This window comes from Dipodomys spectabilis, unplaced genomic scaffold, assembly GCF_019054845.1.
Source record: "Dipodomys spectabilis isolate Male_0828 unplaced genomic scaffold, ASM1905484v1 ptg000212l, whole genome shotgun sequence".
Classification (NCBI taxonomy): domain Eukaryota; kingdom Metazoa; phylum Chordata; class Mammalia; order Rodentia; family Heteromyidae; genus Dipodomys; species Dipodomys spectabilis.
Window position 1 is genome coordinate 1,175,221 of NW_024870889.1, and position 278,113 is coordinate 1,453,333.

General features: G+C 53.1%; 8 protein-coding genes across 14 annotated transcripts in view; 5 read left to right on the forward strand and 3 right to left on the reverse strand.

Moving 5' to 3' along the window:
* Positions 1-16,909: 16,909 nt before the first annotated feature.
* Positions 16,910-20,497, reverse strand: LOC122122614 (basic proline-rich protein-like). The gene is made up of 4 exons (XM_042696893.1): positions 20,416-20,497; positions 19,145-19,866; positions 17,871-18,811; positions 16,910-17,456 (listed from the first exon to the last, which is right to left on the reverse strand). The coding sequence occupies exons 1-4, from the start codon at positions 20,495-20,497 to the stop codon at positions 16,910-16,912; spliced, it is 2,292 nt and encodes a 763-aa protein (XP_042552827.1).
* Traf3 (TNF receptor associated factor 3) lies at positions 18,746-139,122 on the forward strand. Of its 2 annotated transcripts, XM_042696859.1 has the most exons (13): positions 18,746-18,874; positions 72,798-72,929; positions 82,266-82,386; positions 96,079-96,337; positions 98,060-98,111; positions 102,673-102,777; positions 103,293-103,460; positions 112,418-112,498; positions 113,994-114,068; positions 115,526-115,618; positions 129,743-129,883; positions 132,949-133,123; positions 133,801-139,122. In XM_042696859.1, the coding sequence occupies exons 4-13, from the start codon at positions 96,096-96,098 to the stop codon at positions 134,370-134,372; spliced, it is 1,704 nt and encodes a 567-aa protein (XP_042552793.1). In that variant the 5' UTR covers positions 18,746-18,874; positions 72,798-72,929; positions 82,266-82,386; positions 96,079-96,095; the 3' UTR covers positions 134,373-139,122. The 2 variants fall into 2 exon arrangements, with proteins under 2 accessions (XP_042552793.1, XP_042552794.1); XM_042696860.1 differs by lacking the exon at positions 113,994-114,068.
* A 3,264-nt stretch (positions 139,123-142,386) lies between these two features.
* Positions 142,387-145,924, forward strand: Amn (amnion associated transmembrane protein). The gene is made up of 12 exons (XM_042696862.1): positions 142,387-142,472; positions 142,796-142,914; positions 142,991-143,035; positions 143,555-143,642; positions 143,881-144,098; positions 144,207-144,344; positions 144,431-144,539; positions 144,625-144,707; positions 144,785-144,947; positions 145,287-145,464; positions 145,543-145,636; positions 145,721-145,924. The coding sequence occupies exons 1-12, from the start codon at positions 142,430-142,432 to the stop codon at positions 145,814-145,816; spliced, it is 1,374 nt and encodes a 457-aa protein (XP_042552796.1). The 5' UTR covers positions 142,387-142,429; the 3' UTR covers positions 145,817-145,924.
* Cdc42bpb (CDC42 binding protein kinase beta) lies at positions 144,359-233,348 on the reverse strand. Of its 2 annotated transcripts, XM_042696858.1 has the most exons (38): positions 233,139-233,348; positions 198,199-198,290; positions 195,470-195,553; positions 194,371-194,466; positions 191,926-192,074; positions 190,085-190,178; positions 189,177-189,377; positions 188,145-188,393; positions 185,790-185,869; positions 184,956-185,122; positions 184,752-184,871; positions 183,054-183,187; positions 181,166-181,408; positions 177,712-177,822; positions 176,268-176,512; positions 176,057-176,162; positions 175,394-175,518; positions 175,090-175,195; positions 174,328-174,476; positions 172,230-172,324; positions 171,059-171,138; positions 167,901-167,987; positions 167,528-167,602; positions 165,406-165,511; positions 163,986-164,122; positions 163,383-163,522; positions 162,073-162,154; positions 160,812-161,028; positions 160,576-160,638; positions 159,291-159,887; positions 155,216-155,313; positions 154,998-155,082; positions 154,790-154,907; positions 154,520-154,637; positions 154,025-154,118; positions 153,881-153,945; positions 149,926-150,057; positions 144,359-144,374 (listed from the first exon to the last, which is right to left on the reverse strand). In XM_042696858.1, the coding sequence occupies exons 1-37, from the start codon at positions 233,311-233,313 to the stop codon at positions 149,926-149,928; spliced, it is 5,115 nt and encodes a 1,704-aa protein (XP_042552792.1). In that variant the 5' UTR covers positions 233,314-233,348; the 3' UTR covers positions 144,359-144,374. The 2 variants fall into 2 exon arrangements, with proteins under 2 accessions (XP_042552792.1, XP_042552791.1); XM_042696857.1 differs by lacking the exon at positions 144,359-144,374 and having other exon boundaries at positions 148,997-150,057.
* A 12,000-nt stretch (positions 233,349-245,348) lies between these two features.
* Positions 245,349-247,922, forward strand: Lbhd2 (LBH domain containing 2). The gene is made up of 4 exons (XM_042696894.1): positions 245,349-245,413; positions 245,782-245,867; positions 247,474-247,621; positions 247,828-247,922. The coding sequence occupies exons 2-4, from the start codon at positions 245,799-245,801 to the stop codon at positions 247,920-247,922; spliced, it is 312 nt and encodes a 103-aa protein (XP_042552828.1). The 5' UTR covers positions 245,349-245,413; positions 245,782-245,798.
* A 4,355-nt stretch (positions 247,923-252,277) lies between these two features.
* Positions 252,278-264,422, forward strand: Exoc3l4 (exocyst complex component 3 like 4). 4 transcript variants are annotated; one of them, XM_042696874.1, is made up of 12 exons: positions 252,278-252,367; positions 255,625-256,270; positions 257,532-258,189; positions 258,943-259,054; positions 259,298-259,420; positions 259,507-259,607; positions 260,415-260,495; positions 261,505-261,619; positions 261,953-262,072; positions 262,183-262,335; positions 262,827-262,948; positions 263,998-264,422. In XM_042696874.1, exons 2-12 carry the CDS (start codon positions 255,685-255,687, stop codon positions 264,170-264,172), a joined length of 2,346 nt encoding a protein of 781 aa, XP_042552808.1. In that variant the 5' UTR covers positions 252,278-252,367; positions 255,625-255,684; the 3' UTR covers positions 264,173-264,422. The 4 variants fall into 4 exon arrangements, with proteins under 4 accessions (XP_042552808.1, XP_042552809.1, XP_042552811.1 ...); XM_042696877.1 differs by having other exon boundaries at positions 252,284-252,371; positions 255,876-256,270; XM_042696876.1 differs by having other exon boundaries at positions 252,284-252,367; positions 255,876-256,270.
* Positions 264,423-271,412: 6,990 nt separating this feature from the next.
* Positions 271,413-275,235, reverse strand: LOC122122616 (basic proline-rich protein-like). Its single transcript, XM_042696895.1, has 4 exons — positions 275,159-275,235; positions 272,780-273,733; positions 272,364-272,490; positions 271,413-271,475 (listed from the first exon to the last, which is right to left on the reverse strand). The coding sequence occupies exons 1-4, from the start codon at positions 275,233-275,235 to the stop codon at positions 271,413-271,415; spliced, it is 1,221 nt and encodes a 406-aa protein (XP_042552829.1).
* Positions 273,386-278,113, forward strand: part of Tnfaip2 (TNF alpha induced protein 2) — an 11,530-nt gene continuing 6,802 nt past the window's right edge. The window contains exons 1-3 of one of the 2 annotated variants that reach the window (XM_042696902.1): positions 273,386-273,436; positions 275,755-276,103; positions 276,498-277,134. In XM_042696902.1, the coding sequence (XP_042552836.1) occupies positions 275,770-276,103; positions 276,498-277,134 (971 nt within the window). In that variant the 5' untranslated portion in view covers positions 273,386-273,436; positions 275,755-275,769. Of the gene's footprint in view, positions 273,437-275,322; positions 275,582-275,754; positions 276,104-276,497; positions 277,135-278,113 lie in introns of those variants that run through there. The other variant, XM_042696901.1, reaches the window with a different exon arrangement.

The window sequence follows — 278,113 nt, forward strand, 5'->3', positions numbered from 1 at the left end:
AGCTACTAGAATGGGTAAAAGAGACCCTAAGGGATACAGGAATAGCTCAGTGCTCAGGGAGAATAAAGAAGAAATCAACATCTCCCCCACTGCTGAGACTCCCAGTCCACATGTGGCCACCACTGCCAAGGCCCCGCCCCCCCCCCCGGCTCTGGAGCAGATCTTTCTTTTTTGGGGGGGTCCGGTCGTGGGGTCTGAACTCTGGGCCTGGGCACTGTCCCTCAGCTCTTCAGCTCAAGGCTAGCGCTCTACCCCTTGAGCCACAGCGCCACTTCTGGCTTTTTTCTTTTTGCTTATGTGGTGCTGGGGAATGGAACCCTGGGCCTCATGCATGCAAGGCAAGCACTCTACCACTGAGCCACCTTCCCAGTCCCTGGAGCAGATCCTAACAGAAGGAACCTGCTGAGGTGGGCAGGGGTCTGTGGCCCACAGCAGACAGAAAGAAATCCAGACTGGACTGTGGCCCACAGTGACCCTCTGGGGCCCTCTGTTGACAGCACCTGACATTGCGTCAGCAATGTGTGATCTGGCTCCACCTCACAAAGCAAGACAAAGAGGGCAGATTTGGACAGACAGACAGACACACACACACACACACACACCAGCTTCACAACGGGAGGGAGGCATAACTCAATGTCACTGCTCCTAACTAGTGAATGTGAGGTCCTGAGTTCCAATCCTAATTTTTAAAAATTTTAAAAAGCTGAAGTGATGTGCTGTACTGGCTTACACTGTATAAATGGCCCACAGTCACCGCAGCACTAAGGGCAGCGTTATATTCCACGTGAAGTGACAACTAATCCTACGTAAATGCCCATTTCCCAGAGCCGTCACTAAAAATACACATGAAAACGCAATAGGAAAACCATGGAAGGCTAAAACATACTGTGTGTACACAACTGCCCAAAGGACCAGCAGCAGAACCAAAACAGGTGGGCAGAAGAAATGGAGGGTCTCAGGCCCAGTCACCTCAGCTGCCAGCTGGAATTCCATGACGCTGCACTGCGCACTCTGACCACAAGAGAAAGATAGTCTGGTCCAGCAGTGCATACCTCCAATCCCAGTCCTGGGGTTAGAAGAAGAATCCCAGGCAGAAGAATCTGAATCTGGTGTCTAATGGTAGCCTAGGCTTCACAGCAAGACCCTGCCCCAGAAAGCCCAGGGCTGAGGGTGTAGCTCAGTGATAAAGTACTCACCTAGCAAACACAAAGGCCCAGATACATGGTATTTCCAAAAGGCACAGATAAAGCTGAGTGGAAACTTTGAAGAAGTTTGTATACAGCATTAGGAATAAACTGGCCACCGTAGAGTTGCACCCAAATCCGTTTCTAGGCAAAAACGTATTGCTCAAGACAAAGAACACTTCAAAACATTAAAAATTATGAAGAGGGGTCTGGGAAGGTGGCTCAGTGGTAGAGCGCTTGCCTTGCAATGCATGAGGCCCTGGGTTCAATTCCTCAGCACTACATAAGCAAAAAGAAAAAAGTTGGAAGTGGTGCTGTGGCTCAAGTGGCAGAGCGCTAGCCTTGAGCTGAAGAGCTGAGGGACAGCACCCAGGCCCAGAGTTCAGGCCCCACAACCGGACCCCCCCAAAAAAAAATTATGAAGAAAGCTAGGCACCGGTGGCTCGCACCTGTAATCCTAGCTTCTTTGGAGGCTGAGATCTGAGGATCAAGGTTCAAAGCTAGCGCAGGCAGAAAAGTCCATGAGACTCTGATCTCCAATGAACCACCAAGCAAGCTGGAAGTAGAGCTCTAGCTTCGAGCAAATCAAAACAGAAAAGCTCAAGGGCACCTGGGCCCTGAGTTCAAGCCTCAGGACTGGCACAGACACACAAAATTATGAATAAGCATGTTTGGATGACAGCGGCAAACATGCAAGGATCAAAGACCATCAGAACAAAGGGAGGAAGGAGCAAATCCAGAATCAGAACCCAGAGGGAACAGCTGTTCTCCTTATCCAGAACAGCTGGTCAGGGGGCTGCTAAGGATGCTGTGGGAAGCCCACACCGTCAGAGGGCCGAGGGCCGCAGGGCAGGCGGGGCTGCCTAACACTGGAACCTGGGGCCGCCCCAAAGTACAGAAGCTGGGCACGGAGACACTGCGGCCTGTGGACACCCTGCCCCTGAGACTGGACATCTTTTACACTGGAGCTTTGTCCCCAGGGCCCAACCCCTGGTCAGCTCCTGCTCCTGGCTCATTCGCTAAGCCGTCTGTGAGCCGGGCGGCTACTGACCTGTCACGTGGCCGCCCTCCTCTGCCCACAGCTGCTGGTGCCCCATCTGTGGATGACCCAGGGCTTGGTGAGGCTTATGCTTGTCCCAGATTCGCAGTGAAGGGAAGACAGTGGTGGGATCTGAACCCAGGCCAAAGTGACTCCAGAGCTGCCTTTCCCAAGCGCCTGTGCACACAGCCTTCCCCACTTCCCTGTCCCCACACACCCTGGGACACTACCAGAGCTCCTGCTTTTCCCCGGACTCCTGCGTGTCCCTGTGGTCCCCCCTCCCCCTCCCACACCCCCTCTGCTAGCTGGTGTGGGCAGGGATTTCAGGGCATAGAACCCCCACCAAAATCTCCAAAGCCAGTTAGGTGGCGGGTGGCAGGCCTCGGGTGGCAGGCCTCGGGTGGCAGGCCTCGGGTGGCAGGCCTCGGGTGGCAGGTCTCGGGTGGCAGGTCTCGGGTGGCAGGCCTCGGGTGGCAGGCCTCGGGTGACAGGTCTCGGGTGGCAGGTCTCGGGTGACAGGTCTCGGGTGACAGGTCTCGGGTGGCAGCCTCGGGTGGCAGGTCTCGGGTGACAGGTCTCGGGTGACAGGTCTCGGGTGGCAGCCTCGGGTGGCAGGTCTCAGGTGGCAGGCCGCAGGTGGCAGGCTGTGGGTGGCAGGCATCGGGTGGCAGGCCGTGGGTGGCAGGTCTCGGGTGGCAGGTCTCGGGTGGCAGCCTCGGGTGGCAGCCTTGGGTGGCAGGTCTCGGGTGGCAGGCCGCAGGTGGCAGGCCGTGGGTGGCAGGCCTTGGGTGACAGGTCTCAGGTGGCAGGCTGTGGGTGGCAGGTCTCGGGTGGCAGGTCTCAGGTGGCAGGCTGTGGGTGGCAGGTCTCGGGTGGCAGGTCTCGGGTGGCAGCCTCGGGTGACAGGTCTCAGGTGGCAGGTCTCGGGTGGCAGCCTCAGGTGGCAGGTCTCGGGTGGCAGGCTGTGGGTGGCAGGTCTCGGGTGGCAGGCTGTGGGTGGCAGGTCTCGGGTGGCAGGTCTCGGGTGGCAGGCTGCAGGTGGCAGGTCTCAGGTGGCAGGCTGTGGGTGGCAGGCATCGGGTGGCAGGTCTCGGGTGGCAGGCTGTGGGTGACAGGTCTCGGGTGGCAGGCTGTGGGTGGCAGGTCTCGGGTGGCAGGTCTCGGGTGGCAGGCTGCAGGTGGCAGGTCTCAGGTGGCAGGCTGTGGGTGGCAGGTCTTGGGTCGCAGCCTCGGGTGGCAGGTCTCGGGTGGCAGCCTCGGGTGACAGGTCTCAGGTGGCAGGCTGTGGGTGGCAGGTCTCGGGTGGCAGGCCTTGGGTGAGGCACCTGGTCTTCCATCCTGGGCAGGGCTGGCAGGTGCAGCAGGTACAGGGCAGAGCCCAGGCTGGGCCCTCGCACCGGCTGCCACGGGGGTCACTGATGCTGCAGGTGGTCTTGAGGCTTGGAGTCCTGGCAGAGGACGAGGGGTCTCAGCCTCACTTGGGGCTCCCTGTCCCCCTGTTCCTCTTGGCGATGGACAGCACAGCCCTCGGCTGCCCAGCTGTGGGTCATCGGCCTTTGCCTTAGTCATGGGGCCCGGGGCGTCCAGCCAGGTGCAGCTGGGATATTTTGAACACAGGAGCTCTGTGTCCACGCGTGTGGCCCATGGCTCCACAGGACGTCTGGTGACCCAGAGCCCGGGTTTTGTGACCAAACCTCTTCAGCCAGCAGAGGGTCATCTGGGGCGGGACGTCCAGCAGGCCTGGCCGCGGCGGCCCCGGACTGCCCATGCCTCCCTTCCCAGGGCCAGCTCCCACCCTGCCCCCCACGGCCCCCCACGCCTGCCCCCCACGGCCCCCCACGCCTGCCCCGGAAGTGGCAGCCACAGGCAGTGGTGGGCTAGGCTGGCACCACTCCGTGGCACGCAGGCCAGATGGCAGTGCCCGGCGTGCCAGTGAGGAGGCCGCCGGGCGGGCGCAGGGCACATGCCCCCATGTCCGCCACTCCAGGGCCTGGCTGCCTCCTCTGCTCCCACCACCCGCACGGTGGCCTCTGCAGTGGGTTCAGGGAAAGGCACCCCCACACTTTAGCAGCTTCAGCCCCATGTCTTATATTTGTCCAAGACCTGGAGGAACTTCCTGCGCGAAGAGACTGGCCCTGAGCCCCTGGCCAGGTGCATCTTTTTTCTTTTTTCTTTTTTTGTCAGTCGTGGGGCCTGAACTCTGGGCCTGGGCGCTGTCCCTCAGCTCTTCAGCTCAAGGTGACGCTCTACCATTGCGCCACAGCGCCACTTCCGGTTCTCTGATGGTTTATTGGAGATCACAGACTCACAGACTTTCCTGCCCAGGCTGGCTTTGAAGCGCGACCCCCAGCTCAGCCTCCTGAGCAGCAGGATGACAAGCGTGAGCACCAGGGCCCGGCCCACTGGCTCCATCATTCTTCCCTCCTCCCTGTTGTTTGCTCCACAAGTCACCTCCATCCTCACTAGGGGGGGGGGCGGCCCTGGGGGACTCACCCAGAGGACCCTGGCGCCAAGAGGTGACCAGTGACATCCATAAACAGTTGCTCCCAGCACTGGCTCTCGGGGACCGTGAGCTCCACAGCCTAAGTACAGCGGAGCTGCATTCTTCCATTGTATACCGTCTTTATTTTGGGATTGGCCAATGGGTGTCATGGTCTGGTGTGTGCCAGTCTGGTTTTCCTGCCTCTCTCCCTCGCGGGGAGATCAGCGGCTGGGCCACTGTCAGCAGGGGCAGCAGGGATCTCAGAGAAGAGGAAAAACAAAATTTAGAAAAGTCCAGGACGAGTCTGTCTGGTGGCAGCCCCGAAAATCGCTGGGGCGCAGGGGGGGGTGGCTGGGGGGTTGCCCACAATGCCAGCACCAAGTAGCTCTGCGCATTTATTTTCACAAGGGAATTTAGCTTTAATTACATAAGCGAACTCTTCCTGAGACACTTTCAATGTTAACAACCCAGCTCTCCTTCCAGCCTGGCTATTAAATCTTGATAAATCCCTGCTGGAGACGCGGCGGGCGGCCGGGCTGGGCGTCGAATACATGGGCGCTTCCTTTCTCCCTCTGGACCTGGAGTTCAGGGTGACCGCCGCCCCCTGGCTGAGGCCATGACCAGGAGCAAGTCCTGCCAGCCATGAGAAACCGAGGCAGACGTGAGCCGGTCACCCAAACCCAAGCGCTGATGAAAGAGGCCTGGGGCTGCTCTCAGCCCGCCTGACTCTGCTCTGGACGCGGGATTTCCCCCGGGCTGGGTTATTTTCACTGTTCTCAATTCAAGGGCGCTTGGGCACCAGCTGCGTAGGCCCCAGGGCTGGTTCCAGACTCCTGGTTTGCTCTTTGCTTGACCAAGATGCTCAGACTCATGCAAACCAAAAGGGTCTTGGGGTTCTGAGGGCCTGCCAGGCTTCCTGCTGGAGGAGACATCCGGAGACCTTGGGGGTCGCCTTTGACCTTGGGACTCGCCTTTCCATGTCTGTTCACCTCCCTATCCTCACCCCAAAACTCTCCCGTCCCTCATGCTTGTCTTTGCGATCCTCTTCCCAAAGGAATCTTTTCTCCCACCACGGAAGGATGCGGCCCTGGGTAAGGACTGTCTGGCTTCTCAGAGATTTCTCTCTCTCCCTCTCTCTCTCTCCCTCCCCCCCTCTCACGCGCAAGCTTTTTTGCTCAAAGCTAGTGCTATACCACTTGGACCACAGTTCTATTTCCAACTTTTTGGTAGTTTATTGGACATAAGAGTCTCACAGACTTTACTGCCTGGGCTGGCTTTGAACTGCAATCCTTAGATCTCAGCCTCCTGAGTAGCTGGGATTACAGGCACAAGCCACCAGCGCCTGACTCTCAGGAGTTTCTAAGAGGAGTCTGAGGCCCAGTGCTGGTGCATCTGACCACCTCCCTGTGGTGTGAAGCCAAGGCTGGCACAGGGAAAGGTCGTAGCCATCGCAGGAAGCTACATAGAACAGGGCCTTTTGCCCTTGCCAGCAACCAACTCTACAGCACAGCACCACCGCAGACCGAGTCTCTGACATTTCAGTCTAGAAGAAATACACTTTGCATGCACCACAGGAATTAGTGTCATGTCTCTAGGAGTAAATAAGTAAATGGCTCAGTTAGAAACCTGCTAGGAAAGATACCTGCTGGCATCCCTATGTGACATTGGACACGTGGCTAGAGTTTCTCTCAGAGGGCCTATTGCGAGGTGAAGTTAGTGGGATCACAGTTCCAACCCAAGCTGAAAAGTTTGAGAGACTCCATCTGAACCAAGGGCTGGGCACAGTGGTGTCCACGCGTTTCCCCCATTCATGGGGACACAAAGCAGGAGGATCGCAGCCCAGGCTGGCCTGCGCATGAGCAGGAACCTACCTCAGAAATAACCAGTGCATGGGCTGGGAAGATGGCTCAGTGGTAGAGCACTTGCCTTGCATGCCTGAGGCCCTGGGTTCTCAGCACCACATAAGCAAAAAAAAGCCGGAGTGGCGCTGTGGCTCAAGTGGTAGAGCGCTAGCCTTGAGCTGAAGAGTTGAGGGACAGCGCCCAGGCCCAGAGTTCAGGCCCCACGTCCAGACCCAAAAAAAGAAAAAAGAAAAGAAATAACCAGTGCTGCCTGCTGAGCAGCCTAGCTGCTCAGCAGGCTGAGGACTGAAGATTGTGGTTCAAAGCCAGCCTGGGCAGCAAAGTCCATGACACTCTCACCTCCAATGAATGACCAAAAAGTTGGAAGAGGAGCTGTGGCTCAAATGGGAGAGTGCTAGCCACCCAGGACTGGCACAAAAAATATACAAAGGGGCTGGAGACATGGCTCAATGGTATAGCACTTTACTCTGCAAAGACAAGGCTTAAACCCTGGGAACACCAGAAAGCAGAATCTGTTCATGCCAGCCTAAAGAACAAGTAGAGGGAGACTGTCCAGAGAGACGCTGGGAGCAGAGAAGAGGAGGCTGCCCTGGCAAGAGCAGCAGGCGCGGACGCCCCCCAAGCCAGGGAGAGGCCTCAGCCAAGGCTATGGGCTACCACACCAACAACCTAGAGTCATAACAAGGGTGGCATCAGTCCAGGACGAAGCCTTGTGGAATCTGTGGGGGGAACAACTCTCGCTGGCTAGCAGCTGACAACTTCCGCCTAGTAGAACTCAATTCTTTTCCTTTTTTCTTTTTCGTCAGTCATGGGACTTGAACTCAGGGCCTGAGCACTGTCCCCGAGCTTTTAGGCTCCAGGCTCTTTGAGCCACAGCACCGCTTCCGGTTTTCTGGTGGTTCATTGGAGATAAGAGTCTCACGGGCTTTCCTGCCGGGGCTGGCTTTGAGCTGCGATCCTCAAATCTCAGCCTCCTGAGTAACTAGGATTGTAGGTGTGTACCACTGGCAGCAGCTATAAAATTCAATTTCTTGAAGTGTGTCAATAGTTTATTTACGAGGTTGTGCAACTCCCACCCCCCCCACCCCTCCCGTCCCTGGGTCAATTTTTATTTTTAATTCATTTTTTGGGGGGGTGTCTGGTCAGGGGGCCTGAACTCTGGGCCTGGGCGCTGTCCCTCAGCTCTTCAGCTCAAGGCTAGTGCTCTACCACTTGAGCCACAGCACCACTTCCGGCTTTTTTCTTTTTGCTTATGTGGTGCTGAGGAATCGAACCCAGGGCCTCGAGCATGCAAGGCAAGCACTCTACCACTGAGCCACCTTCCCAGCCCCGCCCCCCCCCGGGTCAATTTTAGAACAAGTTCATGACCCTTGAAAGAAACCATGCACGCGTGAGAGCTGTCACCCACCTGCCCCCTGTCACCGGCCTGAGAGAGCCAGGATGGATTTGCCTCTTCCCAGCGCTTCCTACAATGCAGCCACACAGCACGCGGTCCTCCGTGCCTGATCCTTCCTCCTTTGAGCCGGGATACTCAGATGTCAGCCTCCTGAGTAGGATTACAAGTGTCAACACCAGCACCTGAATGGCTTCTTTCATGTTTAACTTTCCTCTAGCTTCATTCCTGTCCCATCGTAGACGGTCTTCAGTTGATGGACGCTTGGTTTCTTCTACTGTTGGGCTGTGGTGAATACTGAAGCCCTGAGCTGCTGTGTGGCCAAGGTCTTCATCTTCTAGACAATGCCCGTGAGCGGAATCACTGGGCAGGAGCCATTTTGATAAGGTAGGAGGACACTGCCTGGAGGGGGTTAATGGTGGAGCTGAGTAGCCAAAGCTGGCACCGGGGAGGGAACTGGGAGTTGGGCTGTGGTCTGCACTGAGCTATCTGGGGACCACAGGACTTGGCCAAAGATCTCTGGGTTGGTCTCACTGACAAGGATGCTGAAGGGGATGCCCCCTGCCCTGCCCCCTGCCCTGCCCCCTGCCCTGCCCCCTGCCCTGCCCCCTGCCCTGCCCTGCCCCCTGCCCTGCCCCCTGCCCTGCCTCCTGCCCTGCCCCCTGCCCTGCCCTCTGCCCTGCCCCCTGCCCCCTGCCCTGTCCCCTGCCCTGCCCCCTGCCCTGCCCCCTGCCCTGCCCCCTGCCCTGCCCCCTGCCCTGCCCTCTGCCCTGCCCCTTGCCCCCTGCCCTGTCCCCTGCCCTGCCCCCTGCCCTCTGCCCTGCCCTCTGCCCTCTTCCATCACTCATTTTTCCTTCACATTTTAATATCTCTGCCACTTTATTCTATTTCCTCCTAGAGTCAAAGTAAATCTTAGCTGATTCTAATAAGAGTCATGTGAAGATCAGCCAGAAATTTAATTGTATTTACTAAATAGCTAATAAATATTTACTACAAAATTCACTGCACCATAAAATTGAAAACGGTCTCTTCTGCACGCTGGCTGGCTGAGAGGCCCAGCCGGGGAGAGGAGGAGGATGGGCTGGGAAGGAGAGGAGGCCCGGGCCTGCAACTCACCCTGTGTTTTCTGGAATGAGGGCTGACTGCCGACCAGTGCCTGTGATCTGTGTGGGATCATTTTATTCAGAGAGCAAGACCTCCTCCAAGTTCCTACCTGCTGTCGTTCTCGTGGATTATCGATGGAAAGCTCATGACCTTTTCCACTGAGATGGTTTTGAATTAACCAGAAAACTCTGTGGCTCCATCCTTTTGGAATTGTAGATTTCTCACTCTCCTTTTTGGTCTCTTAAATCCATTGAGGGGTCTTTTTCCATCAGAAATTTGCCATTGGCTGTATCCTGAAAGATATGACATTAAAAAAAAAAGAATGGAAAAATTTCCTAAATCCTTTTACTAGCACAGCACTGAAATGTAGTTTCAGCTCTCCCCAGCCTACTGAGATTTCAGTCATGGCAAAATCCTGATGGTAAATATTAAAGCTTCATTCGAGAGGGCCCAAAAATGTTTCTGGAACCCCTCTTGGGGCTCCTGTGGGAATGGACAGTCTCCCCACGTTTCCTTCCAAGGCTTTCCTCTGAATTCCAAATAGATAGACTGATCTGTTTGCCTTAAGCAGCGCTTAGGAGAATGTGTGTGGCTTTCATGAAACCTCCTGGGGCTTTGATTTGGAGCTGGAGCAGTGACCCTGTCCTTCGCCAGGTCCTAAGATCAGAGACCCAAGGTCAAAAGCATGGGTTGGGGCTGCTCCAAGAGCTCCTCAAGGGCCTCTTTCCACTTGCTTCCAGAATTCCCGAAGCTCCAGAGACTCTAAGTGAGCCCCAGTCTGGCCAGTGGGACTCGGACACCCTGGGTCAACTTGAGGAGCAGGTGTAGGGTCAGGGGTCAGGACCAAGACCCAGACCGAGGGTAAGAAGGCCTCCAGGTTCCAGACCTCCGTAGTGGGTATCAGCTAATGGGCTTTTTGTATAATATACAACTTAGAAAGTGGCTTGAGTTGGTGGTTCACACCTGTCATCCTAGCTACTCAGGAGGCTGAGATCTGAGGATCACAGTTCAAAGCCAGCCCAGGCAGGAAAGTCTGTGCGACTCTTCAAGTTACCATCGGAAAACCATAAGTGGCTATGGCTTAAAATAATACAGCGATAGCCTTGAGCAAAAAGACCTCTGGGATAGCACTCAGGCCCTGGGTTCAAGCCCTGTGACTGACCAAAAAAAAAAAAGAAAAGAAAAAGAAAAAAGAAAGGTGGGGCTGGGAAGGTGGTGCAGTGGTAGAGTGCTTGCCTAGCACACACAGAGAAAAGGCTGGATGTGGTGCTAAGGCTCAAGTGGTGGACTGCTAGCCTTGAGCAAAAGAGGCTCAGGGTCAGCGCCCAGGCCCTGAGTTCAAGCCCCAGGATTGGCACACACACACACACACACACACACACACACACACACACACACACACACACACACACACACACACACACACACACACACACACACAGAGAGATGAATACAGACTTCAGATGGCTGCAGGATGTCATCTAGGGCCCTTGCTTTCCTCCCTGAGGCTCTGGGCAGCCTCCTCGGCCGGCTTCCCTCACTCTCAGAGTTCCAGTGCCACAGGGTTCACTTGTTAAGCCTTCTTGGGGGTCACACCTGCTGATACGTGGTTGATCAAAGCCAGCCACACCCAGAGGAAGGCCTGGCAGAACTCCGCAGAAAGGCAGGGACAGATGCCCCGCCATGCCGCAGCCCACCGCAGAGCCCACCTGGAGCACGTGTTTGGGGGCCGCTGGAGGGTGGGCTGCCAACAAGCCATCGGAAGTGGCCTGGCCAGTGAGAGCCACACCCCCAGTGCTGCCCCTCCTCTCTGCCCAGGCGGAGCCGGTTCACAGCCCTTGCAGGCTGAGGGGAGATGCGAAAGGCCAGCCCCTCTGGAGTGTGATTCTGTTCCTGAACTCAGTTTCCCTTCCTGTCCTGCTTTTCTCCTTCCCCACAGGGTTTTATTGGCCTCATGACCCCAAAATACCTGCTGCCACTCAGAGAACTGAACTGTGGCAGTTCTGTTTCCCAAGGGGATTACCCAGTGGCATTTCCTGCCCCACCCACAACTGGGCTGAGGTCCTCACATTAATCCACAGGGGAAAGGTCTGTGGCCCTCCCCCTGGGCTTGGCAGGCTTTCTGACTTGCTCTAACCACCATGGTATGGAGAAAGTGACACTTTGTGACCTTTGATAGTAGGTCATGAATAGTGGACTGAGTTCCCTCAGCCTGGCTGGAGACCGCCATGTTGTGAGGAAGCCCAGGCTAGCCTGTGGAGAAGATGCCTGGGGTCCATCCATGAACAGACATCAGCACTGTCTGCTTGCATCCCGAGGACAGACCGGCCCCTCAACCTTTCCTGAGTTCCGAAGTGGTTGTGTGTCTAGGCCGCCAGGTCCTGGGCTCTGCTGTTGGCGTTGGTGGTGAGTGAACTCTGACCAGGCCGGTCTATCTCCCTGTCCTCACAAGGAGCACAAGAAATGGCTTCCTGAGGACGTTGAACCCTGTGTCCTACTCTGGTCTGGGTCACTGCCCTGTGCCTGGGTTAGCCATCCGTGTGTGTCCTCTGGTCCTGTTAGCAGGTTCTGGAGCTTGTGAAGAAGGTCTACGATTGGTGTTGGGCAACACCCCTTCCCGGCACATCTTCCCCTTCCCCTTCCTGGCACATCTTCTGTCCCTCTAGCCTCCCATCTATGAAGTATCTATGAAAGTATGTATGAAAGAGGCTGTCAGAGGCCTCCAGAAGCTTCTGTTGATGGGGACTTTGGCCTCTGGGAGAGATCCTCAAACCAGGATTACTTCCCAGGGGATGGAAGTTTCTGAGACTCCCGGTCAGCACCGCCTGCCTGTTCAATCATCTGGAGCAGGAGAATGTTCCAGGGCCAGGAGAAGGGACCAGGGTCAGGACGGACAAGGCTACCTATGTCCAGCTCTCCAGACATGAGGTGCGACTTAGCGGGGGCAGGAGGGTCTACTGCTGGGCTGCCTGCTCCTCCTCCAGGAGAATGACACACTGCCACTGAGCAGAGATGGAGGGTGGAGGGGAGATGGTGGGAAGGCGGCAGTGTGTGTGTGTGGGGAAGATGGTGAGGGCATAGTTGGTGGCAGTAGGCAGCAAGGAATGGCTTTAGGAAAATTCTAGCAATTTAGAAATGATCCCAGTGCCTTGTGAAAATAGCTAGGAGACGCTGCCAGGTCCTAGCTGCTTATGAAGGGTTTTAGGAGTTGACTGTGAAGGTGGGGGCGGGAAGGAGGATGGGGTGCCGGCAGGGGTGGCCGTGGCTCAGCCTTCCTGGGTTCACCTGGGACACCCCGACCCAGCGGGCAGCACTGCAGGGTTTACGTTACAGACGTGACACACAGGCTCATGACAGACTTGGTCCTTCTGAAGTCAGGGGTATTGGAATCAGTGACAGAACATTCCTAAGACACAGGGCCGGTGTTATTTTGGATAGATCTTAGGGCAATTTAAAAAAATGATATGGAGGGGCTGGGAAGGTGGCTCAGTGGTAGAGCGCTTGCCTTGCATGTATAAGGCCCTGGGTTCAATTCCTCAGCACCACATAAACAGAAAAAGCTGGAAGTGGCGCTGTGGCTCAAGTGGTAGAGTGCTAGCCTTGAGCTGAAGAGCTGAGGGACAGCGCTCAGGCCTTACGACTGACCAAAAAAAAAAAAAAAAGTGGAGATTTGAACTCAGGGCTTGTGTGTACTAGACAGGTGCTCTGTCACTTGAGCCATGCCCTTGGGGCTTTTTGTGTTTTCATTATTTTACTAATATTTATCCCCCAGGTTATCCTGCACTGCATCTTCCTTGTTGTACTTTCTGAACAGCTGGAATGCAGGTGTATACCACTATGTCTAGCTCTTATGTGGCTGGGATGGTGGGGAGTAATGGGGGGTCTCACTAATTGTTGTCTGGGTTGACCTCAAACATCAATCCTCCAGATCTCTGCCTCCCTTATAGCTAAGATTAAAAGATGTGAGCTGCTATACCCAGCTAAAATAAATCTGAATTGTCCTTAAACGCAGAAGGAAGAAAATGGAATCTAGGCTGTGGGTGCACAGGGTGTTTTCCCTTCACCTTGTTCTAGCTTTTGCTGTCTCTGGGGAAGCCAAAAGTCACAGTGCACCCCCCACTGGAAGCACCTGCGTCTGGGCATCCGAGGGCACTCAGAGGCGCTCAGGAGGCGGTCCCAGACCTCAGCCTCCTCTGTGGCTGCTCAGTCTTGGTTCTAGGGACCCCCGTGGCACCGAACGAGGCCTCTGAAGAGCAAAACCCCCAAAGCAAAGCGAGAACCCCCAATTTTGGTTCCTTAACCGTCTGCAGGGGAAATTTTTTCATTTGCCAAACACTCAAAAAGAAACAGGGAGGGAGGAAAAGCCATTTCCTGTGACTGCCCATGGGGCAGGTGCCCCCATGTCCTGTAGACCCGAGTGCAGCCCTGGCCCGGCCTTCCTGCTCCCTGCCACTTCACAGGGTGAAAAAAGAAGAATTAAAACAGAGAGGCAGCAGCCAGCAGGCGCTCCTGACTCCTGCCCGACGCCACCATCACTGCTTTTTTTTTTTTGCCAGTCCTGAACTCAGGGCCTGGGCGCTGTCTCTGAGCTTCTTTTGCTCACGGCTAGCACTCTACCACTTGAGCCACAGCCCCACTTCCAGCTTTTTCTGTGTATGTGGTACTGAGGAATGGAACCCATGCTAGGCAAGACTCTACCACTGAGCCACATTCCCAGCCCATCATTGCTTTTTTATTTTTAACTCTGGGCCTGGGTGCTGTCCATGAGCTCTTCAGCTGAAGGCTAGCACTCTATCGTTTGAGCCAGAGCACCACTTCTGGTTTTCTGGTGGTTATTGGAGATAAGAGTCTCCCAGACTTTCCTGTCTGGGCTGGCTTTGAGCCTCGATCCTCAGATCTCAGCCTCCTAAGTAGGTAAAGAATTACAGGCCAGGGCTGGGAAGGTGGCTCAGTGGTAGAGCGCTTGCCTTGCAATGCATGAGGCCCTGGGTTTGATTCCCCAGCACCACATAAGCAAAAAGAAAAAAAGCCGGAAGTGGCGCTGTGGCTCAAGTGGTAGAGCGCTAGCCTTGAGCTGAAGAGCTGAGGGACAGCGCCCAGGCCCAGAGCTCAGGCCCCACAACCGGATCCAAAAAAAAAAAAAAACAAAAACAAAAACAAAAAAAAAAAAAAAAAAAAGAATTACAGGCCAGCTGCCTGAAGAATTCAATTGCACATTTATTTTTTAAAATAAGATGCTGGCCACACCCAATGCACTCCCTGACAACCTAGGGTTGGGGGCAGCCGGCAGGGTGGAGGGAGCGTGGAGGGACCATGGACAGAAGGCTGTGCTGAGGCCGTGGGGTGGACGCAGCTCTGACGCTGCCTCCTATCTGCCTTGGAGGTCCTAGGCCCCACGGTTGCTTGGGAAATGATTTTCGGTGAGTATATAGCCATGTTCGCCCGGTGGACCATGGCAAAAGTGGCCCCTGCGAGGGTGCAGAATGGGTCAGACCCCGTTGTGTTATTTCAGTCGCTTTAGGGCAAGTGCAATTTTAGCTCCAGCAATGGCTTGCATGTCTGAAGGGGGCCGTGGTCACGGGGCAGCAAGTGAGTGCCACGGTGCCTCTCTGCTGGGTGTCACAGTCCCTCAGGGATCTGGGAAGCCCCTGGTCCTCACGGGTAAGGGCTCCCCTGGAGCTCCTGGGGTGGCGGTGCATTTCCTGCAGCTCCTGGGGTGGCAGTGCATTTCCTGCAGCTCCTGGGGTGGCGGTGCATTTCCGCTCTGCAACAGGGGAAACCCAGGCCGCAGGCACCGGCATCCTAGCATCTCACGGTAGTCACAAGTTAACTTCTGCTTTTTTGATTTTTGGTCTTGAATTCTCTGGCTGTATGTCTCCTAGTGTTTTACCATAATATCATTAATTTTTGTCCCAGTACCGGGGGTTGAACTCAGGGCCTGGGTGCTGTTCCTCAGCTCTTTCCTCTCAAGGCTAGCACTTGACCACTTGAGCCACAGCTCCACTTCTGCCTTCTTGGTGGTTAACTGGAGATGAGTTCACAAGCCAGGCAACGGTGGCTCACACCTATAACCTAGCTACTCAGGAGGCTGAGATCTCAGGATCACAGTTCAAAGCCAGCCCAGGCAGGAAAGTTCACGAGACTATCTCCAGTAAACCACCAAAAAAACCCGGAAGTGGTGCTGTGGCTCAAGTGGTAGAGTTCTCGCTTTGAGCAAAAGAGAAGCTCAAGGACAGTACTCGGGCTCTGAGTTCAAGCCCCAGGACTGGCAGAAAAAAAATCATATCAATGGACATAGAACAAATCATGCTAAGTGAAGTAAACCAAGCTCAGAGGGACAAATGGTGCCTGTTTTCACTCATATGTGGAAGCCAGATCTAAAATACACCCGGATGTGATAAGTTACATAGGATTCAAGGCACTCACAGTGAAACTAAAGGAGGATACTCTTAGGTGAGAACACAAAGGTGCAGGGAATGGGTGATGTTGTCCACAATGAAATGTACTCTTCCCCAACTTATGTCACTGTCAGCCTCTGTACATCATCTTTATAATAGCAGGACAAACCTTAACAATCCTCACAAAAGGACAATGCCTATGATTATATAGCATATATAGCAAAATGAACTCTTAAGGAAGGGAAATGGGATCTCTTTTCTGTTCTTGTTTCTATCTTCTCTTCTGTCTAGTTTGTCTGTTGTTGGGAGGGTTGTGGGTGGCACAGAACTCAAGGGAAAAGGGTGGAAAAGTGCAGCTGGACACTGTTGAAAGTGAAGTATGAGACTCTAGAGTAGACAGCCGGGCGGCGGCTCACGCCTGTAATCCCAGCTACTGAGGAGGCTGAGATCTGAGAATCATGGTTCAAAGCCAGCCTGGGCAGGAAACTCCATGAGACTCTTATCTCCAATAAACCACTCGAAAACCAGAAGTGGTGCTGTGGCTTAAGCGGTAGAGTGCTCACCTTGAGCGGAAGAGCTGAGGGACAGCGCCCAGGCCCAGAGTTCAAGCTATGACCGAAAAAATACAAACAAACAAGGGCTGGGAAGGTGGCTCAGTGGTAGAGCGCTTGCCTTGCATGCCTGAGGCTCTGGGTTCGATTCCTCAGCACCACATAAGCAGAAAAAGCCAGAAGTGGTGCTGTGGCTCAAGTGGTAGATCGACAAAAAACAAAAACGAACAAAACTTTGGGGTAGAAATGGGAAGGAGGGACTGGGAGAGCAGGGAAGGGATGACACTATGAAAGGAACCTCGTTAGAACAATAAAAATAGCAAAGACACAAGCTAGGCGTGGTGGTACAGGCCGGTAACCCCAGCACCCAGGAGGATTCCAGTTCAAGGCCCGTCGGGGCTGCAGAGCGAGACCTGGCATCCAGAAGGACGACGGAAACCGTAGGAAGTATCAGGGAACACCGCATGTTTGGGATTAAGTTCTGTAGAAAGGTGTGCGCATGGGTAACGTGTGCTGAACAGGCTGGGGAGCACTGTGGGCTGAAGGACGCGGGGTCCCCGGCGGTGCTGCCGGGTCGCTCAGCCCCGCGTGCGCTGGAGCGCGGGCCCGGCCTGCCAGGCCAGGGCTGCCGCCTGCCCCGCAGTACTTCCTCCTCCTCTCGGAAGAACAGGATTGGCTGCGTGGACTGCTGCATTTGGTGAGTCACCCCCACATCTGCATGCAGGTCTCCGCAAGACGCAGCAGAAGGAACATGTCACGCTACGTACATTCCTGCGAGAAATGTCTTTGTCCAGAAACCCAGTCAGCGTGTTGTTCCGCGTTGCCATAGCGAAGGGAGAGCTCTGTCTTTGAAATGCCCGGAGGAGAGCGCGCTGATTGGCTCGTCTTGCCGTCCATCACGGCTGCCCAGCCACTAGACCTGCGGCGGCTAGGGGGCCCGCCCTCAAAGCCCTGGCCGGGCGGGGGGCGAGCTTCCTCTCCGCGGCCCCCCCAGGGCCGCACGGCTCAGCCGGCGGAGAGGAGGAAGGGGCTGGCGGGGGCGGCCGGGGCCCGGGCCCCGGCGGGAGCCGGGCGGGCGGGGGCCGGCGCCGGCCGCGCGGCAGATGGCTCGACCGGATGCGCCTAATCTGCTCCCGAACGAGGCTCTCGAGCTGGCGCTTTGGCAGAAAATGAAAGGCGCCTTTCCGGGCCGGTGGCGGCGTCTTTGCACCTTCTTCCCCGTGGTCCATTTGTAAAGAGCCCCAAACCGTCCGTCCCGGCGTGGGGAGTCTTCCTGAGTTGGGTTGTTCCCCGGTATGTCCCGCGCAGGGCGGCAGGTGCACGGGGGCGGGCGCCTGGGCCCCCGCGTGGCGGGACCGGGGCCGGGCCGGGGCCTGGGCGGAGGGGCCGGGGCCGTGGGACGGCGGCTCGGCCCCGGTCTCGGGGGCAGGGTCATCACGACGTCTCAACAGGCGGCAGGGGTCAGTCCCGGGGTCGGGGGGGGGTGGGGGAAGGAAAGAGCGCCCCTGAGGACTCGGGTTCGATCCCAGCCCCGGAGCCCACGTGGCCCGGCGGCGGAGGCTGGCCTGTCACCTCGGCCGTGCCCAGAGGGGGGCGCCGCAGGCCCGACTGAGCCCGGCCCGCCAGGCCCCTGGCCCCGGGCTGCGGAACGGGCACCTGTTGGGCTAATACAGCCCGAGATGCGGGTCCGATCAGCTAAGGTTCTGGAACATTCCACGGAGCGAAGTCGCACGGGAGGTGCCGGAGTTGCTGTCTCCAGACTCATGCACGAGAAGGCGGACCGGCGTGAGCGGGCCCGGCCTCGGCTCCAGCCCGCGCACCCTGGCCTCTGAAGTCCACCTGGTCTCCTCAACTGACCTGTGAACCCCCGGTGGCCGGGTCCGGCCGGGCCGCCGCCGCCCAGGGGTGGGCCCCACCCTGCGGGCTGGCGGGGTGCGCGCGTGCCGTGTCCTCAGGGGTCCCCGCTGCCCGCGGGGAGCGGGACCCCGGGCCACAGGGTAACCTTGGAGCAGACAGGGGTGCCCGGGAGGCGGGGTCTCCGGGGGCCGGGCCGGCTGGGAGCCCCGGGATCTTGCCACAGTTGGGCCGATCCGGACCGGACCCAGGAGCCCTTCGAGCCCCCTCAAGAGAGAGCGGGGCCAGGCGGCAGCCCAGCCCGGGCCCCGCGCGGGCCGGCCCCGGCGGAGCCGGGTGCAGCCGGCGCTCGCACGCCGGGGTGCGGCGGGACGGAGCCCGCGGGGTCGGCACGGGGGGAGCCGCGCGCACATGAGTCCCCGCGCGGCGCGCGCTCCCGGGGGCAGGCGTCGCCAGCCGGAGTGCGCGCGCGCGTGTCCACGGGAGCGGGGGTCCACGCGGCCTTCGTGGCTTTTTGATCGGGACGGCGGGGGAGGGCGCGAGGGCCCCGGGGCTCCGCGCGCGCCCGCGGAGCCGTCGTTAAGGCCGGCGGCGAGCGCGGAGCCCGGGGCCCTTAGCAACAGCCGCGGGCGCGCGCTCGGGGGCGGGGCGGCGCGTGGCCCGCGCTCGGGCTCCCGGGGCTCAGGCGCGCGCGCGCCGGGGCGGGGGCGGGGCGGGGCGGCGGCGCGCCGGGCGCGCGCCGGCGGCCGGCGGGGATTTCCAGCAGGCGGGAGGAAGTGCCAGCGCCGGGGTGCGTGAGGCGGCGCGGCGCGGCGGCCGCCGCGTGCGCGAGCCGGGTTGCAGCCCAGCAGGGACTTTCCAGCCGGCGGCGGCGGCGGCGGCGGCGGCGGCGGCCGCCGGCCCTTCCCCGCCCCCCGACATGGGGATGCCCGGGGAGCTGGACTCTGCGGATGGCGGCGGAGGATGCGCCGGGCGCCCCTGAGCCGGCCGAGCGGGCGGACCGCGGGGTAAGGGCCGCGCGGGCGGGCGGCCGGGACGCGGCGGGTGGGCCCGGGCGCCCGTGCTCGGTCGCGGCCAGGCTCCCCGCGCCCTCGGCGGCGGCGGGGGCGGCGCTGGCCCGGCGCCCCTCGGGTCCGGCCTGCCCGGCGCCCGGCTCGCCCGCGCGGGCATTCGCTTCAACTTTAGAAACTTTGTGCGGAAGGCCGGCTGCGGGCGCGGGGCGCGGGGCCCGGGGGCCGCGGCGGGGCGGGGCCCGGGGGCCGCGGCGGGGCGGGGACCGGGCGCCGAGGCCTCCGCCGGGCCCCGGCGTGGCGCCCGCGGCGCGGGGACGCGGGCCCGGGTCTGGCGTCCGCCCGGCGCGCGCCGCCCCCGCGGTGGGTTTTGAGGCGATTCTGAAAAGTTTCTCCTGAGTCATCGCTCTGCGGGCGAACGGCGGGGCCCGGCCGCAGGCCGAGGCCGGGGCCCGCGCCGGTCACCTTCGGGCGCCCCCGAGGTCGGGGTGGGCTCGGGGGCGGCGGGGCACCGCGCCCCGGGCGCCGCGGTCTTCCCGTGCGGCCCGCCGCCCCGCCCCCCGCCGCCCCGCGCGTGGGGACCGGCCTCGGCTCGGACCCTCGCGGGGAGCTGTGAAAGCCTTCCGTCGGAAGCTGCCACCCAATGGCACTGGGCGAAGTGCGGGCGCGGGCCCCGGCTGCCGCCGGCTGGGGCGCGGACCCCAGTGCACCTCCCGTTTTCTGCACGGAGCCCGGATCCGTGTTCAGATGAGCTAGCGCCGCGCGTGTGCGTGTGCGTGTGCACGCGCGCGCGTGTCCATATGCTATCGATCTATTTATTTCTGTGGAGTCATAAGGCCGCATCGAGGAGCCTCGTAGCGGTTTGGCTTCATTTGCATTCACAGCACACAACCGTGGAGGAGCCATGCTTTGTTCGTCCTCTGTGAGCACGCGCTGGGGAAGCCTTTGGACAGGCTGTTTGCCGTCATCTTGTAGGTGTCTGTAAAATCCTTGTTTGAAGAGATGTGCAGGTAGACCATCAGGTGGGCTTAAAAGAAAATCACCTAGTGTTGGAAAATGGCCTGTTGAAAAGACCGCATCCTAGGCAGGGTGTCTGGCAAAAAACTGGACAGCCAGCCTCTATTTCAAAGAGAGGAAACATTTTTCTTCGCTCTGTGTAGTGACATTCAGAAATTTAAGAATGACTTTTAAAGGTGAGAATTGTTTGGGCAAAGCGAAATAAACGTTATTCGTGTGAAAGCTGGGGAATGCTCGATGAGTAGGTGCTCATGGTAGAAACCACCAAGCCTCGGGTCTTCCATGGCTGGGTAAAATCAGACTGAATCTCAGATAAGGTTTAAGACGCAAGGTGTCTTACCCAGATGCGTCTGTTCAGCTGTCACCATGCCGAAGCCAGGGAAGCAGAGCTGGCCGGGGAGAATTTTAGCCTTTTTTTTTTTAAAAAGACATTCATGTGAATTTTTCTGTGAGGGGAGTGAAGACCATTTGTTTTTCTTGGATGCTCTCCAGTCTTTTTGGAATTAGTAAGATGGCCTCACTCGGAAGACTGCAGAGACACTCCACTAGAACCAGCCGCCAGTAGTGGTCACTTGCTTCTGCCAGTACCACCAAAATCTCCATGCTCCTGTTTGTGCTTTGAAGGCAGTCCTTCTGTTTAACGGAAGCATCCAAGCTGCAGCTTGTTTTCTTTGTGTTTGAATTTTTTTCTAAACACCTCTGCTACAAGCCCTTACATTTTTTTTCCAGTGTGCAAATCAAGAAGGTGTTTCTAGGGTATTGTCAGGATAAATATGCTAATGAGCCAAAAGATGAAAATGAGTTATAATTCCTTTAAAATCCTTTTTTTAGGATACTGAAGCTATACTTCAAGAAAGATAAAGGTGTCAGTGTGGTGTTGCAAGCCTGAGGTAGCTCCAGCACACAAAGGAAATTGCACTAAATTTGCCCAGCTCTGTTTTCTCATCTTGTCTTGCAAGGCTCTCCAAACAGCAAGTGATCTAACCCATCAAATGTTATGCAATAGCTCAATTTCTCTGCATGGTCAATCCCAGCACTAGTAACAGAGGAGAAGTCTCATGACCAAGGCCCACGCTGTCGATTCTTTAGAACCAGGACCCCTTACATTCTTCAGAGAGAAAGAAAAATTACTGTATTTTTTAATTTTTTTCAGATTCAGCTATTGTACCCAGGCTTAGGTGGACAACACTCTACCACTTGAACCACACTCCCTTCCCCTCCCCTCCCAGTTTTTTGCATTTTGTTTTGGAGACAGCTCCTCACTTTCTTGGGGCTACCCCTTGAACACCCAATCCTGCCTTTATCTGCCAAGCAGCTGTAATGACAAGTGTGTGTACCACAGCATGCTTAATTTTTTTCCCCCAGTCCTGGGCCTCGATCTTAGGGTTCTCTTAGCTTTTGCACAGGGCTGCTGCTCTGTCACTTAATGTCAGCTTTACTTTTGGCTTTTTTGTGGTTAATTGTGGATAAGAGTCTTATGGACTTTTCTGCCTGGGCTGGCTTTGAACCACAAATCTCAACTTTCTGGGTAGGATTACTGGCATGAGCCACTGGCATCGGACCATGATAACTGATTTTGGATACCATGGCAAACAGAAGAGAGCTACAGTGAGAAAGGAGGCCAGAGAATTTGAGATAGGAGGTGAGGCTAGGGCATTTGGAAGGTGGCCAGGGAGAGGCATCTAAGCCTGAATGGGGAATGGTGCTTAGTCTTTTTTTTTTTTTGGGTCCGGTCGTGGGGCCTGAACTCTGGGCCTGGGCGCTGTCCCTCAGCAATTCAGCTCAAGGCTAGCTAGCACTCTACCACTTGAGCCACAGCGCCACTTCCAGCTTTTTCCTTTTTCTGCTTATGTAGTACTGAGGAATTGGACCCAGGGCCTCATGCATGCAAGGCAAGCGCTCTACCACTGAGCCACCTTCCCAGCCCATGCTTAGTCTTTTTTTTGGTCAATCATAGGTGCTATCCTTGGACTCTTCAGCTCAAGGCAAGCGCTCTATCACTTGGGCCACAGTGCCACTTTTGGTTTTTCTGGTTGTTAACTGGAGATAACGTGTCTCACGGACATTCCTGCCTGGGCTGGCTTTGAACCGTGATCCTCAGATCTCAGCCTCCTGAGTGGCTAGGATTATAGGCGTGAGCCACTGGTACCTGGACATGCTTAGTCTTATGCAAGAGGAATGGAACCAAAGCTGAGGGCACTTGGAGGACTGTAGACATGAGGGCTTTAGAGCGAGGATTAGAGTGCTCCTGAGTACCCAGTGGAAAGACACATTCAGTTGAACAGAAGAGAAAAATGTAAGCAAACATGTATGTAATTTCTATCCATAATTAACAAAAATACAAAATGCTATCTAATTCTGGAAAGCCTTTATTTATTTATATTTTAAATTATTTTTAAGTAGTTATACAAAGAAGTTCCCGTTCTACAAAACAGTATATGAGTACAGAGTGTCTGACAACATTGTCACCCATCTCACTTTTTTTCTTTAATTGAGATTAGGTGATTACATAAATTTCACATATTTCACAATATGGTGGAATAGTGAAACTTAGAGTCATAAACACACTTTAACTTTCACAAGGCAAATTGTCATTATCATGATCTATACAGTTTGTGAATTCTATGAGCTTTTTTTTTTTTTTTCCTTTTGGTCAGTTGTGAGGTTTGAACTCTAGGCCTGGGTGCTGTCCCTCAGCTCTTCATCTCAAGGCAAGCACTCTACCACTTGAGCCACAGCGCCACTTCTGCAATTTTCTGTGTATGTGGTACTGAGGAATTGAATCCAGGGTTTCATGCATGCTAGGCAAGCACTGTACTACTAAGCCACATTCCCAGTCCCTGAGACTTATCTCCAGTTAAACACCAAAAAGCCAAAGTGGAGCCATGGCTCAAGTGGTAGAATGTTAACCTTGAGCACAATAGCTCAGAGACAGTGTCCAGTCCCAGAATTAACACACACACACATACACACACACTCTCTCTCTCTCTCTCTCTCTCTCTCTTCCAGGAAAGGATCAGGAGAGACAAACTAGCCTAGAAAGGAAAAGGTGGTGTTTCTAACTTACTTATTTAATTTTTTTTTTTAGTGGAAATTTGCTGGCAGCTAGGGATGTCATAAAAAGCAGGTGACTTGGCTTGGGATGTCAGGTTGGAGTTCTTACATTCTGTATTCCTTCAGATAAGCAGATCATTAACTGGAACTTGGGAGTCTTTTTCTCATTTAATTAATGTTCGGTTAATGTGCCCTGAGTTCCCATAATATTCTAGTTAGTGTGCTAGGATGAGCGAGGCACACATCTGTTTCTAGAGGTGGGCTCTGCAGAAATCTGGGACATCTCAGCCCTGTGCTTTTTTTTTTTTTTCTTTTCTTTTTTTAACTGTGAAAATACTGTACAGAGGGGTTACAATTACATGGGCAAGATAATGAGTACATTTCTTATCAAGCATTTTTGTCACCTCCTTTGTTTCCCCTTCCCCTTGGCCCTGTGCTTCTTGATGGGAGACACCAGAGCCCAATAGAAATTTGTTTGAACCACTGAGACAGGAGCTAGTGCAGGAATGATGAAGAAAAATGAAAAGTTACTCTTCTGCCCTTTGAGGAGCTATTTGGCTGAAAGAAGACTTGTTCTGAGAAAGGCACAATGTGCAGAGTAGTGGTTTGTGTTAGATAAGTATAAGTATGGTTGGAATTCACCACGGAAGAGTAGAGATCTTAGCCTGGTGCTGGTAGCTCATTCTTGTAATCCAAGCTACTTAGGAGGCTGAGATCTGAGGATCTTGATTCAAAGCCAGTCCAGGCAGGAAAGTTCATGAGATTCTTTTATTTTTGGCCAGTGGTGGGGCTTGAACTCTGGGCATGGGTGCTGTCCCTCAGGTCTTCAGTTCAAGGCCAGCACTCTACCACCTGAGCCACAGTGCCACTTCTGCTTTTTCTGGTGATTTATTGGAGATAAGAGTTTCACAGACTTTCCTACCTGGGCTGGCTTTGAACCTCAATTCTTAGATCTTAGCCTCCTGAGTAGCTAGGATTATAGGTTTGAGCCACTGGTGCCCAGCAATGAGATTCTTATCTCTAAGAAACTACTCAGAAAAAGCCAGAAGTGGTGCTGTGGCTCAAGTGTTAGCTCACTTGCCTTGAACAAAAAAAAGCTCAAGAACAGTGCCCTAATGCTGGGAATGTGGCTCAGTGGTAGAGTGCTTGCTTCGCATGCATGAGGCCCTGGGTTCAATTCCTCAGCACCACATAAACAGAAAAAGCTGGAAGTGGCACTGTGGCTCAAGTGGTAGAGCGCTAGCCTTTGGCTGAAGAATGAGGGACAGCGCCCAGGCCCAGAGTTCAAGCCCCACGACCGACCCTCCCTCCCCCCCCCCAAAAAAAAAATAGATGGTAACTTCTTTTGATGTCAATCTACCAAGGAAGATGTTGGGACCTGATGTTCTGATATTCTGATTTCCTTTCTAGTTGAAACACTGCTTCAGTGATAAAACCATGAAACCATATTTACTAGAATCTTAACATTTTTAAGGAGAGAAATGCTAAACTTATGAGCCAAGAAAGATATATGAAAGTAGTGGTGACATGATGAAATGTGGCTTTAGGGAGTCAGGACACCCCTCCCCGCCTTAGTTTTTGAGGCACGGTCTCAACATGTAGTCCAGGCTGCTCTGAACTCTGGACCTTCCTGCCACAACTTTAGTAGGTGTGCTCCTTTATGCTTATCCAGCCATAATTTTTTTTTTGACAGTTCTAGGATTTGAATTTAGGGCTGGATGCTGTCCCTGAGCTTTTGTGCTCAATGCTAATGCTCTACCACTTGAGCCACAGCTCCACTACTAGCTTTTGTGGTTAATTGGGGTCTCATGGACATTCCTACTGAGGCTGGCTTCAAACCATGATCCTCAGATTTCAGCCTTCTTAGTAGCTCGGTTACAGGCATAAGCCACCAGGTCTGAACTTCAGGACTTCTTTCTAGTTGCTAGGTAAGCATTCTACTTCTTGGTCCACCCTCCCCAGCCCTGGCCTATTGAAGTTTTTCATAGATTTAACTTTTACTCAGGAAAGTAAAAGCCTAGTGCCCATTACAATGCCTAGTGCTCATGACGAGGCCTGCACACACACATGAGGTAAAGGCTAGCTTGTTCGGCTTTCCTTTTCTCCTTCCACTGCTAGGCACATGGTCCGTCCTGTAGGGCCTCCTTTGACTGTTCTAGAAGGCATTATCTTGTCCTTGTACTTGGCAGATATTTGCATGATTGGAAACTTCATTGACACTGTGTGTGTGTGTGTGTGTGTGTGAGAGAGAGAGAGAGAGAGAGAGAGAGAGAGAGGAGAGATACTGGGGTTTGTATTTGCTCCGCTTATGTGGTTAGCTGGAACTTTACCACTGAGCCACATCTCCAATCCTGGCTTTTTGGTGGCTATTTTGGAGGTGGAGTCTTGTGGACATCTCTGCCTAGATTAGCCTTGAACCATAATTTCAACTTCCTGGGGAGCTAAGATTACAGGTAGGAATACTGGCTGATACTGTAAGTTTGGACTTTCTTGGAAGAACAGGGAGATTAGTTCTCTTGAGCCCTTCCTTGCCCACTAATTCCCAGAAGTCATAACTTTCTACTAGAAATTAAATTCTCTGCCTTTTAGATTAATGGAGCCTGTTCTTTGAAATCTTATTGTAGGGTAAATTAAATGTACAGGTTTCAGGAGACTTTTCTGTAAGAGTTTCCCCTCAGTGGGAATAAGGGCAAGCCCATTATGTTGTATCCTAAAATTTAATACAAATTTTACATTATACTTAGTAATATGTCTGTTTTAATATAAACACTTTTTGTTACCAATCTTGTAGCAAGTTCATGCTCTGGAAGATGCATTGTGTTTATGCATGGTTCTTTTGAACCTCTGCGGGGCCCTCCAATCCCACTTGGTGCTGTTGGGTTCCAAGCTGGTGGTGATACCGCTTTGAGGATCTGAAGCCCCGCCCCGCTTGCCTACAAGCGGATGAGCTGGCGGTGGAGAGCCTCCCATCTGTGAAGTGGGTATCACTGTGTGTTAACAGGGAGATTCATGAGAAAGCGTCTGACAGATGGTATTTCTCACAGCAGTGGGGATTGAGCCGTAGTAGCGTGAGGATGTCACAGTCTCGGTGTGTAACTGTAGTAGGACAGAGCTTGGTAGGAAATGTGTTTCCTAAATGGGAGGTGGCTAGGCTCAGTGTGCAGGTAAATGACTTCCATGTCAGATAATGACGGAGAGCCGGCCCCTTACAATAGTATCTTTTCTTCCTGCATTTTTATATGTTCTCAAGGTTTATCCCAGGGAAACTGTCTTCTAATTCCAACTAGGGTTGAGAATTACAGGTTGAACATTACTTTGTTTTTTGTTTTTGTTTTTTTTTGTCAGTCGTGGGGCTTGAACTCTGGGCCTGAGCGTTGTCCCTCAGCTCTTCAGCTTAAGGCGAGTGCTCTACTGCTTGAGCTACAATGCCACTTCTGGTTTTCTAGTGGTTTTTATTGCAGATAAGAGTCTCACAGACTTTCCTGCCTGGGCTGGCTTTGAACCGTGATCCTCAGATCTCAGCCTCCTGAGAAGCTAGGATTACAGGCGTGAGCCACTGGCGCCTGGCTTGAAGTCTGTCTTCTTGAGCACCATCATGACACCACAAATGGAAATCCTATATCTGACCTCATGGCTGGTCACAGGTAAAACATGGTAAAATACCCCCCTCCCCCTTTTTTTTTTTGTTAGTGATAGGGCCTGAACTCTGGGCCTGGGCACTGTCCCTCAGCTCTTTAACTCAAAGCTAGCCCTGTACCACTTGAGCCACAGTGTCACTTCCAGCCTTTTCTGCTTATGTGGTGCTGAGGAATTGAACCCAGGACCTCATGCATGCAAGGCAAGCACTCTACCACTCAACCATCTTCCCAGCCCTAATACCATGTTTTGTATAAAATTACCTACGGCTGTGTTCATCAGATGTAGATGAAACATCAATGAATGCTTATATTGACTCCATCGCTCCATAGGAACTCCATAGCTCCTGTCTGTCTATCTATCTATCTATCTATCTATCTATCTATCTATCTCAGAAAAAAAAATCCCAAATCTGGAGTTGGGAGTGTGGCTCAGTGGTAGAGTGCCTGCCTAGCATGCATGAAGTCCTGGGTTCAATTCCTCAGCACCACATAAACAAAACAAGCCAGAAGGAGCACTGTGGCTCAAGTGGTAGAGTGCTAGCTTTGAGCAAAAAAAGCTCGTGGACAGTGCCCAGGCTCTGAGTTCAAGCCCCTGGATTGGCAAAAAACTGTTCTGTGGGCAATTTAAACTGAGTCACAATCCAGTTTTAGATTTTATTCATATCCTGAACTTTCGGTTAGCTCCTATATAGTGTTTTAAAACAAACTGTTTCAGACATTTTTCTAGTCTTTCCCTGTTTTTTTTTTTCCTTTGTCACTTGAGGGGTTTGAACTCAAGGACTAGACACTGTCCCTGAACTTTTTCACTCAAGGCTAGTGTTCTACCACTTCTTTGGTTTTGTTTTTTTATTATTATCTTTAAGTAGTTGTCCAAAGAAGTTCCCATTCTACAAAACAGTTTATGAATACGAAGTGTCTGACAACATTGTCACCCATCTCTCCTAACCCCCCCACCCCTTCTTTCGCTTTTTTTCTTTAATTGAGATTAGGTGATTAGTGTTCTACCACTTTGAGTCACAGCTTCACTTCCAGTTTTCTGGTGGTTAATTGGAGATAAGAGTCTCAGCTGGCTTTGAACTGTGATCCTCAGATCTCAGCTTCCTGAGCAGCTGGAGTTACAGGTGTGAGACACCAGCATCCAGCTCAGTTTTTCCATTTTTTTCCAGCATGCTTCACCTGTATTGGCTTGTTTTTCTAGTCAGTGTGTCATTTTCTGAATTTTGGGTTAGTGTCTTGTAAATAACATCGTTATATCCTTTAATGACTCCAGTTAGGATGTGGGGAATAGCTCAGTAGTAAGAGTAGGGCCTTGGCCCATCATGTACAAGGCTTGGGTTTCATCTCCAGCACTGCAAACAAATAAAACTACATAAAAAAAAATTAAGATACTTTTACCCCTGTGGTTCAAATGTTGTTTACATCTTGCTGAGTAGTGGTCCCTAACGTGTTTCTTTCCCCTTTATCTCTTTTAATTTACATTTAAACGGGAAGTCTGTAATAATGATAGTATTTAGTCATTATGTCTTTACAGAGTTTTGCAAACATTAGCTTATTAGTGGTGAGCAAGTCTCTGAGCCTGGCACTCTGTGGAGAGCCCAGCACCCATTCATCTTGAGTTCAATTATAACTGCAAATTACTTAGGGGAATATAAGTTAAAGGCAAAGAAGCCCTCTCCACAGTTAGTGGGAAAATGAAGATGTTGGCTATTTGAGAGGAGATTTTTGTAAAACCACCGAGATGTGTGGTGTTTTTTGTTTTGTTTTATTTTTGGTTGGTGTTCGTTTTCTTTGTTTTTTCCCTTTTTGTTGGTCATGGGGGCTGAACTCTGGGCCTGGGCACTGTCTCTTAGCTCTTCAGCTCAAGGCTAGCGCTCTACCACTTGAGCCACAGCACCACTTCTGGCTTTTTTTGTTTATATGGTGCTAAGGAATCAAACCCAGGGCCTCATGTGTGAAGGCAAGCAGTCTACCACTGAGCCACAATCATGGCCCTGTTTTCTTTTCTTTCTTTCTTTCTTTTTTTTTTTTTTGGGTAATCCTGGGTCTTGAACACAGGGCTTGGTGACTATTTCTGAGTTTCTTTTGCTCAAGGCTACTGCTCTACCACTTGAGCCACAGCACCTCTTCTGGCTTTTTCTGTTACGGCACTGAGGAATGGAACCCAGGGCTCCATGCATGTTGGGCAAACACTCTACCACTGAACCACATTCCCAGCCCCACTGAGATGTTTTTTAACTTGGACCTAGGAAGTGCCTGTGGTTGCTGGGCCAAAGGTATGGGGCTTGTTCATGGCTATCTGTTCCTGTTCCAGGGAGTGCTGAGAATTGAGTTCATAACTTGATACACTTGATGGAAGGTAATGATTTTGTTGTGGTTCTTAGGCAAGTTAGCCCTCGAGGGTAGAAGCTGTTGTATGATAGCAAGGGCCACACGGTCTCTGTAGCTTTCTCCACTTTTTTTTTTTTTTTTTTTGGGTCCGGTCGTGGGGCCTGAACTCTGGGCCTGGGCGCTGTCCCTCAGCTCTTCAGCTCAAGGCTAGCGCTCTGCCACTTGAGCCACAGCGCCACTTCCGGCTTTTTTTGCTTATGTGGTGCTGAGGAATCGAACCCAGAGCCTCAGGCATGCAAGGCAAGTGCTCTACCACTGAGCCACCTTCCCAGCCCCTTTCTCCACTTTTCTACATTGAGGAATGTTCTGGTGTATATCAGATAAGTCTCTTGGGTTTAAATTACAGACTCGTTGTTGTTGTTTTGCTCCAGTCCTTAGGGCTTGAACTCAGGGTCTGTGCGCTTTCCTTTAGCTTTGTTACTCAAGGTTAGCACTCTACCACTTCCAGCTTTTTGGTGGTTACTTGGAGATAAGAATCTCACAGACTTAACTGCTCAGGCTGGCTTTGAACCCGGAGCCTCCGATGTCAGCCTCCTGAGTCACTAAGACTAGCACCAAAAGAGGAGGGGTAGTAGAAGTGGTTTTTTTGTTTGTTTTTGTTTTGGTCAGTTGTGGGGCTTGAACTCGGCCTGGGCGCTGTCCCTCAGTTCTTCAGCTCAAGGTAAGCGCTCTACTGCTTGAGCCACAGCACCACTTCTGGTTTTTCTAGAGGTTTATTGGAGATGAAAGTCTCATGAATTTTCCTGCCCGGGCTGGCTTTGAACTGCAATCCTCAGATCTCAGCCTCCTGAGTAGCTAGTATTACAGGTGTGAGCCACCGGCGCCCGGCTAGTCCCTAGCTACTTCTGACATCTGGCGACTAGATAGAGAAGTCAGGTGACAAAGGCAAGAATATAAATTCCTGTCCAGTTAATAGGTGGACAGGTATGGACACTAGCTGGGCAGGCTCCTTACTTCTATTGACCTCCAGCTCTGGTTAACTTTGAAAGGGTAGGCACAAAGTTGCTGATGTGATACCATGTCCTCTTACTCCTCTCCATGGTCCCTTGTTCCCCAGACTGGCTGAGTCTAGGTGCTCGTTGCTGGGATGGCTTATCCCAGTTGGTTGGTATTCAAGGAAATTTGAACTCAAGGACTGGGCACTGTCCCTGAGCACTTCTCAAGGCCAGCACTGAACCACTTTGAGTTACAATAGCACTTCCAGTGTTTGGCTGGTTCGAAATAAGAGTCTTGAGCCATGCTTCCAGCCTGGCTCTTTGCAGGTTAGTCTTAGGGATTTTTCAGCCCAGACTGGCTTTGAACTGCAATCTTTGCCATAAAAGCCCTTTATTATTTCCAATTAAAGCAACAAGGAGATCAAATAGAATAGAGCTCACCTGGTCCTTATCAAGAATTGACCATCAAATATTCCTCAATGACAAAACTTGTTAGATGTGATAAGAATTTTAGCACAGATAAGCCCAGTATTTTAGAACCACATAGTCAGTAGAATACACAACACAAAACAAAAAAGGCAAAACTCAAAACCTAAAATTTTTGACAACAATGTGTAGACATCTTTGCTAACAAAGCACATCAGATGGTTGGGCCTCATTTACCAGGGCCTATGAAAAGAGCAACTCGTTAGCAAGGTACCTTAGAATAGCTGGATGGAGAGTAAGCTTGGTGGAAGGTTAAGGGTCAGATGGGGCCAAACCCTTAACCCACCATGTGGCCAAGATGGCAAACTCAAGATGGCAAATTTCTGAAAGAATGCAAAGAAACCCTAAACAAATAGATCAAGCCTACATTGGCTAGCCTTTGAGAGGGAACCTAGACGGGGGTCCCCGGGACCCAGCCTGCGTGGCACTCTTCAGGGCACAAGCCAAAATGTAGAAAAGAGAAAGGGAGAGATAGGGAACATTGGGCATGACTGGCAGAGAGAGAGCAAAGAGAGCCTGAAAGCAAACAGACTTCTGACCATTTACCATTGCAGTGACAAAAACTGTCTACATCTGAGAATGGCATAAAAATGAGGCACTCTGGCTTTCCAGGGAGCGCAGGAGGCATTTCAAAGAGGTTTCACGGCTCAGGCGTAACTTGCAGCACCCCATTAAATGTGTGTAGGAGAGTCAGTGCGGTGAGTGAAGGAGAAGGCAGAAGCGGCGTCCAGCCTTCCCCCAGAGCCCTCTAGAGAGAAATGGCCAAGCCCCCAAACCAAGCGTCCTCGGCTTCAGAGGAGACCGGCCTTTCAGGTAAAGGCAGTAGGAGCTCTCTGGCGTGGCGCCACGTCTGGACAGAGACTGAGCAACAGAGAGCCGTAGAGAGTAGTTTCACTCACCAGGGTAGAGAAGTGGTGTGGACGTGGATGTGAAGGCAGCAATGGTATCGATGCGCTGTGTCCGCAGCAGACAGACGGGTTCACAAAAGGCCGCCAGAACTGTGGGGATTCCTCAGAGCAAAAAGGGAAAAGCAAACAAAAAAAAAAGAGGAAAAAACCTGGAGAGGAATCCCACCTATCCTGACTTTAAGCCCTTTATCTGAGTCACGGCACCATTTATGTTAGGTTTTTAAAAAGAGGTAGCTGAGTAAGGACAGCACCACACATGTGGTATTCGGGTATGGGGTAGGTTTATTCATCTTTCTGACTGGCACCAGGCCACGTTGGCCCTCCACGCGGCTGGGAAAGGCCTGGGAAAGAGAGAGCTGGAAAAGAGCTAGAAAAGCCCGTGAGACTCTTATCTCCAATTGACCACCAAAAAATCAGAAGTGGAGGTGTGGCTCAAGTGGTAGAGTACTACTAGCCTTGAGCAAAAGAGCTCAGGAATAGTACAGGTTCAAGCACTCAGCTGCCAAAAGAAAAAACAAAAAACAGTTAAACCAGGCACCAGTGGCTTAGGTCTGTAATTTAGCTTCTAAGGAGGCTGAGACACAAGGATTGTGGTTTAAACCAGCCTGGACAGAAAAGTTGGTGACACTTTTATTTCCAATTGAGCACTGAAAAGCTGGAAGTGGAACTGTGGCTCAAGTGTTAGTACTGTACTTTCATTGAGGAAAAAAAGACTTAAAGACTCAGGACTGACAAAAAAAAAGAAGTTAAGATGGTGAATTTTATGATACATGTATTTTAGAACAAAATGTGAGGATTAAAAGTGAAAATTTGCTGGGTGCTGGTGGCTCACGCCTGTAATCCTAGCTACTCAGGAGGCTGAGATCTGAGGATCCCGGTTCAAAGCCAGCCTGGGCAAGAAAGTCTGTGAGAATTAACCACTAGAAAATTGGAAGTGGTGCTGTGGCACAAGTGATAGAGCGCTAGCCTTGAGCTGAAGAGCTGAAGGACAGCGCCCAGGCCAGTTGAAGCCCCATGACTGACCACACACACACACACACACACACAAAAGTGAGAATTTAAGATAACATAAGATGTTAGCATATTGAAAGTGAAAATTATTGCCAAATGTATGTACATTTTACCCCATAGTAATTGCAGTACTTGGAAGGCAAGGGTAGGAGCCTTGAGAAGTCAAGCCCGCCTGGGCTGAATAGTGTTTCAGGGGGAAAAAAAGAAGATAATTCCTTTTCCCATCTACTTTCCTGAATGATTTCATAAAGGGAAAATACTTACTAGAGAGTTGAGTGACAAGCTTTCTTGGGAGTAAGGTCTGGCCCCAACAAAATACCTTACAGGTGGAAGGAGAAGGAAGGACATTATCGGAACATGACGTCTTTATGCTGGATGCCAATGGTCATTATAGGCATTCTATAATCCTAGCTACTCAGGAGGCTGAGATCGATTATGATTTGAAGCCAGCCTGGGCAACAGAGTCTGCTAGACTCTGCTTCCAGAACAACCAGCAAAACACGCCTTGCGGGAGGCATGGCTCCCATGGTAGAACACCAGCTAAGCAAGTGGGAAGACCCTGAGTTCAAACCCCAGGACAGACGAAAAAAAGTACAAAGGATAAAATGTCTAGGAATCAAAACTATAGTAAATCTGTACAAAAAGGAACTCCTACATTTAGATATCCTCTTTTCAAAGGAAGCAATTTTTGATCTGGCCATGGTAAACACATAACTAATCTTAGAACTTGGGAGTCTGAGCCAGGAAGATCAAAAAGTTCAAGGCTAGCCTGGGCCATGCAGCAAGGTTCTGTCTCAGAAAAGAAGGAAGAGGGGCTGGGAAGGTGGCTCAGGGGTAGAGCGCTTGCCTTGCATGCATGAGGCCCTGGGTTCGATTCCTCAGCACCACATAAGCAGAAAAAGAAAAAAGCCAGAAGTGGCACTGTGGTTCAAGTGGTAGAGCGCTAGTCTTGAGCTGAAGAGCTGAGAGACAGTGCCCAGGCCCAGAGTTCAGGCCCCACGACCGGACACCCCCCCCCCCACCCCCCCCCACCCCCCACCCCCCCCCCACCCCCCACCCCCCCCACCCTCCCACCTCCCCCCCCCCCCGCCAAAAAAAACACAAAAAACAAGAAGAGAAAGCAGATAACTTTTTGCATATACATTTTGGTAATTTAAATTCATATTTTAGCACTTTAGTTTTATCCCACTATTTATCAGGAATAATATTCAGATCTCATCTCTTTGAACAGTTTTCCCTGGACATTGTAAGGAGCTCCTTTTCTCTATAGTCTCTTAGCTTTTTTCCTTTGTAGCCGACAATGTATTATCACCTGAACTTCCGTATTAGGAGAGTGCCAGACATGTGGTAGGTACTGAAGTGTTTGTATAAATGAATCAGAATAGTCCAACAATTTCTTTGAGACAAAATTGACTGACATACAGTTAATCATTTTAAAGTGTGCAGTGCAGTGGTTTTACCAATAGTCACAGTTCTCTCTAGTTCTAAAACTTTCTCATCACCTGATACCCACTTAGTTGTCATCCCATTCCTCCTCATTCTGCTTCCTCCTCTTGTCTGCTGTCTCTGTATTTTGCATGCAGTGTATTGAAGCATGCAGTGTGTGAGCTTTGTGTCTACCTTCTTTTACTTTGAGGCATATCTAAGTTGTATTTTATTTTTATGATGGAGTAGGAATGTATTTGTGTATATACCACAATTTTCCAGTTCTTTTGTTTTCAACCTTTTAACTATGAATACTGCTGCCATAAGTATTTGTGTACAGGTGTCCAAATAAATGCGTTTTTGTTTTTTGTCATTCACTGAGCTTTAACTCAGGACCTGGGCACTGTCCACTTTGAGCCACTGTGCCACTTCCAGTTTTCTGGTGGTTCATTTGTGATAAGAATCTCATATTTCACAGACTTTCCTACCAGGCTGACTACTCAGCCTCCTGAGTAGTTAGGATTAGAGGAGTGAGCCACCAGCACCCGGCTGAAGATGTGTTTTTATTTTTTTAGTTTATATCTAGGAATAGGATTACTAGGAATATTCTAAGTTTGTGTTTAATTTATTCCCCCAGCAGTGTTCTAGTACAGAAATTGGAATACTGTACATTTCACTAACACTGCTGTTTTTTCTTTCTGATTAAAGCTATTACAATGAGTGTGAATTGTACAGTGAGTGTGAAGTGTTAATCTCATTGTGGTTTTGATTTGTAGTTCCTTGATGACTAATTATATTGAATGTCTTTTCATGTCTTTTTTTTTTTTTTTAGAATGTCTATTCAAGCCCTCTGCTTGTGTTTTAATTGGGTTGTCTTTCTCCTGAGTTACCAGAGTTTTTATATATTCTAGGTATTAAACCTTATTCAGTATATGATTTGCATGTTTGCTTCCATTCAGTAGAGTTTTAAGTGCTGCTGTGGAACTCGGCCTTTTTTTTTTTTTGGTCGGTGGTGGGGCTTGAACTCTGGGCCTGGGCGCTGTCCCTCAGCTCTTCAGTTCAAGGCTAGCCCTCTACCACTTGAGTCATAGCACCACTTCTGGTTTTCTAGTGGTTTATTAGAGATAAGAGTCTCACAGACTTCCCTGCCCAGCTGGCTTTGAATCTCTATCCTCAGATCTCAGCTTCCTGAGTAGCTAGGGTTATAGGTGTGAGCCACTGGCGCCCAGCTTTTTTACTTTTTTTGTGTGTGCTGGGGCTTGAACTTGCCATGATCTACTGGGGTGCCCAGCATCTTCTTTAATTTTGTCAATATTTTATAGTTTGAATATACAAATCATCTATCCCCCTGGACAAATTCATTCCAAGGTATGTTGTCCTTGTGTATTCTACTGTAAATGGATTGTTTGCTTAAATTCTCAATTTGGATTGTGTTGGTTTGATGCCCTATAGCTGTGCTGAACTCATGTTACCTTGAGGAGTTATTTGGTGGAGTCTTGCCACGCCGACCCCAGTAGAGTCTGCTTAGCATGGGAAACCATCTATCAGACCATGATAGGGGCTTCGAGACCTATCTCTGAGTCTTGGGACTTCACCGAAGTCTACCTCAGAGAATGGGGCTTTACAGAAACCTATCTCCAAGTTTTGGGACTTCACCGAAGTCTACCTCGGAGAATAGGGCTTCTAAGAGGCCTACTCCTGGGAAAAGGCTGGAAAAACCCCTGGGAAAAGATGTGTTTCTGCCTTTCTTCACTGCATAAGAGTGCCTATTAATCTTTTACTGCTTCTACTGCTCTTTGTACTTGCTCATTGTCAACGTTCCCTTATTCAAAGCTCTTTCTTAAGAGTGTTGACGACTCCAATATCTGATGAGTGTCTTAAAAATATGACTAACTCACCAGAGTTAAGTGCTAACCTGAAACCCCTTTTATGGAGGCTAGTAGACAAGTCATAAGTAAATATTGGGGGTTTCATGATGTCATTTCAGCAGAAGGAATTGTTTGTAAGAGATTTACAAGAAGCTGTAGGCTCGGCTAGAATAGAAGGAATGTATGGCAATTGCTGAGATAACTACTTAGGAGAAAGAACTTCTTGTTACTCTCTTTCATTTACTAAAAGACTTGCTAGATGTAGGCCTAGGTGACCTTGCTATTGAGGAAAGAACAGGAAAGATCTTATGGGACAGTTAAGGCCTCTATAGAAATAAGGTAATGGTTAGTTGATGACAAAACATCGAAACCCATTATATTTCTTAGAGATAAGCCGGAAACAAGTGCCTATCAGGTGACCAGCTGGTGACCACCCAAGAAAGAAGCCCTGCAGCAAGATTGTGTAACCTTTTGCCCTTCCTCATGGAGACTTTTGCTATAAAAGTTTGTTATCCTCTGCATTAAATCGCACTCAGCATCCACTCCTAATGTGTGTGAGTTGTCTGTTTGCCATCTCCCCACCTATTCCAGGTTCCTCCCTTAGGTGTCCTCCGTTGTCCCGACAGAACCCGGTCCGCGGCAGAGTCTGTGGAATATTCTTTATGTAGAATCTTGCTATTTCCAAGTAGAGATAGGACACCTCTACTTTACAACTTGGATGCCTTGTATTTTTTTTTTTTTTTTTTTTTTGCCTAATTACACTGTCTAGGACATTCTGTAGAAAGATGAGTAGTAGTAGTAGAAGTGAGCATCCTTGTATTGCTCTGATCTTAGGGGAAGCTTTCAGTCTTTATTGGTTATCATGAAGTTAGCTGTGAAGTCTAGGAGGTAGCGCAGTGGTAGAGCACTAACCTAGCACATGCAGATCCATGGGTTGGATACCATCAAAGGAAAAACATGTTTAGCTGTGGGTTTTAGAAATAATAGCCCTTTGTTATATTAAGGAAGTTCTGTTCATTTCTGAGTGCATTTAAAATTTTTTTTCTTCACCTAGATCATCCAGGTACATCCCTTGGAATCTGGTTAGAATTAACTTCTGGTTGTTTATGTACAGAAGGGATCGTTTGCATGGGCAGAGGTGTGAATGCATATGTGCTAACAAAGAAATCTCATTTTCTGTTCCCCCTCCCTTTTCAGCCTGGCTCCTCTGAGTCAGAGCAGATGTGATGAGGCCACGGGGCAGATTTAAATAATGAAACAAGAAGTTGCCTCCTGGGCTCCGGAGGAGCAACGTGTGTGGATTAATGAGGGCAGAGTGCCTGCCTGGGTCCTGTGGCCACCTTTGCTTGCGGCTGCACAAAGAGCCCCGGCAGCCCTGCAGGGAGACCACTGGGCAAGTCACAGGCACCAGGGGAATTCTGGGAGCCCTAGCCACTTATTCCTCCCGCCCCTTTCCCTCCCCTCCCTCGCCTGACTCCTAAACGAAGTCAAGAACTTCTGTTCTTCTTGGTCTGTGGTCTCTGCCCACAATAAAGTTATATTTGAATATTTTGAATAAGTGCTTGCTTTTCATTGTCCTTTGTTGTTGGTCGTTGGACTTGAACTTGGTCTGAGCGCTGTCCCTCAGCTCTTCAGCTCAAGGCAAGCGCTCTACCGCTTGAGCTACAGCTCCACTTCTGGTTTTCTAGTGGTTTACTGGAGGTAAAAGTCTCATGGAGTTTCCTGCCTGGGCTGGCTTTGAACTGCGATCCTCAGATCTCAGCCTCCTGAGTAGCTAGGATTACAGGCGTGAGCCACTGGCACCCAGCATTCCTTTTTTTTTTTTAAATCCTAAAAGCTTTCTGGTCTTTGACATATTAAAGGGGATAAAATCACTGCTTTCTTTGAGCCTCTGGGATTGCTTTCATGTGTGTGTGATTTTTTTTTTTTTTTGTTGGTTGTAGAGCTTGAACTCTGGGCTTGAGTGCTTTCCTTGCACTCTTCAGCTCAAGGCTAGCACTCTACAGCTTGAGCCACAGCGCCACTTCCTCTGGGATTGCTTTTAATATCACTTGCTTCTCTGGTTCATAATTCCCTTTAGTATTCTCTGAGCCACAGTCAAGTGACTGAGCCTGGAGGCGGCCTGAGTGGGGCTGAAGAAAGGATGAACATTTCCTATACATGATGACATATACTCAGCCTGTCTTCCTGTGTTTTATTATGATTAGGTCTTCCTTGCCTTGAGATAAATTAATGTAGTTGTTTTCCAGTTTGTCTTAGCGTGAACGGTGAGTCATGGTTCAAGCTGAAAAAGTTTCTCCAATAAGACCTCAGCTCCACATACAGTAGCTCTAGCTCTGTTAGGTGTGACACTTTTTTTTTTTCTTTTCTTTTTGCCAGTCCTGGAGCTTGAATTCAGGGTCTTCCCCTGAGCTTCTTTTGTGCAAGGCTAATTAGTGCTTTAGCACTTGAGCCATAGCACCACTTCTGGCTTTTTCTGAGTAATTTATTAGGGATAAGAGACTTTTCTGCCCTCACTGCTTTGAACCTTGATCCTCAGATCTCATCCTCTTCTTCTGAGTAGCTGGAATTACAAGTATAAGCCACCAGCACCTGGCTAAGTGTGGTACCTTTAAAATTAACCCATTTTTGTCTCTGTGTAATTTTGGGCACATGGAGAATGTACAGGTGGGAAAAAGTTGGAAAGGAGGGGTAGAAGGGCAAGCGGCTTTCTTCTTGTCAGGGCCCAGTGACAGAGACACAGTGGAGAGTCAGAGCCACAGCTTAGTTCCCTCTGTCTTGATGACTTTGGATGAGCAGCATAACCTGCTGTGGAAGCCCTCATTTTCTTATAAGGGACCAGGACTTGGTCTTTAGTGTAGTATGTCTCGATGGGTGTCAGAGTTGTTAAGATACAGTGAACTCAGCATAAATGAATTCACCACAAAAATGAAAAATTACTTCTAAAGTTAAAGGAAAGAAAAGCCATGTCCACCAAACATTTACCAGTTTGGCATGTATTTACTGTATGCCTGCCTAGCTTTTTAAGTATGGAGTATATTTTTTTGTTCTAAGTATAAAAAGAAAAAAACACTAGGATGAGTGCTGGTAGCTCACGCCTGTAATCCTATCTATTCAGGAGACTCAGATCACAGTTTGAAGCCAGTCTGGGAAGGAAAGTCCAGGAAACTCTTTTATCTTCAATTAGCCACCAAAATGCTAGAAGTGGAGTTGTGGCTCAAATGGTAGAGTGCTAGCCTTGCACCAAAAAGCTGGGAACAGCAAGCAGGCCCTGAGTTCAAACCCCACCCACAAGCACCCAAAACAAAAGCAATTCAGCTGCTAACTTCAACCTGGAACTTTGTGCTTCATGTAAGAGGCAGCAGAAGAAACGAAAAGGCCAGATCACAAGATGAGTAAGTCAGTAAGCAAATGCTTAGGTCAGAAAGTTCTCTGTTGTGACTACATGAGGGATTTTTCCAGAACCAGCACTAGGGTAGGACGTGGGCTAGAGGACACAGGAGTCATGGCAGGAATGAGCTGACTCCAGGTGTGGGAGATGGTGGCTAATGGGGAGCACTGGAAGGAGAATTAGGAGTTTGGGGTTGGGAGGCAGCCAGCTAGCACACAGCCTGTGCACAGTGGAGGGAGCGGGCTGGGTGACTTCCTGGGTCCCCGTCCTTTAATCTTAGGGTCTTGGGAGCACGGTTTAGAGATCTATACCTCGACCTTGTGCATTTGTACTTCGGCTAATGAACCCACATGCGCAATGTAGCCGCAGGGTAAATGTCGGAACTTCTTCCCATTAGTCTTCAGCTGGACGTTTCTGTTCACTGCCAGGCAGCGCTGTTTGTGAGTTCACAAGGACTTGCCCTCAGTGTGGTGGTGTTAGGATTTTGTTGGATTCAGAGGAGGGGAAAACGCTGTGGTCCGTGGAGTCTGGCACGGGGCATTCCTAAATTCATTCAGGAATTTAGTAACACATTGTGGTTACCATAGGAGGCCCCCCACACCTTGGTGGGAAGGAGGAGTTCTGGGGGAGCTCAGGAAGGGGCTTGTAGGGTGCCCTCTTGGAGTTTTCCTTCATTACTGACTTATTTCTGTTGGGTGATTCTGAGTCCTGGACACACATTAGAAGGAGTAGACAGCCACAAAAACAGAGGTCCCCATATAGATAGATAGAGATAGATCCTCATCTGTGTGTGTGTGTGTGTGTGTTTGTGTGTTTGTGTGTGTGTGTGTGTGTGTGTGTGTGTGTGTAGAGACAGACAGAGATATATATATATATATATATCCCCATATCTCATATCCCCATGTATCCTCCTCTCTCTATAATATATACTAATTATCTATATATAATATTTACTAATTATCTATCTATCTATCTATCTATCTATCTATCTATCTATCTATCTATCTATCTATCTATCTATCTATCTATCTATCTATCTCTTCTTTTGTTGGTCATAGGGCTTGAACTCAGGGCCTGGGTGCTGTCCCAGAGTTTTTTTTGCACAAGGCTAGTGCTCTACCACTTGAGCCACAGTTCTACTTGCAGCTTCTTTGGTCCTTAATTGGAGATAAGAGTCTCATGGACTGGCTTCAAACTGAGATCCTCATGTCTCAGTCACCTGAGTAGCTAGGATTACAGGTGTGAGCCTGGCTCCCAAATAATATTATCAGTTAAGATTCCAGAAATGCCTGGTGGCATACATCTGTAATCTTAGCACTTGAGAGACAGAGGTAGGTTGAAGGAAGCCAAACCCTGGCTACAAGGTGAGCAGTAGGAGGCCAGCTAGAGCTACAAAGAGACTGTGTCAAAGTAGGGGTGAAAGGCTTCTTTGTTATTGTTGGTGGTGGGGCTTGAATTCTGAGCCTGGGCACTGTCCCTGAGCTCTTTCACACAAGGCTAGTGTGCTATACTTTGAGCCACAGTTCCATTTCCCATTTTCTGGTGGTTTATTGGAGATAAGAGTTTCACGGACTTTCTTGCACGGCCTGACTTTGAACTGTGATCCTCAGATCTCAGTCTCCTGAGTAATCAGGATTACAGGTGCGAGCCACTAGCGCCCAGCTATTCCAGGAAGGATTATGACCTTTCCTGTGCACAGAAAAATCTGTATTGAGATTGATGCTTTTATTATTATTATTATTTAACATCTTCATTACTTGTTTTCAGTTTTCTTGGTCCTTAGGGGGGAGTATTTTCCCTATGTGTGTGTTGAGTGTTCTTTGGCTTAGCTAATATAGATACTTGGCAACTATTTTTTGTTGTTGTTGTTGGTCGTGGGGCTTGAACTCTGAGCCTGAGCGCTGTCCCACAGCTCTTCAGCTCAAGGCTAGCGTTCTACCACTTGAGCTACAGCGCCACTTCTGGTTTTCTGGTGGTTTATTGGAGATAAGAGTTTCACGGACTTTCTTGCCCGGGCTGGCTTTGAACCGTGATCCTCAGATATCAGCCTCCTGAGTAGTTAAGATTATAGGCATGAGCCACTGGCGCCCAGCTTGTTGTTATTGTTGTTGTTTTGCCAGTCCTGGAGCTTGAACTCAGGGTCTGGGTGCTGTTCCTGTCCCTGAGTTTCTTTTGCTCAAGGCTAGCTCTACTACTTGAGCCACAACACCACTTCTGGCTTTTACAGTCTATGTGGTACAAGGAATTGAACCCAGGGCTTCTTGCCTGCTAGGCCACATTCCCAGCCCTGGCAACTAGTTTGATCTAATCATCAGAAAGTCAGTCTGGATACCACCATCACTAGTCGCATCAAGAGGGATCTGGAAGGCAGAATCCACTAAGTGCTTACTTTGTGTGTGTGTAAGTCTGGAAAGTCAGAGCCCACTGAGAGCTTGCTCTTAGATAGGGAGGGAAAAGTTAGGACCTCAAAAGCTCTGGTAAGCTGGTGTGGGCATCACATATTACAGTTGTCTGTAACGCTTTATAAAGTGTGTTAGAGATCCTGGTTTTTTTTTTTTTTTTTTTTTGGTCCAGTCATGGGACCTGAACTCTGGGCCTGGTCACTGTCCCTCAGCTCTTCAGCTCAAGGCTAGCGCTCTACCACCTGAGCCACAGCGCCACTTCCGGCTTTTTTTCTTTTTGCTTATGTGATGCTGAGGAATCGAACCCAGGGCCTCAGGCATGCAAGGCAAACGCTCTAACACTGAGCCATCTTCCGAGCCCAGATCCTGGTTTTTCTGAAGCGATGGTGTTCTCGAAGACGGTGGCAGGGAGAAGAGAGTCCATGTGAGACGGTAGTTGTCCTTGGCCGTGGATTCGCTGCCCCTGACTGCAGAGGAGCACGGCAGGGGTGCTGCCGGCCTGGCTCTCCTGCCCAGGGCTTCCATTGCGTCCTTCTTAGCAGAAGGCGGGACAGGAAGGAGGTGCCGGGGGGTCCCTGAATTCTGCCCTCTCTGATTATACCCAGTTTTATCTATGGAGAGAATCATCTTTATGTTTATGTCAGCCAGGTGGTTTCCTTGGGAACCATCAAAGAGAAGAGGCGGGTAATGTGTTCCTGCACCTAGCATGTGAGGCACCCCTATAGCTCATATTTAGGTCCACTCTCTGAAGGAAGTGTCAACTTTTATTTGTGTGTGTGTGTGTGTATGTGTGTGTGCGCACGTGCGCACATACTCATACATGTGTGTCAGACCTGGGCTTGGACACTGGCCCTGAGCTTTTGTGCTCAAGGATAGTGTTCTACCACTTTGAGCCACAGCTCCACTTCCAGTTTTTGGAGATAAGAGTCTCATGGACTTTGCCCAGGCTGGCTTTGAACCATGATCCTCAGATCTCAGTCTCCTGAGTAGCTAGGATTATAGGAGTGAGCCACCAGCGCCCAGCTCAGCTAGAACTTTTTGCTTCCTTCCTGCTACCAGACAGAGAGGAAGTCTAGGGGGAGGGTCATTCATTGACCCCTTTCCCTTATATTTGGTCCCTGGTGCTCGGTTGTTCCTACTGTTTTATTTTTATTTTTTATCGTTCATATAAAGGTGATGTACAGAGGGGTTATAGTTAAATAAGTCTTTTTGGACAGTGTCACCCCTTCCCTTGCTCTCTCCCAGTGTTCCCTCCTGTCCACACCCACAAGTTGTACAGTTCATTTTCAGTGTAGTGTCTAGTGGGTACCACTGCTGCGTTTGTTCTCCACTGCTTTCCCCATACCTTGGTTCCCCAGCCCGGCCAGCGTTTCTGCCAGGCTGGGGTTGCAGATGGCCTCTCCCCTTCATCCCAGCCCTGCCATGCTCCCTCCATGTGCAGCCTTCCCTGAAAGGCTGTACACATCCTCTCTGGGTGCCTGCCTGCTCTCTTGCCAGTTTGTCATCTTCCTGCAGACGCTAGTCCTGCTAACCCATTTCATACTGGTGCCTACTGGTGCCCTCAGACCCCAGGGCTGTGCCTCTTGCTGCTGGCCTGTTGGGAGAACCCTCTCCCGTTCACGTGGAGGAGGTGGGGGTGATTCACTGGGACCCACCCTCCTTCCCGCAGAGTTGGGGTTTTTGCATAGGGGATTTTTCTGTCAGCTATTTTTTCCTCACTTTTTGGAGTACGAAAAGAACTGAGGCCAAAGTGGTGAGGGGTGGGGGGGACAGTGGCTCCTCCCCTCCCCCCCCAGCGGGGCTCTCAGACCCTGGCTGCCCTGGCCGCCTTCAGAGAAAGAGCCACATACGGATGCCGTCAGGAAGCTTTTGAAGTAGAGCTTGCTGTCTTACGTGGCTTTTCTCTTTTTTTTTTTTTAAAAAAAGGAAATGGAAACTTGTATGACTGCATTGGCATAATTACAGCAGCATGCAGATCAGTGCTGGAAGGGAGCTGAGGCAGTGCACTCAAAGGGTCTCTGCTCTGAAAGTCACGTCCAAGATGCATGCAGTCTGACGCGGAGGAGTGCATGGGCCGGGTATTGGTATTTAACCAGAAGTTGCATTTACTTGTTGCCTGGTGTTCTGAATGAACAGTTTGTGGGAAGGTTCCTTGTTGGCCTTCTCAGGCTGATGCTGGAGAATTCTAAAGTTTCTGTATTTATGAAAAATAAATATAGAAGGACTATGCTAGTCAGATGTTAGAGGGGTTCTGAGACAGCCGAGAGAAGGCACTTCCTGAGATGTTATTTAAAATGACTTGTTGGTGACAGAATTTTCCAAATTGCTCTAAGAAGCAGGTCTTGGATGGTGACCTATTTTTTAATTCTATCTTTATTATCTTTTAGTAGTTATACAAACAAGTTATCATTCAGTGAATCAATGTGTAAGTACAGTGCACCTTGATTGGTGCCGCCCCTTTCTTATCAACCTCAGCCCTCCCAATCCTAAGGAGCTGGACACACTGAAGGCACATTTTCCTCAGAATCTGATGGCTGGATGCTGCTTATAGAAATTGTCTAATTCTGGTCCTACGTTGGTCCTGTCTCAGTACACCTGGTGATGGGTGTGCTTTCAGAGGTGACATGAAAAAAGGTGTCCTGATGCCAGTGGATGTTTGAGGCCCTGGTCACAGGCTGGCCCTGCGGGCATCCTCCACAGCCACTCATTTCAAGCCAGGACTGGCTTGTTTTTTTGTTTTTTGCCAGTCCTGGAGCTTGCACTCAGGGCCGGGCGCTGTCCCTGAGCTTCTTTTGCTCAAGACTAGCACTCTACCACTTGAGCCACAGTGCCACTTCCAGCTTATTCTGTGTATGTGGTACTGAGGAATGGAACCCAGGGCTTCATGCATTAGCTAGGCAGGCACTCTACCACTAAGCCACATTCCCAGCCCTGACAACATGTAATTTTAAAGTTTGTGGATCTTGGAAGGAAAGCCTTATTTATTTATTTTTTTAGGAAAGCCTTAATTTAGCTTTGAAGTTCTCTAGTTGTAATTAAACTAGGGAGATTCATGCTCTGACTCCACATTGTCTTCTCATGTTCAAAAGGCACTTAGATATCTGCTTCAACAGTCTTTAGCTACTTGTGATGGAAAGTGTTTAAATAAACTCAAAGAGGGCTGGGAAGGTGGCTCAGTGGTAGAACGCTTGCCTTACAAATGCATGAGGCCCTGGGTTCGATTCCTCAGCACCATATAAACAAAAAGAAAAAAGCCGGAAGTGGCGCTGTGGCTCAAGTGGTAGAGGGCTAGCCTTGAGCTGAAGAGCTGAGGGACAGCGCCCAGGCCCAGAGTTCTGGCCCCACGACCGGGCCCCCCCCCCCCCAAAAAAAAAAAAAAAAAGCTCAAAGATCCAGCGTATGTCATTTAAACGATACACAGACCAAGTACTTTATTTGTATTAACGTTATCTACCCTGTAATGTAAGGTATAGACAAAGATTTTTCTTGCCTTCAGAGAACATGGAGTCTTCTGGGCAGAAGGTATAGCAGACATGCAGACAGAATGGGATTTATTTATTTATTTATTTATTTATTGTCGGTCATGGGGCTTGAACTCTGGGCCTGGGCGCTGTCCCTCAGCTCTTCAGCTCAAGGCTAGTGCTCTACCACTTGTGCCACAGGGCCACTTTCTGTTTTCTGAGTGGTTTATTGGAGATAAGAGTCTCAAGGACTTTCCTGCCAGAGCTGGCTTTGAACCTCGATCCTCAGATCTCAGCCTCCTGAGTAGCTAGGATTATAGGTGTGAGACACCGGTGCCAGGCCAGTATGAGAATTATTAGACAAACGGAGAAGTGCAGAGTGTGGTAGAGTAATAACAATAACCAAGGTAAAAAGGTTAGAGTAGAATCCAGCATGGAGTAATAGTATGTAAAATGAGCTTGCAAACTATAGGTTTTTATTTTTGTGTCAGTCCTGGGCACTGTCCCTGAACTTTTTTCCCCTGAAGGCTAGCACTGTACCACTTGAGTCACAGCTCCACTTTTCCACTTTGCCTTTTTGGTGGTTAATTAGAGAGAGTCTCCCAGACTTTCCTGCCCACACCTCAGCCTCCTGAGTAGTTATAGGGGTGAGCAACTGGCACCCTGCCTTTTTTTTCTCAATCTCAAAATCTTTAAGTAGTTGTTCAAAAGGGTTTCAATTCATCATGTTTCAGAATTTGTTTAAATGTGGGTTTTTATTGTTTAATGAGAACAATATGAGACAGATCATATGTGATATGTGAAGTCTAAAATATTTATTCTCTGGTGCAGAAAAAATGTTTGCCAATTCTTGGCTTAAAGGACAGGGGATACCTTACAAAGAAGAAAAAAATCTAATGTAGGGAGAATTTTACAAAATACGTATCAGTTTGGTAACAGTGTTGCTAGGCAGGGAGGACAGATCCTGTGCGTCAAATGCAGTGTGGTGGCCTATGGCAGTTAGTACCCTAAGGCCTAGTAAGTGGTGGGGCCTGTGGAGAAAGGGGTGATGGTTAGGACCCATCTTAAGTGGTAGCATGTTGGTGCTGGGTTTTAGAGCAGTAATCCATCAGAAACATTGGAGTAGGAGGATATCACAGTGTAAGAAAGTTAATTAGGAGATAATGAAATAAGCATTCCACTTTTTTTTCCAAGACATGCTTTCCTGATCTTGTAAACTAGTTTTTCAGACGTTACTATACAGCTTGACAGATTCCGGACTCTAGTATTGGATGTGTACAAGGATCCAGAATTTCCGTTGAAGCCTGAAGATTCAGCTAGGTGCTTATCCTAATTGTTTACATTTTCCTGTCAGCAGCAAACAACTTTGGATTCTCACCACTTCCCATGCATTGAAGAGCTTGAGAGGATCTGGAGAAGGATGGAAGTATTCTTGCTGAAGTCAGTTGCTGCTTTAGCTGTTCATCCTGTGTGTGGAGAATCTCCACGTGGGTCCTGGCTCAGCACATCTGGGTGTGGGTGTGCTTTCAGAGGAGACATGAAAAAAGGTGTCCTGAGGCCAGTGGATGGTCCAGGGCCTGGTGACAGGCTGGCCCTGCGGGCATCCTCCTCAGCCACTCATTTCAAGCCAGGACCAGCTTCATAAAAGATGGGAGATGCATGCCGGGAGCCGGTGGCTCACACCTGTAATCCTAGCTACTCATGAGGCTGAGATTTGAGGATTGTGTTTCAAAGCCAGCCTGAGTAGGAAAGTCCATGAGACTCTTATCTCCAGTAAACCACTTGAAAACTGGAAGTGGCACTGTGGCTCAAGTGGTAGAGTGCTCGCCTTAAACTGAAGAGCGCAGGGACTGTACCCAAGCCCAGAGTTCAAGCCCCATGACCGACCAAAAACAAAAAAACAAAAAAAAAGATGGGAGATGCCCAGAAAGAAAACGATTTTCCCTACACCACCTTTAGAGATAAATATCTACGTCTGCATATAACAGTCTTTCAATATGTAGGCACTAAGGCAAACATGTGGGAAATAAACCCATTGTAAGATTCTCAAGTGAGAATTCTAAAATTAGTGGTGATGGTTACAGAGAAAAAAATTTGTTTTTGCAAATAGGTCTCAAAATGCAAACTAAACTAAGTTCTTTACGTAGATATAGTTTCCTTATCACATACATGATTTACAAATATTTTCTCCCATTTTGTGGGTTATCTTGTTATTTTCTTGATATTATTCAAACAAAACAAAAGAATTATTTTGGTGTTTCTTTTGTCTGGTGCTGGGGATTGAATCCAGGGCTTTGCTCCATCTCAAGAACTTGTGTGATTTTTTTTTTTTTTATTTTAATCTTTTAGTAGTAGGGATTTTTTTTTTTTTTGCTTGGTTGGTTGTGGGCCTAAACTCTGGGCCTGGCACTGTCCCTCAGCTTTTCAGCTCAAGGCAAGTGCTCTACCACTTGAGCCACAGTACCACTTCCAGCTTATGTGGTGCTGAGGAATGGAACCCAGGGCCTCATGCATGCAAGGCAAGCACTCTGCCACTGAGCCAACTTCCCAGCCCCAGGATCTTGTTTTCTTGAGATAAGGTCTCTATATAGCTCCTGCTATTTTTCCTCCCCCAGTTGTGGGGTTTGAACTCAGTGCCTGGGCACTGTCCTTGAGCTCTTTTGCTCAAAGCTAGCCCTCTATTATTTTGAGCCCCAGCTCCACTTCCAGTTTTTTACTGGTTAATTGGAGATAAGAGTCTCATAGACTTTCTACCCTGCCTGTGCTGGCTTTGAATAGTGATCCTCAAATCTCAGATTTCTGAGGAGTGAGCCATCAGCACCCGGCTTCATGAGTGCTGGGATTACAGCTATTCCTGTGTGTCATCACAACAAGCCAAAAGTTTTTCACTTTTATGAAGTCTAATTTATTAGGGGTTTTATTGGTTACTTGGCCTTTCGGTATCATAACTAACATACTATTGCCTGATCTCTAGATCATGAAGATTTAAACCCATTTTCTTCCAAGAGTTAAATTCTTTTAGCTCATTAATCTGTCATCTATTTTGAGGTGTTTTGTTTTGTTGGGGTTTTTTGGTGCCAGTCCTGAGAACTTGAACTCAGGGTCTGGGCACTGTCCCTGAACTTTTTTGTTCAAGACTAGCATTCTACCACCGGAGCCACAGCTCCACTTCTGGCTTTTTTGGTAGTTAATTGGTGATAAGAGTCTCACAGATTTTCTTGCCCACGCTGGCTTCTAACTGAGATCTTCAGCTCAGCTAGGATTGCAGGTGTGAGCTACCGGTGCCTGGTCATTTGAGTTGATTGTTGTTGTTGTTGTTTTCTTTCCCAGCCCCTTGAGTTGATTTTTATGTATAAGGTAGGGCTCTAGTTCTGTTGGTTTGTTTGTTTTTGGTATATAGATAATTTAGTTGACCATTTATGGAAGAGACTATTCTTTTTCTATTGAATACTTTTAGTACACTTATTTAAAATGACCTGGTGTGTACTGGTAGCTTGTGTCTGTAATTTTAGTTACTAGGAAGGCAGAGATCAGAACTATTCTGGCTTGAGGCCTGACAGGGTAAAAAGTTTGAAAGACTTATTTTCAACTGGTAGCTGAGTGTGATGGTGCTTGCCTGTTACCTGGCCACATGAGAGCTGAGTTCAGGAAGATCAAAGTTCCAGCACAGCCTGGGCAAAAAAGTTCATTCAGATTCCATCTCATGGGGCTGGAAAGATGGCTCTGTGGTAGACTAGTGCTTGATTAGTGCATGAGGCCCTGGGTTTGATTCCTCAGCACTACATAAGCAGAAAAGGCCAGAAGTGGCTCTGTGGCTCCAGTGGTAGAGCGCTAGCCTTGAGCTGAAGAGCTGAGGGACAGCACCCAGGCCCAGAGCTCAAGCCCCATGACTGACAAAAAAAAAAAAAAAAAGATTCCGTCTCAGTGGAAGAAGCTGGGCACAGTGACAGTGTGATCTCAGCTCTAACCAGGTACATGAAATAGGAGATCACACTCTAGGAATAGACCTCAAACAACAACAAACTGCAGAAAAGGGTTTGGAGGCCAGCACGTATGGAGCCTGAGCTCAAACCATAGTACTGCCTTTCCCCCAAATTAACTGACCGTTGTAATTGGTAAAAATTACCAATTGACCATAAAAAGTAAAGGCTCATTTGGGGATCCTGAATTGTATCTGTTGATATGTATTTCTATCTTTATGCCAGTGCTAGGTTCTCTCTCCTTTTTTTTTTGGTTGGTCATGGGGCCAGCGTGTTGTCCCTCAGCTCTTTAGCTCAAGGCGAGTGTTCTACCACTTGAGCCACAGCACCACTTCTGGTTTTCTGAGTGGTTTATTGGAGATCAGAGTCTCACAGACTTTCCCCAGGCTGGCTTTGAACGGTGATCCTCAGATCTCAGCCTCCTGAGTAGCTAGGATGACAGGTGTGAGCCACCATTCCCAGCATTCTCCTGTTTTGAATTTAGGACCTTGCACTTGTTAGGCAGATGTTCTGTTGCTTAAACCACACATCGCATCTCTTTTTTTGCTTTCATTATTTTTTGAGTAAGGTCTTATTTTTTCCTGAGCTGGCCTGATTATACTTCTTGCTTTAGCCTTAGCTGGGATGACAGGCACTCACCACACACCTCGCTTTTTATTGATTAAGATGAGGGTCTTGTAAACCTTTTCCCTGGCTGGCCTTGAACCTTAATCTTCCAGATCTTTACCTCCCAAGTAGCTAAGATTCTCTGTGAGCCACTGCCTCCGGCTTTGTAGTAAGTTTTGATATTGGTAATTTTGAGTCCAAATTTATTTTTTTAAAGACTGTTTTCTCTCTTTTGTAGCCTTAACACTTTCATATATGTTTTACAGTGTTTTTCAGTTTCTGAAAAACATGATTTGTTTCTTTCACTTATACCATGACCATTTTCTCTGCTTGGTTGGTGATGGTGCGGTCCTAACGTGTATGCGCTGACACGGTGGGCCCTTGAAGGTCAGCCAGCCCACGTTTCACTGCCCTCTCCATGTAACCTGCAAACTAGATGTGAGGACTTAGTGTGAACATAAGAAAGCAGGTGATCTCATAAGAACGGTTTTCTTTGGTTGTTCTTGTCTTCAACGCCAGTCCTAATGTTTTCTAGGCCAGCACTCTGCCACTTAAGCCATGCCTCCAGTGCCTAAAATGCTTTTATTCACACTTTTATTTTTAATTTTGGTAGCAACTGATGTCTGAACTCAGGATCTTGCACTGCCAGGCCAGCATTCTACCACTTGGGCCACATTACCAGATTATTTATTTTTTGGGACAAGACCTTCATATGGGGCCCAGGCTGTCTTTCAGCTTGAGATCCTCCTGCCTCAGCCTTCCAAGTATTGGGATTACAAGCATGTCCCGCTATGTCCTGCTGACGTTTTATGGTTTCAGTGTGTACTTAGTATCAAAAAGTATTGCCATCCAGGTGCTATGGGCTCACACCTATAATCCTAGCTACTCAGAAGCTGCGATCTGAGGATCAAAGATCAAAACCTCAAGACTTTTATTTCCAAGTAGCTAGCAAAAAGCTGAAATTGGAGACATGGTTCAAGTGCTAAAGCAACAGTCATGAGCAAAAACGCCAAGAACATGAAGCCCAGAGTTCAAGCTCCAGTATCAGCATTTTATTCAAGGAAGAGAGCAAGAGCGAGAGAGCAAGAAAGTGACATTATCCAAAAAGGAATGGACTCTTTACCTGACTCTACATCACCTTTATGATAACAATTTAAAAAACACATCAGATTCTATTTCCAATAAACTACATAGAAAAAGCCAGAAGTAGCACTGTGGCTCAAGTGCAGAGCACTAGCCTTTAGCACAAAGAGGCTTAGGGACAGTGCCCAGGCCTTGAGTTCAAGCCTCGGGACTGGTTTTAAAAGATTTTTTTAACATGTACACATCTGTAATCTCTTCCCGGAGGTGGAGGGTGACTTTGAGGCCATCCTGGACTACCTAGTGAAACACTGTCAGAAAAACAAGGCAAGGCACACGAAATGATACAGTTTTATATTGTATTAAACAGTATACACGAAATTATCTTGTTTCTCTTTGCTTTTTGATGGTAGACCATCTAAATTATGTTTTTTTCCCATAGTTCTATTGGTTTGAGGCTTCTTTCTTTCTTCCTTTTTTTTTTGGTTCTGGGGCTTGAACTCAGGGCCTGGGTACTGTCCCTGAGCTTTTTTTGCTCAAGGCTTGTACTCTACCACTTTGAGCCACAGTGCTACTTCCTGTTTTCTGATGGTTAATTGGTGATAAGAGTCTCACGTTCTTTTCTGCCTGGGCTGGAATTCGAACCATGATCCTCAGATCTCAGCCTCCTGAATAGCTAGGGTTACAGGTGTGAGCTACCAGCACCAGGCTTTCAGACATTTCGTTTCCTTTCTTTTCTTTTTTTGTTGTCGGTCGTGGGCTTGAACTCTGGGACTGGGCACTGTCCCTTAAGCTCTTCAGCTCAAGGCTAGCGTTCTACCACTTGAGCCACAGCACCGCTTCGGTTTTCTGAAGAGTCTCACAGCCTTTCCTGCCCTGGGTGGCTTTGAACTGCAATCCACAGATCTCAGCCTCCTGAGTCGCTAGGATTATAGGCATGAGCCATCGCGCCTGGCTTCCAGATATTTCTTATATGCACCATGGATTATGCCACAATTGTATGCTTGTGTCAGAGTTGCTTTTTGTGCCAGTCCTGGGGCCTGAGCTCAGGGTCTGGGCACTGTGCTTTTTGTGCTCAAAGCTAGCACTACCCTTTGAGCAACAGTTCTGCTTGCAGCTTTTTGTTGTTTAGAGATAAGAATTTCATGGGCTTTCCTGCTGGGGCTGGCTTTGAACTGTGATTCTCTTACCTCAGCCTCCTGAGAAGCTAGGTTATACGCGTGAGCCACCTGTGCCCAGCCTGTGTCAGAGTTTCTTGGTTCTGTTCTTTATTGTTGGACACTTAGGTTGTTCCCAATTTTTTTCTGTTTTACACACTGCTGTGGTGAGTTGTCCTGAAGTTGCGTGACTGCTGCCAGGACAGGTCACACAAACACGTTTGCTTACTTTTAAGTCTTAACACCATGCAGATTCTTGTGCTAGAAGTCATTGAAGAGATTTTTTCATTTTAACAAAGCAGTGGACATTAAACTAAGACTGAGCAGACTCATTCAACAAATAATCGCGTTTCCATAAGAAGTCTTATTTCAAGGGAAGGGAATGGACATGGTGGTGGCATGCTTGAAGTTTGTTTTTTATTTTTATTTTTAGAAGAAAATCAGCTTTGAGAGTATTTATTCTTGTTTCATGATGAGGAACCTGAGGATCACCTAATTTGCCCAAGATCCCACGGGGAAATAGATGCGTCCTGGTGCTCAGAGCCCAGTTCTGACTTCCAGCCCAACTTCCCTCCCACTGCCACAGTCATGAGGGAGAGCAGTTGTTCCGGTCATCAGGTTTTTTTTTTATTGTGAAAATACTGTATACAGAGGGGTTACAATTACATGGGTAAGATAATGAGCACTTTTCTTATCAAGCATTGTAGCCTCCTCCTTTGTTTCCCCTTCCCATCCCTTCGTATCCTCTACCCCCCTCCCCCCCCTCTACACCCCCCCCCCCCCGTCTTCCCCCCTTCCCCCCGCCCCCGTCCCCCCAACCAAAGTTGTAAAGTTCGTTTTTCGACATAACGACTTTTTTTTTTTGGTCCGGTCGTGGGGCCTGAACTCTGGGCCTGGGCGCTGTCCCTCAGCTCTTCAGCTCAAGGCTAGCGCTCTGCCACTTGAGCCACAGCACCACTTCTGGCTTTTTTCTTTTTGCTTATGTGGTGCTAAGGAATTGAACCCAGGGCCTGAGGCATGCAAGGCAAGCGCTCTGCCACTGAGCCACCTTCCCAGCCCTCGACATAACGATTTGTACATCTCATTGTTGCAGTGTGTCCTCCTGTATCCCTGTTTTAACGATTTGTTTTTTCCCTTTCCCTCCACATATACCAACATCATATATAGTGAAAGCAGGGGTTATACCATGGGGGAAGGACATACAAAGCAACACAGACATAATCTTATAAATATGTTAGAAACAATCGCATGAAAGATCTTTTTTTTTTTTTTTTTTTTGTCAGTCGTGGGGCTTGAACTCTAGGCCTGAGAGCTGTCCCTGAGCAATTCAGCTCAAGGCTCATGCATGCTTGAAGTTTATTTTAGTCGAGGTCAGGCATTCAACCAACCAGTAATTGTATCAGTTAATACTGAAGAGCAGTATTAGGAAGGAAAGGGAGACAGGCTTATGGGAGAGTGTGGGCTGAGTCTTTTCCTGGTAAATTTTCCAGGAAGGATCTTGCTGAGTAACTGACATGTAAGTTGAGAGAGGGAGCAGGTAAAGGCCTGGAGAGATGTTGAAGGCAGGGGGTCAGGAAGTGCGGAGACCTTGGGTTGGAATCTGCCATGTTGCAGAAACAGCTGAGAGAGTAGGTAGCTGGGACGAGGTGAGAGGTGGCTGCAGTTGGGAAGGTATTTGGAAGGTGGAGTGGGCTGCCAGATGGTGTTGCTGGACCAGATGGGGCTCTGTGAAGAAGGAGGTTTCCTTGTGGCCCCAGCCATGGTGGCGGGTGGCATCTACGGAGCCCAGAGCGATCTGCTAAGTTTGAGTGCCTTTTGGAGGCTTAAGTAGAGAGAGTGAGTTGGTAGTCAGATAGCCGTGTGGAAAGGCCAGGGAGGTGGGGTTGGTTATATATCAGCATTACGCAAAGCTCTTTGCTCATCAAGCAGGTTGTGTGTGCTGACTTCCGCGTTGGCAATGGGGAACTCGGCTAGAGTGGTCAGTAGGCATGGTGGGCGAAAGTATTAGCTGAGGGGGAAGGTTTGCTCTACAGTGCCAAGCATGATGGGGGTGGAGGCGAGGAGCTGGGGCCGCGCTACCACTTACTTGAGCCACAGCGAGAGGTGACAGAGGAGTTGGGAGGGGCTGGCTCTCCACCCTCACTGTCAGGACTGCGAGGGGAAGCAGAGCCTCTGTTTCCAAAAGAAACTGGGTAGGACTGAGGGAGGAGGATCTGTTTCCAAGGTTAGCGTAAACTGACTGAATTTTTAATACAACACAGGAGGCTTCACATGACTTGAGTTGCTTCAGAGTGCTTACCCTCAGCCTTCTCTTCGCGGTGCCTTTGGGGGTACTTTGGTGGAAAAGTTTGAGACGCCATTTCATTATTGTAGTCTATTGTTATGTTGTTTAACCTCACCCAAGTGAGTATTTAACCTTAAAGAGTCTGAGATTCACTTACCCATTTTGTTATCCCTAATAGAGCTTTTGCAGCCGCTCCAAATATCCCTCCATTTGTGCATCTTAATAGTTGTTTGGCAAACCACTTCCTTCCCCACTGGGGAGTCTGTGTGCACTGTGGGTGCTGTGTGGGGAAGGGAGGTGCCATGGGCCCAGTCATTTCAGAGGTAAGGGGGGGAAGAGACCAGGCATCCCAGACCAGAATGCAGAGCTCTCTGGGGGCATGACAGTGGCCCTTTTCCTGTGTTCATAGCAGTTAATACACACTCTGCACTTCCCTTAGTTTTGGCAGGATGAGCTTAGTTTGGATGAGCTGAGTATAGTGGTAATACCACTTACTGTAACTAACAGCACTAATTAAAAGTTCCTTGTCATTAGTCCTGTTTATCACATTGCCTGTTTTTTTCTTTCTAAACAGTTTTTGTATGATTAAGTCCTTCCCACTATTAAAGTTCTTTTTTTTTGAAGAGCCAGCCCTCTGGCTCTTCAAGTTCAACTTTTTTAGGTTTTACATTCTGTGTCTGGAGAATTTCATTCAGCATAATATCTTCCAGGTTTATCTGTGTCCATAGTTAATAACAATGTATATTTTTAATGTGTTTTGTTATATGGTAGGAGGGTTCATTGTTACATCTCCATCTATGTGTACATGTGTTCCCATCCACCTCACCCGCTCTACCATGCTCTGTCCCCCAGGAAATAGAAGTCCAGCAGGGTTCCTTATTTCTTTTTATTGTTGCAAATAATTTACTTTGACAGATTTGACCTCCTTTATCCTCCCTCTGGCCCACTCTCCTCCCTCCCTCCCTCCCTCCCTCCCTCCCTCCCTCCCTCCCTCCCTCCCTCCCTCCCTCCCTCCCTCCCTCTCTCCCTCTCTCTCTCTCTCTCTCTCTCTCTCTCTTTCTCTCTTTCTTTCTTTCTTTCTTTCTTTCTCTTTCTTTCTTTCTTTCTTTCTTTCTTTCTTTCTTTCTTTCTTTCTTTCTTTCTTTCTTTCTTTCTTTCTTTCTTTCTTTCTTTCTTTCTTTCTTTCTTTCTTTCTTCCTTTCTTCCTTTTTTGCCGGTCATGGGACTTGAATTCTGGGCCTGGGTGCTGTCCCTCAGCTCTTCAGCTCAGGGTTACCACTCTACCACTTGAGCTATAGCGCCACTTCCGGCTTTTTCTGCTGAGGAATAGAACCCAGGGCCTCTTGCATGCAAGGCAGGCACTCTACCACTGAGCCACCTTCCCAGTCTCTTGCTGTGCAAGTTTTTGACTTGTCTATATATTCTAGATATTAAAAAAAATCCCGACTCTTCCACCAATGCTCAGATGCATCGTTCTCCACCCCAGGTGCTGTGCGGCTGTGCTGCCACTCAGGTCTGGGCTCCGTAGAGCGGATGTGCCCTGCCCTAAACCCTCTCATGCCCGCTGCGGTCCCTACTCCCAGTGAGTGAGACAGTGCTCCCTTGTTGCCCTCCCACCCGGCAGGGCCTCCTCCCACCCGGCAGGGCACCAGCCCATGCATGATCGTGGAGTGAAAAGTGCCCCGATCCAGACTGGTGCTCCTGAGACCAGTGAGGACCGGCATTTCCTCCTCTTGTCCACTTATCACTGGTCTGTCACCATTTCTACTGTGCTTGTCCTGTTGTCGCTTAACAGTTATAAGGCCATACCTTCATCTTGGGGCCAGGAAAGATTCTGGAATTTTGGAAGTTTTGAGATGTTAGAGCAAAATTAGTGAATACAGTGCTCGTTGTGGAACAGCTTAGGCAGCATCATGTTATCAAGCATCACGATCTTCGTAGTAGCGTGGGTGAGTATTTGCAGTGAGCAGGCAGCCTTGTGTCAGACAGCCTCCCCTGGTGAGCCGTGAACACATCCTCACTGTCAGAGCTGCTGGGTTGTAGAATTGTAGATAAGGGATTATGGGCCTATTTTCTAAGCATGTTTGTGGGGCATTATGCTGAGACAGCCACAAAGGAAAACAAGGCACCTGTCTTTCCATACAGGAGATGGGCTATCCACATGTGGAGATGGATACCGTGTACTAGACAGACATTGCTGACATTTCCCTCCTCCCTCCTCCCCTCCCCTCCCCTCCCCTCCCCTCCCCTCCCCTCCCCTCCCCTCCCCTCCCTTCCCCTCCCCTCCCCTCCCCTCCCCTCCCCTCCCCTGCCCTCCAATCCCCTCCCCTCCCCTCCCCTCCCCCCCATTCTCTCTCTCACGTGGGGCTGGAACTCTGGGCCTGGGCGCTGTCCCTCAGCTCTTCAGCTCAAGACTAGCGCTCTACCACTTGAGCCACAGCGCCACTTCTGGCTTTTTTCTTTTTGCTTATGTGGTGCTGAGGAATCGAACCCAGGGCCTCGAGCATGCAAGGCAAGCGCTCTACCACTGAGCCACCTTCCCAGCCCTGGCCTGTACTTTTTTGCTCAAGGCTAGTACTCTACCACTTGAGCCACATCTTCACTTTCAGCTTTTTGGTGGTTAATTTGGTGATAAGAATTTCTCAGACTTTTCCTGTCCAGGCTTCCTTTAGAACCAGGATCCTCAGACAGAGATCAGCCTCCTACATAGCTAAGGTTACAGGCATGAATCACCAGTGCCTGGCCCTCTGTACCCTGCAGTGTGTGACGTTGCGGGGGAGCCACACAGAGCTGGGGCCTTTCTTGTGATGCAGCTATGGCTGACAGACATGTTGCCCTTCGGTGTAGGAAGCATCTGTTCACATTCTCCCGATTCCTACCCTTCAGGCCCAGCTGAGTGGGTTGAAGATGTGGAAAGAGTTCAAGTAATGCTCACAGCATGGGTTCTTGGCCCCACCCCTGTACTGTTCTCTTGCACTGGAAGGGACTAGGACTGGAGGCATGATGAGCGATCTCACTCCCCAGCAGCCCAGACCTGTCTGTGGGCACTTTGAACATAAGTGAAGAAAGAAACTAAAACATTTTCCTTGACTCTTTAAATATAGTATACTTTTTAAAATGGCTTTTGTTGTTGTTGTTTTTGCCGGTTGTGGGGCCTGAACTCTGGGCCTGGGCGCTGTCCCTCAGCTCTTCAGCTCAAGGCTAGCGCTCTACCATTTTAGCCACAGCGCCACTTCTGGCTTTTTCTGCTTATATGGTGCTGAGGAATTGAACCCAGGGCCTCATGCATGCAAGGCAAGCGCTCTACCACTGAGCTACCTTCCCAGCCCTTTTTTTGTTGTTTTACATACTGTTTTATTGTTATTAGGCGTTGTACAGAGGGATTACCATTCTATAAGTCAGGTATGAGTACATTTCTTTTTGTGGACAGTACCACCTCTTCCTTCACTGTTCCCCCCTCCCCTCTCTTCCCACAAGTTACATAGCTCTTTTCCACATAGTGTATACTGAATAGCATGACTGCATTTGCTCACCCTTCCTCACTCCATATCTGTGCCCGTTCCTCTCCCACAAGAAGGAAAGAAAACAGAACCCAAAGCAGACAAAAACACCACCACTACTACCACCAATAATAGTCACAGCAAAAAAAAACAAAACACGTTTCCATTTTCTGGAATTCATTTTGATCAGTGTTCAGAGAAGTTATACCTTTGGGTTGCCCCCAAGGGTGTCCTCCGTTAGTCTGATGTGAATGCCCATCCTGTGTAGATGATCATGTCCAGCTATATTTTCGATCTAGCTTCCACATATGAGAGAGAACATATACCATTTGTCTCTCTTAGCTTGGCTTGCCTTACTTAGCATGATTTGTTCTAGATCCTCCATTTCCCTTCAGATGATGTTATCTTACTCTTTGTAATGGATGAGTAAAATTCCATTGTGTCTAAGTACCACATTTTATTGATCCAATCATCTATTGTAGGGCATCTGGGTTTTTCCATAACTTGGCTATTGTGAATAGTGCAGCAGTGAACGTGGGTGTGCAAGTGTCTTTACTGTATCCTGACTTGTGATGATCTGAGTAGATGCCCACGAGTGGCTGGTCATAAGGAAGACCAATGTCTGGTTTTTGGAGGAATCCCCCCAAACCGCCTTCCAGAGTGGTTGTCCTAGTTTACATACTCACCAGTGGTGCAATAGGGCTCCTTTTCCCCCACATCCCCAGTATCTGTTGTTGGATTTCACAGTGTTGGCCAGTCTAATTGGGGTGAGATGATTTGCATTTCCTTTATGGCCAGGAAAGTTGAGCATTTTCTCATGTGTCCATTTGACATTCTTACTTGTGAGAAGTTTCTCTTAAGCTCCCTTTCCCATTTAGTGATTGGTTTGTTAGTTTGGGGAAGTGTTAAATTTTTGAGCTCCTTGTATATTTTGGATATCAGTCCTTTGTTAGATGTGTTGCTGGTAAAGAACTCTCAGTCTGCTGACTGTCTTTCTAATTTACTGTGTCCTTTACTATGCAGAAACTTTTTAAAATTGTTATTACAAAGGTGAGAAGTAGGGTGTGGGGCTTACAGTCATACAAGTCAGATGGAGAGTTCTTTTCTTTTCTTTTCTTTTTTTTTTGTTGGTCATGAGGCTTGAACTCAGGGCCTGGACACTGTCCCTGAGTTCTTATGCTCAAGGCTAACGTTCTACCACTTTGAGCCACAGTTCCATTTGCGGTTTTCCAGGGTTAATTGGAGAGATGAGTCTCATGGACTTCATTACCTGGGTTGGCTTCAAACCTCAGTCTCAGCTTCTAAGTAGCTAGGATTACACGTGTGAGCTGCTAGCACCCGACGAGAGTACATTTCCTTTTGGCCAATGTTACCTTTTCTCTTGCACACACTCTCCTAATTTTTCCTTCCCATCCCTACCCACAAGTTGTATAGTTCGCTTTCAACATAGTGTCTAGTGACTACCACTGCTGAGTTTTGTTCACCCTTTGTCCCTCTATTTCTGTGCCTCCCCTTACCATCCCAAAGAGAAATAAATGAACAAACAAGACAAAAAGAAAACAAAAACAACAACCAAGAAAAGCCTCTTACAGGGCTGGGAAGGTGGCTCAGTGACAGAGCGCTTGCCTTGCATGCCTCAGGCCCTGGGTTCAATTCCTCAGCACCACATAAGCAAAAAGAAAAAAGCCGAAGTGGCGCTGCGGCTCAAGTGGTAGAGCGCTAGCCTTGAGCTGAAGAGCTGAGGGACAGCGCCCAGGCCCAGAGTTCAGGCCCCACGACCGAACCCCCTTCCCCCCAAAAAAAGAAAATCCTCTTACAGAACCTTAAAAATTAATCCCTTCAGGATTTAAATATGTACTTGTTTTGACATGATATTTACCTTTAAAAATAGGTGTACTTTCAAGATTTCAGGAAATTGTGCCCTGTTAAATTAGAAAACAAACTGTTAATATTAAAACATGTCTAAATATATGTGTTACAATCATCTAGAGTATTACAATCATTAAGAAGACTCTAGAATAGAGTAGCATATTCCTGAAGTAGATGTCACTCTTGCGTTATTTCTAGTTCTCCTACAGTTATTCTGTTATCTTTGATAAGTTATACAGAACATATTAATTCATCCGAAAATGTGCTTTTGCTTTAGGTTTGGTTGTTTTGTTTTTTGGTGCTAGTCTTGGTGCTTGAATTCAAGGCCTAGGTGCTGTGCCTGAGTTTTTGGTGTTTATTTACTTATTTATTTTTTTAAATAGGCCATTTTAATTTTTTTTTTTTTTACTGTTTATTTTTGCTCAAGGTTAGTCCTACCACTTGAGCCACAGCCTCACTTCTGGATTTTTTTTTTTTTTGGTCTGGTCATGGGGCCTGAACTCTGGGTCTAGGTGCTATCCCTCAGCTCTTCAGTTCAAGGCTAGCGCTCTACCACTTGAGCCATAACACCACTTCCGGCTTTTTTTCTTTTTGCTTATGTAGTGCTTGGGAATCGAACCCAGGGCCTCATGCATGCAAGGCAAGCGCTCTATCACTGAACCACCTTCACAGCCCACTTCTGGATTTTTTTTTTTTTAGAGATAAGAATCTCACAGACTTTATTGCCCAAGCTGGCAGTAAAGATCATGATCCTCAGATCTCAGCTTCTTGAGTACTTAGTAGCATTACAGTGTGAGCCACCAGCACCCAGCTAATGTATTATTTTTGTCCATAGTACATGAGTTAAGGTTTATTAAGCGATAGTATCTCTAGAAGTATACTTTCAGTTATTCAATTTGGTGCCAGTGAAAAGTTTGTAAGACCTTTTCTTAGCTATATTTGGGCATAGTGACATGTGCTTATCATTCTACACCACCTGGGAGGCTCAGGCAGTTCTGAGCAGAAAAATCTGTGAGACTCTGTCAACAGAGGGAAACTGGTCAGTGGTGTGTGTCTATCCTCCTAGGATAGGAAGCCAGGTGACATTGTCCAAAAAGAAATGTACTCCTGTTGGCCACCTGTGGCTCATACCTATAATCCTAGCTACTTAGGAAACTGAGATCTGAGGACCACCCTTCCAAGACAGCCTGAGCAGAAACCAGAAGTGGTGCTGTGGCTCAAAGTGGTAGAACGCTAGCCTTGAGCAAAAAGAGCTCAGGGACAGCGCCCAGGCTCGGGGTTCAAGCCCCACAACTGACCAAAAAAAAGGGGGCTCTTTACCTGACTTATGTAACTGAAAGCTCCTTTGTTCATCACCTTTATAATAACAATAAAAAATAAAAATTTAGGGGCTGGGAAGGTGGCTCAGTGGTAGAGCGCCTGCCTTGCATGCCTGAGGCCCTGGGTTTGTTTCCTCAGCACCACATAAGCAAAAAGAAAAAAGCCGGAAGTGGTGCTGTGGCTCAAGTGGTAGAGCGCTAGCCTTGAGCTGAAGAGCTGAGGGACAGTGCCCCCCCTCCAAAAATAAATAAATAAAGATAAAAATTTAAAAATGATACCACAGAATATCCACACAGGAAAAATGAAGTTGTATCCCTACCTCATTATGCAAGTTCACAGAGAGTGAACCAAAAGCCTAAATACAAAACTCTGAAATGAGCATATAGACAAATCTTCATCACCTTGTATTAGGCAATGTGTTTCTTACCAAAAGCGTAGATAGCCCTGCAAGGAAAAATAGGTAGGTTAGATGTCATAAAATCACAGTTGGGGCTGGGGATGTGGCTTAGTGGTAGAGTGCTTGCCTAGCATGCATGAAGCTATGGGTTCCATGCTTCAGTACCACATATACACACCCAAACAGGAAAAGCCGGAAGTGGAGCTATGGCTCACGTGGTAGAGTGCTAGCCTTGAGCAAAAGAAGCTCAGGGACAGTGCCCAGGCCCTGAGTTCAAGCCCCAGGACTGGGAAAAGAAAAATTACAACTCTTATGATTCAGAAGATTCATTGAGAGAATATAAAGGCAATGCCAAAAACACAAGATAGGAAGCCTTATAGAAGGTCAGTTGCAACCCAGACTCATCCTGCAAGTGAGACCCTGCCTTAAAAAAGGAAGAAGCAGGGCCGGGAAGGTGGCTCAGTGGTAGAGTGCTTGCCTTGCATGCATGAGGCCCTGGGTTCCATTCCCCAGCACCACATAAGCAAAAAGAAAAAAAGCCGGAAGTGGGCTGTGGCTTAAGTGGTAGAGGGCTAGCCTTGAGCTGAAGAGCTGAGGGACAGCGCCCAGGCCCAGAGTTCAGACCCCATGACTGGACACCCCCCACCCCCCCCAAAAAAAGTAAGAAGCAGGCCTGGGCACATGGCTCAGCGGTAGAGCGCCTGTCTAGCAAGTTTGGTGCCCTAAGAACCACCCAAAAAAAACCAAACCAACTTTCAGATTTTATTTAAAAGAGCAACAAGAGAAGAGTCTCTTTGCAACAGATAGTTAAGAATAGCATTTGCGTTGCAAGATCTAACTTTGAGATATACTCTGGGTCTTTAAAATGAGTAATAATGCCAAGACAGGGAAGCATCACCAAATGGTTTTTTTTTTTTTTTTTTTGAGTCCAGTTGTGGGGCCTGAACTCTGGGCCTGGGCGCTGTCCCTCAGCTCTTCAGCTCAAGGCTAGCCCTCTACCACTACAGCCACAGCACCACTGCCGGCTTTTTTCTTTTTGCTTATGTGGTACTGAGGAATCGAACCCAGGGCCTCAGGCATGCAAGGTAAGCGCTCTACCACTGAGCCACCTTCCCAGCCCACCAAATGGTTTTATAGTTATTATTTCCAAATGTTTTATTTAATGCAGCCAAAAAGAGACTCTCTGTTGTGCTTTGCAAGTACTCTGTTCTGGGAACCAACCTGTAAAGTAAAAAATGCCTAATGAAGCTTTGAGCTCTGGCTCAGGCCTGTAAACCTCGATACACAGGAGGCTGAGATCTGAGGATGGCAGTTTGAAGCCAGCTAGGAAAGTCTGTGAGACTTATCTCCAATAAACTACCCCCAAAAAGCCAAAAGTGGAGCTTTGGCTCAAGTTGTAGTGTGCTAGCCCTGAGGAAAAAGCAGCTGAGGGTTTGCACCCAGGAGTTCAAGCCCCAGGACTGGCGAAATCCCAAACCCCCCAAAATCCCTGATGGTTTTGTTCATAGAGTTGGAATGCTTGACTTCTTAAATCTGTCGATACACATGGATAGGTTATGTAGTTTAGAATATATACATCTGTATTGTGTGTATAGCGTGTTTATATACAAGTGTGGTCTTTAAAAATTAAGGCACAATAGAAAAGTCTTAGCTAATTTTTTTTTTTTTTTGGTCGGTTGTAGGGCTTGAACTCTGGGCCTGGGTGCTGTCTCTCAGCTCTTCAGCTCAAGGCTAGCGCTCTACCACTTGAGCCACAGCGCCACTTCTGGTTTTCTGTTGGTTAATTGGAGAAAAGAGTCTCACGGGCTTTCTGCCTGGGCTGGCTTTGAACCGGGATCCTCAGATCTCGCTTCTTGAGTGGCTAGGATTACTGGTGTGAGCTATGGGTTCCTGACTTGTTTTAATTGTTTAAATACCTTCTTTTACTGGGATTTAAAAAAGCACTTAATATAGCATGTAGAAAAATGCTAAATGGCTTGTAATGTATGATGCTCCTCAGAAATGTGTTTTTGTAAACAATGGATTCATTAGCACATTAGATGGCATTATAATTTTGGAGAAATCATTTTACCATGCAGCTGTTTACAAAACCTCTGTAAACTTTGCTGTGATATAGAATCTAATTACTTATTTTGCCAACATGCAGATTTTCTTCTTTTAGTATTCAAACTATGACTTTACCAACCTGAGTAATTAAAAATAGTGTCATTAAAAGGTTTGATCAGCCAGACCAAAAATGTGTGTAAACCTAAAGTAAGTTCTTGTTTTCATTTTGATTCAGTTAACAGAGGCATGTTCACATTTGTAATTTCTGGTAATTTAATGAGAACATACTGAACTTTGGAGTCACAATAAATTTTCCTGTTATGTAAAATATTTTGCACACTGGCTGAATCATTGTGAATTGTGGGTAGATGTGCTTCGGTTCCTGTGGAAGAGATGCAACTTTGTGAAGACAATTTCAGCCAATTAGCAAATTCGGCTCTGGTTCCCCATTGGCCTCTGTGCTTTCTGTGAGTTGGATTGTTGAGGACTTCCAGATGGAGAGATGGCAAAGGCGGAACCTGTTCAGGTTAGACAATGCACAGGTTTATTTTTGTTCTTGTGAGTTTTATGGTGAATTAATTTCAACCTCAAGGCTCAGAAATGTTTCTAGCTCTTAAAAATGTAGGTGCTCATGTTTCACAGTAGGCAGACCTTTTTTCTGTTTTCTTTTTAATACTGGGGATTGAGAACCTGCTAGGCAGGCACTCTACCACTCTACCACTTGAGCCACACCCCTTCTTTTTGGTTGGTTGTGGGGCTTGAACTCGGGGCTTGGGCACTGTTCCTCAGTTCCTCAACTCTAGGCAAGTGCTCAAGTGCTCTACTCTTGAGCCACCATGCCACTTCTGGTTTTCTTGTGGTTTATTGGAGTTAAGAGTCTCATAGAATGCTGGGTGTGGTGGCTGGGTATGGTGGCTTACTCCTGTAATCCTAGCTACTCTGTTTTTTTTCTTTTTGGATCCGGTTGTGAGCCTGAACTCTGGGCCTGGGCGCCTCAGCTCTTCAGCTCAAGACTAGTGCTCTACCAGTTTAGCCACAGCGCCACTTCTGGCTTTTTTTTTTTTTTTCCTGCTTATGTGGTGCTGAGGAATCGAACCCAGGGCCTCAGGCATGCAAGGCAAGCGCTCTACCACTGAGCCACCTTCCCAGCCCCAATCCTAGTTACTCTGAGATATAAGGATCGCAATTCAAAGAAGTGCAGGCAGGAAAGGTGGTGAGACTCTTATCTCCAGTAAACCACTCAGAAAACCAGAAGTTGCACTGTGGCTCTAATGGTAGAGGCCTTGCCTTGAGCTGAAGAGCCGAGCGTAGGCCCAGAGTTCAAGAGTCTCATGGACTTTCCCACCTGGGCTGGCTTAGAACCTTGATTCTCAGATCTCAGCCTTGTGAGTAGTTAGGATTACAGGTGTGAGCCACTGTTGCCCAGCCCTTTTGTTTTTAGTTAGTTTTGTTTTCCTAGAACCTTGATAATTTTGCTGGAACTGATCTGGGAGCATAACCCTTCTCCTACCCTCTGATTAGCTGGGATTACGGTGTGACCCACCACATCTGGCAGTGTTATTTTTGTGTGACTGGCCTGTTGTTCTTAGCGTGATGTTTTTCAAGGTTTGTCCATGTTGTAGCACGTGTCAGTGGTGAACAGTAGGTTGTTACAATGTCAGCTGTTATTGCATTGAATGGACACTTGGAGGTACTCATCAATCCTGTTAATAAACATTGGTGGTGGTGTGGCTTTTTGGCTGTTATGACATTCATTCATTCACACACAAGAGTTTGTATAAACATAACACACATATGTGTACACACATACACACATATTTAGGAGTTTATGATTTCATTATATCATGCTTCTTTAGTTACTGTTCTGGTTCCCATTTTTATGTGTGAAGAGGTGTTGCTGCTTGTCACTGGAGCTTGTTTGGCCTGTGTCTATCACTCAGTGGCTGTGTTCTTCAGGTTTGAAACCCCTGGGACCCACTGTTGCTCAGGGAAACAAACTTCCCTCGCCCTTCTTTCCCGAGACCAAGTCAAACCTGACAGGCATGGTGCAGTCCTGTCTGTTAGACTTTGGGCAAAAAACTAAGCATATATTCTAGTCAACTGAATTTTGCCTTTATTTTATTGTACATTTTGTTCTTTTTTTTTCTCCCACTTCCTCTTGGGGACATCCTTTGCTGTTCAGCTCCAGCAGTACTGAGAGTGACTGGGAATGATTGTGTGTTTTCCCTTCAGAAAGTGTTCCACCCTCTCCTTTAGTTTAGTTTAGTTTTTTCATGTTGATTTAGGTACTGTGTTGTATTTTTTTCTTCCTTCTTTTCTCCTCCTCCTCTTTGTCCTCCTTGTCCTCATTCTTCTTTTTTGACAGTTCTGGAGCTTTTTTTGTGTGTGCCAGTCCTGGGGCTTGAACTTGGCCTGGGCGCTATCCCTGAGCCTCTCTGTACTCAAGGCTAGCACTACCACTTGAGCCACAGAACCACTTCTGGCTTTTTTCTGCTTATATAGTACTGAACAATCAAACCCAGGGCTTCATGCATGTTAGGCAAGCACTCTACCACTAAGCCACATTCCCAGCCCAGGTCCTGGAGCCTTGAACTCAGAGGCCGGGCACTGTTCCTGAGCTTCATTTTGTTCAAGGCTAGCACTCTACCACTTGAGCCACAGTGTCACTTCTGCCTTTTTCTGTTTATATGGTGCTGAGGATTTCTTGAATGCTAGGCAAGCACTCTACCACTAAGCCACATCCCCAGCCCTGGGTTGTATTTTTGAAGTGGTAGGTACCTTAGGATAGTAATGGTGCTCTTTAGCATTTTGTTAAGTATCCAAATGAAACCTGTACAGATGCCTCCATAATTATATCAAATCTGTGTAAATGTCCATTAGCTGATTTGTCTTAATTAGATTATTTTTATTGCTGCTATTTAATAAAGAAGCAGATTTGCCATGGTTACTCCAATTAATAGTGAGAGTCCTTTAGTTCTCTCATCATATACTTAAAGTGAGTTAAGATTGAAAAAAATTACCGAGTGCTTTGTGGCTACATTTTGTAAATGTTTGTGCACACTGTTTGGTTTTGTTTTTTGTGGGTTGCAGAGCTTGAACTCCGGGCCCAGGGGCTGTCCCTGAGCTTTGTTGCTCCAGGCTAGCGCTCTATCACCTTGAGCCACAGCGCCACTTCCTGTGTAAACATGTTGAGGTATCTGTCCCTTCAGGAGCACACCTTTCCTGGGATTCTGAGGGCATGATGGATTGGAGGAGTCAGAGACTCAGGACCCTTTCTGTTCCCCTGCAGTAGAGGTAAGATGTCTAAGTCCTGCCCTTGCCGGGAGCGCCCCACCATGTCCACAGAACCAACGGAGCCGAGGTGAAGCCGCTCTGCTTGCGCACCACAGGGGCACCTGGAAAGTTGTTTCTCTGTTGGTCTTGCCCCCTCCCCATCCATCTGTAGAGAAGAGATGGCACAGGTGCCTCCACTAGCCCTGACGCCTGGCTCTTGCCCACTGAGCTTCCCCGTTGTTGCTTAGCGTCAAGCTGACAGGTGATTTGGAGGGACGCGTGGCGAGCTCCTCTGGCCCTCCCCACTGGCAGCGCGGGGAGGCTGCTTGTGTTCTCTTCAGGCCTCTCCACCTGCATGCGCCGCCTGCCCGTCCATCTGCCAGCCTCCCTCTCTGTCCATCCCAGGAGACAGAGCCTTGATGTGAGACCTCTGTCTTCTCCCGGACCCAGGGGCTGGCTGCAGAGGCTCGGTGGGGAAGTCGTGGCACTGCACTGCAGTGACAGGAGTGGGACTCCACAGGGAGGAAGCCGTGGCTCCTGACTTGAAAGGCAGGGTTCTCTAGGAACTTCTGTGACCAGAGTAGCCCTGGTGCCCAGCCGCTTCTGATAAAAGCTCCTCTGGGGCTTTAAACTGCTCTGGTGAGCTTATAAAGCAGTGATGGGAAAAGGGATTTCCTCATGCCTCCTGTGTTCTTTCTCTGCTCTTCTACCACGTGCTGTGAGATTTTTCCCAGTCAGGAATTTATACAGGTGTGTCTGCTTTGGTCTGATACTCAGTCATGCATCATGAGACGATGGGGATGCATTCAGAGAAGTGGTTCATTAGCTGTTTTTGTCATGATGAGAACATCACAGAGCTCTTTGTAAGAGGGCCCAGAGGCCCTGGGCAGTGTGATGTTCGGGTTCTGTGGTCATCTGGGCAGTCCCTTCTTGACCAGAATGCCATTCTGCCACGTAACTATTCACTTACTCATCTTCCCTTGAAGATGGGAAGGAGAGGGTCAGAAGGTTGTGGAATTGCCTTTCAAGTTCCCATCAGCGCCATCCCACTGGCATGGCCTCAGTGCTGTCCTGTCCAGTCCTTCTGGCTGGAGCCTTGCAACTGCCCATGAAAGCAAAAGATGGCCAGCAGGGGTGGCTTGCGGGGGCAGGGCCTGGGCTTGGATCCCGGCTCCTGTGATTGGACGTGACTTAGCTCCTTCATGCCTCACACTCCCTGTCTTGTCAGTTTGGAGATGATACTTAACAAATGAGTTGTGGGAGAAGGGTTGGAGTGCTGTCTATGTGTCTACTGTGAACACAGCCACAGCGGTAATTAATGCCTTACACGTGTGGATATAAAGTTGACGGTTGGTACAGTGAATTGACTGGTGAGGTCAGGAGCCTGGGCAAAGGACCCTGTGCTAGGGGTGGGAAGCCTGAAGACTTCCTGCAGGAGAGGATTCCAGAGCATCGGGGTTCAAGTGGAGTTAGTGGATGGGGAAGGCAAAGAAGGGGTATTCTCATGCAGAGAACAGCACGTTGTCCGCAGGTGTGCCGCTGGACGTCTCACATGAGTGCAGCGAGGGACTGACTGTCAGTTCTTAATGTGTGTGTTCATTCATCCCGTTTTTAGTGCTTGATCACTGTGGGTCTGGGCACTAGGTACAGTGCAGAGGCGGTACAAAGAGTAGCTGGGTCTCTTCCAGGAGTATCGCCAAGATCACCAGGAGCCAGTCCGCTGCTCTCCGCTGAGGGCGGTGTGGTGGGATAGCCTGGCACACAGCTGCTGCCACCTGCAGATTCTGCACCTCCTTTCAGCCCCTTCATGCCTCGGGCATGCATGTGACTCAGTGCGTGTCTGTTGTGGGTATGCAGAGCTGCTGTGAGGTCTGGGGGGCTGGTGCTCCAGACAGAAGAGAGCCTGTGCACCATTGTTGAGGATCCGGAAAAGGATGCTTACCCTCATTCCCCCCTGTTCCAGACCCAACGGAAAGGATCAGAATATCCTTTCACTCCCATCAAGTGCTCCTCCCCCGTGGGGCTGGTCCTAACTCCTGGCTGCGTCCCCAGGTTGCTGCACTCCCCCTCCTATTGTGTGCTGGCCCTGTCTGTAGTACTTGTCCTCGCTCTTCTGCAACCTCTAACTTACATGCCCTTTTACATAGAGCAAGTGGCTAGGGTATTGAGTAAATGCATGAATGAATGAACAAATGAATGGAGGTGGTTCAGTGACTGTGCTGTTTCAGAAGTCTTGTTACGAATCTGATAGGTTTACTATTTCAAGTGCTCTGAGCACATCATGGTTTGTACCACACTGGGAGGTAGCTGGGTGTCTGGGTGGTTGCTGCCTGCATCTGAGCTAGACATGCTTGCTGTGCTTGCATTTTTTATGTGTTGAAAACCGTGGTTTACTCCCACGAGCTCTCTGCAGGGGCTGTGAAGCTGGAGTTCGGCAGATGTGCAGGGAGTGCTCGCGCATTAATGGGTGTGTGTCACAATGCACATTACATCCACTTCAGCATTCGCACCCAGTACGACCAACTGCCACAGCCATCCTCCAGTAAAAACCTCAAGCCAATCAACCTGTAGGAAACAGATTGGAAATCCAGAAATATCCCCAGGAGTTGGTAACACTTTAAAAAGATCCTTAAAAATCCGTGTGATTCCAAAGGCAGCTTCCTCTGCTGGGGAGTCTCTCATCTGCGCTGTTGCTTCTAAGGTTAGTAGCTTTCAGAAAGACTGCAATGCAGCGGTTATCAAAGTCTCTGTAAATATGGAAACCGCCCGTGGTGGAGTCTTTTACTCCCCTTCACACTGCTTCCTGGGAGCTGAAGGAGGAGCTGCGGGAGGCAGCTCTGCCCTGGACCTGCGGTTCAGCAGTCAGAGGTAGGCTGGTAATTGTGTGAGTGCCGTAGCAAGCATAGCCTTGTCCTGCAACCCTGAGGTTCTGGTGCAGCGGGCTTTCCTGTGCATCGAGTATGGCTTTGCAGCTGGTGCCCGATAATTTTTTCATTTTTCTGTTCAGATGGTGGATTATACAAAGGTAAGGGACTTTTAAAATCCTGCATGTATTTTAAATGTTCAGGAATATTCCACGTCAAAGCATTATGATTAATTAATCATTAAGTCCCTTCTAAACCTAAGAAATAAAACTTTTTGTTATTTTAGTAATAATTGTGACATTTGAAGGATTATCTTACTCAGTGTGGACAGTGTCCTCTAAATGGATTAGTAAATGTGTTCTTAGAAGAGCTCTGTGTGTTTTTCTTTGTCCTTCTACACAGAATTGCATTTCAGTGCTGTAGGTAAAAATTTTAACATGTTTGTTTCTTTTGAACAGTGACAATTTCATGAATCTGGTGGGGACATTTCCTTCTTATGAGTCCCGCCGTATGGTAATGGGTGAGGAGGTCCAGTTCCCAGAGTGTTTATTGCGCTTTCAGCAGGGCATTTTGTCAGGTGTGGGCTCAGAGCTTGTCCGTGGGGTATGTGGGTACTACCTCCAGCTGCTCCTTCTTGTTTATCCGAGAGGGAGGAAAAGAGTCTGAACTCAGATTTATTTTGCTGTGAATTGGTGGCCCCAAACTGTATTAAGTGCATTATGGGTAGTAATTCTACATGTCCAATGCCAAAAAATACAATGTCAAGGTTACCATGGCAACTGCAGGAATTTTGAAAAGCATATGAATGGGCTCAACCTTCTGGCATTTCAAGTGAGATTTTCCAGCTGAGGGCCTGCATTCACAATTAGTGTAAATAAATTTGGCTATTCATGATTAGTGTAAATGAATTTGGCTGTTGATGGGACGCATGTTCTTTCTCTTTGCATACCAGAGTTGGCCATTCAGCTCAGTTTTTTCTCCGGTGACATCTTACCTCTTGGTTCCTTGGTTGACAGATGGTTTGGCCTCAGGTTGGGGCTGGCTTGTGTGTGACTCCCTCGGGCTGGGAGTACCTACCTGATGCCCGCAAAAGATCGTCGCAGCAGAGTGTTGCTGTGGCTCTGGCAGGCCGTCTGTCTGTCTGAAGCACTCTGTCCAGGCGCATACCCGAAGCTCCAGAGACCCTCACTTTCTGGGAGGCAACCCTGCCTGTTTATGTCTAGGGTGTCATCTAAACTGTTGGTTTAGTGGAGAGAGACTCACGTTAGAAAGAACATGTCCTAGTGAAATTCCTTCGTATGATTAATATATAAAAAAATTGAAGGTAGATGCCAGTGGCTCATGCTTGTCAACCAATTAAAAAAAAATTGACACAAGAGTAAAACAGGCTCTTTGGTGGGGGAGGAGGTAGTTATCAGCAGGAGGGAGGGGAGAATGAATATAGTGAAATAGTTTTGTGGGTGTATTTATTTATTTAGTGGATCGTGGTTCTTGAACTCTGGGCTTGGGCACTGTCCCTCAGCTCTTCAGCTCAAGGCTAGTGCTCTACCATAGAGCCACAGCACCACATCCAGTTTTCTAGTGGTTTATTGGAGATAAGAGTCTCATGGGACTCTCCTTCTGCTTCCCCGGGCTGGCTTTGAACCATGATCCTCAGATCTCAGCCTCCTGAGTAGCTAGGATTATAGGTGTGAGCCACCAGCCTGTAATCCTAGCTACTCAGGAGGCTGAGATCTGACGATCTCGGTTCAAAGCCAGCCTGAGCAGGAAAGTTCGTGAGACTCTTATCTCCAATAAACCCTGCTAGAAAACTGAAAGTGGTGCTGTGGCTCAAGCGGTAGAGCGCTGGCCTTGAGCTGAAGAGCGCAAGGACAGCGCCCAAGCCTAGAGTTCAAGTTCATGACCGACAAAAAAAAAAAAAAGAAAGAAAAGAGAACAATGAAACCATTGAAATTATTTTAAGAAGGGGCTACAGGAGAGTGATAGAAGAGGTACAGTTGATAGGGTGCGTTGTGTATATGCCTGGAGATGTCACAGTGAATTCCCTTTGCACAACTAAAGTATGCTAATAGAAAAAAGTCTTTAAAAATATGTTCAAGGTTAAGCCAGGTGCTGGTGATAAATGCCTGTAATCCTGGCTACTCAGGAGGCCAAATCTGAGGATTGTGGTTTAAAACCAGTTCATGCAGGAAAATCCATGACTCTGAGGAGGCTGAGATATGAGGATTGTGGTTTGAAGCCAGCAGGAAAAATCTGTGAGATTGTTATCCCCAATAACCACTGAAAAGCCAGAAGTGGAGTTGTGGCTCAAGTGGTAGAATACTAGCTTTAAGCAAAAAAGCTCAGGGACAGTGCCCATACCCTGAATTCAAGCCCCAGGAATGGTGCATGCGCACGCGAGTATGCACACACACACACACACACTCTCTCTCACACAAATACAAAAAACTTGAAGATAATGAATAAGGGCTTACTGTTTTCATACCAAAAGATCATTTTTTGTTTATTGCTTAGTTTCTTTGAAATTACTTCCTATTGAACATTTAGACTACATTGACATTACCAAATTGAAACTTTTCTTTTTTTTGGTTGTGGGGCTTGAACCCTGGGCTTGGGAGTTATCCCTCAGCTCTTCAGCTCAAGGCGAGCAATCTACCACTTGAGCCACAGTGCCACTTCTGGTTTTCTAGTGGTTTATTGGAAATAAGAGTCTCATGGACTTTTCTGCCCGGGGTGGCTTTGAACCGCAATCCTCAGATCTCAGCCTCCTGAGTAGCTAGTATTACAGGCATGAGCCACCGGCGCCTGGCTGAAACTTCTTTTAAGAGGTCTGAGATTAGAAACCTGGAGATGTAAGAATGATGTCTGCCAAGGTGGTGATTCCTTGGCCAGTAGGACATTTTCACATTTATTTGGGATTCTTGTTGGTATTGGAGCTTGAACTCAGGGTCTGGGTATTGTCTCTGAGTGGTTTTTTTACTCAAGGTTAGTATTTTACCATTTGCTTAATTGGAGATAACAATCTCAGACTTTCCTGCCCAAGCTGTCTTTGAACCATACTCCTCAGATCTCAGCTTCCTGATTAGCTAGGATGACAAGCATGAGCCACTGGTGATAGTTCATTCTTTTGTTGGTCAGTGCTCTGCTCATATAGTTAAACTTGGAGGAAGGCTAGTCTTTCAGGTCTGTGTCAGTAGCTGTATTGTTGTGGCTTCATTGAAGAATCTTTGTCTAGGTCAGGTGCTGTGACTCGTGCCTATAATCAGAGCTGCTTGGGAAGAGAAGTAAAGAGGATCGAGTTAGTCTAACCTGGGCAAAAAGTAGACTTCATATTAAATAAGCTGGGCCTGGTGCTATGGTAGGTAGAAAGATTGAGGTCAGGGTCAGCCCTGGGCAAAAATGCAAGGTCCTATTTTATAGATAGCTAATGCAAAGAAGGGCTGGGGTGTGACTTTGGTAGATGGAAGAGCCCCTGCCTGGCAGGCGGGGTCTCTCAGTTCAGAATCTAGTACTGTTGAAAAAAGGAAGGAATTGTTCACTCCTATCCCTTTATTTTACAGATGAAGAAACTGAGGCCCAAAGAAGTTATGCCACTTGGTTAAGATCCCAAAGCAAGTCAGAACCAGATTTAGGATCAGAAACCTGGCTCCTGGCTCTCTAGTCTCCTGAGGATCACTTTCCTGACAGACAAGGTTTGCTCTCGGTTCATTGTTTGTTTTCCTTTTGTCAGAAAGAGGCCTGTCATAACAGGCCTGTGACAGAGCTCTCTAGTTAAGAATTTTGAAACACCCCATCTTCCCTTTCTTGGGTCATTTATCAAACTTTTATACTCAGTGCTGGAGGCAGCTGTAAAATCAGGTGAAGAACATGACCTCTGCCCTTCAGACCGCATACCATGTAGGAGAGGACTTGCACACCCGAGTGTGGTCTGCCTGCCTGTTGTGCTCTGAGCCCTGTAGAGAGGCTGCAGTGCCCAGCAGCCCCTCGGCAAACCGGACTCACCACCAGTTAAATGAAGATCATGAAACTGAACTTAGGAAAGCAAGATAACAGAGTGACTGTAGATTTGCTTACAAATCACAACTGATTTATTATGTTAGCTTACAAGTGTTTGTAATGCTAATTAATTTTTCTAGCCAAATTCTTGTTAACCCTGGCTTATTATTTCCAGTGTTTATAGAGAGGATTGAGATTTTATTGTTGTTGTTGTTGTTATTATTATTATTATTATTTTTTGGTCATGGGGCTTGAACTCAGGGCCTGGGCCTTGACCCTGACCTTTTTTATTTTTGGGTCCAGTCGTGGGGCCTGAACTCTGGGCCTGGGCGCTGTCCCTCAGCTCTTCAGCTCAAGGCTAGCACTCTACCACTTGAGCCACAGTGCCACTTCCGGCTTTTTTTTCCCTGCTTATGTGGTGCTGAGGAATCGAACCCAGGGCCTCATGCATGCAAGGCAAGTGCTCTACTGAGCTACCTTCCTAACCCCTGTCCCTGAGCTTTTTTGCTCAAGGCTAGCCCTCTGCCACTTTGAGCCACAATGCTACTTTTGGTTTTCTGGTGGTTAATTGGAGATGAGTCTCATAGACTTTTCTGCTCGAGTTGGCTTTGAACTGTGATCCTCAGATCTCAGCCTCCTGAGTAGCGAGGATTACAAGCATTAGCTACCAGCGCCCAGCCAGAAGGTTGAGATTTTATTGTAGCTCACTTAGTATGACAAATGGCCTCAGTGACATTTTTTGTACTACATATTCTTTTTGTTTTGTTTTGTGTCAGTACTGGGGCTTGAACTAAGGGCTTAGGTGCTATTCTTTACGTTTTTTTCCCCGCAAGACTGACATTCTTACCACAGCTCTACTTCCAACATTTTGGTGGTTAATTGGAGGTCTGAGTCTTATGAACTTTCCGGAAAGCCCAGGCTGGTTTCAAAACATGTTCCTCAGGGGCTGGGAAGGTGGCTCAGTGGTAGAGTGCTTACCTTGTATGCACAAGGCCCTGGGTTCAATTCCTTAGCACCACATAAGCAGAAAGAGCCAGAACTGGTAGAGCACTAGCCCTGAGCTGATGAGCTGAGGTACAGCGCCCAGATCCAGAGTTCAAGCCCCATGACCGACAAAAAACAAAAACAGAACAGATTCCACAAATCTCAGCCTCTTGAGTAGTTAGGATTACAGATATGAGCAACTGGCATCCTCTCTCTCTCTCATTCTCTCTATCTCTGTCTATCTCTATCTCTATCTCTGCCAGTCCTAGGGCTTGAACTCAGGCCTGGACAGTGTCCCTGAGCTTTTTTTGCTCAAGGCTAGCACTCTTCCACTTGAGCCACAGCGCCACTTCTGGCTTTTTCTGTTTACGTGGTACTGAGGAATGGAGCCCAGAGCTTCATGCCTGCTAGGCAGCAAGCGCTCTACCTCTGAGCCACCTTCCCTTCCCAGCCCCATCATCTTTTATACTACATGTTCTGATGTGGGATTTTCACAAATAGATGGAGTTCCTGTTCCTCTGTTGTGAACCTAGGGTGGGAATGACCCTGACACGGGAGAGAGTGTCTGGGTAACTTCTGAGTTAGGTCTTGAATGGGGCACAGGTTTTGCTTGGCTTCTCTTTTTGGGATATTTGCTGTAGGGAGATCTAGTTGCCATGTGGAGGAAGTTCATCTAGTCCATATGGAAAGACCATGTGGCAAGGTGTGCAGTTCAGCAGCCACCCAGCAGTTGAGTGAATGGTCCTTCAAGTGACTGTAGCTTTATGTTTTTCAGTCAAGGCACTGAAGCAGACTGACCATCATCCTCTCTGCTCCGTCCAGATCTCTGAACCTCAAGTCCAGGGACATAACAAGTGTGGGTTCCTGTGCTACAGTTTGGGGCCATTTGTTCTATAGCCTAATTCCTAAAATTCTTGGTGTTTCATTCATGGATATTAGATGATGGAGTTTTCGTTTTAACATTGCTATGTTAAGAGATTAAAACATGAGGAGTTTGTACTCTTTTGATAATCAGGCATTTAAAAAATAAATGTTTTAAGCCGGATGTCCATGGCTCATACATGTACTGGAGACTTTTATCTTCAGTAGTGGTAGAGTGCTAGCCTTGAGCAAAATAAAAACCTTAAGGAAGCCGGGTGCTGGGAGCTCACGCCTGTAATCCTAGCTACTCAGGAGGCTGAGATTTGAGGTTCCAAGCTAGTCTAGGCAGGAAAGTCCATGAGACTTATCTCCACTTAACACCAGAAAACTGGAAGTAGTGTTGTGGCTCAAGTGGTAGAGCACTGGCTTTGAGCTAAAGAGCTAAAGAGCTGAGCACCCAGGCCCAGAGTTCAAGTCCCATGACAGACCAAAAAAAAAAAAAAAGAAGAAAACAAATGTTTTTGATAACTGAGTAATTTGCATATCAAACTCGACCCTATTAGTCAGGTTACTCATTCACATTGTGCAGCATCACTACCAGTTCATTTAGAATATTTTCACTGACCTGAAATGATGGACTATTAATTTATTCTGTGGCCAAAAATGAAAGATTAGGATCACTATACATTATGTATAATTGTAGACCTACATGTCTTGAGCCCTCTAGCATGAATTCAGGTCTAAGATGGAAACTGGTAAACTGAAGGTTGCTGGTAGCTTTGGCTGCAGCATTTCTTTCTTTCTTTCTTTTTTTTTATTGTGAAAAAACTGTACAGAGGGGTTACAATTACATGGGCAAGATAATGAGTACATTTCTTATCAAGCATTGGTAGCCTCCTCCTTTGTTTCCCCTTCCCATCCCTTCCAAGCCTCCCCCCCAATCCTCCCCCCACCCCCAAGGCTGCAGCATTTCTGAAACATTGGTTACATGCATTATGGGTTCATGTTTAGGCTTAGGTAGATGTGAACTTTAAACTAGGTTTTTGCTGGTAAAGATGTGAGGAAAAAAGAGGAACTCTTTTACACTGTTGGAAATGTAACGTAGTCTGGGCCTTATGGAAATCACTATTCAAGTTCCTTGGCAAATAGAAGTAACTACCCTATGATCCTGCTGTGCCACTCCTGGGCTTATATCCAAAGGAATCAAAGTTAGTATGTCAAAGCCAAGCTATAGGATTAGCCTATGTTATGAATTATATATACAATGTAGTATTATTTAGCCATGAAGAAGAATGAAGTTATACCATTTACAGGAAAAATGGATAGAACTGGAGAGAATCATGTTAAGGGAAATAAGTCAGACTCAGAAAGACAAATATAGAATGTTGGGTGCTCGTGGCTCACGGCTGTCATCCTAGCTACTCAGGAGGCTGAGATCTGAGGATTGTGGTTTAAAGCCAGCTCAGGCAGAAAAGTGCCCCTGAGATTTATCTCCAGTTAACCACCCAAAAACCAGAAGTGGCACTGTTGCTCAAGTGCCCAGGCTCTGAGTTCAAGCCCCACAACTGACAGAACAAAAGAAAGAAGGAAGGAAGATGGGAAGGAGGGAGGGAGAGAGAAAGAGAAAGGGAGAAAGACAAATATAGGATGTTTTCTTTCATATCTGGAATCTAGATCCAAAAACAAACAAAAAGATATGAACATATAAGGAACACTATTTGGAGTGGTAAATATATTATATTGAAACCCATTATTTGTTTGAAAAAAACCCCAAACATCCAGGTTTTCATGGTGGAGGGGGAGGGGATATCATGGGAATGTGATTGGCAGAGGCTGTGCTGTAGGCAGAAAGAACATCTCTAGCTTATCTCCCATCAGGAGAATGGAGCACAGGGCTTTTGATGCACATTGGCTGAGTTCAAGTGTGTAACACGTCTACCCACTCTTCCCTTGCCATACATTCATGTACTTAACACTTTCGCCAGCCTTCCCATGGGCACTCTTTCGTGCCTACTCATGTACATACAGAGGTGATACTGTGGGCAGAAGCAATGGCACGGTCCTACTGCTGGACCAGGGCAGCACATTTTCTGTGTAAAGGGCCAGATGGTAAATGTTTGGGGGCAGTTCTGTGTCTCTGCATTATGAGGCAGGCTCTAATATTAGAAGCATGTTATATGCCAGAAATGAATTCAATAGCATAATCTCATTAAAATGGTTCTTTGGCTTAGAAAAAGAAAAATTTCATTAGTTGAAAGAGGACAGTATCTTGATTTATCAAGAAAAAGCTGATAGTCAATTAAAAATGACAATTTGGCCAAGTGCCAACAGCTCACGCCTATAATCCTAGCTACTCAGGAAACTAGTGTCTGCAATTAAGCACCAAAGAGCTAGAAGTGGCTCAAATGGCTCAAGTGCTAGCCTCGAGCAAAAACTCAGAGATAGTGCCCAGGCCCTGAGTTCAAGCCCCAGGACCAGCACAAAAAAATGTGGAGGGTGTAGCTAGAGTGGTAGAATGCCAATTTGAGCAGCAGAAAAAGCCAGGCAAGAGTGCTAGACCCTGAACTCAATTCTGAAGGTTTGAAAAACAGGTAGTAGGATTTAAGCAAATTGTTTACATGATGTGAGAAACTTTAGTATAATCACGTAGTATCTTCCTCAAAGTCAGAAATGGCTTTGGTTCCATGAAGCGTGCTCTACAGTCAGCTGTAAGGTGACGGTGAATTTCCTGCATTGTCCAAAGCAAAGAGCAAACAGGCCATGCCAGTGCCGAAACCCAAAACAACGAGAAAAGATGCTTTTAACATGGGACATGCACATCTATTAAACAGCGATATTTAAGCATAAGTGTGTCTGTATGCGTGCGCACATGTGTGCCTATATGTGCGTGCGCTGGTTCTGGAGCTCAAACTCTGGCCTTAGGTGCTATCCTGTAACTTTTTTTTATTTTGCTCAAGGTTAGCACTCTACCACTTGTGCCACATGTCACTTCTGGCTTTTTCTGTGATTAATTGGAGATAAGATGCTCATGGACTTTCCTGCCCGGGCTGGCTTTGAACTGCAATTCTCAGATCTCAGGCTCCTGAGTAGCTAGGATTACAGGTGTGAGCCACCAGCACCTGGCGATATTTGGGAATTTTGAGGTATGTATTTTGCATCTGGGTATGGTGTAGTGTTGGAATTTATAAGTCTTTACTGTGACTGATACCTTGGTCAGTCACCATGAAAGGAATACTGATCCTTGAGGACCTAGGTTTCAGTCTTGGGCTTTGGGCAAATTAGTAAATATCATCCTAGTCACTCAGCAGTTGTTTTAAAATCATTGAGAAGCGTACAGAGCAAATTTGAGGTAATGGCATGTTTGCTGATTCTTACAGCACAATTCGTTGGCATGCTTTTGTTGATGTGGTCACTGTCCAAACCAGATGTAGTAAAGAACATAGACTCCAGGGATTGAATCTTTGTGTTGCAGCTTCCTCGTTTCTCTAATGGACCAAGAAAAAAAGAAAAGTTTCTGGGCATCAGTGGCTCATGCCTGTAATCCTAGCTACTCAGGAGGCTGAGATCTGAGGATCCTGGTTCAAAACTAGCCCAGGCAGGAAAGTCTGTGAGACTCTTATCTCCAATAAACCACCAGAAAACCGTAAGTGGCACTGTGGCTCAAGTGATAGAGCACTAGCTTTGAGCTGAAGAGCTGAGGGACAGCGCCCAGGCCCAGAGTTCAAGCCCTATAACCGACAAAAGAAAAAATATTCATAGTTGTAAGGAATAAATTAATAAAGCTACAGCTTATGAAATACTTTCTGTGTGTTTTATTCTGAGTGCTGAGGATGTGAACCTGAATGTCTGTCAGAAAGTTAGCCGGGTGGGAGAGAGAAGGCAGGGTGAGCACAGGTTTAATTAACAGTAGTGTGAAGGGTGTCCTCACAGGGCTGGGGCTGGAGGAGATTTGGCCAGTTTCACTGGGTAGGAAGAGTTCCAGAAAAGGTTAATTCCACAGTCAGGAAATGTCTGCTCTGTGTGTTGGTACCTGGCTAGATGCTGGGCCCAGGTATCTCTTGAGCACAGTCCTTGCTCTATAGATGCATGCACTTGAGTAAAACCCAGAGTCTCATGGCAAACAGTAGATAATGTCACAACTAGAACACTAGAGTGGAGCCCAGAGGATAGTGCGTTTGACAGACAGCTCAAGAGTAAACCCAGAGCCGGGCGCTGGTGGGCGCTGGTGGCTCATGTCTGAAATCCTAGCTATTCAGGAGGCTGAGATCTTAGGATCACAGTTCAGAGCCAGCCCAGGCAGAAAGTCCATGAGACTCTTATCTCCAGTAAACCACTCAGAAAACTGGACGTGGTGCTGTGGCTCAAGTGGTAGAGCACTGGCTTTGAGCTGAAGAGCTGAGGGACAGCGTCCAGGCCCAGAATTCAAGCCTCACGACTGACAAAAAAAAAGTAAACCCAGATGAAGACAGTCAGGGTGAGGTGGAGCCACTATGTGGGATAGACCTACATTCAAAGGCCAGGTTGAGGAGCAGTTGCGTTTTTGTGAATTTCAATGGACATCTGACAGTTAAATGGAGTACCATGAGTTCTAGACACTGCTTTCATAAAGTTATAACTTTTAATTTCATTATCTTTGTTTTTCCACTAAATTTATTGCTATAAAAAACCTTTTAGTTAAGAAGAAAATTGCTGGTGCCAGTAGCTCGCAGCCGTAATCCTCATTACTCAAGAAGCAGACTTAGAGGCTTGTGATTCAAAGCCAGCCTGGGCAGAAGAGGCTGTGAGGGTGCCATCTCCAAAATAATCAGTAAAGGCAGAGTTGACGGTGCGGCTCAGACTTCGCAGAGTGCCGTACAAGAAGGCTGAACAGACACAGGCCTGAGTTCAAACCTTGGTTCCAGCCAAAAAGAAGAAAACTTTTGGGCTGGGCATGATGTTACATGCCTATAATCCTAACACTTGGACTGGCTAAAGCAGGAAGGTCTGAGGTTTGAATCTAGTCTGGACTACACAGAAACAAGCTGGGCTCAAGCCTGTAATCGTGGCTATTCCAGAGCCTGAGATCTGAGGGTCACGGTTCAAAGCCAGCCTATGCAGGAAAGTCCGTAAGACTCTTCAATTTACCATCAAAAAAATAAAATAAAAAAGTAGAGCTGTGGCTCAAAAGTGGTAGAGTGTTAGCCTTGAGCAAAAGAGCTCAAGGACAGTGCCCAGGCCTTAAGTTCAAGTCCTATGACTGGCGCACGCATGCGCGCGTGTGCGCGCGCGCACACACACACACACACACACACACACAATGCATTTGTAGTATACAGCCAAAGCTATATTTAGAGGGATATTTATAGTCTTTAAAAAAAAGTATCACATCGGTACTAGAAATAGCATCATGCTGACAAATTTGAAAAGTATAGACATAATTCTTGGGAAAATGTAACTTATTAAATGCAACATAAGAAATAAAAATTTATCCCTATAACCATTAAAAACATTTAGCTTAAGAGCTGGGCATGGCAGTGCCCCAAGACCTTGGAGGCTGAGACAGTAAAATTGAGAGTTGGGGGCAGCTTGGGCTACATAGTGAGTTGCAGGGTAGTGTGCTCTGTTTAGTGAGATTATAGTCCCCCCAATTTTCTTTTTAGGTTGACAGATGTGCAAATGAAGGAATACTGGGAATGTGTGTATGCATACGTGTCCATGTTATATTACCTTCATTGATCTAGATAGTGTTCCTTGAGTATAAGATTAAAGATTGTATTTTAAATATATCATTGTATCTTTCTGAAAAAATTTAAATGATTTGCTGACAATCCAGCTAGAAAACTTGCAACAGGCTGGTTGGAGATGCTCCAGTTGGTAAGGTTCTTCCTCTTCTACCTTTTTCTCCAAATTTGCGCTGACTTACAGCAAACTCTGCTCACAGGTGGCACGTGGCAGCGTCAGCTCAGACTTTGGTTCTTTGGGAAAGAATGTCCTAATGTGGAAGGTAGAATTTTCATTCATACTGACCTGGGTTTTGTAGTCTCAGAAGGCAGCCACCTCTGGCCAGGGAACTCGTGATGACAGGGCCCTTGTGACAGGCTTTCCTGGGCTCAGCCTGCCGTTAGTCTCTAGAAGCTGGTGGGCTCCCAATGAGGAGTTACACCTGGTGAAAAATCAGGGTGCAGGGCTGTGAAGGTGGCTCAGTGGTAGAGCGCTTGCCTTGCATGTATGAGGCCCTGGGTTCGATTCCTCAGCACCACATATGCAAAAAGAAAAAAGCCAGAAGTGGCGCTGTGGCTCAAGTGGTAGAGCACTAGCCTTGAGCTGAAGAGTTGAGGGACAGCGCCCAGGCCCAGAGTTCAGGCCCCACAATTAGACCCCCCCACAAAAAAAATTAAATCTCCATAGAAGTAATTGTCAGATGTAAAGTCTTATATTGCTCAATGGATACACAGAAAGGAACAAAGAATATATACCAAATGATTCTACTGATAGAAAATTCTGAAGCAAAGGAAAACCGAGGAAAGCTTAAGAAGTAGTTTTTTAGAGGTAAAAGGGTTAGGTGAGAGAGGCACACAGCCTTTCTAGAATACCCTGTGGCCCAGCCTGGGTGGTAACTGCTCTATAACAGCATAATGATGCTGTAATTGCTATGTTTTTCTCAGCACCACATATGCAAAAAGAAAAAAGCCAGAAGTGGCGCTGTGGCTCAAGTGGTAGAGCACTAGCCTTGATCTGAAGAGCTGAGGGACAGCGCCCAAGCCCAGAGTTCAAGCCCCATGACTGACCACAAAAAAAAAGGAAAAGCTGGGCACTAATGGCTGGCACCTATAATCTTTGCTACTCAGGAGGCTAAGATCTGAGGATGGAGTTCAAAGCCAGCTGCTGGAGCAGGCATGTCTGTGAGACTGTTTTCTCCAATTAATCACTAAAAGTTAAATAGAGGTGTTGCTCAATTGGCAAAGCACCATCCTTGGCAAAAAAGGTAAGTGACAATGTGTAGGCCCTGTCACTTCAAGCCCTACTACCAGCACAAAATAAAGAAAAAAGAATGTAGAAAACATACAATATGTGTGCATATAGAGTGGTTGAAAACATTACTTTATAGAAATGTATACTTTTGAAAATCTGTTTTTTAAATTTTTAGTTTTACTGAAAAAAAAACTTATTCATCTAAGAGATGACCAAGAACTACTCTTATTTTCCAGGTAAGGGACACCACTCCAGTTGAAGAGGGGCAAGATTCCACAGCTGTGCTTCTTGCTTGTGGAGACTCAGTTCCTCCTTGATCACTCTTCCCTAGATCTCCGTGGAGCCTATGACACACAGGTAATGCTACATAGGTTCCATTCTTCAGCTCATTTTTTATTGTGTGCTTTGTATAAAAATAATCTAATTCCAGATACCTTATACTCATTTTTTGGTTTTAGCAATTTCCTTCTTCAGCAGATGTTTTGAGAATCTTCTGCAGTTGTGGCACTGTGTTTTGGGTTGTATCTGACCTTACTTCTTAACTACTTTAACCCTACATTAAGTTTTAAGAATAGCAGACAGGACCCCTATGATACAGGAATGACTTAGTGAGTTCGGACATTAGAGTAATGCTTTATATACTGTCTCAGAGACCCAATCCCCTCTGAAGAAGGGTGCTTTTTTGATTTGTGAACTGTTGGCTTGTTAATCGTCATTCTATAAGAATTTGAAAGGGAACAAAATATTTTGTGTTTTAAGCTCTACTGTGATTAGGTGGCATTTTTACTTGAAATTAGAAGCCTTCATATGTAGAACATTAAGATAAATATTAAAGAATTATGAAATATTTGCATCAAAAGTGGCATTTCATAGATAGCTACTTTTTTATTAAATTTATTTTCTGTTACCTTTAAATAGTTGTACAAAGGAGTTTTAGTTCAAGTCAATTTGAGTACAATGCATCTTCAGCTTTTTTTTTTTTTTAACCTCCCAGTCATGGGACTTGAACCTCAGGGCCTGGGCACTGTCTCTGAGCTCTTTAGCTCAAGGCTAGCATTCTACCACTTTGAGCCACAGTGCCACTTCTGGTTTTCTCATGGTTTATTGGAGATAAGAGGCCGGTTGCTGGTGGCTCACGCCTGTAATCCTAGCTACTCAAGGAGACTGAAATCTGAGGATGGTAGTTCAAAACCAGCCTGGCAGGAAGGTCCTTGAGGCTAATATCTCCAGTTAACCACCAGAAAATGGGAAGTGGTGCTGTGGCTCAAAGTGGTAGAGTGCTAGCTTTGAGCAAAAGTGCTCAGGGACAGTGCCCAGGCCCAGAGTTCAAGCCAGATGACCAACAAAAGGGAGAAGAAAAGTTTCACAGCTTTTCCTGCCAGGACTGGCTTCGAACTGCAATTCTCAGATCTCAGCCTCCTGAGTAACTAGGATTATAAGTGTGAGCCAATGGCACCCAGCCTTGAGATTTTTTTTTTTTTGGTCCAGTTGTGGGGCCTGAACTCTGGGCCTGGGCGCTGTCCCTCAGCTCTTCAGCTCAAGGCTAGTGCTCTATCACTTGAGCCACAGCGCCACTTCCGGCTTTTTTCTTTTTGCTTATGTGGTGCTGAGGAATCGAACCCAGGGCCTCAGGCATGCAAGGCAAGCGCTCTACCACTGAGCCACCTTCCCAGCTCAGCCTTGAGATATTTTTGATAAGTTGAAATTTTTTATTTATAATTGCAGTATCATCATAGTACCAGTTTTCCCAAGCACAGTCCCATTTTTGTTCCTGTTGTTGCTTAGAGGCCGGGTCTACACAGTTGGATGCTGATTCCCTAGAATTTCTTAGTCATTACAGTCCTCCTTCCTACCCTTTTTGTCTTTGAGTTTGTTTCTTGGAATGTCCAGGCTGTTTATCCTTTAGTCAGAGATTTCCCACTCTAACTTTGGTGGTTTGCCCTGAGCATGTGCTCTGCCTGGGTATTTCCTGTGGCAGGTGGGTGGACCCAGAGCCCTCAGGACAGGCTCCTGGAGCACTGGCCCATGTCTTCCTCAGGAGGCTCCAAGTCTGCTCCTAGTGCTCAGTGTCTGGACTCATGGTCATTAGAGGGCACAAAATGGTGTTCTATTTTGTCACTTTTCCTTATCATTATTATTATTATTACCCAGTTTTTACTTCACTGGATATTTGGTTACCTCTAAGGGACAATTCAAACAGAAAGTACAGGATACATAAGTACCTGATTCTTCATTTGTGTCAATTATCAACCAAATGGAACTGTGCTACTCCAGAATGGCCAGTGAGGGTGTTGACTATCATTAAATTGGATTGCAGCGTATGTTACAGTTCATCCCAGTTAATCTTAATGTTCAACTTGTGCTGCTTCAAGCCAGCCGACTGCTTGAGTTTCCTGTTTCCTTTATGTCCCTGTCAGCTTGATGTTCCATATTCCTGTACCTTTTCTGCCCAAGACTGAAATGGCCTGTTTCTCTAAACAACTCTCATTTCCTGCTGTCCAGGCCTTTTGGATGGACGGCTGTCAGGGCCGCAATACCCTTGCACTTGGCAAGACTCTGGCCACGGCCAGGAGAGGCACAGATCTGCACACCGTAAGGGCCAAGCAAGTGTTCAGAATTTAAAATCCACAAACACACACTTTTCTACAGTGCAGGGCCTCATGATTCTTGTTTTCTTAGAGATTGTAAGACCAGGCTTTATCCTGTGGTAAATCAAGCTCTTTTCCAGTTGTTGGCCTGTGTGGTTTGATTGTTGTTTCTCTCCCTCACTCCCTTGGAGTTGTCTAGTTTCCTCTCTTCCTCTCCACCCCCCCGCCCCCCATCCTCATGTTGGCCAGGGCCCTGTCCCACAGTGGAACGTTTGGCATAGGAATCATGAAGGGGGTGATTGTGTTGAAATGTTTGCATAAAGATGGGTTCCAGAAGATGTCTTTATCATCAGACACTCCTGCGTGTTTCTGGATTAACTTCTGCCGCTTTAGTATTGACATCACTTGCATGACACTTCTCATTTCTCTGCTGGGCTTGATGTGGAGCTTGTTTTCCTTCTGTGTGATGTTTTGTCTTTTCCTGCTGGTGAGAGCCATTTTCTTTATCTATGTTTCCCTTTTTTGGTTTTCCCCGGGCTTTCCAGTTCTAAGAACATCCTTCTGTCAGCAAATGTACTTTTGTTTCCAGTTTCTCAGTGCTGGAATTAAAGTGAGGCCCAACTTAAATCACAGAAGTAGGCAGCATGACTACACCATTACAGAGCTGGGTGCTTTGTGTGAATAGCCAGGGCTTCTAGAGCAGCTAACTGGAAAATAAATTCTGATACTTCCTCAGAAAATTGGAGATGTCTTTCATTGAGTAAAATAAAACCTTAAAATACAATAAATTCATACCTAAAAATAAAGCAAATAGTAGTTAATGGAGAAACAATTTTGCTTGAAGGAAACTGCAGAATCAGTTCTGGTGGCTCACGCCTGTAATCCTAGCTACTCAGGAGGCTGAGATCTGAGAATCACAGTTTGAAGCCCTCCTGGGCTTTAGATAAAGCCCACGAGACTCTTTTCCCCAGTAAAGTATCAGTCTCAGTGAGATTCTTATTTCCAATTAATCACCCAAAAACTTGAAGTAGTGCTGTGGCTTAAGTGGTAGATCACTAGCCTTGAGCACAAAGAGGATCAGGAACAGAACCCAAGCCCTGAGTTCAGGCCCCACAACGGACACCCCCCCCCCAAAAAAAAAGAATAAAAGAATATCAGATGTGCTGGGCACCGGTGGCTCACACCTGTAATCCTAGCTACTCAGGAGGCTGAGATCTGAGGATTGTGGTTCAAAGCCAGCCCTGGCAGGAAAGTCCATGAGACTCTTATCTCCCAAAAGCCACTAGAAAACCAGAAGTGGCACTGTGGCTCAAACGGTAGAGCACTCACCTTGTGCTGAAGAGCTGAGGGACAGCATCCAGGCCCAGAGTTCAAGCCCCCCAACAGACCAAAAAAATAAAAAATGAATATCAGATGTGGCTGGGTGCCCGTGGCTCATGCCTGTAATCCTAGGTATTCAGGAGACTGAAATGTGAGGATCATGGTTTGAGCCCTGGCAGAAAAGTTCATTATACTTATCTCCAATTAACCACCAGAAAACCAGAAGTGGTGCTGTCATTCAAAGTGGTAGGCCTTGAGCGGAAAAAGCTCAGGGACAGCACCCAAGTTCAAACCCCATAACCCCGCCCACCACACCCACTCCCCCCCCCCCCCCAAAAAAAAAAAAAAAAAAAAGCCAAATGAGGCCAGGACAGCAGCTTCTTGGCTGTTTTGAATAAGGCTACTTGGGAGCATGTGCACAGGCTCTTGTGTGAATGTTGCTTTCATGGTCCCATGGTAAAGTATGTAAAGTAGAATTGCTGGGTCATGAGGGACTGTATAACTGAAGGGCCTGCTAGACTGTGTTCCTCAGCATCTGCGCTGCTATGACACTTCACACACTATGTGATGCGTGAAGATTACAGTTTCTCCATATTTTCAGCAGCACTTGTACTTGTTCTTTTTCTGTGTGTGTGCTGGTTTTGAGACTTGAACTCAGGGCCTGGGTCCTGTCTGTACCTGAGCTTTTTTGATCAAGTCTAGTACTCTAACCCTTGAGTCAGAAGTCACTTCTATATTTTTGGTGAAGGTGAGAGTCTCACCGATTTTTCCTGCCTGGGCTGGCTTTGAACCGCAATCCTCAGATCTGTTTCCTGAGTAGCTAGGATTATATGCCACCAGTGCCTGGCAGTAAGTTTTTTTTTGTTGTTGTTGTTTTGTTTTTTGTTCTAACAGTATTTTTAGATGAATTAAAATTTATGTAATAATTTATGTTATTTAAAGTTTACTTTATTCTTTTGGAGTGTGACCTCTGTCTCACAGGTGCTAAGAAGGTGCTCTACTGATGAGCCATACCTCTGGCTTTTTTTTACCCTATTTTTTGAAATAGGGTCTCGCTTTTTTATCCAGGTAGGCTTGGAACCATGGTTCTCCCAATCTAAGCATCCCGTGTAGCTGGGCTAACAGCCATGTACTACCACACCCGGCCGTGGGCCGAGGACTCTCAAGGAACTCTCAGCCTTCCAGACTGAGCATCCCCAGTAGGTAGGATCAAAATGGCCCGTGGTACATTCACAGTGCGGTGCAGCTACAGCCTCTCTCATTCTAACATTCTCATCACCCCAAAAGGAAACCTTTACCCTTTAAAAAGTCCCCACTATCCCCACCTCAAGCACTGCCAACCACCAGTCAGCTTTGTCTCTCTACATTATTTATTCTGCACCTTTTATAGGAAGGGAGTCCTACCCTATGCCCTTTTGTTCTGGTCTGTTTTGAGATGGGGTCTCTGTCATCCAGGCTGGACTCAAGATTCTCCTGCTTCAACCACCTGAGTACTAGGATTACAGGCGTGCATCACTGGCACTTGGCTTAAAATTAACATGACCTTTTGTATCTGGTATATTTTACTTAGCCTGATGTTTTCTTTTTTTTTGTGGTCGGTCGTGGGGCCTGAACTCTGGGCCTGGGCGCTGTCCCTCAGCTCTTCAGCTCAAGGCCAGTGCTCTACCACTTGAGCCGCAGTGCCTCTTCCAGCTTTTTCTGCTTATATGGTGCTGAGGAATTGAACCTATTGAGCCACCTTCCCAGCCCCTAGCCTGATATTTTCAAGGTTCATCCACATTGTTACATGAATCAGAACTTCTTTACAAAAAGAAGTGTTATTTGTGTTATTTGTAGTTAGGAAAATAAATCTAAATGTTCAAGAATAGAACACAGCTAAGTAAATTAGGCAGTAAGATGGGCTATTACTAAGGTTCAGGGTTGTGGGTGCTTTGTTTTGTTTTTATTTTGAGATTGGCTCTCTGTGTAGCCCAGGCTGGCTGGAGTATGGACTCTTCTCCCAAGTGCTGATATTACAGGTGGACATTTCCAAGCTAGGCTGACAATGAGTTGACTGATGGCTGGCAACTTCAGGTGGAGGCTGGTCACTGGAAAACCCCGTACAGAATTAAGAGAGTTGGGCCTTACCTCCCTACCCCTAATTTTTCAGGGAGGAGAACAAGGCTGGAGGTTAGGTTAGTCACTGATGGCGGTGATTCAATAACCGTGCAGATGCAATGAAGCCTCAATTTAAACAAAAGAACTGGTTTTAGAGATAGCTTTCAGATGGCTGAGCTTGAGGTTTCCGGAGAGGGCTCCTGCCCTCTCATCTGTCCTCTCAGCCGCTGTGATGCACTTCTTAACAAACCGCTGTGTTTCCCAGAAAATGAACCTCACCTAAAGAAAGGTTATGAGGATTTGGTTTGGTTTTTTTTTTTTTTTGCTGGTCCTGGGTTTGAACTCAGGGCCTGAGGACTGTCTCTGAGCTTTTTTTATTCAAGGCTAGCATTCTACCACTTGAGACACAATGCCACTTCTGGTGCGCGCGCGCGCGTGTGTGTGTGTGTGTGTGTGTGTGTGTGTGTGTGTTTAATTGGAGTCAAAGAGTCTCATGGACTTTCCAGCCTGGACTAGCCTTGAACCATCTTGGGGACTGAGTCCTGAACTATCTCAGTGTCAGAAGACATGGAGTTCAGTGCTGTCTGTACTGATAGGAATGTGTGTTGCTGTCTGTCCATGCGGAGCCCTGTGGCATTCCCCCATGAAGCTGGTCATTTGTGCAGCCTGCCCACCAGCAGTTCTGCACTCCCCAGGTATGGAGTGGAGGTAGGGCTGGCATACGCTTTCTGTAAAGGGCAAGAGGAACATACCTTAGGCTTTGTGGAGCACTGGTGCTCTTCGTCACATCTTATTTTCTCTTTTATTTTTTTTTAAACCTTTTTAACCCTTACAAAATGGAGCTAGATATGATGACTCTAATCCTAGTACTTGGGAGGCTAATATAGGAGCATCTTAAGTCCAAAGTCAGCCCAGGTTTTAAATGAGATCCTGTTTCAAAACACAGAGACACACACACACACACACACACACACACACACACACACACACACACACACACACACACACACACACACACACACACACACACACACACACACACACACACACACACACACACACACACACACACACACACACACACCCGTGAGTTTGGTGGTTGTGCAAGGGACTGTATTTTGGGACTGGCTTATATAGGGCTTACAAGGAGGATAATAAAAAATGGGCTGAGGTCTCCTTGGGATCAAGGGCGATGTCCTTGGCCAGGCCCACAGTGGAAGGTGGGTATGGGGTCTTTGTCTCCTGGGGGCCAAACTTGGAAGGACCTGCCTGTGGATAAGCGTGTGAGCACACAGCTTCGTGCTTTGCTTGTCCCTGGGGAATAAGGCAGGACTCAGTCCTTCAGTCTAAGCTGATGCTACCAGGCTGTTGGCTTGATTTGATCCAAATGAATGTAGTTACATTGATCTAAGGCCATTTGCCCTAGAAAAATTGTCCAAGTACCCCAAGAAATGTGTCAGGATGTGCAGAACAAACTGTTCAAAACCTGGAGACAGCCATCAATGTTGCAGCAAACATAAGTAGACATGGATGCAAGTGTATGATGCTGTGGACACAAGTTTATAATGCTACAGCAGAAGACCACATGTGTAGGATAGTTGAAATGCAGAATAGGCAAAAAAAAAAAAAAAAAGTCTATTGCTTAAGAAGAAATACACTAGTAGAATCATAAGCAGGAGGTTCAGGTGATGTTTACCTTTGGAGAACAGCAGAGCATGGGCTGAGGCACACAGGTGCTGCCTGAAGTGCCCACTTCACATGCAACACAAATATGGCACGTAATTGCTTGTGTCAGGTATTGTCGAATTTATTTTTTGAAGTGTAAGGAAAGATTTCATCAGAGAGGGTCTAGAACCTACCTCCTGCCCTCTTCCAAACAGTATTTTCTACAGCAGAGCTTGGCAGAGTCAAATCCCCCTGGAGGTGATAGAAATAGGCATTTAGGCAGTGACTGGCTGATGACTAGCAGTGCAGCCATTAACACCTGAGGAGAAAGCCCAGGAACATAGCCTTCTGCTGTGTAACAGCAGGGAGTCTCACACTGAATGTACACCTAGGCAGGAAAGTCCGTGAGACTCTTATCTCCAACAAAAACTAGACTCAGAAAAAGCTAGAAGTGGTGCTGTGGCTCAAGTGCCAAGCACTAGCCTTGACACAAAGAGGCTTAGGGACAGCGCCCAGGCCCTGGACCAGAAAAAAATTATTTGCTTAGCCAGGCACTGGTGGCTCACACCTGTAATCTTAGCAACTCAGGAGATGAGATCTGAGGATTGCAATTCAAAGCCAGCCTAGACAGGAAAGTCCCTGACACTCTTATCTCCAATAATCCACCAAAAAACAAAACAAAACAAAACAAAACAAAAAAAATGGAGATGGGGCTGGGAAGGTGGCTCAGTGGTAAAGTGCTTGCCTTGCATGCCTGAGGCCCTGGGTTCGATTCCTCAGAACCACATAAGCAAAAAGAAAAAAGCTGGAAGTGGCACTTTGGCCCAAGGGGTAGAGCGCTAGCCTTGAGCTGAAGAGCTGAGGGACAGCGCACAGGCCCAGAGTTCAGGCCCCACGACCGGACCCCCTCCCCCCCCCCCAAAAAAAAAATGGAGCTATGGCTTAAGTAGTAAAGTACTAGCCTTGAGCAAAAATATTTCAGGGACAGTGCCCAGGCCTTGAGTTCAAACCCCAGGGATCAGCACAAAGAGAAAGAATGAAAGAGAGAGAGAAAAGAATCTTTGTTTATATTGTAAATTGAAATATAATTAACATGTCTTAAAATTCACTCATTTAGAGTATACAAGATGGCGGTTTTTAGTCTTTTACAAACTAGTATAGCCATCACCACTAAGTGATTCTAGAATATTCTTTCTCAATAAGAAACCCCACACCTCTTAGCAGTTGCCTTCCCTGTTCCCTTCGTCCCCATGCCTGCCGAGTACCAATTTGCCATGTGTGTCTGGCTCTAATGGTTTCTAATGGTGCCCGGGACTGTGTAGAGGTGGATTCTAATGCTGTCTCCCTCAGGCTGGGTTCAGATTCAGCAGAGGAGAGCTGGTGCTGTTGCTATCCCAGCAGCCCTCTTTCCTCCTTCCTCAAGACTTTTCCTGACAGCAGCTGAGCTTAGGGGCCGGCTGGGGGCTGTAAGAAGCCCTTCATGACCCATCAACGGGGATGTCTTTGTGGGAGCTCTGTACTCTGGGTGAGTTACAACTACTTTCTTGGCTTTGGGCTTTCCTTTGCCATGTGGGTCAGGGCTGCTATGAGGCTTTTTTCATTGATGCCCTTGGAGTATCATTTGCATCTGTTCAGTTTTCTTCAGTATTCTAAGAAACAAAGACCTTAGGTTGTATTCTTCCTTTGCTTATATAGAGTATAGAGTATGACATGCTGCTACAGCAGGAGCACACATCACATCACACTAGCCTGGTCCTTGCCCTTTCAGACTAGAAGTGTGAACTCACAGGGGCTCAGACGGAGGGACAAATGGTGAACAAATGCTGCAGTGGTGTTCGTTAAACATTGTGTTGAAAATGAGCTGTACCACTTGGGGGAGAGCGAGGGAAGGGGTGACACGGCCCCTAAGGAAACACACGTATTACCTGACTTACGTAACTGTCATCCTCTGTACATCACCTTCATAATAACAATGAAAATGAGGAAACGTGAACTCACCTTCCAAGGGCCAGTGTTTCTCATCACCTACTCTTTATTGAGCACATAGCCTTGTGGGCACTGTAGAGTAAAATATGAAATGGTTGTGGTAAGCAGCTTCTAATCCTGGCAGGACTCTTCAGGGCATAAAGCTATAAGATCAGCTCCAAAAATTAGTCTTCTGTTCCAGGAGGAGTGAGTTTGTCAAGAAAGAATTTGGGCTGACTAGCTAGGATCTTGCCTTCCCACCTGTTCATTAACTCAGCAAATACATAGTAAGCACTGAGTTCTTGGCAGCTTCTAGTCTATGTACCTGGGCTTTGTTAGTCAGCAAAACAGATGGGAATTTGAGTCCTCAAAAGCTTACCTATGTTCTGCAAAAACGGAGAGACACCTAGTGTGCCGTCCTCAAGGCTAGACATGCCGGATGGAGCCCGGAGGAGGGGACGTACCCCAGAGGTGAGGCTTGCAGGGTGGGCTAGGGCATGGGCAGGGACACAGGGAAGGGGGTGGCAGGCAGGGGGCTCCTGGCTGGCCCTTCTGTCTGACAGCACTCAGCTGCCATCTTCATGAACCACATTCCAAAGGGCAGGGTTGGAAGAAGTTACTGACCTGTTGAGGTTATCTTGAAAATCCATGTTTCATTAATCTGCCGGATGCTGCTGCTGGAGGTCATTTTCAGATACAATAGCCATGAAGCAAACAGTTCTTTTGGATTCCGAACCAGGCTCCGGGTAGAAGAAGCCAGTGCTGCACCCAGTCCATGCCCAGGCACCTGGGGTCTCCCCTGGGCCATCTGGGGGTGTGCGAGAGACCTTGGCACTGGCTGACAGCTTCATGTGTCGTACTGTAGAAAGAAGGGTGAGACCTGCAGGTCTGAGAGACAGTGAATAGACAGAATTCTCCCACCTCAGTTTTATTTTGGCAGGGCGGGGGTTGGGGGGGGTCAGTCATGGGGCTTGAACTCTGGGCCTGGGCACTGACCCTCAGCTTTTCAGCTCAAGACGAGCGCTCTACCGCTTGAGCCACAGTGCCACTTCCGGTTTTCTGGTGGTTTATTGGAGATAAGAGTCTCATGGACTTTCCTGCCGTAGCTAGCTTTAAACTGTGATCCTCAGATCTCAGCCTCCTGAGTAGCTACAATTACAGGTGTGAGCCAGTGGCGCCCAGCCCGCCTCAATTTTAACAGTACTAGGGTTTTCAACTCAGGGCCTCACCCTTGCTGCTCTAGCATTCTGCCACTTGAGTCACACCCCCAGCCTCCATATTCTTGTTAAATAACAAAAATAGATTGAACAGGAACACAGTGTATATTTGGGGGAGATGGGGCCGTACTGGGACTTGAACTTGGGGCCTTGGTGCTGTCTCTTAGCTTTTTTGCTCAAAGCTGGCACTCTACTACTTGAACCATCGTTCCACTTCCAGTTTTTTTTTTTTTGGTGGTTTAATGGAGATTTGAATTAAATGGACCTTTTTGCTTGAGCTTTAAATTGCTGTCCTCAGATCTCAGCCTTCCTGATTTGCTAGGATTACAGTGCCTGGCAAGACAGCTCGTTTAGTTTTGAAAGAATCTTCTAAAGTCCCTTTAGTGAATAGATAGCATGGTGTGAGAAAAGGATGGAGGAGATAGAGAGAGGAAGTAAATTGCATAGTGCAGAGGCCGGTGCAGGCATCTGAGAAAAGGATCTTCCTGAAGCCATCAAGTCCTGTCCATATTTGGTCACCATACTCTTCTTTACTGAAGCAAGTGTCAGAGTGGAGGTGACTGGGCCCAGAGACAGGAAGGTATGGGTGCCCACCCATTTGCTGGAGCCAACTAGCAGAGGCCACATCAAAGAGGGGCAGGGAGCCTGGGCTGAAAAGCTGGCAGTGTATGGCTTGATCCTGATTCTTTCTGTCCAGCATTCGAAATTTTTCATTATAAAAGTTCACACTTTGCCTGGTGCCGGTGGCTCACGCCTGTAATCCTAGCTACTCAGGAGACTGAGATCTGAGGATCTTGGTTCAAAGCCAGCCTGGGCAAGAAAGTCCGTGAGACTCTTATCTCCAATGAACCACCAGAAAACTGGAAGTGGCGCTGTGGCTCAAGTGGTAGAGCACTAGCCTTGAGCTGAATAGCTGAGGGACAGTGCCAAGGCCCAGAGTTCAAGCCCCACAACTGACCCCCCCCCCAAAAAATAGTACACACTTACTGAATAATATCCAAAAATAAAGAGAAGCCATTATACCACCATCTGAAGTCACTTAATACACGATTCAGATAAGTGTTGTTGGCAAATACTAAGAATGATGAGTCCGTTATTATTGCATATTTATCAATGGAGGTATAATTTTAATTAAATCTAATATTTCCTAAGGAAACTGACTTCATTGCTTTCTACCTTACACATTTTTTTTTTTTGGGTCTGGTCATGGGACCTGAACTCTGGGCCTGGGCGCTGTCCTTCAGCTCTTCAGCTCAAGGCTAGCGCTTTACCACTTGAGCCACAGCACCACTTCTGGCTTTTTTCTTTTTGCTTATGTGGTGCTGAGGAATCGAACCCAGGGCCTCATGCATGCAAGGCAAGCGCTCTACCACTGAGCCACCTTCCCAGCCCCCATCTACCTTACACATTTTTATTTTTGACCTCGAAGCTCAGCTGACCGCTGTCCCAGCTGGGATCTTTGTGGCTCGTTTTAGGAGTGTCAGTTTGCTCATCAGTGGAACTTAGAGGTGGCAAGAAGACATCCTTGCAAAGAAACAGATCCTCAGGTACAGGACTTGAGCCTGTGCATGCGCCAGCCCCATCCCTGGCACCTCGGCGCCTGTCTCAGCTTTGTACAGAGACCTCCACCCTGTGCTGCTCATGGCGTGTTGTGATGGCACCCTGCAGGCCACAGTTCTGTGTGCAGTTCTGAGTCAGAGTGAATCAGGTCTGGTGTACAAGGGTGGTGGGCAGAGACAGGCACTCCGGGTCCTGTGGGCATGTTCTCCTGGCTTTACCACATCCATAGTAGAGTGATGCTATTGTCTGGGAGTGTGTCGCCTACAAGTACTGCTGTGGTAACTGGAGGCACATAGTGCTCCCCACATGCGCACTGCGTGCTGCAGGGCCACCTGGAAGGTCAAGAAGTTCACTGAGAAGGAAAATTAAGTGAGAATGGATATTGCTTTGGCTAAAAGACAGCGAATGATGTATAATGTTTGAAGTTACAACAGAACAAAGTATTGTGTGTGTGTGTGTGTGTGTGTGTGTGTGTGTGTGAGAGAGAGAGAGAGAGAGAGAGAGAATTGTGGGGTGTGGGCACTATCTCTGAGCTTCCTTTGCTCAAAGTTAGCATCTGCCACTTTAGCCATCATTCCACTTCCCACTTTTGTGGTAGCTTTATTTGGATTTTCCTTCCCAGGCTAATTTTGAACTGCAGTCCTTAAATTGTACCCTCCTCAGTAGTTAGGATTGCAGACGTGCACACCAGCACCCACCTAGTATGTATATCTTACAGAACTTAGAAAAGTTTTTGTTTTTTTGTTTTTTGGTGTTTGGTCATTTCTGGGGCTTGAACTCTGGGCCTGGGCGCTGTCCCTCAGCTCTTTAGCACAAGGCAAGAGCTCTACCACTTAAGCTACAGTGCCACTTCCTGTGGTTAATTGGAGAGGAGTTTCATAGACTTACCTGCCCAGGCTGCCTTTGAACCGCAATCCTCATATCTCAGCCTCCTGAGTAGTTAGGATTACAGGTCTGAGCCACCAGCACCCAGCTTTGAAAACAGTTTATTAGTTACACTTTTTATAAAGTATTTTGAGCAGTAGCATTAATAGGAGAAGTAAGGAAGCTGTGCAGTCATGTCTACTTCTATCATAGAAGTAGGAAATAGGATCGTTTTTTTACGTTAAAACTGAAAGCCTGCTGCTTAGGGACTTTTTGCCTGAGCAAGCTATGCAAACTATGTTTGCTTTTTTTTTTTTTTTTTGCATGGAATAACAGGATGCTACTCCGTTTTCCCTCCCCTCTCCTACCCACTCCTCCCTTTCCCTTCCCTTTCCTTCCCTTCCCTTCTCCCTCTTTCTCTCCCCCCCTCCCATCTCTTCTCTCTCTCTGTCTCTCTCTCCTGTCTCCCTTCTCTCTCTCTCTTTCTCTTTCTCTCTCTCTCATATTTTTGCCTGTTTGCTTGAACTTAGGGTCTAGGCATGGTCCCTGAGCTTCTTTTGCTCAAGGCTAGCACTCTGCCACTTGAGCCACAGCTACACTTCCGACTTTTTGCTGGTTAATTGGAAATAAGAGTTTCGTGGACTTTCCTGCCTGAGCTGGCTTTGAACCACAGTCCTCAGCTTTCAGTCTCCTGAGTAGCTAGGATTACAGGTGTGTGCTACCTGTGCCTGACTTGGCACTCTATTTATTTATTGCTGTTTCTCTCCTAGCAGAATTTTATTTTCCAAAAATGGAATCGAGTAAAAAGATGGACTCTGCTGGCGCCCTGCACCCCAACCCACCACTAAAGCTGCAGTCGGACCGTGGCACCGGGGCTGTGTTTGTCCCGGACCAGGGAGGCTACAAGGAGAAGTTTGTGAAGACAGTGGAGGACAAGTACAAATGTGAGAAGTGCCGCCTGGTGCTGTGCAACCCCAAGCAGACTGAGTGTGGACACCGGTTCTGTGAGAGCTGCATGGCCACCCTGCTCAGGTGGGTGCGTGCATGCCTTCTGTTGCTGGACCAGGCCCCGTGGCCTCTCCCTTCCCACTGGTGACTTAGTGCTCTCAAAAGGAAACCTTGGGCTGGGAAGGTGGCTCAGTGGTAGAGCGCTTGCCTTGCATGCATGAAGTCCTGGGTTCAATTCCTCATCACCACATAAACAGAAAAAGGCAGACGTGGTGCTGTGGCTCATATGGTAGCCTTGAGCTAAGGAACGGAGCGACAGCACCCAGGCCCAGAGTTCAGGCCCCACCACTAACCAAAAAAAAAAAGTAAACCTTAGGCCGAGTGCTGGTGGCTTCTGTCTATAATCTGATCTCAGGAGGCTGAGATCTGAGGATTATGGTTCGAAGCCAGCCTGGGCAGGGAAGTCTGTGAGACTCTTATCTCCAGTTAATTACAAAAAAACCCACAAATGAAAGTGTGACTTAAGTGTTCGAGTGTTAGCCTTGAGCACAATCTAGCCTCTTGAGTTCAAGCCCCACTGGCATAAAAAAGAAAAGAGTAAACCTTGTAGGCTTCTATCCCTGAGGATGTAAGACTCAGAGCCTAGCTTAGAAAGCTCTAGGGAGGCTCAGGTTCTACACACACCTTCCTGAGGCTCTGTGTACCCTTTCTCCGCATACCACGAATTGCTTCCTCAAGCTGCTCCCAAAAAGTCTCTCCCCCAGCAGCGTCAGCCATGCTGACCATGAAGCATGGTGACCTCTGTGTATTACTGCGTCTTGCTTGAGAAGGCCCAGGTGTTGTGGGGAGTTGACAGTAAGTCGTTAAAATGTTAGAGTTCTGCTAGTCCATGTGGAGGGTGGTCATGGTCAGCTTGAGGAAAGGCAGGTCTCTCACCTATGCAGAATTCAGACTGCACATGCACACAGAGCATGCCTCCCTCACCAGCTGAGTCCTGATGCTGCCACGATCACAGAGGCTAACTGAAGTGTGCTGACAGAGATAGCACTGGCTAAGGAAGCATCTTCCTCATCGTGATTTGTCAGGCATTGTGCTGGGTGCTGAGTCACTGCGGGATGCACTTTGCAAGGTTGCTACCCTCAGAGCACAGTGGTCTGGGAGGCCACCCCGCTCACTGGCTAATCACACTTGGGCCTTCTCGAGCCCTCAGCTGATCATGGCAGTCTGTCTTCTCCTCCATCATCCACTTGCACCTCCACCTCAGTCTTCCTGCTGTGATCTTATCCTCTTGGCTGTGTGCACTTGAGGATGAGAGGTGTGAGGCAGGCTTAGTGCTGGTACCGTGGACTCAGCTCCTGATTTCTCCCTAGTCAGCTGTGCCATAAGGGAGGTCTGCTGGCGGCCCAAGGCAGGGAGGCTGGCTGGGAGTGAGCAGTAGACATTAGACTGATACACCGTGAAGACAGGTTGCTGTAGAGTACACTAGGCAGGAACACCCTGAGCTCCCAGTACCTGTGAGTATCAGAAGCACTCCTTAGCAGCTGGTGTGGCATCTGGTAGAACACGTCATGGTCATGTACATAGACAGAGCTTCCACATAGGACTGAACTAGGCTACTGTGCTGTATAGCTTCCTTTGGAAAAGCAGCCCTTTAAAAATAGTTGAGACTTTGCTCCTGTGACTTCTTATTTAAACTAGATTCTCCATGCCCATGAGCTTCAGCCGGCCTGGCCAGCAGGGGGTGATTGTGTATGGGGAGCCCGGGAGTGGAATTGCTGCTCTAACCTGGTTCCTTGTTTCCCTTAGCTCCTCTGCTCCAAAATGTACTGCGTGTCAAGAAAGCATCGTTAAAGACAAGGTATCCTTGGCTTGCTAATACCTTACTTTGTCAAGCATTTAAGCCTGTTAATGCACTTCCCATAGCTTGCATTCAGTGCTCTGGAACTTGTTTTATCTTGGCTTTGATGATTTGGGTAGACTAAGGAGGTGGGAGGAGTTGATGTCTACACTGTGTAACTCCTGCAAGGTGCTCTGGCTTTGGAGCCCATAGCAGTACTATTAGCACTTAAGACCCTGTGGGTGTGGAAGGAATGAGGGATTTGGTTGAGTCAGGTGCTGGGGTGCTTACCTTAGGTAGGGTCACAATCGGGCCACTGCTGTTGACATAGATCTCTGTTCTAGGCAGGTTATGCTCAACTCTTTCACAAGCTCTTTGTTCAAACTTACTACTCTAGGGGGTCCTTTGAAATTTTCTCCACATTGCCCCAGTATGTTTTTTTTTTTTGAGTCAGTAGTGGGGCTTGAACTCAGGGCCTGTGCACTGTCCCTGCACTCTTTCACACAAGGCTAGCCCTCTGCCACTTGAGCCACAGCACCACTTCTGGTTTTCTGGTGGTTTATTGGAGATAAGAGTCTCAAGGGCTTCCTGCTCAGGCTGGCTTTGTACCATGATCTTCAGATCTCAGCCTCCTGAGTAGCTAGGATGACAGGCGTGAGCCACTGACTCATGGCTCACCCCAAGGTCTTGAAGCTGTTAGACACCAATGAGATTAACCTTCTGTCTCCCATGTTTGGCCAGCCAGAGCAGATGCACACCCATGTGGGTGGCTAGTCATCCAGCTCCCCAGGGCTGCGTCCCATTCACCTGCGGCCAACCCCAGCTGGGCACACTTCTCATCTGAAACAACTCTTCTTTTGTGTTTTTTTTTTTTTTGGTCAGTTGTGCAACCTGAACTCTAGGCCTGGGTGCTGTCCATCAGCTCTTCAGCTCAAGGCTAGTGCTCTACCACTTGAGCCACAGCGCCACTTCTGGCTTTTTGTGCTTATGTGGTACTGAGGAATCGAACCCAGGGCCTCAGGCATGCAAGGCAAGAGTTCTACCACTGAGCCACCTTCCTAGCCCCTGGCTTCATTCTTAAAGTACTTAAATATCAATAAAAATGTATGCAATTCTAATATTTTGATTAATGAACCTAACAGTTTTTTTTAATGAAGGTCATTATTTTGCATGGTAAGATTTTTTCTGGGTTTTCCTGGGCACAGCTCTTGCTGATGTTGGGTGTGTTGGCTGTGTCAACTCAGGTAAGGGCAGTAGTGTAAGGCAGCTGGTGCTAGGTGCACTTGAACTGCCAGGAGTAGGGGCATCTGATAGGATGTTCACTGGAAGTTGTAGGTATAGAAATTATCCAACCCTCCATGTACTACTTCTTAGCATTTATTCACTTCTTGAGACTCCAGTTAGTTAGTACAAGAAAAGTAAATCGTTCAACTCCACTACTTATTTTAACACTATTAACATGTTAATTAGCTGGGCATTGGTGGCTCACACCTGTAATCCTAGCTACTCAGGAGGCTGAGATCTGAGGATCATGGCTCAAAGCCAGCCCAGGCAGGAAAGTCTGTGAGACTCTTTTTTTTTTTTTTTGCCAGTCATGGGGCCTGAGCTCTGGACCTGGGCACTGTCCCTCAGCTCTTCAGCTCAAGGCTAGCACTCTACCACTTGAGCCACAGCGCCACTTCTGACTTTTTCTGCTTATGTGGTGCTGAGGAATCGAACCCAGGGCCTCATGCATGCAAGGCAAGCACTCTACCACTGAGCCACCTTCCCAGCCCTGTGAGACTCTTATCTCCAATAAACCACCAGAAAACAAGAAGTGGCACTGTGGCTCCAGTGGTAGAGCACTCACCTTGAGCTGAAGGGATGAGGGACAGCGCCCAGGCCCAGAGTTCAAGCCCTAGGACCAACAATTAAAAAAAAAAAAGTGGGTTTGGAAGGTGGCTCAGTGGTAGAGCACTTGCCTTGCATGCATGAGGCCCTGGGTTTGATTCCTCAGCACTACAGAAGCTGAAAAAAAGGAAGTGGTGCTGTGGCTCAAGTAGTAGAGTGTTAGCCTTGTGATGAAGATCATCTGAGGGACAGCGCCCAGGCCCAGAGCTCAGGTTCACAACTGACCAAAAAAAGTAATTTGTTCATGTGTATCTGACAAGGCGATGGGTGAGGGCAGGTTGAAAGCTCAAGCTAAGGTTCTAGTATGTCTGATTCATTATTCATAATTAGGATCCTGTTTTTCTACAGGAGTGATAGCTGAGGAATAATGATGTTTTATTGAAGAATCAGTAATGAGAAAGCCTGATGCTGAGCCTTGTGGGCTGGACAGAGCACGGCCATTTGCACCCCAGGAGACCACCTGTGCCCACTGGGTGATGTTGGCCCCTCAGTTTCCCTCTAGAAAAAGGACATTTGCAGTAAATAATCAAGTTATTAGCTCTCAAGTTCTATACTCTAATTACTCTGGTATTTCAATCCTTTTTTTTTTTTTTAATCAGTCATGGGGCTTGAATTCTATGTCTGGGCACTGTCACTCAGATCAAGATGAGGGCTCTGCTCTACCACTTGAGCCACAATGCCACTTCCAGTTTTCTGGTGGTTTATTGGAGATGAGAATCTCACAGATGTTCTTGCCTTGACTGGCTTGAACTGCAGTCCTCAGATCTCATAAAGGCATGAGCCACCAGTAACCTGCTCAATCTGGGTTTTTTATTTGTAATGTTAAACTCAAATGACATAGGAAATTGGTGGTACAGAAAGGAAACTTTATTGCTTTCCCAGTTAAAATAAATTGTTTTAGTCTGGGTGCTGGTAGCTCATATCTATAATCCTAGCTACTCGGGAGGCTGAGATCTGAGCATCATGTTGTTTAAAGCCAGCCTGGGCAGCAAAGTCTGTGAGACCCTTCTCTCCAATTAATCATCAGAAAACTGGAAGTGGCACTGTGGCTCAAGTGGTAGTGCACTTACCTTGAGCTAAAGAGCGCAAGGACAGTGCCCAGGCCCCGAGTTCAAGCCCCACAACTGACCAAAAAAAAGTTATTTTAGGGCTGGGAAGGTGGCTCAGTGGTAGAGCACTTACCTTGCATGCTCGAGGCCCTGGGTTCGATTCCTCAGCACCACATAAGCAAAAAGAAAAAAGCCGGAAGTGGCGCTGTGGCTCAAGTAGTAGAGCACTAGCCTTGAGCTGAAGAGCTGAGGGACAGCGCCCAGGCCCACGACCGGACCCAAAAAAAAAAAAAAAGTTATTTTATTGATTTCATACCTTAAGTCATTACCTTTAAGAAATTGTGTTTATGAAGGATTAGGCTTGTCTCCAAATTAGTTGGCTCATTCATTTATTTGGTGCAGGTTCTGGGGTTTGAACTCAGGGCCTGGGTACTGTCCCTGAGCTTATTTGCTCAAGGCTAGTACTCTGCCACTTGAGCCACAGCTCTACTTCTGCTCTTTTTTTTGTGGAGGGTACTTAATTGAGATATGAATCTCATAGGCTTTCTACCTGGACCGGCTTTGAGTTATGATCCTCAGATCTCAGCCTTCTGAGTAGGATTACAGATGCTCTGCCAAACTGATTTTTTTTTTTTAACTGACAGTTGTTGATTCTTTTTCTGCCTGTAGAGTTGGGAAATGCCTAAGGACTAAGGTGCTGTACACTATGTTGTTAGAAAGAGCAAGTGTACCTTTTTCTAAGGGAACATAAAATTTTAAATGGGGTTTAATTTTAAAGCCCTGGCAGATTTTTATGTCCAAGGAGAACCATTTAATTGAAATTGACCTTAATGATACATATTAAAAACTTACTTTCTGATGGAAAAAAATGAGTTATAAGCAGTATAACCTCAGGAGAAGAAACCAAAATCTGTTTACAAATCACCCCAAAGTGTGGTTTGTGTCACAGTTGGTTTGACTTAGCTAGCACCCAGTGAGAATGTTGCCAGTTCCTTTGGTAGGAGGAGGACTACACACTGCAGCCTCCTGCTTACCTCTGACTCCTGTGTCTCCAGCGTGTCTGTGAGCTGCTTAGCTCTGACTCCTGTGTCTCCAGTGTGTGCTGCTGCCCACCCTTTGGCCCCGGTTACAGCGTTCTGGGAACATGGATAATCCAAAGTAATCTTCACCAATTTGGTGTAATTCATTTGTTTTAGGTTTATCTAATAAGAGATAGTAGTTAATGTTATATGAATTAAATTATATCTCAGTGGAAACAACGCCTTTGTTCTACTTGTAGAAATTAAGATGGTCCTAATGTTTCCTGAGGTCCACTCTGGACCTCAGATTTTTTTTCTTTTTTCTTTTGGTCAGTCCTGGGCCTGGACACTTTCCCTGCGCTCCTCAGCTCAAGGCAAGCGCTCTACCACCACAGCGCCACTTCTGGTTTTCTAGTGGTTTATTGGAGATAAGAGTGTCACGGACTTTCCTGCCCGGGCTGGCTTTGAACCACGATCCTTAGATCTCAGCCTCCTGAGTAGTTAGGATGACAGGAGTGAGCCACCGGTGCCTGGCTGGACTTCAGCTCTTTATAAAGTGGTTTTGCCTTGTCCAATATATCAGATGTGATGGAAATAACTGAAAAAACCATCTTTCCATTACAGGTGTTTAAGGATAACTGCTGCAAGAGAGAAATTCTGGCCCTTCAGATCTATTGTCGGAATGAAAGCAGAGGTTGTGCAGAGCAGTTAATGCTGGGACATCTGCTGGTAAGACCTGACAGACACCAGAGGCTTTGACTCTAGGAGAACAGGTCACCCACCTCATCCAGCTAATGACTTAGCCATGCAGGATGATACCTTAAGGGCTACGTTTGCTATATTCTTTCAGAACACCGCCATACAGAAATTGGTCCAGTCCCCAGATGTGCAGTCTCATTTTCATGACATCATTGGCAGACACCTAGTTAGAATAGAGAGGAGTTTGAGTTAGATTTATTAGTATCATATTTTATCCTGGTAGAGTGTTTGAATTAGAGTGAAACGAAGTTCTTTGTAGCATTCTACCATTGTCTTAATCTGGAGGAATTGACGGTGCTTGTGGGCCACAGCATGGCTCTGTAAACACTAATGTGTGGTATGGTGTGCCCCGCTCTGCTGTGAAGAGCTGGCTGGTCTGATGGCACACTGCAAACATGCCGTGTAGTCTCGCTGCGTGGAGGTTAGCATCTGGCAGTTCAGACTTTTTGTGTGTGTCAGTTAAGAACTTGTGGTTTCCTCTACAGGTGCACCTAAAAAATGAGTGCCAGTTTGAGGAGCTTCCCTGTGTGCGTGCAGCCTGCAAAGAAAAAGTACAGAGGAAGGACCTGCGTGATCACGTGGAGAAGGCCTGTAAATACCGAGAGGCCACGTGTAATCACTGCAAGAGCCAAGTCCCGATGATCACGCTGCAGGTGTGGTATTGCCCGGTCCACCTCCCTCCGATCAGCTCAGATGCAGCTCCTCGCTTCTCCACAGAGCGGCTGGCTTTTAAGTGATGATTCTAGCGGGAATAAAGAGATAGATGGGACTAAATAGCAATTTTCATCTAACTTTATTTCAGAGTAAAGCTGTATTTGTTTTGCTTATTTTGATTTATATAATTAACATTTTCCATTGCCTTGATTGACTATCATTTGGGGCGTCAAAAAAATGAAGAATGATTATTTCAAAAAAGGTAGAATTAGTAACTTGTCCCAGAGAATGGCCTCAAAATTTTGACAGATTGCTTTTCATAGCTGTGTGGCATAACCATCACTTGAAACAAGCTAATTTATCTTGCAGTGTGGAAGTGCAGCTGTCTGTCTTGGAGATGAGGGTTGGAAATGTTTACCTGCCTCATTCATTTTGGTGTGGTTCTGTACTGTGTGTGTATGAATTGGGATCATTTTAGCTTCCGTGTAAATGAAAGAGGAAAGAGGAGATGCAGAAGTGGAAGGTAGAGGACAAAACTGTACCCACTTGGTGGTACCCACAAATACAGTGTCAGGAGCTGGTACACACTATGAAGAAGATCACCTGGCTTCTGGGAGGATTGGGGATCAGGGCTAGCTTCAGGGAGATTTTCCCCGAGGGCTCAGCGGTGAGGGAGCCCAGGATTTGGAGATGGGAGTAGACTCTACACAGATGTGAGGATAAGGATCGAGTACTGGATGGCCAGGGAGGTCGGTGTGGGAGGAAGAGAGCAGCCATATTGGGGTGTGTTGTGAGGTAGGGCAAGGGATTAGCTGATGATGGGAAGGGTGTGAATGGGGTGATGCCAGCACTCAGACCGTGGAGCAGAGTGGTTCTTGGTGGGAGATAACAGACTGGCAGAGGGAGTAAGAGAAGCAGGCTCTACGCCATGGACGTATTTGAACTGGTAGTTTTGTGGCTAAGGGGCTGGAGCAAGAGGAGAGGAAGTTAGAGTTCACAGAGGTCTGGAAACAGCTGATTAAAGGGGACTAAGAGGAAGGTGTTCAGGTGCTGGGCAGTCTGGGTGGCAAGTACTGCTGAGATGCTGAGCAAGGGGACTGGACTTGGGGGGGGTGACTGGGAGGGGACTGTGGGACTGCAGCCAGAGCTCAGCGCACCTGTTCAGCTCCTAGTGTACATTCCAGATCACAAGTTAGCGAAAGTCTGTTATTCTAGTCATTATGAATGTTTTGTTGGCCAGGTGCCAGTAGCTCACCCCTGTAATCCTAGCTGCACAGGAGGCTGAGATTTAAGGACCCCAGTTCAAAGCCAGCATAAGAAGGAAAGTCCATGAGACTCTTATCTCTAATTAATCAGAAAAAGCTGGAAGTGGTGCTGTGACTCAACATGGTAGAGCACTAGCCTTGAATTGAAGAGCTCAGGGATAGCACCCAGGCCCAGAGTTCAAGCCCTATGACCAACCAAAAAATTCAAAAAAACCCAACAAAACAGACTTTTTTGGTGGTGGTAGTAGTTGTGGGGCTTGAACTCAGGGTCTGGGCACTGTCCCTAAGCTTTTTCACTTAAGGCTAGTGCTCTGCCACTTTGAGCCACAGCACCACTTCCAGTTTTCTGTAAGTTAAGTGGAGATAAGAGTCCCATGAACTCTTCTCCCTGGACTGGCTTTGAAACATGGTCCTCAGATGTCAACTTTGTGAGTAACTAGGATTATAGGTGTGAGCCACCAGCACCCAGCTTGTCACTAAGAATTTTTAAGAACCATGCCTTCCCCTTTGGGAAATATCAATAGTATTTATAATAATTGAGTCATTCCCTCTAGTTGCTAACTTATAGAGAGATACATATCTAATGAACAATATTCCTGATCGTATACATATTAACATATTGTTCTTAAAGTTATATTTTGCTTCTTAGGAAAATGAAATATTTTTTCAATACTGAGGAATGAACTAGGGTCTTATGCATTCTGAGCCAAGCACTCTAGTCATACCCCCAGATACCCTCCTTTTTGAGACAGGCTCAGTATTTTTGCCTTGACTGGGCTTGAACTCAGTATCATTCTGCCTCTGCCTTCTAAGTAGCTGGGATTATAGACATGTCCCACTGCACCTGATCTAAAAATTATTTGCAGAATATCATTTAGCAGTTAATTTTTGTTTGAGAAAGAATTATAGCTGGTACCAGTAGCTTATACCTGTGATCCTAGCTACTCAGGAGGCTGAGATCTGAGGATCGCGGTTCAAAGCCAGCCCAGGCAGTAAAGTCTGTGAGACTCTTAATTTTTTTTTTTTTTTGGGGGGGGGGGTCTGGTCATGGGGCCTGAACTCTGGGCCTGGGTGCTATCCCTCAGCTCTTCAGCTCAAGGCTAGTGCTCTACCACTTGAGCTACAGCGCCACTTCCGACTTTTTTTCTTTTCTTTTTTTTTTGCTTATGTGGTGCTGAGGAATCGAACCCAGGGCCTCATGCATGCAAGACAAGCACTCTACCACTGAGCCACCTTCCCAGCCCTCAGTGAGACTCTTATCTCCAGTTAACCACCAGAAACTGGAAGTGGTACTGGGACTCAAAGTAGTAGAACACTAACCTTGAATGAAAAAAGCTCAGTGACATGGGGCTGGGAATGTGGCTTAGTGGTAGTGTTTGCCTAGCATGCATGAAGCCTAGGTTTGATTCCTCAGTACCACATAAACAGAAAAAAATGGAAGTGGTGCTGTGGCTCACGTGGTAGAATGCTAACCTTTAGTAGAAGACGCTCTGGGGGCTGGGAAGGTAGCTTAGTCGTTGAGTGCTTGCCTTGCATGTATGAGGCCCTGGGTTCGATTCCTTAGCACCATAGAAACAGAAAAAGCCAGAAGTGGCGCCGTGGCTCAAGTGGTAGAGTGCTCACCTTGAGCTGAAGAGCTGAGGGACAGCGCCCAGGCCCAGAGTTCAGGCCCCATGACTGACACTTCCCCACCCCCCCACCCCCCCCAAAAAAAGGAAGCTCTGGGACAGTGCCCTGACCCTGAGTTCAAGCCCTATGACTGACAACAAACAAAAAAACAAAAGAAGGAGGCAGACACCTGTGGCTCATGCCTGTAATCTTAGCTACTCAGGAGGCTGAGATCTGAGGATTATCGTTCAAAGCCAGCTCAGGCAGGAAAGTCCATGAGTCTCTCATGTCGTTACCCACCAAAAAACTTTATGTGGAGCTGGGGCTCAAATGGTAGAGCACTATCCTTGAGCAAAAAAGCTAAGGGTCAGTACTCAAGCCCTAGTACCAGCACCAAAAAAAAAAAAAAGTTTGGAACCCAAGTTAGACAAATATTCCATATAAATTTCATTATACTTTGTGACAACTGCCTACCGCCTTTATGGTGTTGGTAGTACAGTGTGTTTTAAGGCTTGGAGCTTTAACAAGCAAACGTGTTTGAGGTCACTGCTTGTTTGACTCCTTCACACTCAATAATCCCTGCTGCTAACAAAATAGTTGTGTGCTTTGTTCCTGTCCTGGGTAGAGCCAGGTGCACACCCAGGTCCTCACACACCTAGTGGGTGCTGTGACCTCTCCTGCCCTCAGCCTCCTTGGCTTGGTCTCTCAGCTTCAGCACACATAAGCTCATCCTCTCAGGCCTGAACTTTATTTTTAAAAGAGCAGCATCTAATGTGTGCAGACCTAGTGTATTTTGGTTGGTTGTGATCAGATGTACATTGACAAAGTATGGAAAAGCTAGATGATTGCAGTTTATATGAAGATTTGTCAGCTGTTTCTAAGCTGTCTCCTTTTGTGCCAGTGTGAGGCCTGCCTGGGCCAGGGTTTTGTTCCTCAGTTTTTCGTTCAAGGCTGGCATTCTACCACTTGTGCCCCAGTTCTGCCTCTGAGCTATGGGTGATTAATGGGAGATAAATCTCCAGACTTTCCAGCCCAAGGTGGCTTCAAACCAAGGCCTCAGATCTCAGCCTCCAGAATAGCTAGGATTAAAGATGTGACTAATGGTGCCTGGCTCTAAGCTTTTTTTTTTCCTATAGGTTAGTGTTAGCATAATTTGAAGTGTCAGAAAAAAAATTGCCTGTATATTTAGTCTAGAAATAATCAAATATCAGTTTTTTCAAGGAGAGCTGTTTATGAAAAAGCTAGCTTTATGAAGACATCACACAAGAAAGTGCAACCATTGTGAGGTAGGTTTACCACCACAGCCCTTTGGAAGACAACTTAGCAATGCTTTGTTAGATTGGAACTTCATGCACACAACTCATTCGCAGTTCCTCTCCTGGATACTAGGAGAAACTATTGCACATGCCTATCAGGAAATCTGGGCAAGGGTCAGCAGGGTAGCAGACATCTGGAAACAGCTCAGATCTTCTGTCAGAGGAGTGTGAGCCTCTTAAGTAAGTTTTAGAACTGCTCTCACATGTCTCTTTGTCATACTGCTTGTAGGCTTCTAATGAGAAATATAGTTGAAAAGCAGAATTTCTTCAGAGTAGGAGAAAGATGCATCATTCACACAATGCTGTCAAGAATGGAAGGTTCCTGGAAGTGGTGGTGGACATCTGTAATCCCAGAGCTTGGGAGGCGAAGGCAGGAGGATCAAGAGTTTTTATAACCTCTCAAGAGGTTATAAAATGTGCCACATTCTCAGACTTTTGAGACCTCTGTATGTTGTAGAATTATTTGTACGTGTTTCTCTCCACCATCGCTAGATGCAGTATGGCACAGAAAACTAAATGATAGCATGTGCACATAGCTAGCAGTGCCAGTCGGGGCCTGCCACCCCACACAGCAAGGTTAGCTTAAGAAGCATGGTGCTGAGCCAGCTCACTCTGTACTCCTGTGGTAAAATTGCATTGTAGAAGAATCCAGAATAACCAGAATGAAATAATACTGTCAGCCACAAAAAAAAAAAAAAAAAAAAAGTGATGCAGCTGGGAAGGTGGCTTGCCTTGTGTTAGAGTGGTACAGTGCTTGCCTTGCATGCATGAGGCCCTGAGTTCAATTCCTCAGCACCACATAAGCAGAAAAAGCCAGAAGTGGCACTGTGGCTCAAGTGGTAGAGCTCTAGCCTTGAGCTGAAGCGCTGAAGGACAGTGCCCAGGCCCAGAGTTCAGGCCTCACGACCAACCAAAAAAATGAAACATTTTTAAGGAAAGGAAGTAGAAAAAAATTTTTTTTTTAATTGAGAGCTGGGCACCAGTGGCCCGCACTTATAATCCTGCCTACTCAGGATGCTGAGAACTAAGATTGCAATTTGAAGCCAGCCCAAGCAGAATGTCCATAAGATTCTTATCCCCAGTTTACCACCCAAAAAATGGAGCTCCACCAAAGAGAATGGAGCTCCACCAAAAGTGGAGCAGTGTCTCAGGTGGTAGAGTGCCAATTTAACAAAACAGCTCAGGGACAGTACCCAGGCCCCAAGTTCAAAGTACTAGGACCAGCACCAAAATAAGTAAATAAAAGTTGAGGATTGTCTTAGTGATTGCTCCTTGAAATAAATGAGGATGAGAATAGGATAGCATGGACAGGTACGTGGTGGCTCTGTGGATGTTCACTGTGTAGCTACACCTTCTACCTCCTGTAAGTGCTTGGGTGTACATCAGATTTCCATTTAAACCAGATATGGTGGTGCATACCTGTAAGGCTAGCAACGTGGGAGGTGAGGCAGAAAGATCATGAGTTCAAGACTAGCCTGAGCTACGTATTGAGACCTTGCCTCATAAAACAAAAACAAAAGTTTTTGTTTATAGATGTCTTTAGTTTATTAATATGCAGAATTCTTACAAACCAATAGACTAAATCCGTGTATTAATGTTCATTTTATTCTGGCTATTAATTATAATGAACTCAGTTGGTGGCTTACCACAGTAGATGTGTATACTCTCACCTTTCTGAGTCTAGAAATGAGAAACCAACATGCTTCAAGGTGGCACTTTTCTGCAAACTCTGAGGGAGATTCCTTGTCTCTTTCTAACCCCTGCTGGTTGCCAGCACCCCTAGCTTATACCTTCATCACTCTACTCTGCCTCTGTGTTCACATGACACTCTTTCTAAACAAGTCTTTGCCTCTTCTCCAGATGCTGCTCATCAGGTTTAGGGTCCAGCCTAATCCAGCATGTTTACACCTTTAGAGACCCTGTCTTTGTGACCAAATAAGGTCCCATTACTGAGGATCTGAATGGACATCAGTCTTACCTTGAGGGGGCACCTTTCAAAGATTCCATCCACTACTGTAGACAGAAGCCTGAGAGGTATTCACAAAGAATACCAACAATTCACCAATATTTTAAACATTACCAGAGAACTGCAGGCCCATTTGCTGCATTTTTTTTAACCTCTCGGGTTGCCAAATATTGAAAGGTGTAGCATCAGTAGAGGGGTGTGGCACACACCCTCAGGAGGATGGCAGGGCACCGGTGTCACATTAGTGGAGGGAAGTTGGGCACCTATCAAAATCCAACTTAAGGGCTGGGAAGGTGGCTCAGTGGTAGAGGGCTTGCCTTGCATGCCTGAGGCCCTGAGTTCAATTCCTCAGCACCACATAGGCAAAAAGAAAAAAGCCGGAAGTGGTGCTGTGGCTCAAGTGGTAGAACGCTAGCCTTGAGCTGAAAAGCTGAGGGACAGCGCCCAGGCCCAGAGTTCAGGCCCCACAAACCAGACCCAAAAAAACACAAAAATCCAACTTAAAATATCTGTGTCCTACAAAACCTGTATTTAGGACTGTGAATGTGGCTCAGTGGTAGAGTGCTTGCCTAGCATGTGTGAAGCCATGGGTTCCATTCCTCAGCACCACATACACAGAAAAAGCCAGAAGTGGCATTATGGCTCAAGTGGTAGAGTGCTAGCCTTGAGCAAAAGCTGCTCAGGGACAGGGCCCAGGCCCTGAGTTCAAGCCCCAGGACTGACCAAAACAAACATCTGTTTTTAGAAACATCACTTAGACATCCTCATGTAGATTTGGAAAGAGAGAACTGCGATCCCTCCGGCTTCCCAGCCTTGCCTCAGGCCCTGCCCTCTCCTGGCCTTGTGGCCTCTACTCTGGCTCCCAGGCCTGTTCCACTTGGATTCTCTCTGCAAAGTGGAGCAATAATTTATGTGAACTGAGATATAATGAGGGACGGTGTTACAATGCTCCTGCTTTGTGGATTCTTACCTCTCACGGGGGTCTCTGGAACATAGCGCCTGCCATGGGTGGACCCTGTTCTTGCACGGAACTAGGCAGTGGCCAGGTGAATGTAGGGGGGAGTGGGTGGGTTCAGAGAGGAGCCAGAGCACCTGCGGAGCAGCCCTAGAAGTGTTTCAGACAATGCTCCGTCACCTTTCCAGCTCCATGGTTCATTTGGCTCCTGAGGGAGCCGGGGCTGAGTGCGCCTGGCTCCCAGATGAGGAGTCAGGCGAGAGCAGTGGGGTTATTACAGAGGTTTCTCACTGGTGTGTGCAGCCTTGCCCTGAGGTGCCTGGGAACTCTGGATCTGGGGGCTTCCCACACCCTGGGGTCCCTAGCAGTGTTCCCATTGAGGGAAGCCTGTGGTCAAGATGCACCCTGTCCAGGCCTACTGGTCAGCTTGGGATGGGAAGGTAGTGGACTTGCCCTCTGTGGCCTCTGTAGACCCGTGGACCCCATTGGAGGAGCAGAACAACCTCCATCCCAGAAGAGTTGCCAGCCCACTGTGCCCACCGAGACCTGAGAGCTTTCAGAAACATGGCAAACTAGGTTGAGCCCAGAGCCTGGCCCAGCTCCTCCTCAGAGTGGATGTTCCCTGCTATGGAGCACTGTCCTGGTCTCCATTCTTTGCCTCAGCAACCGTGTCTGTGGAGGCTGAAGGAGCGCCAGAAAACCGGGCAAGACATGGAAGCCCCCTGAGGCCAAGGGTCCCCTCTGCTCGGTGGTTCTCACGTTGGCTGCCCTTCTCTGGTACTGCCTTTGTGGCTAGATGGTGCTGCTGCTTTCCAGAGCCATTATGTGTGCCTTGCGTGTCTTTCCTGGCTTTGCTTGTCCAGCACATGCCTGTGTCCCGCAGATACCCCAGCGTTGACTTTAACAGCTGCCATTCTCTGGCTCTGCAAAGATGACATTTGTGCCAATATAGATACCAAAGTGTATTCATATCTTCCATGTACTAGATATAATCTAGATCAGGTGTTGAGAAGATGGTTTAAATAGTTGGTAGAAAGTCTGGTGCTGGTGGCCCACACCTGTAATCTGGAGGTCTGAGAATTTTGGTTTGGAGCCAGCCTGGAAAGACAGATAAGTGAGACTCATAGCTCCAATTAACCACCAGAAGTGGAGCTGTGGCCCAGTGGTAGCACACCAGCCTTGAGTGAAAAAGGTAAGGGACAGCACCCAGGCCCTGAGTTCAAACCTCATCTCAGCACAGAATAAAGTTAAATGCTCAAATAGATGATGCTGTTTTTACGTTTGAGAAGCATCCTGCACAGACCCCCACTCTGAGAACCACAGAGCGCAGGTGCACGAGCCATTGGCTGGAAGCAGCCAGGTGCTGAGGACCATCCTGAGCAAGTTCCTGTTAGGGTCCCTGTCCAGTAGTGTGTCCTCCACACATTGCTTATTTGCTCTGACCTGATTCAACATCCTTTCATGACTCATCCAAGTGAGACGTGAGTGCTGTCACTTAAAAAGCTGACGACAGTCCAGGCACTGGTGGCTCATAACTGCCATCCTAGCTGAGATCTGAGAATCACGGTTCAAAGCCAGCCGGACAAGAAGGTCTGTGAGACTCTTATCTCCAATAAACCACTAGAAAACCGGAGATGGTGTTGTGGCTCAAGCGGGAGAGCGCTCGCCTTGAGCTGAAGAGCTGAGGGACAGCGCCCAGGCCCAGAGTTCAAGCCCCACAACTGACCCCCCCCCCAAAAAAAAAAAAAAGCATATGACTGCATGCATAGCTTCCTTTGATCTAGAGGGGGATGTCCACAGGGACTGATGTGTGTTGAGAGTTGACGTGTTTCCTTTTTCTCTGTAGAAACACGAAGACACGGAGTGTCCTTGTGTGGTAGTGTCCTGCCCTCACAAATGCAGCGTGCAGACCCTGCTGAGGAGCGAGGTAAGGCACAGCCAGGGCTGGCGGGAGGAGCCTCCAGCGCCTCAGAATCCCTGAGCCCTGCTCACTCAGAGCGCTCTGAAATAGGGTCAGAGTGGGTTCTAGTTTTGCTTCTGAGCTTTTATTTCAAAATAAGACCTTTAAACTGCAGCGCTCTTCAAGTAAAAAGAGCTATTTGGCTGTAGATTGGTCTCGCCTCCTGTGAACTCTGTAGATGTTAGAGGGTGCTGATAACAACAGGTTAGGAGAAGGCAGGACACAAAGCTGCCGCGCCACCCTCAGTCCATCCTTGACTGGAACATTGTCAGTGTTCACTGTTCAGGTTTAGGATGATATTAATGGGCTTGGAAGAATGTATTTAGTTTTGAATTGACTTTGCTAAAAGCCTTCTCCATGAGGTCCCTTGCTAACCTCCGGCTGGGCGCCCTTGTCTGATTTCCTCAGGTATAGCTCAGGACTTGCCGACCAGGTTCTGGGAAATGGTGAGCTCAGCCCTGGCTGGCTCCCAGACCATTCTCAGAGCCTGGCTGGGTCTCCCAGCCATTGCTCCACGCAAGCCTCTTCCTTACTAATGGAGAGCCAGGTGTCCTCTATACACCAGCCTGGAGGAATGACTGCCTCACCTGTGGTAGACTGAGAAGTCCCAGTTCCAGCTTTATTCACGTGCTGCCCCCATATTTAAGCCTCTGGGGGCAAGACCACACACCAAAAGCACATCCTGGAACTGCGGTTGAATTAGCCAAGTGCACAATTCCATGTCTTTAATACAGGTTTGGATTTTTTTTTAAATTTCATTTCTTTTCCTGGGGCATCACAAGTGTTTTTACTGCCTCACTAGTATTGGAGCTGAATGAGGGGTTTTCCTTGTGGGATAAGGTGTATGTTTCCAGTCCCTCCTAGTCAATTAGAGGAGACATCAGGTTTGTGTTAGAATGGTCATGGAGGTCTTTGAAAAGCTTTTGAGTAACCTGTGCTGGAGGGGAAAAGCCTTTTCATGTGAAAGAAAAACTCACTCCAGTTACCTTGAGTACTTGGAGTACTGGCGTAGTAGCATGTGAGCTTACTTTGAAAATCGGGGGATTTTTGTCTACTGTATTTAGGTGCGTGACCCAGTTGCATCCCTAATGCTTTCTATTTTTTGTGTTTCATGTAACTTTTGTTTATAGTCTTTAAATGTGCATTTCAATTTATGTTTCCTTTTCTTTCTTTTTTAATTCTGGCACTTCAGATAGCATGTCACATTTTGAACAATTTGTTCTAAAGAAACCTCAAGTTTAAGAAATGTTATAGTAAATGTATCTGTATATTGGTGTGTATGTGTGTACATGTGAGAAAACTATATTGACTGCCTCTAAGTGTAACAGGCAGATGATGCGTACACACCTGGATTTGATAAACACCCTTAACAACGTAGCCCAGATGCTCTCTGTGCCCTGATATGTTTGAACATTTTCATGCAAACGTTTGTGCCACAACTCATGTCTCTTTCCCGTTGCAGTTGAGTGCACACTTGTCAGAGTGTGTCAATGCCCCCAGCACGTGTAGTTTTAAGCGCTATGGCTGCGTTTTTCAGGTCAGTATCCAACATCTGCCCTTCCCAGTCCCTGACGTACTGCTGTGAGAGAAAGTTCTGATGTTACCATTTTAACATGCACATGCTGGACTTCTTAGTCTCTATTGTGAAACTGAAACACCCTGCTGCGTGGGTGCAGCAGGCGTGGGTGTAGGCTTGCCAGGCCGGGGGGGTTTGAGACCCTGTGCTGAGGAAGAAGCCAGGACATGTGGAGAACTACAGCAAAACCAGCGAGTCGTGGGTAGTGCTGCTCTTGGTAGTGTTTCTACAGAAGCGGTAGCTGTTTCTTGACTACAGTGAATTATCACTGGACATAGTTTTAATGTCATGTGTGCCAGCACTCAGCTGTAAGCATCACACACACGTGGCCGTAAATGTGTTTTGTTTTCTCGCCTGCACTGACTGATCCAAATGGAGCGCAGAGCATAGAAACCATACCTACCCCGGGAATTGGGGGTGCTGCACACTGAGCAGGAGAAACCCGCTTCTGCATTTTAGTTGTTTAACTTGTCTGAAATGGTTAGTGAGTTAGGACTGAGTTTTCATTTAATTGTACATCTTAATCTTTACATTACTGAAAGGCAAAATATATCATTATGAAAGTATGGCATACTTAATTTTAAGTACCACTCATACAGTATTATGAAGTCATAGAGACAGCTGGCATCCTGGTATTGTCTGAGAAGTGCAATGCTGTCAGTAAGAGCATAGCTCCCCCTTGCTGTAGTCCCGGATGAGGTGGAGCCCTGTTAATGTCGTACGTAGCGCCATTCATTCTCTGTGTATGTGTATATGTATGCTGATATGGAGCAGTGCTTATATCAACATACATATATGGATATTCTATGTACAGAGTATATGTTTTGGAGATCATAGACATGCTTCCTCTGGCTTTTCAATTTTCCAGTATCAAAACAAATTACATTCTCATATTAAACATATGAAGTACTATTTAATGTGATTATCCTTGACTCTTTAATGGTCTACATCTTATGTACTCTGTAGATTGTTTATGTTTTGTATGTAACTTTCTCAGTATACTCAGGCAGGGGAAGATCAGCAGCTTTTTGGGTGCAGTGAAAACATCAGTTAATACGCAGTTGCTCAGAATCCTTCTTGTTGTGTGTTCTCGGGACCGCTGTCCCAGCACCCAGCTGTCACTGCAAGTTCCTGGACATTCTCTAATGATTTTCAATGAGAAAATAATTTATAGAGGAACAGGAATGAGTTTAAAATGTGATTTCTTGACCTGGCAAATGGGAAATGTTGCTAAGACGTGATTCAGCTGGAGGAAGGAGGAGCGCAGGCTGGAAGCGGCTTTCTCTTGGTGTGGCAGGCACAGCCATAGCTAGGGGGCCCGGGGTGAGCGCACATGAAGACCCCCCGTGCGGTGCGATGCGGTGCTGCAGTGGGAGGTGGAGGGACTGGCTCACTGGGACTTGCCTTTGCTCTCTCAGGGGACGAACCAGCAGATCAAGGCGCACGAGGCCAGCTCTGCAGTGCAGCATGTCAACCTGCTGAAGGAGTGGAGCAGCTCCCTGGAGAAGAAGGTACGGGGCCACCATGCCAGCTTCTCCGGGGCTGGCTAATTATGCACGTTATTTAAAGAAGGAGGCTTTTATAGTTATTAATAATTTGGAGATAAAACATGAAGAGATTATCAGTAAAGCCTTTGTGTGATCTTGGACTGACAAATGAAGATTTTTTTTTTTGTTATCAAGCAAAAATACAGTGTTTTATATGGTATATAACATGTGAACACCGTTATATATTACAGACTGTGATAGACAATTTGCTCCAGGAAAGTTAGAATGAACTTGCGACTTTAAATGAGCATCATTATTCCACAATACTGTGCATTTCCGGGAATTATGTAATCACTTAATCACAATCAAAAAAAAAAAAAAAGAACCTCGGGGAAGGGAGGGAGGGAGGGGATGGTAGGGGGAAAACAATGGAGGGGGTAACAATGTTCAAGAGGAAGTGTACTCATTACCTCACTCATGTAACTGTAACCCTCTGTATAGTATCTTTACAATAAAAAAAAACAGTGTTTTTTAAAAAATTACTTTATTGTTATTTTAGAGGTGATATCCAAGGGGGTTACCTTTACATACGTCAGGTGATAAGTACATTTATTTCCTTGGGCTTTGTATCATCTGTTCCCTCATTCTCTCTCGTTCCCTCCTCCTCCTCCCTCCACCCAAGAGTTGGTGGTTCACTTCCCTCAATGTCCAGGGCAGCGGGTGGGCCTGGGGCTGCGCATATTCACCCACTGTCCACTGATCTGTGCCCCCCAGATGTGTACATGTATACACCGTAGATGAGATGAAGAACACAGAGTCATCTAAAAACAATAAGGCAAATTAAGAAAGGGTCCTTTGTTTCCTTATCTTTGGAGTTGTTTCAGTGTATATATTATATACCTATGAGGAGGTTCTTGGGTATTACCGTGTGGTACTTTTCTCCTCAGACTATCCTCTCTTGGTCTCACTGTGTATGGGTGTCTACAATCCTGTATCCTTTGTCATATCCTGTTGCATTTTAAATCTCACATCCACATATTAGGGAGACCATGTGCCATTTGCCTCTCTGATCTTGGCTTACTTCGCTCAACATGATTTGTTCCGTCCATTTTCTTGCAAATGCCATTATTTATCCTTTCTAATGGCTGTGTAAAATCCATTGTATATAGGTACCACATTTTTTGGGTCCATTTGTCTATAGTGGGTCATCTGGGCGGTTTCCATATCTTGGCTATTGTGAGCAGTACAGCAATGAACATGCATGTGCAGGTGTCTTTATCATATCCTGGCTCATGATGCTCAGGGTAGATGCTTAGGAGTGGTATGGCTGGGTCATAACGAAGGTCTAGGCTTAGGTTTTTGATGAACCTCCAGACTGCTGTCCAGAGTGATTGTGTCAGTTTACATTCCCACCAGCAGTGCACATCCCCTCCACATTCCCTCCAGCATTTGTTGTCTGAATTCAGAATCTTGACCGGTCTAATGGTATCTCACAGTTGGTTTGATTTGCATTTCCTTTATGGCTAGGGATGATGACATTTCCTCATGTGTGTATTTACCATTTTTACCTCTTTTTTTTTTTTTGTCGGTCGTGGGGCTTGAACTCTGGGCCTGGGCGCTGTCCCTCAGCTCTTCAGCTCAAGGCGAGCACTCTACCACTTGAGCTACAGCGCCACTTCCGGTTTTCTGGTGGTTTATTGGAGATAGGAGTCTCACGGTCTCTCCTGCCCGGGCTGGCTTTGAACCGCGATCCTCAGATCTCAGCCTCCTGAGTAGCTAGGATTACAGGCGTGAGCCACCAGCGCCCGGCCATTTTTACCTCTTTTTAGAAGACTGTCTTTAGCTCCCTTGCCCATTTAGCTTTTTGAAAAGGTTCATTAGATTTGGGAAGGATTAGTTTCTTGAGCTCCCTGTATATATTGGATATTAGGCCTTTGTCTGATGTATTGTTGATAAAGATCTTTTCCCAGTTGGTTGGCTGTCCTTCTTGTGTAGTAGCTATGTCTTTTTTGTTTTTGTTTTTTTGGGTCCAGTCGTGGGGCCTGAACTCTGAGTCTGGGGGCTGTCCCTCAGCTCTTCAGCTCAAGGCTAGCGCTGTACCACTTGAGCCACAGCACCACTTCCAGCTTTTTTCTTTTTGCTGAGGAATTGAACCCAGGGCCTCAGGCATGCAAGGCAAGCGCTCTACCACTGAGCCACCTTCCCAGCCCCAGTAGCTATGTCTTTAGGTGTGCAGAAACTTTTTATTTTAAGGTAGTCCCATTTGTGTTGTCTCTCTCCAATCTGTTGTGCCTATAAATTCCAGCGTCTCTCCTACTCTGTCTGGCAATACTTTCAGAGGTTCCAGTCTGATGTTGAGGTCTTTAATCCATTTTGAGTTGATGTTAGTGCATAGTGACAGGCAGGGACCACTTTCAGTTTTCTGCATGTGGCCACCCAGTTTTCCCAGCACCAACAGCTGAAGTGACTGTGTTTTTTCCACTGTATATCTTTGGCTCCTTTGTTGAATATCAGCTGAGTGTAAGTATGTGGTTTTATTTCTGGATCTTCTAATCTGTTCCGTTGATCTTTGGGTCTGTTTTTGTGCCAGTACCAAGCTGTCTTTGTTTTTATGGATCTGTAGTAGAGCTTGAAATCTGGTACTGTGATACTGCCTGTATTGCTTCTTTAGTCTAGAATTGCTTTAGCTATTCTAGGTCTTTTGTTGTTCCAAATGAATTTTTGAATTGCTTTCTCTGTTTCAGTAAAGAACATCATTGTGATTTTTGATGAGGATTGCATTGAATTTGTGTATCATTTTTGGCATTATGGCCATTTTCACCATATTGATTGTACCTATCCAAGAAGGTATTTCCATTTCCTGGTATCCTCTATGATTTCTTTCTTTAGGCTTTTATAGTTTTCACCAAATAGGTCCTTACATCTTTGGTTAGGTTAATTCCTAGATTTTTTTTGACGCTATTGCAAATGGGATTGTTTTCCTGATTTCCTTTTCTGTTTGTACATTGTGGATATACAGAAAGGCTACTGATTTTTGTGGGTTAATTTTGTATTTTGCTACTTTGTCAAAGTGATTTATTAGTTCTAGGAGTTTAGGAATAGAGTTTTTTGGATCCTTCAGGTATAAGATCATGTCATCTGGGCTGGGAAGGTGGCTCAGTGGTAGAGTGCTTGCCTTGCATGCATGAGGCCCTGGGTTCGATTTCTCAGCACCACATAAGCAGAAAAAGGCCGGAAGTAGCACTGTGGCTCAAGTGGTAGGGCGTTAGCCTTGAGCTGAAGAGCTGAGGGACAGCGCCCAGGCCCAGAGTTCAGGCCCCACAACCAGCAAAAAAAAAACAAAAATCATGTCTGATTTCTTCTTTCCCTATGTGAATCCTTTTAATGTCCTTTTTTTGCCTTATTGCTCTGGCTAAGGATTCTAGAACTGAATTGAAGAGGACTAGAGAGAATGGATATCCTTGCCTTGGTCCTGATTTGGGGGGAAATGGTTTTAGTTTTTTCCCATTAAGTATGATGTTGGCTGTTGGTCTGTCATATTTGGCCTTTAAAAAAATTTATTATGAGGCTGGGAAGGTGGCTCAGTGGTAGAGTGCTTATCTCACATGCATGAGGCCCTGGGTTCGATTCCTCAGCACCACATAAGCAGAAAAATCTGGAGGTGGTACTGTGGCTCAAGTGGTAGAGCGCTAACCTTGAGCTAAAGAGCTGAGGGACAGAGTTCAGGCCCCACGACCAACAACAACAAAAAATTATTATTATTTTGTCTGTTGTGGGGCTTGAACTCTGGGCCTGGGTACTGTCCCTCAGCTCTTCAGCTCAAGGAGAGCATTCTACTGCTTGAACCACAGTGCCACTTCTGGTTTTCTGGTGGTTAATTGGAGATAAGAGTCTCTCAGACTTTCCTGCCTGGGCTGGCTTTGAACTGCTATCCTCAGATCTCATCCTCCTGAATAGCTAGGATTACAGGAATGAGTCACCGGCACCCAGCTTGGCCTTTATTGTTTTAAGGAATGTTCCTTCTATTTCTAGTTTCTCTGACGCTTTTTAAGTATGAATTGATGTTGCATTTTGTTTAAGGCTTTTTCTGCATCTATTGAGATGATCCTGTGGTTCTTGTCCTTGGCTGTGTTGATGTGGTGAATTATATTTATTGATTTGCATATGTTAATCCAGCCTTGCATCTGTGGTATGAAGCCTACTTGGTCATAATGTGTGACCTTTTTTTTCTAATTTGTTTCTGGATTCTGTTGGCTAATATTTTATTGAAGAGCTTTGTATCTGTGTTCATCAGAAAAATTGGTCTGTAGTTCTTTTTTATTGGATCCTTACCTGGTTTTGGATGAGTGTGATATTGTCTTCATAGAATGAGTTTAGGATTTCTACCTCTCGTTCTATTTCACCAAAAAGCTTGAGGAGTATTGGTGCTAGCTCATATTTAAAAGTCTTGCACAATTCCACAGTGACTCCATCTGGGCCTGGGCTTTTCCTTGTCAGAAGACTTCTGATTACTTCTATCTTATTTATCTAGTTGATTGATATCTTCTTGGTTCAGTTTGGGCAATTGATACTTCTCTAGAAATTCATCCATTTCTGCTAGGTTTTCCTTCTTTAGTGAGTATAAATTTTGGAAATAGTTCTTTATACTCATTTATATTGCTGGGATGCTTGTTGTAATTTTTCCTGTGGCATACCTGATCTTATTCATTTGAGTTCCCTCTCTTCTTCTTTTTTTTTTGTTATTCTCATGAATGGTCTGTCAGTTTTAATAATTTTTTCAAAAACCAACCTTTTGTTTCATTAATTTTATGTATACTTTAAATTTTTTTTATCTCGTTGATTTCTGCCCTAATATTTGTTATCTTTCTCCACCTACTAGCTTTAGATTAAATTTTTTCTTGCTTCCCTACCAGTTTTAATTGAGCTGCTTCTGTTTTCTTTATGTGTGCACTTAGGGATATGAACTTTCCCCTCAGCACTGCTTTTGCTGTATCCCTGAGTTTGGGTTGTGATGTATTTTCATTTTCCTTGGATTGTAAGAACTTCCTAATCTCTTCCATGACCCAGGCGTTATTCAGTAGTATACTGTTCAGCCTCCATATATTCATAATTTTGTTGTTGAGAACTAGTTTGATTCCACTATGGTCAGATAGGATGCAAGGGATTGGGCCAGTCCTCTTGTATTTGTGTAAATTCTTAATGTGAACTATGATATGACCTATTTTGGAGAATATTCCATGGGCTGCTGAGAAGAGTGTATTGGGGCATTGCTGGGTGGAAAACTCTGTAGATTACTGTTAGGCCTATTTGGGTTACAGTGTCATTTAGTTGAGAGACTTCATTGCTTATCTTTTGTTTGGTTGACCTGTCCTTTGGTGAGAGTAGGGTGTGAAAATCTCCCACTGTTACTGTGTTTGTGTGTATTTTGTTCTGTAAGCCTGAGAGTATTTAACGTATTTGTTACTCCGTTGTTTGGGGCACAGATGTTGACCACTGTGATTTCCTCTTCATGGATCATTCCCTTTATTAATATGTAATGACCTTCCTTGTCTTTTTGTACTGATTTTAGCCAGAAGCCTATCAGGTATCAGTATGGCGACCCCTGCCTTCTTGCAGGGTGCATTTATGCTGGGAAGATCTTCCCTCCCTTCACTCAGAGTTTGTTTTTATCGTTGGCTGTGAGATGCGTCTCTTGGAGACAACAAATGGATGGATCTTGTTTTCTGATCCACCCTGCAGTTCTTTTTCTCTTGACTGGGGAATTGAGGCCATTAATGTTTAGGGTTATTATAGAGAGATGTATTACATTTCCTGCCATTTTTTGTTTTCCTGTATTTTGCTTCTTTCTTCTTCCTGTGCTTACTAAATTGATCTAGTGGTTTTCATCTGATGTTTCCTTGATTTTGATAGTTTCCCTCAGATTGAATTCCTCCTTTTAGTATTCTTTGTAGCATTGGTTTAGTTTTCATGAATTCCTTTAATTTTTGTTTGCCATGAAAGGTTTTAATTTCACCATCAAATGTAAATGATGGCTTTGCTGGCAGTTGTTGGATTGGCAGTTGTTGATCTTCAGGGCTTGGATTATACCATTCCAGGCTCTCTTTGTGTTGAGAGTTTACGTGGAGAGGTCCACAGAGATTCTGATTTTCTTTTCATTGTAATATAGTTCCTTTTATTTTGCAGCATTTGAAATCAGCTCCTTGCTATTCAGGTCTAATGTTTTTATTATGATGTGTCTGGAAGTGTTTCTTCTAGGATCCTGTCTACTATGTGTTATATATGCTTTTGTTATGCAGATGAGATTTTTCTCTCAAGATTGGGGAAGTTTTCTGTGATTATCTTACTGAATTCTTCCCCCTTATCCATCCTAATTTTTTTTCTTTTTTTTTTGTCGGTCGTGGGGCTTGAACTCTGGGCCTGGGTGCTGTCCCTCAGCTCTTCAGCTCAAGCCGAGCGCTCTACCACTTGAGCTACAGCGCCACTTCCAGTTTTCTAGTGGTTTATTGGAGATAGGAGTCTCACGGTCTCTCCTGCCCGGGCTGGCTTTGAACCCCAGTCTTCAGATCTCAGCCTCCTGAGTAGCTAGGATTACAGGCGTGAGTCACCAGCGCCCGGCCCATCCATCCTAATTATATGTAGGTTTGATTACTTGGATTTCCCTTTGGTAATATCTGAGTGTTTTTTCCATACCTGTGACTTTCTCTTCCAGCTCCTCTGTTTTATCCTCAACTCCTGATAGTCTATTTTCCATCTCACTTATTTGTTACCTATGACTTCCATTGTGGTTTGCATTGTGGAAATTAAACCATTTATGCTTCCTATATTCATTTTCAAAGTGTTAATTTCATCGTTTAATGAGGTATATACTGTGTCTATTTTTGTCTGCCTCTCTTTTTTGAAGTCTTGGAATTCCTTTGATATTTCTTTTTTTTTTTTTTGGTGGGGGGGGGGTCCGGTCGTGGGGCCTGAACTCTGGGCCTGGGCGCTGTCCCTCAGCTCTTCAGCTCAAGGCTAGCGCTCTACCACTTGAGCCACAGCACCACTTCCGGCTTTTTTTTCTTTTTGCTTATGTGGTGCTGAGGAATCGAACCCAGAGCCTCAGGCATGCAAGGCAAGTGCTCTACCACTGAGCCACCTTCCCAGCCCTGATATTTCTTCTTTGTGCTCTTTAAATTGTTTTTGCGTCTTCCCTTTTACTTCATTAGCCTGTTCTGTTATCATTTCTTTAGTGGTTCTTTTGTCCTCCATTTCTTCACTCTCACTGGAGTTCTTCCCTGGATTGCTGTTGGCTTTTGAATTTGGTTGGTTGTCTTGATTATCTATGAATCTTACAATGTTTCATTGTGGGTTCAGGGATTGTGAAAGCTGTGGCCCTGGCTTGGCCTGGGGTGGTTGGCGCGGGGCAGGCCGACCCAGGCTGGGCCCCAGGCCAGCTGGTACCTGTGGGCCCTCTGCCTGGGCTAGCTGAAAGGTGCTCTGTCCCGTAGCAGCCGGAGCTGGGACAGAAGATCCAGGCCTCTGGGATTCGCATTGGCCTCTAAAGGCTGGGCTCGCACAGGGGCACAGGAGTTTTTGTGCCTTAGCGCCGGGTCTTGTGCACATGTGCGTGTGTTCCGTCTGTTGCTGGTATACTCACGATATACAGTTTCCCACGGACCAGCAGCACAGCTACTCACAGGGGTGCGCTGTGTCAGTTCCACAGTTCGTAGTTTACACTGGTTTTATTTTTCCAAGACTCGTGGTGGTTATCTTGGCATTAATCTAGCACAGAGATAGTCAGGCTCCTCAGTCCTCCCCTCCCTACCCCTCACGTCAGCGCATTGTCATTGTTGCTGCTTTGGCTCTGAGTAGGGTGCCAAGATTGAGCTGAATGCTCTGTGGATCCCCAAATTCTTGCCTCCTGCCTCCTGACAACAGGTTTGCCAGCCCCTGATGTGACTGGCTGCCTGTATCAAACGTTTCATAGCCGTGTCCGTCATGAGCAACAGTAGAAGCAGACATCTCCCTATCCCGAGGGCTGGAGGTTGAGAGAATAGCTGGCTCTCGAGCTGCAGACTCCGCAGCCTAAGGACTTTGTCCTCCAGCCCCCGCTCTGGGTCAGTCCTTCCGCACGCTCCTCTCAGCGTGCTCCTCAAGGGAGGTGAAACTCACCCAAGCCCACAGTTCTTCCCCAGTGGTTTATTTACAAAAAAACAAACTCAATTAAGTATTCAACAGCATCTGTGGAGAACTTTGTAGCCGGAGGGGACTGAGATTAATTGAAAAAGGCAGTGGAGTTGACCTTTGAGTTTTCAAAAATTTGTAAAGAGGGGCTGGGAATTGTAAAGATTGGAATGTCTTGTTCCTTGTGCTTTGAGATGGGATCTTGCTACCTTTCCCCTCATTGTATTGAACTCTATCCTCCCACCTCTGCTCCCAGGAGTATCTGGCTGAATGTTATTGTTTTTTTGTTTTTGTTTTTGGTCCGGTTGTGGGGCCTGAACTCTGGGCCTGGGCGCTGTCCCTCAGCTCTTCAGCTCAAGGCTAGCGCTCTACCACTTGAGCCCCAGCACCCACTTCTGCCTTTTTCTGCTTATGTGGTGCTGAGGAATCGAACCCACAGCCTCATGCATGCAAGGCAAGCGTTCTACCACTGAGCCACCCTCCCAGCCCATGGCTGAATGTTAAATATACATGTCTAAACTTTTTGTCGGTTGTGGGACTTGAATTGAACTCCAGGCCTGGGTGCTGTCCTTGAACATTTTCTCTCAAGGCTAACACGCTACCACTTTGAGCCACACAGCCACTTTTCAGGTGGTCAATTGGAGATAAGAGTCTTAGAGACTTTCCTGCCCAGAATGGCGCTTACAACGCAATCCTCAGATCTCAGCCTCCTGAGTAGCTGAAGATTACAGGCGTGAGCCACCAGTGCCCTGCTTAAGCCTTTTTGGGGGGCGGGGGCAGGACTGGAACTTGAACTCATGTCCTTATACTTCCCAGACAGGCAGGCACTCTCCCACTGGAGCCACATCCTGGCCTTGAGTCCAAACTTTTAAAGCAGAGGTGCTCATGAAAGCTGTCAGGGCATAGTTCACTAGAGTTAGCACCTACAATCACCGGAAGCACTAAGAGGCAACACCACACCTGTGCACATGTGCAGCAGGTGTGCACACGTGCAGCAAGTGTGCACAGGCATGTTCATTCAGCAGGGAGGTGAGGCTCAGGGCGGTGGCAGCGGTGGTGGTGCTTTTCATGTGAGCACATAGTGTCTGCTCTGAGTTCATCAATGGCTTCACTATAAATCCGTTTCCTCTTTTTGAAGAATGTGTTGTTTCTGCTATTTTAAAACTACAGACAAATCTCAAGGCGACTCGCCTCCTGTAGATGCTGTTTCTCATTTGAAAGGCTCCTCCTTTGATTTTAAGAATTGATATTGTTACCACTGTACTGGCTGCGTGGTGATTTAGTGGCTCTGAGGAATGTGGTTGTGCGTGGAACAATCTGGAAGTTCCAGTGCGGTCACCCGTCAGCCTCCAGGCTGGCCTGGCGATGTGCTCTCCTCCCACTTGCCTTGTGGCCAGAGGTTTTCCAGAGTGAGCAGTGTGCGTGGTTGGAAGCCGCAGGACTTAATAGCAGCCTGCCCGCTGCATTTTCTCTCTGAACGATCACCTGCTGGGGCAGGAGTAGGTCATGACGGTGTGAGACTCAGATTGTGTAGCTCTGAGCTGTTTGGGACGGTTGCTCAAGACTGTCTTCCTCTGGCTGCCCATCAGAATGGACACTTTGCCCCATTGTATGAGCTGAGCCTCGTTTGGGCTGCCAAGGTGCGTGCCTGCCCTGCTCTGCCCCCACAGGCAACGGCTGGCCAGCAGACGACACACCTGCACTTTCCTACACTGGGAAAGTATTTCTCCTGATAGAATTATTCTATTGGGATCTTCTGGTCCTTTGTTGATCATGATAGAAGATAGAACATTTGTGTTGGTTGAGGAAAAACTATGTAAAACTGTAGATATTATTAGAAACACTCATTTTTTTAAGGTAAAATCAGAAGTAAATAAAAAGTAGAATGCCTTCACTGAAAGAGGCTAAGGTAAAGGGTGGAGAGTGGTGAGGGGAGAAGGGGACCACATTCTCATTGGCCATGTGCAGATTACTCAGTGCTGTTGACACGCACACCTGCCGGCTCCACTTCACACAGAAGGCAGCTGCCTACGAGATGGATAGAGCCACGGTCTGCAGCACTCAGAGCTAGGGTGGTTGTTTAAGATGAGCAAATGTAAATTCAATGTTCAACTTAGGGAATCCTTAAATGAAAGATATTAAGAGTTTAGTTAGAGCTGGGCGCCAGTAGCTCACGCCTGTAATCCTAGCTGCTCAGGCAGCTGGGATCCAGGATCACGGTTCAAAGCCAGCCTGGGGGGGGCTGGGAAGGTGGCTCAAGTGGTAGAGCGCTAGCCTTGAGCTGAAGAGCTGAGGGACAGCGCCCAGGCCCAGAGTTTATAGTTCAGGCCCCACGACCGGACTGCCCCCCCCAAAAAGAAAAAAAAAAAAAAAAAACAAAGCCAGCCTGGGCAGGAAAGTCCAAAGGACTCTTATCTCCAGTAAACCACCAGAAAACCAGAAGTGGCGCTGTGACTCAAGTGGTGGTAGAGTGCTATCCTTGAGCTGAAGAACTGAGGGACAGCGCCCAGGCGCAGAGTTTAAGCCCCACAACTGACAAACAAAACAAGAGTTTAGTTAATATGGTATATCTCATTAATGGGAGTTGCTTCTACTCATACTTGATTTGTTGCAGATAAGTTGATGTTTTTGGAAATACTTAGGTTTGTTTGTTTTTTGTCAGTCTTGACAAAAGAACTCAGGGCCTGGGCGCTGTCCATGAGCTCTTCAGCTCAAGGCGAGCACTCTACCACTTGACCCACAGCACCACGTCTGGTTTTCTGGAGGTTTATTGGAGATAAGAGTCTCACGGATTTTCCTGCCTGGGCTAGCTTCGAACCATGATCCTCAGATCCCAGCCTCCTTAGTAGCTAGGATGACAGGCGTGAGCCACCAGCTCCTGGCTTGAAATACTTACTTTTTATCAAGTTAGTATGCACAGTGTGAGAACAGTTTTTAGGAATTTGTTCCCAGATGGGAATAAGTGAAATATAAGAGGCAAAGCTGCTGTGTGTCTCCACCGATGCTCCTCCCCTCTTCCTTAGACTAAAGTTCACAACCTCAGGCTTCATCACTTGGAGTTCTTACATTTTAGGAAGGAAAACTGATTTTTGTGTGTGTGTATGTGTGCATGCACTAGTCCTAGGCCTTGAACTCAGGGCCTGGGTGCTATCCATGGATCTTTTTGCTCAAGGCCCACACTCTACTACTTGAGCCACAGCTCCACTTCTGCTTTTATGTGTAGTTTACTGGAGATAAGAGTCTCACACTCTATCCTGCCTGGGCTGGCTTTGAATTGTGATCCTCAGATCTCAGACTTCTGAGTGCTAGAATTATAGGGATAAGCCATAGCTACTGGTCTTTAGTTATTTGTTTTTAAATTGATGGCTTCAGGGATCATTTCTTACCACATCTTATTTTTGTTTTGTTTTGGGCAGTAGTGAGGTTTGAACTCAGGACTTTGCATTTGTCAGGCAGATACTCTACTACTGGAGCCATGCCTTGAGCCCTTTATGCGCTATTTTTGAGATAACTCTTGCTCTTTCCCTGGGTTGACCTGTGATCCTCTGCACACTGCCATCCGTTACACAACAAATGTACACGGCCACGCCCAGCTCACAGCTGGTTCTGTGAGGGGGTTTCAGACGGTCATTCTTGGCGGCTGCTGGCTGCACGGGTCTTTAGCCATGGTGGCTTCAGAGCCCAGGCAGAAGCGAGTTAGAGGGGGCAGGACTCGTGGTGCTTACAGTGTCTGGTGGTTGCAGAACCCGAAGAGTGTGAGAGTTCTTCCTCAGTGTCAGATCCACATGTGGAGACCTTGCAAAGATGGGCCTTGGACTCCTCACCTCAGGGCCTTTTAACACCCATAGAAACCGGTCTTTGGAGCCAATTATTTGGGCAATATGAGGGGCTGAATCGAGGGCCTCATGCTTGCTAGGCAAACGCTCTTCTAATTGGTCAACATTCCCAGTCCTTTTGCTTTTTAGTTTGTTTTTTCAGGGGCTCATACTGCCACTCAGGCCTGCTTCAGACCACTATCCTCGTACCTCCAGCTTCCACGTCGCTGGGATTGCAGGCGTGCATCGCTGTACCTAGGCAGGAACTAATTACTTTCCAGAAAGCAAAGGTCAGAGGTGAGCTTGGAGGTGCTCACTCTTGAGGTTCCTTTCTCTGACTAGCCAGGTAGTTCACATGGTCCTCTCCACATGACAGCCCCTTCTTTCCTTTGAGAAGTTAATGGGTTGGCAGAAGCACCTAACTTTACTGTCACTCTGCTTCTTGTTTGAGGCACTCTTCTACCTACCAGATGTGACCATTAGTAGATATGAAGTGGCATTTAGCAGACTGACCAGCAAGTTTTGGATGACAAATAATAAATGCATATACAATTTTCAGATTGACTCTTGCTTTTTGTCTGAGTTTACCTGAATTCTGATCCTCCTGTTTCCTTTCTTACTGCCAGAGCTGCGGTAACAGATGTTGGCTAAAAAAGGTTCAGTGTAGTGTGGGGAAGGTGGCTTAGTGGTAGAGTGCTCACCTAGCATGCATGAATCCCATTCCTCAGCACCACATACACAGCCAGAAGTGGCGCTATGGCACAAATGGTAGAGTGCTAGCCTTGAGCAAAAGAAGCTCAGAGACAAAGGTCAGGCCTGGAGTTCAGTCCCCAGGACTGGCTAAATAAATAAATAAATGTGCTTATTACCTTAAAAAAAAAAGAGTTAAGTGTAATGTTTTCATGTACATACACACACTGTCACACACAGTAAAATGATTAAAGCTAGGTAGCAAAAAAAGAAATCTAAGTAAGCCGGGTGCTGGTGGCTCACGCCTGTAATCCTAGCTACTCAGGAGGCTGAGATCTGAGGATCGCGGTTCAAAGCCAGCCCGGGCAGGAGAGACCGTGAGACTCCTATCTCCAATAAACCACCAGAAAACCGGAAGTGGTGCTGTAGCTCAAGTGGTAGAGCGCTCACCTTGAGCTGAAGAGCTGAGGGACAGCGCCCAGGCCCAGAGTTCAAGCCCCACGACCGACAAAAAAAAAAAAGCTAAGTAGCATCAATTATTTTGCTCATTTTTCATGGTATAAACATTTGAAATCTGTTCCCAACAACTCTGGAATATACATTATTATTAACTATGATCACCATGTGCAGTAGATCTCATCTCAAAAACACATTCCTTTGTCTAATGAGACTTTGTATCTTTGACCTATACATCCACACTCCAACTGCCCTTGTCTGCTTCTGACAATCTTCTAGACTGCACATGTCAATGAAATTGTGAGGAATTTCTTTCTGTGTCTGGTCTGCTTCACTTGATATAATGCCCTTCAGGGCTGTCACTTTTTTGGAGGGGCAGGGGGGGTCTGGTCGTGGGGCCTGAACTCTGGGCCTGGGCTCTGTCCCTCAGCTCTTCAGCTCAAGGCTAGCGTTCTACCACTTGAGCCACAGTGCCACTTCCGGCTTTTTTCTTTTTGCTTATGTGGTGCTGAGGAATTGAACCCAGGGCCTCATGCTTGCAAGACAAGCACTCTACCACTGAGCCACCTTCCCAGCCCCAAGGGCTGTCACTTTTTTAAAGTTAACCAAATAAATATAAAATATCAGGATCCATTCTAAGCTATTAGTGTAAGTATGGTTTTGTGAACCCTGTTTCCAGCTACACACACAGTGTTTCTGCAAGCAGTGAAGTATTTTTTTGTTGTTTCCTGATGGCGATTTGTAAGCTGTTCTGGCGAGAGATATGTTCTTCTGCCAGCAGATACTTAGCGAGCTCCCCTCTCATGCACTTGGTCAGCGGCTGCTCATGCTGCGCTAACTGATGAGGACAATCCGGGAGCCCATGCCAGCAGGCCTTGTGCTCTCCAGGATTTGCTGTCAGGATGGGTGACAGGGAGTCCTTGCCAGAGAAGATTTGTCCTGTGAAGTTATGGTCACTTGTCATACTGTTTAACCAATGTCAGAAGTACTTTTTGCTAAGTTAATTGAAGAATTTGTTTTTCAGGTTTCCTTGTTGCAGAATGAAAGTGTAGAAAAAAACAAGAGCATACAAAGTTTGCACAATCAAATATGTAGCTTTGAAATTGAAATCGAGAGACAAAAGGAAATGTTGCGAAATAATGAATCCAAAATACTTCATTTACAGGTAAGCAGCTAAGACTAGAAGGGTCAAAGGGCAGTGGAGCTATCTATGTCTCCCTCAGATCTCCCTCAGCACTCTGTAAGCTGAGAACTGGCTTGGACAGGCCTAGAGGCCAGGCCCAGTGTTCCTTTGCTCTCTTGCTTATGGGAAGATTTGGGGACAAGCTGAGTGAGCGAGGGGCCGGCCCCGAAAGCAGCCCCTCCCCACCCTTCCGTACTTCTTACCTACTGTGGCGAAGTGAGGTTTCAAACTTGTGTTTTAGGGCTGGGAAGGTGGCTCAGTGGTAGAGCGCTTGCCTTGCATGCTTGAGGCCCTGGCTTCAATTCCTCAGCACCACATAAGCAAAAAGAAAAAAGCCAGAAGTGGTGCTGTGGCTCAAGTGATAGAGCACTAGCCTTGAGCTGAAGAGCTTAGGGACAGCGCCTAGGCCCAGAGTTCAAGCCCCATTACTGGACCCCAAAAACAAAACAAAACAACTTATGTTTTAAATTTTGTTTTGGCCAGGCACTGGTGGCTCATGCCTGTAATCCTAGCTACTCAGGAGGCTGAGATCTGAGGGCCATGGTTCAAAGCCAGCCCAGGCAGGAAAATCTGTGAGATTTTCTGATTAGCCACCAGAAAACCAGAAAGGGCATTTGGCTTAAAGTGGTAGAGTGCATGCCTTGATCTGAAGAGCTCAGGGATAGAGCCCCGGCCCAGGCCCTGAGTTCAAGCCTCACCACTGACAAGAAAAGTGTTTTTCTTTTGGCCGGGGTGTACATGCCTGCATGTGCAAAAACCCATGTTCCATCCCCACTACTGGAAAAAAAAACTTTTATTACTACTTAAGATAGATATGTTGTTCATGAATCTTTGCACGCAAAGCTTGACTTCCCAATGTGAAATGAAGCCAGCGGCTTCATTCTGAGTGTCACACACGCTTACCCAGCTTTACTTCACCGTGGTAATTCAGAGGCATCCCCAAATAACAAATAAACCTTTGCCATTCTGAACTAGGGTGATTTTAAAGATGGGCCTTATGAAGATTTTGTTGGCATCACTGTTGCCCTTAGACCTGCACTGGACTTGCTCTGTGTGTGGGTGCTGAAGAAATTCCGGGGGTCACACCCATTGTGTCACTAAGGGGGTTTCAGTGCCTACACTTAACAGTGCATTTCCCTAAATTGTGCTCTACCACTTTGAGCCACAGCACCACTTCCAGTTTTTCTGGTAGTTAATTGCAGATAAGAGTCTGAGGGGGGCTGGGAAGGTGGCTCAGTGGTAGAGCGCTTGCCTTGCATGCATGAGGCCCTGGGTTTGATTCCTTAGCACCACATAAACAGATAAAGCTGGAAGTGGCGCTGTGGCTCAGTGGTATAGCGCTAGCCTTGAGCTGAAGAGCTGAGGGACAGCGCCCAGGCCCAGATTCAGGCCCACGACCGGCAAAAAAAAAGAAAAAAAAGAGTCTGAGGGATTTTCCTACCCAGGCTGGCTTTGAACCATGATCCTCAGATCTCGGCCTCGTCAGTAGCTGGAATTACAGGTGTGAGCTACCAGCACCAGCTCTAAGTATTTCTAATAATGTGGGTGTAGCATCATTGAGAATGCTTTTCCTCCCATTTTCTTTTTTCTTTTTTATTGTGAAAATACCGTACAGAGGGGTTACAATTACATGGGCAAGATAATGAGTGCATTTCTTATCAAGCTTTGTTGCCTCCTCCTTTGTTTCCCCTTCCCATCCCTTCCTCCCCCCCCTCCACCCATTACCCCCCCACCCTCCCATTTTCATACTGGAGATTAGTCATAGTCTTCAGAATTGTGTAGGGATTTTTTCCCCCCATACTTGGGGTCTGGGGGTCTATTCATTAGAATAGAAAATTAACTGTTGGAAAATCACCTATAAAAATGTTCACAAATTGGTAGCTCACATCTGTAATCCTAGTTACAAAGAAAGCTGAGATCCAGATCATACTTTGAGGCCAGCTTGGAAAGAAAAGTCCACATGATTCTATCTCCAAGTTAGCCAGCAAAAGGCAAAGCTGGGCTAGAGGTGTGGCTTGAAAGCTAGAATGCTAGCTAAGCCAGAGTGAGGCCCTGAGTTCATACTCCCCGGTACTAGCAAAACATAGTCCACCACAGAGTACATATGTAGTACACTGGTCATGTGTAACATCGCCATTTATGTCAAAATTAGGAAAATGATGTAGAGAAGCCCTTGTCTAAAACCTGAGATTTCCCATGGGTTTTTTTTTTTTTGGTTGGTTGTGGAGCCTGAACTCAGCCTGGGCGCTGTCCCTCAGCTCTTCAGCTCAAAGCTAGCGCTCTACCACTTGAGCCACAGCACCACTTCCGGCTTTTTCTGCTTATGTGGTACTGAGGAATCGAACCCAGGACCTCATGCATGTGAGGCAAGTGCTCTACCACTGAGCCACCTTCCCAGGCCCTCTTCTCCCTCCTCCCATCAGTTTTCATCTACACTGGTTTTTAATCCAGTTTCATCACTTCATAGCATGTGGTTTTGAAGACTTCTTGCAGTTGAACAAATGAAGGGAAATGGGAGTGAGTGACAGGGCAATGGAGGCAGAGAAGTAAAAACAGGGAAAGTATTGTTGAGTATTCTCGGACTCATGAGGAAGCGGAGGAGAATCAGAAGTCTGCTCCATGGAGAGGGACACAGAGAAGACAAAGTCAGAGTTTCATTTTAGTTAATTTTTGTTCTGGCCCTGGGGCTTGAACGTAGGACCTGGGTACTATCTCTGATCTTTCTTTGCTCTACCACTTGAGCCATGGCTGCACTACCAGTTTTTGAGTGGTTAATTGGAGACGAGTCTCACAGGGATTTTTCTGCCAGGGCTGGCTTCGAACCTCAAGCTCAGCCTCCTGAGTAGCTAGGATTCTAGAGCCAACAGTGTCCAGCACGTGTGTGCCCCGTGCAGAGTGCTCCCTGCCCCACCCAGCTCCCAGAGGCCTCTTCCAGTGTGCGGGGCCTACTGCGCCCCTCCTCGCTGGCCTGTGCGTAGTGGGTAGCAGCACAGTGTTTTCTGAGAAACCTGACTGGTGCTTGCCTTTTAACACCTTTGGTCTGGAAGCGAGTAATAGACAGCCAAGCGGAGAAACTGAAAGAGCTCGACAAGGAGATCCGACCCTTCCGTCAGAACTGGGAGGAAGCAGACAGCATGAAGAGCAGTGTGGAGTCTCTCCAGAACCGTGTGACCGAGCTGGAGAGTGTGGACAAAAGTGCGGGGCAGGCGGCGCGAAACACAGGTAAATGGTGCACGCGTGCGCAGGCGCGGGCTCTGGGTCCTCCGTGGAGACAGGGGCTTGCCCTTAAACTGCTTCCTCCGTATGCTGCCCAGCATGGCCAAGAGGGAGAGGTTGTGGCCACAGGGGGAGCCGTAGGTCAGGGCCAGCTAGTCCGGAGCCAGGGCGGACATGGCAGGAGCGGCAAAGGATGAGCCGCTTCCTGCCCTCGTCAGCAGATGAGTCCCGTGGCTCTGGGCCCAGATGGGTGCTGCAATTGTTCCCATGGGAAGGAATAATGGTTGAGGGAATGGGAGAATTGTGGTGCTGTGGGGTTGGAGTCAGCGGACCTGAGATGAGGGGTTGGAATAGAGAAGGTGACAGCTTACACTCAGCCTGCCTGCCGGCCCTGCGGGCATTGGGGCTGCAGAGCAGGAAAATGTAGGCCCTGGCCGTCCACCCGGAGCGAGCCACCTCAGCAGGCGTGGTCTGGCCGTTCGTGCACTGCTGCTACCTGGGGGAGGGAGATCAGTGTCCATGTCTGGGAACAGCCACCTGCCACAGCACAGCTCGGGCTTCTGCCATGTCAGCCGCCTTGGTGGCCTGGGGATGGCTGTGGAGGGGCTGGGTGGTGCCATTTGCTTTCCTAACCCTGTGCTGTTCGCGAGTCTCATCACCGCGTCTGTCCTCGCCTGCGGCAGGCTTGCTGGAGTCCCAGCTGAGCAGGCATGACCAGATGCTGAGTGTTCATGACATCCGCCTGGCCGACATGGACCTTCGGTTCCAGGTGCTGGAGACCGCCAGCTACAACGGCGTGCTGATCTGGAAGATCCGGGATTATAAGCGCCGGAAGCAGGAGGCCGTCATGGGGAAGACCCTGTCTCTCTACAGCCAGCCCTTCTACACTGGCTACTTTGGCTATAAGATGTGTGCCCGGGTCTACCTGAACGGGGATGGGATGGGGAAAGGGACACATCTGTCACTCTTCTTTGTCATCATGCGTGGAGAATATGATGCTTTGCTACCGTGGCCATTTAAGCAGAAAGTGACGCTCATGTTGATGGATCAGGGCTCCTCCCGGCGTCACCTGGGTGATGCGTTCAAACCCGACCCCAACAGCAGCAGCTTCAAGAAGCCCACCGGAGAGATGAACATCGCCTCCGGCTGCCCCGTCTTTGTGGCCCAAACTGTTCTAGAAAACGGGACGTATATTAAAGATGATACAATTTTTATTAAAGTCATAGTGGATACTTCGGACCTGCCTGACCCCTGACAGTAGCCGGAGGCGGATTTCGCAGAAGGTAACTCCTCTGGGGGCTTGAACCGGTCTGTCTTCACTGAGGTCCTCGCGCTCAGGAAAGGATCTTGTAGAAAGGAGGAAGTGGCAGGAGGAGGATGTCCGGCCAGCGGGAGGCGCCACACGTGAAAACAGACCCCGATATGTTTCTAATAGACTCAGCCACACTCCACTCTGAAGAATTACTTACCTTCAGCAAGATAAATATTGCTGTCAGAGAAGTTCCATTTTCATTTCTAAAGATCTAGTTAATTAAGGTGGAAAACATATATGCTAAACAAAAGAAATGTGATTTTTCTTCCTTAAACTTGAACATCAAACAAAGAAAATACACATGGGGGTGGCTGGGCCCGTCAGCATGTCAAGTAAAAGGAGATTTTACAAAATAATAACACAGTTCTGATATATTCATTCTAAGATTCAGAGTGCAATCTTGTTTCAAATAGAGTATATTGTCTATTTTTCAGGCCTCATCTGGTCTCCATTTTAATAATTTGCTTGTCAGAAGACCCTGACGTACACCCAGGTCTTTGTTTTTTTTAAGTCTCTAAATTCAGAAATCATTTTTTAATTTAAAGTTCTACAGATAATTGTTACTGCAAACATTTTATTTGAAAACGTTGAAGGACTGATATTTCTTGGAAGAAAATGTAAACTATCAAACACTGGTTATCACTTGTGATAGGAAAGAGAATATTCAACCTGTTGTTATTTCTCGTTAGAAATGTAAACCTTCAATATCTGTCGTAGTTAATGACACTACTTCAAAATTATTATGAAAGGAACATTGCTCATGGATGCTGTGCATCATTTTCAGACTTATAATTGTTTTCACCCTAAAATAGGGCGTTAGTTGAACTTTGGAGTTCTAAACAAAATCCTGTAGGTTTTTAAAATTCTGCCCCACGTTTAGACGAGCTCTGTTGCTGACCGCACAGGCCTCCCGCGTCCAGTGCCGGGTGGGGGCGGGGGCTGTGCTGCAGGGGCCCGGCTGGTGTTGCTTCGTTCTGTCGTGCTGCTGCGTTTGCTCAGTGATCCCTGAAAGCGACGGCTTAGCTTAGAGATGGTGGCGTACGGTACATGTGCCTTAGTTGTGACATGCTGCTTTTTGCCCCTGGTGGGTTTGTGTTCAGCGTGATTGTCAAAAGTGATAGCTTCCGCAGACTCTCTCTCCACGGCTAGATCTTTGTGTCCACGAGGGCCCTCAGCAACTCCATACCTTCCGGGGGAAGCCAAGCTCCATCCATGGCTTCTCGAGTCTTCACTGCTTAATTATCAGATTCCAAACTCTCGGCCCACTCCCAAGGAGGCTGGTGTGAGAAGCCGCGCCTCTCCGCGTCCCCACCCAGGCCCTGGGAGCCCGCCCAGCCCAAAGCAGAACCCCCGAGCACTCCGGGGGACCGCGGCTCTGGAGTCATGCCTGGGCTGGCTGCTGCACAGCCCTCGCCACCCGGTCGGGAGCGGTGCCAGGCGGACGGCGCAGCCCACGCCTGCGCCAGGCGGCGTTGTCACCTCCCTGTCACCACCTCTCGGATGTCCGCCTGTGACTGGAAGCCTGGAGCCCTGCCCCTGTGCCCCTTTCGCTATGCACCACACACCATGGTGCTCTTACACTGACGGGTGCTACGCGTGACGGGTGCTTCTTAGGCAAAACCAATGTGTGCGAACTCCACATCTGTGCACTTGCCCAAAAGGCGCGCCCACGATTGGCCAGCTGGGCCGCGTGCTCCCGACTGCCTGCCTCTGGGCTCGCCCGTGGTCGCGCGGGGACTGCTGGGTTGGTGCCCGGCGGCCCATCTTGTCTCTGGTGCTGCCTCTGTCCTGGGTGTGCCTTTGCCCCAGTGCCTGCTGGAAGTGCCCTCCTCGCACACTCATCCCGCGCTTCCATCCGCCCCTCCATGCCCCCTCCATGTTGAAACCCTGCTCCGCAGCCCTGCTTGTCCGCGCGCGCTCTCCTGGGATGGCTGAGGGCTAGATCCGCGCCCTGGCTCAGAACAAGGGGACTCGAGCGGAAGCTGCCGAGTCCACTGCCCAGCACCGGCAGCCCTGGCTCCTGGCTGGCCCTGGCCCCGCCCCTGGGGCGGATGGAGGCCCCCGAAAGCCCACACCCCGGGCTCTGCAGCCTGGGCCGGCAGCGGCATGCCCTTGGCCTGTTCATTCAACAAGTCATCCAGTCCCCAGAGACACGTGGCGGGAGGTGTGGGGGAGCAGCAGACCCCAGTGGGGTGTGGCCTGGGTGTGCTGTACCTCCCCTCTCCTGGGACTTTGCCGAGGGGTCTCCTGGGGGATGTGGTGTGCTCCCCTCCCCCCCACCCTGCCCCAACGCCCATAGGAAAGCTGGGGTACGCTGTCTCGAGATGAGGGTGCGCTCTTTGCAGCCATCTTCCGCGTGACCTGGTAACAGTGCAGCAGTGGGGAGCCGTGCGTCTGCCCCGCGCGCTCGCGCGTGTCACGGCCCTGCTAGAACACCGTTCCGGGAGGTGCTGGACACGCCCTGCCGTGTGCTTGTGCCGCTCGCCCCCACATTCCTCAGTGCCCCTTTGGTGCTTGCAGCCTGGGCCGTTCTGGGGCTTGGATGCCCGTGCGGCTGGCTCCTGGCAGCAGGTCCGGCGGCGGCAGGGCGCCCTCTGCCTGCGCAGGGCCTCGGCTCCAGAGAGCAAAGCGCCGGTCCTCGTGTGTGTCTGGGTGTTGGCTTTTATGTACAGGGACACGACTGTCCACCTTTTGAAGAGACTAAGTCTTTGGCTCTGAGGGAAATGGACTCAGCTTGCTGTTTCTGCGGGCCCAGAGGCCCCGCCCCTGGCACGAGAGGCTGAGAGTGAAGGCCTTCCCAGCAAGGCCAGGTGCTCAGGGGTGCGGTAGAGGTGTTGGGGGCCGTGGCTGGGCGTCCTTTGGCTCTTAGAGACCAGACAGAGCCGGCCGGAGGTGGCTTTGGGGGGGAGTGGGGGGGTGGGGGCAGAGCGATGCAGTGAGTCTGAGTGGAAGGCGGGCAGCCCTTCCCCCACCCCCGCCCCGCAGCTCCCAGGAGCCCGGACTAAGCCTGGGCACACTGACACGTGCCCCGTGCAGACCAGCAGAGGATGGGGAGAGGCTCCCATCTTGGTCTTGGTCCCTTTCCTCCAGAGCACTCTGCCTGGACAGCACCATGGCCCTGTGCTCCCAAGCCAGCCAAAAAGGGGCCCTGGCTCGGCGGTGGCGTCCCGCCTCTCCCTTCTCTGCCCGTCCCGGTTTCCTCGTGGGCCTGTGGCACCGGGGAGGCGGGGCTCCGACCTGCTGGGGGTCACCAGGGCCTGCACACCCCCTGCCCTCCGACATTCCTGCTGCACCGGCTTCCCTGTGGCGCCATGCCATCGCCAGATGCCCGCCATCCCGGCTTGTCATTACCAACACTCCTTCCCTTGACGCTGGCAGCGCCGACGGTCAGCGCATGGCCCCAGCAGCGGGCGGGTCGCACCCAGGAAAGGATCGGGTGCTAGGGCAGGCTTCAGCAGCAGTGCGGATCCCGTCCCGGCTCAGGCCTCCGCCACGGCCACAGGTGGCACAAGGCCGTCAGCGGCAGACTCTGGTGCCACGGGGAAGCCTCTGCCGGGCAGCCGCGCACGCGGGAGCGCCCCACAGAGCTCCAGATGCTGCTTTTTTTCTTTACTTTCAGTCCAGATTTTCACTTGGAGGCTGCGAGGCCCGGGCCTCTGCGTGTGAGGGAGGCCTGAACCCACACCCACTTCTCGGCCCAAGACCATGGTTCTGTCTTCCGTGTGCAAATCATAGTTTTGTTTTCTTCCCAGAGTAACCCGTGTCCATGAGGGGTGTCGGTGAGGTCGGGGTTGCGGGCGGGCCGGGCGTCCGGTCATGGCGCTGCCTGGCAGACCACCATGGCGCCCTGAGGTGTCACCGCTTGTTGGAGCGTGCCTTGGACGCCAGGCAGGTGGGCAGAGTGTGACCCGCAGGGAGGTCAGTTGTGGGGGGGGGCGCAGCCCCTTCCCCTCGCCCCGCATCTGGAGTCTGTCTTGTGAGCTCAGCGTGAGAAAGGGTTCGGAGTCCCTGCGCCACTCCTGTAGGAGCGGCGTGTGGTTTTATACCTTAGTCCCCTCAGACAAGTGAGGCAACCTTCACGAGCAAACTAAACAGCTTAATTGGAAACCCCAGAGCCGGCCTTATTTCGAAGGATTTCCATAAGAAACACCTAGAACCTCTGTGATGAAGGAAGTGTGGAAGTCACGTAGACTGTGGCACGTTTCTAGAATTGCATTCTGTTCTCTGACGGTACACCTCTTACGTTCAGTTCTATTACCCAAAAACACGAAGACCAAAGAAGGCCAATCTCTCATTTGACTGTGTATTTTTAATCTGCCTGTTTTACAAATTGCCGTCTGTAGTAACGGCTCGCTGTGAGGACCCATCTTGACAGTCCAAGTGATCGTGACCAGTGACTCGAGTCCTGCGTTCCTCTGCTCTTCTAAGAAAACAAGGATGGTGTGAGTTATTGCTCAGCAATAATTGTTGTTACTAGGAGTTAGCAACATATCTGATTCCTGAAGCATTATTATGTTCCATACTTTTGTTTACTGTATATTGTGTGTGGTTTTATTTGGTATTTATTTGTTTTGAGGTCTTGCGATGTTTTTGTGTTTCTGATGCTAATAACTAAAGTTTGTAAGACTGTAGAATGCGAAACTTTGAAATGCTAAACTGTCTTATTAGAAGAAAATAAATCTGATTAAGAATCCCTGTTTCTTCTTCTTTGTGTGCCAGGCCTGGGGCTTAAACTCAGTCCTGGGTGCTTCCTGTTCCTTCTTGTCCCTTTACCTTTGTGCTACTGGCTAGCATTCTACCACTTGGGCCACACCTACACTTCTGGCTTTTTGGTGGTTAATTAGAGATGAAAGTCTCGTGTGCTCTCCTGCCTGTGCTGGCTTTGAACCATGATCCCCAGAGCTTAGCCTCCTAAGTAGGATTACAGGTGTGAGTCACTGGTGTCCCGATAGGGCTTGTCACCTCTGGGCCTTGGGGGTGAGAGAGGCCCTGCCCCAGCCCCGTCCTCCAGCCGTCATCCTCTGGCCTTGGGTCCTCATTTGCTCAGAGCTGCGGGAGCTCTGGAGCAAGGCCTGCTGGCTCAGCACGGCCCGGCGCGGCCCGAGGGGCCTGAGCAGCCTCTGGAAGCAGGGGCTTGGTGCAGGGTGAGCTGCTGCCTCCTGCCAGACGCGTGTGCAGGTCTGGCTCCCAGACCTGAGCTCAGTATCGGCAACATCACTGCGAGCCCCTGCGCTTCACGTCAGCCATGCGGTGCAGGGACAGGGTTGAGCCCGCTCTGCCCACGGGTTGTCCTCCAAGTCCCCAGATAGACCTCTGGGCCAGGGCTGGCAGGGTGCCCAGCCCTCATCTGTCTACTCCCTTTAGGTGCCACCGGGAGCCACCACAGCACCTGCTCAGCCGTAACTGCCCTCCAAGGCTGAAAGCTAGATCCAGACACGTCCTGAGCCTCCAGAGGCCCTGGCCAGTGGGAGGGGATAGGCCCGCAGGCAGCGCCCTTACCCCCCCTTCCCCCCGTCAGGCCCCTCCCCAGGCTGGTGGAGCCAGAGCCTCGCAGGACTGGGTCCTCCAGACTTGACGCCCCATGGTAGCCCGGCACAGCCGCAGAGCTAGGGGCTTCTCTGCCCCGCCCCTTCTACCTGAGCCTGCGAGCGGCAGCCCTTCCTTCCACCCCTGAGCCTGGAGCTCGAGTTCTGCACAGGGTGGGGGCACCCCGGCCCCAGGATACCTGGAGCGGCAGGAACGGGGGCTGAGGACGGCCAGGAGAGCACTGGCACCTGGGTGCCAGGCAGCTCTGTGGTCAGCGGCGTCCGCTCCTCGGGCCTGTGGTGGTAGGTGGGCACGGGCTGTGCCTTGTGCCCCTCCCTCCTGAGCAGGTCAGTCTCTTGGGTCCAGAGAACTGGGCTGCAACAGGCTCTGTGGCCCTGGGTCGTGGAGCCCTGGAGCGGCCAGGGCCTGCGCTGTGGGTCTGCTCCGGAGAAGCATGTCACCGGAGATCCCTAAGCGCTGGAGATGCTGCCCTCACGAGCTGCCCTTAGTTAACTGCCTTTGTCCTCCTCATCCCATCCTTCCTATCCGCTCCCCGGCCAGCTTCACACAGGCCCTGCCTAGGGGACGCAGATCAGGCCCAAGTGTGCCCTCCTCACCTCCAGCCATGGCTCCCCCTGGCCCAGAGACCAGGGGCCATCTGTCTTTCTGTGCCCTTCCTGCCTTAGGCAGGGGTGCAACAGAAGCTGGGCCTGTGCCCTGGGAAGCAGGCACGGCTACCGTGTAGCAGGCTGAGGGGCTCAACAGAGACAAGGTGAGTTGTATAGCCTCACACAGCATTTACAGGACAGGTGTAAGCAGCCCAACCCCATCCAGGCCAGGGAGCCCCGCTCCGCTCACAGCCCGCACCCAACTGATTCCCGCAGCCACTGCTCCAGTAGTGTCTGCCCTCCACACGCTCCTCTCCTGACCTCGAACCCCCCCCCCCCCAGCCTCTGCCTCAGGGCCCTTCCTGCATCTGCTCCAGCCCCCTTCCTCCCCCCAGCAGGTGGCAGAGCTGTCACCCCTGGTGCCACACATCACCGCCAGGCTGTGGGCCAAAACATAGCAATTGGTGCAGAGCTGGAAATGAGAGCCAATCAGAGGCCTTGCAGAGGCCTCCTCAGGGATTCCAGCTCTGGGGTCAGGGAGGTGTGCACCAGGACCAGCACGGGAAGGTGACCAGCCCAAAACAGACCGACCAGCAGCTAGACAGAGCCACATGACACTGCCCTCCCTGACCAGCCACATCGTGAGATTCTGGAAGAGACCTTAAAGCAGATAGCAAGACAAGGGTCTGTCCTCCCCTTCCTCAGAGGCCCCCCTCCTGCCCTCTCCTGGGCGTGAGGTGAGGGCCTGCCGTGGACACACGCTGGGCGTAGCGGATGGATTCCTGCAGCGCTGTGGCTGCGGCCCTGACCTGGTTCTGGTTTCATTAACGCCTAAGGCCACCTCTTCCAGGAGTTAACCGTTCCCCCACACACACACATGCGCACACACACACGCGTGTGCACACACACGCACACACTGCTCTCGCTCTGCAGGCTCTGGGAGTGGGCAGCAGCCAAGGAAGCTCCCACTCCAAGGCCCAGCCTCCACCCCGTGAGTCTCCCGCCCCCCCACCCCTGGCCACCGCCTGCCCCGGTGGAGCTGGCTCAGCACAGCGGCTCTGCTCCGAGATCCGGCGCCCAGTCCACCTAGAAGGGGGAGCAGCAACGCGTGGACGCGGCTCCTCGGTGAGGCCGGGTTCCGGCCGGCAGCCACCCCTCCGGCAGCCGGCCCTGCCTAACTGCAGAGCCCCGTGCAGACGAAGGCCGCGAGCGGGCTGCCTCCTCCTCAAACAAGTCTCAGTCCTTCGCCTGTGCCAGCTACTCAGGAGGCCGAGATCTGGGGATCGTGGTTCAAAACCAGTCTGGGCCGGAAGCCAGCGTGGCGCCGAAGCTCCGGTGGTAGAGCGGCAGCGGGGCTGGGAAGCTCCTGGCAGCGCCCAGGACCAGCACCGAGCAGCAGCAGGACAGACCGGAGAGCCCTCGGGTGAGGGCTCGCGGCCGGTCCCACCAAGTGCCAGGCCGGAACCGGGGTCGGCGGGGCGAGGGCCGGGAGCGCGGGACGGGCTGTGCTCCCTCCGCCGGCGGCCTCCTCCACGCGCCGCTGGCCACGTGCGGCCCACCCCGGCCGGCCCTCCGCTCCGTCCACTTCCGCACCAGGCGGGCCGGCGGCGCCCGCTGACCCGCGCGGCCCGGCCCTCCGCTCCGCCCCACGCCCTCCCGCCGCCCGCTCCGGAGGCCGGGAAGGGGACCCGAGGCTCCGGGCGGACTTCAGCCCGTTCGCGCACCGGGCCCGGAGGCGCGGAGGGGCCGAGCCGCCCGAGGGACCGGACGCGCCCGCCCCCCGCCCCGCCCCGCCCCGCCCCGCCCCGCCGGGTCTCGTGGCCGCGCGGGCAAAGTCTCGCAGGCGCGCGGGCGGCGGCGGGCGCGATGGGCGCAGCGGACCGGCTCCTGCTGTGGCTGCAGCTCTGCGGTAGGCCGGGGCGAGGGGCCCCGGGGCGGACCCCGGGAGCGGGAGGCGGGCGAACGGGCGCGGTCCTCAGCGGCCTCAGTTTCCCCGTGGAGGGGCGGCCCCTGCCTCTTGCGCCCTGGTGCTGCCGCGTGGCCGGGAGCTTTCCCCGACGGCCTCCCCGCGCGCCCGGGGTCGGGCGTCGGGCCCCGCCAGGCGGCCACGTCCCTCTGCGGGGCCCCGGCCGCCCGCCCGCCGCCGGGCCGGAGGCGGCCTGTCCGGGAAGGCCGAGGCTCGGGCAGGGCTGGGCCGCCTCCCGGGGCCGCTCTCAGGCGCCCTTTCTCCAGCGCTCACCCGGGCCGCCGACAAAGTCTGGGTCCCCAACACCGGCTTCGAGACCGCCGCCAACTGGAACCAGAACCGGACCCCGTGCGCGGGCGCCGCCGTCCAGTTCCCCGCGGACAAGGTGCCCGCGTCCCGCCAGGGTCGGCGCTGCGGGGCCGGGGTGTCGGCCCCTCCGCGCTGACCCGCGTCTCCCGCAGGCGGTGACTGTCCTGGTGCGCGAGAATCACGCCATCTCCGACGTGGTACGGTCTGGGGCGCGGGGGTTGGGGCCCGGGGTCCCCGGGATGCGGGGGACTGGGGCGCGGGGCGGCGCCGCGGGGAAGCGCGCACGTGCTCCGCCGGCCGCGCCCACCCCGCAGACGGGCGCCGGGCCGCTTCCCGCTGCCTGCTAGAGTCCCGGGGATGGCGGGACGAGGGTGCCGGGCCTTCCCCATCCCGCACGGTCTCCACGCGCCGAAGGCTCTGAGGAGACCCGAGGACGACCCCGGGAAGAGCGGGCGCCGGGCACACGCGGACCCCGGTGTCGGGCCCGAGAGCGGTGCTTGCATTTAAGATCCTGGGAAACTCAAAAGGGGGTGCGCGTGTCCCGTCGACCGTTCACGCGCGGACGGAATTCACCTCGGCCTCAGCGACCGCGGCAGCGGCGCGGGCCGGGACTCCGCCCCAGCAGCGCGGCCTCCCGCACCCCCTGCCCGGACTGAAGGTTCCGCCGGCTGGAGAGGGCCCGGGGCACCGCACGCCTCAGTCCGCGTCTCCCGCAGCTCCTGCCGCTGGATGGAGAGCTGGTTCTGGCCTCGGGAGCGGGATTCCGCGTGGCGGGTGATGGCCCGCACCCCAACTGTAACGCCGGTGAGACGCAGGGGCAGGCCTCGGCCGCTCGGGGCGGGGCCTGGCAGTCCTGTGGGCGTGGCCTCGGCCGCTCGGGGCGGGGCCTGGCAGTCCTGTGGGCGTGATCTCGGCCGCTCGGGGCGGGCCTGGCAGTCCTGTGGGCGTGGTCTCGGTCTCTCGGGGCGGGACTTGGCAGTCCTGTGGGCGTGGTCTCGGCCGCCCGGGGGCGGGGCCTCAGGGACTGGGACATCTCCCGCAGGGGGCCCCGCGGTCTTCCGCAATCCGGACCGCTTCTCGTGGTGGGACCCGCACCTGTGGCGTACCCGGGACGAGGCGCAAGGCCTCTTCTCTGTGGACGCCGAGCGCGTGCCCTGCAGCGACGACGACGTCTTCTTCCCATCCAATGCCTCCTTCCGCGTGGAGCTCGGCCCGGGCGCCAGCCCCGCGCGCATCCGCAGCCTTTCAGCCCTGGGTCAGGTGAGCAGGGCTAGGGTTCGAGTCCACCCCCGTCCGCATGCGAGGTCCTCAGCACCCGGGATCTCCGCGTCGGGCCGGCCCGAGGGAGACCCACGTGCCCTCCCGCAGACGTTCACGCGCGACAGGGACCTGGCGGCCTTCCTGGCGTCCCGCGAGGGCCGTCTGCGCTTCCACGGGCCGGGCTCGCTGAGCCTGGGCTCCCAGCCCTGCGCCGACCGGTCCGGCTGCGTCTGCGGCAACGCGGAGGTGAGCGGCCCGCGCGGCGGGGCGGGCGGCGCGGCGCGGCTCCCGCCTCCGACCCGCGCTGACCTCCGCCCTCCGCGCCTCCCCAGGCGCTGCCGTGGATCTGCGCCGCGCTGCTCCAGCCCGTGGGCGGCCGCTGCCCGGCCGCCGCCTGCCGCTCCGCCCTGCGGCCCCTCGGCCAGTGCTGCGACCTGTGCGGTGAGCGCCCCGCAGCCGCGACCCAGCGGGCTGGCCCCGCCCGGCCGGCCGCGCAGCGCTGACCCCCGCGGGCCCTCTGTCGCAGGCGCCGTCGTGTCGCTGGACCACGGCCCCACGTTCGACCTGGAGCGGTACCGAGCCCGGGTGCTGGACCTCTTCTTGGCTCTGGTAATGGGGGCGCGGGCCGCAGCGAGGGGCGCCCGCCCGGCCCCTCCGGCCCCGCGCCAACCCCGCCCTCTCCCCAGCCCCAGCACCGGGGCCTGCAGGTGGCGGTGTCCAGGGTGCCGCGCTCCCCCGCGGCGCGCGCGGCGGGCACGGAGATCCAGGTGGTGGTGGCCGAGGCGCGGCCCGTGGCCGGTGCTGCGGAGCAGCTGGCCCGCGCCCTGGTGGCCGACGCGAAGGAGCACGGTAAGGCCCCGCCCACCTCCCTGCCGGCCCCGCCCCTCCCCCTCCTCACCGGGCGCCCCGCCCACCTCCCTGCCCGCCCCTCCCCCTCCTTACCGGGCGTCCCGCCCACCTCCCTGCCGGCCCCGCCCCTCCGCCTCCTCACCGGGCGCCCCGCCCACCTCCCTGCCCGCCCCTCTCCCTCCTTACCGGGCGTCCCGCCCACCTCCCTCCTCACCGGGCGTCCCGCCCACCTCCCTGCCCGCCCCTCCGCCTCCTCACCGGGCGCCCCGCCCCTCCCCCTCCTCACCGGGCGTCCGCCCCGCCGGCGCCCGGAGCTGAGCCCAGCCGCCCCGCCCGCAGGCGCGGCCCTGGGGGTGATGTCCGCGGCCCTGCGGCTGTCGGGCGAGCCCGTGCGGGGCGACACCGTGGAACAGGAAGGACCCGGGGCCCGCGCGGGGCTGGCGGCTGGCGTGGGGGCCGCCGTGCTGCTGGCGCTGCTGGGGACCCTGCTGCTGCTGTGCCGCACCGGGAGGCTCAGGTACGCGGGCGGCGGCGTTGGGGGTGCGGCCGCGCCCCGCACCGGCGCCCGCAGCCTCACCCCGGCCCGTGCCCGCAGGTGGATGCGGCGCGGCGCGCCCGAGCCCGCGCCCACAGAGGTGCCCCTGGGCTTCCGGAACCCCGTGTTCGGCGAGGCCGCCTCCGTGGAGCTGGTGAGGGGGAGGCCCGGGGGTCCCCCGAGCCCTGCCCTGACCCCTGACCCTGACCCTGACCCTGACCCTGCTCCGTTCCCGCAGCCGCCCAGCCTGGCCCCGGAGAGCGTCGACGCCCGCCAAAGCTACTTCGTCAACCCGCTCTTCACCTTCCCCGCCGAGGCCGAGGCCCAGGCCTGACCGCGGCTGCCCCGCCCGCCGTCGGCCTGGCCCCCGACCTCTGCCCTCTGACCCCGACCCTCCCTGCTCTCTCCTTGGACGCCAAGAACCAATAAAGGGTTGTCTGTGGCTGGCGTGGCCGCGCCCTCGAGGACTGGGCCGGGTGGTCTTCCCTCCGAGCGCTGGGTCCAGGCCCGGCCCCGCCACCCGCCGACCGCCCTGGGCGTGGTGGGCCACTGCCGCCCTAAACCTGGCTTCGCTTTGGGTTCTCGGCGTCCTGAGCGAGCTGCTCGCTGGGACGCACGGACACGCTGACTTTCACTAGCCACGTCCATTTTGTGAATGCACCGTGTTCTCCCCTGGCCTCCAGGTGGTACAGCCCCCATCTTAATGACTCACTGGTGACTAACACAGCAGGGTCCAGAGGTTACCCGGAGGGTCAAAGCAAAGGGTGTCCCAGTGGGAGGTCAGATTAGATCTAGTCAGGTCAGAGGAGGGGAGGAGGGGCTTGGACGTCCTCCGGCTGGATTCCAGGCAGTGGACTGAGTCTTGGGTCCGGGTGCCGCGGTTGAGTCTCGGAAGTCGCTTGCCTGTGGACCCTCGAGCTGATCCACCTCTCAGGTGATTCCCATGAGGCATTTGTGGAAATCGCAGACAAGTCGGGCGCCTGAGGTTTTTGTGATTGGACGTGTTTACCAATGCAGTGGTTTCCCGGTGCTGACCATTGTGAATGAGTCGTCATTCTGCCAGGGTCCTAACTAGAAACACACCCTGGTCCACACCTGTCGGGGCGTCAGGTCTGGCTCGGATAGAGAAGGGAAAGATGGTGCGCTGCCTGGGGCTAGAGGACTCCAAAGGCCACGTGGGTGACCGGACAAGGCAGATGGAAAGGGTTTTATACAGGTCTGCAAAGGCCTCCTGCTTTAAGAATTCATAGCAACAAAAACGTCCATTTGGGGGCTGGGAAGGTGGCTCAGTGGTAGAGCGCTTGCCTTGCATGCCTGAGGCCCTGGGTTCGATTCCTCAGCACCACATAAGCAAAAAGAAAAAAGCCGGAAGTGGCGCTGTGACTCAAGTGGTAGAGTGCTAGCCTTGAGCTGAAGAGCTGAGGGACAGCACCCAGGCCCAGAGTTCAGGCCCCACGACTGGACCCAAAAAAAAAAAATGTCCATTTGTAGGGACCTCTCAGCCTCTGTGTCTGTGTCTGATTACCTGGTACAATAGGGAAAATGTGGCTGTCAGTCCTCCCCTGGGATTCTGTCACCTGTGGCTTTAAGCCCTTCTTGGCATTAGTTGAGGTCTGTGTCTTTGAGATATCAATTTTCTCCTACGATTCCAGGAAGAGTGGAACCTGGGGCGAGCCTGTAGGAGATTGGGATTGTGGGGTGCTGTGGAAGAAGTAGTCAGATGCACAGGGAGTGGTGGACCTGGATACAGGCTGTGGAATCTCGGGAGTTTCTCTGGTCCACCTTCATGCCAGGCTGAGCGCAGGTCTGTGCACACCTGGGTGCTGGGTCTCCCAGCATCACGAGCATCACATGGCAAATAGATCAAGCTGCCACCCTCCTGCTCCTATTTATTCTGTCGACACTGGGGATCAAAGGCTGGGCTCTCTCTTGACTTCAGCCGCCAGAGCTCTTATGTACTGGGTGCCGCAGTCCCATCTTAAACACTGCATCCAGAGACCCAAGGAACTTCCAGAACAAGCCAGCACCAACACAATGCAAGTTCAACAACTTGTAATTTCCAGCAAAGAAACAACTAAGTCCTGATTAAAGTGGTAGAGTGCTTGCCTTACATGCACAAGGCCCTGGGTTTGATTCCTCAGCACCACATAAGCAGAGAAAGCGGGAAGTGGCGCTGTGGCTCAAGTGGTAGAGCGCTAGCCTTGAGCTGAAGAGCTGAGAGACGGGGCACAGGCCCAGAGTTCAGGCCTTATGACTGACCCAAAAAATCCCAAAAGACCTGATTATGCTTATTCACTATCTCAGTGATCATGGGTAATCCAGAAATAACTCTTGAAAATAAACTAGGCAAATGTGAAGGATCAGACTTGTAAGTTGTAATACAGAGATAGCAATTGCTGTAGTTTGAAAAGTGGCTTTGTTTTGGTGCCAGTTTTGGAGCTTGAACTGTGGGCTCACTGAGGCACTACTTGAACCACAGCTACACTTGTGGCTTTTTGGTAGTTAATTGGAAATGAGAGTCTCACTGACTTTCTGGGCTGGCTTTTAACCATAATCTTCAGATCTCAGCCTTCTGAGTAGCTAGGATTACAGGTGTGAGCCACCAGTGCCCAGCCTAAAAAATTAAAGGATTTTTTCCAGCAGGGTTTCTGAACATTTAAAATACTATTTATACTATAATACTTTGCCCCTCTCCCCCCAAAGAAACCCAAAAAGCAAAAATAGCCTCATTACTTTTTGCTTTGTTTTGTTCTCTCTGTCTTGGAGGGAGGCAAAGGGGGTGACCTCTAAAAAGGAATTTGACTTACAAAATGACAATCCCCCTATACAGCACCTTAATAATTTTTTTTTTTTGGTTGGTTGTGGGGCTTGAACTCTGAGGCGCTGTCCCTCAGCTCTTCAGCTCAAGGCGAGCGCTCTACCACTTGAGCCACAGCGCCACTTCTGGCTTTTTTCTGCTTATGTGGCGCTGAGGAATCAAACCCAGGGCCTCATGCATGCAAAGCAAGCAATTACCACTGAGCCACCTTCCCAGCCCCTGCAAAATTATTTTTGCAAAAAAGACTGGATGCCCGTGGTGTGTGCCTGGAGTCCTAGCTCTTAGGAGCCCAGTGGCTTTTGTTCTGTTGTCAGACGTGGACTCAGTTGTGGAAATTGTTTTGCTGGTCCCCCCAGAACCACCCCCTAGTCCCTACCTTTCCATGATGGCAGGAAGGCCCTTCCATGCCTCCTGCAGCCACCACCGCCCTGCCCCGCCCAGCCGCCAGGCCGGGGGCAAGACCGGCAGTGACCACAGGACTCTGCTGCTCATGGGACCCAGGGGTCTCCGAGGTCTCGGGCGTTGCTCGGCACTCCACCTGCTTCCCAGCAGCACTGCCGCGCCCCACCATGCCCCTGCCCTGCGGAGGGGCCTGGGCGCCCCCCCCCCACGCGGGTGTCCCCTCGCAGACCTGCTTTTGCTGCATTAGAGGACAGGTTCCCCGGGGGCCTGGTGACCTCAGCCAGACAAACCAGGGAACTTTAAAACTGCCATCTGCTTTATTGACAGGTGAATTGCTCAAAAATGTTCTCACAATTCAATAATTACAAAGACTCAGACTGACATTAAAAAAGTAAAAACCAGAACCCCCAAACCCAGGGGGCGCCTGGCCCCGCATGAGCCCGGGGGCGTGCGTGCTCGGGAGCCGAGCAGAGGTGGTGCGAGGACCTCACCTGCATGGCACGAGGGGAGATTAAATACACGCAGTAGTCAGCACGCGGCAGCGCGCGTGCATGGCCGGGCCTGGCATGGGGGGGGCGGTTCTAGGTGGCAGACGGGGCTGGTGCGGGAGGAGGGGGCGCCAGGAGGCGCGGGGCACTGGTCGGGGCTCCATGCAGGGAGGGGTGAGGAAGGGCCCAGGGCGGCTGGGTGGCCCTGGGGCTCTGCCACGTCCTGGCACACGGTGGCTTGGGAGACACTTGGGAAGGGCGGCCACGCCTGGTGCCGAGGCCGGTATGGGCCGGCTGGCAGGAGACGCGATGGCCGCACTGAGGGGTCAGCAGGATCTTGGCAGCTGACCACTCAAGCGCCGAATGGACGAGGCCGCCGTGGAGGACGCCTGTCCTGTCCTCTGTGCTCTGGCTGAGGAAGTGGCGTGGGAGGCACGGAGCCAGGGCGGCTTTGCTGGGGGCCCAGTTCTCCCTGCGGGCAGCTGAGGCTGAGGCCGAGGCCGGGGCCAAGCCAGCGCCTCCCAGAGGTTCGGCGGGAGAGGTGCGTGGTCCTTCATGTGCAAACGGAAGGGAGGGTGCCTCTGGTCTCCTCCCAACCACGTGGTGAAAGACGGATCATTACTATAATAGACTTCTCTGCATCTCCGTATCTACAAATTGACTCTACACCTCCTGCGGCGCGGTGCGGCGCGGCGGGCAGCTCAGTCTCGGCGCTGCGGAGGCCGAGCGCTGGGTTCAGGCGTCCCAGGCCGGCTGCTCCAGGCCTTCCAGGGGGAGCTGGCCTCGGTGGGGCGAGTTGGGGCTCGGTGGGCCGCTGGGGATGGAGCTGTTTGACGGGGTTGAGTGTTTGGTGGAATCAGAGTCAGGCTGGGAAAGCAAAGGGGACACGTGAGGGCCAAGCGCCAGGGCTGTGGAGGGTCACACGGGGGTCAGGGAGGCTGTGGGAGCCCCGGTCAGCTGCTCCTCACACTCCACAGTGAGACCACCACCCTTTTGTGCTCAAAAGTGATCGAAGAAAGCCAGCTGCCAAGCCCAGAAATCACACACACCATGCTTCCAGGAAAGGCTCGAGGTGGAGGGAGGGAGATGGGGGGGGGGGGGGGAGGGAGTTCTTCCATGGAACAGGGACGTTAGGGAAAGCCCGCAGCGACGCCATAGTCCAGGGTCAATCAGGAACATGATAAGGATGCTCACCCACAGCTGAGATCATTCTCAAAGCTGACATCACAGACAACCGTGAGGTCAGAACAACACAGACACAGCTCTAGCGCTGCTGTTCAACGTCACACTGCAAGTTCTAGCCTGACAGTTGGGCAAGAAAACACTTCCAAGGTGAAAAGGAAGCAAACTGACCTACTATTTGCAGATGACACTATTCTCTACATGGAGAATCTCACAGAATCCACACAGACCCCAAAGAGAACTCAGCTCAGCTGCAGGGTTCAAGAGCAACACAGGAGCAACAGCTTCTATAGTCCAGCAAAGAACAACCTTAAAACACTGAAAATAACATTAGGAATAATTTTAACCAAAAAAGGTACACCAACCACTGCCACACAAAAAAGAAATTAAATAGATTTACCAAGTGCCAATGGCTCACACCTATAATCCTAGCTACTCTGGAGGCTGAGATCTGAGGATAGCAATTGGAAGCCAGCTCATGCAGGAAAGTCCATGAGACCCTTATCTCCAGTTAACTATCAAAAAGCCAGAAGTGGAGCTCTGGCTAAGGTGGTGTAGCAAAAGAAAAGCTCAGGGATAGCACTGAGGCACCACAATCAAGCTACAGGAGCAAGCGCGTGCGCGCACACACACACACACACACACACACACACACACACACACACACACACACACGATGGAAGGCAGTTCAAAGTCACCCTGGGCAAAATGTAAGAAACCATCTCCATTGGGCTGGCTCCAGTGGCTCATGCCTATCATCCTAGCTCCTCAGGAGGCTGAAATCTGAGGATTGTGGTTCAAAGCCAGCCTAGGCAGGAAAGTCTGTGAGACTCTTATCTCTAATAAATTACCAAAAAAAAAAGCTGGAAGTGAAGCTGTAGCTCAAGTGGTAGAGCACCAGCCTCCAGTAAAAGCAGCTCAAGGACTCCAGGAAGGAAGGGAGAAAAGAAGGGAAGGAAGGAAGGGATGAACAGCTCAATAAAAAATCAAGCGGGGGGGGGGGGGGGGGGGGGGGGGGGGGGCTGGGAAGGTGGCTCAGTGGTAGAGCGCTTGCCTTACATGAGGCCCTGGGTTTGATTCCTCAGCACCACATAAAGCAAAATGAAAAAGCCGGAAGTGGCGCTGTGGCTCAAGTGGTAGAGTGCTAGCCTTGAGCTGAAGAGCTGAGGGACAGCGCCCAGGCCCAGAGTTCAGGACCCACGACCGGACCCAACATAAATAATTAATTAAATAAAATAAAGTGGCTGGCAGCAGAGCACCTGCAGCTCATTCCTATAAATCCCAGCCATGCAAGAGGCTACGGTCGGAAGTAGCAATTTGAGGCTGACTCAGAGTTCACTAGACCCAAACTCGCAACAAGCAAAACTAGAGATCCAAGTGGTGGAGCATCAGCCTACCAAGCACAAGGCCCTGAGTGCCTCCCAGTGTGGTTAAAAATAAACAGTTGGGTGCCAGTGGTTCATGCCTATGATCCTACTTAGGAGGCCGAGATCTGAGGATCACAGCTCTAAGCACTCTTTCTTAACTCCAATAAACTACACACAAAAAGCCAGAAGTGGCACTGGTGGCTCTCACAAGGTGTAGAGACTTAGCCTTGAGCACAAAGAGGCTCAGGGACAACGCCCAGGCCCTGAGTTAAAGCCCCAGGACAGGCAAAAACAAAAAATGAGAGTCAAAAGCTGGCAGTGAACAATGCTTGTTATCCCAACTATGTAGAAAGTGTAAACAGGAGGACTAGCTAACCGGAACAAACGAGAAACCCTATCTAAAAAAGAACTGAACGTCTGCTAGCAAGTAGGAAGTTCTGCTGGAGTTCAAACTCCAGTACCAGACGGAAAAAGAAGGAAACCATCTCCTTCCCACTGTGTATACACAGATTAACACAGTAGCCACCTCACAGAACAGAAGCAGAACCGCAGAGGGTCCGGGGTTGGGTGTACTGGGGTTTGAACTGCACACTCAAGGCCTCCGACTTGTCTAAGTGCTCTACCCCTGGAGCCACAGCTCCAGCCCTGAAGGATAAGTAACGGGAAGCCACAGAAGCTGGGAGCTACGGAATGACGAGCCGCAGAGCGGCAGCAGGTTTGGAGAGCTCGTCGTCAGTAGGGCTCAGATCGCAGACGCAGTCAGCCCGGAGGCTGAGCAGGGGGCCGCGCGCTGGTGGCTCACCTCTGTAAAATCTGAGGGCTGAGGACCGTGGTCCAAAGCCGGCCCAGGCAGAAAAGCCCCCATGGTCATCTCCGAGTAACCACCAGAAACTGTAGGGGGCGCTGTGGCTCAAGTGGTAGCAAAAGAAGCCCGGGGACAGCGCCCGGGCCCGAGTTCAAGCCCCGGCTTAGTCAGAGGGCACGGGCACGGCAGCCCCACGGGCGGACGACACCTCCAGAGTGGCTCCGGCCACGTGGAGAACACGGGCAGAACACACGGCGGGTCTGGAGGTAGATGAGCAGGGGACACAGGACTGACCCACCCTGACGCAGCCATGGGCAGCCGCCAGCAGGAGAGGCCCGCGGAGGCCGGAGAGGCTGCAGGAGGTCCCGCCCACCCCCCGGAGCCCCGCCCACCCCGGGAGGAGCCCCCGGAGAGGAGCCCCGCCCACCCCCAGAGGAGCCCCGCCCCCGGAGAGGAGCCCCGCCCGGCCTCCCCCACGCCCTGCACCACCTCACACAGGCGCGCGGCGGTGCAGGCGCCAGGGGAACCCCCCAAGACCCGGGCGCCTCCGCACTGCCGCTGCGGGGGCGGTGGGGCGAAGCAGCGGGAGCCCCCCACCCTCCCCTCGCCCCCCCCCTCCCCTCCCCCCCCCCACGCCTCACCTGGTGGGGCGCTCAGCCCCGACTCAGTCACCCCTGCTGCTCTCCTCTCAGATGCCCATGCTCTGCAGGCCCGCCCGCCGCGCCCCCCCCCACTCGCCACGCCCCCGTGCTCCCCGCACCCCCCACTCGCCACGCCCCCCCCGTGCTCCCCGCGCCCCCCACTCGCCATGCCCCCGCGCTCCCCGCGTCCCCCACGCCCCCCCCCCCGCTCCCCACGCCCCCGCGCCCCCCCCCACTCGCCACGCCCCCGTGCTCCCCGCGCCCCCCACTCGCCACGCCCCCCGCGCTCCCCGCGCTCCCCGCGCCCCCCACTCGCCACGCCCCCCGCGCTCCCCGCGCTCCCCGCGCCCCCCACTCGCCACGCCCCCCCACTCGCCACGCCCCCGCGCTCCCCGCGCCCCCCACTCGCCACGCCCCCGCGCTCCCCGCGCCCCCCACTCATCATGCCCCCGCGCCCCCCCCCACTCGCCACGCCCCCGTGCTCCCCGCGCCCCCCCGCCCCCGTGCTCCCCGCGCCCCCCACTCGCCACGCCCCCGCGCTCCCCACTCGCCACGCCCCCCGTTCCCCCCCACTCCCCACGCCCCCCGTGCTCCCCGCGTCCCCCACGCCCCTCGCTCCCCGCGCCCCCCCTCGGTGCTCCCCACGCCCCGCCCCCCGCGCGCCCCCCGCCCGGCTGAGCAGGGCTGGGCCGCACCTCCCGGTCGAAGTCCTGGTCCGGGTCGGACACGCTGCGCAGCGGCGCTCCCGGCTCTGTCGCGCCTGCAGGGGAGGCCGGCGGGCGCTCAGCGAGGCCGGGGCAGAGGGCCGGGGCTCCCGGGCTCCCGCCCCCCAGTACTACCTGAGGAAGGCCACGAGATGTAGGGCTTGCTCCTGGCGGGGGGCTGCCGGGCGCCGGGGCCCGGCCTCTCCTCCTGGGCAGGGGGCGCAGCGCTCTGAGGGAGAGAGGCCCATGAGCACGGCAGAAGGCCCGGGGCCACGCACCCCCACAACCACGACACCACCAGGCCTCTGGTCACTGGGAACCAAGAACGCCAGTCCCACAGGAACCTCGAGATACAGCAGGCCACGCCACGCCACGCACTTGTGCCAAGGAGTCACGCACGGAGACTCCCGCTATGGTGACACAAGGGGCCAACGCCGCACACACACCAGCCCCACGCCGGCCCCAACGTGGTCCAGCAGTGCCAGGAAAACACCCACCAGAGACCACGAGACAGCACGGCACAGGCAGGACCCTGGGCGGGAGGGCGCAGGCCTGTCCCCCCCCATCCCCTTGTCCCCCGCCCTCCCCTCCCTCCCTCTGCCCTCCCCATCCCTCTCCATGCGCACGCACCAGTGGCAGGTCCATGAGCACCTGCATGCCGTCCCCGGGGCCCATGTGGGCCACGTGGTTGAAGTTGGTGGGGTTGGAAATCATTTTGGATCTCAACTCCGGATCTCTGAGCATCTCTCTGTGCAAAGGACAAGGCCTAAGTGCGGGAGTGCCGAGTCCAGCTCCCCCAAGCACCCAGCACGGGCCAGCGGAGCAGACCTCAGAGCATCCAGTGGAGGACTCCCAGCGCGGGCCAGCGGAGGGGACCCCTCCCACCACCCCGGCCCTCACCTGCGCTGCTGCAGCCGCTCCTCCTCCGGCACCTTGAAGACGAAGCGCCTCTTGCTGCGAGTGCGGAGCATCTGCTTCTTGCTGCCATCGGAGGTGTCTGGCACGTTGAGGACTGTGCCTGGGCAGGGAGGGTGGGCGGGGCAGGCGTGAAGGGACCCTCCCCCCAGCCTCTCTCTCTCCCTCCCTCCCTCCCTCCGCTCCCCCTCACCCGAGGACCGGCTCCGGAAGTAGATGAGGCGGGCAGGCTCGCAGCCCAGCAGGTTGAGGCTGCCCTCCGCGTTCAGTGGCCGGATCTGCGGGGACCAGAGAGGCCAAGGGCGCTGGATGGGGCGGGCACTGGGTGCACAGGGGCGGGCGGAAGGGGGGCACCCGGGAGGGAGGGGGGCACCGGGGCTGGGTGAGCACAGGGCACCCCGCCCGCCTCACCCTCCGCAGGCCGATGGTCTGCACCCACTCCATGGAGCACACGTCGAAGACATCCACACCATACTCGCTGTACACCGTCACGTGTGAGGGGCTGCGACCTGCGAGGGGCGGGCCGTGAGCAGGGGCTCCTGTGCCCTGCTGTGCCCACCCAGGCGCCGCCCCCGTGCCCTCGCAGCACAGCCTCTGCAGTGCCTCCCACCGGACCCCTCCCCCAACGCCCCGCGAGAGGGCAGCACAGCTCCATGTGCGGCCGCAGCGCCAGGTCTCAGCTCAGACAGAGCACAGTGCTGCGGCCACGCCGAGGGCCACGCTGCCGAGCAAAGCTCGGGTCAGGAAGCCAGGTAGGGCTGGATGTTTACACCAGCAAATCCGTTTTTAGGACGAGCGTTCAGGATACCACAGCTCCGCCCGGGCCGGCCCTGGGCTTCCTGTATGGGCACCGTCTCCTCTCCCCCCAGCTTCCACGGCACTGGGTCACGGGCCTCCCAGACATCCCTGGCTACGGTCCGCGAGGCATGTGAAACTGAAGAGGGCAGTTAGGGCAGCTCTGCCACCCACCTCAACCTCCCTGTCACGGCTCGGCCCCACACAGCACGGCTTGAAGGGGAGACTGCAGCACGGACACAGGCCCATTCGCCTCTACCCCACGCACTGCCCACAGAAAACGGATGCACTTAAAAAGCATCTGTTTCTAGCACATTCCAACCCGACTATGCAATCATTCTCTCCTTTAAGTACAAAAAATAGAAGAAAATGATTCCAGCCTGCAGGTAAGATGCAGCACCTGTGTTAAACACCTCGGAGTTAGGCTCCAGGCACACCCGCAGTGCCACTGTGCAACAGCTAGCCCGAATGAGCTTTCGGAAGACCAAGCTCCGAGTGGGTGCCTACGGTGCCGGCTTGCTGATCAACGATGATTAAACGCCAAAGCTCCAGGGGTGCACATGAGCCTGCACGGCAGGGACGGCCAGACCCAAGCGCCAGTGCCGGCATGGGACTCCAAGCACCGCTCTGGCCTCAATGCTACTTTCTGCCCTTGCCAACTCCACAGCTGGAGTGACATACGCGTTGGGAGGGGGTGAGAGGAAGGTGGGGGGGCGGGCAGCCAGGATCCCCGAACCAAAGAGTGCACGTGGCTGCCAGGTCCCTGGCACTGAGAACACGGCAGAAAACTGCAGCTCTGGAGGCTGGCAGGGCGAGGAGAGGTATGACACCAGGCAGGGGCACAAAGGCCACGACTGCCTCCTTCAGGGGCTCTGACCCTTGCTTGGCCCCACCTGCATGCGGCGTGTCAGGATGCCACAGCCATGCGCCAGCTCTGGTGTGCTGGGCACATGCCAGCTCAGCAGGGCCCACTGAAGGCCGCACAGGCTTTAGCTTCAGGTGCCAGCACACCCAAAGGCCGAGTCCATGCTGCGCCTCACTAGCCACCCCTGTTCCTGTGCTGACCCTGTCCCCCGGCGCTACAAGCCCTGAAAGAGACAGAAGCAGGCGTGCAGCGCAGCGAGCTCTGTGGAGCGCACGCCTCCCTCGAGGGCCGCACTAGCTTCTCATGTGCCGCCATCCACAGTTGCTTATTATTTTTTATCGTCAGCCATGGGGCTTCAACACAGCCTGGGCACTGTCCCCAAGCTCTTTTGCTCAAGGCCAGTGCTCTACCACTTGGAACTACAGCACCATTTCCAGTTTTCTGGTGGTTAGCTGGAGATAAGAATAAGAGTCTCAGGGCTGGGAAGGTGGCTCAGTGGTGGAGCGCTTGCCTTGCATGCATAAGGCCTTGGGTTCGATTTCTCAGCACCACATAAGCAAAAAGAAAAAAGCTGGAAGTGGCGCTGTGGCTCAAGTGGTAGAACACTAGCCTTGAACTGAAGGACAGCGCCCAGGCCCAGAGTTCAGGGCCCACGACCGGACACCCTCCCCCCCCAAAATAAAAGAAAAAAAAGAATAAGAGTCTCACAGACTTTCTTGCCCCGGTTGGCTTTGAACTACAATCTTCAAATCTCAGCTCCTGGGTAGCAGGGATTATAGGCGTGAGCCACCAGAACCTGGCTCAGCACAGCTGCTTATTCTAACCATATTGCACGAGCACAGAGCAACTGGCACTGCACGGGCACAGCAGCACCGCACGGGCACAGTGGCACTGCACGGGCGCAGCGGCACCTCGTGGGTACAGCGGCACTGCAAAGGCACAGAGCACTGCACGGGCGCAGCGGCACCTCGTGGGCACAGGGGCACCGCACGGGCACAGCGGCACCTCGTGGGCACAGGGGCACCGCACGGGCGCAGCGGCACCTCGTGGGCACAGGGGCACCGCACGGGCGCAGCGGCACCTCGTGGGCACAGGGGCACCGCACGGGCGCAGCGGCACCTCGTGGGCACAGGGGCACCGCACGGGCGCAGCGGCGCCTCGTGGGCACAGGGGCACCGCACGGGCGCAGCGGCGCCTCGTGGGCACAGGGGCACCGCACGGGCGCAGCGGCGCCTCGTGGGCACAGGGGCACCGCACGGGCGCAGCGGCGCCTCGTGGGCACAGTGGCAATGCACGGGCGCAGCGGCACCTCGTGGGCACAGTGGCAATGCACGGGCACAGCGGCACCTCGTGGGCACAGTGGCAATGCACGGGCACAGCGGCACCTCGTGGGCACAGTGGCAATGCACGGGTGCAGCGGCACCTCGTGGGCACAGGGGCACCGCACGGGCGCAGCGGCGCCTCGTGGGCACAGTGGCAATGCACGGGCACAGCGGCGCCTCGTGGGCACAGTGGCAATGCACGGGCACAGCGGCACCTCGTGGGCACAGTGGCACTGCACGGGCACAGCGGCACCTCGTGGGCACAGGGGCACCGCACGGGCACAGCGGCACCTCGTGGGCACAGTGGCAATGCACGGGCACAGCGGCGCCTCGTGGGCACAGTGGCAATGCACGGGCACAGCGGCACCTCGTGGGCACAGTGGCACTGCACGGGCACAGCGGCACCTCGTGGGCACAGTGGCAATGCACGGGTGCAGCGGCACCTCGTGGGCACAGGGGCACCGCACGGGCGCAGCGGCACCTCGTGGGCACAGGGGCACCGCACGGGCGCAGCGGCGCCTCGTGGGCACAGTGGCAATGCACGGGCACAGCGGCACCTCGTGGGCACAGTGGCAATGCACGGGCACAGCGGCACCTCGTGGGCACAGTGGCAATGCACGGGCGCAGCGGCACCTCGTGGGCACAGTGGCAATGCACGGGCACAGCGGCACCTCGTGGGTACAGTGGTCCCGCACGAGCGCAGCGGCACCTCTTGGGTACAGGGGCACCGCACGGGCACAGCGGCACCTCGTGAGTACAGGGGGACCGCACGGGCGCAGCGGCACCTCGTGGGCACAGGGGCACCGCACGGGCACAGCGGCACCTCGTGGGTACAGTGGTCCCGCACGAGCGCAGCGGCACCTCTTGGGTACAGGGGCACCGCACGGGCACAGCGGCACCTCGTGAGTACAGGGGGACCGCACGGGCGCAGCGGCACCTCGTGGGTACAGGGGCACCGCACGGGCACAGCGGCACCTCGTGGGTACAGGGGGACCGCACGGACGCAGCGGCACCTCGTGGGTACAGGGGCACCGCACGGGCACAGCGGCACCTCGTGGGTACAGGGGGACCGCACGGGCGCAGCGGCACCTCGTGGGTACAGGGGCACCGCACGGGCGCAGCGGCACTGCACGGGTACAGTGGTCCTGCAGTCTACTGGGCACTGCCACCTGAACACCAGACCTCTAGCTTGTTCACACTGCCCTGTACGTTGGTTCTCTACGAGGAATGCCTTTCAAAGAAAGGAACCTGCAGATCATCTGTTGGGTGCACCCGAGTGCCCATGGAACCCCAGCCCCCGGGCTCCGGCGGAGGAGTGGCTGTGCCTGGGGCCGCTGGCAGGCAGGGCAGGCCCAGTGGCCAGACCCCGCGCTCCTTGGTGGTGTCCAGCCCAGGTCTGGCCCCTGTGGCCAGGCCGCTGTCGTCCTGTGATAGGGAGACAAACCAAAGCAAAGGGAACGCAAGCCGACTGCCGAGTAGAGCAGCAACAGAAAACTATACATACTGCAGGCAACAGGAGCCGCAGGCCACATGAGCTCCTGCCTGCGCGACCTCCGGCCTTGAGGGTCCACGTACACTCCCATGTGGCTGAAGCAGAGCAGGTACTCCTCACTTTTGAGCTCCACAGCGCACAGAGCATCGAAAGACTGCTGCGAGAGGAACGCAAGCGAGGGGTCACTGGGGTTCACCAGGTCCAAGGGCGGCCCGTCCCCCTGGATGCTCAGCAGAGAGAACCCAGAAGGGTAGCCGACACAGAGCCTGTCCTGGAGCACAGCCATCCACTGCACGTGTCCCGGAGCCACGAGCTCACTGAACTTTCTATGGAAAGGCTTAGTTCTCTGGATCTCGTAGCAGAGGATGAGCCGCTTCACGGCCACAAACAGGCAGGTGCACGCGTTCTTCCTCAGCACGGCGGTGGTCATGAGCTGGCAGCCTTTGGTCTCTGGGAGCTTCATGTCAAAGCTGCCCTCGGTGCCGTCCAGGCAAGCCCAGGGGTAGAGGTGCACGTGGTGGTTGCGGCCACACAGCAGGATGACGATCTTCTCCTTGGGTGCGAGCTCGATCTGGTACACCTTCTTACAGTCGGCAGCACGCACGATCACTGCAAAGAGGGCGAGTTGCGAGTGGCCGGGATCGGGCTCCGTGGCAGCTCTGCGAGGGCAGGGCCCTCAGCCTGCCACCCCGGTGACATGCCATCTGCCCCGGCAGCCGGCTCACGCGGCTCCCGGCTAAGGCAGATGCCCTGCGGGTGGAAGCCCGGGCACTGCGCCACTCCTCACCCACCCCTCGCCGCAGCTAGCCAGGCCTCCGAGGGAGAAAGAACTTGGCTGCCCCAGACCCCCACAACAGGTCCAGAACTGGGGCTGGGGCCTGGGAAATCTTAGCCTCTGCCTATCTAGTCCTCTGCCCGGGCTGCAGGGTAAGGCTGGGTGGGAGACCCCACCTCCCCTGGCTGGCCAGTGAGCCATGCCGGGTGTGCGAGGACCCCATCTCCAGGAGATGCTTCAGCGCACTAGGAACCGCACGATTCTCAGGTCTCCATCCCTGGCCTGCCCTCCCGGAGAGCCCACACCAAACAAGGGCTCGCCGCTGGGTGAGGCACGGAACGCCCCCGACCACCGTGCCCAGGCACGGTCAAGGCCACATGACAGAACCCACGCCTGCACTGCCTGCCACAAGTTACTTTTCTGCTGTGTGCCTTTCCTTTCCCTGGTGCAGTCCTTGCGCATCCAAGTGACTCATGTGCCCGCGCTTGTCCCCGCAGGGCCTGCCACGCGGTCTCTACTCACCGTCGCGAGCGAGCTCTATCACGTACAATCCCTCTTCCAGGCCCACGGCGACCCTGTCTCCATCTGGGGACAACAAAGACGGGGCTGTGAGCCTGTTGCTACATGCAGCACACAGCATCTGCACATGGGGGGGGGGGGGGGGACCAGCAGGGGCGTGGACTAAACCTGCTCCAACTCTCAGCAGCATTATAGAACCCCTTGGGCTCTCAGTCCCTCCAGACCCTGCCTCCATGTACCCACGATGGCGGCGGCCAGGATGCCCTTGATGAGCGGCAGGGAGCTGTCGTAGGCCTCCTGTGGCACGTGCACCAGCTGGTTGCGCAGCCGGTTCTTGTGCAGGATGGCCTGAAGCCCTTCCAGAATCCCCACCCACTTCCTCTTCTCATTCTCGTTCTCCGTCAAGATGAGCAAAGAGCTGGTCTTAGAGGGGGAACCTAAGAGAGAGGCCGTCACCTTCACAAGAGAAAACGAGAGAAACAGCAGAGAGTCAGGTCACAGCGCGGCGATGTGCAGCGGGGCCCGGGCGCCAGCGGGGTGGACAGCCTCAACGCTACAATGCTACTGCGCAGACGCAGTCTGCAGCACTGCTACTGAGACGGCTCCGGGAAGTCCTTCCTGGCCGGTTTCCACACCCTGGCAAACTGCCCAGTTGAACACTGCTTTCCTGAACACTCGTGTGTGTATCTGTGGGACTAGGGCTCGAACCCAGGACCTCAAGCTCTCCTTTGGCTGTTTTGCTCTATCATTTGGGCTGTCCCCGCTTCCCTCTTTCTAGCTTTCTGGTGGCTGAGGTAAGAGCCTCACAGACTAGCCAGCCTAGGCTGGCTCCGAACTGCAGTCCTCAGCTTTCAGCCTCCTGGCACCTGGCGATAATGAAGTTACTCTTGGAGTGTGACTCCGGGCGGATCACGCACGCTGGCTTCCTGTGGCGCTCATGGGGTGCATTCAGGAGAACAGGGCGCTTGCTTCCACAGTCCCAAATGATACTCTCACCATCATACAGTGATAGCAATTTGTATCTGTGTGTGTGTGTGTGTGTAAGAGGTTGTTTCTGAATAAATGTGACTTACAAAAAAAATCACTCTTGGACTAATTTTGCGGTTAACCAAATTTTGTGTTCAACAAAACTTCCCAGTGGCGGGTAGGAGGGTGTGGAGTGCTCACAGTGCCCAGCACGAGGCAGTGCGTGGGGACCCAACAGTGGACTCAGCCGGCTCCCAAAGCAGACAGTTTGCACAGCATCTGCCAGAAGCTCCTCCAGCGCCGTGGCACGGTGGCTGGTGAGGCCCCAGGGCGGCGCCGGCACCTGTGTGACGTGTGACGTGGGGGAGGGGGGAGGCGGGGACAAGAGGCATGTGGCGGGCTGAGCAAGCCACAAGGCCTCCCTCACAGAGCGTGCGCGGCTCACAGAACCACTGATCCTACCTGTATGGGCCTCTCAGGATTAATAAAATGGGCTCTGAAAACTAGAACGGAAGAAATAAGAGAAACTCCTACCCTGAATATACAAGGAATGTCTCGGCGAGTTGCATGGATGACATCCGAAGCCAGAACGGAGCTCACCGAAAACTCTTCATCTCTGGCAAGAAAGCAGCACTCAGAGCTCCAGGAAGAACAGCCGCCCTCCCAGTGCCCTGCTGCCAGGGCATGCCACCTGCCTGGGCCGCCGCCGGCGCGAACCTCTCAGTCTCCACGGCTGGCGAAGGCCGAGGGCAGAGCCCACACCGGACGCCACCGTGCTCACCCGCACCCCGTCTGCTGAGGTGCACTCAGGCAGTCGCCCCTGCCCACTTGTCAGCGAGAGCACACACGTGGGGCCGGCGGCCCGCCAGCTCTGACATGCTCCAGAACCTGCGCACCGTGCCTGGCACAGGCGGAGTTCCGGCTCAGACAGCAGCCGCGGCACGGGCTCATGCCAGGCTGGGGCACGTGCATGCAGGTGCCCTCGAGCCAGGCCGTGGAGAGAGGAAGACCCTTGGCGGCCAGTTCTGATGGACCCACGCGTGCTCTGTGGCTGTCCCTGGGGAGCTGCTGTGGCCCCGGGCTGAGTGCCAACCAGATATACCTGCCACCCAGTGTTGGACAGAGCAGACCTGCATGTCCATGGAGCTGGTACGGGCACAGCATTTTGTGCCATGGTCTGAGCACGCCCTCTGGCATGCCAGAGGCAAACTCTGGCCGCCTGCCCCTTCATTCCAGGAGTCGGGCGGGCATGTGAACCTGACGGGAGGTAGAGGGCGGCAGCCAGGGCAGCCAGGCCACGCCACGTCTCGCACGCTGGAGTCAAGGCCACAGCGTCAACCCACTACAGGGAGAAGTAGAGACAGCACACGCTGCCGCTTTTCTCTGGGCCCCTGTGGTTATTGCTCGTTCTCGGCACATATTTTTATGTAACGTGCCCAACAAGATTTCTACACAGAAATACCCAAAGCCAGAACATCGTATCGTGTTCTTTTCTTTTTTGTTTGTTTGTTTTGGGTCCAGTCGTGGGGCCTGAACTCTGGGCCTGGGCGCTGTCCCTCAGCTCTTCAGCTCAAGGCTAATGCTCTACCACTTGAGTCACAACGCCACTTCCGGATTTTTTCTTTTTGCTTATGTGGTGCTGAGGAATCAAACCCAGGGCCCATGCATGCAGGGCAAGCATTCTACCACTGAGACACCTTCCCAGCCCCGTATCATTTGAAGCAGTACAATTCTTCTAAAGAGATGAAACTGTGTTAAAGGCTTGATTTGCCTGACTCATTTATTTACACACTCATCGGAGCAGGATCTAGAAGTGAAGCAAAGGTCACAGAGCAAACATCTACCTGAGGTCCAGGACCTGGCTGGCAACGACGCCGGGCTGTGCGGCCTTGCCCTCGGGTAGGTCGTACAGGAAGAGCTTGCAGTCACACACCACGGCGTAGGCCCTCTGCCAGCCCTTCTTCACGCCCGTGGGCTTTGGCACCTGCAGACAAGAGGCGTGTTCTCCGGGGCAGGGGGCAGGCAGCACGCACCCAGGTCCGCCTCTAGCTGTGGGGCTGTCCCCAAGGACGGCTCTCAGCCTCTTGCCAGGGGAGTGGCCAGGCTATGCTGGGTGGGGCGGCGCTGGCGCATCTTGAGAGGAAGGGCTGGCTGACAGCACACAGCACGCTGCCCTCGGCAGGATGGGCAAAGGCAACACTCTGCGTGGCGCCACTTAGAGCTCGCGGCTGACTTCAAGTCCCGAGTGCACAGTAGAATGCGTCCCGGGTTCTGGGGTGCTGCTGGTCAGGTCAGACAGCTATGGAGCTGGCCTGCAGCCTCTCTCAACACACACACCAGGGCCACATCAAGAGCAACTGGCGTGCGGCCACGGCCTACTCCTCTGGGACTGCAAATGACTCGGAAAACCAGCCATCCAGGCTGCGAGCAGCGCTGCCCCTCCCTACCTTGACATAGCCTTTGTAGGCGGTGCCGATGCCTCGCTGCACGTCCACGCCGAGAGGCCTCTTGGACTGCTCTGGAGGAATGGGGCACACCTGGGGGGCGCTGTCCTTGCAGGCCGCATGGCAGACAAACGAGCACACTGCAAGTGAGGGCCAGCTCGTGAGGTGCAGTCCACAGTCACAGCTGCCAGTCCCACACAGGCAGTCCGAGGGCTCTCAGCTGCACCTCAACACGTGAGCAGCCCTCACAAGGAAGAGGAGGGAGAGCACGCCTCAGGCTGTTCCGTGGGGTCCAGAGCACGCCCTCCACCACGCAGGCCAGCGTCCACATCTGCCCACAACCCCCTGTGCGGTTACGGGGCGTGCATGCCAGTGCACAGAGCCCATCAAAAAACTTGTGACAAGCCGGGCGCTGGTGGCTCACGCCTGTAATCCTAGCTACTCAGGAGGCTGAGATCTGAGGATCGCGGTTCAAAGCCAGCCCGGGCAGGAGAGACCGTGAGACTCCTATCTCCAATAAACCACCAGAAAACCGGAAGTGGCGCTGTAGCTCAAGTGGTAGAGCGCTCGCCTTGAGCTGAAGAGCTGAGGGACAGCGCCCAGGCCCAGAGTTCAAGCCCCACGACCAACCAAAAAAAAAAAAAAAAAACTTGTGACAGGGCTGGGAAGGTGGCTCAGTGGTAGAGTGCTTGTCTAGCATGCATGAAGCCCTGGGTTCCATTCCTTGGTATCACATAAACAGAAAAAGCCCGAAGTGGCGCCCTAGTTAGCCTTAAGCAAAAGAAGCTCCCGCCCTGAGTTCAAGCTCCAGGACTGTCAAAAACAAAACAAAACAAAAACAACTCCTGACAAAGTGACAAAAGAAGAGGCTTCTGTGAAGACAACAGAAAAACTGCTTCTGCAGAACCCTTCTACAAACGACCTGAGGTCAGAGTGAATGGGCTGCCGGCTGTCAGCAGATCCCAGCACAGGGTGAAAATAATGGCCAGGAGAGAGGGGGGTGAGGGAGGGATCACAGGCGTAATCCTACTCAGGAGGCTGAGAGCTGAGGATCATGGTTGGAAGCTAGCCAAGGTAGGAAAGTCTGTGAGACTCATATCTATCAAAAAAAGCTGAAAGCCTGGGTACTTGTGGCTCACACCTGTAATCCAAGCTACTCAGGAGACTGAGATGTAAGGATTGCGGTTTGAAGCCAGCCTGGTCAGGAAACTTCATGAGACTCTTATCTCCAATTAACTAGTCAAAAACTGGAAGTAGAGCTCAAAGTGTTAAGAGTGCTAAGCCTTGAGCAAATGAAGCCCAGACCCTGAGTTCAAGCCTCAGAACAACTCCCAGGCAGGCCTGAGGACGGCCTGGTGGAATCAGCCAGCGCGGCACGGCGCCTAGCAGAGGGTCGGAGGTCTGGCCCCACCGCGGCACTTACCCTCACAGGCGTAGCCCTGTCGGATCAGTCCTAGCATCAGGGAGGTGCAGTGGCTGCACTGGGTGGGGCTGGAGAAGGACTTGATAGTGAACTGGTGAGCTTTGGGCTGTGGAGAACAAAAAGAACTGATCAGTTTGCACTCCTAGCCATGCACAAGGCTGAGATCCGAGGATCGCAAGTGGAAAGTGGCGAAGGCATAAAAGTCCACGGGTCACTGGATCCAGTTAACCAGCAAAAAGCTGGATGGGAGGTGTGGCTCATCAGCTGTGACTGAACAAGCTGACAGCAGGACCCTGAATTAAGTTCTATTACAATTACCACCCCCCACACACACCCCTCACTCAGGACCAGGAACCAAGACCTGATTTTTCTGCTTGTGATCAATTTATACCCAACTTTGCCATTATCTTGAAATCATTTCTCTGCAGTGGCCAAGGCTGCCATGGGGCCTGAGCAAAGCCCAGTCCACACGCTGCCCCGCTGAGACCTGCCAGCACAGCCAGGCGCAGCTGCAGGACTGTGTGTGAGCAGATGCCTGTCACAGCACACTCCTTACCTAGGCACCAGCCCTGGCCGGCTCTGGGAGCCTAGTCTATCTGGAGAAGCCCTGAGCAAGTGACCAGGGCAGGACAGTTCGTACAAGCAAAGCCTGGGAAGACCCCGTGCCCTGGTGGGCAAGGCCAGGCTTTCAGTGTGACCATGGGAGAGGAAGGGGTGAGGCTGGCTGGAGTGGATGATGATTATATTTGTTTTTTTTGTTTTGTTTTTTGGATCCGGTCGTGGGGCCTGAACTCTGGGCCTGGGCACTGTCCCTCAGCTCTTCAGCTCAAGGCTAGCGCTCTACCACTTGAGCCACAGCGCCACTTCCTGCTTTTTGTTTTTGCTTATGTGGTGCTGAGGAATCGAACCCAGGGCCTCAGACATGCAAGGCAAGCGCTCTACCACTGAGCCACCTTCCCAGCCCAAGGATGATGATTATAAAGCCTCCACCTGGTGACAAAGCAGACAGCTGAATGGACTTTGGGGTGGGGGAGAGGAGGGCAGGAGGCAGTGCAGGGGAGGCTGGAGGCCAGCAGGGAGGAGGGGCGGCCCCACTGTCACAGGCTCTTACAGAGCTGCATCTGGGAAGCACATCTTCCCAACTATGGTCTCCCAAGGTCCTTGGTTTTTTGGGGTTTTTTTTTTTTTTTTTTTTGGTCATAGGGCTTGAACTCTGGGCCTGTGCACTGTCCCTCAGCTCTTCAGCTCAAGGCTAGTGCCCTTACCACTTGAGCCACACCGATACTTCTGGTTTCCTGGTGGTTTGTTAGAGATAAGAGTCTCACAGACTTTGCTGCCTGGGCTGGCTTTGAACCATGATCCTCAGATCTTAGCCTCCTGAGCAGCTGGGATGACAGGCGTAAGCCACCAGCACCTGGCAGTCCCTGGTTCTCCAAGACCCTAAGTCCAAAGCAAAAGCTGATGTTCCTCTGACAAGGTCCCTTCCTGTCTCCATCCAGGCTCCAGCAGCCGAATCTACTGCTCAGAGCACGGAGGCTGGGCTGCCATGCCTATCCCAGGGCCTGGACACAACAGGAAAACTTAGTCTGCATTAGTGTTTAGAGAATGAAGACCAACCGCAAGGCCTACAAGGCGGGGCTGAAGACATGGAGGCACTTGTGCTGGGGAGAAAGCATCACAGCTAAGCGCAGACAGATAATTATCAACAAACATGGAAAAGGACCAGACAGATGAGAGCCCACCAGAGACTGCACGCAGACAGCTTTCAGGGGCACACACTCGGGTGGCTTTGGGGTGAAAACATGCTATGCTGAGCAACCCTCAACAGAACATGAGGACCCTAAGGTGCAGACAAATTAGCACACCCTGTTCACACACACTTTTATTTTTTTCCCTGCCAGTCCCAGAGCTTTATTACTCAAGGCTGGAGCTCTACCACTTGAGCCACAGCTCCACTTCCAGCTTTTTGGTGGTTAATGCAGTTAAGAGTTTCACAGACTTTTCTGCCTAGGCTGGCTTCAAACCACAATCCTCAGATCTTAGCCTCCTGCGTAAAGATTATGGGCCTGAGCCACAAGTGCCAGGCTGGAAGGAGATCTTTAAGAATTGACACGCCACCTACCTTTGGTCCAGACAGGGTGAGGGGCTGTGCGTTGGGCAGGGGCAGGGCGGGCGGCCTCTGCGGGCGGGCCATGTCCTGGGAGGCAAGCAGGCACGGTGAGCATCACCAGCTCTGATCTTGGCTGGCGGCCCCACTAGGGTTTATTTCCCTCCAGGATGTATTAATAATGAGCGTCCTGCATTTTTAATTTACTACATTGTTGAAACACCTGCTGCGGCCTCGTCCGCTGATGTGCTAATGGGGTCTGAAGGTGGGGGCAGGAGTCTGGCGGGGCGCACAGGGTGACCCAGGGCGGCCCGGGCCAGCGCGGCTCCTCCAGCGGCATGGTGTCGCACGAGCACCCACAGGGGCACACTCAGGGCACCAGCATTACCTCTTGCTGTTCTGCGCTTGCAGCCACAGAAGCAGAGGTCACTTCCGGCTTGGAGGCTTGTGTTTCCGGTTCACTAGCCGAGCTACCCTGTGTAAGAAAAGACAGCATTCCTTACTTACCAGGCAGGCCAGGGCCCTCCTGCCCCATCCGCTCCCAGCTACCCTCTGTCTGGGACCACCGCCCCCGGTGCTCTAAGGGTCCGAGGAGAATGTGGGCAGGCAGAGTGGGGAAGCCAGTATCATCCCACAGGCGAGTGTCACCTGCCACCCGCATCACCTACCTGCCTGGCCATGGTAGGCAGACACTGGGAAGTGTGAACCCTTCACCTCTCAGACGCGCGCTGGTACTGGGGCTTGACCTCAGCCTTGTGCTTTCCCTTGACTCTTTTCACTCAAAGCTGGTGCTCTATTACTTGAGCCACACCTCTACTTCTAGCTTGTTTACTGATTGGAGGTAAGAGTCTCTGAGACTTGCCTGTCCAGGCTAGCTTCCAACCTCATCCTTGCCTGCTGCCGGTGGCTCATGCCTGTAATCCTAGCTACTCAGGAGGCTGAGATCTGAGGATCCCGGTTCAAAGCTAGCCTGGGCAGGAAAGTCTGTGAGACTCTTTTATTTATTTATTTAAGGTTGTGGGGCTTTAACTCTGAGTCTGAGCGCTGTCCCTCAGCTCTTCAGCTCAAGGCTAGTGCTCTACTACTTGAGCTACAGCACCACTTCCAGTTTTCTGGTGGTTTATTGGAGATAAGAGTTTCACGGACTTTCCTGCCCAGGCTGGCTTTGAACCGCGATCCTCAGATCTCAGCCTCCTGAGTAGCTAGGATGACAGGCGTGAGCAAACAAAACAAAAAAATCTTCTCCTCAGATCTCAGCCTCCTGAGTAGCTAGAACTGCAGGTGTAAGCCACTGACACGGGGCAGTCCCAGCCATTTTACCTGACCTGGCACCATCAGACTAACCGGTCCACGCTTCTCACTACTCCCGAGAGCTAAAGTCCTGGGACCTGTGAGCCAGAGCACACTCGTCCTTGGAATTGGTGCCCTATTCCAGCAACACAGAGCTCCAAAGATGTTCCACAGCCTTCCATGTAACGCCAGGGTCACCTGCACAGCTCCCATAGCCGACTCCTGACACACACTGCCGCCCCACCACCACACAGCTGGGTTCTGGCCCAGACAGCACTCTACACTGCCCTGGTTCCACACCAGAATCCCATGGGTCCAAATCAGGCCCTACCCCAAGGGCTGTGCTCTACCAGGCCGTGTAAGGAGCCCCGTGCCCACAGGAAGGCAGCACGCGACACCACTGGCCGGCAGTGGTGGTCAGGTTGGAAACGCCCCACAAGGAAGGTGCACCACGGAGTCAGCGCCGGGACCTGAGACACAGAGCACTTCAGCTGTGCAGAACCCCACGAGCTGGGTAATGGACCAAAGGGTGCGAAGGGAGGAACGTAGGGTGCTGTCTGCGGTTACTTCCTCCCAAGCTGCTAGTGGAAAGGACACAGACAAGGACAGGTCCTTGGTGCAACAAACAGGAGTAACAGAAGTGGCCACTTCCCACTCAGCAGCACAGCAGGGTGAAGCGGCCGAGAGCCTGGCATGCTCCGGCCCGCTGCTGACGCTGCTGGGGCCGGCTGCACCCACAGCGAGGGCTCGGCCCGTGCCCCCAGCTGCTAACTAGTCTGGCTGACGCTGTGGGCCGGCAGAGCACCCTGATGCACGCAGCCCATGGCTGTGGCTTGCTGGAGGCAGGACCGGCTGGAAACCACCGCCCCGGAGCTGCCATCTGTGGTGAGAGCCACAGGAAAGCTGCTCTCTCCCTGCCTGGGACGGAGCGGCTGCCAGCCGGGCCCGCGGGGTCTGCGCGCAGGGAGCGGGAGCGGCCGCTCTCACCGCCCGGCTCTGGACACCACCTCAGCACCGGCGCAGCCGCGCCGTGAGCGCTCGCTCGTGTGGAGGAGCGCCCTCGCCCACCCTGCAGAGCCCCAGAGGGCAGGTGCTGTCCCAGAAGAGGATGGCAAGGAGCCCCGAGGACACACTGCCACCCCGACCTCTGGCCGTTGACCAGGAGGAGCCCCAGGCGCAGGACGCGGCCAGGACGCAAGGAAGGACGCATGCGCTCAGCAGGGTGAACCGCTGCCTCTCCCCCTCATCCCGGGAAAGCACGCTGTGCGGGGGAGGGGGCGAGCCGCCACGGTACCCACACACCAGGTGGGGGCGCGCACGCACTGCCCGCCCTCCCCACTGTCTTATCCAGGCCACATTCTCTCAGAAGAAAGGTGGAAAAGCAACAGCAGGAGTGCACCGGAATTTCTATCAAGTCGTGGCTACCACCTGCCGACTGGCTTCAAGCAGCGGCGCAGAGCGCGTCTCCCTCACTGCTTCAGAGAAGGGGAGCAGCTCTCCCGCCTCACTGAACGCCGCCAGCCCCGCGCAGCCACACGCGAACAAGAACACCTGTCCTGTCACCCAGGCGGCCGCACGGGCAACGCCACCCAACAAAGCTCCACGACCAACAAAGCCCCACCACCCAAAGTGGCTGCCAGGCCAAGGCCGGGGCCGGTCACTCACCAGCCACCTTGCCTGCGACCGAGGACACAAAGCGGAGGGACAGGCGTGGCAACGGGACACCAGCAGTTACCATTAATGTGCTTTCAGTTACCCAAACACTCGCTACACAGCCAGTCCCCAAAGGCTCGGAGCACGCGTGTCATCAAACGAAAGCGCTTCGCTGGAGCAGTGAAACACCGCGTGTGTCTCTGGCTGTCCCCATGTAGCAGCCCAGGCCAGCTGTGTGGCCACACCACGGCTTCACTTTCTAGTCCGTCAGTCAAATAAAATTCTGTGGTTTTTAATTTACATAAATGCATCTGTCACTTAAAAAAAAACATTACTAGCCAGGCACTGGTGGCTCACGCCTATAATCCTAGCTACTCAGGAGGCTGAGATCTGAGGATCGCGGTTCAAAGCCAGCCTGGGGAGGAAAGGCCGTGAGACTCTTTATCTCCAATGAGCCAACAGAAAACCAGAAGTGGTGCTGTGGCTCAAGTGGTAGAGTGCTCGCCTTAAGCTGAGGGCAGAGTTCAATCCACATGCCCAACCAAAAAAAAGAAAAGAAAAAAAAAAAGAAAGAAAGAAAAGAAAAAGAAAGAAATTACTCACCCTAAATGTCAGATCGTGTGCCAGAGGCGCAGTGTTGAAATACTCAAAGATGGAATCCTGGAAATCTGGAAGTTTGAGCCCTGCAAGAGGGATGGAAGTTAAAAACTGGTTTCCATTGTCAATAGCATGACTAGGATTGCAGCATCAGCGACAGGCAGGTGAACAAGAGAACCAACACGCCCAGCTCAAAGAAGCCTCTAGATAGGAGGGACAAAGGCTGTTAGCCATGGATTAGAAGCAAGAAGGTTTTGACACACAACTGGACGGAGAACCCCAAAACAGCAGAGACCTTGTGAGCCAGAGCCACGTGGAACCAAGAAAGAGTTCCAGTCAAAAGAGAAAACTAGGAGACGCCTCAAACTGCGGGCTGGAGCGAATTCCAAAGAGACTAACCACCAGAACTTAACAACTGAAATGAAGCCAGGCACAGTGGTACACACCTATAGTCTAGCTACTCAGGAGGCTGAAGTGGGAGTGTCAAGAGTTTGAGCCCAACCAAAGTAACAATCAGAACCCATCTAAAAAACCTAAGTAAGCCAGGCACCAGGGGCTCATGCTTGTGATCCCAATTGCTCAGGAGCTGAGCTCTGAGAATGGAAGTCGGAAGCCAGCCCAGGCAGACAAATCTACAAGACTCGTATTTTCCATTAACCAGCAAAAGCAGGAAATGGAGGTATGGCTCACATGACAGAGCACCAGCTATGAACTAAGCAAAAGTGCCAGACCCTGAGTTCAAGCCCCAGTACCAGTGTATACACACACATGCATACATGTGCACACACATGCACGTGTGCACACACATACACAAAACCTTGTGAGGATTAGGGTGAAACACTAGTGGCCCCTTGAATTAATTAGTCAGAAAGTGTTGGGAGCCAGGAATGAGTAAGACCAATATAAAAACTGACACACAGGCTAGGAAGGTGGCTCAGTGGTAGAGTGCTTGCCTTGCATGCATGAGACCCTGGGTTCGATTCCTCAGCACCACATAAACAAAAAGAAAAAAGCTGGAAGTGGCACTGTGGCTCAAGTGGTAGAGCGCTAGCCTTGAGCTGAAGAGCTGAGGGACAGCGCCCAGGCCCAGAGTTCAGGCCCCACAAAAAAAAAAAAAAAAAAAAAAAACATGCAAAAAAGGCTGATATTCAATCATTCAAATCCTTATTTTAATTACCAGTGTCCGCTCTGAATTTTTCTTCCATCTTTTTCTTCAGAATTTCCATTTCTTCTAATAATTCTCTGTTTTTGGCTTCGGAATCCTTTAGTTTACTGAAATGAAAGGTGAACTGTGGTGAGTGTGCTGAAGGCTTGGGGGGGGGGGGGGGCACCCTGGGCCTGTCCACTGTGCGTGAGGACCCATATCATCTCCAATATTCAAACGTCATGACCTGGCGGTGCCGGTGACTCAGAAGGCTGAGATCTGAGGATCATTAGTTGAAGTCAGGCCGTGAAGGAAAGTCCTTGAGACTTTTATCTTCAATTAGGCACCAAAGAAAGCTACAAGTGGAGCTGTGGTTCAAGTAGCAGAGCACCGGTCTTGGGTGAAGAAGCTGAGGAACAGCGCCCAGGCTGCGGGCGAGCCCCAGGCCAGCGCCAGCCATGACTTGAAGCCCCAGCGGCTCACACCGGACTCCCAGCTTCATGGGAGGCTTGGGAGCATCAGGGTCCTGCCGGCTTGATGCCAGCTCAGGCAGAGAAGTTCCCTGAGATTCTATTTCAAAGGTAATTAGCAAAAAACAGGACTTGGAGACAGGCTCAGGTGGTAGAGCACCAACTGCACAAAAGCAAGGTCCTGAAGTCAAGCCCTAAGACTGTCTTTCCCTGCCCATCGTGGTGGTGTGGGAAGCCTCTGGTGTTTCTGACACTCTAAAATGTTGTTCCAGATCAACCTGACCCCACGCAGCCCAGATCGCCCGCCATCAGAGCTGCGGTGGCGGGGCGAGCTGGGCCTGGAGGAGGGCGCAGGGCATGTTTCTCTAGCTCATACCCATGCCCCGGTGCCGTTTGTAAAATGGAGACGAGAATACCTGCCGCGTGGAGGTGTGCAAGGGTCACAGGGCTGGAAGCACCCAGTTCCCCTGGGCTCCCAGCCACAAGGGCAGGACATCTGGGACGCCATCACTACTGTTTTCAGGATTTGGGACTCGAGATCTACCAATGACCAGTGAAGGCAGAACAGCCTCTGGGGAGGAGGGGCAGACCCGCAGCCCACAGAGAGCAGAGAGCAGCTCGGGCTGAGGCACCTGCGGCCACAGCTATCAGCACCCATGTCCTCATTCTTCCTTCTTTTTTTTTTTTCCTTATCCTGGAACTTGAACTCTGGGCCTGGGCACTGCCCCTGAGCTTTTATTTTTTTTTTCTAGGCTAGCACTCTACCATTTGAGCCACAGTGCCACTTCTGGCTTTTTTTGAGTAGTTCACTGAAGATGGGAGTCTATGGCCTTTCCTGTCCAGGCTAGCCTCCAACCATGATCCTCAGATCCCAGCCTCCTGGGCAGCTGGAATAACAGGTATGAGCCACAGCACCTAGCTTGCTTGCTTTTTTTTTTTCTTTTAAATAGTACTGGGGTTTGAACTCGGGCCTCCACTGCTTGTGTCACAATCTATGCTCTTTTTTGCTTATTTTTTCAGACAGAATCTACTACTTTTTCCCCCAGGGCTAGACTCACAGGTGTCTTACCCACCTCCTGCGTGGACAGACACCACCACACCTGGCTTTTCTGGGGGTGGTGACAGGGCCAGAGGACAAGGGTCTCATTATGTACCCAGGCTGACCCTGAACTCATGATTCTCCTGCCCTGTATCTACAGGGTTGAAACTATAGCAGTGCCCCCACACTCAGCTCCCTGCTATTTCAGTGTTTGTGTATGCAGGTACTGGGACTGAACTCAGTCTTGGTGTGTTCACTCAAAGCCAGCACTTGACCATTTGTGCCATGCCTCCAGTTCTGGCTTTTTGCTGTTCAGACAGTCTCACAGATTTGGCTGCCTGGGCTGGTTTCAACTGTGATCCTCAGATTTCACCCTCCTGCGTAGATATAGTTACACATATGAGCCACTGTCACGTGCTCATTATTCTTTGAGAATGCTAGTCAACTCCTCCACAGGTCAGATGCTTTTGTACATTCCTCCAATCAGTCCTTACTAAGCACCTACTAGGTACCACACCTTTCTGTTCCTCTGAGCTCTTCCTGCCTTCACACACTCCTGTACCAGGCCTGACAGGCTGAGGGCGGGGTCCTGGGGCTGTCATTCTCCCACAGGACAAAGTACCTTTCGAAGGAGAGGTTCGTGTCCTTGACCTTCCTCAGCTCTTCCTGTACAAGCTGCTTGGCACGGATCTCCGCCTCCAGAGCAGACTGCAATTCTAGCCGCGCTGACATGTCCAGCTTCTGACTCCGCCGAACTTTCCAAAGCGGATCCTTTCACAGTGGTTAAAATATCAAAAACACATCACAAGCTATTTGTTACATAAAATGAATGTAAGCAAATAATTCATGTTTTTCTAGTCTTAAACCTTTACGGTTATATTTAAACATCAGACCTATTTCGTAACCTTTATTCTTTTTCAGTTTTCTAAATGACAGAATTCAGATCAGCTGGCCTGACGGCAGGGTCTCACCGCAGCCCGGGCTACAGAGAACCTGGCCTCCTAACTCCTGGGATTACAGACAGCAGGCTTCTTTATTCAGCATTCTTGCTGAGCTCTGGAGGGTCTTGCCATCTAGAAGTGCTGTCCCGCGTTCCTTCCAAGCCTTCCTCGAGCACACTTGCTAGAGTTTCTTACTTTCTACCCATTACAGAGTCGAGTAGATAAACAAAGCTCCGGAGGCGGAGCCGGGGCTGCTACTTCGTGTTCAGTCGGCACTGGCTCAGCGCGTGGCCTAGCTGACACCTGTTCCCCAGTGGGCTGACCTCTCTGTCTCTGGGAAATCTGAGCGGCTCGGGCTGGGGGGGGGCAGGGGCACATCCACACAGAGAACAGCCCCACAAAGGACCCTAGCTGCGAGCACACTGGATTGGGAAGACCCCTACCAAAGTTCTGGACCCCAGACTGGAACTCCTCAACGTCTCTAGCTCCTCCGTCATCTTTGAGGCCAGCGCCTGGAGGTAGCCGCGGGCGTCCTTCTCGTCGCTGACCCTAGGTGGGAGTACAGGCTTGTCTTACACACCGGGCCGCGGTCTTTCCTGGGTCTCGGGATTGTGACGAGGGACACTCGCCCTGGTGACGTGGAAGTGCTCACTGCTTCAGCCCGCATCCTGGGTGGTTCGGCCCGGAAGGAGGGCTGCCCGGGGCAGTGGGCAGCCACAGGCAGGTGTCTGGCCGCCCGGCACGTACCACTGAATGATCTCTGCGATCTGCGCCTCCCAGTGTGCCACCGACTCCTTCTTGGACGCCGCATCCTGCAGCGCATCCTCCAGCTGTCTGTTTTGGGCTGTGAGTTTATCCACAAAGGAACAAAGCTGAAATTAAACAATTTCACCAAATCACGGGTTAAACTGGCGCTCCTTAACCGGAAGCTGGAGGTTTTTGTCATTGTTTTTCCCAACTAAGCTAGGGACTTGTGACTAACTTAAGTCACATTTCAATTCAGATCTAACCCTGACAGTGACAGAGCTAGTAACTTCAGTTCATTAGCGATCTCTCACTGGATGAAAACATCCCATTTAAAAGACCAAAGAGAGACGGGCACTGTTGGCTCATGGCTGTAATCCTAGCTACTCAGGAGGCTAAGATCTGAGGACCATGTTTGAGGTCAGCCTGGGCAGGAAGACTTGTTATCGTCAATGAATAACCAGAAAAATGAAGGGCGCTGTGGCGCAATGTGGTAGAGCACTAGCCTTAAGCTCAAGGACAATGCTCGGGTCCTGAGTTCAAGCCCCATGACTAACAAGAATAACAACAAAAAAGACCAAAAACATTTCAAACTAAAGCTACCAAAGACTCAAGGGTAAAAACACTACCAATTCACACAGTGACCACTGAGATAATTCAAATGACCTTTTCGTTTTCAGCAGTTAATTTCTTGTTCTCGTCAAACAGCATTGCCCTTTCCCGCTCGTACTTGTCCTTCACAGTCCCCACTGCCTCCTCCATCTCGTGATGCCTGAGGGAAGGAGAGCGGGTGAAGAGCGGGTGCAGGCCCAGGCTCGCTTGCAAGCCGGCTCAAGCGCGCAGGGAGCGCCTTTCGCGTTCTGTCCCGGAGGCTTACCGCTCTCGTCTGGATTTTTCTAACTTGTCTTTCAGCACCAAGATTTCCTTCTGCAGGGCCATCTGCTGGCTTTCCGAGTCGTGCACCTCCTTTTTCACGTTCTTCACTTCCAGTACGTGGGAGGCCTCCCGTCGGACCAACTCCTCCTCATAAAACAGCACCTTCTTCTCCAGCTCCGACTTGATTTTGGAGATCTCCTGCTGGAATTCCAGCGTGGCCCCTGGCCCCCGGCCGCCCTGCTTCATCTACAGACACACGGGAGCAAACAACACATGCCCAACTGTGACTGCGGCCCTACAGTCTGTCCACACTGGCCACACCCCACGTTCATTCACCAACAACATCCCTTTTAGGGCTGTTGCCATGAAACATTCTGATGACTTGGGATGACACCAAAGTCCCTGATTTCAGGGTTGGCAACTGAAAGCAAACCACAGGATAAACGACAAGACAGGAGTAAAAGGCAGCAATGGCACTAGGCAGGCTCCATGTGGGTCTGTGGCGCATGGGAAGGTGCGTGGCGGAGCTCTGAGGCAGGGCGGCAGCACACGAGGCCGCAGAGCACGCCACGCGGGGACGGTTGGCATGGAGGCGCACTGCAGACGGGCAGGCGAAAGGAGGAGGGTCACAGCACACAGAGGCCCCGCAGGCAGCGTGGCCAGTGGCTGAGCAGGCAGAGGTGACAGCAGCACACGCAGCGTGGAGCTCGGCCACACCACAGGCAGGGAGGCCACTTCTCTAAGAAGAAACCAAAGGCCCTGGCTGCCTCTCCCATACCCAGAAGCAGGACGTGGGCACTAGCGCTTCTTCAGAACTTGGGCAAGTTGGGGCTGGGAAGGTGGCTCAGCGGTAGAGTGCTTGCCTTACATGCATGAGGACCCTGGGTTCAATGGTGGCTCAGTGGTAGAGCGCTTGCCTTGCATGCCTGAGGCCCTGGGTTCAATTCCTCAGCACCACATAAGCAAAAAAGAAAAAAGCCGGAAATGACGCTGTGGCTCAAGTGGTGGAGCGCTAGCCTTGAGCTGAAGAGCTGAGGGACAGCGCCAGGCCCAGAGTTCAGGCCCCACGACCGGACCAAAAAAAAAAAGAACTTGGGCAAGTTTAGGAAACTGGGGTGTATGGACTAGGAAGGTGGCTCATGGCATGCATGAGGCCCTGGGTTCAATTCCTCAGCACCACATACACAGAAAAAGCCAGAAGTGGTGCTGTGGCTCAAGTGGTAGAGTGCTATCCTGGAGCAAAAGAAGCTCAGGGACAGCGCCCAGGCCCCGAGTTCAAGCCCCAGGACTGGCAAAAAAAAAAAAAAAAAGAAGATGGGGACGTAAGGAAGCTATCAGCCGAAAACGTACCACAACCTACTACGTACGCCTAAAACTTCCACAAAAGCAGAACTGAACCGGATTTTAAGTAGTGCTGCCGTGCACAGGCGCAGGCGGGCGGCTACCTTGAGGGCCTCGAGCTCGCTCTCCATCTGCTTGCAGAAGCTCTCACTGTGCTCCCGGAGCTTGCGCTCCTTGGCGGCCTCTGCGACGGCATCCTCCAGCTGCAGCTCCAGCTGCAAAGACACAAGATCTGCCTGGGGTGGACACAGCACAAGTCCCCCCGCCGCAGCACTCTCCTGAGCCACCCGCCAGGCACAGGGTTCTGGAAAGATCCTGTGGTGATTCACCCCCGCTGAGACACACCCTAGCAGGGCCAGCTGGCCACAACACAAGACAATGGATCCCTGGAGACTGAATTTCAGGAAAGGATACCAATCCGGGAAACCCAAGTATCGTCTCAGTGGACGAAGCCCGGGCACTGTGCATGCTCAGGAAGGGCTCTGCCGCCGAGCCGCAGTCACATGTGGAACATGGGTTCTTTTCTAAAATCAAAGTCAAAACCCCCTCAAGAGAAGAGACAGCAGCCAGTACCCCATGCTACCGTAACCCAGCTTCAACCAGTGGCATCCTGCTAAAGGCCAGTCTGCCTTTGTCTATGGAAGCAAAGCCAGGACCTCTCATTTCACCTATAGTTCCTAGGATTCTAGTTAGCTATAACTACAAAAGTGTACAAGAAGAAAGCAAATAGGCCCTTAGAGCTAAACAACCCAGATCCTGACCTGAAAGACACAGTGTGCATCCATGCTGGAGTCCATCAAGTGAGTGTGAGCAGAACTTGCACTAGCACTGCTCACGCGGTCACTGAGCAGGTCAACACTCAGGGGAGCAGTGCACTCAGGGGAAGGGTGCCAGTCTGAGGCGTTGCCGTGACCCCCCCCACCCTTACCAGGCCCCACTCGAGAGCCAGCTTCTTCCTTGCTCACAAGTGAGCAAGAAAACAGGAAAGAGAACTCGGGCTAGATACTGAAATGAACAAAAATATCAGGAATGCTTTTCCATTCTTTTAAATGGATTTCAAGAAAATGGTACTTACATTAACATACTTATTACTGTCCTGAAAAGATATTTTTAACAGCCTCTTCAGTAAATGGTGCTGGTAAAATTGGTTAACTACTTGTAGAAAACTAAAGCTAGATTCTTATATATCACCCTGCACAGAATCAACTCCAAATGGATCAAAGACCTTGGAGTCAAAGCAGACACTCTGAAAACACTACAGGATGGAATAGTAGAAACCCTAGGTCTTCTTAGCACAGGTCAAAATTTTCTTAATAGAGACCCAGAAACACAACAAATCAAAGAAAGGTTGGACAAATGGATTGCATGATGTTGCAGAGCTTCTGCATGGCAAAGGACATAGCTAGCAAGATCAATAGAAAGCCCACGGATTGGGAGAAGATCTTCACTAGCCATACAACAGACAAGGGTCTCATATCTAAAATATATCTGGAACTCAAAAAATTAAATCCCCAACAACAAATCTCCAATAAATGCCCAATAAATAAGTGGGCTAAAGACTTAAAGAGAAACTTCTCTGAAGAGGAAAGAAGGATGGCCAATAGACACATGAAGAAATGCTCAACCTCTCTAGTCATAAGAGAAATGCAAATCAAAACAACATTGAGATACCACCTCACCCCAGTTAGAATGGCTAAAATCAAGAACTCTAATAACAACAGATGCTGGAGGGGATGTGGACAAAAGGGAACCTTACTGCATTGTTGGTGGGAGTGTAAACTTGTTCAACCACTTTGGAAAGCAGTCTGGAGGTTCCTCAAAAGACTCCACATAGAGCTCCCCTATGACCCAGCAATCCCATTTTTGGGCATTTACCCAATGTTCACAAACAAGACCACACTAAAGCTACCAGCACGACTATGTTTATTACAGCCTTATTTACCAGAGCTAAGATATGGAACCAACCCAGATACCCCTCAGTAGATGAATGGATCAAGAAAATGTGGTATATATACACAATGGAATTCTACGTCTCCATCAGAAAGAATGACATTGCCCCATTTGTTAGGAAATGGAAAGACTTGGAAAAATTATATTAAGTGAAGTAAGCCAGACCCATAGAAACATAGGTCCCATGGTTTCCCTTATTTGCAATAACTAATATATGTCTGAGTCAAGCAGAAAAGGTCAGATAAGTTGATGTTAGGGAAATGAACCCTAAGATATGTATTCAAATGTTTTTTTTCTTTCATGCGATTGTTTCTAACACATTTATAAGATTATTTCTTTGTTGCTTTGTATGTCCCTCCCTCACGGTATAACCCCTGCTTTCACTGTATTTGATGTTGTTATAATTTGTGGAGAGGAAGGGAAAAAACAAATTGTTTAAATAAAAATACAGGTGGACCCATTGCAACAATGAGACATACAAGTCCTTATGTCGAAAACGAACTTTACAACTTTGGTGGGGGGGGAGGGCTGGGTGGGGGGCGGGGGAGCATGGGATGGGAAGGGGAAACAAAGGAGGAGGCAACAATGCTTGATAAGAAATGTATTCATTATCTTGCCCATGTAATTGTAACCCCTCTGTATGGTATTTCCACAATAAAAAAAAGAAGAAGAAAAAAGATATTTTTTACATTTCTATACAGGATAATTTTCTACCAGAACAAAAACCCTCAATAATTTCCCAGAGTACTGAGGAGTGCTGTGCTGAGATTAAAGGCTTGGGGGGGGGGGGGGGGGCGGGGGGCGGAGGCAGCAATGAGAGGAGGAAGGGAGGAAGGACACAATTGAAGAGAGGAGGGGCTGGGAAGGTGGCTCAGTGGTAGAGCGCTTGCCTTGCATGCCTGAGGCCCTGGGTTCGATTCCTCAGCACCACATAAGCAAAAAGAAAAAAGCCGGAAGTGGCACTGTGGCTCAAGTGGTAGAGCGCTAGCCTTGAGCTGAAGAGCTGAGGGACAGCGCCCAGGCCCAGAGTTCAGGCCCCACGACCGGACCCAAAAAAAAAAACAACAACAAACAATTGAAGAGGGAGCAGGGATTGAATTGGAGGGGCGTGGAGCTTATTAGGCTGGTGCAATACTGCTGAGCCAAGCCTCCAAGTCTGTTATTCACTGGTTACTTTAGAAATGGGTCTTCTTGCTTGCCACCTGAGTGTGAGCCAGGCCTCAGTCTGCCTCCTCAGGCTTCTGTCATGGATGGAATCAGCTGTGCGCCACCCATCCAGGCCCTTCACGGAGATGGAGTCCCTGTCTTTCCCGACAGCCCCACCCTGCTCTAAACCATGTTCTTCAATCTCAGCCAACCAAACAGGTTGGAGTGATCACAGCCCACATCTGAGAAATCTCTCCTCAGCCCATCAAAAGGGGCTGCAGGTGTGGCAGACCTGCTCATGGGGGGAATCCCACCTCCAGCACTGCGAAGATTAAGGACTACAAAATAAATGCTCGCAGATCAAAGTAGCTAGCTTCACATAACACTTAAGATCCACTTAGAAAAATGCAGGCCATACAGCAGGCTTTCCAGGCCTGCCTCTGTCCCCATCTGGAACAGTACCTCTTTCCTGAACTTCTCAGACTTGCGCATGTCCTGCCGCATGGAGTCGATTTTCTGCATGGCCACCTCCATCTCCTCCTCCTTGTCCCGCAGCTGCCGGGTCACCTTCTGCTTCTGGGAGCGGAGCTCCGCCATGCGCTCGTTCAGCTCCGAGAACTCCTGCAGGGCCCGCTTCCGCTGCTGGTGAGCCTCCTTCAGTTCTTTGGTCTGGGATTTCAGTCGTTCTGAAGCTTCCACCAATTGCTGAACAGAAGAAAATTACACAGTTGTTTGTTTGTTTGTTTTTGTGATTGTGGGGCTTGAACTCTGGGTCTAGGCACTGTCCCTCAGCTCTTCAGCTCAAGGCGAGTGCTCTACCACTTAAGCTACAGCACCACTTCCGGTTTTCTGGTGGTTTATTGGAGATAAGAGTTTCACGGACTTTCCTGCCCGGGCTGGCTTTGAACCGCGATCCTCAGATCTCAGCCTCCTGAGTAGCTAGGATTACAGGCGTGAGCCACTAGTGCCTTGCTAATTATACAAGTTTTAAACCCGCAAAGGTCTAGAAAGCTAGGAGCTATTTCCTACTGTAATAAAGAATAACCTATTGCCAGGCACCAATAGCTCACACCTGTAACCCTAGCTACTCAGGAGGCTGAGATCTGAGGATCCATGTTCGAAGCCAGTCCTGACAAGAAAAGTCTGCAATCACCAGCAAAAAAAAAAAAAAAAAAACATTAAAAATTATGGAAATGCTGGCTATAGATTATAACTATGTACCTAAGAAAGAACCTACTGGGAAGTGGTAGAGTGCTTGCCTTGCATGCATGAGCCCTGGGTTTGATTCCTTAGTACCATGTAAGCAGAAAAAGCCGGAAGTGGCGCTGTGGCTAAAGTGGTAGAGTACTAGTCTTGAGCTGAAGAGCTGAGGGACAGTGCCCAGGCCCAGAGTTCAGGCCCCACAAAAAGAAAGACAAAAAGAAAAAGAAAGAAGAAAGAAGAAAGAAGAAAAAAGAAGGAAGGAAGGAAGGAAGGAAGGAAGGAAGGAAGGAAGGAAGGAAGGAAGGAGCGAGCGAGCCTGCCTTCATTTGTTATTTTTGGTGCCAGTCCTGGGGCTTGAACTCAGTGCCTGGGCACTGTACTGGGCTTTTTTGCTCAAGGCTGGCACTCTATCACTTGAGACCACTCTACTTCTGGCTTTTCAGTGGTTAAATGGGGATAAGAGTATCACGGACTTTCCTGCCTAAGCTGGTTTTGAACCACGAGCCCCCGAGGTGAGTAGCTAGGATTGCAGGCGTGAGCCATTGGCACCCGACTGAAAATCTAGCTTCTTGGAATTAGCCCCTTTCTTCGTCCCCCAGCTACACACACAGCCTGAACACAGTCGGCTGGGACTGCAGGCTGCGCCACAGGTCCATACCAGGAAAGACCTCACTGTGTAGAGACCAGCGGCCTGCCCCCCCACTGTGCCTACGTCACCCTCCTGCACAGAGAGGAAGGCACGGACAGGAGGTTCCCAGCCCCCTGGACCGCTCTGAGAGACCATGCCACACCGACAAAAATCACTGCGGCTGCCAGGACCACACGCTGCAGACCATGAGTTCAACCGGACATAATTTAGGAAGCATCAGCGCACGGTGTGAAGCATGGCGCCTGACGCCTGACAAGGCGCCGTGGGAGGGCTGTCCCTGCCAGAACACAACCGTTTTGTTGGTTGTGGGGCTTGAACTCTGGGCCTGGGAGCCGTCCCTCAGCTCTTCAGCTCAAGGCAAGCGCTCTACCACTTGAGCCACAGCACCACTTCTGGTTTTCTGATGGTTCATTGGAGATGAGAGTTTCACGGACTTTCCTGCCTAGGCTGCCTTTGAACCGTGATCCTCTGTGGGCCCCGCCCCCAGCCCCAGGCCACCTTGTGCAGCTCCTCCTTCTCCTGGCGCGCCAGGCGGTGCTGCTTCTCCAGGCCCCTGAGCCGCTGTGTGGAGTCCTCGTGCTCCTGCCGGAGCGCCGCACTGTCCTCCAGCTGCCGCTCCAGCCGGTTCGAATCTGGAAAAAACAAGCCACATTCCTCCGTTATGGGGTTGCATCCTAGCTTGGCTACTCATGGGAAAAGACATGACAATTATGGGCTGGGAAGATGATCAGTGGTAGAGCGCTTGCCTTGCATGCCTGAGGCCCTGGGTTTGATTCCCCAGCACCACATAAGCAGAAAAAGCTGAAAGTGGCGCTGTGGCTCCAGTGGTAGAGCGCTCGCCTTGAGCTGAAGAGCTGAGGGACAGCGCCCAGGCCCAGAGTTCAGGCCCCATGACCAGACCAAAAAAAACAAAGACTTGACAATTCACATTGATCAGAGGCTTTTCTCCATTCTGGCGCTAGCACATGCGTCCACCTGCCGGAGTCCTGCCCACATCGCCAGAGGACACACGTCCACCTGCGGGAGTCCTGCCCACATCACCAGAGGACACACGTCCACCCACCAGAGTCCTGCCCACATCGCCAGAGGACACACGTCCACCCGCCAGAGTCCTGCCCACACCAACAGAGGACACACGTCCACCCGCCGGAGTCCTGCCCACATCGCCAGAGGACACGCGTCCACCTGCGGGAGTCCCAGCCGCGTCACCAGCCCAGTGCTGCCCTTTCTCAGGTGGACTATGGGGACAGTGGTCACTGACTCGGGTCTTTTTCCCACCAGAGTAGTGGGGCTCCTGGGGACGCAGGAACCACACATGGAGTTGGCGGCAGCACGGGCCGTGTGGGGAGGAGGCTAGAGCAGAGGCTTCAGGAAATTGACAGATAACCAGGAGCCGTAAAAAAGGTGGAGAAATGGGGCTGGGCCGCTAGTCACAGTAGCCCTGGCTCCTCATGCAAGAGGCCAGGTTAAAAACTGGGGACCAGTGGCTCAGACCTGTCATCCTAACCACTCAGGAGGCTGAGATCTGAGGATCATGGCTCAAAGCCAGCCCAGGCAGGAAAGTCCGTGACACTCTCGTCTCCAATAAACTGTCTAATGAAGTCTGAAGTACAGCTGTGGCTCAATTGGCAGAGTGCTACCCTTGAGCAAAAGAAAGCTCAGGAATCCTGCCCAAGCCCTGAGTTCAAGGCCCACGGCTGGGTGCACGCGTGCACTCACACACACACACAGCCAAGTTAACCGTCAGAGCTAGACAGAGGAAAAGGGAGATGCGAGGAGAAAGCACGAGGCCTGCCAGCGCCCATTAACCACGCATTTCATCAGGAGAAGCAAGCAAGGCCAAGAGCTGCGAGTGGGCTTCCGGAGCCTTTTCCTCAGCCCTTCCCCTGCAGTCCCCTGCAGTACTAGCAGCCCGCATAATGCGGGCGAGGACGCCTCTAATGCCACACTCAGCCCTTTCTGTGTTGGGACAGGGTCTCACTGTTATGTATGAACCACAAACCTCTGCTTCATGCTTTCTGCAGAGATAGGATTGCAAGGGCAAGCTACTGCACCCAACTACTAACGGAAATGGGGTTCTATAATCTTTTCCCCTGAAAATGGCTTCACGTTTTGGCCTTCCTGAGTAACCAGAAGTACAGATATGAACAACCATGCCTGGTCTTTGGAGACATTAATGGCCAACAGAACACACACCTGCCATTTTATTCTTCAGCCGCTCGATTTCTTCGTTCAGCCTCTTGATTTCCTTGTCCCGGTTTGCACCAACCAGGGCACGTGTGGAGCCATGCAGGGACTGCACGGTCTGGGTGGATTCTAGGGGAGACACAGAGTGAGCGTGGCCAGCCGCGAGTGCCGTCCACACAGCCCGGCCTGTGGCAGCCCGCCCCGACCACTCACCCTGCAGCTTGCGGCTCAGCTCCAGCTTCTCTTGCTCCAGCCTCCGGATCCTCCTCTCGTAAGCCTCGACCTGCAAGCTGCTCTCCAGACCCCGCTGCACGTCTTCATCTTTGGTCAGAGTGTTGGACTGCATCATGCTCTTCAGGGAGCCCCGGTCGGAAAAACAGCTGTAGAGCAGAGCGACAGGCTCGCCACCCACCCCACCGTCACTTCCTGGGGTGAGAGACAGTTTGCAAAGTGGCAAACAAAATGCCTGTGGAAAGCCTGCACTGTGATGGAGCCTGAACAGACCCCAATTGCGCAGCTGTCATGCGAGGGAAGCTAAGCCTAGGTCTTCACCCACTCAGATGGGAAAGCAGAGGGGGCCTGCCTGGTGGGCCGCGGGCAGGCTGCATACCGCACGGCAATCCTGGCAGGTGGTCAGGGCAGTGCAGGTTACCAAGGGCTCTGACACTCATGGCGGGCTCTGGGGCAACATCTCTGGGCTCATCTTCTTGTCCTGAAGACTGAGCAGCCCTGTGCGGGGCCTGGGCGAGCAGACAAGCTGGCTGCAGCCACACCCGCCCTCTAAGCCACAGGGGATTCTGTCTGCCTAATTCTCGCCTGGGTGCAGGAGCCCTGTTTTGAGGGGAGAGCTTGGTTCTGGGCTGTGCGCAAGCACACAGCTCTGCCACAGAATGTCACCTATCACAGATGCCATCGCACGCCGGCCGGCCGCCCTAACTGCGTGTGCGTTTCTTAAGAACAGGAAACCTTAGAGGGACCCCACCCAGCCCTCTTGGTAAGATCTGAGCCTTCAGGCACGCACCAACGCGAGCTCGGGCCACTGCGTACCTGTCGGTGGTAAAGGTGAAGCCGATGAATGGCAAGTGCAATCCGGAGAAACCTGCGTGAGCGCCAGGAGGTAATACTTCCTGCATGAGAACACAGACACAAATGACACCTACATCCAAACCAGTGAGCAAGAAGCTCCCACTGTGGGGAGCAGGAGGGCGCGGCCCGGCCGGGCTTCCTGGGGTGTGGGCTGCAGGGGGGCCTTGCCAACACAGCAGGCGCAGCCAGGACACGGACGCTGTCAGAAAGAGCACTAATGCAGTAACAGTGATGCCAAACTTCTTGTGATTTTCAAGCTTTGCATGTACATTCTTGCTTATGGTTTATACAGTTCTTTGGTTTCCTTAAACACTAAATGTGACTTGGTTTGAGGAGAGAAAAACTGAAGTTTCACCAAATGAAAGAAGAAATATCTTTACTACTAAATTTCTCATAGTAACATACTACCACTCACCATGTGCTCGACCACTCAAACCTCTTAAAATGACCTTGAATGAGTTTGTGGCACACACGTCTCCTTGGTTGCTCAGGTGTCGACAGGGAGAGACTTGCTTTGACCCCCACAGAGCAAGAGGACACGCGCCCACAGCCCTCGCGAAGGGTCTGCCCAGACCTCAAACTAAATGTTTCTATGCTCCGTAACTACCTCTGCTTCTTTTTTTTTTCTTTTCAATTTGGGTTGTCTTCTCTTATTTGGTACTGGGGATCGAACCAAGGACACTGCGTTTGGTAGGCAACACTTTACCACTGAACTACAGCCCAGGCCTTTGGTTCTATTTTTTTTTTTTTTTTTAGCAAAAGATTGTCCACCCAGAAATGTTTTTTCAAAACTCATCCACAGGAAGGTGCCTTGGGATGCTGGCCAGCTTCCGCTTACTCAGACAAGTACCTGCCGGAGTACCTAAGGGTCACAGGGGTTCCCATGACCATGCAGTCGGTCTCAGCTGAGTGGATCTGGTGGCTTACCACAGGGTGGCGGTGGGCACGCAGCCCCAGGGTGGCGTGTTAGCCTGGGCATGTGGCAGGGATAGGGAGGCCTGCCACACCAATGCTGACAAGCCTGGGAGCAGAACTCTGACCTATCGCCCCGAACTCCTGCTATATGAAGACAAATGAACATAACCCCTGCGCTCTTGACAGAGACCAAGGCCCTACACCACCCAGGAACTGTGGCAGGTTCCTGACGCCTCTACGGACGCCTGCCTTCATTCATCAAGGAGCCATGCCGTAGGTGAAGAGAAGCTCTCACAACAAAGCGTGTGATGCTGTGTGGAAAGGTATGGGAAAAAAAAAAAAAAAAGCTAAAAGGTTTCAGTAAGTTCCAAAATAAAGCAGCACTGCCAGGCGCTGGTGGCTCACGCCTGTCATCCTAGCTACTCAGGAGGCTGAGATCTGAGGATCACGGTTCAAAGCCAACTCAGGTAGAAAAGTCTGTGAGAATTTTTTTTTTTGGTCGATTATGGGGCTTGAACTCAGGGACTGGGTGCTGTCTTTGCTCACTTGAGCCTCTTTGCTCATTTGAGCCACTGTGCCACTTCTGGTTTTTGAGTGTTTAATTGGAAATAAGACTCATGGGGACTTTTCTACCTGGGCTGGCTTTGAACCAAGATCCTCAGATCTCAGCCTCCTGAGAAGCTAAGATTACAGGTGTGAGCCACTGGTGCCTGGCTGTGAGACTCATCTCCAATTAACCACCAGAAAACTGGAAGTGGTGCTACAGCTCAAAATGGTAGAGGTGGCCTTGAGTGAAATAGCTCAGAGACTGTACCCGTGACCTTAGTTCAAACACCATGACTAACCAAAAAAAAAAAAAAGTCTGGGAGACTCTTATCTCCAATTAACCACCTAAACATCAGAAACAGAGCTATAGCTCCAAGTTGTAGAGAACTAGCCTTGAGCAAAAAAGCTCAGGAACAGCACTCAGGCGCTGAGTTCAAGCCCCATGACAGATTGAGGGCCAGAGGTAACACTAAGGACCAAGCTGAAGGCTACTGTAAAAGGTACACTTCCATGGAAAGAATTAATGCTTCGGGGCTGGGAAGGTGGCTCAGTGGTAGAGGGCTTGCCTTGCATGCTTGAGGCCCTGGATTTGATTCCTCAGCACCACATAAGCAAAAAGAAAAAAAGCCGGAAGTGGTGCTGCGGCTCAAGTGGTAGAGCGCTAGCCTTGATCTGAAGAGCTGAGGGACAGCGCCTAGGCCCAGAGTTCAGGCCTCACGATCGGACCCAAAAAACAAAAACAAAAACAAAAACCAGAACAGTTTTGCAACCCAGGGACCTGCTAAGCAGCGCCTGCCCCCGGCCCTGCTGGCGCTCAGGCTGTGGTGAGGGCACAGAGGAGAATGTGACACGTACAACGTTTCTCAGCACGTCGTCATCCACGTCGAAGTTAGACGTGTCCGAGGGACTGCTCACATCCGGAATGTATGGTGCTTCCAGGTTTCGGATATTTTCCCAATTCAGACCTTCAAAGAAGGCATGTTTTTTGAAGTCCTCTATTCCGTTCTGCCCTAGCCGGCGCTCCCTGCTGCAGATCAGCCTCTGAATGAGATCTTTTGCTTCTTCGGAGACGTCTGTGACATGGGAAGGGAACTGAAACCGCTCCTGTGTGAAAGCAGCAAATAAGAAGATATGCTCAGCTAAGGCTCAAGCCACAAAGTCCTTATTATTCCATGGTTACTAAATGCAAATCAAAGCCAGTGAAGGAAGGCAGGGAGGGGAGGAAAGAGGGAGGAAATACTTGGTTGTGGAGAACAAAAAGAAAAAAATTAGAATAGGAAATAATAGACCAAGTGGCTCATGCCTGTCATCCTAGCAACTCAGGAGGCCAAGAACTGAGGATCATGGTTCAAAGCCAGCCAGGGAAGGAAAGTCTGAGACTCTTATCTCCAATGCACTATCAAAAACCTGGAAGCATAGCTAAGGCTAAAGTGGTAGAACACTGGTCAGAGGTAAGTGCCCCAAGCCTGAGTTCAAGCCCCAGAACTGGCACATGCGTGTATATCCATGTGCACACGTACAAAGGGGGAATGAGAAAGGCAACTTCAAGGTGAAAAATGGAAAGAGGAAAGAAATGAAGTCAGGAAGGATTCAGGCCCCGCTGCCTGAGAGCCCTGGTGCTCCAAGCCTGGGGAGGGACTGAGGAGCACAGCGAGTTCCTCGCAGTGACTCCGCACCTCCCACCAACCCGGCTCCTCACTGCGCACAGGTCCCTGTCTCCCAGGTCGGAGCCTCCGCCAGCCCTGGACGCCACCGCCCAAGGCTCTAATGCACTTACCCTCTCTGACCCGCCAGGCCTAACCTCCATTGTGTCTGCCTGACCTGACCTCCCCTCCCGTAGGCCTGGCCAGCTTCTAGAAGGGAGAGCGAGAGGGTACAGCGGCTTACTTCGTGGTTCATGATCTTCCCGTAGGTCTCCACCAGCGACTCCGCGTAGAAGGGCGTTTCTCCATAGAGCATCTCGTACACGCACACCCCCAGGGACCACCAGTCGCACTCGGGCCCGTACTTGCCCATGCCATCCTCCATGGCCTGCAGGATCTCCGGGGAGATGTAGTCGGGGGTGCCCACCGCCACGGACGACTGAACCTGGGAGGGAGGGGCGAAGGGCTCTGAGCTCCCAGCGTGGACACCCAGCCACCGGCCTCAGAAAATGACCCAACCACAGAAAGAAGCAGGACGCTCAGGATTGGGGACCGGATGACAGAGCTGGGCGCTGTGGGCCCCTCTGGCAAGCCCAGGGTTCGGCAGGCTCAGGCAGGGAGAGCTTGAGTTGGGGCTGGCCATGCTGGCCTGGCTTGGGGACAAGTCTGAGCCAGGCCACTGGGTTCGGCCAGGTGACAGCCAGTGCCCACAGCCCTCGAGAAGAAGTCCAACTGGTGAGGAACTGTGTGCCTCAGGCTCCCTCCCCCCTTATCCCCCCCCCCCCGCAGTGAGGATGGGGTCCTGCTAGGAAGGGAGCCAGCCTTGCCGCCTGCCGCAGCACTGGTAATGACCTAGTGCGGGACACGTGAGGCCCACACGACCGCGTCCACGCGTGCACAGCGCGAGGGGCCGGACACGCGAGGCCCACACATGACCGCGTCCACGCGTGCACAGCGCGAGGGGCCGGACACGCGAGGCCCACACATACACAGACACCGTTACACTTCACAAACACGTCCCCAGTAGGAATTTTCAACTCTCCCCTAAGGGATTCATTTTCTCAGTCTGCAACGTGGTTTCCTTATGACGCGTCCAGTGGAACGTTTAACCCCTTCACCTACCCCGAGACCAGCCTCCAACAAAATACCTACAGTTCCATCATCGTTCATCTTCAAGCACGAGCCGAAGTCAGCCAGGCGGATGTGCCCATTCACGTCCAAAAGGACATTGTCAGGCTTAATGTCTCTGTTGGTGAGCAAAGCAGACGTGAGTGAGCGCCGGGGGCCGATGCCTTCCCGAGTACTGGTTCAACAAGCTGCGTGATTTGCAATGGCTATGACTCGCAGGAGTCTGGCCACCGCACCATGCACCACCACAATCTCAGACTTAATTCTATTTCGCCAGCCAGCAGAGCACAGATGGCAGGAAAAAGGGAGAAGGCAGAGGGACATCTAGAAAAGTCCGCCTCAGGTTGTGTGTCCTGAGGCCTGCGGCTGAGTGTGCTCACGGTGACGCTGATGGCAAACCTAGGAAATCACGAGATCCCAAAGCGTGACCACTGCACGGGATGTCTGATCCCCGCACTGACCACCAAGTGGTCTTACCACCAGGGGAGCACAGGGCAGGGGGGACCCAAGGGTCTGGGGTACCCATGGAGGGGGGGGTGACATGAAGGAGTTAAGTCCTCATTTTAACACACTGTCTAACAGAGAGCGCGTGCGCGCAGAAAGACACCAGCACCACAGGCCTGTGGGTGGAAAAGATGTCAGTCTAGAAAGAGCGGCCAACGCCCACACTGGTAGATGGAGCTAGAGAAATCTGGGCAGGGTGGAGCAGGGACTGTGCTTTTGGATAAACTCTGCAGAACATCTGGACTTTTGAAAACCACAAAGTCTAAAGGTGGGTGGGAGGTGTGGCTCAGGTGGTACAGAGCCAGTCAACGAGTGAAAGCAAGTGTCAGATACCAACTCAGTCTTGGACATTAATAAAAAAAAGTGAAGCGAGGGGAGGGGTGACACTGTCCAAAAAAGACATGTGCTCCTTCCCTGACGCACGTCACTGTAATGCCTCTGCACACATCTTTATGACAATAATTTAAAAGGTTTAACTCAAAAAATAGAAATAAAAAAATGAAATTGAGGGGCTGGGAAGGTGGCTCAGTGGTACAGTGCTTGCCTCGCATCCATGAAGCCCTGAGTTTGATTCCGAAGAATCAATAAAGCAGAAAAAGCCAGAACTAGCACTGTGGCTCAAGTGGTAGAGTGCTAGCCTTGAGCAAAAGAAGCCTAGGGACAGAGCCCAAGCCCTGAGTTCAAGCCTCAGGACTGGCAAAAATAAAAATAAAAGAGAAAGAAAAAAAATTAAATAAAAAAAAAAAGAGAGTAAGATGCAAAGATCATGGTTTGAGGCCAACCTAGGCAAAAAGTTAGAGAGCCGCCAATCTCCACAAATAAACCAGGCATGGTGGTGTGCCCTGTGATCCCTGCTGGACAGAAAATGAGGAGGACTGTGCTCCAGGACCCGACTGAACAAGTCAAGCAAGAAAGAACTAGGGAAGGAACTCGAGTGGCGGAGGAACTCAGGACGAGGTCGAGTTAAAACTTCAATATCACAAAAAATAAATGTAAAAAAACAGTAAAAACAACAACAAAAAAGCAAGAAAATCTGTTTTCCCAAAATTACTTTGGTCAAGATAAAAGTAGACCAGCTCCCTCCGCCCCTGCCAAAAACCCAAGGCGAAGAACAAGGAGAGGGTGGTTTGGGGAATAGCCTCCCTGAAGGGGGGCTAGGGAGGGAGAACAGAGGGGTGGCATCCCACACCCCTGGAGGGAGCCCCCCATTTCCAGTGCAGAGGAAAGTCCCTCTTCCCCAGAGGCGGCTGCTGCGGGTGGAGGGCAGGGAGGTGAGTGCGGGGAGGGGAGGGGTGCGAAGGGAGGTCGAGGCGGCCTGGGCAGCCTGAGGCCCGCGCCTGGGGACGCGCAGGAGGACGCACCTGTGCACGTAGTGGAGCTGGTGGATGGAGTCGATGGCCAGCACCATCTCCCCAATGTAGAACCTCGCCATGTCTTCCGGAAGCTTGTCTTCAAACTTGCTCAGCAGGGTCAGCAAATCGCCACCAACGTAGTAATCCATGACCAGGTACTAGAGTTGAAGGAGAGCAGGCAGTGGAAGCAGCCCACGCTTCCTGTCCCATCTGCCCGCGCCACCCACTGGCCTCACAGTGCTGCTGCGCTTTTCTTCTTTTTGGGGGTCAGAGGTAACTGGGGGGGGGGGGTCTGAGTTCAGGGCCTTGTGCTTACTAGACAAGCACTCTACCACTTGAGCCATGTCTCCAGCCCTGTTTTCTCTTTTTTGCTTAGTTTTTCAGCCTTGCCTGGGCACTGCCCCTCAGCTGTTCAGCTCAAGGCTAGTGCTGTAACACTTGAGCCACAGCGCCACTTCTGGTTTCCTGAGTGCTTAATTAGAGATAAGAGTTTCACAGACTTTCCTGCCTGGGCAGGCTTTGAACCATGATCCTCAGATCTCAGCCTCCTGAGTAGCTAGGATGACAGGCGTGAGCCCTGACGCCCAGTTCATGTTCCTCCTCTTAAGGCTTCTCAGCATACTGAGATGAAGACTGCACTAACTTCTTGTTCCAGCTGGCTGGGCTGAAGTAGCTGTGATTACAGGCATGAACCACCATACACGTCATGTAGCAACTTAAGTTATTCACGTGGCAGAGAAAGTACTTCAATAAAGAATACATAGTTATGGGCTCGGAATGTGGCTCACTGGTAGAGCACTTGTCTAGCATGCATGAAGCCCTGGGTTCCATTCCTCAGCACCACATACACAAAAAGCTGGAAGTGGTGCTGTGGCTCAAGTGGCAGAGTGCTAGCCTTGAGCTAAAGAAGCTCAGGGACAGTGCCTTGGCCCCGAGTTCAAGCCCCAGGACTGGCAAAAAAAAAAAAAAAAAAAATCAGGAAATACATATTTCATCTGGAAAGGCTGAAAGTGCTGTGGTTGGAGAAAGTCTTCCGAGAGCTACTGAGCAAACACAGGAGCAGGACCCACAGCCCTCATCCCTGGAGCTGAGGCCTCTGGCCAGCGTCACAGGGTGCTGGTGCTGAGCAAGGCGGCAGGGGCTCTACAGCGGGGGGGGGGGGGGGGGGGGGGCAGCACCTGCTCACGAGAGCACAGGGAGGGCGCCTGGGTAACGTGTAGCCCTGAGTCAAGCACGAGTAGCCCCGCCCACCAGTGTGAGCGTCACCTAGAAATCTGAAATGCTGGGTGTGGGGCTCACACGTTAGCAAGAGGTACTGGATGCTGGAGAGAATAGGATCATGGTTAAGGGTCAGCTAGGGAAAAAACTTAGCAAGACCCATCTCAAAGATGGAGTTGGGAGCAGTGGCTCCCACCTGTACACTCCTAGGAGGTATAAGTTGGGCAACTGCAGTTTAGACTAGCCTGGGAAGGCCCGGGGAGCCCACGCAGGGCTGAGGCGGCAGTGGCTGTGTGTCCTGCGTGGGCCTGCTGGGCAGCTGCATTGGCAGGAGAAATGAAGCCTGCCGAGGCCCCGGCCGCCCATACCCAGCCTTTCAGGTTTAGGACACCTGGAGGGTCCCAAGAATGAAGTCCCACTCACAGCCTGAGACCAGTGCCTGTGCCCTGCCCTTGTAAGCTATTGTCATGTGTGAGGAGTGTGCACACGGGCAGCCCAGCGTCCTCAAGGCACTGTGAGAGGCCGGCGCGTGGGGAGGCTGGGGGGCCCGTGTTCTCCGATGGCACCACCTCGTGCTTTGTGGTGGAGGTAACATCCTGCCCAGGCTGGCTCTGAATGGCGATCCTCAGATCTCAGCCTCCTGAGGGTGTGAGCCAACAGTGCCTGGCAACTCTTTCTTTTTTGGTGGCATTATTAGGGTTTGAACCCAGGGCTGCACATTCATGCTTGGCTTTTGTGCTCTCAATGGAGCCACACCTCCACTTCTTTTTCTTTATTCTTCCCTCCCCTCAGGTCTCCTTCCCTTTCTTCCTTACATGAAGTTAAGTTCTGCTGTCTCAACCTCTCAAGTGCTGGGATTATAGACACACACCATGCACCACACACCCAGCTCCATTTGTCCCTCTCCCTGGTGGCGATGAAGGCAGGGCAGGCAAGCACCCCAGCACAGAGCCACGGCCCCTTCCCAGTTTTCTTGTAATGCAATTTGAGTTAACAAACATTCCAAATTCCTGTTTATTTAAATGTAATATACCCAGAGAACAAAGTAACCCACAAGCTGGAGATTAGCTCGCCGGTCTCAGCACAAGTCCTGCTGGACACTACTGCAGTTACATTACGGCGATCCTCAGCTCTATCTAGCCACACACACGCTTTCTGCGCCTGTCCCTTCTACGTTCTACTTCTTAAGGAAGTGCACAGGGGCAAAGGCATGGCAAGGCCGCAGAGGCCACGTACCAGGTAGTTCTCGTCCTGGAAGGCATAGTGCAGCGCCGTGATCCACTGGCTGTCCCCGTTCACCAGCACATCTCGCTCTTCCCGGAAGCATGCCGTCTGTGAGAGAGCGGGCAGTGAGTGCCCACCAGGGGCCCAGGACAGCGGCCAGACCTCCTGCTGCGCAGAGGCTGTGCAACACACACGCGCGCGTGCACACACACACACACGCATGGCCTCTAGCAGCTATGAGGCCAAGTTGCTGTGACTGTCCCGTCGGGGCTTGGGCCAGGGCACAGGCCACCGGAGCACAGATGCCCTTCCTTCCCCAGGGCCATCTCCGTGGCCCGCACCTCCGATCCACTCCCTTGCTGCCTCTCTGCGCAATCGGCCTCCTGTGTCCGGGACGTGGACACCTGGCCTCATGGAGTCAGGCCGCGCCTGGTGGCCAGGTGCGCACAGAACCTCCTCTAGCAGCCGGGTAAGGACATGCCTGCGAGGCCCGGGCCACAGCACAGGGTACGAGAGATGGAGGTCCGCGCATGCGCGTGCGTGGCTCAGGAGGTTTGTGTTTGTGGCAGCTACCACTCTGAGGTGGGCAGGGAAGGGTGCTGGGCTTGTGGCACAGCTCACCTGCTCAGTGTGGCCGGCCTGAGCCCAGGGGCCAAGGGTGGGCTGGTGGGAGGACGGCAGGGGGCACGCAGACCCCCAGGCAGCCGTGGCCTCATGTTGACACTGTTCCCTGCGGGGCGTGCATGCAAGGGAACCACTGCGCGAGTGGAGCTCCCAGCCCCAGGGCAGGCCCACGGGCCCACGCAGGCCTCGAGTGCCGCAGGTTTCCAGCCCCAGCCCACCTGAACCTGCGCTGAGCTCTGCGCCGGCAGAGGATCAGCTGCCGGGAGCCGGCCTGTGTGCAGAGGCCGACAGCCTAGGGCCACCGTCCCTTCCTTGCACATAAACCTCCAGTAATGGGGCTTGAACTCAAGGCAGGAATGGTCTTGCGTGGCCTGTGTGCTCAAGGCTGGTGCTCCACCATGTGAGCCACAGCCCCACTTCTGGCTTTTTCTGATTAGCTGGCTCTCCATTTTTGCTCATTCTGGCACCATCCCTCCCCCCCACTCACCTCCGCTCTCTTGAGCATCTCCCACTTGTTAAGTATTTTCATTGCATAAATTCGCTCAGTGCTCTTCATCTTGACAACAGCAACCTAGACCACAAATGTGAGTTTCACAAAAATGTAGTTCATGAAACAAAATCCTTGCATACTTACTGCTACGGTGGAATCCTAGCCGCCTGGGACCCCAAGGAAAGTTTTCTACATAAAGGTTGCCCTGGTCAGTGAAATTTGACTTTAAACACACACCACGTGGAAAACCTCTATCAGCAACGGGCTCCTGGGCTCACCCACTCTACCCAGGGTACATCTGGAGATGTTCACTGGAAACAAACCTGATAGCTGGGCGCCATGGCTCCCGCCTGTAATCCCAGCCCCTCAAGAGGCTGAGACCTGAGGATCATGGTTCACAGCCAGCCAGGGCAGGAAAGGCCGTGAGACTCTTTATCTCCAAGAAACTACCACAAAGCTAGGAGTAGAGGTGTGGCTCAAATGGAAGAGCGCTCACCTTGAGTGGAAAAAGCCAAGTAGAAATATGAAGCCCTGAGCTGAAGCCCCAGTACTGGCACAACAAACCCTTGACTTCCCCCAGGGCTCCTGGGCGAGCTCCGTGCAGTCTCCACGCCCTTCAGGGCCCATCTCTGCTCCAGCCAGCCCCGTGGCACAGGGAGAGCCAGCCATCTTGTGCTTGCCAAACAGGAGCGGGGACTGTGTGGCCCGCAGGGACTTGGGCCTCGGTTTCCAAACCACAGCCTGAGCTAGTATCATAGGCTTGGTGTGCTTGGCGAGGGCAGGTGCCTTCTGCGGTCAGACTTGGTGGCCAGCCAGTCCTTGAAGGCCACCTCCAACGCCACCTCTTCCAGCACAGCCTCCCGGCTCACTCGTAGCAAGGTCCTGCCCTGGCTATGGGAGTCACTTCCGCTGTGACACCATGGCTGCTCTGTGACAGTGACTTGAGCCCTTGGTGGCCCAGCACCTGGTCAGCACATTTGTACGCAGCATCATCAAACGGTTCTTAGATGGGAAGCCTGGTTTTCCGGCTTTCTAAACACCCCACGCAAGTCCAGCCCGCCCCCAAGGAGCTGTGGGCATGTCGTGGCAGTGCCGCCAGCTGGAGAGGCCTAAGCAGCCCCTCCAGTCCCTCCTTTGGTCTCCCGATCCTGACAGTAAACTGTGTTAGCAGGAGCTGGGGTGGGATGTAAGGAACAGCCCCTTTGGCTTCACCACACTTGGTGGTCAGGCCTCGGCCTGCTGCCCTGACGGCAGCCCAAGCGATGAGGGCACGGACAACTCAGAGCCCTGCCCACCAGGAGGCGCCCTCCCCGTCCTGTCCAAACACCTGGCTTGCCAGCTAGCCACGCTAGCACAGGCCCAGGTGGGTATGAGCGGCTTCCCCGCCCCCTCCCTGTCAGCTGTGGGCCACCTCAAAGCCACGCAGCGCAAGTGGGCTGGCCACGGGGGCGGAGCTGGGTGTCTGCAGGACTGCATGAAACACATCCAGAGCTCCATCTCAGATCGAGGCCCAGGTCCTCAGAGGCGAAGGGTGTGGGTGCTGGGGCGGTCCAGGGGCGGCAGCAGCTGCAGGAGCGTGAGCAGACCAGGCCCAGAGGCTGTGAGGACTGGGCACTGAGGCCAGGCCGTGGGAACAGTGAGGACACCGGTGGGTGGCATGGGGGAAGGGGCTCCGAAGCCGAGAAAAGCCTTTGCGAGGCCTGGGCTAGGCCCCCAGCACCATGAAACGAGTCACCGTGTGAACGAACGCATGCGTGCCAAGGACGCTGCAAAAACGTGCAGTGGAAGCAAGGCTGAGGCCGGGCAAGAAGGCCGCACGCAGCTCCCTGGGCCCTGCCGGAGCCCAGGCTCACAGGGCTGCTGGCTGCAAGTGCACCGCACCACCCCACGTGAAGATCACTCGGCACAGCCACGCACGCTGGCAAGACAGCTTTCCCTTCCTTCTCTCGCTTTTCTGCTTGTGGCCACCTGGGTGGCATGTCCCTCCCTGTCCCGCGGCTCCTGCGGCCAAGGCGGCTGGGCGCAAGGCGGGGGAGACCCGCTCATCTCACCCAGGCAGAAAAGGCTCTGCACGGAAGCTGCCTGAACCTGAAAGCCTTTCTCTGTCCTCTGACACCAAAAGCCGCCCGACCAGCCAATGAGCTACTCACCACCCAGGGGGTGGGTGCGTACATATGCGCATGCTCCAGGGTACTGGGCTTGAACTCACCAGGGCCCTGAGCTCTCTCTCTCCCGGGAGTTTTGCTCGCAGCTGGTGTCCACCTCTGAGGCCTGGGGAGGGCTCCAGTTCTGGTTTTTCTTTTCTTTTTTTTTTTTGTCGGTTGTGGAGCCTGAACTCTGGGCCTGGGTGCTGTCCCTCAGCTCTTCAGCTCAAGGCGAGCACTCTACCACTTGAGCCACAGCGCTACTTACAGCTTTTTCTGCTTATGTGGTGCTGAGGAATCGAACCCAGGGCCTCATGCATGCCAGGCAAGCACTCTATCACTGAGCCACCTTCCCAGCCCCCCCGTTCTGGCTTTTTGCTGGTTAATTGGAGACTTATCTACCTGGGCTGGCTTAGGACCTTGGCCTTCAGCTCTCGGCCTCATGAGTAGCTAGGACTGCAGGCGTGAGCCGCAGGAAGTCTCTATTTTACGTAGAACTCAAGGTTTCCCTCCGTGGTAGACCCCAAGCAGGCAAGGAGCACCCAGCCTCGGGGTGAAGAGAACAGAGGAAGGTTCTCCTACCTCACCGAAAGCGCCTCTTCCGATGACTTTGATGATTTCAAAGTCTTCGCGGTGAAGCTGCATCTCCTTCACCAGCTGTGTAAATGGTTTCGCTGTCAACAGAAAGAAGAAATGAATTTAACAAATTAATGCTACCTTAAAACTCAACTGAGATTTTCCATGGTACTGGGTCCGAACCCCAGGCTTCTGGTTTCCTGAGTCACATCGCCAGCCCTTTTTGCTCTGCTTGTTTTTGAGATGGGGTCTCCTGTTTTGCCGGAGCCAGCCTGGACAGCAATCTTCCCATTTATGCCTCCGGCTGTAGCAGGGACGCCAGGGGTGTGACACCACACCCAGCTACTGACTTCACACAGGGTCTTGCAAGCTTCTGCCCATGCTGACCTCTAATAAGGATTCTTCCAATCTCTAGCTCCCATGTAGCTAAGGTCATAGATGAGAGTTACTGACACCCACCTAAAATGCTTTTTACATAACATCTACTATGGTGGGGAACCGCTGGCTACTCAGGAGGCTGAGATCTGTGGATCTCATTCAAACCCAGCTGGGGCAGGAAAGACCTAAAAAGCTAGAAGTAGAGCTGTGGCTCCGGGTTGTAGCTTTGAGCAAAAGAGCTCCAGGACAGCACCCAGGCCCTGAGTTCAACACTGCCAACAAATAAATATTTACTATCAGAAAGGCTTTAGAAGTCTGTATTTATGCTAATTTACAGATATTTATCAACAACTATACTATTATGAGAGATACAATGGAGGGTTGGGGGGAGGGAAAGCGGAGAACAAGTTTGACAAGAAATATAGTCACTACCTTATGTATATAACTATAACCAATCTGTACATCACCTTGACAATACGATGAAAAAAGAAATACAATTACTCTTATGGGAGAAAACCCAAAGGCGTAACTTCTGAATATTTAAAATGCCCTATGACAAGTTCCAGGAAATGGAAAAGCGTTTGTTGCGGTTGTGGGTGGTAGTGTTTTTGTCTTTTAGAGGGGCCTCACGGGGAGGGAACCTATGCTATTCAGTGTACACTGCAGAAAATGAAGCTTGTGGGCAGAGGCTAGAGAGGGAAACTGGGTGGAAGTGAAGGAAGGGATGACACTGTCCAAAAAGAAAGTTACCCGGTCTGCCTGACAGGAAACGGTAACCACTGTAGAACACCCGTCACAACAATGGAACAACTAAATACAATCGCTACAAAAACATGCTGAACCTCTTCCCATCTCCTGGTTCGCACCAGCGTCACCCACGGAGGCTCACGGGAAGGCTGCCCTATCCTCGAGGACAGCTCTGCCCAGTAACAGCGGAGCTCGCAGGAGCCCCGGGCCGGGGCAGGAGACTCCCCGCAGGCTGCCCCCGCAGGCTGCCAGGGCGGAGCGGCTGGCGTCTGTGCACCCAGGAGGGCCCGTGCTAGACACACAGGCCCTGGTCCTGCACTCCTTGCACTGACTCGAGTGCGTGCTTGTGCCCATTTTACAGATGAGGAAACGGAGCCAGGTTTCTGTGGATAATGTACTAGCGGTGCAAGGCCCCCCCCCCCCAAAAAAAAAAAGTGACATGAGGAAACAAGGTCTTTAACAAGGGAACCGAGTTAAACTGGGCTCACAGACCAAAGTAGGCGGGGTCCTAAATCCAGTAAGGTAAGGGGGGGAGAGGGGAGTTGCATGAAGAAGGGTGTAGGGGGGAAAGAGACCAATCAGCCAGAACACAGGCACCTGAAACACGAAGGTAGAGAGCTCCCCAGGCTGTGGCTCAGCCCAGCATTCCAGACTACACAAAACACCCAAAATCCACACCTGTTAGCTATGGTGCAAAGAGCACAAACCACACAGAAGCATTCAAGGAAGTAGAAGCAAATCCCACCCATGATGATGCCATCCATGCGCAGCTCAAATCCGCCACACACGTCCTATACTCATCTCCATGCTGCATCTGCTCTGCTTTGGAAATCCACATTTCCATTTCTGTATTACGTGATAGTTGGTCACTGAACTGACAGACCACAGCGTGTACTGAGCATACATTTACTTCCGAAGATGATTTTGGGGTGAGTTTGTAATAGGTGTTCTCATGCCTGATGATTTCGGGGTGAGATCTGACGACATGCCCCCAAAGGTCCACAATGTCCCATGGACGCTGGGTCGCAGTGAGTCCCCCCAGGGCCGCCGGGCATCCTCTGCCATCTGGCTCCTTCCTCTACTCTGCCTTCCCTGTTCTCGCTGCTTACACATCTCCGCAGTCTTGGCGGGCGTGTGCGGGCGCGTGGGTTTATCAGAACCAGTGTGGACAAAAGAACTTTGGAAAACAACCCAGACCAGAGCTTGAAAAGATAAACTGCGAGACTCAGGGCTGGGCCCTCAAAAGACAGACCCAGTGGGAGGAGTCTAAAGCAAGACCTTTAATACTCAGTATTTATAACAGTTCTGAGGCCACTGTAACAGCACAGAGTTGGACAACTGAGAGCAAATCAGCTAAAACTAGAGGAGGAGGAGGAGGAGGAGGAGGAGGTGGCGGCGGCGGCGGCAGCACCAGGCTCACCGGGCCCACCAGGGAAGAGGGCTGGGGAGGAGGTGGAAAGAACGAGGGCCAAGCAGCACCAACACACAAAGAGGCAGCACGAGCCACACAAGGCAAGGGACAGACACGCGCGCTTCTCCTGTCCTCGTGGCTGCCCGCCACGCGTCTGCCTGTCCTGATAATGTCGTGTGGCCTGTGCACATGGCCCTCAAGGAAGTAAGGTTCCCCACCCTGCCTGCGTGTGGGGACAGCCAGGAGCCCGGGGTCCCCGCAGGGATGGCACACACCCGGCCGGCCGGCGCAGGACCGCTGCCCCGCAGACCAGGAGGACAAGAAAAAGGGTGGAGGCAGGCACTGGCGGCTCACGCCTGTCATCCTAGCTACTCAAGAGGCCGAGATCTGAGGATCAAGGTTCAAAGCCAGCCTGGGCAAGGAAAGTCCTTGAGACTCTTTTTTTTTTTTTTGGGTCCGGTCGTGGGGCCTGAGCTCTGGGCCTGGGCGCTGTCCCTCAGCTCTTCAGCTCAAGGCTAGCGCTCTACCACTTGAGTCACAGTGCCACTTCCGGCTTTTTTCATTTTGCTTTATGTGGTGCTGAGGAATGGAACTCAGGGCCTCAGGCATGCAAGGCAAGCGCTCTACCACTGAACCACCTTCCCAGCCCAAGTCCTTGATACTCTTATCTCTAATAAACCACCATTAGACAGGAAGTGGTGTAGTGGCTCAAGTGGTAGAGTACTCACCTTGAGATGAAAAGCTCAGGGACAGCGCCCAGGCCCAGAGTTCAAGCCCCATGACAAAAGAAAAAAGAAAAAGGGTGGGACAGCTGAGGGGTCCAGCGCAGGATCCAGGACCCGGACACAGAGGGGCAGAGGGGCAGAGGGGCGAGGGACAGCGAGTGTGAGCAATCAGAGCAGAGGCTGCTCCGGAGAATGCCTCGGGGAAGCAGTTGCCCACACCACCAGAAGGACAAGGTGCAGGCAGGAGAGGTGCAAGGTGTGGCTGCCACCCTGCTCCCAGCCTCTCCCCCGCCTCTTCTTCAGGCCCAGTGACACAGAAGGGGGCGCCCGCTGGAGGTGGCAGACTGCAGAGAACTGGGTCTGGGAGCTGGGCAAGGTGCAGAGGGGATCCTACACGTGTGCAGCTGGACTGATCCCACAAGTCCAGACTCAGATGCGCTGGAGGGTCCTGAGAACGTGGCTCGCACGCACACGCACACTCGGGAGCACACACACACACACACACACACACACAGGAGGTCATGTTATCATCCATCAGGAAACTAAATGTTGATCAATGAAAAGTTTTCATCTGCAAGAAATGGGGTATTTCACAGAGGGCCAGTTGCAGGAGTGAGCCCAGACAAGAGGGCCTGGCAGGGCTGGCTCACTGCCTGCCGGGGAGGCAAGCACGAAGCACACCGGACCGGACAACGCAGGCCGGCGCTCCGGCTATCGCATGAGAACCTACTGGCGCAGATGGGGAGGAGAGCACTCTGTGCTGCTATCTACAACTCTTCTCTAAGTTAGGAAGCTTTGGAATGTTTCAAAACCACTCTGGACATTACTTGAAGAGGTGGCTTGCTGCGGGCTGGAAGCGAGGCGGAGCTGAGCTGCAGCCCGGGAGAGCAGGCGCCTCAGGACAGGGGCCGGGCCGGGCAGGACGCCCAGGATTTACTGGAAACTGAGTCCACCACTTCTAGCAGCACCAGGCTCCTCAGTCCCAGCACCTTCGCAAATGGGCACAGTATGCTAGTAAGAATACAGTAGCAGTAAAACCCAATGAAAACAACACATCCCAATTCCTCCTCAACCACAAAACAAAGCAGAAAGAATCGCTTATTGATATGAGGTCTGAGAGATACAAGACCAAAGTGATTTTTTTTGTCGGTCATGGGGCTTGAACTCTGGGCCTGGGCGCTGTCCTTGAGCTCTTCAGCTCAAAGCAAGTGCTCAACCGCTTGAGCCACAGCGCCACTTCCGGTTTTCTGGTGGTTCACTGGAGATAAGAGTCTCACAGACTTTCCTGCCTGGGCTGGCTATGAACCGCAATCCTCAGGTCTCAGCCTCCTGAGTAGCTAGGATTACAGTTGTGAACCACTAGCACCCGGCTGTTATTTTTTTTTTCAGGGTTCTATTTCTGTAGTGGAATTCACAAAATAATAACCTGGGAACGACCTAGCTCTGGGGAGGAGAGAGGGAAGAAGGGGAGGCATTCATGACCTAGCTGGGGGCCGGGGGGGCGGAGGGAAGAGCAGGAAGCAGGTACTGCTGACCACGGAGGTCAGAGCCTGCTGGGGGGTAAAGCCATTTTGCATACTCCATGTTATCTCTTCATCCCAATTTAGAGTGGCAGGGTTCTCTTCCCAATACAAATTGCAACAGACGTAATTTTATGAATTACATCTGGTAGAGTGCAACACAGCTTGTCACATACTCCTAAAATGTGTGAATGAAGACAAAGCAATACTAAAAGCACGACAATACAATCTCAACTCAATTAGGAGGTAGAAGGACCTCAGGTTCAAGGTTGGCCTGGGCTGCATAAGAAGAACCCAACCGCCGGGTGCTGGTGGCTCACGCCTGTAATCCTAGCTACTCAGGAGGCTGAGATCTGAGGATCGTGGTTCCAAGCCAGCCCGGGCAGGAGAGACCGTGAGACTCCTATCTCCAATAAACCACCAGAAAACCGGAAGTGGCGCTGTAGCTCAAGTGGTAGAGCGCTCACCTTGAGCTGAAGAGCTGAGGGACAGCGCCCAGGCCCAGAGTTCAAGCCCCACGACCAACAAAAAAAAAAAAAAAAAGAAGAAACCAACCCCCGCTTTAAAGATTTTTTTTTTTTTTTTTGGTCCAGTCGTGGGGCCTGAACTCTGGGCCTGGGCGCTGTCCCTCAGCTCTTCAGCTCAAGGCGAGAGCGCTCTACCACTTGAGCCACAGAGCCACTTCCGGCTTTTTTTTCTTTTTGCTTATGTGGTGCTGAGGAATCGAACCCAGGGCCTCAGGCATGCGAGGCAAGCGCTCTACCACTGAGCCACCTTCTCAGCCCCTTTAAAGATAATTTATACTATGCTTGTAAATGCACTTCTTTTGGTTCTAGTTTGAGCTGAAGGCTTTCTCTTGCTCGGTGGCAGGTCTGGAGACACACCTTCACACTAGGACCCTCACACGGACAAATGTTAGAGGTGGGTGAACTCTCATGTGATTGTGAACTATGAACTGTGGAATAAAACCAAACAAACTTCTAAGTCTCAGGAAGCGTAAGCTCCTAGCTGGGTATGGTGGCTCTCACCTAGCAAGACACTGTGTCAAGGAATAAAAATCAAGAGCAAAACAAATTCACATTCCATCAACAAATCCTCGATGGGACTGGGTGAGCAAACGCCCACCTGGTGTGTGCAGGGGTTAAGGCCCGCAGAGCTGGGCCAGGGAGGCGCTCCAGCAGGGCTGGGAGGAGGGTGCCCCCTGGACGCAGAACTGCTCTCAGGGTGGCACCAGCCCGCCCCTCCTGTTGAGACACTGGGCCCTGGCTGCGACTCTTTGGATCAAAGGCCCGAGAAAGGCCTTCCACCACCACCCCAGTGCTGCTCAGAGCGGGAGCTCCACGGGCACAGTTCCGTGTGCTCCCGACCGAGCAAGGTCAGAGGTAACCTCTCCTGAGGGCACAGATTTTCTAAGGTAAGAATACACTGAACATACTGGAATTCAGCTTTAAAGGACTGAATGAAGCTTTTTTAGCCTTTAGATAGCTAACAGTTTTTGTGGGGAGAGATGCTGAGATGGGTCTCATTACGTAGCCCAGTCGAGCCTCCCAAGAACTGGCATCAGGGACAGGTGCTGCCGTGCCTGGCATCACAGATATGTGCCACTGTGCCTACCTTTAGATAAGTGAGCTTTTATTAAGAGAAACACTCTCCTGATTTTTGCATTCATCTGTAACTCAGATCCCGCTGAACTCTGGTTTTTTTTTAGTGCCAGTCCTGAATTCAGGGACTGGGATTCTCATTGGAGATGAGTCTCACAGACTTTCCTACCTAGCTGGCTTCTGAGATCCTCAGATCTGGGCCTCCTGAGTAGCTAGGGTTACAGGCATGAGCCACCAGCGCCCAGACCCCCGAATTCTTGATACCCTGTCCCCCATGGCTCTGCACTTACTGGTCAGAGGTAATCAACAAGGAGTAAGACCCAAACTGTTAGGAAAAGTGAAGCCCAGTGTTGCTTCAAACAGGAAAAGTGCTGCAGGGAGGACTGGGGGGCAGCAGGAGGACCTGGCTGGATCACTGTGAAATGAAGCATTAGCACCGCAGTCCGCCTGTCGGAGCAGCCTGGCGGGGTGGTGGGGGACGGGCCGCACCAGGGTGGCAGTGCCGGCGGCGAGGCATCTCGCTGCCGCTCCAGAAGCCCTGCCCACGCAGCGGCAGCTGACCTGCCTCAGGCCTTGTGGGAGCCCGCCCTCCCTGCTATCTCTCCACACGTCCGGCCTTAGCAGCTCTGTGTCCAATCCACACACTTAGACGTGAGAACTGTCTTACATTCTCCAATACAAAAAGTCCACATTAACCACGAAGAAACCAGGACCTCAAAGTGGGTCACCCACTGACATGCAAACAGCGCGGGGGGGGGCGGGGGCAGAGCCAGCGGCTCCGAGGGACAGCCCCCCTGCTGGCAGCCCCACTGGACCCACCGGGCCTGGGAGCACCCTCCCCGCAACAGCCACCCCTGCTCTGGTCCCTTCAGGAGGCACAGGCTGGTGCTACACCGCTGCAGGAGGGGGGAGGGGAGTGGGGGGGGGCTCCCGGGAGACACCGCGGGCGCAGGGAGCCACGGCTCCACGATGGCACCAGGCTCAGCCTCCTGGCTACAGTTCTGACACAGCCACAGGAAATGTGGTCGAATCACCAATATGCGCACTCATTCCAAGAACTGAGCCGTCTCGGGACGCATAGGCACTTTCCCTAGACTGGAGTCACGAGTCTCTACCATCAATCACACACGGAGAAACCGAGCCCCGCTTCCCAGAGGCCTGCTGGTGTGGGCGCGGCCCCGCGCAAGCCTGCCGGGCTGCACCGCCTCAGCGCTGACAGGGAAATCGTTCTCAATATTGAGACGCAGACAGACACTGGGCACCAAGGCAGAGCTGAACGCTCAACGCCAGAGATGCCACACGGAGCAGGAACACGCATTCCAGCTGCCACAGCGGAGCCACAGCAGAGCAGGCACCCGCCTTCCAGGCCATGCCATGGCGGAGCGGGCACCTGTCTTCCAGGCCACGCTGCCACGGCAGAGCCACGGCAGCGCAGGAACCCATCTTCCAGGCCACGCTGCCACGGCAGAGCCACGGCGTAGTCACAGCAGAGCAGGAACACGCCTTCCACGCCGCGCTGCCACTCCAGGCCACACTGCACACGCACACTCGCCTCACCGAAGGGCTTCTCACGTCCATTCCCTGTGGGCTGAATCTGCGGCAGCGTCACTCCTGACAGAGCCCTGCCTGGTGGCCGCTCACCCCCGAAGTGCCCTTCCTCCCCTCAAAGTGATCCTGTCCACTGAGTCCCCAGCCAGAGAGAAGGCGACCCAGGTGGCCAGTGCCTGGCACTGTCTTTGGGGAGCTGCTGGCAAAGCGAAGAGCCTATGGGAAACGAGCGGGAGCCGCACTGAAGGAGCCGACGCCTCTCGGCCCGGAGCACACACAGGCCTCTCCGGGACGCCCGCCAGTGCTTCTGGGCCTCCCGAGGTCCCCGTCACCAAGTGGGGAGCCGTGTGCCACCCTCATGCCCATGATGGGCCCTGTACTCTCAGCTGTGAGCGTGGACGGGCAGGCACTGCACGGAGCCGCTGGGATCCCAGACGGTGAGCCTCGGCGCCTGAGGCCTCTGTGCAGTAACCCAAGAACCCGCCGCCTCACCAGAGCTCACAAACACGTGGCCTCACACCGCCATCCCACAGACCCAGCCAGGCCTGGGGGCCGTGTCCTTTGAGGGGCACTGCCAGGGGGTGACCGTACCCGGGCTGAGTGCGGAGGGAGGTGGCTCCAACCCATCCGATGACACCCAGCTCAAGGACGCCCCTAAACTGGGTACACAAAGGCCACTTGAGTCACCTTTGCTCTTGACCGCAGGCCTCCGCCCCACACAGGGAGGCCGCGAGCGCCCTCGGAAGGTGTGGACAAAGCCTTGCACACTGGAGGGTGGGGCTCTCGGCTGTCGGACTTCACAGCTCCTGCCAATGAAAGCAGGATGCGAGCGGCAGGAGCAGCGGGCACTGGGGCAGGGCCAGGGCACGGGGTCATGTGGGCAGTGAGGGCCTTCACGCCTCAGCTGCATTTGTGAGGCGGGGCCGAGGACTTCCCGCCGGAGCAGCCACGCGCAGTGCTGGCCGGGGGGCCGGGGAGGGCTGGCTACGGCAGTGCGGACTCCCAGAAGCCAGCGTGCTCCCTGCACAGGATGAGATCACCCGCGGAGGCAGCACAGGGGGCTGAGGACTGACGGGGTGCGGCAACCCAGAGGCAAGGAGAAGAACGAGGAAGCTGGGGACTCTACCCCAAAAGGCTGTGAGGACCACTGCTCAATACCAGTTACTTACTGGTCTTATCCATGTAACCAGACAAAAGCAGGTTTGATTTGGTTTAGGAGCACTGGGGTTTGAACTCAGGACCTCGTGCTTACTAGCTGAGGTCCTCTACTCCTTGATCCTCACCCCTAGCCTTTTTGTCTTCAGTTATTACTCAAGTAGAATCTCCTCCAGTTTGGTTTGTTGGCTTTTTTGGTTTTTTTTACCCTGACTCCAGTGTAGCTGGAATCCCAACTACACATACTACCATGCCCAACTTTTTTTTTTTTTTTTTTTTTTGGGGGGGGGTCTGGTTGTGGGGCCTGAACTCTGGGCCTGGGCTGTCTCTCAGCTCTTCAGCTCAAGGCTAGCGCTCTACCACTTGAGCCACAGCGCCACTTCCAGCTTTTTTCTTTTTGCTTATGTGGTACTGAGGAATCCAACCCAGGGCCTCAGGCATGCAAGGCAAGCGCTCTACCACTGAGCCACCTTCCCAGCCCTCATGCCCAACTTTTTAAGATGAGGTGGAGTCTCCATAGCTTTTTGCCCAGGATGGCTTTGAACGGTGATTCTCCTGATCTTTGCCTGAGAAGAGCACAGTAGCTAGAGTAACAGGTACGATCCACTCTACCTGGCCTAAAAGCAGTCTGGAGAAGAGAAGAGGCGTCAAGTCACATGAAGCCAGGCACTGGTGACTCACACCTGTAATCCTCGCTACTCAAGAGGCTGAGATCTGCAGATTGTGGTTTGAAGCCAGACCAGGCAGAAAAGCCCATGAGACTTATCTCCAATGAACCACCAAAAAGCTGGAAGTGGAGCTCAAAAGCAATGGATCACGACCTTGTGCATAAAGCTCAGGGACAGCATCCAGGCCCTGAGTTCAACACCATCACTGACTCAAAAAAAACAAAATCAACTACACTCTGAAGAGACGGCGCCCAGGGGCACGGAGGGTGGGTAGTCCAGCTTACCGTATGAGAACAAAGTGTGGCCTCAAGAATGTTCCCAAATACTTACGAAGTGGTCATCTTAAAATGGAGGCAGAGTTGGAGCCGGGCGCTGGTGGCTCACGCCTGTAATCCTAGTTACTCAGGAGGCTGAGATCTGAGGATCGCGGTTCAAAGCCAGCCCGGGCAGGAGAGACCGTGAGATTCCTATCTCCAATAAACCACCAGAAAACCGGAAGTGGCGCTGTGGCTCAAGTGGTAGAGCGCTCGCCTTGAGCTGAAGAGCTGAGGGACAGCGCCCAGGCCCAGAGTTCAAGCCCCACGACCGACCAAAAAAAAAAAAAAATGGAGGCAGAGTTGGTCCATCCAAAACCTTCACTTCCCTCTCATCATCCAACCCACCAGTCCAAGCCTAACGTGGGGGGCCACGGGGTAGGGAGGGTCACAGAGGCCTGGCAGTAAACTCTCGGGTGTGATCCGCGCTTCCTCTAGCAAACCATCAACAGAAAGACACTGGCCACTTCCTAGAGCCTGCGACCCTGCTCTGTCAGGACCGCCCTGCCAGGCGCTACGTCCACCCACACTGGCATCTGTGCTGAGCTGTCACCCCACGCCAGAGACACAGTAACTGCACAAAAACAACCATCAGTGAATGGTTTTGCTCACCAAGTGTTCTTCCATTTTCTGATCATTACCAAATTCTGAGTAAAATCTTTAATTGTGTATATTTACAAACACGCTGTTTCCTAAAGCTAACTAGAAAGACTATATGCATACGTGTTACAGCACAATTAACAGAGACGATTGTACGAAACACGGCACACTCTGGAGATGACTTTTTAACTCCCATGCCTGTTGGTGAACTGGGCATCGGGGGTGTGGTGCCAGGCCAGCTTTCTCCATCCTATTTTATGCAATTACCTTAAAAAACAAAAAGCATCACTATAGATCAGTTCCCCAGATGGCCGCGCAGAACCGAGCCTGCAGGCGAGCACTGGGGACCAGGCCCATCTCCATGACAGCAACACGGGAGTCAGCTTAGGCCTGTGCTGACTCAGGAAGAGAAATAAAATGGAGTCCTCCCTCCCTCCCGGCACAAGGCTGGGTTGTCCTATGTACATACAGAGATTTCCCCCCTTCTCTCTCTCTTTCTCTCTCTCTCTCTCTCTCTCTCTCTCTCTCTCACACACACACACACACACAGAGCTGGGGCAGGACAGAGGAAGGAACTGTCTGCGCCTCTTCCTCCACCACGCTCTGGATGATGAACTCCGCTGGACGGAGTAGGACAAAGAGGAGCCCTGCGCTTTGGCCACTCATCTGTGACAGCACGCCAGCTTCCTCTTCCTGGTTCTTCCCTTGAGTCTGCGACTTGCTAACACATTTCCAAAGGACAGTGCCAGAGGACTTAGGACAAAGTATGCTTGATAAAATGGCACCCAGAAAAGAAACTGAGTCCAGAAGAGGGGGGAGCAGAACACGAGAGGCAGAACTCTGCAAAGCTTCAGCAAACTAATACGAGTCCATAGCAGACAGCAACACCTCAGTAATGTGAGGGTGTTTTAAGCAACCATTCTGTTAGGATTAAAACTTACAGTCTTTCCTATGTGGTGGATATGAAAGGTAGGATCTTGATCTGTTTAAACTCTTTTTATTCTTTGCACCTCAAGTATTTAATAAGTATTCAATTTGCCCATTGCTAACAGCAGCTAGAACTTTCTGAACATATACCTAAGTGTCAAGGATGTCACACACCACCTCAAGAACCTGTGGAACAGACAATAGCCTCTTCTGAACAGCAAGCAGACCAAGGAAGCAAAAGGCCCAAGTTCATAAACACATCTGGTATTTTTATCCTCCTGTTATTACTTCATTCCCCACATACATGGCTTCTGTATTTCCTATAACATTAACATTCTTCTGTTTTAAAACTCACAGGAAAAGTTAACTGTTTATTTTCTTATTGTTCCAAACTTAATCATCTAATAGCCAGTCTGTCTTGTGCCACTGCTGTGAATACAAAGCGGGACCCTATAGTCCCAGAAGGAGGGTCTTGCATTCAATCAAGGCCAGTCTAGGCTACACACTGAAACTTCCATCTTCCATCTCCAGCAGTGCTTTCAGTCCTGTCACCATTGCATAACCCCCCACACACACACGGGGGGGGGGGGGGGGGGTCGGCTGAACCCCGGCCTCTGAAGTGCCCTGCCCTTACGCCATACTCTCAGTCTTTTCCATTTATTTTGTTTTCCCAAAGAAACAGCTATGACCAGTAACTATGAGAACACTCCACCGCACTCTCCATAGGGAAATACAAACAGAGAAGAATGGAAACCAGTATGGCAGCTCGTCAAAATTCTAAACAGGAGAAAAAAGAGTAAAAACAAAAAATGTACAAAAATGTTTTTAAAAAAAGCAAACCGTTACGGCGTGACCAGCGCCCCACGCTTGAGGCCTCTGCAGGAGAAATGCAAACCCACTGCCATAAAAACTCACTCACGAATATTCACTCGCAGAGGCCCAAGACTGAGGCCAGTCCAGTGCTCGTCAAAGTGGGGTGCTGCAGGCTCCCCTCCAAGACAACTGGGAAACCGTCACGGAGATGGCGCACGGTGCGGTTCCCTGTGAGTCGTGTCCGGGTGGGCAAAGCTCCGGACACAGGCGGCACAGGCAGTGACAGCCAGGCTGCAGACCTGTCCAAGGTTTCTTTTCTTTTTTTTTTGGGGGGGGGGGAGGGGTCCGGTCGTGGGGCCTGAACTCTGTGCCTGGGCACTGTCCCTCAGCTCTTCAGCTCAAGGCTAGCGCCCTACCCCTTGAGCCACAGAGCCACTTCCAGCTTTTTTCTTTTTGCTTATGTGGTGCTGAGGAATCGAACCCAGGGCCTCAGGCATGCAAGGCAAGCGCTCTACCACTGAGCCACCTTCCCAGCCCCTCAAGGTTTCTTTTAAGGTATCAAAGCCTTCGAGAATTAGATGAGGGGGGTTGATGGTGGCCAGAATGTGTGCATGTACCAACAGCCACGAAACTGTACACAAATAAACACGCAGCACTCACACGTGACACAGGTCCCCAGGACCCCTGCCTGGCCGGGTCCATTCACACTGTCATTTGTGCTTAGAGACGCTGCTGAGCCGAAGCAGTGGGACGGCCAGCCTGGTGCAGACCTAGCTGCCTGCGGTGCCACGGAACAGTTCAATGGCACTGAACTATGCGACTTGTGGTGGGGACAGAAGGGAAACACAGGGAGAGAGCAGGGAAGGGGTGACTTCTGCAGCTGTAACCCCTGTGCATCACCTTTATAATAATAATAAAGTTAAATTTAAAAACAAAACAGAAACACGCTTAGTTGAGCTACTTTCCTACCCAGGGGCACCTGGCACCTGGCACTCGGCTGGCACTACCCAAGGGCATGGATGGTGCCTGCCCTCTGCCCACCTCTCCCCAGCTGGGTGCTCTGCCAGCCACCCAACCGCCTTCTTCCTCCCTTCTCTCCCGAGAGGCCATTCCAGACCAGACCCGGCCAGGCCCTGAAGCCTCTGCTCCCAACAGGGCTGTCCCCACCTCCTCTTCCCCCGCTGAGTGAGTCTGTGCTCGTGGCCTGCCGAAGCTGGCTGGGCAGACACCAGCATCCAAAGAGGAGCAGGGCAATTCCCAATTAACTGAACTCCTTCAAAACTGGAAAACAGGAAGAGAAAAGCAAGGCTAAGCCACAGATTCCTTTTTAAGAATTCCAGCCTCCACCTTAGGAACAACAGAAAGCCTGGTTAAGCTGCTGAGCCTGAACATCCATGTTCACCGATGTGCTGGGTTTTTGGGTCGGTCGTGGGGCGTGAACTCGAGCCTGGGCACTGTCCCTCAGTTCTTCAGCTCAAGGCTAGTGCTCGATCACCTGAGCCACAACACCACTTCTGGCTTTTTCTGCTTTTGTGGTGCTGAGGAATCAAACCTGGGGCCTCATGCATGCAAGGCAAGCACTCTACCACTGAGCCACCTTCCCAGCCCTCACCGATGTTCTTAATAACTGCCCAGAGTCCAAGGCTGAATTAACCAAGGCTGTGCATCTTTCTCAATTCGATAGTGGATGTGTTATGACATAGAAAAAAGCCATCATTTTTATCCAAAACTTTCCTTCAAGCCTTTACTGTGCTTAGTCACCAGCTCTGCACTTTCTTTTTTTTTTTTTTAATTTCTTGTATTTTTTTTTTTTGGGGGGGTCCAGTCATGGGGCCTGAACTCTGGGCCTGGGCTGTCCCTCAGCTCTTCAACTCAAGGTTAGCGCTCTACCACTTGAGCCACAGCGCCACTTCCGGCTTTTTTCTTTTTGCTTATGTGGTGCTGAGGAATCGAACCCAGGGCCTCATGCATGCAAGGCAAGCACTCTACCACTGAGCCACCTTCCCAGCCCCCAGCTCTGCACTTTCATACAAGGAATATGTATCTCTAGAGGAGTGGAAAAAACAACTTTACACCAAAATTGTAAGACTCCTCGAGAGCCTAATCCTGTCAGACACTGGAGGCTATAAAGAAGTCGGACAGGTCAACAAAGTCACAAGAGCAGCCCGTTCAGCGATGCCTGCTTCCAACTGGTGTTTAGCTGCTTCTGAATCAGAGAAAATGACCAAGCAGGCTGCTCGCTCTCCTCCTAAAAGCAAAGCCAGGGGGCATCCCCCGCCTGAGGGCCCCGGCCCGGCCCCTCTGCAGCCAGGACAGGCAGGTCCTGGTGGGCCAGGTCTCCAGGGCCTGAGAGCACCGACCACCCCCACCCACTGCCAGTCAATGAATCTAAGGTGGGAAAACAGCTTTTCAAACACTTAAGAATCTACAGAAGAATCTAGACCTTTTCAAAAAAGGCTCACAAAGTTAAAGTGCAGACATACTGGAAACAAAAAGTTTCATACTTGTTAGACAAGCACACTACTACTTTAAATGAAGTGCCACAGAACCAAGTAAACCTGAGTGCTTCTGAGATATCTCCCTCCCCCCACCCCCATCCTAGGGCTCAACCTCAGGGCCTGGACACTGTCCCTGAGCTTCATGGGCTCTAGGCTAGTGCTCTACTACTTGAGCAACAGTGTTACTTCTGGCCTTTTCTGAGTAGTTTATTGGAAATAGTCTCACAGGGAATGTGGCTTAGTGGTAGAGTGCTTGCCTAGCATGCAGGAAGCCTTGGGTTTGATTCCTCAGTTCCACATACACAGAAAAAGCCAGAAGTAGTGCTGTGGCTCAAGTCATAGAGTGCTAGGCCTTGAGCAAACAAAGCTCAGGGACAGTGCCCAGGCCCTGAGTTAAAGCCCCAGGACTATCAATAAACACATAAACAAACAAAAAAAAAAAGTCTCACAGACTTTTCTGCCCAGGCTGGCTTTGAACTATGATCCTCAGATTGGAGCCTCCTGAGTAGCCAGGCGTGAGTGACCAGCACCTGGCTAGAGATATCTTTTTTTTTTTTTTGGTCAAGATCAGGATCGTGTGGCTTGAACTCTGGGCTTGGGCGTTGTCTCTATGCTCTTCAGCTCAAGGCAAGCCCGCTCTACCGCTTGAACCATAGCACCACTTCCCGTTTTCTAAGTGATTTATTGGAGATAAGAGGCTCACGGACTTTCCTGCTTGGGCTGCAATCCTCAGATCTCAGCCTCCAGAGTAGCTAGGATTACAGGTGTGAGCCACTGGCAAGATATCTTTTTGTGAAAAAACAAAAGTATCTCAATGTTTGGTATCTTTTCAGTAATACAAAAATGTCAGCAAAAAGGAGCTAAAACACAAATAAGTTATAAACAAGAAAGCAGGACAGCCCCCACCAGACTTTTTTTTTTGGTTGTTCATGGGGCTTGAACTCGGGGCCTTAGTGAGCACTGTCTTTGAGATTTTTCACTCAAGGCTAGCGCTCTACCACTTTCAGCCACAGTGCCACTTCTGATTTTCTGGTGGTTAACTGGATATGAGTCTTATTGACTTTCCTGTCTGGGCTGGCTTTGAACCATGATTCTCAGATCTCGTCCTCCCGAGCAGCTAGGATTATAGGAGTGAACCACCATGCCTGACGCTTACCAAGCATTTTAAAGTGCTGCTCTGATTTCAGATAGCCATCCTGCAACTAGCTGCCAACCGATGACTGAACACAAGGCACATGAAAGCCGGGCGCTGGCGGCTCACACCAGTAACCCCAGCTACTCACCAGTAACCCCAGCTACTCAGGAGGCCAAGGCCTGAGGATCGAGGTTCTAAGCTGGCCTGGGCAGAAAAAGTCTGTGAGACTCTTACCTTTAATTAAAACACCAAAAAAGTTCTAAGTAGAGGTGTGGCTTAAGTAGGAGAGCACTAGCCTTAAGCAAAAAGGCTCAGGGGACAGCACCCAGGCCCTGAATTCAAGCCCCAGGACCAACCAACACCAACTAAACATGCACACAACCCACGCAAATGAAAATAGCTTGCCAAGTAATAAAATTTGGAACTAGGTGTAGCTCAGTGACACGGCCCTAGCCTAGCGTATTTGAGATCCTGGGACCCTTCCCCAGCACCCCAGAAGGAAAAAATTTTAAAGCATGGGCTGGGAAGGTGGCTCAGTGGTACAGTGCTTGCCTTGCATGCATGAGGCCCTGGGTTCGATTCCTCAGCACCACATAAGCAGAAAAAACTGGAAGTGGCGCTGTGGTTCAAGTGGTAGAGTGCTCGCTTTGAATTGAAGAGCTGAGGGACAGCACTGAGGCCCAGAGTTCAGGTCCCACAACTGACCAAAAAAAATTTTTTTAAGCAAATACCAAAAAATTAATTGACAGATTGTCCACTGTTCAACATTTCCAAATAGGGCAGCTAACCAACACTGGTGGCTCATTCTTGTAATCCTAGGAGGATGAGCCTCTAAGAAACCATTTGAAGCCAGCCTGGAGAGGAAAGCCCATGGAATGTCTTAAAAATAACCAGCAAAAAGCAAGGCTGGAGGTATGGCGCAAGGTTTAAGTAAAGTGCCAGCCAAATAAGCAAGTCCAAGAGGACGTGAGGCACTGAGTTCAAACACACACACACACACACACACACACACACACACACACACACACACACACACACTAGCTTTGTGAAATCTACAAGTCCTTCCATAAATCAAAAAGAGCTGCCAGAATTGGCACCTCTAAAACAACAGGCCACTGCCCCTCCAGCTCCCAGCAGCAGAAAGCTGCTCCCAGCAGGCTGTTCTGTCGGATCTCACTGCAGCAGACCACCCAAGGGCTAGAAAGAAGCCACATAGGCCCTCACCACCCGGCAGGAGTCACCGGTGCTCCCTGCGCTCAACTAGCACACAGCCCCCGGCACCCACCCCTCCCCAAGATCAGGACTGCAGCCCACAGCCCCGAGCGCACTCCTGACCTCTTCCGAGGTGGGAGGGTGTCGGGGGAGGGGGGGGCCTCTGCCCCTGGGGCTGGAGGCTGGGCGGACTCTTGTCCCTCTACTGACTGGGAACAGGAGTGAGGCCCAGCCCCTTGTTCCCACCACCCACCTCTCCAGGCCCAGGGTGAGCCCGCGGGGGAACCAAGGCCTGCGGTGAGGCCGGAGGGTGGCAGAAGACCGCCCATGGCCCTCACCAGCACCGAGGAAGGAGGGAGGACTCCGGGACGTTCCTTGTCCCAGAAGTCACCATCACAAATGAAAGCCCCCGTGCGCGCCTGTGCGAGGCACACAAGTCCACTTGGGGCCTGTCCCTGCCCTCTGACAGCACCTGACAGCTCCTCCCCGGCCAGGCCGCCTTTCCTCGGGCCCCACGCACAGAATTCCACAGCCGGGGGCCTGCAGCCCCTCACACATGCACGTGCTGGAGAAGACCTGGACATTATCCTGGCACTTTTTCTCCTCAAAGCAGCAGCATTTCCAGCATTTTCTGTGGTTAATTGGAGATAAGGAGTCTCACAGACTTTCCTGCTCAGGCTGGCTTTGAACCCAGATCTTCAGATCCTAGCTCCTGAGTAGCTAAGACGACAGGCGTGAGCCCCGGCACCCCCATTTTACACAGCAAACTCCAGGCTCCCAGCGGAGAAGCCAGGCAGGTGGCATTTCTTCCGCTTCACACAGGCAGCTCGGGCTCTGCAGACCCCACCCACAGTCCCTGAGGGCAGGGGCCGTCCTCCAGGGCGCGTGGGCAAAAACCACCAGCAGGAGCAACTCAGACGAGTGGCAAACTAACAACACCCACTGAAACGGGAGACTGTCCTTGACACAGACAAGCCACACAGGTGTGAGAGGGGAGTGTGTAAGGCAGAGGTGCAAACGGCACTCATCAAGATGCCCTGCAAACCTCGGGAAGCCAGTGGGCCACGCAGACCCGGGCGGGAGGCGGCCCATCACCCGTCACGGCCAGGACTGAGAACGGAAGTGATGGCTGAAATGTACACGTGCGAAAACTCCAAGACACTCCAGAAAAGGAGGGCTTCTGCACGCAGGGTCACAGACGCCGCTCCCCGCTGAGCTGCAACCCACCACCCGCAGCCCCGCTGCTGCGCCACGCCACCCCTGGCCAACCCATGATGAACCCCACGCCACGCCTGGCCAGCCCACGATGAACCCGTTTGTTTATTGCTGGCATTCCTTCTGAGTCATAAACGTTTTATGAGCTGGTAAAGCTTCTGTGCACTTGGCAGAGCTGGCATGACTAATCTACCTATCTATCCAGGCGTCCCAGCCTGGTCAGCGCGCCCCGCTGCCCTTGGGACTTACATTTCCAGGGGTGTATCAAGGTGAACCTGGCTCCCCCAAGGGACTTCTGCAGAGCACCGAGGAAGTGAGAGCCACCATCAAAACTGCACACCAGTTTTAAGTGCTGTATTTTATACTTCCTTTTGCTGTTGTTTTTGTCGGTTGTGAAGCTTGAACTCAGGGCCTGGGCACTGTCCCTGAGCCTCTTTGCACTCAAGGCTAGTACTCTACCACTTGAACCACAGCACCACTTCTGTTTTTTTTTTGAGTAGTTTATTGGAGATGAGTCTCTCTCACAGGGACAATTCTGCCCAAACGGACTTCTAACCACAATCCTCAGCTAGCAGCCTCCTGAGGAGCTAGCATTACAAGCCTGAGCTGTAATTACACTAGCATGAGCTGGTGAGCACTCGGCTTATACTTCATTTTAGATTACATTTTGGAAGTACTTGAATCTTAACTCAGGGCTTTGCTCTAGGCTCAACTTGCTTAGTTTGTGTTCTACCACTTGAACCATAACTCCAGCCCAGCATTTTGCTGGTTATACTTTTCTGTCTTCCTGTCCACAGACTTTTGTCTGGGCCAACTTCAAACTGAAATCCTGGAAGTAGCGCTGTGGCTCAAGCAGTAGAGCACTGGCCTTGAGCTGAAGAGCGCAGGGAGAGCGCCCACGCCCAGAGTTCAAGACCCACGACCGACCCAAAAAAAACAAAAAACTGAAATCCTCCAGGCTGCAGCTTCTTGAGTAGTTAAGATTTCTGGTATGAGCCACCAGTACCTGGCCCAGATTTTATTTGTAAAAATATTTAAAGTACTAGGCACTGGTGATGGAGGTCTATAATCCTAGAACTACTATAGCAGTGGGAAAAAAATAAGAAGGGAATCCAAGCACTGGTGGCTCACACCTGTAATCCTACTCAAGAGGCTGAGTTGTGAGGGTCAAAGTTCAAAGCCAACCCCAACTCAAGGAAAGTCCATGAGAGTCTTATCTCCAACTACTCACAAAGAGCTGGAACTGAAGGCATGACTCCAAGTGGTAAAGTACCAGCCATACACAACAAAGCCAGGTAAGACTGCTAGAGCCCTGAGTTCAAGCTCAGTATCTGGGATGAAAGAAAGAAAGAGAGGGGGGAGGAGGGAGGGAAGGAGGGAGGGAGGGAGGGAGGGAGGGAGGGAGGAAGGGAGGGAGGGAGGGTAGGGAAGAAGAAAGAAAGGAAGGAAAGGGAGGAGGGAAGGGGAGGGATTTCCTTGTAGTTATACAATTTAAATGTTGTAATTTTTTGGCATTTTTATTAAGGAATTATTATTATTTTGGTTGTGGAGCTTGAACTCAGGGCCTAAGTGCTATTCCTGAGCTGTTTTGCTCAAGGGCAGCACTCTACCACTTGGAGCCACAGCTCCTCTTTCTTTTTTGAGTGAAGTAGCAATAAGTGTCTCACAAGGTCTTTTCTGCCCAGGCTGCTGTCGAACCACAATCCTTAGATCTCAGCCTTCTGAGTAGCTAGGATTATAGGATGAGCCACCAGCTCCCCGCTGGAATTATTATTTTAATATTATCAGGATAAAGGGGAAATGGGAGAAACATTTCCTGTTTCCTGTGCAGGAGATGAGAGGACTCCAAGTGTTATAAATTTTGACAATATGAAACTGGTAGCTCCTCTAACTTGGGTGAAAACTTAAAATGATACTAATAGACATAAGAGAAAATAAGGTAATTAAATGACTTTAGATACAAATCATTTTAAAGTGTTTACTGGAAATTAGAAAATCACACTAAGAAACATACACCAGAAGTTACTAATATAGTGGATGATGTTTCTAAGAGAGCAGTAATTATTAATCAAAACAAATATGAAAGACAATAAGCCTAGTAAGCAGAAAACTAAACTTTAGGAAAAGGTTGAACATACCCTAAAAATATCGCCCAATGGCTGGGCAGGTGGCTCAGTGGTAGAGCGCTTGCCTAGCACACAGGAAGCCCGGGGTTCCATTCCTCAGCACCACATACACAGAAAAGGCCAGAAGTGGCGCTGTGGCTCAAGTGGTAGTGCTAGCCTTGAGCAAAAGAAGCTCAGGGACAGTGGCCCCCTGAGTTCAAGCCCCAGGACTGGCAAAAAATAAAAATAAAACCCCCCGCTAAAAGGCACTATATTCTGATGGTAGTATAAATGAGTGATAAACACTCTGGAGCTTGGGTGTAGCTAAGCAGTAGGCAGTAGTCCAGCAAGTACAGGCCCTAGGTTCAACACCTAACATCACAAAAATAAATAAATAAATAAGAAACAAAATACACTCTACACTAAACCAAGTCTGGGAACTTCACTATGTCTCATGAAACACGCCCAGGAGCATGTAAGAGTGGAAAGGCCCTTGCCTAGCAAGCACACGCTCCAAGTTCAAATTTTAGCATCACAGGGGTGGGAAGGAGGCTCACTGGTAGAGTGCTTGCTTTGCATGCATGAGGCCCTAGGTTCGATTCCTCAATACCACACAAGCAGAAAAAGCTGGAAGTGGCGCTGTGGCTCAAGTGGTAGAGTGCTCTCCTTGAGCTGAAGAGCTGAGGGACAGCGCCCAGGCCCAGAGTTCAAGCCCCACGACCAGACAAAAAAAAAAGTAAATTTTAGCATCACAAATAAAGAAAAGCCTCTAGTTGTTTGCTGGTGGCTCACACCCTGTAATCTCAGCTCCTCAAGAGACAGAGATCTGAGAATTGCAGTTCAAAGCCAACTTGGGCAAGAAAGTCCATGAGACTTTATCTCCAATTAACCACCTTTTAAACACTGGATGTAGAACTATGGCTCAAGTGGTAGAACACTAATCTTAAGCATCCAGGCCCTAAATTCAAGCCATATGACTGATGAGAGAGAGACAGAGACAGAGAAACAGAGAAAAAGAGAAAGGCCAGAAGCTGGTGGCTCACGCCTATAATCCTAGCTACTGAGGAGGCTGAGATCTGAGGATCGTAGTTCTAAGCCAGCCAGCAGCAAAGTCCATGAGATCTTATCTCCAATAAGCCACCAGAAAATGTTAAGTGGTGCTGTGGCTCAAGTGTAGAGCGCTTGCCTTGAGCTGAAGAACTCACGGACAACACCCAGGCCCAGAGTTCAAGCCCCACAACAGACAAAAAAAAAAAAAAAAAAAAAACCATAAATGTTTACATTTTAAAAAGGCCTAATCTTCTTTTGGGAATACAGATTGAGACAAATGAAGTAAGAAAACTGTATTAGAATATAAAATGTTGTTAGAATACAAAAATCACGATTAGCTGGGCACCAGTGGCTCACACATGTGATCCTAGCTGCTCAGGAGGTTGAGACTTGGAGGACGGAGGATCAAGCCACACAGAAAAGCCCTCAAAGCTCCATCTCCAACTAACCAGCAAAGTGTCAGACTGGAGGCATGGCTCAAGTGGTAGAGTTCAAACCTTCAACAAGCAAGCCAAATAACCTCAAGGTCCTGAGTTCAAGCCTAATACTAGCAAAAAAGGAACAAATCCTAATTTAGGCTACATTGTAGGATGACTCATGGAAATACTATGCAAGTGGAAAGCAGCAGTTACAAAAGCTGCATGGGGTAGCTTACGTGCACTTACAGTCCACGTCCACACAGGCTAACATAAGGAAGGCAGAGCAGAGCTCTGAGCCTAAACCACAGGGAGAGAGAGATGCCACAGATGGTTACAAAACTGGACATACCAACATCCCCCTTTGCACTGTAACAGGTAAACTGTACCCGAGAACTCCACATTCATAAAACTGCCTCCCAAAAGAAGAAATCTGTAATTGCAAAGGGCAGAGAAACCTTTTCCACTAAAATAAGCTGTAGAATTCAATTTAAATTTCTCTCATATTGCTGATATCCAGTTTTTATTCCATTACCCTCTAGCATATTATTTCACAAGGATTATCTAAATTTCATAAACACAGGCTTGCTTTTAAAAAAATAAATACTTATAAAGGGAAATATATCCAGGCTTGTCACTTTGCTTAGATAAACCATGTGCTGCCTGATTTTTTGTTGTTGTGGTTGTTGGTCATGGGGCTTGAACTCATAGCCTGGGTGCTGTCCCCGAGCTCTTTTGCTCAAGGCTAGCACTCTACCATGTTAAGCCACAGCGCCACATCCGGGTTTTTGGTGGTTCATTGGAGATAAGAGTCTCATAGACTTTCCTGCCTGGGCTGGCTTTTAAACCTGGATTCTCAGGGCTGGAAAGATGGCTCAGTAGTAGGGCGTTTGCCTTGCATGCCTGAGGCCCTGGGTTCGATTCCTCAGCACCACATAAGCAAAAAGAAAAAAGCTGGAAGTGGCGCTGTGGCTCAAGTGGTAGAGCGCTAGCCTTGAGCTGAAGAGCTGAGGGACAGCGCCCAGGCCCAGAGTTCAGGCCCCACAACCAGACCCTAAATAAATAAATAAATAAAACCCTGGATCCTCAGATCTCACCCTCCTAAGTAGCTAGGATTACAGGCGTGAGCCGCCAGCACCTATAGCTGCCTGATGTCTTAAGAAATACTTCAGATTTCATGTACATCTATACCTCTGACTCTGACTAGTAAAGTTAGAACCAAACAAACCCAGCACCTTCCCGATTTGCTACACATTCTGTTTCCACAGCTGAAAGCTAGGTCCCTGCCATGTTTCCCAGACTCATTTTAAATGTATTATCAGAAAACTACTCTGTTAATATATTTGAAGACCTTTCAACAATATGACTTTCAAATACTTTGGGTCACAAACACTTGTAAGACAGCAGCAAAATTACTCTCAGGACTGCTACATACCCATTAAATGGAAAAAGCAACATCCCTTCTCAATAGTGAATACCAATATAACACGGTATTTCGGCTAGTGTGGAGACTTACACTTGTCGTTCTAGCTGCTTAGCAGGAGGATGGAAGTTCAAGGCCACCATAGGCAAAAAATCAGTCAAACTCCATCTCCACAAGTAAGCTGGCATGGTGGGCGACGCCAGTGATCCTAGCTACACGGTAGGTGGTAGGTAGTTGGGTCTCGGTACAAGGGGAGTCTTGGGTCAAAACGTGAGACTTCACCGGGCGCCCGTGGCTAATGCCCCACATTCTAGCCACTCAGGAGACTGCGATCTGAGAACTGTGGTTCAAAGCCATCATGGATAGGAAAGTCTATGTGATTTTTTTTGTAAAGGTGATGTACAGAGTGCGGGTTACTGTTACATGTCATGTAATGAGCACGTTTCTTTTTGAAGTCTCATCTCTTCCCTCTCCCACAAGCTGAAAAGTTCATTTTCAATATACTGTCGAGTACCCTGCTGCCTTAGTTCACCCTTTGTCCCACCACGCCTGTGCTCCTCCTCTTTACCCTCCCAAACAGATAAATTTACATGCAAGACAAAAAGAACAGAAATCAAAAGCAGTCACAAAATGGGGAGGGGGCGAGACACAAAAGGTAAAATGACAAAAAAACTCACATCTACTTCTTGGAGTTCATTTAATAGACACTTCTTTGTCCCCTCCCCTCCTCCCCTCACCAGTCCTGAGACTTGAACTGGAGCCACAGCACCTCTAACGGCCTTTTCTGTTTATATGGTACTAAGGAATTGAGCCCAGGGATTCATGCATGCTAGGCAAGCACTCTACCATTTCCAGCTAAACATCATTTCTAGCCCTAAACATCATTTTATATGATCGTGTGCAGCAACGTAACTATTGGCCTTTTGTGATCCTCCTTTAAGACTATCTTCCTTTGGTCTCACTGTATGAATATTTAGTCTGGTTAATTTATCATATCCAAGTGTAAAGTTTTGTCTTTTACCACCCATTGTGTTTACTTGTAGATTTATAGGCACATTCTAATTACTACAAAGAGGGAAACCATGCATAAGCGACCTAAGTTTCCTATGTGACTTACTTCCCTTAAACTACAAAAAGAAAACCAGAGTGGTGCTGTGGCTCAAGTGACAGAGCACTAGCCCTGAGCAAAAGTCCAGAGGCAGCACACAGACCCTGAGTTCAAGCCCTAGAACTGGCAAGCCAAAAAGGGTGGAGGTGTGGCTCAAGTAGCAGAGCACCTGCCCAGCTAGCACAAGGACCTGAGTTCAAACCCCACCAGTGCCAAAATATTTCAAATTAAAAATACAATACATGTAAAAAACTAAGTAAGTTCCGTCAGATTTAAACGTTTCAAACAACAAGTAACAGAAGTTCTTCCAGCCCACTTCTTGCGCCCTGACAAGGGTGCTCTCAGCGAGAGGCCGCCCTGAACAGGCGTGAGCATGCCGAGGGGAGGCGCTGCTCGCCGTGGGACTTCACTCTGCAGTTTGGGTTTTCTCCCCGCGCACACGCTCGGGGGCTAAGCGGACTGGCCCACGTCAAGTCAGCTCTACACAGCTCGGAGTCACACAGCCCAGAGCCAAACCCTGGGAGGCCAGTCCCTGCGGCCAGCCCCTCCTCTCCCGCCTCCTCCAGAGTCTGTGCTTCCAGAGCCCCTGTCATCTCCTTGGGGACCTTCTGGAGAGACGAACCGGTGTCACCAGCACAAACAGCAACGTAGTGAGTCAAAGGGAAGTGTGAGCATGGGGCCTCTGCACTGCTTGCTGAGGGCCGCCCTTAGTCACAGACACTGCCCGGCACACCACCTTCCTTACACACCCCTGGAGAAGCCACAACCAGAACACAGAGGCTCCATCCACCCACCCCAAGCACTAGCTGAGCTTCAGAACAAGAACTTCTACTCACCTCAACAGGACCCAGGACATTCTGAATCCTTCACACATGTCTGGGAGGGCAGATACCTGTCATCCCAGCTACTCAGAAGGCTGAGATCTGAGATTCATGCTTCAAAGCCAGCTCAGGGCAAGAAAGTCTGAGACTCTTATCTCCAATTAACAGCCAGAAAAGCTAAAGTGGCGCTGTGGTGCAAAGTGGAAGGGTGAGCCTTGAGCACGAAAGTCTAAGGACAAGGCCCAGGTCCTGAGTTCAAGGACAGGACCCAGGTCCTGAATTTAAGCTCCAAGATTGGGGAAAAAAAAAACGTGGGGCTGGGGATGTGGCCCCGCGGCAGAGCGCTTACACAGCGTGTTCAAGGCTTTAGTTCCATCAACATGGGGGGGGGGGGGAGGAACGGACATGGGCTTGTGGAATGAACAACAGGACATGATAGCAGACCAGCAATGTCAACTTTTTACTTATTATTTCCTTTTGTTGGTCATGGGTCTTGAATTTTGGGCCTGGGCGCTGTCCCTCAGTTCTTCAGCTCAAAAAGGCTAGCGCTCTACCACTTGAGTCACAGCACCACTTCCGGTTTTCTGGTGGTTTAGTTGAGATAAGAATCTCACGGAGGGCTGGGAAGGTGGCTCAGTGGTAGAGCGCTTGCCTTGCATGCCTGAGGCCCTGGGTTCGATTCCTCAGCACCACATAAGCAAAAAGAAAAAAGCCGGAAGTGGTGCTGCGGCTCAAGTGGTAGAGCACTAGCCTTGAGCTGAAGAGCTGAGGGACAGCGCCCAGGCCCAGAGTTCAGGCCCCATGACCGGACCCAAAAAAAAAAAAAGAATCTCACAGACTTTCCTGCCTTGGCTGGTTTTGAACTGCGATCCTCAGATCTTAGAGTAGCTAGGATGACAGGCGTGAGCCACTGGTGCCCGGCTTGGGCACTATTCTTGAGCATTTTTTTTTTTTTTTGGCGGGGGGGTCCGGTTGTGGGGCCTGAACTCTGGGCCTGGGCGCTGTCCTTCAGCTCTTCAGCTCAAGGATACCATTTGAGCCATAGCACCACTTCCGGCTTTTTTTTTCTGCTTATGTGGTGCTGAGGAATGGAACCCGGGGCCTCAAGCATGCAAGGCAAGCGCTCTACCACTGAGCCACCTTCTCAGCTCCTTCTTGAGCATTTTTGTTCAAGGCTCCACTTCTGGCTTTTGGCAATTAACTGGAGATCAGAATCTCATGGGCTTTCCTGCTTGTGCTGGCTTTGAACTTCAATCCTCAGATCTGGCCTCCTGAGTATCTAGGGTTACAGATGTGAGCCACCGGCACCAGGCTCGTCCAAATCACTGTGCTGGGAATGGGTAAGCGGTACTAATTGAGCAGAGCTCTAAACCCAAGGCTAACTGTGTGCACGCACGGCGCAGGCGTCACCAGAGGCACCACTCGGACCTGAGCTGCGGCGAGCGGCAGCAGGCAAAGGAGGCCGCCTCAGGGCTGCCCCTGCCCGCCTCACCACCTTCCAGAAGACGTGTCCCCACCACACACCCCGGCAGAAGGGGACAGGAGCTCCTCTCTGGGGAGTTAACCACCAAAAAAGCCAGAAGTGGAGATGTGGCTCAAGTGGTAGAAGGCTAGCTTTGGGCAAAAAAAGCTCAGGGACAGCGCCCAGACCGAGTTCAAGCCCAAGGACCAGCACAAAATACACAAATAGTTAAATAAATCAAAACCAAGAACTAAGCCAGGCGCTGGTGGCTCACACCAGATTAAGGTAACAAATTGCTTGAGGTGTTTGACTGTACTAAGCTCTTCTGTTTTGAAAACATGGGACTGAATTCATGACAGTTCACTGAAAACCAAGCAGAGGGCAGATAATTCATGCCAATAACACAAAAAATAATTAGCTACCTTAGTGAAGACCACAAATTAACGGCACCCTTTGGGGGCTTAGCTGTGATATTCACCCTAATAGTAGGAATGCAGAATTACCAGTTTAAGCCCGACTTAGGGAAAGGGAGACGGAGAAGGAGATGTGTGCCTGGGCAGCCCAGGGAACCCCCCCCCCCCGCCCCTCACCCCAGAGAGCCAACAAGACGGAAGTGAGCAATGACACCAGCGCCCTGCCGCCTGGGGACTCGATCCTACCTTCTCATTAAGAGGCTCACTTAGAACTCAGAACCCAGAGCAGGAGGCAGAGACTAGTGTTTTGTTATAATTCTGTGGTTCTGTTTGGCTTTTAAGACGAAGTAAACATGTTATGTTAATAAAAGTAAAATTCTATTTACAGAAAATCACCCCACAGAGTGTGGTCAAAAATGATATCAACTTGAATATCTAAAACTAAGATTAATTACTCGTCACCAGTAGCTCACACCTGTAATCCTAGCTACTCAGGAAGCTAAGATCTAAGGACCAAGGTTTAAAGCCAGCCTGGGTAGACAAATCTTTGAGACTTTCATTCCCACTTATATGGGCTTAAGTGGTAGAGTGCCAGCCTTGAATGAAAAAGATGAACTCGTAAGGACCTGAGTTCAAGATGCAATTCTAGCACCAAAATTAAACAACAACAACAACTAAGATTATATTATATGCATCCTGTTAGGTCAACTTTAAATTCTAACAATGGAGTATGGCTTCCAAACCTGACTTTTTACAGAATATGAAGCCATCTTAGAAGTGTTTGAAAGGGAGACTAATAAAATGAAAACTAATTCACAGAAAGCTGTTGAATAATAGGGGGACAGCAAAAGGGAACAGATGAGGTTAAGCCAACTAAATTAAAATATAATAAATGCACTCTGGTAAAATTCCTTTGTACAATTACAGTACATTAAACAAAGAGAAAATGAATCACAGGAAAAGTAAAACAACAGGAAGGTAAATATGAGTGAACAAAGCTGGAGTAATTCATGTACATTATGAAAACAGAAGAAATCAGCTGAAGTCGTTTTAAGGGGGGAAGGGAGATGAGGGAGGGCAAAGGGGGTGAGTCTGATTGGGGTACACTGCACACATATACAGTAATGTCACAATGAAACCACTTTATACAACTAATTTATGCCAACAAAAGAATTAGGAGCTGGATGCCGGTGGCTCATGCCTGTAATCCTAGCTACTCAGGAGGCTGAGATCGGATCGCAGTTCAAAGACAGCCCAGGCAGGAAAGTCCGTGAGACTCTTATCTCCAATAAACCACTAGAAAACTGGAAGTGGCACTGTGGCTCAAGTGGTAGAGCGCTCGCCTTGAGCTGAAGAGCTCAGGGACAGCGCCCAAGCCCAGAGTTCAAGCTCCACAACCAACAAAATAAATAAATAAATAAAAAATTTTAAAAATCAGGAAAGACAGGAGCTAATTAATTAATTAATATGTAAGAAACTAATCTGGCAGGGGTCTTCCCCAACTTCATGTGTCACTCAAGCCTGAGGCTCCAGAGCTTGGGCTAGGCCAGTGCTAATGGCACCTCAAAGAAAGCTACAGCCAGGCACTGGTGGCTCAAGCCTGTTATCCTAGCTACTCAGAAGGCTGAGATCTGAGGATCAAGGTTCAAAGCCAGCCTGGGCAGGAAAGTTTGTAAGACTCTTATCTCCAATTAGCCACCAGGAAACCAGAAGTAGTGCTGTGGCTCAAGTGGTAGAGCGCTCACCTTGAGCTGAAGAGCTCAGGGACAGCACTAAGGCCCTGAGTTCAAGCCCCATGACCAGAAAATAAGAAAAGGAAGGCTACAGTAAATCAGATATTTTAAAACAGGCAGTAGTACAGGCCCCAGGCTGACCAGACCTGAGGGGTGACACCATGGCCAGAGGCTGCTTACTAAGAATGGTCCAGAAACCTGGTGGCTCACACCTGTAATACTAGCTACTCAGGAGGCTGAGATCTGAGTTTCATAGTTCAAAGACGGCCCAGGCAGGAAAGTCTGTGAGACTCTTATCTCCAATAAACCACTGGAAAACCGGAAGTGGCACTGTGGCTCTAGTGGTAGAGCACTCGCCTTGAGCTGAAGAGCGCAGGGACAGCGCCCAGGCCCATAGTTCAAGCCCCACAACCAACAAAAATAAAAACCAAGTCAGGGCCAGTGCCCCCCTATTTGTAATCGCAGCTACTCAGGTGGCTGAGACCTGAGTGGAAGCTGAAGGTTCTACGTTAGCCTGGACAGGAAAGTTTTCAGATCCATCTCTCCAATTAACCAGCAAAACACCAGACTGAAGGCAAGGCTCCAGTGGTAGTGCAAGCCCTGAGCACGCTGAGAGCACACAGGCCTGGAAACGACACACACACACAGAGGATGCCGCTGCAGGAGGCCAGGAGCGGCAGGATGGAATTGAGGCGAAGCCACTACACTGCGGAGGGATTTTAAAAATCTTTCAAAATGTCTTTTAACTTTATATTATCTTCTTTTTCATTAGGTAAATTATTGGTCTTGTTTAACAAGAGCTTTTATTAGTCTCACCAGATACCTCTTTATCAAGAAACAGGTAGGATCCCCTTGGCACATTCAAGATAGTTTGGAACTAAGAGTCCTGCCCCTGCCCCCTCTGACTCTGCAATCCAGGGCTCAGTGACAAGCAGGAGGCAGGAGAGGGAGGTTCACCAGCCCCGCAGTGCTCCAGGTCCTCAACCCACACTGCAGTGCTCTGCTCCAGAGCAACCCAGCACACAGCACAAACTCTCCACGGCAGACGCCCCACACAGCGGCGTCCTGACCTGAGAACACTCAACCCAAGCTTGTTTCTAGATTTCACCTAGACACCGTTCTTGGTCAGGTTACAGCCCCACTGTCCAGGAAGAGACGTGAAGAGAGAAATGTTAATATTCAATGGTTTCAAAGGTCCTGTGTCCTGCACTGTGGTCAGTGTGAGTGCACATCTCAAAGAACTACCTATAAAACCCAAGTGATGTGAACCTAATTTTTACCATGCAGTTCCAACCTTTCCCTAGTTTGGAGATTACTGAAAGGTTTGTTTCCTAGCTGGGTGTGGCAGTACACCTCTATAACCCTAGCATTCAGGGTGGTGGAGACAGCAGGAGCAAGAATGAGTCTGAGACCAGATTAGCTACAATAGTAGAGTTCCAGGCCAACCTAGACTGCGTAGCAAGACTCTGCCTCAAAAAGTCCGGTGACTCTGTAATCCTAACTACTCTGCAGGGTGAGATTCAGAGGACCAGTCTGAAGACAGCCTTGGACAGAAAAGTTCAAGAGAAGCCGGGTGCTGGTAGCTCATACCTGTAATCCTAGCTACTGTGGAGGCTGAGCTCTGAAGATTGTGGTTCAAAGCCAGCCCAAGCAGGAAAGTCCATGAGACTCATCTCCAATTAACCACCAGAAAACCAGAAGTGGTAGTGCTGTGGCTCAAGTGGTAGAGTGCTTTCCGTGAGCTGAAGATCTCAGGGATAGTGTCCAGGCCCAGAGTTCAAGCCCCATGACTGACAAAAAAAAAAAAAAAGTTCAAGAGACTCCAGCTCCAAAAGGCTGGGCTAGAGGCATGGCTCAAGTGGTAAAGCACCAACTAAACAAGTGAGACCCTGACTTCAAACTCCAGCACAATGGGGGGGGGAGGACAAATATGTTCCTGTGTCCTTCAAAGATCTTATCTACAAAAAGCACCACGCTTAAAATACACTTGGAGCTGGATGCAGGTGGCTCACGCCTGTAATCTTAGCTACTCAGCAGGCTGAGATCTGAGGATCACAGCTGAAAGCCAGTCTAGGCAGTAAAGTCTGTGAAACTCTTATCTCCAATTAGCCACCAGAAAACCGGAAGTGGAGCTGTGGCTTAAAGTGGCAGAGTGCTAGCCTTGAGCAGGAAACAAAAGCTTGGGGACAGAGCCCAGGTCTGGAGTTCAAGCCCCACAGCCAACCAATTTTTTTTAAGTTAAATTAAATACATTTGGAAACATTTGGTGCCATCAATTAAGTTCAGTGGCCTCACCCACTCACCAAGGACCAACGTCCCCTCACCCCATGAGAGCTCATTACCATCTCTGGTGATGAGGAGAACCACAAGTGAAAATTAACCAGAAGCCTACAAAGATGAGGCCTGCAAGAAGATGGAAGGGGAAGGAGGCTGGGAGCCGTGATGCTGTCTATACCTCCCCAGGTCTGTCTTCAAGAAGGCAGAGCAGGGAGCCCATGGCCATCCCACACCACCCCAAGCCTGTCTTCTGCTCCATGGGCCACCAACAGAGCAGAGCAGAGAACTGGACCGCACATGGTGGTCCAGGGCCGCAAGGTGGAATTTAAACAGCAGCCAGGTCCACACGTGGCATTAGCAGTTCTACTTTGGGCTGTGGGGGGAAAAAATGCCTAACACACGAAAAGGCTTTGTGTGACCAAGAGGGAGGCCTGTCCTCACCCCTCTGGCTGCTTATGTCTGCTGCCATTTACTAGTGGAGATTTTCAGTGTTTCATGTCCTCTGCCTCAAATGATATCCAAGTTACCTTTTTTTTTTTTAACTGCTAAAGAGCTATATACGTAAAGCAGAGCATTTCCCCAACTTCTAATCACGGTTTAGAATTTCACAGAGAAAACCAATCAAATTATAAACATAATCAAAGAAAAATTAAAGGTTAAAAAAAAAACCACCGTGGGCTGGGAAGGTGGCTCAGTGGTAGAGCGCTTGCCTTGCATGCCTGAGGCCCTGAGTTCGATTCCTCAGCACCACATAAGCAAAAAGAAAAAAGCCAGAAGTGGCGCTGTGGCTCAAGTGGTAGAGCGCTAGCCTTGAGCTGAAGAGCTGAGGGACAGCGCCCAGGCCCAGAGTTCAGGCCCCACGACCGGACCTAAGAAAAGAAAAAAAAGGAAAAAAAAACCACCGTGCAAGCTGAAATGCCTGCCCCCGCAGCCACGGGAACAGAAACAAAAGCAAAATCTCTTAAAACTTCAAAACTTTCACTAGTTATATTTCCCAGATTTTCTCAAAGATTTCCAAGTCAAAACTTGGACTGGATAAGCTGCTTTTCTTCTGTGAGTCTCAAGAATTCTACGTGATTTTTCACGAGATACCTTGCAAGACTTGAGAGATGGGGAGAGTCTGGCTCCTGCATGGCTAGAGTTAACACATCTGTGGTTTTAAACACCACAGTCTTTCTTTCCCACAAATAACTAGGCAATTTCAAGTAACATTAAACAATGGTTGTATGTGTATCTTAACCAGTAATAAACCCCTTTGGTATTACAATAACACATAGATTAACATACATGAGCATTCACAGAACTTCTAAAATGTCAATTATTTCATTAAAAGGCTATTTTATTTGAAATTCTGGCTGGGTGCTGGTGGATCACATCTGTGACTCAAGAAGCTGAGGTCTAAGGATCGAGGTTCAAAGACAGCACCAGCATTCCATGAGACTCCTTTCTTCAATTAATCACTAAAAATCTGGAAGTGGAAGTGTGATTCAAGTGGTAGAATGCTAGCTTTGAGCAAAAAAGCTCAGGGACAGCACCCAGGCCCAGAGTTCAAGCCCAAGCTCTAGTACAAAAAGGAAAAAAAGGGCCATTCTGCTATGTAATTTCAATTTTAGACGTCTGCACAAACTGAGCTAAAAGAAAAGTGTACTTGACTTATAATCACAATTTCCAAGAGCCAGAATATAACTTGAAAATGTTTATGTCACAGCACACAGCTTTTTTTCAGACTTGGAAAGGTCTGATCTTATCAAGTCAGACCTCCTCCAATGCTAAAGTTTCCTCCAGGGAGCCGGGCTTCCCGTGCTCAGCTGAGAGCATCCAGCCCCTCCCTGCCCAGTCCCTGCCCTGGTCCCAGGTCGGAGGCCAAAGGACCACACCTGCGGAGGGAAACCAGCCTTCCCTCGGCTTCCTCCTCCCTCACTGAGCAGGAGCTGTACACCCCGCTCAACCTGACTGTGGAACATCCAGGGCTCAGAAAGGAACAGCAAAGGTAATGCTGCGAAGTCGCAGACTAACACGAGCCACTGCGAAACAACTGCGAAGCCCTTCACTACCCAGCTAGAAACCACGCCACTGTGAAAGGTCCCGAGAAAACCTCAACTAGTGGATCGTCTACAAAACAGCTCGGGACCTCTTCCTGCCTCTCCAGGCACAGATAACATCGGAGTGCAGGGCAGGGACAGAGCTTCTGGACAATACTGCAACTTACGTTTTAATTTGTAAACAAAATCTCTAATTCCAACCACCACAGTGGTGGAGTGGGAGACCTCCTGGGAGCAGGTTCATTTATTTCCTCATGTAAATACCAGCTTTATCATCAGCCCCAGAGATCAATTCCAGAGTCTGGCCTGAACCTAAGGCTTGCTTCTCCCTTCCTTCCAGGGCGTCAGGGTAGGAAACTGAGTTTTAAGAGAACATGGGTGTTTCAGAGATGACCAGTCTTAGAGACACTAATCATTCAATGGCTTAATCAATATTTGTCTGGAAGGAGGTAACAGGTTAGCAGACCAAGGTGAGGCGTCAGGGCCCGCAGAGACTGGAGGAAGGTGAGATTTCAGTGGCAGCGCCGCTGGGGGAGTGAGGTGTGGGGACGGGGACTCGCTCTTGCAGGCCCATTTTGTACGAAGCTTTACACCTAAAATTTTCCTTGGAAGGTGACAGAGGAGAGAGGGGTCGGGCTGTCGCCGGGGCTGCGGGGGGGGGGGGGGGGGCGCTGGGGGGGGGGGTCCGGGAGCCGGACACAGGAGGACAGGGTAACTCCCGGCCAACTCCAGACCCCAAGGCGGCGCGGGCGGATGTCCCGGGAGCTGCAGGAAATGATATCCAGACGGGGAGGGTGGGTCTAGGAAGCGGCCGGGTCCGTGGCTGGGCGTGGGGGAGAGGGGACACGGAGGATGTGGCTGCGGAGCGCAGGATGGAGGGGCGGACCGACGAGGCGCGGGCACGAGGGAGGAGGAGAGTGCGCAGGGGCCGGGGCCCGGGGGGCTTAGGGTCGCCCCGGCGCGGGGCCGGGGTTGGGGCGGGGGCGCGGGGGGACGCGGGGACGGGGAGCGCGGGTAGGTCAGGGAGTGCGGGGGGAAGTGGGGAGGCCGGGGGGCGCGGGCAGGGCAGGGCAGGGCAGGGCCGGGGGGCGCGGGCAGGGCAGGACAGGGCCGGCCGGGGGGCGTCGGGGGGGCGCGGGCAGGGCACGGCAGGGCCGGGGGGCACGGGCAGGGCAGGGCAGGGCAAGGCCGGGGGGCGTCGGGGGGCGCGGGCAGGGCACGGCAGGGCCGGCCGGGGGGCGTCGGGGGGCGCGGGCAGGGCCGGCCAGGGGGCGTCGGGGGGCGCGGGCAGGGCAGGGCAGGGCCGGCCGGGGGGCGTCGGGGGGGCGCGGGCAGGGCAGGGCCGGCCGGGGGGCGCGGGCAGGGCAGGGCCGAGGGGCGTCGGGGGGTGCGGGCAGGGCCAGCCGGGGGACGTCGGGGGGGCGCGGGCAGGGCAGGGCAGGGCCGGCCGGGGGGCGTCGGGGGGGCGCGGGCAGGGCAGGGCCGAGGGGCGTCGGGGGGTGCGGGCAGGGCCGGCCGGGGGGCGTCGGGGGGGCGCGGGCAGGGCAGGGCAGGGCCGGGGGGCGCGGGCAGGGCAGGGCAGGGCCGGCCGGGGGGCGTCGGGGGGCGCGGGCAGGCCGAGGCACTCACCCCACTCGAGGAACTCGGCCACATACTTGTCGCGGCGCAGCGCCGAGTGGCCGCACTCGGTGTAGAGGCACACCAGCACGTCCAGCAGCGTCTCCACGCTCACGGCGCTCTCGTTGCGCCACGGCCCGTCCAGGAGCAGCTGCTCCAGCTTCTTGAGGCGCACCTTGGCCGACATGGTGCCGCGCGGCCCGCTCCCCGCGCGCCGGCCTCGCGCCGCCCCGGCGTCCGGGCGTCACGGCCGGCCCTCGAGGGCCCGGCGGCCGCGAGCGACGGCGGCAGCAGCAGCGGCGGCGACGTCCGGCCGCCGCCCCGTCCGCGTCCGCGTCGAAGCGCCCCGGCCTAGGCCGACATCTTGGGCTCCGTCCCGGCGGCGCGGAGTCTGGGGCGCCGGGCCCCGCGGGTCCATGGGCCGGTCTCCTCCCCTCGGCGTCGCGGCCCGCCCGCCGTCCCCGCCCTCGGCCGCCGGCCGCCTCCCCCGCCCTCGGCCGCCCGGCCGCGCCCTCCCGCGGGCCGCCGCCGACCCGGAACGCCGCGGAGCCGAGCGCTGCGCAAGTGCGGCCGGCGCCCGAGCTCCGACCCCAGCACGGCCGGCCGCCCAGCCCGCGGCGCGCAGCCAACCAGGGCGCGGCCGGCGCGGCGCAGCCAACCACGGCGGGCCCGAGAGCCGCCGCGCTGACCTCACGCGCGGCCCCGCCCCGCCCTCGCCCCGCGGCGGCTCCCAGCGGTTCGGGCCTCGCGGCTCGCCGTAGGAGCCGGGCGGGCCTCGACGAGTGCGCAGCCGAGATTGCGGAACGCGCTTGCGCAGAGAGGGCGTGGCCCGGCGAGTGCGCAGCCGAGGTTGAGGGCCGCGCGTGCGCAGAGGGGGGCGGGGCCGGCCGAGTGCGCCGCCGAGATTGCGGAACGCGCATGCGCCGGGGCGCCGGGGCGCCGGGGCGGGGCCGGGCCGAGAGCCCCCGACGCCAGGGGCTCGCGGGCGGGCTGCGTCCTGGGGCGTTCGCTTCGGGCGCTGGCCTCCCGGGTCCGGCGAGTGGTTCGGCCCCGACGGCGTCCGGGCTTGGCCTAGACGGCTGTGGATGAGGACGGAAGCCGGGGGCCCGGAAGCCGCTCTGGCCACGGCTGCGGGGCAGCTCCGAGGAGCCCCGCGCCGTCGGAGCTTCCTCCCTCCGGGCGCCGGTGGCTCACGCCCGCAACCCTAGCCACCCAGGAGGCTGAGATCTGAGGATCCCGGTTCGAAACCAGCCCGGGCAGGAACGTCCAGGAGACTCCCGAGTCCCTGAGTTCAAGCCCCACATTCGACTAAAATAAAATCGAGTCCAGTGAGTGACTAGTGAGAAGACAATGGAGCCACATCCCCAAAGTACTAAGCCAAAGGTGTCACCAGCTCGGTGAGGGAGGCTCACACCTGTGATCCTAGAATGGCAATCCGAAGCAGCCAGGCAGACATGTCCTCGAGACTCCGATCCAAAAACCACCAAAAAGTCAGACGTGGAGCTGCGGCTCCAGTGGTAGAGCACCTGAGCAAAACAGCTCTGGGACAGCACCAGGCCCTGAGTGCAAGCCCCAGGACCAGCACACACACGCAAAAAAGTGGAAGAAACGCAGACATGAAAGTCAGCCTACGTGAGGGGATTCCTTATGTGGATCCCATGCTCCATCTCTGGGTCTTCGAAGAAGTCCCAAGATGGGGGAGGAAAGAGGCCAGCTGATGTTTTCAGATTGGGACATCATAGAGCAACACCTGTGAGCCAGCAAGCCCAGGCTTTGGTGCCAGCACACCTGCTACTTCAACCTTATGACCCAGAAGACCCCTATGGTCTCAAAAGCATGAGGGGCCTGCCGTAATGCTCTGTGAAGTAAGTCCTACCAGGAGAATCACAGTGTACCCCTCCTTCCCGCCCCCACCTCCCCAACCTCCCTCCCCTAAGGTTTGGGAGTAAATCAATTTCTCCATTTCAAATGCCCCGGCTGGCTTACTACTGGGGCTTAATAGAAGCTGAACGTATGGCTGTGGATACCAAGAAACTATGCAGCCTAAGCTATCTGTCCATCAAAAAAGATGTTATCTACCGTATCATAAAACCAAGTCTGTACCGCAGCATTCCATTGTAAAATGAGACTGGAACAGTAAACATCCTGGGTCAGTGACACCTCCAGCAGGTGGCCTGCTGGCCTTCCTTTTTTTGCTCTGGGTTCCCTCTCAAAATTGGTGGTCTTAGCAAAGCTCAGAGAATGAATTAGAGAAGTTCACTCAAAGTAATAAATGTGATCTGAGCCAGGTGCCAGGGGCTCACACCTGCAGTCCTAACTACTCAGGAGGATGAGATCTGAGGATCATGGTTCAAAGCCAGCCTGGACAGGAAAGTCCATGAGACTCTTATCTCCAATAAACCACCAGAAAACTGGAAGTGGTGCTGTGGCTCAAGTGGTAGAACACTATCCCTGAACTGAAGATCAGCTGAAGGACAGCACCCAGGCCGAGTTCAAGCCCCATGACCACCACCAACAATAAAAAAGAAATGTGATCTGAAAAATCCAGGTGCTTGCACCTACTGTTTTACAAACTCTAGTGTTTTGTTTTGTTGGGTTTTGGTGGTAAAGGGATTTGAACTGTGGGCACTGAGCTACATTTACGGAAAAAGAGGCTTTCCTTATGCAAGTGGATCAGATACCCCATTCTTTTCTCCCCCACCTCAACGTGTGTTCAAAGGACCTCAGGTACAGAAGAGACAGGGATGGGACATGGGACCTGTACATGATCTTCCTCACCCAGGCTGATGGTGCTTCCATGATGGCTGACTACCTAGTCAGAGCAAGGCCTTGTATAGAGCCCAGCTGAGCCAAGCTACTCCCAAGGCCCTGGCCATGTGCAAAGGGTGGTTTTTGCCCTCTGTGTTTCAGACAAGGACTTGCCTTTCCAGCCAAGTGAATTGTATCAGCACCACCATTTTCGAGCTTGGAGAACACTTTCTTTATCTATCACCATAGCAACTCAAGTAACATCACCGTGGACTGTGGGGCTCGTTTTTATGGAAATGGAAGTGTGACAGAGCTCCTGCCCAGGAAATTCCCTGGCTTCCCATCAGTGCCGTCCTACGGGTGTGCTGCGCCTCTCCCCAGCAGTCAGCTTATGGCGTCATCTCCTGGGCACCTCGGCAGTGGAGGGCCCCCGCTTCACACCAGTGAACACAGGAATTTCAGTCTCCTTCCTGTGACCTTGGAATCGTGTCCAAGAAAGGAATGCTTCCCTGAGGAAATGCGCCAGAGTTCCCTGGATTGCAGGCATCGAGGGAGGCTGTCCCCTGCACCAGCTCCTCTGTCCATCACGCCACGCGCCAGAAAGCAGTTAAGGAGGCAGACATGGCTTTACTGTGTGCAATGCTCAGCCCCAGCCCGAGGGGAACATGCCTGAGGCCAGGACAGCTGGCTCACGTGTGGAGCCCAAGGGCCTCAGCGACCTGCTTCTTACCTCTTCTGCCTCAGTTCTTCTAACTGGGCAAGCAGAGCTCATACACAGTCCTAGAGAGGCCTTAGGTCCTGGAAGAACAAAAGTCTGGCTCACCTCACCATGGCTAAAAAGAAAACTGCTGCCTAAGTTGCTCACAGGGGGATGGAAAGGCCCAGGAAGCAGGTGGGGGGGTCACGCACCTGTTCTTCAGGCTCTCCACCAGCCCCCCCATGCCCACCTTGCCCTCTAGAGGCTGTGCCAAGCCATAGCAGCCGGATGAGTGGGAGGGCCACGACCCCAGGAGCTGCGGGGCCCTGGCGCCCCCACAGGCCCTGGGCCTCCTCCTCCAGCACCCTGAAAGGCACCCAAGCGGGCGCCACTTGGCCATCCTCCCGGGCCGTCCCTCCCGGCCCTGCCCAGCCGGCCCAGCCCTGCCCCGCCCCATCGCAGGGCCGGGCTCCGAGGTCCCCCGTGTGCGTGGCCAGCCGGAGGCTTCACCGCTCATGGAAAGGTGAAGTCCAGGATGGCCGCGCAGAATGCGGGCAGAACCGACGGGACACCGGCACGGAGTTCCAAGAAGCCGCTGAAAAATGGCGATGGGGCATGGGTCAGCCAGCCACCCCACTCGCGGGCAGCAGCCCCGCCTTGCGACCGCTGACAGCCCTGAGGTTTCCCGCCGGGCTCCGCAGAGCACGGCTCTTCCTCGACGTGTGTCTCCCCCACCCCACCCCGCTTCAGTGCCTAAGCAGACCACGTGGAGACTTTGCAGGTCAGGGACACGGGCTGCAAGCAGAGTATCTTCAGAACATCTGTGTGGAGGAAGGGGATGAAGCCGGGGATGAAAGATGACAGGGTGCAGGCTGAGGGATGGGGTTCCCCCTCTCCCCTCTTTCTCCTTCCCCCTTTCCCCCCAATCAGATGCCCTGGGGGAGGGGGCAGAGGCATCGGTGGCTCACACCTGTAATCCCAGCTACTCAGCAGAGATCTGAGGATGGCAGTTAGAAGCCAGCCCAGACAGGGAAGACTAGGAGACTCTCATCTCCAGTCAACTACTAACAGGGCTGGGGGCGTTGATCTGCCAGAGGAAGGAAGGGAACCCGCCAGTCATGGAGGCTGCAAGCGGCAGGTGCGACAGGCCAGCCTGTGCAGACGGTTCCAGTGTGAACCGCGGAAGGCAGCCCACTGGGGGCCAGCAGAAGGGCAGTGAGGGATGCTGGCCTGCGCGGCCTTGCAGACCTGGCCCCGCTGCCATGTTCTCCTGCCCAGCTTCACTGACGTCTTCCATGGTTTACCAACCTGGCTCAGATGCCTTCCAGCACTCCCACTGCCTCAGGATGAAGGGGCACTCGAGGCCCCAGGCCACACCCTTCCCATATTAGTCTAAGGGTTTTCTTCCTCCGAACTCCAGACCCCAGCACGGCCAGGAAGTCAGGGAGGGAATGGGGAGGGAAGGGGCAGAGCAGGGAAGGAGGAGAGGAGGAGAGTGGGCCATCTCCATCACCAGCAAGGCTGCTGACACATCATTGAGCTATGCTCAGCACTTTGCAGGTCTGACCCTAAACTGGTGTGTACCTGAAGAGGTAGGGCAGAAATCACCCCTGCTGAACAAAGACACTGAAGCTAGACAGAGAGGCCACTGCTGGTGAACTGCGGGGCCTGGCGCCGTGCATTACCCTGCTTCTCCACAAAGCGGCCACCGCTCCTGCCAAGCAAGTAAGTACCTGGACATGCTGTAGACCAGATGGTCTAGAGCTCATCCCGAGCCGATGGTGAGGGACAGGCCGGTGGCTGCGCAGGAACAGACCTAGGAACCACACTTCCACCTCTGACTCACAGGCTGGGCACCGCCTCCCAAGGCCTCTGCTGGTGACCTATGAACACACAGCTTCCTCCTGCTCCCCATTTAGTCTTGCACTACTGTGAGCTACCTCAGATCATCAACTTAAAAGATTCTTTTTGAGCCAGGTGCCGGTGGCTCACGTCTGTAATCTTAGCTACTGAGGAGGCTGAGATCTGAGCATCATGGTTCAAAGCCAGCCCAGGCAGAAAAGTCCATGAGACTCTTATCTCCAATAAACTACTCAAAACCGGAAGTGGCGCTGTGGCTCAGGTGGTAGAGCACTCGCTTTGAGTTGAAGAGCTGAGGGACAGCGCCCAGGCCCAGAGTTCAAGCCCCACAACTGACAAAAAAAAAAAAATTCTTTTTGGCTCATGGTGTTAGAAATCTCATGGTCTCTGTCCCTCTTACTTTGGTCCTGAGGTGGTGTAGTCATGGCAGTAGTACACGCATGCCAAGAAGCAGAGCAACAGGAAGTGACCAAGGTCCTAAGATCCCTTCAAAGCTGCGCCCCCCAATGACCCAGCTAGGCCACACCCTCAATGACCCAACTTCCTTTCCCTAGGCCATGCCCCAAATGGACTTCCTCCTGCTAGGTCACGCCCCAAATGACCTGACTGCCTCCCACGAGGCCCCACTTCCTAGAGGCTCCCACACTTCCCAGTGGTTCCTGGAGCTGGGGACCAGACAGGACGCTGAAGATGCACACCAGCACTCTCATCTCACTCCTTCCAGTCAGGTGAGAATGGAAGCCTGGTCTAGGATCTCCACTGTGCGTCTCCAGCCAGGAGATGATTACACACCAACCATCAGTGCTCACCCAGGGCAGTAAGAGTCACCATCTCCCCAGCCAGAGGATGCAGTGAGGGGAGGCAGAGTGTGGTGGCTCCCCCACCCCACATCTCACCCACTTCCCTGGCGCTCAGAGGAGATCTCTTCACTCTCCTGCTGAGAGGAGGAGGAGGCCAGAGAGCCAGGCTAGGCCTGTCACCTGGCCGCCCTGCCCCCAAACACAGCTTCCAGTCTTTCTCCCCCTCCCCCTTCCAGCCCTCCTCCCAGGGTGCTCTGGTGGAGGCCGGGCTGTGCCAATGCCACTGGCTGGTGGAGTCCCAAGGGTTGTCAGGAGGAAATGCCAGCCTGGGCTCGGGATTGCCTCCCCGGGTGGGAGTGGGGAGGCTGAGGCTGCGGGGGTGCGTGCGGGCCTGGGTGGGGAGCATTCAGGTGGTCATGCCTTGGGCATCGGTTCCCTGGCTGCTCCTGGGCACAGAAGCTGGGCAGGACAGGAAAGGGCAGGGATAGCAGGCCCTGAACCCTGACCTGTCCCTCCCACCGGCAAGGCTGTGCCCTCTGTCACCCCAGTAAGTGGTCCGCACCTACATGAAATAGAAATACAGAAACTCGGGAAAGCCGTTGGTTGCATCTTCACACAGGGCCCTGGTGCCCAGGGTGCTTTATCCAGGAATGACCACCAGAGGGCGACAAGAGCAAACCTACCTGGCCTAGGGCCCAGCTTCCACCTGCCACCTTCCACCCACGCTTTGCAGAGGCACGGGTGCATGGACGGAGGGCTGTTGCTGGAAAGTGGTGGCTACAGTCGCAGCTCAGCCAGATGTCAGAGGTGGTTGGTTCTGGCCCTTCTCTTGGTCCACTCCATACTCTTGGTCCAATCTCCACTGGAACCCAGAGGCCCATACCAGGGCTGGAGCCTCTGCAGGTCGCACAGCAGAGACTGGACATAGCTCCCGCCTTTAACTCCAGCTGTTCTTGTGGAGACAGCCACAATGGGGGAAGAAGCACAGAATCAGGAAAGAGCAAAGCTGGGAGCCCTGGGCTCTGGTCCTGTCCTTAAAACCCTCCCTTTCCCAGCCTCACAGGAAAGCCTCCGGGCCTGTGCTCCAGGCCTCTCCAGCAGGAGTGATCCCAGGAGCACAGGGCCTCTGTCAGCCAACACTTCAGATGACAACTAACACCTTAGGTGACATTTAAGACCCGCATGAACAATTTCCACCTGGGTGGAGAGGAGAAGGTGCAGAGGCCTTGGGGAGAGTGGGAGGAAGGGGAGTTGTCTGCACAGACTGGAACTGTGGCCACAGTGACCCCGGTGCAAGGCATGCGCTCCACTCTGCACCCCTGTGCGGCCTCTGCCTGGCCCCCAGGCTCTGGAGACAAGACTGGCTATGTGCGGGAACTGTCAAAGACCTTCACAGTCAAGAGTACTTGGTTGCCCCCATATGAGGACTGAATCCTCAGCCAGGTATCCTCACCTCTGTGGCCTCTGTCAGCCACCTTCCCCTCTCACCTCACAGCGAGGTTTCGTATGTTGCAACCACAGTGCACCCCCTAGGCCTCTGCTGACCCTGTTGTGCCCCTTTCTGCCCCCTCCCAAGGAGCCTGAGCCAAGCGCTTCACCCATCACAAACAGGAGACGGAGACACCAACTTTCCACACAACATGCATTTTTACACTGACACCTGGCGCTCCTCTTGGACCATCAGCCCATGAATTTGGAATGAGTTGCTCATCTCCGTGATCGTAGAATCCAGCATTGGCAGTAAGAACTTCGCTATTTACATTAAACATCCCTAGCCACTAGTGAATGCTTGGTTTATGAATGAGCAAAAGAATGGTGAGAAAATGGCTGGCTGGCGGAGCTGAGTGCTGGCGTGGTAGAAGTGAGGGTCATGGTGATGAGGAATGGCTCAAGAAGTAAAGTGCAAAGTTCTGAGTTTATTTTTTATTTATTTATTTATTTTTTGGTCCGGTCGTGGGGCCTGAACTCTGGGCCTGGGCGCTGTCCCTCAGCTCTTCAGCTCAAGGCTAGCGCTCTACCACTTGAGCCACAGCGCCACTTCCGGCTTTTTTCTTTCTGCTTATGTGGTGCTGAGGAATCGAACCCAGGGCCTCGAGCATGCAAGGCAAGCGCTCTACCACTGAGCCACCTTCCCAGCCCTATTTTTTATTTTTTTGGCCAGTCCTGGGGCTTGAACTCAGGGCCCAGGCTCTGTCCCTGAGCTTCTTTTGCTCAAGACTAGCACTCTACTACGTGAGCCACGGCTCCCGGGCTCTGGAGAGGGGACATGCTATGTACGGGGCACCTTTGAGACCTTCACAAGCCAGAGTACTCGGTTGTCCCCACATCAGGAAAAAGCCCACTGCCTTTTTCTGTATGGTGGATCTGAGGAATCAAACCCAGGGCTTAGTGCATGCTAGGCGAGCACTCTACCACCAAGCCACATTCCCAGCACCCAAAGCTCTGAGTTTAAACTGTCCCGGTGGGTGAGGGGGAGAACAGTTGACTGATTCATATGATCAACAGTGTAACGGCTCACGCCTAGAATCCTAGTGACTCAGGAGGCTGAGATCTGAGGATCATGGCTGGAAGCCAACCTGGGCAGGAATGTCCATGAGAATTTTCTCACCAGCCTGGGCAGGAAAGTCCGTGAGACTCTTAGCTCCAATAAACTACCAGAAAAGGGAAGTGGCACTGTGGCTCAAGCTGTAGAGTGCTGGCTTTGAGCTGAAGAGCTGAGGAACAGTCCCCAGACCCAGAGTTCAAGACCCACAACTGACCAAAAGAAAAAACAAAAACCAAAAAAGCTGGAGAAGCGATGCTGATGCTCAGAGTGGTAGAGCATTGACCTGCGCAGCAGAGGTCAGGGATAGCTCCTAGGCCTCAAATTGAAGCCCCATGACTGACCAAAAAAATGTTGGAAATGGTATTCAAGTGGTAGAGTGCTATCCTTGAGCAAGACAGATGCTCAGGGACAGTGTCAAGACCCTGAGTTCAAGCCCAAGACTGGCATGTGTAAGGATGATAGCTACACAAGAGGATGGTGGACGGTGAGTTCCTGGGTGGGATGATGGATGGACCTGTGTAGTGGACGGATGGATGCTGAAAGAATATGCGGGGCTGGGCTGGGAAGGTGGCTTCGTGGTAGAGTTCTTGCCCAGCATTTATGAAGCCCTGGGTTCGAGTCCTCAGTACCACATACACAGAAAAGGCTGGAAGTGGCACTGTGGCTCAAGTGGTAGAGTGCTAGCTTTTTTTGGGGGGGGGTCCAGTCATGGGCCTGAACTCTGGGCCTGGGCGCTGTCCCTCAGCTCTTCAGCTCAAGGCTAGCGCTCTACCACTTGAGCCACAGCACCACTTCCGGCTTTTTTCTTTTTGCTTATATGGTGCTGAGGAATCAAACCCAGGGCCTCATGCATGCAAGGCAAGCGCTCTACCACTGAGCCACCTTCCCAGCCCAAGAGTGCTAGCTTTGAGCAAAAGAAGCTCAGGGACAGCACCCAGGCCCTAGGATGGGGAAAAAAGGAATTTGAGGGGTAGATGAATATGTGTGTAATGTCTGGAAACGTGGAAGATGGTGGAACTAGATACAGAGTGGAGGGAAGATGGTAGGTGCATCTCTGTAATGGTAGTTGGTTAATAAATACTGTTCAAGGAAGATGGATTGGAATATGAGCATTGAATCAGTGTATTGATGGTCTCTGGGTGAACCTAGACAAACAATGGATTGCAGGTTCTAGGTAGCAGATGGCGGCTGGATTGTCGCTGGGAGTGGAAAGTAGACAGTGGAATAAATCATGGAAGTGCAGATGGATGGTAGACGAATAGAAGGGGGTGATTATGATGAATGTAGCCACAGTGAATAGGTAACTAAGTGGTGTGTGTGTTAGTAGATCGGGATGGTTGGCTGGATCACGAGGGAAGGACAGTGGATGTCAGAAGCTGGACGGCAGCTTGGCAGTCTATAAATTAGACCCAGACAGCAAGTAAACCAATGGCTGCTAACCAAGTGAGCTAATGAGCTGTGTACCAGCATCCATGGAAGGGCTGCTGGACGAGGGGTGGTGGACGATTGGGTTGACTCTGAATGAGTACACAATGGTTAGAAGATAAACGGACAGACAGAACATCAACTAAATCACAGCGGCATTGTGGGACGAGCGCGTGCGAGAGGTGAATGTACATGGCAGATAATGGGGAGGTGGTGGGTGAGTGGAAGGTGGTGAGAGGTATTTGGTAAACAAATGGCTTAATGTATAGAAGGATTGATGACTAATAATAAGCTGACGGATAATAAATGCAGTGGAATTGGTAGTGAATAATAGGTGGGAAAGGATGCATGGTGAAAAGCTGCATTGTGGTGCGTCCTCAGGGTGGTAGGGGACTGCTCGCCGGTGCTTCTCTGCGCTATCCTCAGCACCTAGAGCATAGATGGCACTCAATACATTTATCTATAATGGATGAATATGGAGAGATGGCAGGTGTTACTTGGATAGATTTGGGATGAATTGTGGCTAAGATTGGATTGATGGATGGACAGAGGATATTGTGAAATGAACATTGAATGTGTAGATATGTGGCTGATGAAGATGGGAGCTGGTGGTTGGTTGGTATATGGATGGATAGGGGTTCATAGGAATATGAATGTTTGGTAAATGGCCAAGGGTCAATGATGACTAAATATAGACAGATGTGCTGTGGCTGTCTGGAGACAAATGGACAGTTCAGGATGCATAGATGGTACACAGAGTAAGTTGATGCTGACAGATCAATAATGGATGATGCATTATGGTAGACAATTGTTAAATATTGGATGGTGTCTTGAGTGGTAGCATGCTTGCCTAGCACATGCAGTGCCCAAGGTCCAAACCCCAGGGTCACCAAAAACTAAAATAAAGCTGGTAGCTGTTAAGCAATGTTCAGAAAGATGGTGGGTGGTAGATGGTAAGCAAATGTTGGGGTCTGGGTGTCTCCTTGGTGCTCAGTAGAACATGGGTGTGGGTGCATGGGAGACAAACGTGGGAAGGTGTGGTGACAGGATGGGTGGTTCAGAGGTGTTGGATGGGGCCGGCGGCCAGTAGTGGATAATGGGTGGGGGCTGGAGGGAGTGTTGGATGGATGGACGGACAGTAGTTGAGGGTAGAGGGTAGGCAGTAGTTTGTGGATGGAGTTGTTGGTGTTGTTCTTGATAGGTGGCAGAGGGTGGATGATGGGTGCTGAACGGTGGGATGCGAGCGTCCAGATGGCCCTTGGGGGTGGACGGTGGGGTGCGAGCGTCCGGATGGCCCTTGGGGGTGGACGGTGGGGTGCGAGCGTCCGGATGGCCCTTGGGGGTGGACGGTGGACAGTGGGCTGTGGACCTGCTGGAGGAGGTGATGTTGGTGGTAGACGGTGAGTAGGTGGTGGATGGCGGGCAGTGGGTGGACGACCCGCCGGATGCGGTGGTGCTGGCGGCGGCCGGCCACGTGGAGGAGGGGTGGGGCGGGGCGGGGCGGGGCCGCGTGGAGGAGGGGCTAGGCAGGGCAGGGCGGAGCCTCATGGAGGAGGGGTGGGGCGGGGCCACGCGGAGGGGCTAGGCGGGGCGGGGCGGGGCCTCATGGAGGAGGGGCAGGGCGGGGCGGGGCCGCGTGGAGGAGGGGCTAGGCAGGGCTGGGCGGGGCCTCGTGGAGGAGGGGCGGGGCCGCGTGGAGGAGGGGCTAGGCAGGGCTGGGCGGGGCCTCGTGGAGGAGGGGCGGGGCGGGGCCTCATGGGGAGGGGAGGGGGGGCCACGTGGAGGAGGGGCTAGGCAGGGCTGGGCGGGGCCTCATGGGGAGGGGAGGGGCGGGGCCTCGTGGAGGAGGGGCTAGGCAGGGCTGGGGGGCCTCGTGGAGGAGGGGCGGGGCCTCGTGGAGGAGGGGCGGGGCGGGAGCACCGCGGGCGGAGCACCGCAGAGCGAGCGCGGAGCGTGCGGGAGGCGCGGCGGCTCCCGCTCCCACGCCGGCTCCGAGCGCCGCCCCGCGCCCGGCGGGAGCCCGGCCGGACAGGTGGGTGCGCGGGACTGCGGCGGCGTCCGGGCCGCGGCGCGGAGAAGCCGGGCCGCCCCTGAGCGCGGGGCTCGCCTCCCGGGCCTCCGCCCGCCCCCGCTGGCCGCCCCGCGCCTCCTCCAGGAAGCCTTCCGGGCTCAGCCCTCGCTTCCCACCGCGCAGCCAGCGGCTGGAGGACGGGTGAGGAGCCCAGGCTCCGGGCCGGGCTGGGCGGGGGCACAGGCGGGGGGGGGGGGTGACACAGTGGGGCGGAGGACCACAGGCCGGGGGGGGGGGCACAGGTGGGGGGTGCACAGGCAGGTGGGGGGGCAAGGCAAGGGGGGAGGCACAGGCAGGTGGGGGGGCAAGGCCGGGTGGAGGCACAGGCAGGTGGGGAGCACTGGCTGGGGGCCACAGGCGGTGGGGGGCACAGTCGTGGGGGGCACAGTGGGGAGGGGCACAGGTGGGGGGTGCACAGGCCAGGCCGGGGGCACCGGCTCAGGGACCTGGTGGGTGCCGAGGTGGGGCAGCAGCGCAGGTGGGCAGACACCCGCCTCGTCTTCACATAGCGACTCTCGGCAGCAACATGAGCACCCCCCAGCCCACCCAGGCAGAGCTAAGCCCGGCCGAGACTTCTGGAGGCCTGGCAGGAAAGGTAAGAAGGGCTGGGAGGGGGGGACAGGTTTGGGGTGGGGGCGGGGACCCCAGGCAGGCCTGTCCGCGCTGCAGCATCGCATCGGGAACCCCCTGGCGTTGCTCTTTTACTCAAGCCTGGCGGACCGCATGGAGGCCAGGCCCCGGCTTACGAGCACTCTCAGGGCTTGCTCCTACGCACAGGGGACACTTAGCTTTCTGCTCTATGGCACGATACCAGGGTCCTGACCCTAGTCCCATTTTTTTTTTTTTTTTTTGTCAGTCATGGGGCTTGAACTCAGGGCCTGGGCGCTGTCCCTCAGCTCTTTAGCTCAAGGCAAGCACTCTACCTCTTGAGCCACAGCGCCACTTCCAGTTTTCTAGTGGTTTATTGGAGATAAGAGTCTTATGGACTTTCTTGCCCAAGCTTGCTTTGAACCGCAATCCTCAGATCTCAACCTCCGAAGTAGCTCGGATGACAGGCGTGAGCTACCAGCACACAGCTCTTCCAATTTTTAATGGATGTGTTGATGCAGCAGAATGGTTCAAGTCCTAGCACTGGTGGTTTGCACTATAATCCTAGCTATTCAGGAGGCTGAGATCCACAGGATCATGGTTTGAAGCCAAAAGTCTGTGACAGTGTGTCCTGAAAATAACCAGCAAAAAATCAAGGCTGAGCCAGGCACCAGTGGCTCACGCCTGTCATCCTGGCTACTCAGGAGACTGAGATATGAGGATCACGGTTCAAAGCCAGCCAAGCCCAGGCGATTCTTCTCTTCTATAAACTACTCAGAAGAAGCTGGACGTGGCCTGAGACCCCTCTAGCCCCTGCGGCGAGCGCAACACCCTGGCTGGAAAACCGCCTGTGAGGAGGGAGGGGGGAGGAAGGCGTGGGCGCTGGCGGATCCCCGCGGCGGGTGCAGAGCTTCTGCTCTGTCCCTGTGCGCCACTCCCGATGGTCCAGCCTGGTGACACTGGTTCTCACACCAGGGGTCACCACCAGAGAAAGTTCTCGGCAGTCTTTGGGGCACTCAGCAGTGTCGGGTGTGCAGCCGCCCCTGCTTGGGGCGCGGGCGGCTGGATGGAGGTGGGGCGTGCGGAGGTGGGGCGGGCGCGTGGCAGTGGCTGGGCGCCGGGGGTGGACGTGCACGAGGTGGCACCTTGGAGAGCCTTGAATGGGAGGTGGAGGGCACCCCGAGGGCGTGTGGGCACTGAACAATGATGGAGAGCCGGCTCCGGTTGCCATGGCGATGTCTTGCCAGCTCTGGCTGCCCAAGGCCCCGCGGGGAGGGCCCGGCGGGGACCCCAGGAGGAGCGCGCAGCTCTGCAGGTGCAGGGGCGGCTGGGCGGGGCCGCTGACCTCTGCTGCTGCACCTCTAGACTGGGAACGTGGCTCCCCAGGGGCGGCCGCGGCCCCTGGCCTTGAGGATCCTCTTTCCCCGCGGTGGGACAGGACCAGAGGGGCTGGAGCCCCAGGGGTGGGATGGGTCACCCCTGCCCTGGGGCTCGTGGGAAGGGTCCCCAATCATCCTAGTGGGTGAGGGGGTGCAGGGCAAGAGGGACAGGGAGGGAGGGGACAGGAAGCCCAGGCCAGGCAGAGCCCCGACCCCTGCCTACCCTCTCCATAGGGTGCCCGGGAGCAGGGCCCGAGGCTGGGCCCGAGGCTGCCCTCCATCGTGGTGGAGCCCACTGAGGCGGGTGCTGTGGAAAGTGGGGAGCTGCGCTGGCCCCCAGAGGGCCCCCAGAGAGGAGCCCCCGAGAGCCAGACTGCTGCTGGTGAGTGAAGGCACGGGGTGGGGGGGCTGCTCCTCTCCCAGAGCTGGACCTCGTCTCCCGCCCCGCTTAGGACTGGTGTGCCCTGCACCTCCTTCTCATCACCCTGTGCAGCGCCTGCTACAGGTTCACTAGCCCGCTCCCCCGCCCCCACCCCGCGGCAGCTGTCGCCAACGCCAACGCCAACGCCAGTGCCCTTTTGCTTGCAGCAACCTCCCCGGGGCCGCGGGGAGCTCCGGGGACGGCAGCCGAGGGCGCTGGCGGCCCCTCCCGCTCCCCGCACCAAGAGCCCCTGGCCCAGTGATGGAGGACGTGGCGGGGCTCTGCTCTGACTGCTGAGAGGACCCAGAGCCCGGATGGCCAGGCTGAGGTGTCCCCGGGCAGGGCCTGCCCCCACCCGCCCGCACACCGCCGCACACCTGCCCGTCTTCCCCGGGCTGGCCAGGACCCGCCAGGGCCTCAGCACTGGCCTTTCTATCACCGCCCAGGCCTCAGCAAACCCCGTGGCTTGATGCAGAAATAAAGGCGCTTCTGGTGTCCAGTAGGCACGCTTGGTAGATTGAGGGCAGCTTTGGTTCTGCCGTGACCTTGTGGCTCTTCTTGGAGCACAGGGTCCCGCGTGGCGACGTCTTGAGTGTTTGGCTCGTGGGTTGGGACTGGAGAGTGGGGAGGCGGGGGTGGGTGGGGCTGGGCAGGGCTTCCGCGGCCTCTGCCGCCTCTGTCGGGGAGGTTATCGAGGTTATCCAAGGCCAGGGCAGCCTCCTTTCGTCAGCCTCCTTATCCCTCCTGGGGACCTCCTTGGGGCCAAGCCTGGAGGTGAGGTGGAGCTCTTCCCTGTCACCTCTTTATCCTGAGCTCAGCGGCACAAGGAGGGGCTGCGCTGGGGTGTTCTGTGCCAAAGCATTGCTTCAAGGATGAGGAAAGCCAGTGTCCAAAGGTAGCCTTGGCTGAGGCTACAAAGGGGTACGGAGGCAAAGTCGCCACCCCTGCTGGCTACAGGCCCCGTGCGGGGCTGAGTGGGCAGCCAGCTTCCTGCCCCACCGCTGAGTCTAGTCTCTCCTTGAGGGTTCAACCCACGAGGCGTCCCATGGAGTGCAGGGTCCTGCCACCCCGCCGCTGCCACCAGAGAAGCTGAAGGAGACACAGGTCCATGCCCTCCCCAGCCTAGCCCCAGCCCGGCCAACCGCAGCCCGGCCCAGGACACTCTGGGCCCAGCGGGGGTGCAGCCCCAGCCTGCAGCGAAGGAGGCTGGACACGGTGCTCTGTTCTTCCTAATGGCTTTGCTAACCGCCAGGATGAATAAGGCACTTTCTCCACCCGCCTTCCCTCCAAAAATAACTCCTCCTCCCCTCCCCTCCCCCCAGTATACAGAGAGGTAGCCAGGGAGCTAGGAGCCCTGCAGAGCCTTCTGCCCAGGATGCCCTGTGGGCCCTTCCAGACCCACCAGGGGGAGAGGCAGTGGGCAGTGGGCGTTAAGATCCTGCCTGAGGGGCTGGGAAGGTAGCTCAGCGGTAGAGTGCATGCCTTGCAAGCATGAGGCCCTGGGTTCGATTCCTCAGCACCACATAAACAGAAAAAGCCGGAAGTGGCACTGTGGCTCCAGTGGTAGGGCACTAGCCTTGAGCTGAAGAGCTGAGGGACAGCACCCAGACCTAGAGTTCAGGCCCCATGACCGGCAAAAAAAAAAAAAAAGATCCTGCCTGAGCCGGGCACCGGTGGCTCACGCCTGTCATCCCAGCTACTCAGGAGGCTGAGATCTGAGGATTGCGGTTCAAAGCCAGCCTGGGCAGGAAAGGCTGTGAGACTCTGATCTCCAATAAACCACCACCAGAAAACGGGAAGTGGAGCTGTAGCTCAAGTGGTAGAGCGCTCCCCTTAAGTTGAAGAGCTGAGGGACAGCGCCCAGGCCCAGAGTTCAAGCCCCACCAACAAAACAAGATCCTGCCTGTCCTCAGCCCCTCTTGTGAGTCCTGACCACGGAGGAATGACAGGCCGGGGACAGGCCAGGGTGCAGGGCAGGAAAGGCAGACACAGTTCACAATGATTGTCACAACACCTGGAACAGGGGCTGCGGGAGGCCAGCGGGAGAGCCGGGCACAGCGCTCTGCGGCTGCCGCTCTCCGAGCCCTGCCCGCGTGAAGGCCAGCTGCCCAAATCCTGCCACTGGACAGCCGAGCTCAGAACCACAGGCCGCCTGGTGCCTGGCCGGGCGGCGTCCGCTGCACCTCCTGCACCTCTGTACGGAGGTGGCCCTGGAGGGAAGACGACCCATTCCAGAGGGCGCCAGGACCCTGCCGTGCCCGCCATGCCCACCAGCCTGGGGGCGGAGGGCCGGCCCAGCCGCAGGCCAGGCCCCGCCCCGCCCTGAGGCCCCGCCCCCGAGGCCACCTTGCCCCATAGTGCCGCCTGGCGCCCACCGGGGTCACTGCAAAGAGCGGTGGTCGCAATCCCACCCTGCGGGCCACCTGCGCTCCCTCGGACCCAGGGTGGGGCCGGCGAGCCCGCCTGCAGCTGGAGAGCTGACAGACCGGTCCTCCGTCCTCAGGCCGGGTTCCACCCCTGGCCCTGGGAGTGGAATTTGCGGCCTCTGGCACCCGCAGCCACGTGCGTGACAGGTGCTCCCCCAAGCCCGGGGACAGGTGAGTATCTGGGGCAGAGGCCACGGGGCGCCTCAGGTGAACCTGTCGCACCCCAGCTGTGGCTCCAGTTACCAAAGGGAGGAATAGAAGTGCTCCCCCAAGGTCACAGGGAGCTGGACTGGACTGCATCCCCTTTCTGCTTGCTCCTCACCCCTGTACAAGGCTCCCCAGAGACAAGGCCGGGCCTCCTCCACAGGGGTCTTACCGAGAAAGCTGGGAAGCAACATCAAAATAGAATAAACAAGATGCCCACCTGTGTGCGGCAAAGCAGACACGAGCTTGGGGGGGGGGTGCTGGGGTCTTTTTTTTTTGGTCGGTCGTGGGGCTTGAACTCTGGGCCTGGGCGCTGTCCCTCAGCTCTTCAGCTCAAGGCGAGCGCTCTACCACTTGAGCCACAGCGCCACTTCCAGTTTTCTGGTGGTTCATTTGGGGATAAGAGTCCCACGGGCTTTCCTGCCTGGGCTGGCTTTGAACCATGATCCTCAGATCTCAGCCTCCTGAGTAGCTAGGAGTACAGGTGTGAGCCCCCGGCCTCCAGCATTTTCTGGGCCTTTGAGGAGGTTCAGCAGAAGATGCCATGCCCTGGGCACCACCAGCTGCTCAGGAACCTGTGGCTGGAGTGAAGGCCATCTGTACCAGGAGGGCCGGCACCTATGTGTCCATGACACAGTCCTGGCCCCCGTCTGGCCAGTCCTGTGGCTCTGAGCAGGTCTGGGGCTGGGCCGTCTCCTCCAGCACCTGCTGTCTTTAGTTATACTTAGGCCCCCTCAGCTCTCATTTCCTGGAGGGGCCCCAGGCTGGGGGGGGGGGGCGGCGAGACTCAAGTGGCTGGCCAAGGCATCGGGTTTGGGATCTGACGAGGTCTCTGCAGACGGCAGGGGTAGACTTTCCAGTCTGTGATGGGTTGACCATTGTCTTAACCCCAGAACTCGGGACTACAACACGGTGTGGACAAAAGGTCTTTGAAGAGGCCGTTCATTGAAATGAAGTGTTTAGTCTTCCTCCACACCCAGAGGGAGGATCGCCTAAGCACAGGGCGAGGGCAGCTCCGGCACACTGGGGAACAGTCTCAGGAGCTCACGCCTCCCAAAGGGCGAGGCGCCCTCCTGCTGCTCCGACCGCGCCTTCTGCACCACCTGTGCTGCACCACCGTGGCCTTTGGACACTAATGCAGCAGCCGCCTCAGCCCGGCCCGGCCCAGCCCCAGGGGACAGGCCTGAGTCTGCCCTTGGGGTTCCCCTGACGCTTACCCTGGAATCTCCCTTTCATGGGGACCATCTCTGTGACCCTCCCTCCCTAAGAATACCTCCAGGGGCGGGGAAGGTGGCTCAGTGGTGGAGCACTTGCCTGGCATGCTTGAGGTCTTCTGGTTGGATTCCTCAGCACCACATAAGCAGAAAAAGCCAGAAGTGACGCTGTGGCTCAAGTGGTAGAGCGCTCTCCTTGAGCTGAAGAGCTGAGGGACAGCGCCCAGGCCCAGAGTTCAGCCCCATGACTGACAAAAAGAAAGAAAGAAAGAAAGAAAGAAAGAAATCTCCAGTCTATGGCTGTGGGAGCCCAGAGCCAGCAGGCTCCAGCCCACCCCTCCCCTTCGCTCTGCCTGAGCCCTGCCCCTGCCCCTGCCACAGCACCATCCCTCCTCACCCCAGAGTGGGGCCCGTCACCCCCCCAAAGTCCTCAGGAGCAGGACGCGCCCTGCTGTTTCACGGGCACTCACACATGTGCACGCACGGATACACAGATGTGTGCACACACACACACAGCACTTCCGGCTCGGCACCAGCTGGGCGCAGGGGGTCTGGGCAGGACCTGATGGGCAGGTCCTGGGCTTGGCACGGGGGTCCTGTGCTCTGACTGGGGGAGGGGCAGGCTGCTAGCTTTCACCCCCAGCTGGGAGGGCCAAAGGTTGGGGCTCTGGAATGCGGCTGAAAGTGAAAGCAGGCCGGGGTCCGGGGGGCGGGGCGGGGCGGGCCTGGCCTGGCGCGGCTGGGACGTCCCAGCTGTTCCTCGCTGGCTGGAGCTGCTCTGAGGGCCCAGCCTGGGCCGGACGCTGCGGGAGGCCGTCTCCAGGGTCCCTTCTGCCTGGGCCCAGCATCTGCCCACTCCGCAGGTATGTCCTGGGCAGGGTGCAGGGAGCCTGGGGGGCTCTAGGCAGTGGGTGCTGAGCCTGTTCAAGCTCCGCTCCTGCCTGGCCTTCCTCGCCGAAGGGCTTCATCCACTTACCCAGACACACGGCAGCCGCGCACACACGCAGACAGCACAGACACACATGCATGAGACATACACATGCGTGTCCGGGCACAGACTCAACAAGAGGACCACTCACTGACACACTCCACAACAGCCACACACGGGAGAAGCCGGAGCAGGCAGATGTGTAAAGCTAATACAACCAGTGGGCAAAGCAGACGCGCTCTCTCTCTCACAGTCACACACACACACAGGACAGAGCCACAGAGCTATTTTGGAAAACAGATGTACAGGTCCTGTCTGAGAGCTGGGTGGGGCCCATTTACTGCTGGGGGGGGGGGCAGAAGCACTTGGTGGAGGGACGGAGACACCCTAGAGCAATAGAGAAGGTGCATCCCTGGGGCTGAGGCTCTGTCCTGGGGCTTGTCAGAGCGGAGGAGCCACTTCTGAGCCCTGAAGGCACCGGCAGGTGGAGGAGGCGGGGCTGGGAGAAGAGCCTGGGAGGTGCGGGAGAGTTGGGGGAGTGGAGTGTGGTGGAGAGGTGAGTGTTCCTGGGGGACAGAGGGTGCGGATGTGGAGGACGAGCTGAAGAGGAGGCTGTATTTCCAGGGGTAAGGAGAGTGTGCTTTGTGGCTGCTGAGAAGGAATTTTGAAAGTGTTTTTCCGACGGGTTTTGCGGGCGTAGAGCAGAGCTGCTGCTGGTCACATTTGTACATCAGTACAGGAAACTGGAGATGCTCCTGAGCACTCCGGAATCTTCCATCTCAGGGTTTGAGCAGATAGACCACCAATGAGTTACAATACAGCAGATCTCTGTTTTGCCCAATGTTTCCTTAACTGGCTTCTCCAGACACAGGTGAGAACACCCCCCCTTGTTCCTGTCCCTGTTTTCGTTTTCAGAAGATTCCTAGCTTACAAGGAAGACTTTGAAGACAAGTCTGAGTCGGAGGAGGGTGGGGGCTGAGATTGGGGGCTGAAGAGAAGCCTGGGGTGTGCAGGGCAGAGCCAGCGGACAGGTGTTACTCACCTGTGGTGGCTACTTCTGGGCTGGGCCCAGGAGGATGCTGGGCACCGGAGGGAAGCTCTAGGAATGAGCCGTGATGCCAGGCTGCAGACACAGGGCTCCACAGTTCAGATCCGACTTCTCAGTCACAGATGGGGTGCCAGGGGGTTCCCAACAATCATGTTCTCCAAGTGACTTTCCTGCCTCTGCTGCTGGCCCTGCCGGGGGTGTTGTGGCTAGACTCGGTGCTCAGCTCCCACTAGGCCTGAGGGAGGGAGCTACGTGCCAGGACGTGGGGCTCCCTGGGCAGGGAGACAGGGAGACCGGGCCTGGGAGAGGCCAGGTGGGGGAGCCTGAGGCTCAGGCACGAGTACCAGCACTGCGCGGGTGCACGAGGCCAGGCCGGTCTGCTGATGCTGCTGTCCTTATCTCAGGCTGGGAGATGGACGGAGGTCTGGGCTGGGAAGGGGAGTGGCTGGTGCCATCAGGACTTCTGGGAGTGGGGGTACCCTTGGGTCCTGAAGGCCAGGTCGGGTGGGCAGCAGGGAGGGGCGGTCTGAGGCAGAGCCGGGGCTGCACTGGGGGAGAACAGAAGTAGCCCCGCGGGCTCCACACCCCCCGGGGCTGGAAGGGGAGGCTTCGAATGCCGAGGCTGGCCTGGGGAGTGGGCCCAGCAGGAACAGTGGGAGCTGCGGGGACCGCGGTGGTGCCCGCTCAAGGCCCGGCGAGGGTGTTTGGAATGAGGGCAGCCACCGGGTCGCCCTTCTCCAAGCCCAGGTTTCTCTGCTGACCCAGGCGGGGTTAGCCAGGTCTCCCCCCCACACCCCTGCACCCAGGGGTCCCCCCACACCAGCAAGGGCGCCTCAGGCAGCCCCATACTCATGGGGGCTCAGGGACAACAGCCTCCAGGCACCATGGCTGTCAGGGGCTCAACACAGGCCGCTGCGCGCCCCTGGGCTGGGGCAGAGCTCCGGGCTTCGCGACCACAAGATCCAATTTGTGTCAGCACGGGAATGCACACGAGTAGGTGTTTACTGTGTGTGAGTTCATGCTCACATGGCAGGGCTCGCCTGGGCCTTTCCTCATTCCCCCGGTGCCAGGGGTCCTGGAGCCCTGGGCAGGGGCAGGGCAGGGGCGGCCTGGGCAGGAACCGTCTCTTCCTCACCCAGGAGAAGGAGAGAGGCCGGTCCGCCCTCTGGCAGGGGTGGGGCTAGTCCCACGGGCAGTATCCCCGAGTCTGGGCCAGTATGGATGGTGACCTGTGTCCAGGGCGGGGAAGATAAGATTTCCATCCACCTCCCAGGCCTGCCTCCCCATCCAGCCTTCTCGCCGCGGCCAGTGGCCTGAGGCTCAGGAAGGCTCAGCGGGCCTGGGTGAGAGGGTCTGAGGCTTGCCCAGTGTGCAGGGTAGCCCACCGGTGAGGTGGGGCTGGCCCTTGTTCCAGCCTGAGCCCTGTCCCGGATCCTGGGTGGAGGAGGGCTGGAGTCTCTCCATTGTTCTAAGGCCTGCAGGTCCAGCTCTTCTTTTGGTCTCTCCAAGACGAGAGTAAAGCCTGGCCAGCCCAACACCCACCCCATTCAGGGTCTCCCAGGTTACACAGTGGGTGGGTGGACAGGAGGGGCGGGCAGGGGGGAAGCTCCCTCCTCCCTCCCACCCCAACCCTGCTCAGGCTTAGAAGGAAGTGGGCCTGTGCCTGATGGGGCTGGGCAGTGCGGTCTGTGCCCTTGGACCCAGCACCCGTGGGGGAAGGGAGAGTTGTAATGGAGGGTAAACAACACCGAGAACCCAGCACCCAGTTAAATATAGACTGAGGCCTACCACTGCCTTCTCTCCAGGCTGTGCAGCCATGATAAGCAACAGGGAGCCTCCCACTGCTCCTCACCACAGCGCCTGCCCCCACCCAGCCGCCCCAGGGAAGGCAGGGACTCCCATGGGGGGGTCCCCGAACCCCTCTTTGAGCAGAAGTGGCCAGGTCTTCTGTGGTTCTTCAGTGGATGGGCTAAAGGCACTGAAGGGCAAAAGGGCCGCTGCAGAGAAGTGTGTGTGTGTGTGGGATTCTTAGAACCTGAGGTCTGAGGAGCCCGGATGTGGTTTCCAGCCCCCCCCCCCCCCCCCGCTGTGGGGCTGTGGGTTGGGCCAGGTCCCAGAATCTCCATGTTGGGCTCCCTCTTCAGTTCCAGCGGTCTGGCCTTGGAGAGACCCTCCTGGGCAGCGATGCCAGGCAAGCCTTTCCCATGGTTGTGGCTGGTCCCACCTCGGCTCTGGCTGCCACCTGGCACACAGAACGCTCTGGCTACCGTGTTTGCCGACAGAGCCCCCTTTCTGCTGCTCCAGGAAGGCTTCCTGGGCTAAGTCCGTGGGCTGGCTGGGGCTGTGTCTGCTCCCTGGACGCCCTCTGGCTCTTGAGCATCCTTCTCACCTTTAGCTCTCCTGCAACCATGATGCCATCGCCGCGGCCAGTGAGTCCTGGGCCGGAGCCCCAGAGCCCCGGGGAGCCCCAGACCACCGTTCAGGACGGCCAGCGGACAAGCAGCGTGGATGCACCTGACACCCTCCGGGAGGGCGCCCGGAAGCTGGGCCTGGGCACGTGGAAACGCGCCTTCTCCTGGGCCAGCCAGCACTCCCGAGCTGCCAGCGGGGACCCGGGGCCGCGCAGGCACAGCTCCCTGTTCCGGTCCTTCCGGCGGTCCCTGGAGGAAGGCCCTGCTGCCGGCCAGTCCCAGGGCGCCGCTGTGCCAGAGGAGCCCTTGGGAGCTGTGGATGGTGCTGGCCGACAGCCCTCCACTGGTCCCAGGCCGGAGGTGCTGGAGTCCCAGACAGGTGAGACCTTGCACACAGCATGAAACTTGGAGGGAAACTGAGATCAAGGGGCAGCAGTTCAGCCTAGTCTTCCTGGCAGGTTTTTCTGGAAGCTCAGCTCATTGCGTTTCACATTCTCCTTAGCAAGGGACCGGCCCTCCGCATTGGGCGAAAAGTGAGGCTCAGAGCGGTGATGTGACTTGCTTCCTTCCAGTCCTTCAGCTGGGAAGCAGGGAATTGGAATTTGAGTACACACACGCACGCACACACGCATACATGCATGCCAGTACTGGGCTTGAACTCACACCCTGATGCTCTCCCTCAGATTTTTTGCTCAAGGCTAGCACTTGACTCATAGCTTTACTTCTGGTTTCTGGTAGTTAATTGAAGATAGGAGTTTCACAGGCTTTACTGCCCAGGCTGGCTTTTTTTTTGGGGGGGGGCAGTTCTGGGGCTTGAACTCAGGGCCTGGGCACTATCCCTGAGCTGCTTTTGCTCAGGGCTGTGCTCTACCATTTGAACTACAGGACCACTATCAGCTTTTTCTGTGTATGTGGTATTGAGAAATTGAACCTGGGGCTTCAAGCATCTAGGCAAGCACTCTACCACTGAGCCACCTTCCCAGGCTGGCTTTGAACTGCAGTCCTCAGCTCTCAGACTCCTGAGTGTGAACTACTGGCACCTGGCTTGAATACAGATCTTTATGATTGGAAAAACCCTGGCTTCTGCAGAGCCTTTCACAACCTGACTTCTAGCCAAAGAAGGGCCGGGCTGAGGTGCTGTCCTCCACGATCAGGGCCGGCCTGCAGGGTGCGTGGGGCCGTCTCTGTCTGGAGGGAGGCGAGGCCGCCCAGGACAGACTGAAGTGGTACCTGAAGGGGGGCTGGCATGGATGGGGAGAGCTCCCCTGGGCTGGGGGCTGGCAGAACGTGCGGGCGAGCACCAAAGTTACCTCTGGATGCTGGGGCACCAGGGGCCACGCCCAGCCTGAGCTCTGACCCTGCTCGGCCTGCAATCAGGGCTGCTCGCAGGTCCACTGAGACCAGCTCAGCCAAGCCGGTGGTGGGTGGGAGCAAGGTGGAGGGCAGAGGTGGCTGGTGGGGCCAGCAGAGGTGGACCCCGACAGCGCCTTTCAGCCAGGGGCCCCAGCTCTGCCTCTTCACGTGTGATTGGGGGGGGGGGCGGTGAGGGAGGAGGCAGCCATCACCATCTGTGCTCAGGGCATCTGAGTCCCTTCCTGGTATGGCCTCCCCACCGCCTCTCTCCTCCCTGGTCCATGCAGAAGGCAAATCCGTGGCTGACCTCATCACAGAGCGGCAGCTGCTGGCGGCCTTCGAACAGCTGCAGCAGCTGGAGGCGCAGCTGGTGGCCGAGAAGGACTCGCACACCTATGAGCAGGACCCCACGGCCTTTGCGCGCCGCGCCATGGATGTGTGCCTGCACTACGACGCGCTGGCAGCCGAGATCCGCGCCATCGTGCGCGAGACGCTGGGCCCCGAGGGGGTGGACGCAGACGCTCTGGCCCAGGCGGCCAGGGTGGTGCAGGCTGAGGCCGAGGCCCACCCGGCACCCCCCGCCGACGGCGACTTCCTGCGCACGCCCCGCCACTGGTGCCAGCTCTGGGAGGATGCGGTGAGGCAGAGCGCACAGGAGCGCGTGCAGGGCGCCGGCCTGGAGGGCACCGGGGACGCCGTGGGCCCCGAGGGCGTGCAGGGCCTGGCCCAGCTCCTGGCCCAGCTGGGCAGCTCGGTCCGCGGAGACCTGCAAAAGGTGCGGCGGGAGGTGCAGCCCGCGTACCCGGCCGGCCTACCCGTGTGGGAGGCCTACCTGCGTGCCTTCCACGGCGCCGTGGCGCAGCGCCTGCAGGGCCTGGCCCGCCGCGCACGCGGCTGCGAGCAGCTCTACCTGCTGCTGGACTGGGCGGCCAACGTGTACGGCAGGTGAGGCCGGAGCCCGGGACACCCTGTCGGGGGCCTCTCCCTGCCGGAGGCCTGCTGAGGGGCCGACACCCCGGGGTTTCCTGTGCTGGGGGCGGTGTGTATGCATGATCCCTACCTCAGTTTCCAGCTCTTCCCAGGGAGGTTCCCCCCAGAGTCAGGAGCCTATTAGAGGGCCACTCAAGTCCACAGGGTGTCACTGTAGACCCCTGGCCCGGGCCGGCGGGGCACTGGCTGGCACTCGCCTCTCTGGATGGGAGTCTGCGCCTGGCGCCCCGCCTGCCCTCCCCCCACCTCTGCCTCTGTGCTTTATGCTGGGGCTGGCCTCCGTGTAGGGCTCCCTGGTGAGGTCTGGGGGGGGGCTGGCCTCCGTGTAGGACTCCCTGGTGAGATCTGGGGCTCCCTGGTGAGGTCTGGGGGGGGTCTCCGTGTAGGGCTCCCTGGTGAGGTCTGGGGGGGGTCTCCGTGTTGGGCTCCCTGGTGAGGTCTGGGGGGGTCTCCGTGTTGGGCTCCCTGGTGAAGTCTGGGCGCTGGCCTCCGTGTAGGACTCCCTGGTGAGGTCTGGGGCTCCCTGGGTGAGGTCTGGGCGCTGGCCTGCGCGGCACAGGAGGAGTCCTTAGAATCCAGTCTTGGGGCTGGAGGGGCTGTGCCCCCCTCCTGGAGGGCAGGAGGTGCAGTGTGCCCACGGAAACCCGGATTGAGGGACCCCAGCCCCGTGGGGGGCCGGCCCTTAGCACCCCACCCCCTGCTTTGCAGCCCCGACTTCCTGGGCACCCCGGACTTGGCGCTGCCCGCGGAGCCGCTGCCCCCGCTCCTAGCGCCGGAGGTGTGGGCGCGGCTGGAGAGCGACTACACCAGCTTCCTGGAGGTGCGGCCCGGCAGGGCGAGAGGCCGGCAGGATGAAGGACCGGCGGGAAGAGGGGCGAGGGGCCGGCGGGGTGCGGGGCCAGGGGCCGGCGGGGCGAGGGGCCGGCGGGGTGCGGGGCCAGGGGCCGGCGGGGCCAGGGGCCGGCGGGGTGCGGGGCCAGGGGCCGGCGGGGCCAGGGGCCGGCGGGCCGAGGCTGTGCGGGCCAGGCCCGGCCTCCGTGTGACGGGGCCCCGAACCCCACAGACCAAGATCGCCAGCTGCTTCGACCACATCTTGCAGCTGGAGCGGAGCCGCTGGGCGGCCGCGGAGGCCCCCGAGGTGCTGCAGGGCCGCTACCGCTCGCCCCTGTCCACCGACGTGCACATGGTGCGCGGGGCGCGGGGCGCGGCCCGGGCGCGGGGCGCGGGGCGCGGGCTCACCGGGGTCTCGGGCTCACCGGGGTCTCGCTGCAGCTGGTGGCGGAGCACGTGAAGGCGGCGGGCGCCATCTCCGCGGGGCTGGAGGCCACCACGCTGCGGATCTGCGCGCGGGCGCTCGGCCTCTTCGTGCCTAGGTGGGGCGCGGGCCGGGGTGTCGGGGAGGGCGCGGGCCGGGCCGGGGTGTCGGGGAGGGCGCGGGCCGGGCCGGGGTGTCGGGGAGCGCGCGGGCCGGGGTGTCGGGGAGGGCGCGGGTCGGGGTGTCGGGGAGGGCGCGGGCCGGGGTGTCGGGGAGGGCGCGGGCCGGGGTGTCGGGGAGGGCGCGGGCCGGGCCGGCGGGGAGGGCGCGGGCCGGGCCGGGGTGTCGGGGAGGGCGCGGGCCGGGCCGGGGTGTCGGGGAGGGCGCGGGCTGGGGTGTCGGGGAGGGCGCGGGCCGGGCCGGCGGGGAGGGCGCGGGCCGGGCCGGCGGGGAGGGCGCGGGCCGGGCCGGGGTGTCGGGGAGGGCGCGGGCCGGGCCGGGGTGTCGGGGAGGGCGCGGGCCGGGGTGTCGGGGAGGTCGCGGGCTGGGCTGGCGGGGAGCGCGCGGGCCGGGGTGTCGGGGAGCGCGCGGGCCGGGGTGTCGGGGAGGGCGCGGGCCGGGGTGTCGGGGAGCGCGCGGGCCGGGCCGGCGGGGAGCGCGCGGGCCGGGCCGGCGGGGAGCGCGCGGGCCGGGGTGTCGGGGAGCGCGCGGGCTGGGGTGTCGGGGAGGGCGCGGGCCGGGCCGGCGGGGAGGGCGCGGGCCGGGGTGTCGGGGAGGGCGCGGGCTGGGGTGTCGGGGAGGGCGCGGGCCGGGCCGGCGGGGAGCGCGCGGGCCGGGGTGTCGGGGAGCGCGCGGGCCGCGGGGGGAGGGCGGCGTCTCGGCGTCGGAGCCGCGGGGACCGGTCCCAGCCTCCGCTGCCGCCCAGGTTGGAAAGGGCGTTCCTGGAGTCGGAGGCGGTAAGCGAGCCGCAGCTGGGCGCCTACATCAACACCTGCGAGGAGCTGAGGTAGGGCGCGGCCGGCAGGGGGCGCGCGAGCTCCGGAAAACGGGCCCACGGCGGGGGGTGGGGGAGGGGGCGGGGAGGGAGGGGAGAGGGGGGAGAGGGGGCGGGCCCCGGCGTGGGGGGCGGGGAGAGGGGAGGGGCGGGAGATGGGCGGGGAGGGGAGAGGGGAGGGGCGGGGAGAGGGGAGGGAGGGGAGAGGGGAGGGGAGGGGCGGGGAGGGGCGGGCCCCCGGCGTGGGGAGCGGGGAGGGAGGGGAGAGGGGGCGGGCCCCGGCGTGGGGGGCGGGGAGGGAGGGGAGAGGGGGCGGGCCCCGGCGTGGGGGCGCAGGAGATCCCCCGCCCTGGTTCCTGGGTCCGGCCCCCCTGCCTCCCGGCCAAGCTCTCTGAGCAGCCCTTCCAGCGCGGAGCCCAGCGCCCAGGTTCATTAGACAAGGGAAAGGCAGAGGGAACCGCTGGACCGTAGGTTCGCAGACAGCAGGTGGCAGAGGGGGTCCGCATCCTCAGAGCAGGCCAGGAGCGCGCCCTGGGTTGGAGGCCTGTGGGGGAGCATGGGGACCGCCCTGCCTTGGGGGGCACAGACCCAGGCCCCGCCCACACAGCCCAGGGCTTCTTGGAGAAGCCTGGAAGGCTCCGCACCTGCTGCTCCTGAGGCCGGCTGGCGCGCTTGGGTAGCTCGTGGAGGCTCGTGAAGCTAGACTTGAGCCGGGCCTGCCAGACTCGCAGCCCACTCGTGGCAAGGCCCTGCTTCCCCAGGGCCATCTTGCCTGACTGGGCCAGGCGGGACTCAGCTCTGGAGCCTGGGGGTCAGCTCTGTGGAGCAGCCCTGCGTTCTCCGTTCGTGGGCAGCAGTGGCTGCCCCTGCGGTCCTGTCTTGTCCAGTTTCCTCAGCGGTAACAGGAGCAGCTTCCTTCCCCGAGCTCCGTGCTACCTTTCACACCGAAGGCTCGAAGAATGGAGCGGGTGCGGCGCCCAGCCCTGATCTCACCCACCTCCTCCGTCCACACCCCTCCCAGGACCAGTCTCCTGGCCCGGTTCCCGGGCGCCCTGGGGGAGCTGGAGCCCACCCTGCAAGCCACCACCCGCACCTTCCAGAAGCACCTGCTCCGGAGTGTGCAGCGGAAGATGCAGGTGACTGGGACCTGCCTTCCACCCCCCACTTTCTTTGCCCAGAAAGTGCCACCTTCTTCTGGAGCCTGGTGCCCTGTCCCTGGCCATTGGCAGCACCTTCCAGGGCTGGGGGCTGCCTGCCTTCTCACCAGGTCTCTGTCTCTTAGCAACCAACGCCCATCACCTGCGGGGCACGGAACTGGCAGCCCCTTAGGTTATCCCCAGGGCACCCCAAAGCAGGGCCTGGCAGACAGCCACACTCAGACTGCTCCCTGGAGGAGACATTCGAGGGGTCAAAAAACGGGGGCTTGTGCCCCAGGAGCCCAAGGTCACCCTGTGGCCCTCTGTCCCCAGCCACTCTTCAGGGTCCTGTGCACCAAGAGCTGGCTGACCCACGACGCTCTGTGCCCGCTCATGGACCAGGCGGTGGCCTTCGCCCACCACCTCAAGCACGTGGCCCCTCCGCTGGCACAGGTCCTGGGCTGGGAGGGTTGGCAGCAGTGCCCAGCTCAGGGGTCCAGGTGGGGGGGGTACCCAGCCCAGGGTGGGGCCTGGCTCTGACCCCACCCCGCCCCACCCTTTAGGAGACCCTCCAGGAAGTGCACCGGTTTGTGGTCCGGGAATACCTAGTCCAGGCCCTGAGACCCCGGGAGAGGTTTCGGGGAGCCGAGCGTGTGAATGGCGCCCAGAAGATGACCCTGGATGCGCAGGCCATTGGCAGCACCTTCCAGGGCTTGGTAGGAGAGCGCCAGGCACCGGGGACCTCCCTGCAGCCCACAGGCCTGCCACCATGCCGTTGGGGGAGGCGGGGGAACGGAGGCGGCCATGGTCTCGAGGAAGGAGGGTGCTGTGCGGTGCGTGCTGGCCCATGGGGGGTCATGTCCTATACACATAATTTGGGGGGTCATGAGGAAGGAGTGGAGGTTGCACCCCCGATGGGCAAAGCCTTCAGCCCTGCAGGCCTGGAGCCCTTTGAACCCCACTGTTCCCCGCGGGGGGAGTGTCTCCATGCAGCACTTCGAGGCTCTGGCCTCGTCTGCACACGCAAGATGACGCCTCGCCTGGATGGAGGGGCGGGAGATGAGTGTCCTGTGTAGATGTTTGTGCAGTCACTCCTGTGGGGAAGCCAGCCACGTCGGGGCTGGGGTGGCTGCAGCAGGCCCAGAAGTGCGCTAGAGATGGAGGTGCTGGCATAGGATGGGGGAGAAGCACAACCTCATTTCCGCAGGGCTCCGAGGCTTCCTGGCTGGACCAGGCCATCCCCTGTGTGGCTGAGATCCTGGGCGAGACTTACAAGGACGACATCTGCCGGCACCTAGAAGCCCTCATCCGAGGCTACCCTGACATCAGGTTCATAGTCCCTATCAGGGCAGCAGCCTGGCAGCCTCGGGGGATGCAAGGGGGCGGGGGGGGGCAGCAGCAGGAGGAGCCAGCTTAGGTTGTGACTCCATGGGGTTTGAACCCTGTGCGGACCTGTGTGCACTGTGTGAAAACAGCAGCCACCCCCTCTCCCCCACTCCCGGGCAGAGTGCTGGCCGCGCTCCCAGCGTCCCCCACTCCCGGGCAGAGTGCTGGCCACGCTCCCAGCATCCTCCACTCCTGGACAGAGTGCCGGCCACGCTCCCAGCATCCTCCACTCCCGGGCAGAGTGCAGGCCGCTTTCCCAGCATCCCCCACTCCCGGACAGAGTGCCGGCCGCTCTCCCAGCATCCTCCACTCCCGGGCAGAGTGCAGGCCGCGCTCCCAGCATCCTCCACTCCCAGGCAGAGTGCAGGCCGCTCTCCCAGCGTCCTCCACAGTCTTCACTTAACCTGGGGGCTGGCAGGCGCGGGGCCATCTTGGAGCCACAGAGGTTGGAGGGAGGAGGCAGGAGGGAGGAGGCTGCTCCCAGTGCATGCTCCCCCCTTCTGGAAATTCCATCCGCTCTCCCAGCCCTGAGGATTTCAGGAAGTGAGGCCACAGAAAGCCCCAGTGCAAGTGCCCCGGCTCCCCTGCCCTCCCCGGGAAAGGTTTCCCAGGCTCTGATCCTGAGGCTGCCTTTAGGCTCTTCTGGGGCTCCCCTCCAGCTAGGGGATCCCCCATCCCACTCCACCTCTAACCCCCGTGGCTCTGAGTCCTGAGACAACCTTACCCTTCCTCCCTCCCCACCACCCTGACCTGTCCAGCAACTCCCCTCTCGGGTGATCTCCCCAGCTCGCTGCCCTGTCAGGGGCAGACACCCGGCATCCCAAGGTCACTCCCCCTCCTCACAGAGCGGCCCCCCTCAGCCAGTGCTCGCCCAGCCTCTGCGGGACTCCCAGAGTGTTGGTGGCTCATACTTCCTTGAGCGTGGGCTGCCGTGCGGGCTGGGGCTCTGCTCTGTGCTCAGGCCCCGCATGTCCCTGTGTGTGACCCCGCAGGCGCGAACACATCCTGGCCATCCTGGCCCTGCGCAGACTGGGCCGCAGTCGGAACCAGAGTCTCCTGCAGCACGCGCAGAACCTGCTGCGGACCGCGGGGTCCACGCGGGGTCACGTGCTCTTTGAGGAGATCGAGGTGTCCACCTCCATGGATGTGCTGGTCACCTGCATCTAGCGCTGCTCTGACCGCCCCGCGTTGGCGCCCCCTCACTGGTGGGGGGCAGTGGACTGAGCCCCGGCCCCGCCCCCGAGATGCCGGCACGCATGGAGCCCCGCCCTGCGTCATGCTCAGCTGCCCAGCCAGGAGGAGGCAGGGATGAAAGCATGTGAGGCATTTGTGGGGGTGTAGTTTGGGGGGGCAGCACTGCCCAGCACCACCCCCTAGGTGGGAAAACCAAGAACAGGGTATTTACTCTAAAAATAAAGGTGGATTGAGACGGTGCCTCCCTGAGGAAGAGGTGGGGGGGTGGGGGGGGGTGCGCTGGGCCCACACCGGGCTGTTCCGGAAGGGAGGCTGCATGGCCCAAGGCCACCCACCATGGGACCCGAGGCCCTGGCCGAGGCTGGAGAGCACAGGTGCGGGGCCTTGGCGCCCAGTGGTCCCTGCCCTGGGGCGGTGGGTGGCAGTGGGCATGGCGCTGCGTGCCAGCAGGCAGGGCCCTCAGAGGCGGTGCAGCCGCAGAGCTTCCGGCTGGAAGTTGTCCGGGTACTGCAGGGGGGCGGGGGGGGATGCACCACCCACCACTGGCTCTGTGGATGCGGTGACTTTGGGAGCACCGGCACCTGTGTGCACCTGCAGCCCCGCCCCCCACTTTTCTCTGCTGCTTAGCTACAGCCCGAGGCTGGGCTGCATTGGCAGCCGGGGCTTCACAGGAGCTGAGAGGAGGAAGGGATTTTCAGGGAACCACTGAGGGAGGCTGGCTAGATGGCAGCTCTCCACTGCCGGGAACTGACCCTGACGGCTGGAGCTGGGAGCAGGCAGTTCATCCGGGCCAGGCAGGGCAGGAGGGGCTGGACGGGGGCCGGGCTGCGTGCTCCAGGCCGTGCTGTCAGCATTCAGATCTGCGACCAGCGGTGGGGGGGGGGGGGGCTGGCAGTGCACCCCTGCAGGAAGGGGTGCACCAGGCTGGGGGCCAGGGGCAGGTGCAGGGAAGACCCAGACCTCCCCCTGGGGTGAGGTGGGGTGAGGCAGGCAGGACAGGAATGAGGAAGTCAGGAAGTTGGGGTTCCCAGGGCTCAGGGTGGAGGCAGGGAATGTGGGCTAATCCTGACATGGAGCCCTTGTGCTGGTGGTGGAGAAACTGAGGCAGACAGCAAGTGGACTTGGGGGGTGAGAGGGACACCTCTGTCCACAGATGGACAAGCAGCTTCTCCTGCGTGCCCCACACAGCCTCCTGGTTGGGTTCGGGGTGGGGGGAGGGAGTACCGTGGGCCGGATTGCACCCAGATTTCCCCCAGAGCCCCAGCCGCCACCACTGGTCCTCACCAATCTCCTTGCCTTCCCCCCCCTCCCCCCCCCCCCCCCCCCCGGCCGAGCATCCCGCCCCACTGGAGCCCTTGGCTGGGTTCTGGGGCTGGGCTTGGGGGGGGGGGGGGCGGGCGCAGAAACAGCTTTTTTTTGTTTTTGCATTTTGTTTTTGTTTTCATGTCAGGCCAGAGCTTGAGCTCAGAACCTGGGTGTGCACCTGACCTTTCTTTTTGCTCAAGGCTTGCTCTCTACTACTTGAGCCACAACTCTACTTCTGGCTTTTGGGTAGTTCACTGGAGATAAGAGTCTCATAGACTTTCCTGCCCGGGCTGACTTTGAACTTCATCCTCAGATCTCAGCCTCCTGAGTGATGACAGGCGTACGGTCCTGGGCTCTGCGTACGGTCCTGGGCTCTGGCTTTGTGGCTTTGTTTTGACTCACACTTCCCAGCTGTGAGTGGGAGAGGCACATGATTAGCATCTCCCAGGCTTGGGGGGGCGGTTAAGGGGGTGGGACCCCTCTCCCTCCCCCACTGCGCACCTCACAAGTCCCAGGAGGTCTTGCAGAAGCTTTGGGTATTTCCTGGGCCATGGTGTCCTCCCAGGAGCCCAGGCCACAGTCTGACAAGGTCCGCAGGGGTGGGGACACTGTGAGTGTCCAGCAATGCACACAGTGGTCTGGGGTCACTGGATAGGAGGTCCCTGAGGGGGGTCTCCAGGGAGTACCCACTGCCCCGGGACCTCTAGAGTGCCAGAAGCACCCTGCGCGCTCGGCTGGCCAGGACACAGCAGGGCTGGGGCGGGACCACGCTGAGCTGGAGACTCGTCCCCCCCACCCCCCCACCCTGCATGTCCAGGAACTGTCCACGTCACACCTGGGGGTGCGAGGGGCTTAAAGAGCAGCTTCTGGAGGTGTGGGCAGTTAGTGTGACTCGTGTGTGTGTGTGTGTGTGTATGTGTGCATGCGCGCGTGCGGGGGTAGGGCAGGCCTGAATGTCATGTTGCACACGTGGTGTGCATGTGGGGGTAGGGCAGGTGTACATGTGTGTGCACACGTGGTGTGCATGTGGGGGTAGGGCAGGTATGTGTGTGTGTAAGGTATGAGTGTGTGTGTAAGGTATGTGGGTGTGTGTGTATACGCTCATTTGTGAGCTTTTCCCAGCTGTTGTCAGCAGGCCCCACCCTTGCCTGAGCCGCTGGTCCCGCCCCCTCCCCAGGCTCACTGGGACACTCCAGGACCCCCGGGGGCCTCGCCCTCTGCCCCTCACCCCTGCGGGCTCTCTCTTTCCCTGGGTAGCACCGCCCCTGCTCTTGGCCCCTGTGTGGAGGGGGGGGCACCCTGGTCCCTGTCCAGCGGGGGTGTGGGGAGGCCCTGCCCTGCTGTTCCCATCCTCTGCCCACCTGAGACGTGTCCGGGCCTGGGGGCGATGGCTGCCGCCACCCCAGGACTCTGTGTGGCCAGTGGGGCCAGCAGCCTCCGTGACCCCCCCTTCCTGCGTGTCCCCCTTCCTCCAGGCTGCTCCCAGCCAGCAGCCTGGGTCACCCCAGTGTCCTTGCCCCGTGTGGTGGCCCGGATCCTGCATGCCATGCCGGTGGCCGCCTGTCACCTCCGCAAGGGAGGGCGGCCTCGGGGCTTCCTTCCTTGCCTGATGACCCCAGCTCCTTCCTTCAGGCCCCAGCACTCAGCAGGCCTGGAGGAATGGGGGACGCCTCTGTGCGGGGGGACACCTCAGTGCTGGACTGTGGCTCCTGGTACACCTGCACAGATGGTGGCAGGAGGCTGGCGGGGGGGTCCCAAGGGTAGCCCCCATCTTCAAGATTCCTTCCTTTGCACACACACACACACATGCACGCACGCACACAGGCACGCATGCACACAGCAGCCCCATGGAAGTGCAGCACACAGTAGGGCTGGCCTGCAGGCCCACCGTCCACCGCCGTCCACTGCCTAGGGGAGGACAGGACGGGTCCCCAGTGCACTGCCCTTCCCCAGCCATGTGTGCGGGGCTGGGCGGGGTTCTGCTGACCACGGACCCCGCGGAGCTCCAGGCCTCACAGATGGGGGCCCCTCCCTTGGAGGGGGAAGTGTGCCAAGGGGGGGGCAGGGGAGAAGGGAGGGCGGTTCTGCCTGCCTCCTGGGTCCCCTGCTGGCTGGAAATTCCAGAATGGGATGAAAAGTTGGACGATGCCCAGCCCTCAATCCGCTGCTCTCCTGGGACCTGCTGCATGTGGTCGCGACACTGCAAAGCCTCCTGCCAGGACGCCCCTTGACTTTTCATTTTGGGTTTTTTTTGTTGTCGTTGTTTATTTTTTGTGTCTTCGTTTTTTGTTTCTGGGCTTGAACTCAAGGCCTGGGCGCTGTCCCTGAGCTGCTTTTGCTCAAGGCTAGCGCTCTGCCACTTGAGCCACAGCGCCACTACCAGCGTTTTGGTGGTTAATGGGAGGGAGTCTCATGAGCTTTCCCACCCGGGGCTGGCTTCAGCTCTCCTAGGATTGTCAGCCTGCAAGCTTACATAGGGGCGGTCACTGGAGAACCTGATTTGTTTGGAGTTGTTTGGGTTGGGGGATGGGACAATTCTCCCTAATCCCAATAAAAACTCAAATGGAGCCTGGCACTGGTGGCTGAATCCTAGCTAGTCGGGAGGCTGAGATCTGAGGATCATGGTTCAAAGCCAGCCCAGGCAGGAAAGTCTGTGAGGCTCTTATCTCTAATAAACCGTTAAGAAACCAGAAGTGGAGCTGTGGCTCAAGTGGTAGAGTGCTAGCCTTGACCTGAAGAGCTGAGGGGCAGCGCCCAGGCCCAGAGTCTGAGCCCCACGACCGACAAAAAAAAACCTCCAATCATGGGACCTTGGGCGGCTCTGACTCCCACTCCCTTGTTGGTCTTGCGCTGGGGATTGGAGCAGCCTGGCTGCCACGGCGGCCCTGTGTTACCTTAGCCAAGTCACCCCACCTCTCTGGGCCACGTTTGTGTGTAAAATTGGGAGCATTATTCTAGAAAATTCAGTGAGCTTCGGGAGGACAGTGGGTCCCAGGAGCACTTTCTGCATGCACTGGTTATTTTCCCGCCGTCTCAGCAGACCTCTCTCCGGGCTCTGGGCAGTGTCATCCCTGCCATCCCTGCCCCAGGAGTGCCCCGGGAGCCCTGCCAGCCACAGACAGGAGTGCCAGGGTTCAGCTGTCCCCACAGCCAAGGCCCTCCCTCGTGTCTTCATGCGGTCTCCTCCCTCCTCCCACGCCAGGAGGAATCCCCCAGAGGTGCAGCCTGGGAGGGACTCTGCTTGGGCAAGTTCTCTGGCTGCTTCCTGGAAGTCCTGCCATTCAGGGAAGTGCCCGGGGAGGCCTGAGCCGATGCTGCCTCCAGGAAGCCCTCCTGGGCTGCACCTCGGGAGCATCAGGCTCACCATGGCCAGCCACAGCCCAGCCTCCTCACATACTCATCTTCATAAAGGGCCGTGGGAGGCTCCCCGCGAGGCCCAGAGGGCCTGCCTCGGGCCTCAGCTTCCACATCTGCCAAACACACAGAGAAAGGGTCTGGGTCTATGGCCAGGGTCCGTCGTGGGAAGGGGTGCTGTCCACCCACCCAGCGTCTCCTCCGGTTCACACACTCCGGTCCCACCTTTGCAGAAGGCCGTGTCCTGAGCACGGCACCTGGCCAGCTGCCCTGGTCATTATCCCATAACCCCAGGAGGTCAGCAGATTCCAGTCAAAGCCTGTCACAGCTGTGCACAGCCCAGAGCTGATCCCTCCCCTCCCCTCCTGTCTCAGACCCTCAGTTTCCATACCTGTCCATAGGGTACCCAATGACTCAGCCCAGGAGTCAGGAGTAGTCAGGAGAGGAGACCGCAAGGGTCCCCTGGGGGGGGGGGGGGGGGGAATGGCCTGGGAATGGAAAGGAAGAGGCGGGGCTCTGGCAGTGAGAAGTGCAAGTCATCGCACAGAGGGAAGTGGGTCTGGTGACAGGAGGGGCGTGGGGAGTCCCAAGCCCTCACCTTCTCCTCCCAGGGGTCCCCCCACAGGCAGCACCCCCAGTGGACAGAGACTGGCAGCCCAGCCTTCTGGCACATCTGCAGCGGCCAGGCCCACCCACTCACCCTGCCTCCAGGACTGTCCATCCAGCTGCCACAGCCGGGCGCTGCCCCTGCCCTGGGCGCTGCTGCAGGAAGCGGCCCGGCTCAGCTGTCTTCTGCGTCGCCCCACAGGGAAGGGCGGGGAACTGGAAAAGACTGGGACTTTTTTTTCAATGGTAGAAAATGAGTGGAGGGCGCCTCCCGGTTCTCTCTGCGCACTCCAGTGTCCTTGTGTCTGACTTGAATACATCAAGCTGCATCTCAAGCATGAGCAACAGTGGAAGAGACACAATATGGCACAGTGCAGGTCCACTTCTGACTAGGACATGCCTGGACCTATCTGGGCCTCAGTTTCCTCTTCTGGGAAAAGGTGGTGACAAAACAGTACCCACTTCATCTGGTGTGTGAGAAAATCACTTCCTGCTGGCCTAGCAAAGCCTGGCCCTTGTGGAGGCCAACAAAAGTCAGGGAAAAGCCCGGTGCTGGTGGCTCACGCCTGTAATCCTAGCTACTCAGGAGGCTGAGATCTGAGCATCACCGTTCAAAGCCAGCCCAGGCAAGGCTTATCCACAATAAACTACTCAGAAAAGGCTGGAAGTGATGCTGTGGCTCAAGTGGTAGAGTGCTAGCCTTCAGCACAAAGAGGCTCAGGGACAGTGTCCAGGCTCTGAGTTCAAGCCCCAGGACTGCCCCCTTCCCTCCCCCCCAAAAAGCCAGGGGAAGCAAAGACATGAGCAGATAGCTGCACGCTGCACTCCCAGAATCCCTGTGCTTGTTTTAGTGGTACTGGAGTTTGAACTTGGGGCCTTTACCTGCTGGGCAGGTGACAGGTGTACCATCAAGTCACACCTCATCCTTTTCCCCTCCTGGTTACTTTGAGGTGGGGTCTTGCTTTTGTCTGGGTTCTACACCCAGACCCAGCCCTCCTATTTTCCAGGTTGTGTGTGTGTGTGGTGTGTTTTGCCGTAGCTGGGTGACAGACGTGCTCCACCATACCCAGCTTCTTCCACTGAGATGAAGTTTGAACTTTCATGCTAGCCTGCCCTAGAACCTCAGTTCTCTAGGTCCCAGTCTCCTGTCTAGTTGTAATGACAAGTTGGAAGGGGTCTTACACACTTTTCTGTGTGGGCTGGCCTTGAGCCACAGTCCTCCTGATCTTGGACTCCTGAGGTACAGTTAACCACTGTAGCTGTCTGTACTATTGCTATTCACAACAGCCCAAAGCAGGAAGCAATACCAGAGCCCACAGAAGAAGAAATAAATAAACAACTTGTCTGTGCATACAGGAGAATATAACTCAGACTTAAGCAGGAATCTCAGACCCATGCTACAAGATGGCTAAACCTTGAAGAGACTGCACTAAAGTAAGCCAGTCACCGTATCACTCTGCCCACAGCTGACTGGGGGTGGCCAGGAACTGGGGGGAAAGGAATGGGGTGTTCCTGAATAATGGGATAGAGTTTCAGTTTTGCAAGGGGCAGAAAGTTTCATGGGTGGCTGGTGGTAATGGTTGGTGGGTGCTGATGAACAATTCAGATATACTTAATGCTTCTGACTAGTGCACTTCAAGTGGGAAATTCCATGTCAAATATGTCTTTACCACAATTAAAACACAGGTGGTACACACCTGTAATTCCAGCACTTGGGCAGTGAAAGGAAGAGGATCTCAAGTTTAAGGCCAGGCTAGACTATAGAGCAATACCCCGTCTCAAACAAACAAAAGCCCCAAACATTAACTTGGTAGTCATCCCATGCCCTTGTGTCCTGGGCCTCTCCCAAGCCCTGGGTTGCGTGCAAGTAGACTGTGGCTGGTGGCCAGCTGCTGGCCTCCAGGACTTCTGGGCTGGGCCGGTGGGCTGTGTCCAGCCCGCTGCCCCCTCAGGCCCTGGAGCCGGGGGAGGGATGCAGCAGCTCCTGTGAGTGGCTCCAGATGTTCGCCTTCTGCGGGGTGGGGGAAGGAGAAGGCAGGGGAGGGGGAGAGGGAGGGGAGGCCTCCCAGGAATGGCTGAGGGGTTCCATGGCTCCAGCCCTGCTGCCTGCACTGATGGCCGCCTCGCCTCCACAGCGCCCCATCTCCCATCTTCAGGTTCCTCTGGGGCTGGAGATTTCACAGGGACCTTTGACCCTGATGCCCGCTCTCAAAGAAGGGAAGTGCAGCAGCTCTGACCCCGTGTCCCCGGGACGGGCTGTGGCCGGCGCCTGCCCAGCCCCCTCATGATGCTGTTCTGCACACAGGTAGGGTCTCAAGGGCCCACGTGCACACACGTGAGCAGAAATACATGTCTGCCTGCACATGTGCACAAACATGAACCTCACACATTTATGTAGACACGTGAGCACACGCACACACAAGCTGCAGAGCTCTTCAGGAATTTCCCAATTTGGCCCTGGGGTGTGTGTGTTTGTGTGTATGTGTGTGTCTGTCTCTCTGTGTGTATCTCTGTGTGTATGTGTGTATCTGTATGTCTGTGTGTCTCTGTGTGTGTCTGTATGTGTATCTGTATGTGTGTCTCTGTGTGTGTGTCTGTATGTGTGTCTGTCTCTATGTGTCTCTGTGTGTCTGTTTGTGTGTCTGTATGTGTATCTGTATGTGTGTCTGTGTCTCTGTGTGTGTCTGTCTCTGTGTGTCTGTGTGTGTGTGTCTGTGTGTGTGTGTCTGTATGTGTATCTGTCTGTCTGTGTGTGTCTATGTGTGTGTGTGTGAAATGGAGGCCGGGCTGGTTGCACAATCGGCCTCAGCCCCAGCGGAGGAGGCTGCGGCCAGGCCTGCCCTCCCCACCCGGCCGCTCCCCGCACCCTGACCAGGGCTGGGCTCGGCATGTCCCTGACCTGGGGGCTTGGGCGGCCGGAGGGGCAGCCGGAAGCGGGGGTCTTCAGGGCCCCAGGGCAGGGGGCCTCGCAGACACGACCCGGACCGAGGAAGAGGAAGCCCCGGCCCCGTCCTGCGGAGCCCAGGCTGGGGGGCGGACAAAGCGTGGGCGGAGCCGAGCTGGGGGGGCGGAAATTCCTGGTGACCGACCCCCCTCCCCCGCGGGTTCCCAGCTGGTAGGGGAGGGGCCGGCACCCCATCCCCGCCTGGACGGAGGGGGGAGGAGGGGCCGGGGGAGAGGTGGGAGAGGGGAGGGGGTCGACGCCCCAGGCCCAGCCCGCAGGCCCTGCGCAGAGGGGGGAGGGTCCCCGGGCTGCGTGCGGCCACCCCACCGCCCCTCGCCCCGAGGGGCCCTGCAGGAGCCCGCCCGCCCCACGGGCCTGTGCGGCCGCCGCTGTGCCCCAGGAGCATCCCGGGCCCTGGGCCGGCGAGGGCGGGGGTCCCCGAGGGCGGGGACGGGCTCCTTGAGGGCAGGGGGTCCCCGAGGGCGGGGGTCCCCGAGGGCAGGGGGTCCCCGAGGGCGGGGGTCCCCGAGGGCGGGGACGGGCTCCTTGAGGGCAGGGGGTCCCCGAGGGCGGGGGTCCCCGAGGGCAGGGGGTCCCCGAGGGCAGGGGGTGCCCGAGGGCGGGGACGGGCTCCTTGAGGGCAGGGGGTCCCCGAGGGCGGGGGGTGCCCGAGGGCGGGGACGGGCGGGCTCCCCGGGTGGAGGCGGGCGGCTCCCCGAGAGCTGGGGTCTCCCCAAGCGGGGATCTCTCCGAGGTCAGAGGGCTCCCCGAGGTCAGGGGGTCCCCGAGGGCGGGGGCGGGCGGCTCCCCGGCCCCGGCTGTGACGCGGCCGTGGCCTTGGCAGCCGGTCGGGCCGGTGTGGACAATGGCCGGCCGGCGGGGGGACGGCGCCCGCCCGGGCCGCCGGGCTCCGCCCGCGGGTTTTCCGCGCTGACCGCGGCGGGCGGGGCGGGCGGGCGGGGGCGGGGCCTGCGGCTATTTCAGGCCGGGCCCAGCGGGGCCGGGGCAGCGGCGTCCGACCGGACACGGTGAGTGACCTGGGGCCGCCGCGCGCCCGCCTGCGTCCGGGCCGCTTCCCGCGGAGCGGCCTGGGGCGCCTGGCGGCCGACGGAGGGACCGACGGGACGGGACGGAGGGACCGACGGGACGGGACGGAGGGACCGACGGGACGGGACGGGACCCTCCGAGCGGCCTGGCCCCCGCGGCCCCGCCAATGCCGGGGCTCCGCGCGCGAAGGGGGGGGGGGCTGCGGCTCGGGCTCCAGCCGGGGAAGGGAGGGGCGGGACCGGGCCGGGGTCGTCGTCTGGGGCCCGGATGTGCCACCCCTGTCACCGGGACCGGGCCGGGGTCGTCGTCTGGGGCCCGGATGTGCGCGGGAGCACGCGTGTGTCCCCAGCAGCGCCACTGGCGGGCCGCGGCCCGGCCGGGAAGGGGCTGGCTTTCCCCGGCCGCCTGGGGGCCGTCCTTGCCGCTGTCCTGAGCAGTCCTGAGAGATGGGGGTCTCCACATTTTACAGAGAGGAAACTGAGGCCCATGAAAGAAGGGGGGCAGTCTAGTCCAGTCCTCACGCTGGCATGAGGGGAGAGGTGCAGAGCGGGACAGGCCCGGGGCCCCCGGAGCTGGCCCGGCCCAGCACGTGTGCACCCCGAAGCCGCGTGAGAGCTGGGGAGGGACGCGGGCAGCGGCGCTGGCCACCCCTCCCAGCCCAGGAGGAGGACCGAGGGACAGGGCACCTGGGATGGAGCAGGCAGCTCCCCTGCCAGACAGCTCCTATCGATGCTTGGCGCGCAGATGGGGTAGGATGGACGGGCCGGGAGGGTGGAATTCGGAGGCCCGGCCTGGTGGGCCTTGGCTCTGCCTTCCTGGTCCGGGGGTGGAATTCTCAGCCTGAATGAGGCTGGGAGGCAGCTGAGATCCGCGAGTGCAGGGCTCGGTGCTGGAAATTGGAGGTTGTTGGGGGAGGAACCCTAGCTTCCCCTGTCCAAACCCCAGGGTGTGGGACACGCTGCTCAGAGGCTGGGCCCAGGCAGCTGCGCCGCCAGAAGCGAAAGGGGCTGTGGGGAGAAGGCCTAAGCCCAGCCCTGTGCAGCCGCGTTCTGTAGACCTCCTTCCCAGCGAGCCCTTGCCTGCCTCGCGGCCGCAAGTCATCTTGATAAGCAGGAGATTCCGCTTGTGTGTTTATTCTCCAGAGAGGTTCGGGCAGGTGGCACCATGGCTACAGGTTATGGCAGTTACCGGCAGGTCAGGCAGGGCCGTGGCGACGGCTCATGCCAGCTTACCGCACCTCTGGTTTGGCTGTGCTCCCCTCCCTCGGCCCTGCCTCTCTGGATGGGGTGACAAGAAAAGCTAGACATAGGAGCCGCATTTCCTGACTTCCAAGAGCCAGCTGCGGAACACAGGGATATTTGAAGTGAAATGACACCCTTTCCGTTTGGGAGGGAAGAGATGGGATGGGCACCCAGGAAGGGTGTAGAAACCCGGAGCGCTTGTGAAGATGACGTCACCGGGTTTGGGAGCAGGGCAGGGTAGGGTGGGAGGCGGGAAGCCTGGGTTCCACAACACTGCCGCTGGGTGACCACACGCAGCACCCAGCCTTGCTGAGCCCTCTGTCACCGTGAGAGGCTCTCTGAGGGGGAGCCCGGAGAGGCTCCCCCTGTCTGCCTCACTGTCTGAGGGGATCCATGCCTTCTTTGGCAGACTGGGGTTTGGTTTTAGGGCCCAGCACTTGAAGCCCTATGTTTTCTGCTAACCTGACCTCTGAGACCAGCATGGGGTCAGGCTCTGCTCTCTCTGTAGCCCCAGTAAGAGCAGCTGTGTTTCTGTTCATGGCAACTTTCATGATCTGAAAGCCAAGTAAGAACTGCAGGGAGGCTCTGTGCCGGGCTGGGCTGAGCTGGGCAGGAGGTGTGGGTGCTGGCTGGAGGTCTGTGGACACATGACCGGGCTCTATCTTTCTGAGCCTCTGTTCTTGCTCCATCCAAAGAGACAGCAGCATGAACTCTGCCTCTTCCCTAGAGCCTGGAGGGATGAGGGAGAAGAACAGAGAAGGCCCCTCCTGTGCAGGGAAGCTTGGGGTTCCCAGCCTCTTCCCTGCTGCATGTGAACTTCTGTGAGGGGCCATGGAACGCGGGAAGAGGAGGTGTTCGTGTGCAGCGTCTGTGGCCAGGGAAGGGGTGCGTGCTGGGTTCTCATCCGGCCACAGAAATGGCCTGGGGCCCTGGTAGTTAGTTGTACGGTGAAATCAGATCAAGCGCTCAGTGCTGCCACCCAGCTATGCCCTGGGGCCGGGAGTCTGTACCGCTGTGACTAGCGCAGATCTCCTTCATTCCACACCCCAAACCTGCAGGTCTGAGCCTGGGTGATGCTGAAGATGATGACCTTCTTCCAGGGCCTTGTGCCAGAGACTCTCGGCACCCCTGGAGACCGCGCCAAACCGCAGTCTTCGTCGGAGTCCGAGGCCTCCATGTCAGAGGCGTCCTCGGAAGATCTGACCCCGGCCCCGGAGGCCGGGGCGGCCCCCGACGGGGAGGCGGAAGGGGCTGCCAAGAAGAAGTCAAAAGGACTGGCCAACATGTTCAGCGTCTTCACCAAGGGGAGGAAGAAGAAGAAGAAGAGGGAGGAGAGTCAGCCTAGCCCCGCAGAGCCGGAGAACGAGCCCAAGCCGGAGCCAGAGCTGGACGGCCCACTGCCCACAGGTAGCCGGGGTCCGCGGGAGGGCGGGGCCGGCGGGGCCCACGGGTGGGCGGGGCCTTCGGGGCGGGGTCCGCGAGAGGGCGGGGCCGGCGGGGCCCACGGGTGGGCGGGGCCTTCGGGGGTCCACGGGTGGGCGGAGCCTTCAGGGCGGGGTCCGTGGGAGGGCGGGGCCTTCGGGGCGGGGTCCGCAGGTGGGCGGGGCCGGCGGGTCGCGGGGTGGGGGCCCCGGGGGCGGCTGCCCGGGCCGCGGTTCTGTCGGGGTAGCTCGCGTCCGTGCCCGGGCGGGGCGGGGAGGGAAAGCGGCCGTTCGCGCAGGACGGTGTGGGCCGAGGGGCCGGTGCTCGTGCCCCGCGGCGGGGCCGGGGCGCGGGTTCCTGACGCGGGTCTCTGGCGCAGTGGAGGAGCTGAAGGAGGCGCTGGAGAGCGGGCGGCTGGAGGCGGCGCGGCCGCTGCTGGCGCTGGAGCGGGAGCTGGAGGCGGCGGCGGCGGCGGGCGCGAGCGAGACGGAGCTGGTGCTGCGGCAGAGCAAGGTGGAGGCGCTGTACGCGCTGCTGCGGCCGCAGGTGCTGGGCGTGCTGCGGCGGCCCCTGGAGGCGGCGCCGGGCCGGCTGCGCCAGGCGCTGGCGGTGCTGCAGGAGCAGGAGCGCGAGGACCGGCGCGCGGCGGCGGCGGGGCCCGGGGCGGCGGCGCTGGCGCCCGCGCGGCCGCGGCGCTGGCTGCAGCTGTGGCGCGGCGCGGTGGCCGAGGCGGCGGCCGAGCGCATGGCGCGGCCGGCCGCGGGCGCCGCGGGCGCCGCGGGCCGCTCGGAGGCCGAGAGCGCCTTCCTGCGCATGGGCCGCACCATGAAGGAGGACCTGGGCGCCGTGGTGGAGCGGCTCAAGCCGCTCTTCCCCGCCGAGTTCGACGTGGTGGCCACCTACGCCCGCAGCTACCACCAGCTCTTCGCGGCGCACGCGGGCGCCCTGGCGCAGTTCGAGCTGTGCGAGCGCGACACCTACCTGCTGCTGCTCTGGGCGCAGAACTTGTACCCCAAGTGAGGGCGGCGCTGGCGGGGTGCTGGGGCGGGGGGGGGGGGCATCGAGCGCACGGCCGAGGGCGCCTTAGGACTGGACTCAAAGGAGCCAGGTCTGGGCAGGAGGACAGAGCCAGACGCTCGGCTAAATGGATGTGGGGTCTCAGGGGATGGGTAGGCAGGGCGCGCTGGGCAGCTTCGGGGCATGGGATGCCACGCGTGGGGCTGCTGTCAGGGCATCCGCCAGTAACAGGACAGGCAGGGGTTACCAGGAGTCAGCCGGGGTTGAGTGGGGTCAGCAGGGGTTGAGAGGGGTCAGCGTCTTCTTGGGACAGGCCTGCTGTGCAGGGTCACCTGTGGTGAGCGCCATGTAGGGCCTGCGTGCCAAGAGCAGGAGCTCCTCCGCTGAGAGCCTCTGTGGCAGGAGAGGCAGCTGGTACCCAGCACTTTAACCCCATCCTCTGATTGGCTCCAATTCCATTCACTCAAGCTTGGGGGAAGGGGCTTGAGTTGCAGGTGGAACTGTCCAGGCCATGCAGGTGCTCAGCCCCTGCTATCTCCCCACCCTGACCTAAGTCTCAAGTGGAAGGAAGGAAGGAAGGCGGAAGTGACAGGGGCAGTGTCTGCGGGTCTTCGGGACCTTCTGGTGGCCATGGGCTCTGCTGGTGGGGAGGGCCAGGTTCTGGTAGAAGAGCCAGGGAAAGAGTGCTGCGGGGTAGGGGTAGGTGAGGGGCCAGCGGGGCCAAGGGAAACAGGCACAGGGCCTGGAGCTGCTAGATCTTTATCTAGATCCTTGTCCAGTTCCTGCCGGCTTCTGACTCACCCGGAAATGCTGGGGCCAGCCTGGTCCTGCCATGTGTGGGCTGGGCCCAGCCCCAGTGACAGAGCCAAGAGGGACACTAAGCCAGCCAGGGCATCGGGTGTAAGGAGACATTATTGGGGTCCATGTGGCCCAAAGTGTGGGCAGTAGAGGGGCCACTTCACAGAGCCTGGGTGAGGG

Excerpts from the sequence above, each read along its gene's own strand:
- Amn (XM_042696862.1), top strand. The coding sequence starts at position 142,430 with ATGGGCGCAGCGGACCGGCTCCTGCTGTGGCTGCAGCTCTGCG. Across the intron at positions 143,643-143,880 it reads GCACCCCAACTGTAACGCCG|GGGGCCCCGCGGTCTTCCGC; the intron begins GTGAGACGCAGG and ends CATCTCCCGCAG. Across the intron at positions 145,465-145,542 it reads TGCCGCACCGGGAGGCTCAG|GTGGATGCGGCGCGGCGCGC; the intron begins GTACGCGGGCGG and ends CCGTGCCCGCAG.
- Exoc3l4 (XM_042696874.1), top strand. The coding sequence starts at position 255,685 with ATGGTTGTGGCTGGTCCCACCTCGGCTCTGGCTGCCACCTGGCACACA. Across the intron at positions 258,190-258,942 it reads GCGGCCAACGTGTACGGCAG|CCCCGACTTCCTGGGCACCC; the intron begins GTGAGGCCGGAG and ends CCTGCTTTGCAG. Across the intron at positions 262,073-262,182 it reads TGGCCCCTCCGCTGGCACAG|GAGACCCTCCAGGAAGTGCA; the intron begins GTCCTGGGCTGG and ends CCCACCCTTTAG.
- Cdc42bpb (XM_042696858.1), bottom strand. The coding sequence starts at position 233,313 with ATGTCGGCCAAGGTGCGCCTCAAGAAGCTGGAGCAGCTGCTCCTGGAC. Across the intron at positions 185,123-185,789 it reads TTCACCTTTACCACCGACAG|CTGTTTTTCCGACCGGGGCT; the intron begins GTACGCAGTGGC and ends TCTGCTCTACAG. Across the intron at positions 159,888-160,575 it reads GATAGAGCTCGCTCGCGACG|TGATCGTGCGTGCTGCCGAC; the intron begins GTGAGTAGAGAC and ends CCCTCTTTGCAG.
- Lbhd2 (XM_042696894.1), top strand. The coding sequence starts at position 245,799 with ATGAGCACCCCCCAGCCCACCCAGGCAGAGCTAAGCCCGGCCGAGACT. Across the intron at positions 245,868-247,473 it reads CTGGAGGCCTGGCAGGAAAG|GGTGCCCGGGAGCAGGGCCC; the intron begins GTAAGAAGGGCT and ends CCCTCTCCATAG. Across the intron at positions 247,622-247,827 it reads CGAGAGCCAGACTGCTGCTG|CAACCTCCCCGGGGCCGCGG; the intron begins GTGAGTGAAGGC and ends TTTTGCTTGCAG.
- LOC122122616 (XM_042696895.1), bottom strand. The coding sequence starts at position 275,235 with ATGAACAGAAACACAGCTGCTCTTACTGGGGCTACAGAGAGAGCAGAG. Across the intron at positions 272,491-272,779 it reads AGCGGCGGCCGCACAGGCCC|CCTGGGCTCCGCAGGACGGG; the intron begins GTGGGGCGGGCG and ends TCCGCCCCCCAG. Across the intron at positions 271,476-272,363 it reads CCGGCCGCCCAAGCCCCCAG|AAGGCGAACATCTGGAGCCA; the intron begins GTCAGGGACATG and ends CCCACCCCGCAG.
- Traf3 (XM_042696859.1), top strand. The coding sequence starts at position 96,096 with ATGGAATCGAGTAAAAAGATGGACTCTGCTGGCGCCCTGCACCCCAAC. Across the intron at positions 102,778-103,292 it reads TAATGCTGGGACATCTGCTG|GTGCACCTAAAAAATGAGTG; the intron begins GTAAGACCTGAC and ends TTTCCTCTACAG. Across the intron at positions 103,461-112,417 it reads TCCCGATGATCACGCTGCAG|AAACACGAAGACACGGAGTG; the intron begins GTGTGGTATTGC and ends TTTTCTCTGTAG.
- LOC122122614 (XM_042696893.1), bottom strand. The coding sequence starts at position 20,497 with ATGGAGATTTTGGTGGTACTGGCAGAAGCAAGTGACCACTACTGGCGG. Across the intron at positions 19,867-20,415 it reads GTGTCTCTGCAGTCTTCCGA|GATTTTACAGACACCTACAA; the intron begins GTGAGGCCATCT and ends TCTTCAAACAAG. Across the intron at positions 17,457-17,870 it reads CGGCCACCGGGGGTTCACAG|ACGTCGTGATGACCCTGCCC; the intron begins GTCAGTTGAGGA and ends CCGCCTGTTGAG.